Here is a 232,519-nt window from a genome sequence, read left to right as displayed (position 1 = left end):
GACTTGGGGTGTGTGTTGCCTGACTGCCACATAATCTTCCATTCTTTCCATTTCTCTTCTTTCGACAAATGTGTGCTGTGCTTACTCTATGCCTAGTGCTCCCCAGAAAAAGCAAGGAAGCTGTTTTGGTTCACACTGCCTCGCCACAGCCAACAACCTGTCATCTTCTTGTGGAGCATTAGAAAGAGAAATCACCCCTTAACCCGAATTTAATATTAAACTACATTACATCAAAATTTAACTTAGAAAAACCAAAATGGGACTCGAGGTGGTGGATGGCTGAAGGGTGAATTATAGAGAGGAATAATATGATCTAAGAGCATTAACCTGCTTAAGCACCCAAGATTATGGATATATTTGAAACTTTCCCTGTTTTTAGCACCACTTGTTGGGAAAGGCATCACTTTTCTGTTGAAGGATTTCTCCCTACCAGGTACCACCAGCAGCTGGGTCCAGGCTGGAGCCACCCACCCATTCATGCACCCAAACCTGGGAGGCTATACCTCCCAACCAAGGGACAACTTTGCATATCAGTTTCCTCTACCTAGGCCTTAAAAAGCCAAAGAACTTTCTCAGTGCCTGGAGCTTAGCTCTACAATACTACAGTTTAGAATGTTCCCCCTTTATAGAGACACCCTCAGACATAGATTAACTCTGTGTATGCAAAAAGACTCTGCTATTTATATCACATAATCAGAAAAGAAAATATTCAGGAAAATGACTGGGAATTCTTTTTGAATTTTTAAAAATACAGACCACTTAATATCCAGGCTGTGTGTGTGTGTGTGTGTGTGTGTGTGTGTGTGTGTGTTACAGACACTAAATGAATATCTGGCAATTATCCGGCTGAATTAATCAAAGGAAACAAACCAAGCTCATTGAATGCCTTCCATGAACTTTTTTGTCTTAGTTTTAAGTAAACCATCTGCCCTACAAAATAACATGTAATTTCTTTGTGCTTCCAGTCAGAAATATAAACTATAGACCTATAACAAGTGAAGAAATTGAATCAGTAACCAAAAAAAATTCTACATAGAAAAGCCTAGGACAAAAGGCTTCACTGATAAATTATACATGTTAAAAAAGAATTAATGCCAATTCTTCTCAAGTTTATGAGAACCAGTGAGAACAGTGCTCAATGGGGGGGGGGGAAATGTCATTATCCTAAATTTTTGCTTGTAGTTATTATAATTAATCTGAGCTCATGAAGCCAATATTTTAAAGATGTAATAATGAGAAGTCATAAGATCCTAGGCAGGAAAACAGTTAAATATGGAGAGTGATCTCTTAAATAGTGATGCTTAACATTTTTTTTACATTCCCTTTAAGAAATTTATGTAAGCCATAAACTCTCTCCCCGGGGGAGCAGGTGTGGGAACCCATGAATACACTCACATACCTACACACAAAATTTTGTATGCAATTTGTCAGATCCCAGGTTTTAAAAAATCTGAGAAAGTTAATTCAGTTTTAAGAAAAGGGCATAATGACATCTGAAACAGGAGATTCTTGGTAGTTCCCCAATGACAGTATCTTTGTGACTGGAGGCACCACATTAAAGGGGAAAGAAAAGGAATTTGGAGTCACATACATTTTCACTCATTCTCTTTGTGACTCTGGGTCCTTAACCTTAGTTTCCTTCTCCCTAAGTTTTCCGAGCACCATTTCCCCAGCTTCCAACTCCTTTTGTTTCCAGTCCCCAGCTCCACCACCACCACCTGAGAGCAGGGACTGCCTTTGGCTACCAGACCACCAATGCCCACAGGCAAAGAGAGCCCAAGAGTGTCTGTCCACTCCCTGGGTACCCTGGGTATTCCTTAGCCAATGATTGATGACTAGGGAGAATAAAAGCCTAATTCTTTGACTTCATGGTAGATAAATCTGAGTTCCAATTTACAACACAGAGCTTCTTTGTGGAATCAGGCTGAAGCATCCATGCTGGACAATTCCTGAAATCCCATCCTACTTTGCTTTCTTCCTCCTCACTGTCTAGCTACCTCTGTTCCCTTGCCTGTTTCTTCTGGAAACATTTCCTTAAAAATCACCTTCAGGGTGCCTGGGTGGCTCATCGGTTAAGTGTCTGACTTCGGCTCAGGTCGTGATCTCGCGGTTTGTGAGTTCAAGCCCTGCATAGGGCTTTGTGCTGACAGCTCAGAGCCTGGAGCCTGCTTCGGATTCTGTGTCTCCCTCTCTCTCTGCCCCTCTCCCACTTCTTCTCTGCCTCTCAAAAATAAATAAATATTAAAGAAAAATTTTTAAATCACTTTTGTAGATGACTACTTAACTCAAGTTCTGCTGACAAAGACATCACATTATAGGGCTTATGTAAGCATTAAATGCAATATTATAAAGACAAACTTAATACAATGCCTACAACAGCAAGCTCTCGATGAAAGGTATCTAATAGGGGCGCCTGGATGGCTCAGTCAGTTGAGCTTCCGACTTAATGAGCTTCAGGTCATGAACTCAGGGATTTCTGGGCTCTGTGGCTTTGTGAGTTTGAGTCCTGGTGACTCTGCTGCAGGGCCTGCTTGGGATTCTCTCTCTCTCTCTCTCTCTCTGCTTCTCCCCATTCATGCTTTCTCTCTCTCAGAAATAAATAAACTTAGAAAAAAGTATCTAATATTTTATTCTACAACCTTATATCTCTTTTAGTGCTCAGAGGCAAGGAAAGAAATTTTTTTTCTTTCATGGCAAAATGATTCTGAGAAACATCTTTCTTCTTACCTAGGCTATTCCTTGGGCTTAGTATGATCTGGAGTGATCACAAACTATGAAACTTTCTTCTGTAAAAGCACACGTCTCCTCTAATTTTTTTCTTTTCACCAAGATTACTTTTTAAATATAAAATGTACTTTTTATTCTGCCTTCAGGTAATAAATTTTATGTCATTGCTGTTTTCAGATAAAAGTAAGGACAGTTATGAACTAACAACACAGCCCAAAAATACACGAAGCAAATACTGAATCTGACAAAGGTGCCAAGACCCTTCAGTGGGGAAAGAATAAACTTTTCAACAAATGTTGTTGAAACAATTGGACATCCACATGCAAGAAAAGCCCTTTTCCACAAGAATTTAACCCTCCTTCGTGCTACATACAAAAATTTCCTCAAAACAGATCAAAGACTTAAATATAAGAGCTAAAACTATGCAGCTCTTAGAAAAAAAACTAGGTATAAATCTTCATTCCCTTGGGTCAAGCAAATATTTCTTAAATATGACACTAAAAGCACAGGAAACAAATGAAAAAAATAGACAAGTTAAACTCCATTAAAATGTGAGCGTCAAAGGATACTATCAAGAAAGCGAAAAGACAGCACACAGAATGGCAGAATATTTGACAGTCATCTATGTAATAAAAGTCTAGTACCTAGAATATATAAAGAATTCTTACGATTCAGCAATCAAAAGATAATAGCTCAACTTAAAAATGGGCAAAAGATTTGAATAGACATATCTCCAAAGAAGATCTACAAACAGTAAATAAGCACATGAAAAGATGCTCAATATCATTTGCATTAGAGAAATGCAAATTAAAACCACAGTGAGATAACATGTCACTCCCACTAGGATTAGAATAGCTGTAATTTTTTTAAGAAAGAAAATAAATGTTGGTGAGGATGTAGAGAAATTGAAAGCTTCACACATTGATGGTGGGAAGGTAAAATGGTGCGGCCACTGTGGAAAACAATTTGGTTGTTCCTCAAAAAGTTAAATAGTGTTACCATAAGAGCCAGTAATTCTACTCCTAGGTATATATACTCAAGAGAACTGAAAACATATGTTCACACAAAGGCTGAACACAAATGTTGATAGAAGGATCATGCATCATAGTCAAGGTAGATACAACCCAAATGTCCATCAACTGTATTGTCTGTATTGAACAGATCAATACAATTTGGCATATCCATAAAAGAGAATATTATTCAGCCATAAAAAATAACGAAGCACTGAGATGTGCTAACATGGATGAACCCTGAAAACATCATGCAAGTGAATGAAGCCAAATATAAAAGGCCACATATTGTATGATTCCATTTATATGAAATGTCCAGAATAAGCAAATCCATAGACACAGAAAGTAGATTAGTGATTTCCAGAGGCTAGAGGTAAAGGATAATGTGGAGCAACTGCTTAATGAATATGGAGTTTCTTTTTTGGGTAATGAAAATGTTCTGGAATTAGTGGTGATGGCTGCATAACATTGTGAGTAAGCTGAAGATCACTGAGGTGTATGCTTCAAAATGGTCAAAATGGTGAATTTTATCTCAATAAAGAAAAAAAATTTGAATAAGCAAGGTCAGGTTATAAAGAAACAACTTAAGAATCTGCTACATTATTACCAGATAAAAATCACTGGTTTGGACAAATTTCACAGATTTATTCTTAAAATATGAGCCATTACTTTTGTTATTGTCCTATAAACTTCAATGGATTATGTCTCCATTCCTTTTTCAAGTCTCATTTCTTCCTCCTTCAAACTTGGTTGTGCCATGTTAATTAAAACAATTTTTTTTAATGTTTATATATTTTTAAGAGAGAGAAAGAGCACGAGTGGGCAAAGGGCCAGAGAGAGGGAGACACAGAATCCAAAACAGGCTCCAGGCTCTGTGCTGACAGCCCCAGGGCTGTCAATGTGGGGCTCGAACTCAGGAACTGTGAGATCATGACCTGAGCTGAAGTCAGACACAACCAACTGAGCCACCCCGGTGCCCTGTGCCACGTTAATGTAATTCTCTCTCTCTCTCTCTCTCTCTCTTTTGAGTTTATTGCATGTAGGGTGAGAAAGAAAGAGTGGGAAATGGAGAATGAAGAGGAGAAAGGAAAGGAAGTGTTAAGAAATGATTGATTAGATTGAAGGAGTCAGCAAAATAAAAAAGGTAAAGATAAAATACATCTGGTTGGTTAGAAGTTAAGACACCAAGCTGATGGCTCCAGTCTCCATATGGGCAGAACCATTTTTTTCCATAACTGTAGATCAATGTAAAAGGTAAATTAACTGGAGAAAATCCAGGAAAGGGGTTTTCTAGGAAGCTACAGCCAGATTACATTGGGCAGTGATCAAGGCTAGGAAAGGGAGTGTTTGGTTGGAAATAGAGTGGGTGGCAGGCCCTAAGGTTATTTGAAGGAAGAATCAACACTTCCTGGTGACTAATGGGCAGGTCTTGCGTGCAACAGAAAAGTTATTTCCCAGATTGCAGTCTTTAGGAGCTATCAGGGAAAATAAGTAATTTTCATGTAAAATAATTGCTCAGCTAGTGGCTCTGATCCTGCACCAGAACTCATTACAGTCATTGCCAAACACAATGTTACCAGACAGACAATGCATAACAGCTACCTCTTTTACCACTATCATTCCAAAAATAGACATGTGCGTTAAGCTCAGAACAGGGACTTTAGCCGGAACTGGGGCCCAGAGCTAATAACTCAGCCCTGAACCAGAAGTGTCTGTATTGAGAGCATGCTGCTGAAATCTATTTCAGTGTCTAGACATTTCATCAGATTTTCCTTGAGCTGTGATGGGATAGTCTTCTTAATTTGTAACTCTCCACACTGTAAATCCTAAAGAGTGACTGGTGCAAATGTGTTTATTTTGTTGTTCTATGTGTTGTTTAGAAAAGTAGAATTCCAGAATGGAGAGTATTTGGGTTCTTGTTACATTACACTCGTAACTTTTCTTCACATTAAAATTGTTTCAAAATAAAATTTTAAAAGTGCAGTAAGCATTTTATCTTTAGTAAAAGTTGACCTACACTTGTTTATTAAAAAAAAGATATTTACATAATTCTAGGGGTGCATATGTATACATCAAATATATTAAAGCAAAGGAAATATTTGTTTTTAATACAATGTTGTTAAAAACAGAGTACATTTAAAATATTGTAATATTCACTTCCATAGCTAAAGTCACTCTATCTCTTATTTAAAGTTACTTTATTCAACCTTTACATCCAGTGTCTCCAGTAACCTTTGTCCTTCACATACAAATAACCAGTTAGCTCTTTCTCCATTTCCAATAAAAGACAGTCTAATGGTCTTTTTTAGATTAATATAAAACTAATTATATGTTTCCAACAGTGAAGAAATAGGCTAGGTTAGTTTGTGTACAAAAGTAAATAATGTGAGGCTTTATGTGTATTTGAGAACATTATATTGCATTATATACTATATGTATTATAATAAATATAGTAAATAGCAAAAATGACTTGCAAATCAAATTAAATATTAGATGCATATGTTAGATAACAAATGATACATCGTAGATATCTACCAAATATTTGTTACAAAAATGAGTGGAAAATGGTGGCGACTCTCCACCCTCTCCTTCATTCAACCAAAAATAATTTATCATGACCAGAGGATTCAAAATCAAGTAAGACATGATTTTTCTCCATTCAGTATTCTCAGTCTAGTGGAGGAGGCAGATACATTAGAATACAACGTGATAGATATCAAAACTGTGGTATGCACAAGGTTGTCTAGGAACACAGAGCAAAGAATGACCAGCTCAGGTGAGACAACCTTGGCCCAAGAAAGAGACGCAGAAGGTTTCCTAGAGAATATAATATGTGAACTAGTCTTGAAGGATTTGTATGCAATCACAGGTGGAGACAGAAGGAGTGGAATGTACACAGGCACAGAGTTAAGAAAGAACCTGGCTGGTTGGAGGAATCAGTAACTGGGTGCATTTGGAGGATAAGCAACATCATGGAATGTGAATGATCATGAGTTGAGATCAGGTCTTGAGGGCCTGTTCAAGCTAACCAATATATCTTATAACTAATAATAACACATCATTGAGGGGTTTTAGGAGGAAAGTATAAAGAATGAGTGGATTGTGGTGAGGAAAGTTAGGAAGACCATGTGATAAAACAAAACAAAGGCTTGGACAAGGACAATGGCAGTGAAGATAGAAAAAAAAAAAGAAGTGATTCAAGAACATATTAAGGATTGTATGGTGATTGTAACAGATTTTTACAGTACTGGCTCCCCCAATGACTCATGCATCCTCTATTTATGCCATTGGGTAATCCCATCCTATGTAGACTCTGAACGTGGCTATTAGCAGACCTCAATCAGAGGCTTGAAAAGCACTTATGCATTGGGGTTTCACTTCCCTCACTGAGGCTGAAAACTCTGAGACCATCACTATGTGGCCAAGCCCAGGATAGCTTTCTAGAAACATGTCAAACCCATTATTCTAGTTGATAGCTAGAACTAACCAATAATTTTAATACTAAAACCAACTACCAGACACGTGAGTGATGTAAATGAAACCATTCTAAAATAATCAGCCTTTGGCTGACTTGCCAGGTGAGTGCAGCACCATGAGTGAGGCTCATGAGTAAGCTCAGCCTAAATTGCTGACCCACAGAACTGTGCACTTATGAATAATTGTGGTTTCAGGCCACTAATATTGGGGATGGTTTGTTACACAGCAAAAGCTGACTGACACAGTAATGGATTAGTTTATAGTTTACAGCCTTGAATGCCACAAAAAGTTGGTTGAACTTTAGAGACATAAGAGTAGCAGAGCTAGTGGGAAAAGCAGTTTGAAAACTGAGTGTGGAGTGATTTTGTCCATTTTGGGTGGGTTTTTTGTTCACTTTTGTTTTTTTAGGTAAGGAAGAATAGAACTCAAAGGTGAGAACAATTTTGAATAATAAAACTTACTTCAAAGAGTTCGTGTAAATATCAAATGCAATTATGTACCCAAAACGACAAATGAAAAATTATCACCTTATAAATCTGTATATATGTAGATTATACATACTTTATTTTCTGTCTGGCTTTAGGAATTTACACAAGTGGTTATACACATACAGTGCACTTTAAAACAGCTCCCTAAAGTTTCTGACTATAGGCAGGGTATAATTTTCACAGACATACTTCTCCTTCTATTCCCAAACCCAGAGAATTGTGCACTTGCTTCTTCAAAATGAAGTGTCCACATAGAGACACATGTTATGGGTGCAAACAGAATAAGATATTACAAGTATGAACCCTAAACTGTCTAAATAAATTAAGCATGTTTAAGGCTAAACAAACTCAACTTTATTTTTGAACTTTTTAGTTACAGTATTGTATTTACCACATATTTTCCTAGTGGCTTTGGGGCTGGGGTGCCTATTACTCCAAATAACAAATTATGTAACAAGATATGCGAGCTTATCAAGCACTTCATTTCAACACATAATGTGTAGCCCACGAGATGAAGGCAATAAACTGTTTCATGTCATATCAGTGTTCACTTGGGAGAAAGGGACAAGACCAGAATGCTTCTCAGCCTTAATATTCCTAGCATAACAAGGCAAATAATTGAAATTAGAAGACTTAACATTGGAAGCATAAATTTTTAGGCATGTTTTATCTACTTTCATGGATAATATAGAAGAAACCAGGTCATTTAAAATTTAGGCAAGTTTGCATACATTTGATTTTTAATACTTTGTAATCAATAGCTGGTTTCAAATCTCTTTTTTTTTCTCAGCATACTTCTGTATATCATCTTTTAGTTGTGAAATACACTCTAAATGGTTCTTTTACTTAGAATCCCTGTTCCATAAATATTGAAATTGTAGCTTTTATTTTTTCTCAGCTTTCCATTTTTTGTATTTTATAAAAGGGGCATGTAAGTATGCTTATTATAATCATTTTGCTGTATATAATAATTTGACTAATAGTTATTAGTAATTTTGACAAATACATTGCTTTTTAAATACAATATTGAAATCAATAATGCTTTTCAGAACTCATGTAATTTCCTCAAGCTATACAAGATAAGTTTTACTTAAATCATTAATTTTGTAACTTGTCACTGAGTGGAATGGATCACTCTGCCTACTAACTCCAGGCTGTGGTTCTAAGATTATGTGTGCAATGCATTTATTCCTCATCCCTCACCCTGTTTGAAAGCTTTTGAGCTCAATGCATCATCCTTACTGAACAATTTATCAATTGGAGTTTACTAAGTAAATGCTACTCTTTCCATAACTTACTGCTTTGGGGTACCTCTAGGGGATAAATAATCATAGAAGGGCATAATAAGTTAGGTCAAGAGAAAAGATAGTTGGTCATATCTAACACAAGGATTAAGATGATACTTCCTGAAGTTGGGCCATCTGCATCAGAGTTATCGAAAGATGTGAACAGATACCCACCTCAGAACCAGGGAATCACTGCATAAAATGGAATTTACCAAATAGTGTCACATGTTATAAATTTGGACATCGAGACAAGGAAAATTGGCCTGTAGAAGACATGAGGAAGGATAATGTGCCCCAGCCTAAGTCATAGTCTAAATCTTAGAGAATGCTTTCAGCCAGATTATGCCTCATTCAGAAAGGCAGTGGGGAGGAGAGAGTCAAAGGAAAAAGTAGGGGAGAGTGCAGATGGCAGGTTGAGGAATGAGAAGGTGATAACAACTTCTCAGTAGCCTCTGTGGTGCTTTCCTGGCTTTTCACACCACAGCTCATGTAGAAAATGACAATGTCTCTATAGCATACTGGACTGAATAGATGAGCCTGGACACAGAAAGAGGTACACTGACCAGAGATTCTGAACTACAAGAGACAGGCGACCAGTGCCATCTCCGTATGGACACCCTGTTGAGAAATGTTCCAGGGAACATTCATCACTTTTTGCTAGTATTCATCACTATATGCTCTTACCAACGTCTGGCACTGGCTTCATCTTCTCTACTTTGAAGAATAGGGAGGAAGTTGCTGGGCCATTTTCCAGCTCCTTGTAAATAAGGATATGGTATAGTTTCTCCATTTCCACAGTCAATTATGGAATACTATTAAGTGGATATGGTGTTACATGTAGAACATTTTTCTTGATTACCGTGTGTACTACATTTGAATGAAATAATTTAATTGTATTAGAAGGCACGTACAATTTACATACCTTGTCTTTCCAGTTAGCCATTTATGATGATATTAAGTGAAATTTCAAGAGAATTTTTATTATGTTACATAAAATATGAAACTATAATATAAATATAAAATGAGAAAGTGCAAAATATATAGAAAGGTGATAGAACTCATTTTCATCCTTAGATGAAAATTATTTGCTGATCATGTTGGCATCTGAAAAAAACATCCTATATTCCAGGTTAAAAAAATAAAGATGAGGAGGAGTCAATAAGAGACAGAGAAGTCAAAAAGCAGGTGTGCTATTAACTTTTATAAAACCACAAATATCTAAAAACATCAAATGATTAATATTTCAAATAAAAATGTTTGTTGATCATTTTCCTAAATTCTGTAGTACTAACAATGTGAGTTTCCATAATATATGTCAAACTAAGTTGAATTTTAACATTATATCTTTCAACATTAACTGGATGCATCAAAGTAAATCAGAATATGTAACTTTGAAAATAATGCCCTAAATTAAAAAATTAAATGGCACACAGTACTAGAAGTAAACCATAGTAACATTTACACTAACAAGGAGAGCAAATAACGATTACACATTTTGGGTAGATCTATTTTTAAGTTCTGTTTGCTCATGTCTCCAGAAACCTAACTCACTGACACGTAGGGCAACTTCATCAGATGTGAAACCAAGTTGCATATTAAGCCTATTCACCAATGGACAGTAATGTGCAGTAAGCTTCAGTTTTATGAACTGGACAAATAGCTACTTCATCCTTACAGCATAGCTGTTATAACTGCTAATTTATAACTTAAATCACATCAAAAAGGTGGCTGATAATCTAACTATGAGTTCATTTTGAAGGGAGACATGAGAGACATAAAAGTTAATTGGTCCCTCCAGAGATAGTAGGGCAATTATCAAGGTCATTATATGACTTGCTGGTGGACCATATAAGGAACATTAGATTAATGGAAACTTCTCCTGCGACATTTCCATGAAATAATCTATGGATTGCCAGCTGCCTTCAACATTCACTTAGAGTTAGAAATAAGAAAATTGAAGAAGACTATAAAAAAAGGAAATTGCAACAGTTGAGACAGGAAGTGATTAAGGTAAATAGAATTTTAGTTGAGCCAGGGTCATGGTAAGGATGGTTTCTGTTCTGACCCTGCTCTGGTGCATTTGTAATTAAAAGCTTATGGAGAGAAAAAGTAATTCCACAGTGCTGACATACGGCATATGTTAGACTTCCAATTATTTCATCATCCACTTTGATGTGAATGAATCCAAATATCAAGTTGGAAAAATTAGTACTCATGAAAATCTGTCGAAATATAAATGCATGTCATAGATCATGAAATTCTGAGTTTAACTTTGAAATTTTTTTGATGTTTATTTTTGAGAGAGAGACAGAGACAGAGCTTGAGCAGGGGAGAGGCAGAGAGAGGGGGAGACACAGAATCCGAAGCAGCTCCAGGCTCTGAGCTGTCAGCACAGAGCCCAACACAGGGCTCAAACCCACAGACCCTGAAATCACGATGTGAGCCAAAGTCAGACGCTCAACTGACTGAGCCACCCAGGCGACCCTGAGTTTAACTTTAAAGTTAAGATTATAAAGTGATTAAAAAAAATTCATGACCTTCCAATGTTATTAAGAGTCACTGCACCAGAGAATACAACGATATGAATGATATCTTCACTGCTTCATTTGGTGAGCAGTAGGCATGATGATGATGTGCTTTCTGTAGTGTAAACTTTGTGGAAAGTTCCCTGCAGGAAGTGGAGCTTCCTCCCTGTCAGGGATGCACTTTAACTCTTGTAGGGAGAGAAGAATATATCCAGGCTTGCTGAGTAATCAGGCTTCCCAGCTTCACTCAGCAAACCATCTCTGCACAACAGGCGGAGGACATCCAGAGAGACCTGGAACTCACATTCACCTGTGTACAGTCCTGAAGTCAAGCAGGGAAATAAGAAATGGTGATAAGAATATGGAGAATGAGACAAAGGGAAATGGAAAAACTCAAAAGCTAAGTGTTGATATATTTGAATGCAAATTCAAGACCCAAAGGAAATAACCAAGATAAACTGAAAGGAGTAGAATTTGACCTAATTAGAAAAAATACGTGGTAGAATAACGCACACCGAATCCTATAAGCTAGAATAAAGGAGCGAGTTCTTCAGGAATGAAAGAATAAATGTGAAGCGTTTATTAATATCTATATTATTAATTATATATAACACTTTTCTCATAAAGTTTATTATAGGAATTCATTAACTTATTGGGTTTTAATAATAACATATCATATACCAACTACATTATATGCTGGGCACTACGTTAAGTACTTTATACATTATGTCATTTACCTTCACTGACTCTATGAGGTAGGTGCAAATATGACTTTTTTGCAGATGAAGAAACTGAGACTCAAAAATATAAGTGACTTGCCCAACATCTCATGATTGGTAAGTGAGGAAATAGAGTGAACCCAGCCCTGCTGGATTTAAAGGTTCATATCTTAACCAGTACAATGTGAAGTTTCTTGGACACCCATACCAACACAAGGGCCAAGTCTGTCTCATACATGCTTGGACTAGTGGTTCTCAGCCCTACCAACCCACATCCTCACACCCCTATTTTATAGTAAATGTTTTCTAATATTCTCTTTACTACACCAAAAGAAATTCACAGATAACCAAACATATATTTAATCAATGAAATGTACCAGCTCTAATGTAAAGAGTAAAGAAAGGTTATTAATATGTAATAAGAAATTCAATGGATACATACTCAGGCATGACATTGCTAAAACATTTTAAGAAATCTGATGTTTGCATCTAAGCATAGAATCACCGTAATGGAAGACTTATATATGCAGAGAGTTTTTTTGGTAACTAAAATACATAAGAGGTACTGCCATTAGTAACGTGATTTTCTCAAATAGTAAGCAATTGTTAAATTTCTATACAAAATGTGATTATATTAGCATAAAACAAAGAATTCAGGATAAGGAATATTATCAGAGATAGAGACACTGCATATTGATAGAGGGGCAATTCTTTAAGATCTTAACATGTACGCATCTGATAACAAAACTTCAAAATTCATGAAGCAAAACTGGAGAGAACTAAAGGAAGAAATAGAAAGTCCATAATCATAGAGATTTTGGAATTCATCTCTTAATAATTAGTAGGACAAGTAGACAAATAACTAGTAAGGCTATAGAAGATCTGAACAAAACTATCAGGCAACTTGATCTAATTGATATTTATAAACCACTGTGCCCAGCAATTATATATGCATTCTTTTCAAGTGTATGTAAAACATTTACCAAATATACTAAGCTATTAAGAAACAAATCTCAGTATATTTCAAAAGGTTGAAATCTTATAGGGCTTATTTTGAATGGAATTAAATTAGAAATTGGCAAAAGAAAGATACCTAGAAAACCCCCACATATTTGGAAATTAAATAATACATTCTTAAGTAACACATGGGTCAAGGGGGGGGCAATCACAGGACAAAAAATACATTTTTAACTGAATGATAATAAAAACATACCCTATCAAAATTTGATTTTGAACAAAATTGGTGAGATTCAGCTAATGCAGTACTCACTGGAAAATTTATAGTTTTAAATGACTATACTAGTAAAGAAGAAAAGGGTTAAAATCAATGATCTAAGTTTCCATCTTAAGAACTTAGCAAAAGAGAAGAAAATTAAAACTAAGTAAGTAGAAGGAAAGACATAATAAGAATGTGAGGAAAAATCATTTCAATAAAAAACAAACATTAAAGAATATTCAAAAAGTCGAATATTTGAAAAGATTAGCAACATTTATAAATCCTTAGCAAGAATATTTTTTAAAAGAGTAAGAAAAAACACTAACGACCAGCCTCAAGTATAAAACAGAGACATTATTATAGAGTCTACGTATAGCAAAAGAGTATTTATGAACAATGTTTGACCAATAAATTTTAAAATCTAGACAAAATGGACAAATTTCTTCCAAAACACATGTCCTCAACACTGACTCAACAAGCAATGGAAAATCAGAATAGAGAGAGAGGGTGCAAGTGAGCAAGGGGGGAGAGAGAGAGAGAGAGAGAGAGAGAGAGAGAGAGAGAGAGAATCCTAGGAGGCGCAGAAGGGAGAAAGAGAGAAGCGAGGCTCAAGCTCAAGCAGGGCTCACCCGAAGCTGGGTTTGTGCTCACCCAAAGCCAGGATCTGAACTGAAGTCCAGTGCTTAACTGACTGAGCCACCTAGGCGCCCCAGCTCTATTCTATTCTTAAAAATTGAAAGCACAATCAAAACCTTTTCCATAAAGAAAGCTACAGGTCTGAATGGTTTCATTAGGGATTCCTATCAAATACTTAATGAAGGAAATAATATCAGTCACACAAGTTTTCAAAAAAATAGAAGAGGAAGGAATACTTTCCAATCATTTCACAAAGTCAGAAAAATCCCACTCCCAAAAGCTGCAAAGACATTACAAGAAAAGAAATTACAGACTATTCCTTGTAAGCCAAGACACAAATATCCTCAGCAAAACTGAATCCAACAAGATATTACAAGGGTGATACATTATGACAAAGAGCTTTTATCCTGGCATGCAAGGATACTTTGACATTCTAAGATCAATCAGTATAATTTACTACATTAATAAAGAAAAACAAACATCTCAATAAACACAGAGAAGGCATTTGACATAATTCAGCACCCATTCAGGTAAAAGCAATCAGCACACAAGGAAAAGACGGGTTTTAATTGGGCCCACAGGGGGAAATGATTAGAAAAAAAATAAACAAATAGTTGAGGCAATACTTCGCCTATTGTCTCACAAAAGGAATTGCCTTGGTAAAATTACTTTGTAATCTGGGTTTGCAAGCAGTCACAAAAGTGGTGAGGATGATGATGATGGTGATGATAAGGATGATGGCGATTATATTCTATTCGGAAAACTGTTGTCAGGATTCAGAGTCTTGCCTACTATCTTTGGCTCAAAAAAAAAAAAATACAGTAGAGAAGATATCTGCACTTTCAGAGAATTCAAGTGAGCTAAGGTTTAACACGTTTTTCTAAAACTAAACCAAACTTACCTCTGGAGGCCCTATATAAGCTCGCTGGTAGATACTGTAACCCTATTAATTCAAAGTAATCTCAACTCCAATATCTAACATATTTACCGAGTACTTAGTATGTACCAGGCACTAGGGATTCATCAGTGAAAACAAAACAAAACAACAGAAGAAGATCTTGCCTTTAAGGAGTTTCTACTCCAGCCAAGAAGATAGACAATTTAATAAAATTGTGAATAAACAAGTTATATAACAGGTTAAAAGGACATAAGTATGGGAAAAAGGCAAAATAGTACAGGATGAGATCAGAGTGCTGTGGGTGGTGGGAGTACCAGGGAGGCAGGTGGGGAGGATAATTAATAGCATTAAATAAGATCAGCAGGATAGGCCTCATTGAGATGGTGACATTTAAGCAAATACTTTAGGGAGGTGAGGGAGTTAGCCAAGCGGCCATGTGGAAGGACAGTATTCTAGGCAAAGGAAACTGCTAGAGCCATTAGCAGGAACATGCTGAGGTTTTTTGTTTTTTGTTTTTTTTCTTTTTTCCGGAAGAGCAGAAGGCCAGTATGGCAGGAGGTGAATGAGGAAGGGGACAGTAGCAGAGAATGAAGTTAGATAAGTAATAGGGATTGGATCATGTAATGCCTTGAAGGCCCCTGTAAGAACTTTGGATTTTACCCATTGCAGAATTTTGACTAGAGAAGGGACAAAGTCCGATTTACATTTCAATATTCTCTCCGGCTGCTGTGTTGAGAATGGGCTACAGAGGAATATTCTGGTTATCTATTGCTGACACAAAAGAGTGTGATAAAACAACCACTATTTTATTATATCTTGATTGTATGAGTCAAAAATTCAGACAAGGCTCATCTGGGTAATTCTTCTGTTCCATGTGGCACCAGGTTGAGGTCAGTTAGTGGTATTTTGCTGACGGAAGAGCTGTTCTGGAGAGTCCAAGATGGCTTCCATCACATGTCTAGTGTTTCAGAAGGTTGGGCTGAGATTGTCAAGTAGAGTACCTCCATGTGGCCTCACCACCACAGAGGACCGAGAGACCCTGGATTTTTGCAAAGAGCTGCCAGGTTCCCTGATTGTTCCGAGAGTCAGAAAGTGGAAGCTGCCCATTTCTTTTTTTTTTTTTTTTTTTTTTTTTAACTTTTTTTTTCAACGTTTATTTATTTTTGGGACAGAGAGAGACAGAGCATGAACGGGGGAGGGGCAGAGAGAGAGGGAGACACAGAATCGGAAACAGGCTCCAGGCTCTGAGCCATCAGCCCAGAGCCCGACGCGGGGCTCGAACTCACGGACCGCGAGATCGTGACCTGGCTGAAGTCGGACGCTTAACCGACTGCGCCACCCAGGCGCCCCAAAGCTGCCCATTTCTTAAGAGTTGGGCCTAAAAACTGGCATAGTGCCACTTCTGTGATATTGTAGGGATCAAGGTAGTTACAGAGTCAGTCAAAATTCAAAGAGGGGCCACACATTACATATCACGTCTCTTTTTTTTTTTAATTTTTTTTTAACGTTTTTATTTATTTTTGAGACAGAGAGAGACAGAGCATGAACGGGGGAGGGTCAGAGAGAGAGGGAGACACAGAATAGGAAGCAGGCTCCAGGCTCTGAGCCATCAGCCCAGAGCCTGACGCGGGGCTCGAACTCACTGACCGAGAGATCGTGACCTGGCTGAAGTCGGACGCTTAACCGACTGCGCCACCCAGGCGCCCCACATAACACGTCTCTTTAAGAAAGAAGTGCCAAAGACTTTATGGCCTTCTCTACAGTCCATTCTCTGACCACAAATTACTTATATTCCTCCCACTTGTAAAATAAACTCCTTCCTCCCCCAAATCCGAAAATGTACGTTCTCCTATACCACTAGCTTCAGGCTCAGGTCCAGGATATCATTGTCTAGATCACAACCCTGCCCAATCTTCAGCTTCCCCCAACCTGTGAGATATTTATGTAATTAGGGTGGGGAATCTGCTTTGACATCCTCATATATTTTTTTCAAATCAACTTTACAAGGCAAATACTTCATGCTCCATTGCCTCTGGGCTTCCTCTTCACATGCTTTTGTCTCACAAGTCCAACCCCATCAATTGGAAGTTTTGGCTTTAAGACTGTTGTCTCTGCAAAAACTTTTCAAATCTTTTTTTTAGAGCCTATTCAGAAACATAAACACCTTCTTTCTGTTTAATCACCATGAGAAAATGTCACAGTGCAGAATGGACTGGCTTGGAGGAAAACTGGAGGCAGAGACACCATTGACAAGGCTACTGTTCAGGCCTCTGGACTTACGATAACGTGGACCCAAGATCCTGCTTTGAACCGGCTCAATGATTTGTTCTCTTGCCCAATGGTAATGTTGAAAATGAAAATGATTTCTTCCCTTCGTTATATTGACTCCATCCAAAACACACTTTATTATTATTCTGTAACTTACCATGTCACAAAGCTCTTGAAAAGGTCTTCAACACCAAGTAAATGCTCAGTGCATGTTAATCATTATCATTATTAGTAGTGATTTATTTCTTAGAAACTAGAAATTTTCAGTTCGTTCACTAATTGAATAGTATCATTCTTTAGACTTACCAGTAGGTGGGGATGTTGAACAATATTTTTCTAGGTTGTTACAAGACTTGTTCCTGCCGAAAGAAAGAAAGAAAGAAAGAAAGAAAGAAAGAAAGAAAGAAAGAAAGAAAGAAAGAAAGAAAGAGAAAGAAAGAAAAAGAAAGAGAAAGAAAGAAAAAGAAAGAGGCCTATGAATAAACAGTTGCCCTATTATGTTGCATAATCTATTTTTAATGAAATTTCTTTCAAAAATTATAAATAACTTTCTAAAGCTTTCAAAATAACGACAAAAATGTCTGGATACAGCTTAGAATGTGAACCCTGGAGCTCCTATAGAAAGAGACTCTCACTGCAACGGGTCAACATTTCAGCCTCTTACCTCTTGACGGCTTAGTGGATGATAAATCAATATCTCATGTCAGTTTTGGGCTTAGTGCTTTATGAGTGGATTACAAAATACAAATAATGAATAAGTGCCTGTGTCTGACTCACTTACTGAAAATACTAAAGTGTGACTTTAGTTACTCTCTTTTTTATGAATAATAGCTATTAAGTGACTACTGGTTCCAGGTGCTAAATTAGAGGCTTTCCATATTTGGTATCATTTAATTTTCATAGAAGCATTAGGAAGTCAGTATTATTAGCTCTATTTTACAGATAAGGGAACTGAGAGAAATTAAGTTACTTGACTATGTTCATTCAACTACTAGATGATGGAGACAGAATTTTAACTTAGCCTCAGTTGACTCATGTTTTGTTTCTTGTCTGCCCAATAAGACATCAAACTTCATTTATTTATTTTTTAATCATCTTTTAAAAATTTATTTATTTATTTTGAGAGAGAGCAAGCATGAACAGGGGAAGGGCAGAGAGAGAGAGAGAGAGAGAGAGAGAGAGAATCCCAAGCAGGCTCCATGATGCTAGCACACAGACCCCTGTGGGACTCAAACTCATGAAACAAGATCAAGACCTGAGCCGAAATCAAGAATTGGACGCTTAACTGACTGAGCCACCCCGGCGCCCTGATTTATTGATTTTTTAAAAAGAAACTAAATTAAGCATGTGTGTTGTAGGTCATAATTCAGTTTAAGTATCTAATTGATGGCCTGTCTGTTTTGTCCTAGAAGTCAGTTCTGACTAAAGAGCCCATGGGACACCTGGATGGCTCAGTCAGTTAAGCATTGGACTTCAGCTCAGGTCATGATTCTGTGATTTGTGAGTTCAAGCACTGCATTAGGCTGTGTGTTTACAGCTCCGAACCTGGAACCTGCTTCAGATTCTGTGTCTCCCTCTTTCTCTCACTGCCCCTCTCCCACTCATGCTGTTTTTCTCTCTCCCTCAAAAATAAACATTTTTTAAAAATTATAAAAAAGAGCCTAAAGGTTAAGTGAAACTAGCAGATAATACCTGCCCAGCATCCAAACTACAACACTCAACAGCAAATGCAGCTTCAGTCTCATGGTGGGGGTTTGCAGGCATCTATGGAAGCTGCCAGTTTAGCAACAAAAGAATAATGTTTTCCAAACTTACCTGTAAAGTTCTTTCCTTGAACTTGTCATTCTGACCTAAATGAGATACTATTTTTCTCTGAAACTTTAGGGACTAACAATAGAGAGGGATTTGAGAAGACAAGAAGCAGAATGCTAAAAAATATTTTAAATTTGTATGTCTAGCAGAATTTATAAAGAACTTCTTCAAATCCATAAGGAAAAGCACAAACCTGGTTTTCAATTGGGCAAAACACTTAGAACATGCACTTTGTGGAAGGTATTTCTATGTGGCCATATCTCTCTAGGGTGAATAAAGGCTAAGAATTGAGAACCCTGGGTGCTTGGGGGAGAAAGGATGGGTCTGACTACTTAACTCAACCCAGTGTATCCCATTTTATTTAGATTAAAAAGATCCTTTTTATCAAAGGACAATTAATAACATCTTAAGGAAGTCTGGGAAACAATGATCTAGAAATTTTATTCTTTTTCTCTTTTTCTAGTAGCTCACATAAAATTCTCTTTCAGATTTTCCTATACTAGGAAGCCATCAGACCCCTCTCTTTTGCTAGGATTCCATCACTCACTGAAATTCTAACATCAATATTTTGGTATCTCCTGAAATATTTTTTTTCTGAAATGGAGTTTTTGGTTTACTTTATAATCACAAGAAAATGCTTTCATCATCTCTTGTTTACCACAGTAAATTATAGTGGTTTTAAACTAACCAAGAAAGTGAAATGTAAGAGATAGTAACAGAGTTCAAAACTTGAAAAATATCAGCTTTTATTCTTTTCTTGTTTTCTCTTTACTGTCTTTGAAGCAAAATGAAGAAACTCTTTGATCTTTCCTTTTTCCAAGATGGACATATTCTGTTATTATTAGGTAAACACAAAGACCATGAAGACCAAATTCAATGTTTCATCCACACCTCATTAAGAATTATATTTACTAGACATTTAGTAAGAGAAAAGATGGTTTGCATTTTATTTTTTATCCCATTTTATATCTGAATATCCTGGGATAAATATAATAATACAACAATATTGAGAAATATTATATAGTTTCCTTGAACTTTTTTCTACTTCAGATTACAGTCTCTATAGCCAAGTGACATGACCTTTTCAATCTGTCTCAGTATCCTTAGTGTATCTCTGGATGGAAACTGAGAAAGAAAAAATATATGAATTTTAAATGCAGCAGTTTTTCTAAGTAATGACATCAGAAATTCTGATGGCTCTACTCTTTCAATATAGCCAGAAAATTTGACCACTTCTCACTTTCTCCATTATTACCAGATTAGCCAGAGCCAGCATCATTTTGCCTAAATCATTGCAACCAACTCACCCCCAATCTATTCTCAACACTGAGACAAAATGATCCTTTAAGCGTGTAATTCAGAATATATCACTCTACTACTGAAAACCTTCCAATAAATTCCCATTTCAGAGTAAAACGAAAAATCCTTACAATGATTTGCAAGGTCCTCATATGGTCCCCTGTCACTTCTCCAATTTATTTCTTACTACTTTCCCCCTTCTTCTCTCTTCTCCAAGAAAGCTTGCCATTCACCTCTACCTGGATGACTCTTCCCTCCCACATCCACAGTTCTCTCCCCACCTTTAGATCTTTCCCCAAATGTCATCTTTTCTGCAAGGCCTTGATGGACTAGCTTGCCTGACCAAAATTCCAATCCTACTCTGGAACACTTTATGTCCCTTCCTGCTTAACTATTCTTCATAACTTTCTTAATACCTTCTAATGTATGATAAAACATACATTTTTATATGATTGTTTGCCTCCTCCGTTAGAATGTAAACTTCATGGGTGTTTTTCCAGCACCTAGAACAGTGCCAGAGACATAGTAGACACTCATTATTTATTTAACATAAATATACTATAGGTGAAGTTTAATACACCTCTTTCCCAAGACAGGAAAGCATCTACAGGCAAATGAAAAGTAACTTTGACCAATTGCCAGCTAACTGTCTGAGGTTCATTTAGATGAAGCATACCTCAGAATAGAATTGCAAGTATAATAATCCAATTCTTTCTTCACTGCCCTAAAGCACTGAATTGCTACATTATTGGTGTACCTTAGATAGTACCTGTGGACATTTGATAATAGTCTATCAGCACAAACATATATATGACTCAACCTCATTTCTTACTTCCAACTTTCATTTTCTACATTACAGATTTAAAGAATTACATACATCTATTTGTACAGTATTTGAGGACAAATTGATGGATTCAAAGGGCTACATTGAAACAACTGGTCAACTGAATCTCACCAACTAAGATCCTATAAAGCAGTCATAAGTAGAATTAGCTTTCTAAATTCGTTATCTGTTACACTACCTTTTTCATTCATAATAGAGAGGTTTCTACCCATTTGTTTTCAAGAGTTTTATTATCTCTTTGTCCAAGAAGCTTTGTAAAAAACTTCAATGAGTGCTTACCAACCGCAGCAGCCAGATCTGCAATAATTCACCAACCTAGTCTAACCAAAGTTGTCTGCCTTTGTTTGAGGGATTAAACGTGTTGATTGTCTGGAATCTCAAGGGAGAAGACCTGAGCTTGTCTCTTACACAATGTCCTAGTTCCCTCTCCAAATCACCAACCTCTTATTTTTGTTTAGATTGATGTGAAACTTACAGAGGCAAATATTTTTTTCCTGAGAAATTTTGCAGCTTTTGCCCTGGTAACCTGTTCACATGACAGAGTTGCCGAATTTGTTGTCTAATTACCTATCATGTACCTTGGCCTGTTTCTTGCTACTGAACTGCAACTAAGAGCGGCACGTATGGCACATATAAAAAGCTATTTATCCTTAAAACACAAACATGCGACACTCACAACATGAACTGTGAACCTCGTGGAGTAGGTTGAAAACAAATAACAAGTTGGTAGTGAACAGTCTGTTGGGCCTACGATCAGCCAGGTGCTTACTATGCTGCCTCTTGCGGAGTGGACAGCAGAGAATGAATAGATAGGGAAGCAGGTGTCACTGATTCCCGAAACAAGTCATCATTCTGACATTACAAACTGGAGAAAACCAATGTGAACTTGGAGTTCCTGCTTTTGTCTTGTGAATGGTCTCCACCAATGTTCAGCTTGCAGAGTTCCTCCAGGTGCTGCAGGTTCTCAAAGTGACATCCATCCAGCTAAGAAGGGCAGTCTGCGCTGTAATCACCCATTTCTATGCTGTTTCGATCTACTCATTCATTTGTTCAACAACTAGTGAGTGAGTGTCTACCAAGTGGCCAGGCACTGTAGAAAATACTGGGTGTAATCAAGTAAAAATATGGACATAATTTCTGTCCTTATAGAGCTTTAAAATATAACAGAAGAGATGGAGCATAAACAGATAAACATTCAAGAGCAACAGCTAGTAATGAATGCTGTGAACAAAACAGATACATTCACTAAGGAAGTGACACTGAAGCCAAAATCAAACACAAGAAGGTTGGAAATACTCTAGTATCAACATCTACAGGGTAAAAGAATTTCTTCATACCTTCTCAACGTTGAGTCCAACACAGCATACTGGGTAAGAAGGAAGAGGTTTCTTGCCAGTGTAATCATCTGTTGTGTGCAGAATGTTTACTAGGGACTGTGGGGATATGGGGATACACTTTGTAAATTTCTGAAAAATTTTTTTACAAGTTATGCATTGTTTATTTACCATAGAGAAAAGAGAGCTAAGTGGTTGACTTGCACATGTCTAAACACATCAAAAAACTAATTGAAAAGACATTCACTCAATCAACAAATTGTATCAACGGAATTAAAGTGCTTTAAAATGGCTTTCAAGCATACGCAACTTGTGAAAATTACTAAAAACTTTTATTTTTTAATAACTCTGCTAAAAACATGGTTTGCAATATGAGTTACTCAATACATAAAAACAAGGTTGAGGCAAAGATTGGACACTGAAGTAGATCCGTTAGGATTTTTATTTCCTTGCCTATTTTCTAATTAGTGATGAGATGGGCAAAAGAAGTACTTTTGAAAGTAGAATAATAATATCAGAAGGGAAAAGATGATGAGATACTTTACATGTTATGTAAACATGTACATGTTATGTTTACATGTAATGAGATGCATTACAGTTCCATGTGAGACTATAAAACATAGACCTAAATGGTAACCTAGAATATTCAAGTTCTTCCCTTCAGAAATAGGGGACACACACACACACACACACACACACACACACACACACACCTTCAAGTTACAACAGAACAATTATTTTAATAATGGTATCTTTTATAGGATTTGTGGAAAAAATAAAATGAAGCTAGCTTTGAAAAACGAACAATTGGCCTGCTCTATTCTGAGCAAATAAAACACTACAGACTGCTTCTGCTGCTTAGTTTCACCAGGAAATAACCATCCTTCATCTCATTTTGTGGTAAGTAGGGGAAGTACGTCTGGTGTTCTTAGGGTAGTGATCTAGTTGTGTTCTCTTTGCGATGGATGAGCAGTGACTTGTGGGTAATAGTGCTTTGCTCACATAATCTTTTGACTGGTAGTACCAAATGATGATGTGTATCAAACAAATGATGAAGTTGTTGGTGGAAGATTAGCGAGGATGATCTGAGTTACAAATGGGTAGCAACAAAGGCAGGATCGTTATCTCAGAAAACATTCCTGTGTTTCCTGGGAAGCAAGGCTTAAATGGAATAGACAGTGTTTTTAACTTTTCTGGGGGTAACACACCCATTTGATAATCCGATAAAATCACTGAATGCTCTCCCTAAAACAATCCACATATGCATGTTCACTCAAAATTTTTACACAATTTTAAGGGATTCATAGACTTCTAAGAACTCCATTCATAGACTTACAGGGGTGCAGAACCCTAAATAGGATAATATCCCTTATGCTGCATATTAAAGGAAATTAATTACCTAATGTTAAAACTATATATTAAATAAAAATTGCTAGGAGACAAATTTTAATTATAGACACCAATACATCAAAAAAGATGATGTATGATGGAACAGAAGTGTTGCAGCGATAAATGACAATATAGAATAGCATAGGGATGAAATACTGGGGAAAAAATGGTAAATACAGGAGAACAGGGTACCTGATAGGGGAAAGATTGCAAGAGTATCAAAACTTGACTGCTATTTTATAACCTTGTTAAGCACCATCTCTGATCTTACTGATATATTTGAAATCCAACTAAATGAAAAAAATTACTTAGCTATGCAGTTAACTGCGTTCATTGGGCATGTAGGCCTTTGCCACGTAATTTCCCTTTACCATGGAGTTTTACTGAACTTTGTGATTGGTAGTACAATGATATTCTTCTAGCACTCACTGCTGCTTATGCAAGATGAATTGATATTTTGATTTTTGCAAGTGAATAATAGTAATAGACTATAAAAATGCAGATCATATCAAGTATATATTGTAGCTCAAATTAGTTTACTGGGTGGGGTTCCTCTACTAGGAGCTTACTAAAGACTTGTAAAAATATCAAACTGAACAACGCATTTGCAATGTTAATGTTGTTAAACACATCACAAAACTATACTTTTTTAGAAAAACTGTAAATTATGAGATATACAAAGACCTATCAAACCCTATCTCAGCCCTATAAAAAGTGTCCATCTAGTTGAAGAGGTAATACTTACGCACACAAAAAATTACGAAACAGTAAGAAGAGTAAGTAAACATGTAAGACATTAGCACAATAGATGCCAGTTGAAAGTGCCTAATCATAGGATTCCTGACTCAGTCCTTAGAGTTGTGTTCTTTAAGCTGCAATCCCCTGTTACAACTACTTGATAAGAGGTTCTTGTGAAATGGGAGCACACTACAGACATAAACATGCCCTCAAATTTAATGTTAATCAAATAAAATATAGTTTTGATATTGTGCTTTGAATACCTGCTGTTTTAGCTAAATGTATTTTTGTTTGTGCAGCCCTGAAAAAAAAGAAACTAAAGGTAATTGACAATGTGGACTGATGGGTCAGAAATAATTCGTAAGATCTGTTTATCTCCCCCCCCCTCCCCCCCCCCCCCCCCCCCCCCCCCCCCCCCCCCCCCCGCCACCAGGCTGTAGATACTGGCTTCTACTCTCATAACACTGGTGTTGGCTTCTTTCATTTCAGACTCAGCGCTCTGAGCTGTTCTGTTGGCTGGCTTTGTGTACTAGTGTGGTCCGGAAGTTCCCCATGCCGTGATGGGGCCTCCCTGCAATTTCTCTTGCAAATAACTGAAATCCTTTGTTTAAATAGATTCCTTCAATTCTGAGGATGATTCCGTTTTAAAAATCCCACTGCAGATGCAAATAACACTGAAAACAACTTTGTGGTGTCATTATTAGTATGAAATTTAATGAAGTATGAAAGAGGGGTGTGGAGTTGGGGAGGGTGGATGGGAAACTATGATAACAGAACAGAAAACTAACATGCTAAAAGCTGACAGGTGTCAAGCTCACTAGCTGAAAAGTTTCCTAGAGAGCTGATGCCATACTGTGAGACTCTGGTCCTGGAGGGCCATTTCCAGCCTGACCTAGTCTTCACTGCAGCCTTTTGTCATGGGGCTGGGGTGGGGGAGTCATTCCATCATCAGTGCTATAAACAAATGATGATAGAACAGAGCATCCTTACTCACTGAGTACATGTCCCTTCTGTACTTGTCTAAGCAGGGTGGTAGTGTCTCTACGAGAATTATGTGGGTAATGCTATCACTTCCACGCTTCTCCCTTTAAATAATATTAACCAGATATATCTTCACATAAAGATAGTTACAAAGAACCTTGAGATCAAAAGGAGGAGATGACCACTGCCATCGTTAATTCATCTTTGAAAATTTCAAGAGTTTTTATCCTTCAGAAACTATTGTTTTAAAAAAAAAAAAAAACCTTTGGAATTGTAACAGTTATTGTTGTGATTACATGTCAAGCACATGTAAGTGTTTTTAAATAGCAGAAATAGGTAGTAACTGTAGAGTGAAAATTATGGCTAAAGTGCTGTCCCTAGTCCAAAATTAAATCTTGATAGTGACAGAAACTACAACTGTGAAGATAATATGTCCAGTGGAATTCTGAAGTAATTAATACACTCTGTATCTTCTTTCAAGCTTAACTCAATAACGATTTACCTTCTAGGGAGACAATAACCAACTAGTGGTACTATATAAACATCATCACTTCTACCAGGCATGCATATACGATGTTTGAGTAAGTGCGCTGACCAATGCCAACTGTAGAAAACACTCCAAATTTAAGAATTAATAACTTTCAATTTGGTTTTAGGAAGGGAAATGTGGGAGCTACTATGTGCTGAATATTTTGTGTCTTCCCAAAATTTAGATAATGAAATGGAACCCCAAAGGTTGCTGTATTGGGAGGTGGAGACTTTGGGAAATGATTAGATCATGAGGGCAGAGCCCTCATGAATGGGATTAGTATCTTTATAAAAGCACCCTCAAGAAAGCTCCCTGGCCTCTTCCACCAAGTGAGAATTAGAGCAGGCTCTCACCAGATATTGAATCTGCTGGTGCCATGATCTTGGACTTTCCAGCCTCAGAACTGTGAGATAAATGTTTGTTGATTATAGGCCACTCAATTTACAGTATTTTTGTTATAGCAGTCCTAATGGACTGAGACAGGAGCTAATTACTGAATGCCTACTAGAATATAGGAGCTGTACAAACTGATTCAGTTCAAGTCTGAAAATGTCCCTTTTATAACGAATAGCTTACCTATTTTATAAATGAGAAAATTATTGTTCAGAAAAGTTTAGTAACTCATTCATGGTCAAGTGGTGGGCAGAGCCAACCAGTCTGTCCAAAGTTTCAGCCCTTTCTGCCACATGACACTGCATTTTATAGGACAAGGGCTTTCAAAACCTTTTTTCTCCCACCTTCGGAAGGCTCCCTTATAGACATAGATTTCCCAACTTAGATTATATTTATTAAAATAAGAAAATGTCAGGGGTGCCTGAGGGGCTCAGTTGGTTGGGCGTCCAACTTCGGCTCAGGTCATGATCTCATGATTCGTGATTTCAAGCCCCACATCAGGCTCTGTGCTAATAGGCCGGAGCCTAGAGCCTGCTTTGGATTTCGTGTCTCCCTCTCTCTGCCCCTCCCTGGTTTGTGCTCTGTCTCTCTCTGTCTCTCAAAAATAAATAAATGTAAAAAATAAAATAAAATAAGAAAATGTCAGGGTGTCTGGGTGGGTCAGTCAGTTAAGCATCTAACTCTTGACCTCGGCTTGGGTCATGATCTCATGGTTTGTGAGATCAAGCCCCAAGTGAGGCTCTGCTCTGATAGCATGGAGCCTACTGGGATTCTCTCCTTCCTTCTCTCTCTGCCCCTCCCCCATTCACACTCTGTTTCTCAAAATAAAAAAAATTTTTTAAATAATAATAAAATTAAAAAATTTGATATATCTTTAATTTTTGTCAGATAACAAAGTCCCTAAATATTGCTAAAATTGCAACCTAAAAGGAATCATTAGTATAACTTTGTCACCGATTTTTCAAATAAATGTCAGTTCTGAGTAATATGGTCACATGAGGGTCATTCATACCTTCAGAATCACTCTAACTTGTTTACTACCTATTATATACTTTTGCTGGGCAATTACCTGAATTTATCATTATTTTTATCTTTACCAAAATCATCTTTGAACTTGTAACTACAGTAGACCTTGGAGGTTATCTGAACAAAATGACTAAACTCATAAAAACAAATATATTTAATTGCACCCATATATATACACAAATGAATAATAAGATTAAGATGGGCAAAATGCAAACACTGTACATTTGAAGAGACTTCAAACTCATGTATATTAAACTTTCTGAACAACTGAAGTTAACTGATTTGGATCCTAAAAAGAAATCCTGCCATTGGGAAAAATGTAAAAATGTGAAGAGCTGTGACTTCTCCACTCTTCACTTGGCACAACCCCATGTCAGTGGAACCTAGAGCTAATTTGGATGATGAAAAATACCATAGTAGCTATTATACTTTTTATCTTCTGAAATTCCTTTAAACATGTCCGCTACCCATCAACCATCTGGATGTATTGGGTTGGGAACTATTTGCCCATGATATACCCCTTCTTAATCCAATGTTTGAAAAAGATTGATTTTAAAAAGTAAAGTTAAAAAATTTTAACTTTTTCTTAATGGTGCCTAAGTTGCTGAGGTTTGTCTATCCTCTGTTAAGTTCCAAAAGATATCCAGTAAATCATGTTAGTTCATATTCCTAAGCATTTAAGAACATGTAGACTAAAATTTGTTCCAAATTTATAAAAATACAACCCACACACTGTGGCAATGTTAATGATCTATAACAGACCTTTCTTAAGAAGTTCAAAGCCAAACACTGTATCAGGTAAGTTCTATCTCAATTTTAGTTGTGTTTTTTTTTTTTATTTTTTAATGTTTATTTATTTTTGAGAGAGAGAGAGACAGTGTGAGCTAAGGAGGGGCAGAGAGAGAGGGAGACACAGGATCCGAAGCAGTCTCCAGGCTCTGATATGTCAGCACAGAGCCTGGGCGGGGCTTGAACTCACGAGCTATGAGATCATGGCCTGAGCGGAAGCTGGGACACTTAACCGACTGAGCCACCTAGGCACCCCAATTTTAGTTTTGACCATTACCACCAAAACTATTTCCAACACATGTAAACTGGAAGTGCTAAATACCTAAAACTAACTGAATTTCATTTTTTAAAAATAGAGATTTTCTGGAAAAATAAACAGTTTATAAACTATGCTGAAGCTTTTGTGCCTTGAATGTGATACCTTTGGAAATGTAAAACTGTCCATTCCTGAAGGGGGAACACTTTCCCTTACTGCTGCCTCTTGAAGATTCTATATTCTACTTCAAAAGAAATGCCAACATGACCCAAAGCCCTTGACATATCAGTGAAGCAAAAGAGTGCTATCCCAGCGAGGACCTGTGTTTCTAATTCTATAATGTTTTTCCTAGCGTTGCTGCTAGCATACATCTCCAACGATGGAGTGTTAGAGTCCGATATGTTCTTCTTGGTGAAGAACTGTTTTGACTATCATCAAGCACCTGAAAACTGAATGTTTCCAGCCTTTGACACTGCCCTATACCTTACACGGTGTTTACAGGTGAAATAGGAACCATGTTGTTGGCACTCTGTGAGCTTAATGATTCCTAAGAACTCACATGAACTGAGCAAATGAGAGAGAAGCATGGCACTATTGATTATACTGATTACCTGTTTTGTGATTCCTCTTGCTACTTCCCAGACTTGCCAGACCCCTGACGACTTCGTGGCTGCCACTTCTCCAGGGCATGTCATAATTGGAGGTTTATTTGCCATTCATGAAAAAATGCTGTCCTCAGAAGACTACCCCAGACGACCAGAAATCCAGAAGTGTGTTGGGTGAGTAAAGCCTCAGAGAACACATTTAAATTTCAAGATTACACTATGAGATTAGGGCATGTAAACATTTACTTGTATTAACATTTAAATTATTTTAATAAAATTTACACTAACATATTTTTAAGTTACATATAGTCATGCGATCCTTCCTTAAAAGAGAAATATATCAGCACTATATGTATAGTCGACCTCCAAGTGCAGAGGCAATGAATGCTTTCCATTAATATATCTATTTGGATTTTGCCTTAAAAAAATCCCTGAAGGCACTTGAGAAAACCATCTGGAGACACTGTAGCTTGTCCACTGCAAGCATACAGAGCACATTTATATTTATATTATTATAAATAATGTTTATAAACATAAACATATTATAAATATATGTATGTTTATTATATATTAAAATTATATTATATTAGTATTATATTATATGATTATATAATATTACTATTATAATGTAATATAATTATATATTAACATTATATAATTATATTATATTATATTATAAAATATATTAAAATTAATATATATTAATTTACATTACATTATTTCTATTATGTATTACTTATGTTTATATCATCTACAATACACATTTTGTTTTAAACATAGATCTATTATTTATTTAGTTCTTTGTTTAAAATAGGCGACATTTAAAATCTCTCTCCACCAGCATTTTTGTCAGTACTGCATTCATTTCATTCTTGAAATAATCTAATTCTCTTATGATAAATTAGGATCCTACTTCAACTTAGTGTTCCTTCTTCTTTGATGAACACTTGCGGCTGAAAGCTTGGCTATAAAAAAGACATGTGTCACAGTGTACTAGGGAAAAGTAAAGCTGGGCAGAGGATGTTACAAATGGATCTTCTTTAAGGACAGCAGGATATTTGAATTCTAACTTCAGTCTGGGGACAAACTCATTTTGTAGACTTGGGCAAATCACTTAAATTCTTTGAGTCACAGTTTCCAATTTTCTCTTTTGTAAAATAAGTTCCTGGATAACTTCTAGGGACACGGGCAGCATCAGCTTCTGTTGCTATGGCAATCTGATCAACATGCTTTTTTCCAACTCTGAAATCTTACTTCTATCTTGATGTTCTTGTATGTAAATTTAACCTCCTTTCCCACTCCCCCCCTCCTTTTTTCTTTCTTTATCAGAACATATTTACCAAGTGCTCTAAGAATGCTGTCAGATAAAATGTGGTCCCACATCACACTAAGATTCCTTCCTGGCATTCTCCCTAGAAGTTGGGCACTTTGAGCTACTGTTTTCTTAAATGTTGATTATCAGGAATACCAGTGAACACCTCAAAATAATTAATGAAGATTCTCAGAGCACTAAACCGGTACTCAAAAAATGACTGCAGACCTGCAATTATAGGCTAACAATTAAGGATAAAAAATACTAAAAAATCATTGATCTAATAAGAAAATATATTCTGAAAAAAAATTACTGAATCGAATATCTTTTCACCTTATTGACAATCCCCGAAAGAAACAGTATTCATTTAGCATCAAACAGCTCTCTCTCTATATATTTTTTAAAATATTTATTTATTTATTTATTTTGAGGGGGGGGAAGGGGGTTGTGGGGAGCAGAGAGAGAGGGAGACAGAGAATCCCAAGCAGGCTCCACACTGTCAGAGCAGAGACTGACAAGGGCTCGATCTCATGAACTGTGAGATCATGACCAGAGATGAAATCAGTAGTTAGACGTTTAACCAACTGAGCCACCTAGGTGCCCCAAACAGCTATATATTAAGTGCCTACATTAATGAAGCCCTATTCTAGGTGTTGGGATACTGAAGTGAATACACCAAAGAAGTTTAGACTTTCATGGAGCTAGCATGTGGGGACCCTGCAATCTTATACATATTGCCATACAATTCATTATTTTTGTTACAATTCATTATTCTACCTTTTCTCTCTTTTTTGCTTCTTTTTTCAAATGAAAAACTTAATGCTGATTTGCCACACTTTGCTTTTAGATAGTCTACAATGACAAACAGTATCATTCAAATACTTTATCGTAACTCAGTGAATTAGAAGAAAAGTTAAAAATATCAAAACCCTGAACAGTAATATTGTCCTCTATGAATGGATAAAGAAGATATGGTATATAAACATGTATATATACATATATGTGGAATATTTTTCATCTATAAAAAAGGAATAAAATCTTGCCATTTGCAACAGCATGGATGAGTCTAGGGACTATAATGCTAAGCGAAGTATATCAGTCAGAGAAAGACAAATACTGTATGATTTCATTCATTTAAGTAACAAAACAAACAAGGGATGCCTGTGTGTCTCAGTCGGTTAAGCATATGACTCTTGGTAATGGCTCAAGTCATGATCTTCTAGTGGTGAGATTGAGCCCCCTGTCCAGCTCCATGCTGAGGGTGGAGCCTGCTTGGGATTCTCTTTCTCCCTCGCTCTCTGCCCCTCTTCTGCTCATGTGAGAGCACATTCTCTCTCTCAAAATAAATAAATAAACTTAAAAAAAAGGAAACAAAACAAATGAACAAAAGAAAAATAGAGACAGACCAAAATATAGACTCAACTACAGAGAACAAACTAATGGCTATCAGAGGGAAGGTGGGTTGGGAGATAGTTGAATAAGTTGAAAGAATTAAGTGTACACTTATCTTTTTTTGAGAGAGAGAGAGAGAGAGAGAGAGAGAGAGAAAGTGTGTGTAAGAGTAGGGGAGGGGCAGAGAGAGAGGGAGAGAGAGAATCCCAAGCAGGCTCCACACGGTCAGTGCAGAGTCCTACATGGGGCTTGATCCCATGAACCGTGAGATCATGACCTGAGATGAGATCAAGAGTTTGACTCTTAACAAACTGAGCCACCCAAGTGCCCCAAGAGCACATTTATTTTGATGAGCTGACTAATGTATAGAATTGTTGAATCAGGGGGCGCCTGGGTGGCGCAGTCGGTTAGGCGTCCGACTTCAGCCAGGTCACGATCTCGCGGTCCGTGAGTTCGAGCCCCGCGTCGGGCTCTGGGCTGATGGCTCGGAGCCTGGAGCCTGTTTCCGATTCTGTGTCTCCCTCTCTCTCTGCCCCTCCCCCGTTCATGCTCTGTCTCTCTCTGTCCCAAAAATAAATAAACGTTGAAAAAAAAAAAAATTAAAAAAAAAAAAAAAAAAAAGAATTGTTGAATCACTACATTGTACACGTGAAACTAATATAACACTGTATGTTAACTATGCTGGAATTAAAATAAAATAATAATAATAATATTGTCCTTTAATTATTAAAAAATTGAATCTTTATATTAGATGCTGTTTGTAACCTTTTGTATACAGTGGTGGATGACATAAACTTAACAACAAAGCAGTAATCAAGCAACTCAGTCCTCTGAAGTAATCGCAAATCAAGAAGTCAACTGGGAAAACCTACTGTAAGAGTAAATAGCTATATTTCAGAACTTAAATAGTGCATTTATCTAGGAGAAAGCTACTGAGCTTATACAGTCTATTTTATATATAATTCTGAAGGTCTTATTAAACTGGTTTCCAATCACAACAGATTATATTAAAAAAAGACAGTGGGCTAGTGAGTCTAAGGAGCAGATACTTGGACGGTGATAAAATGGTGACATCTAACTACAAAAAGGAGCAAAAATCAGACATATCTCCATACTGCAGAATACTAAACTGAGTATTCAAATGATCCCCAAATTAATCAGAAACAAGTTAAATTCTATTCCACAGACTCCATTTGAGAAACTATATACCATTTAGAAATTTTCCATCAAGAACTCTTTTAAAATAAAATTTAGGCCCTTTAAGAATTGAGCCTCGGGGTGCCTGGGTGGCGCAGTCGGTTAGGCGTCCGACTTCAGCCAGGTCACGATCTCCCGGTCCGTGAGTTCGAGCCCCGCATCAGGCTCTGGGCTGATGGCTCAGAGCCTGGAGCCTGTTTCCGATTCTGTGTCTCCCTCTCTCTCTGCCCCTCCCCCGTTCATGCTCTGTCTCTCTCTGTCCCAAAAATGAATAAAAACGTTGAAAAAAAATTAAAAAAAAAAAAAAAAGAATTGAGCCTCACTGATCCAGAAATTGTCTATTATAAGGCAGAGATGTGAATCAAATGAGTTACCATCATGTCTAGAGAAGAATTCTATTCTGATTGCTTTAAAAAATTTGTTTCTCAACAGGTTTGAAATATCAATTTTTCTTCAAACTCTTGCCATGATTCACAGCATTGAGATGATCAATAATTCAACACTATTATCTGGAATCAAACTGGGGTATGAAATCTATGACACTTGTACAGAAGTCACAGTGGCAATGGCAGCTGCTCTGAGGTTTCTTTCTAAGTTCAACAGCTCCAGAGAAATCATGGAGTTTAAATGTGACTATTCCAGCTATATGCCAAGGGTTAAGGCTGTCATAGGTGCTGGCTACTCAGAAATAACCATGGCTGTCTCCAGGATGTTGAATTTACAGCTTATGCCACAGGTGGGTTTTGTTTTATCCTTGGTTGGTTTTGATCATATTCCTTATTATGAGGGGATCAGGGTAACCCAGGAAACTAGCTGGGGAGTTGCTCTTACTTTAACCTTCTCTTTCTTCAGTTAAAGAAAGGTATGTGCCCTATTATGGATAGTATAGTGGATAGAGCACTGAGGGGCTATAGTCGCCCCTCCACCTGCCAAGTGTAGTTTCTGATAGTTTTCAGTGAGATTCGGATAAGACGGAAATCTCTGAGGGCCTCAGCTGCCTTGTTTCCGAAATAACACCAGTTGGGTGCTATGAGGAGACTGAGAAGTAAAGGGACATGGAAGTCAGGGAAGACTTTCTGAAACTTGAATGAGAAAGGACAGCCAAGGGAAGACAAGGAGGGCAGGACAATATCTATGCTGGGAAAGCAGTAAGTCCAAAGTTGAAATGTCCAAAGAATAACAAAAGATCAGTATAGCTAAATCAGTTGTATAGAAAGGAGTACAGTAAGAAGTGCATTTGCAGAGATAAGCAAGGGCTGGTCATTCAGCATCTTGTAAGCTGTAGTAGGATTTGCATTTTCTTCTGAGTATGGTGGGAAGCTTTTAGCAGAGACTATGGAACTATATATCTCCTTGTAATGCAAGCCAATAAATAATCAAGAAGTAAGCAAAAAGCCCTCTGAAAGCCCTTCACCAAGGTCCTGCATATTACTCAGAGTCAAGCAAGTCGCCTTGGCTTTCACTCTCAATACATTGCTCTGTAACTCACTAGGTCACTGCTTTCTAGGCTCAAGGAAGATTAGAAGCCAACAGTTAGAAAGCAAAAATAATTACAATCAGATTATCAGGAAATGGCCATCTGGTAGAAGTGAACAGATAGAAAAATATAAATCATATATTAAATGTGCATAAGAATTTAAAATATATAACTTTCTGGAGTTAGAGTAAATAAGATCTTGTATCCATGAAAGACTCTGAGAGTTCCATTATATAGCCTAGTAAAGTTGATAAAAAAAAATTTATACCCATAATGAAAAAAAAAACCAGAATTATTCCCCTAAATATCTCAGAGATAAGGCTTTGGCTCAAATTGTCTAGACTATGTATAATGCTATGAGAAAAGTACATTATTTTTAACAATGATTATTTCATATAAAAAGGTAATTTCCATGACAGACACAAAAGGAAACGGGGCTCACTGCAGGGGACACTGATTTTACAGAAACCCAGGTCTCAAAATACAGATGAGCACAGCAATGCCAGGTACAAAATGGAGGCCAGCATAGCAATGTCAGGAAACTAAAGTTTAGTTACTGTCCACTGTGTGCTAATAACCATTTCAATTTTCTCCTTTAATCTTCACAAGAATCCTATCATTTCACACGTAAAGAAATATTAACTAACTTCCCCAAATTTATTGAAGTCAGAATTCTGACAGTTTGTCTGACTCTAAAGCCTACTGACTTTCCATCATACCAGGTGGCTGCTATAAGTAATAGAAAAAAAAAAAAAAGACTCAGCAAGTGACACAGTGCATTTGCAGCTGTGGCAGGTAGTAATTCTCCCTAGAATAAAATCACCAGAACTGTAAATCAAGCAAAACTCTGTACACATTAGGTAGGTATCTCAAAATGCTATTTGTTTGAGTAGATCAGAGGTCAGAAAACTATAGCATGTAGATCAAATGTGGCTCTTGAGCTATCAAGAAGGGTGTTTACATTTTTTTGAAAGGTTGTAACAAAAAAAGATATGACAGAGACCATATGTGATCAACGAAGCTTAAAATACTTTACACCTGGTCCTTTGCAGAAAAAAGTGTGCTGACCCCTAGACTAGATGATTATTTGGCTGGTTGACTTATTTCACCTAGAATAAAAATCACCAAAGTTGTCAATTAGACAAAATGTTGAACATACCGGGTGTCCTAAAAATGCATTCTGTTTATTTGACTAGCTGCATTTTTCCTATATTTATCTCTAAGTATTTAAATAATATCCACTATTGGCCTTTGGCCTTGGCCTGAGATATAAGATAGATATAGATGGATATAGAAGTGTAGATGGAAGCATAAGATAGAGCCTGAACCTTCAGAGAGCTTGTACTATACACAATAGAAATGACTGAAGAGCGATGACTCTAAAGAGTTGGCACACAATTACTAAATGTCATGATTTACACTGTTTCTAAAGCAGAAGTTCATTGAAGGGGAAGAATATAAAAGACCAGAGAATTTAGGAAAAGATTACAGAAATTCACAGAAATGAGAGGGGAACACCCAGTATGAACAGCCACCTGGAGTTCCTCAGCACCATAACTAAAAGATTCTGTCAATTTCCAGGTGAGTTATGAATCAACTGCAGAAATCCTAAGTGACAAAATTCGCTTTCCTTCATTTTTACGGACTGTGCCCAGTGACTTCTATCAAACTAAAGCAATGGCCCACCTGATTGAGAAGTCTGGATGGAACTGGATTGGCATCATAGCCACAGATGATGACTATGGACGAATGGCCCTCAACACTTTTGCAGTTCAGACCACAGCAAATAATGTGTGCATAGCTTTCAAAGAAGTTCTCCCAGCCTTCCTCTCAGATAATACCATCGAAGTCAGGATCAATGAGACACTTGAGAAAATCATAGCAGAAGCCCAGGTTAATGTCATTGTGGTATTCCTGAGGCAAGTCCACGTTTTCAATCTCTTCAGTAAGGCTCTAGAAAGGAATATAAATAAGATATGGATTGCTAGTGATAACTGGTCAACGGCCACCAAGATTACAACCATTCCTAATGTTAAAAGGATTGGCAAAGTTGTAGGGTTTACCTTTGGAAGAGGGAATATGTCTTCCTTCCATTCCTTTCTTCAAAATCTGCATATATTTCCCAGTGATAATAACAAGGTCTTAAATGAATATGCCACACTCTTGTCTGCTTGTGCATATGTCAAGGACAGTGATTTGAGTCAGTGCATTTCCAACCATTCTCAGGGGACTTTGGCCTATGAGGTTAACAAGGATATAGAAAGGAACTTCTCCCTGAGAAATGATTTCCTGTGGGATTATACTGAGCCAGGCCTTGTTCACAGTATCCAGCTTGCAGTACTTGCTCTTGGTTATGCCATTCGGGATCTCTGCCAAGCTCGCGACTGTCAGAACCCCAACGCCTTTCAACCATGGGAGGTACTAACTCATACATTCAAGAAAATTCCCCTACCATCCTTCCTTTCCTTGCTTTAATTTTCAAGTGTTTATATTAACTGTCTTAATCGTATTCCTTTTGAAGGTAGATACATTAAGTGTTCAAATAACATGCATTTCTCTCATTAGCTCTTTGTTCTTGAGGATAATAGAGTTGTTATTTTACCTTCACTGCTCTGACCCACTAAAGTAGTGCTCTTTTATTTTCCAAGAAGATCCAGTTGGTAGGATTATTTTTTGTGAGTATATGGATTTGTATCTGATCTTGTAGTTTTTCAGTGCTTCATATGAATTATCTCTTTTAGTGCTCTTGACAAACACAAGACCAGGCATGTTTAATGGTCATTTTTATTATCACTAAATATTATCAGTCGAAAAACTAAAGCTAGAAACACTAGAAATATTACTCTTGTCTGGATCTTCTGCCTCCATGCCCTCCGTTTTCCATGGGATTTTGTTGGTTTATAGTTGGTTTTTGTTGGTTTAAAGCCTCCAGTTATGACTTTTACTTAGAACAGCCTCCTTAGGACTCCAGTCTTTTCGAATGAACATTGTTAGATAAATCATAACAATTCCTATGATATCTCCGTTGAAATGAACCACTAATTGTCGGTAAAAGACACCTTTTCATTTCTTCTCTTTGATTAGTTTGTAGAAATTCAAATTAAAGCTTAATGTGGCTCTTTTTAGTAAAAATTTTCCATTGTGTTTTTTAAATGCTGAGAAACAAGACATTTGAAAGCAAATTGTTGCCTTATACGATGATAAATTTTACTCATTAAAAACAGATTTCTCGGGGCGCCTGGGTGGCGCAGTCGGTTAAGCGTCCGACTTCATCCAGGTCACGATCTCGCGGTCCATGAGTTCGAGCCCCGCGTCGGGCTCTGGGCTGATGGCTCAGAGCCTGGAGCCTGTTTCCGATTCTGTGTCTCCCTCCCTCTCTGCCCCTCCCCCGTTCATGCTCTGTCTCTCTCTGTCCCAAAAATAAATAAACGTTGAAAAAAACAGATTTCTCAATACTGTGTACTCAAAGCCAAACTTGTCTGTTTTGGTGCAGAATCATGTTCCGAAAATATATTTATTATAAATGTGTAAGGGAAAAGAAGGTGAAAGGAAGTAAGACTCAAGTGTTACCATATACGTGAGTATGCAGGGCAGACTATTTCTACTTTTGTCATTTTTACTTTAAATAGTCCCAAACACAAGCTCCAAGGTCTAAGGTCATCCACTTACATTTAGGTGGATCATGTGATGGTATAGGGTGTTGTAAATTTCTCATTTTAAAACTAGTTTTGATCTTGTAAATGCAAGGCAAAAAAAACTAATAAGGAGGTAAGACTAGAGATTAGGATTTTTGTTTTGTTTTGGTCTTTTTGTTTTTAATTTTTTTTAACGTTTATTTTTGAGACAGAGAGAGACAGAGCATGAATGGGGGGAGGGTCAGAGAGCGAGGGAGACACAGAATCCGAAGCAGGCTCCAGGTTCTGAGCTGTCAGCACAGAGCCTGATGCAGGGCTCGAACTCACGGACCGCGAGATCAAGACCTGAGCCGAAGTCAGACGCTTAACCGACTGAGCCCCCCAGGCGCCCCGAGATTAGGATTTTTTAAGTTAAAACTATCTAAAAAAAAAAAAAAAAAAAAAAAAAAAAAAAATATATATATATATATATATATATATATATATATATATGCCTAGCTATTTTAAGATGTCTGTTTGAAAGCATACTCTTTGTAATAGAAAACTTAAATCAGGGATTGATAAAAACTACAAATGAAGTGGACCACAATAATGAAACCACTACATGAAATTTTAAGAATGAGAGGTTGAGAAAGAGTAATAGAAATTAGACAATCCTAGAGGCAGGAAAAAAGGGAGGAGACATAAAGAGCCTCTAAGGAAGGATAGATAAAAATAGCAAGGACTATTTATCCACTAAAGATCTGGGAAAGTATTTTAAATCAGGAATGAATCTCAAACATTCTGAGGAAAAGACTTGGGAAAGTATAATCTAAGCAGAGTCTTCTAAAATGTTTTGTTTAAACAGTAGGAGCCTGGGGTTATTCTTTATTCCCTCTGGGAGCCTGGTTACCTAGAAACAAACAGGAAATAGACTGGAAAGGAAGAACATGTGAGTGACTTGCTCTTTTGATCACAACGTGAGTGAACCACATCTGTGCCAGATTCAGTAGGACAAAAAATGCAAATAATTTTTATGAAGAAATCTCCATAGACTTTAAATTAAAAAGATCAGCAGTATCTAGGGTCACTAATCAAAGATACATTCCTAAAGATTATTTTGTCCCCTGGTAAGATTCACTAATATCTAAATATTACTTTCTAGATATTTTTTTTTCAAATAACTTTAAAGGAGTTTTTCCCAATATTTGGGGACAGTTCTTACTTTGGCTCCACATTTGGTGACACCTATGAAAAGTATTCAGGAAAAGCACAGTCAGGATTGTTTTACTTCAATATAGTTTCGATGTTTCTCAGATGTGCATGAGGATACCACCTCCTTGTTGTAAACAGTGATTTTGGTTTTTTGTTTGTTTGTTTTCCTTTACTTATGATGATATAGAAAGTAGTAAGTGATGCATGTGAGATGACAGACTTATAGTCAAACTTCCCATGTGTCATATATTTAGCAAACATTTATTGGATGTCTCAATGCTCTAGTCCAATGTTGAGTGTTGAAAATATTAGGGAAAACAAGACAATTCTCTTCCTGAAGGAGTCATCTGTCCACTAGTGTGTACAATCCACCAATTAAGGAGTTGATTACAATGCAGAATGATGCATTACTATGTTTCATAGAGACACAAAATGGCAGCGAAGCACTTAACTGAGGCAGCCAATCCAGTATTAGCAATTCAGAAAACATTCTCCAAAGACCATACATCTCTGGAGAATATGATGGATGGGTAGGAGTTAGGACACAAATACTCCAGCAAGATCTGAGAAGGGAGGGTAAGTATGGCATCTTCAGGGGTAAGTAAATAGTGTCACAGAATTGGAGTTTCTTGTGGAAACTACAGGTAAATGAAAGTAGAGGAAGGATCCAACATCAGGGTCTAATGAATCAGAGCATCTCAAATTTTAATTTGCAGTTGAATGGCCTTGGAATCTCATATCATGTATCTGCTAATTCTGTGGGGGGATACCTGAGAGTCTGCACTTCTAACAGTCTCTCAGGTGATGTTGATACTGCTAGTCCAGGGACCATCGTTTCAATAGAAAGGCTGCAAACTATGTTTAAAGGTTTGGACTTGATAGAGCAAAGCGAGCCAATTAAATCTATTTTGAGACAGGACAGTGTTCTGATCAGCTTTTCACTGCAGAAGTAGCATTTCATTTCCACTGTGGTGTGCACTGCTCAGAGGGACACAAGCCTAGAGGCAGAAGGATCAATTTGGTAATCCAGTCACAAAATAAGGATGGCTTATACTCCAGGTATAAGTACTACAAGCACTGTGTGTGACAGTGAGGATGGTGATGCATACATGGTTGTGTAAGAGGAAGAATGAAGAGCATCTGTAGATAGACTGGGTGTAAAAGATGCAAAGAGAAGCAAAGATGCTGCAAGTGATTCGCATTTGGACATTTGTTGACTTTGTTGAGAAGGAAACATAAAAATGTAGAGGTTTGGTGGGGAGGAGAAGTATTAAGGATTCTGTTTTGGAGATGTTGAATTCGAAGAACTTATGAGACATTCAGGTGTAGCAACGGAAGAAATGTGTGCTGAGAAGAGAGTGACTTTGAAGTGATAAGGAAAATAATAACTAACAGTTTTTGAGGGCGACTATACCAGGCATTGACATATATGATCTCTAACCTCTATAATATTCTGGTAGGTCCACAGGTTTGTGTTTCTTACACTCCATCTTTTTAAAAAAATTTTTTTTTAACGTTTATTCATTTTTGAGACAGAGAGAGACAGAGCATGAATGGGGGAAGGTCAGAGAGAGAGGGAGACACAGAATCTGAAACAGTCTGCAGGCTCTGAGCTGTCAGCACAGAGCCCGACGCGGGGCTCAAACTCACGGACCACGAGATCATGACCTGAGCCGAAGTCAGACACCCAACCGACTGAGCCACCCAGGCGCCCCTCTTACACTGCATCTTAAAGAAGTGGCAAGAGGAAATGTTACCAGTGATGGAGACTTGTGGCAGTTTAGAGACGGACGGGGCCTCCACAATGAGGGTCTGGCCCACGGTCCCCCACACAGTTAGCAGTGAGACTATCCCAGCCTTAGCCCAGGGTGCTTTCTGCTACGGTACAGAGAATTTCACAGAAGAAAAAGACATGGGTTGGGCACCAGACAGGGATGCAAGGCTGCTTCCTCTGCTCTCTCTAATTCACCCACAAGCACAGCTTTCTTAGGAAGATGTGGACATTGCAGCAGTCAGGGAAATGGAAAACAGCATTACCAACAACAGCTTAGTTGGTGTGGCCCCCTGGCTTTGTGTTCTCAAAAACAGGTCATTGCCATACACAGCGTGAGTTATATAATCATGGAAACGCAAATCTTACTGTTTAATGGTGTCAATTTATAGTGACTTTCGGAGTCTCCATGGAAAATAAATAAATAAGTGCTGGAAAAAGCCTTTAAGAGCTTAGTAACCAGAGCACTAATGTTCAAAACTTACCTTAATCCAGAGCAAACGTTGTGTTTTAATTAACAGGTAACGAATGCACTGTTTTGTTTGCCTCCACCCTCTCTCCTGTGAGAACAAGCATAGTTATGTTGGCTTAGGTACTTCATACACCGTTATCGCTATTTACAGAATGTATATGTGCCAGAAAACCTAATTAAGTGCAGGGAAAAACAAGTAGAAATTATAGTTCAAACTCAAAAGAGGAAAAGGATATGCTTCCTAAAGAACCGAGTTACTGGGGTTTATGTGTGTATTACTTAAGGAGGGAACAGAAAAAAAAATCAACACACAGGTGGAGATGGAAACACTGACAGTGGGTCCTTACTTCCTCTTTTATTTTTGTTCCCTTCATATTTTTTCTTCCAGGCAATTGCTAGAAAAAGCTTTTGTTGGTTAATTCCACCATGTTAAATCTGATATCCTGCTTCTTTAAGTCTATTTATTTTGAGATACAGAGAGAGTGGAGGAGGGGCAGAGAGGAAGAGAGAGAATCCCAAGCAGGCTCTGCACTGTCAGCTCAGAGCCCAGTACCGGGCTGGAACTCACGAACTGTGAGATCATGACCTGAGCCGAAACCAAGAGGCAGATGCTTAGTTGACTGAGCCACCCAGGTGCCCCTGATATTCTGTTTCTTTAAAGTAATACTAACTATTTTACATTTATTAAGAGAACTAAGAAATCTGCGGACATATAATAAAATCAATACACATACTCAGATATTTTACTAACATGACATTTGGTCACTGACCTGCCTACTGTGACTAATATATTTACCTTAAAATATAGCTTGATCTTCTTATAGTCTATTGACCAAAACAATAATAGAAGGAAAGAAACATTCATAAAAGATGAACTGATAAGGAATAGAAGAATAATTCTATTCGAATAGAATAATTTCTGCCTCGTTCCAGACTTTGCACTCAACAAGAACCACATAACATCATAGACTTAGATGAGTAGGCCCAGTGTGTCCAGAAAGGGTATTTACTTAGCCATGATTATATATCAAGTTAATGGTGGAGCAGTGTTTTCCTCTCTCCCAGAACAGCGATCTTCCTCTGCAGCACAATCTCAATACAGCTGCCTCATTTGTCAGTAAAACATTTCCTGTCCTAGCTGTTTTACATACAAGTTCTCATGTACGAACTCGGTAACAAGACAAGTAATTTGTCATTGCATTTCTTTCCTCGGAAATTAAAAAAAAAATCATTTTGTGAATTACATTGGAAAGGTCACTTTATACTCAATCACTGAAATAGATTTGAAAACCACTGAAGATAATCATATCCGTACCTCCAACCAAATGAGTAACAAAGGATGTATTTAGAAGGCAGGTACTGGCAGTACCTTATACCCCGAGCTAAACCTCTCTGGTGGGAGATGTCCTGAGAACAGGGTGCTGTTGTCACTGGACTGTCCCATGTTTGTATGTCTGTCCCCTTAGCCTTCATTTTGCAGATGGTGAGCATAACACCTACTGGTTTGGATTACCCACTCAGGCTTGGCCAAGGATCCAACTGTGACTAGAAGGAAAGAATGAATTTTCCTGCCTCCGGTAGCTCCAGATGACACATCGACAACTGCTTTTGAGTCAGATGGAAAATACAATATGGAGGACTTGAATTAAAATATTGTTAGGTGCAATGGAAAGACCTGAAAGTCAAAATGTGTGTCCTCAGATTAAGTCCACTCACCCCTTTGCTGATGGTGCTCACCTAAGAAAGGAGGAAGATGATCTCTGTTCACTTGTTTCATTGAGCTGTTATGGAGAAGAAGGATATCACACTTCTGAGTATTATCAAGTAATATATGAACGTCAGGTGACATTATTAATAGACTCAAAATATTTTTATTTATTTGCACAATGTCCTTATTAGCTAACTAATAGTGTTAACAGATATTAATATACCCTTTACTAATCTTAATCTGTCCCCAATACTGGGATAAACTCCTTATATGCTTAATTACATATAATCCTTACAATAACCCTATAAGGTAGGTTTCATTTACTTCATTTTACAGATGGGGAACCTGGACCTAGAGAGAAATTTAAGTGTCAAGACCACATCACTAATGAGATATAGAACCTGTATTAGAGCCCAGGCAACTGCCCCAGAGGACCTATCCTGAAATTCTGCAATGTGACAAAATGAAGATCCTCATATTCCAATTTTATAAGCTAGAGAAGCTACTCTCCATAAACATTAACTTGCTTTCTCAGATTCACAGAACAAGACTTTGGCAGAAATAAGGCTAGAATTGTCAAATTGTTGCCAGATAGTTAAGAACCTTCTCAACTAGTTACCATACTCACTGATCCAGAATGTCCTTTTTCTACTTTTAAGTGATATTCCATATAAGGCAGTGTTATAATTGGGATATAATGGATGCATATTTCTATTTATGTTTGTTTCTATTTTCTATTTTATAGTTACTTGATGCACTAAAAAATGTGACATTCACTGATGAAGGGGATTCATTTCATTTTGATGCTCATGGGGATATGAATACTGGATATGATGTTGTGCTCTGGAAGGAGATTGATGGTCACCTGACTATCACCAAGATAGCACAATATGATCTGAAGAATGATGTCTTCGTCATCACAGACCAAGAAACAAAAAATGAGTTCAGAAATCTTAAGGTAATTTTGCGGTAGGCTGCTTATAGCATTCAAATCAAATTAGTACCTCAATTGCAAAAGTCCTTGACCCCACCAGGACCTCCAGTGATCCTACTGCCTGTTTACTGTCCCCATCTTCCCTCCTTAAATGCTATGGTCAACTTGTGTGTCACCCCTTGTACATGCTGTCTTTATCATACTCATTTGACTAGAGCATAATCCTGGTTAAACTCAACTCTTTGCCTAATCAGTAGAGCCCCCATGTAGCTGAACTTGAACTTGGCAAAACAAAAACAAAGCCAAAGCACCTTGTTGACTGTTCTCACTTCAAAGTCATGATCTCTAACCTCCAGTGGGCCCTTAGCGCTGTTGGGCAATCAGACTATTACTTTACTTAGTCCATTACCTCACCTACCTTCCTAGATAGCTATTTCATAATTTTTATTCCCTTTTCTGATCCAACACATCTTCCCCATCTTCACTTTTAGGTGACTTTTCTTCCTATGTCACTAACAAAAGTGAAACACTCAGAAGAGAACAGCAGTGTTCCCCTGCCACCACATCTGTCTTCCATCCAGCACTATGGATGGGCTGTCTGCTCCTGGCCAAGGTCAGCTCCTCCCTTGATCTCTGGATCCCAACTCTTTACCACTTACTCTGTGATACTGCTCTGGCAATTCTCCACTCTCTCCCACATCCTCAAGTATTTTCTCTTCTCCATTATCTACATAGTGATATAAATATGCTGTTATTCCTTCCATGTTCCAAAAAAAGAACGAAACTCCATTGATCCTCCACTTCTCCTTCTATGTGCTGCCCATTCCTCTATTTCTCTTGACAGCAAAACTCCTTGAGAAATTTAAATACATTCACTGGCCCCAATTTCTCTCTTCCCATAATTCTTTTGAACTCTTTCCAATCCATCAAAATTCTTTCTATCTAGTTCACCAATGTTAACAAATCCAAAAATCATCTCACCAATTATTAGTAATTAATTATTCTCCTCTCTGTAAAATGCTCTTTATTGTTCCCACAACACCATAGTCCCTTGATTTTCTTCCTCTGTCTCTGGCCACTATTTCTTAGTCTCCTTTGCTGGCTCCTTATCATTACAGCTGCCTATAAATATTGGCTTACCCAGAGCTCAGAACTGCTCCTTTCCTGGGTCTACACTTTGCCTTAGTGATCTCATCCAGGCTCATGATTTAAATAATGTCATTCATTAATAGAGAAGGCAGATGACTCCCAGCTTTTTATCTTCTGAAGTTCAATCCTAATAAATATACAACTGTGCAACTGCCATCTCTACCTTGGAGTCTAATAGTCATCTTGACTGATTACCTCCAAAACTGAGCTCCCAAACCTACCCTCATCTCAATAAATGGCAATTTCCTTTTAGTTGTTTGTGGAAAAACCTGGTGGAATCCTTGTCATGCTTCATATCCAATCTAAGTTTCACTTTCAAAATGGGCCTAGAATCTTACCACCTTTTGTTCTCTACTCCACTGCTACTACTCCAGTCCAAGCTACAATCACCTGTCACCCAGAATAAGACAGTAGTCTTCTAACTGCTCTCTGTTTCCACTCTTACTCACTGTGGTCTATTCTTAAAGCAGCAGACAGAGTAATCCTATAAACTATAATACTCTACACAAAACACTCCCATACATCCTGTTTCTTTTAGGGTAAAAGCCAATATCTTTAAAAACCTTACATGACCTGCCACCAGGACCTACCTGACCTCATCTCCTACTACCTTCCCCTCCCCCTTGCCTCTTCTTCCAACCCCACAAGATTTCTTGCTCTTCCATATGTACCTTCCTTTCTCCTAGCTCAAGTCCAAAACATCAGATAATCCCAAATCTTTTGCTATCCCAAAGTTATTAATACCAGACTTTAGAATGTCTTTGCTGTATCTTATGATAAGGGAAGAAAATATTTCTCCTTTACCCCCAGTGATGTCCTGCCTACTGACAACCCAGATCAGGAATAACTGTGTTGAGAAGAAGAAGAAAACCACCCTTGTGGACTCAGGAGTACTGAATCTTGGCTACTTTTTCTTTCCCAGCCAGATCATTTTCATCTCCCAGAGAAAAGACCAGTTAGCTTAGTCATTGGATTGTGTTCCTGGCTCAGGAATAGCTATTAAGAGAATCTAGAGAAAGCTTCATTTACCCATTCTGCTTTGGTATCTCGAAAGGTAAGACAGTAACAGATTTACGTCACAAGTTATGCATGAGAAAGGGACTGTGAATGGGAAAAAAAAGCATAGCTGAAGTACAAAGAATTATTAGTTAAATTGGAAACTGAGCGCTCCGTAAAATTAGGATGCTACATATGATTTACATTGTGACATGCCTAATTATAACCTAAAATATTATTTATATATCTAGGGTTACCTTTTTCACTAATACTTTAATAGCTTTAAGTTCAAAATTTCCACTCTTTTGTTTTTAAGCTTAGACTGGACAAAGTCCTTGGACAGCATGATTAATAACCTTCCTGTAAAGAATATAAAAGTGTGCATTAAGTTACTATTTTTCATATATAGTTGAACTCTTTATACAACACATGACTGGAAATTTCCAGGCCATGATTTCCTTCTTTAGTTCCATCACTACACATTTGTTCCTCTGCTAGGGACTTTCTGAAGGAGCTAATTTCCCTTATTTGCTTTCAGAAGTTATTAAGGTGACAAAAGTACTTCTTCCTAAGGCAGCTTCACTATCTGAAGTATCTTCTGCTTTTTATTTATTTTTTTTTAATTTTTTTTTATTATATGAAATTTATTGTCAAATTGGTTTCCATACAACACCCAGTGCTCATCCCAAAAGGTGCCCTCCTCAATACCCATCACCCACCCTCTCCTCCCTCCCACCCCCCATCAACCCTCAGTTTGTTCTCAGTTTTTAACAGTCTCCCATGCTTTGGCTCTCTCCCACTCTAACCTCTTTTTTTTTTTTTTTTCTTTTTTCCTCCCCCTCTCCCATGGGTTCCTGTTAAGTTTCTCAGGATCCACACAAGAGTGAAACCATATGGTATCTGTCTTTCTCTGTATGGCTTATTTCACTTAGCATCACACTCTCCAGTTCCATCCACGTTGCTACAAAAGGCCATATTTCATTTTTTCTCATTGCCACGTAGTATTCCATTGTGTATATAAACCACAATTTCTTTATCCATTCATCAGTTGATGGACATTTAGGCTCTTTCCATAATTTGGCTATTGTTGAGAGTGCTGCTATGAACATTGGGGTACAAGTGCCTCTATGCATCAGCACTCCTGTATCCCTTGGATAAATTCCTAGCAGTGCTATTGCTGGGTCATAGCGTAGGTCTATTTTTAATTTTCTGAGGAACCTCCACACTGCTTTCCAGAGCGGCTGCACCAATTTGCATTCCCACCAACAGTGCAAGAGGGTTCCCGTTTCTCCACATCCTCTCCAGCATCTATAGTCTCCTGATTTGTTCATTTTGGCCACTCTGACTGACGTGAGGTGATACCTGAGTGTGGTTTTGATTTGTATTTCCCTGATAAGGAGTGACACTGAACATCTTTTCATGTGCCTGTTAGCCATCTGGATGTCTTCTTTAGAGAAGTGTCTATTCATGTTTTCTGCCCATTTCTTCACTGGGTTATTTGTTTTTCAGGTGTGGAGTTTGGTGAGCTCTTTATAGATTTTGGATACTAGCCCTTTGTCCGATATGTCATTTGCAAATATCTTTTCCCATTCCGTTGGTTGCCTTTTAGTTTTGTTGGTTGTTTCCTTTGCTGTGCAGAAGCTTTTTATCTTCATAAGGTCCCAGTAGTTCACGTTTGCTTTTAATTCCCTTGCCTTTGGGGATGTGTCGAGTTAGAGATCGCTACAGCTGAGGTCAGAGAGGTCTTTTCCTGCTTTCTCCTCTATGGTTTTGATGGTTTCCTGTCTCACATTCAGGTCCTTTATCCATTTTGAGTTTATTTTTGTGAATGGTGTGAGAAAGTGGTCTAGTTTCAACCTTCTGCATGTTGCTGTCCAGTTCTCCCAGCACCATTTGTTAAAGAGGCTATCTTTTTTCCATTGGATGTTCTTTCCTGCTTTGTCAAAGATGAGTTGGCCATACGTTTGTGGGTCTAGTTCTGGGGTTTCTATTCTATTCCATTGGTCTATGTGTCTGTTTTTGTGCCAATACCATGCTGTCTTGATGATGACAGCTTTGTAGTAGAGGCTAAAGTCTGGGATTGTGATGTCTCCTGCTTTGGTCTTCTTCTTCAAAATTACTTTGGCTATTCGGGGCCTTTTGTGGTTCCATATGAATTTTAGGATGGCTTGTTCTAGTTTCGAGAAGAATGCTGGTGCAATTTTGATTGGAATTGCATTGAATGTGTAGATAGCTTTGGGTAGTATTGACATTTTGACAATATTTATTTTTCCAATCCATGAGCAGGGAATGTCTTTCCATTTCTTTAAATCTTCTTCAATTACCTTCATAAGCTTTCTATAGTTTTCAGCATACAGATCCTTTACATCTTTGGTTCGATTTATTCCTAGGTATTTTATGCTTCTTGGTGCAATTGTGAATGGGATCAGTTTCTTTATTTGTCTTTCTGTTGCTTCATTGTTAGTGTATAAGAATGCAACTGATTTCTGTACATTGATTTTGTATCCTGCGACTTTGCTGAATTCATGTATCAATTCTAGCAGACTTTTGGTGGAGTCTATCGGATTTTCCATGTATAATATCATGTCATCTGCAAAAAGCGAAAGCTTGACTTCATCTTTGCCAATTTTGATGCCCTTGATTTCCTTTTGTTGTCTGATTGCTGATGCTAGAACTTCCAGCACTATGTTAAACAAAAGCGGTGAGAGTGGGCATCCCTGTCGTGTTCCTGATCTCAGGGAAAAAGCTCTCAGTTTTTCCCCGTTGAGGATGATGTTAGCTGTGGGCTTTTCATAAATGGCTTTTATGATGTTTAAGTATGTTCCTTCTATCCCGACTTTCTCAAGGGTTTTTATTAAGAAAGGGTGCTGGATTTTGTCAAAGGCCTTTTCTGCATCGATTGACAGGATCATACGGTTCTTCTCTTTTTTTTTTGTTAATGTGATGTATCACGTTGATTGATTTGCGAATGTTGAACCAGCCCTGCATCCCAGGAATGAATCCCACTTGATCATGGTGAATAATTCTTTTTATATGCCGTTAAATTCGATTTGCTAGTATCTTATTGAGAATTTTTGCATCCATATTCATCAGGGATATTGGCCGGTAGTTCTCTTTTTTTACTGGGTCTCTGTTTGGTTTAGGAATCAAAGTAATACTGGCTTCATAGAATGAGTCTGGAAGTTTTCCTTCCCTTTCTATTTCTTGGAATAGCTTGAGAAGGATAGGTATTATCTCTGCTTTAAACGTCTGGTAGAACTCCCCTGGGAAGCCATCTGGTCCTGGACTCTTATTTGTTGGGAGATTTTTGATAACCGATTCAATTTCTTCGCTGGTGATGGGTCTGTTCAAGCTTTCTCTTTCCTCCTGATTGAGTTTTGGAAGAGTGTGGGTGTTCAGGAATTTGTCCATCTCTTCCAGGTTGTCCAATTTGTTGGCATATAATTTTTCATAGTATTCCCTGATAATTGTTTGTATCTCTGAGGGATTGGTTGTAATAATTCCATTTTCATTCATGATTTTATCTATTTGGGTCATCTCCCTTTTCTTTTTGAGAAGCCTGGCTAGAGGTTTGTCAATTGTGTTTATTTTTTCAAAAAACCAACTCTTGGTTTCGTTGATCTGCTCTACAGTTTTTTTAGACTCTATATTGTTTATTTCTGCTCTGATCTTTATTATTTCTCTTCTTCTGCTGGGTTTGGGGTGTCTTTGCTGTTCTGCTTCTATTTCCTTTAGGTGTGCTGTTAGATTTTGTATTTGGGATTTTTCTTGTTTCTTGAGATAGGCCTGGATTGCAATGTATTTTCCTCTCAGGACTGCGTTCGCTGCGTCCCAAAGCGTTTGGATTGTTGTATTTTCATTTTCGTTTGTTTCCATATATTTTTTAATTTCTTCTCTAATTGCCTGGTTGACCCACTCATTCGTTAGTAGGGTGTTCTTTAACCTCCATGCTTTTGGAGGTTTTCCAGACTTTTTTCTGTGGTTGATTTCAAGCGTCATAGCATTGTGGTCTGAAAGTATGCATGGTATAATTTCAATTCTGGTAAACTTATGAAGGGCTGTTTTGTGACCCAGTATATGATCTATCTTGGAGAATGTTCCATGTGCACTCGAGAAGAAAGTATATTCTGTTGCTTTGGGATGCAGAGTTCTAAATATATCTGTCAAGTCCATCTGATCCATTGTCTCATTCAGGGCCCTTGTTTCTTTATTGACCGTGTGTCTAGATGATCTATCCATTTCTGTAAGTGGGGTGTTAAAGTCCCCTGCAATTACCACATTCTTATCAATCAGGTTGCTTATGTTTATGAGTAGTTGTTTTATATATTTGGGGGCTCCGGTATTCGGCGCATAGACATTTATAATTGTTAGCTCTTCCTGATGGATAGACCCTGTAACTATTATATAATGTCATTCTTCATCTCTTGTTACAGCCTTTAAAGTCTAGTTTGTCTGATATAAGAATGGCTACTCCAGCTTTCTTTTGGCCTCCAGTAGCATGATAAATAGTTCTCCATCCCCTCACTCTCAATCTAAAGGTGTCCTCAGGTCTAAAATGAGTCTCTTGTAGACAGCAGATAGATGGGTCTTGTTTTTTTATCCATTCTGATACCCTATGTCTTTTGGTTGGCGCATTTAATCCATTTACATTCAGTGTTATTATAGAAAGATACGGGTTTAGAGTCATTGTGATGTCTGTATGTTTTATGCTTGTAGTGTTGTCTCTGGTACTTTGTCTCACAGGGTCCCCCTTAGGATCTCTTGTAGGGCTGGTTTAGTGGTGACAAATTCCTTCAGTTTTTGTTTGTTTGGGAAGACCTTTATCTCTCCTTCTATTCTAAATGACAGACTTGCTGGATAAAGGATTCTAGGCTGCATATTTTTTCTGTCTAGCACACTGAAAATCTCGTGCCAATTCTTTCTGGCCTGCCAAGTTTCAAAAGAGAGATCAGTCACGAGTCTTATAGGTCTCCCTTTATATGTGAGGGCACGTTTACCCCTTGCTGCTTTCAGAATTTTCTCTTTATCCTTGTATTTTGCCAGTTTCACTATGATATGTCGTGCAGAAGATCGATTCAAGTTACGTCTGAAGGGAGTTCTCTGTGCCTCTTGGATTTCAATGCCTTTTTCCTTCCCCAGTTCAGGGAAGTTCTCAGCTATTATTTCTTCAAGTACCCCTTCAGCACCTTTCCCTCTCTCTTCCTCCTCTGGGATACCAATTATGCGTATATTATTTCTTTTTAGTGTATCACTTAGGTCTCTAATTTTCCCCTCATACTCCTGGATTTTTTTATCTCTCTTTTTCTCAGCTTCCTCTTTTTCCATAACTTTATCTTCTAGTTCACCTATTCTCTCCTCTGCCTCTTCAATCCGAGCCGTGGTGGTTTCCATTTTGTTTTGCATTTCGTTTAAAGCGTTTTTCAGCTCCTCGTGACTGTTCCTTAGTCCCTTGGTCTCTGTAGCAAGAGATTCTCTGCTGTCCTCTATACTGTTTTCAAGCCCAGCGATTAATTTTATGATTATTATTCTAAATTCACTTTCTGTTATATTATTTAAATCCTTTTTGATCAGCTCATTAGCTGTTGTTATTTCCTGGAGATTCTTCTGAGGGGAATTCTTCCACTTGGTCATTTTGGATAGTCCCTGGCGTGGTGAGGACCTGCAGGGCACTTCCCCTGTGCTGTGGTGTATAACTGGAGTTGGTGGGCGGAGTCGCAGTCAGACCTGATGTCTGCCCCCGGCCCACCGCTGGGGCCACAGTCAGACTGGTGTGTGCCTTCTCTTCCCCTCTCCTAGGGGCGGGATTCACTGTGGGGTGGCGTGGCCTGTCTGGGCTACTTGCACACTGCCAGGCTTGTGATGCTGGGGATCTGGCGTATTAGCTGGGGTGGGTAGGCAAGGTGCACAGGGGCAGGAGGGGCAGGCTTAGCTCGCTTCTCCTTAGGTGATCCACTTCCGGAGGGGCCCTGTGGCAGTGGGAGGGAGTCGGATCCGCTGCCGGAGGTTTGGCTCCTCCGCAGAAGCACAGAGTTGGGTGTTTGCGGGGAGCGAGGAAGTTCCCTGGCAGGAACTGGTTCTCTTTGGGATTTTGGCTGGGGGCTGGGCGGGGGAGATGGCGCTGGCGAGCGCCTTTGTTCCCCACCAAACTGAGCTCTGTTGTCCGGGGGCTCAGCAGCTCTCCCTCCCTTTGTCCTCCAGCCTTCCCGCTTTCCGAGCAGAGCTGTTAACTTAGGACCTCCCAGACACTAAGTCACGCTTGCTGTCAGAACACAGTCCGTCAGGCCCCTCCGCTTTTGCCCGCCAGACTCTGGGGCTCTGCTTGGCTGGCGAGCCGCCCCTCCACCTCAGCTCCCTCCCGCCAGTCCGTGGAGCGCGCACCGCCTTGCTGCCCTTTCTACCCTCTTCCGTGGGCCTCTGGTCTGCGCTTGGCTCCGGCGACTCCGTTCTGCTAATCCTCTGGCGGTTTTCTGGGTTATTTAGGCAGGTGTAGGTGGACTCTAAGTGATCAGCAGGACGCGCGGTGAGCCCAGCGTCCTCCTACGCCGCCATCTTCAGTCTCCTCCTCCTCTTCTGCTTTTTAAACTTGTTCACATGCCTCCAGATGACAAAACAATTCTATTGTGCTTTTCAACAACAAGAGAGTGAGAGACCAAAATGCTAGTTAGTAAATGTGTCTTTAAATCAATCAAGGTTAGTTAGGAAAATAAATCTTTTTTTTTTTTAATTTTGTTTTTCAAAGTTTATTTATTTTTTGGGACAGAGAGAGACAGAGCATGAACGGGGGAGGGGCAGAGAGAGAGGGAGACACAGAATCGGAAACAGGCTCCAGGCTCCGAGCCATCAGCCCAGAGCCCGACACGGGGCTCGAACTCACGGACCGCGAGATCGTGACCTGGCTGAAGTCGGACGCTTAACCGACTGAGCCACCCAGGCGCCCCAAATCTTTTAAAAATATACTTGAAATTTCTTTCACTTTGCAGCAAATTCAGTCTAAATGCTCCAAGGAGTGCAGTCCTGGGCAAATGAAGAGAACTACAAGAAGTCAACATATCTGCTGCTATGAATGTGTGAACTGTCCTGAAAATTACTACAGTAACCAGACAGGTAATTATGGTCACTACACCATGTACAGTGAATCACCAGAAACATTTTTCCTAGGCTGACTACTTTTTTTTACATGAATCCTATTTTGGCTTACATTTTCACTTAAAAAAAAAAAAAAAAAAAAGCATCTCATGCTCTTGCTAGATTAAATTCCAGTAAAATTTCATTTTATCTTGGAATTTGCTCTATTATATCAGCAGATGCACAACCAATACCTAATAGAGACATAAAAGTAACTTCACTTCCAAGGGAAGATGTCATCTGCTCAACTAGAGTTCCTCTCTTGCATCTTTCAAAACAACGTGGTTTCTCCACCAATTTTTGTCCGTGTAACCCCCACATGGACATGCTGGTCTTGTAACTGGGGCACAATAACTATAATTAAATAAGTGTTGAATTAGCTAAACTGAGCATGATAAAAACCCAGGGGTGTGCATACCCTGGAGATCTCATTATTCCTACCAAAAGGCAGCAAACAAAAAAGCCTAAAAAAAAAAAAAAAAAAACGCCTTCTGTGAGACAAGGGGATAAACTATTAACAAAGATGAGCTGCTACTAACTGATTATTTGCCTAACCTGTCTTTAACAATTTCACAAGATCAGTGCAAAATACACAAAGTAAAGAACAAGGTCAGCAGCCTCAGGGTCTTAAAAGGAGCAATCAGCAGTTTCCCTGTAGTCAAATTTTGACTTCAAAATCCATACTTTAAAAGCATCGTATTCCCTTGTTTATTGTCGCATCCCTACTCATCTATAAAAGTTGTGAACCTGAGAACTGGAGCAGCTCTCAGATGCTTACTCTTTTTTCTCACTGCCTCCAAGGGAGAAGTATCGCAATATAAATGTTCCAATAGTCTTGTTCTGTGGCTATCTCACAAAAATGCTGCTTCTCCTAACCTGAGATGGGCTCTGCTGTGTAAACAATTAGGTAATTGTAGGGGAGAGAGATTTTCCAGGCAATGTCTACCAACTGTCTGCCGAGTGGGATAAATAAAAATGCTGAAAGAGTGTGTCGCATTTATTTCCCATAAAGACACACAAGAGTTTTCAAAATACAATTTGGGCTGTCTTTTGATAACCAAGGCAAGAATAAGTGTAGAAGACTGCTTTTCCTTTGGAGGAAAAGCAAAGATTTAGGGTGATATGAAAAGACATCATCTCCTGTCTTTCTCTCTGTCTCCAGCACACAGCTCTCGTACATAGACAAGGCCATTAAACGTTCGCCAAACAAGCGAAGAAAATGGCACACGGTAGCAGTGGCAGTTAGGGGAGGACAGAGAAGAACCGCTTTTGTAGGGAAACAGGGTTTGGAAAGAGGAAGAGGCTGGAGAGGTAATGAAGTTCATAAAGAGAAACACAACCTGACTTTGAGGTTAACGAAGAAGGGAACGCAGGCCCTATATAAAAATGAATGGGCACTGTGGAGTGTTCTCAGATGGATGCCCAGGGAGCGCCTTTTGGCAATACGGGGGACCCCACCTTTAAGGGATGAAAATGGAGAGCAAATGCAATCACGCTCCCAGGGACTCCACTCTGATATCAACTCTTCCTTCTCTGCCATCAGAATAAGCCAAAATCAGTTTTAAGCTTATCACTGCACATGTGAGTTTACTGACATTTTTACTGACAAGTTTACTGACTTCCTAGAGAAAAAAAATAAACTTTAATTTTTCATCAACTGAAGTGGTTACAATCCTGTGTTATCTCACTTTTAGAGAGCTTTTAGGGTGACCCAGCCATATTTTCTCTGCTTTTAAAAGAACTGCAGCCTTATTTATAATAGCAGTTCTCACTACATTTAGTGTCTACTATGTGTAACACTCCACACAAAGAAGTTTACATTTATTCTGGGCATTGAATGCAGCACCCCAGTGAGGCAGAGCTTTTTTTTTTTTTTTTTTTTTTTTTTTGCTTTTTTAAAGATTTGAAAATAGACTCAGAAAGTTCAATTCACTTAGTCAAGATTAAGGGAATTATAAGTGATAGGGAAAGGGACTTGAGATACATTTGATTCCAAAGCCCTTCTTTTTTTTTTAAGTTTATTTATTTATTTTTGAGAGGGCAAGGGGCAGAAGGAGAGAGAATCCGAAGCAGGCTGTGTGTTGTCAGCTCAGAGACTGACGTGGGGCTTGATCTCATGAACCCTGAGATCATTATCTGAGCTGAAACCAAAGTTGGATGCTTAACCAACTGAGCCACCCAGGCGCCCATATTTCAAAGCCCTTCTTAACAGAGTCCCTGAACTGCCACCTATAATAGCAAGTTCATAAGAGGCTGGCATCTATATTGAGTATATGGATTCCCTTAAGACTCACAGCCCACCTGGGTTTTTTGCTTTCTCTTCCCCTCTTTTTCTTCCCTCACCCTCACACTTTCTCTCAACTTCTTTTGGGTTCTGTGCATGCTTTATTTTAATAAGTGACCAATGTGACAATTATCTATATCCCTTAGTAATAGTCCGCACTATTACTAAGAAGGAGTCTCATTTGTAGCATCATTGTGGACAATCAATCACCTGGCTTAAATGTTTGCAATGTAACTGAATCTCTGTCTTTTAGATATGGATCACTGCCTTTTATGTAACAACGAAACTCAGTGGGCCCCTGTAAGGAGCACAGCATGCTTTGAAAAGGAAGTGGAGTATCTCAGTTGGAATGACTCCTTGGCCATACTGCTCCTGGCCCTCTCCCTACTAGGAATCATGTTTGTTCTGGCCATTGGCATAATATTTACAAGAAACCTGAACACGCCTGTTGTGAAATCGTCCGGGGGATTGCTGGTCTGCTATGTGATCCTTCTCTGCCATTTCCTCAACTTTGCCAGCACGGGCTTTTTCATTGGAGAACCACAAGACTTCACGTGTAAAACCAGGCAGACGTTTTTTGGTGTGAGCTTCACTCTCTGCATCTCCTGCATTTTGGTGAAGTCCCTGAAAATTCTGCTAGCCTTCAGCTTCGACCCCAAGTTGCAGAACTTCCTGAAGTGCCTCTATAAACCCATCCCCATCATCTTTACTTGCACAGGTATCCAGGTTGCCATTTGCACAATCTGGCTAATCTTTGCAGCACCTGCTGTGGAAGAGAATGTCTCCTTGCCCAGAGTCATTATCCTGGAATGTGAGGAGGGATCCATCCTTGCATTTGGCATCATGCTGGGCTATATTGCCATCCTGGCCTTCATTTGCTTCGTATTTGCCTTCAAAGGCAGGAAACTACCCGAGAATTACAATGAGGCCAAATTCATAACATTTGGCATGCTCATTTATTTCATAGCTTGGATCACATTCGTCCCCGTCTATGCTACCACATTTGGTAAATATTTACCAGCTGTGGAGATTATCGTTATTTTAATATCGAACTATGGGATCCTGTGTTGCACATTCTTCCCCAAATGCTATGTTATTCTTTATAAGCAGGAGACTAACACAAAATCTGCCTTTCTCAAGATGATTTACAGTTACTCTTCCCACAGCGCAAGCAGCCTTGCCGTGAGTCACGTTTCCCTGGACTCCTCTAGCAGCAACATCACAGCGACCAATCCCAGCTCCGGTGGCAGGCCTGCAGCCTGGCAGGAAAGCAGGGATATCCGGGCACAGGCATTTGCACACACACGCAGAGAAAACGCTGCAAGTATGTCTAAAACTTGGCCTCGAAAAAGAATTTCAAGTATATGAAGGAGTCCTTAAGAAATGGCATGTTCTGGAATAAAATGTCTCCAGGGTCTCTGTGTTTAAAATGTGCATTTGTTTCCCAACAAATATATTCTATGTGTTTCTTCACTGCCACTGTGTTCACCAATTTTTGGCTGAACACTCCCTCTGTCCAACCACTTCTTTAACAAAGAAAATAGTACCCTCAGCCTGGAAATGCCTTCATTCCTTATCACCTCCATCTGTCTCCATCTTTATCTCCTTCTTCTTAGACACATAGTTAAAGGTCTCTTTTCTATTTGAAATTAGCCCATCATATATCATGCTCATTGTGTCCTCTGTCTCCTCTTCTTAGACCTTTTCATATGGGTCCTCCTTCTGCCCTAAGCATCTTTATCTTCCCACCTCCAGGGCTCAGTTCAGTTGAACAAGCATTTGAGCAGTTACCATGAGCCAGGTGACATGCTAAATACAAAAGTACAAGGAGGATCAAAGCATCATTTCTGACCTCAAGGAGTTCAAAATCCAGGAAGACAGTCACATACAGATATCATCACTTGAGTGTGGGGATTTCTATGATTGTCTTGTGCAGATGGCATTGTGACAGGATAGTGAAGGGGGTACTTAGCCACCCTGGGGGATGATGAGAGAGCTTCAAAGAAAGCTAAATGTGGGATATGATGTTTAGGGGGAGCCTTGAAAGATGAGTAAGAGCTAATCAAAGAAAGTCAGAAAGCTGTTCTAGAAAAGGGGGGAAAGCAAGGAGCAGCAACACGAAGTGTGTCAAGAAGGTGTGCCAGGGGGAGTATAGTCATTTGGTATTACTAGAGAGGAGTCTTCTTTTGAATGTAGAGATTACATCATGAATGAATACCATAGACTGGAGTTATTTTTTTAAGTTTATTTACTTATTTTTAAAGAGAGAGAGAGAGAGAGAAGAAGAGGGACAGAGAAAGAGAAGAGAGACAGAATCTGAAGCAGGCTCCACACTGCCCATGTGGAGCCCAATGAGGGGCTTGAGGTCATGAACCATGAGTTCATGACCTGAACGAAAATCAAGAGTCAAATGCTTAACCCACTGAGCCACCCAGGCATCTGTGGAGTTCTTTTGTAAGGAACTTAGGTCTTTATTTTGTGGTAAGAAAGTCATAAAAGCATCTGGCAGAAAGATGACAGGTTCAAAGTCCCATTTTAGGAAGATCACTTTAATATAGGGTAGAGGATGGAGTCTAATTGGGATAGGATTAGGATCTACACCAGGGAATAAAGAATATGAATATGTATTCTGCTATATAAGAAGAGGTAATTTACCTGAAATAGTTGGTGAGAGATGAAGTATAAGCTTCTAGTTTGGTTTATTGAAGGAAATGTGCAGTGCAGGAAAAAGACTGGTTTAGAGTAATTTCAAGATATATCAAGCATTCATATGGATCTAAGACTCTGAGCTCAGGGGATAGGTCAGGGCGGGTGATGAGGATTTGAATGCCATGTTCACAATGCTGCCCATCCTCGTAAAACAGATAAACATACAAAATAGCATTGTCTCCAATCTTGACATTCTCTTTAACTACAACCCTATTTCTCCTTCCTCTTCACAACTGAATGTTAAGGAATAGTGTCCTTATTGACTTTTGACCCACTGAACCTACTGATATCTGGCTTCTAGCTTCACCACTCTGCCAAAATAGTTCAGAGAAAGTTGCCTGTGAATTTTTATCTGTCAGATTCAATGGTCATTTTTAAGCTTTCACCTCCCTTGAATCTGATAGGCATTTGTGATATAATTCCTCCTCCTTGAAATTCTCCTTCTTCATTCCCTACATGATTTTCTAAAGCTTTCAATTATTCAAGACTCTTCAATCTGATGCAAAGGCTCTTTTGGTTCTATTCTGGCATCCTGACCATGTGTCTTCCTCCATGTGGCTCTTGAATGTGGGTATTCACCAGAGTTCCACCCTCAGTCTAAATCATACTCCCTCACTACAATATCGTCCACCTTTGTATGTTAACTTTGCCCTAGATAACTCTCCAAACCACATCTCTGGTCCAGGTCACTCTAACCAGCCCACCTACTGTCCCTTGTATTTTGACTTATCAAGGACAAGCCATCATTTCCTTCTCCTGGCTCCTCCTCCTTTTTTTCCATTTCTCAGCATGTTGGACCACATTTGGACTCACTGGTACCCTGAGGTTCATCCTACTCATCTTCGACTCTACCACCTGCTTCACCCTTCTACACCTTTAATTCATTACCTGTTATCTTCTAACTCCTGAATTTTTTCAGAACTTTGCCAAGATCTCTATTCCTGTTATTATTTTCTTAATCTAGGCCCCTTACCATCTCTTTCATAGATGGTTACAATAGCTTCCTAATTTGACCCTGGTCTCTCATCTTATTTCAAACGTAGAGAAGGTCTCACTAAGCCTTCCGCTCACTTCCACTTGATGTATTTCTAGAATAAAAACCTCTTTATGTTACTTGGTTGTCTTAAAACCTGCAGTAAGTCAAAACTCCTTATCCTGATGCCCAGGCTCTCCAAGTCCAGTATCAACTGCTGTCCCTTCCTACCTTGTATGTTACTCTTGAGAAATGGCCACCTTCTGGTGATTGTACACACACCATGCTGCTCCATGCCTCAGAATCTGCCTCTCCTCTTGGCCTTGGTGTCCTTTCTGCCCTGTCCTCCTGGAACACTCTAGCTAATCCACCAGACACAATTCTAGCATCTCTCCTTCTACCAGGCCTTATTTTCTGCCTCTGTCACTGCACCTGTTACATTCTATTGCATTTACTTGTTTTTATTTTAATTTACACAACTAACATTTACCAAGGGCCTACCATGTAACAGGCATGATTTTATGCATGGGGAATATACAATGATAAAATCCAGACATGTTGTCTCTTCTCAAGGAGTTTACATTCTGGTGTTTTCACCATTTTACAGCGAGCAATCAGTTCTTTTGGAGCAATGCTCTCAGCTGTCCTTTCCTCTCTACTACCACGGCTATCATCATCACAGTTTAGGCCCTCATGACTCCACACCTCTGTTGCTGAAACAGTCCAAACTAGTTTCTACCCCAAGATTCCTCTTCTAGTATATAGAATACATCATCACAGATCAATCTTTTTCAAGTTAGTTCCAAAGTTATTCTCCTATTCAGAAAAATTTAATAATCTCCTATCATTTTCAGAGTTAAGTTAAATTCCCCTACCTTCCTAAGAAGGATCTTCCACAGTCTTACCCCAACATGGATTGAATGTTAAACACACACACACACACACACACACACACACACACACACACAAGACATTAATCCTAGTTTACTGCTTATCCTAAATGTATTCATATATAACATTGTGAAAACGACTCATAAAATTGTTAAGGGTAAAAAATATCCTGATGTACATGAAAGTGTTAAGAAAAGAGTATTCTGTTTGTGATTTCACTGACTCATTGCTCTGTTGATATGAAAACAGTTTTGACATGACAGCAAAGCTATAGGAGAGCTTCCAGATTCTTGAGTGTGATCACACAAAACAGAAATCTCAGCACTGTTGTGCCAATACAACAATGAAAGGAATATTGTTTCATAAGAGTTGTGACTTTTCTTACAGTTACATAACTTTCAACAATTATCCCAGAATTTTTAAAAAATGCTATTTAACATAAGAAATTAAGTTCTGAACTTCTTGATGCCCAAACTATATCTTTGTCATCATGTAAAACAAACAACTAAGAAAATGACTATTGTACTTTTCATTTCTCTGTTAACTTTTGAGGCTCATAGATTCAACTGGTATAAGTTAAGTTTGCTTACTTCTTTTGGAATCAAGTGTTTCTTTTTTATTATAAAGGCGATATCTAAATATTATTTAAAAATAAGAAAATAAAATTAAGCAAAAAGAACACACACAAAAAAGAACTTATAACTCTATGACCAACCAACAACTCACCATGATGTAAGCAGTCAACATTTTACAGGTTGTTTTATTTTTAATTTTTGTGTGTGATTTGTAGCTAAATACTCTGTATTTTTTATTTTAGAAGTATAGTTTAATTCTAAATAAATCATGCATACATACATGGAATATATGTGTATATTAAAAAAGAGAGTGATTAAATATATACATACACTTGTGATTTTATATATATTCATGCATGTGTGTACACATATATTCCAATTAAATGTATTTTCTATTTTTAAAAATTTTTTAATGTTTATTTATTATTTTGAGAGAGAGAGAGAGAGAGAAAGAGTGTGAGCAGACAAGGGGCAGAGAGAGGGAGACACAGAATCCGAAGCAGGCTCAGTCTCTGAGCTGTCAGCACAGGGCCTGACATGGGGCTCAAACTCACAGATTGCAAGATCATGACCTAAGCCAAAATCGACGCTTAACCGACTGAACCATCTAAGCGCCCCTAATATATTTTCTATTTTTATGTACAGGTTGTTTTAATCAAGTCCAAATCATTATTCAGACAGAAACTTTCCCATTGATCAAGACAAACTGATCTGGGGGTGGGGGAACATTTAGAGTTCAAGCAACAAACTCGCCTATATAGTTATCCTCTTACTCTGCTCACAGAGACACACATAGTAAAATATCTTATTGCTAAAATTCAGGGATGAGGGAAGAGTACACATTACACCATAGCCTTTACTGGCAGGATGAAATCTGAAGCTGGTTAGCCCAGGCTCTGAAGATCTCAAGAGCAAGGTACAAGTGTAATTATGATCTGTGCATTCTGCGTTTTATACAAGGCCACCCCCAAATTAGTATTCGATATGTATTGTATAAGTAACTTTAATGTTCTCATAAATGTCTTTAATATCTTGATCGGCATAGCAACTCAATGATATTCTTTTTCCAATCTTCCCCTCTGATACTAGAATCGCGAGCTGCCTTTCAGCCAAACCTTTACATAGGCCCTTACTACCATTATCAGCAACGTAAGACTTCCAAAAAGTTAAAGTAGAAAAGTTAATTGCAGAATCCTCAAAACTTGGGTTAAAAGAAGGTGACGTATAAACACATGAACAACTGAACATGAAAGTGGTAAGTGGAACTTACTAAAAAGACAGGAGTATGCCCTCCCGCTGCTCCTTTCCTCTTCTTGCTGACTCCTATGCAGAAGTGGAGCAGCCATCTTGGACCATGAGATGGGACCTGCATGCTGAGGAGGGCGGAGCAACAAGACAGAAGAAGTGTTGGTGGCCAACGCTATGAAGCTACTTTTCAGCCCTGGATTTCTTAGGCTTAGAGAATATGTAATAGAAGCAAAGAGCCTGATGAACTCATGTGTGGGCTGCCTGTTGTCTGCTTTAATGATTGGCCAAGCTACAAAGACTGTGAAGCTTGGGAGACTGAACACAGCAAGTAGATATATTCACATCCAAGAGCCCCTTGTAGGAAAATCTCAGGTGACTGAAATTTCTTCCATTTTACAACTCGTACTCTTACATAATTTTTCTGGTACTTGGCATTACATCTCCAGCCAAAATCAGATTATGAGAAAATGAAATTTTGAAAATTCCAGACCTACCTAAAAACAAACGAATCAAATATTTTCTCATTTTTACAAATAGCCATCCTATAATATCTATAAATATGTGAATGTGATGTTTCTTGCTTGTTAGACACAGAAGGCATGACAAAAAAAAAAATGTACAAGCCAAAAGCAAAAAATCCAGTGTGAAATTAACTAGTGAGCCTGTGTTAAAAGTATTTCTCATCTGGGGTGCCTGGGTGGCGCAGTCGGTTAAGCGTCCAACTTCAGCCAGGTCACGATCTCGCCGTCCGGGAGTTCGAGCCCCGCGTCGGGCTCTGGGCTGATGGCTCGGAGCCTGGAGCCTGTTTCTGATTCTGTGTCTCCCTCTCTCTCTGCCCCTCCTCCGTTCATGCTCTGTCTCTCTCTGTCCCCAAAAATAAATAAACGTTGAAAAAAAAATTTAAAAAAAAGTATTTCTCATCTAAAGGGCCATCCATTGTAAATACTCAGATAAAACAGAAAACCTGAAGCCAGGTTCTGGAAGTTACCACATAAAACTAATGGAATCCAGAATATCAGAAAAACTGCTTTGTCCTTTTATGAGACTGAATAGAAGTGAGAACATCTAGTAAGTAAGAGACCACCATGTCAGTCAAAAGCACAGGAAAAGTATTGATGGGTACAGTTTATTTATTATGTTTGCAACTACCTATTTCCAAGATCTGAGGTGAATTTTATAAAAGGAAAACATATTTAATAAAATTCTTAAAATAAGTATTTTTAAAAAAATCAAACATAGAATGGAACAAGACAGATAATAACTGAAATCCAGGCTAGGAATAGTGGTTGCTCTTGTACCATTCATTCTGGGCATCATGGCAGACAAGAGAAGTGGACACCAGAGCCCTCGACAGGCATAATCTGCAGTAATGTTGGAAACTTCACAGCCTATGAGGTTTGTTTTCTGGTCTCAGCTCCTTCTGTATTTGCTATGTTACCTTACCAGACCCCATTCCTTTTCAGAATTATTTGAAGAATTGTCCACTCTATGTGCCTCTGGAAGGACTGTCAATCTTGGAGCACCGCAGTGGCAAAGGGTGGCTCATAACTGAGCCATAAGAGTCCTTCTGTGTCCTTTCTGCCCTTAGAGGGAGACAGAAAGACTCCCTGATATTGGTTTGTGATAGGGCTTCCAATCATCATCTTTCCTATCCCATGAACGAGACCGGTTTGACACAGGAGATAATGAGGTCAAAATTAAAGTGAAGCAGAGTCAAGTGATAAGAGGGGAGGAACGTAGGGCCAAAGGCAAGAGGAGGGAGGTTAAGGGGAGGGGGAGGGGAGGGGGTGGAGGTGGGGGATGGGGGAGAGAATCACTTGAGCACCTTCATCCAGCTGTGCCAAAAGCTGAACTATACTTAAACTATTGGCTATAAAAGACAGAAAATGTTCCTTTTTTCTTCAGTTTATTTTTCTTGGATTTCTATTATTTTAAACTAAAGAACAATGACTAAAACATTTATTTATTTATGCACTTCATAACAATGGTTACATTTCATATCAATGGTTACATTTTTCTATCTGTAAAATGAAAGGCAAAGGGATGAATTTATTTCAAACCTCCTTTGAGCCTATAATTCTATAGTTCTAACTAGATTAATATGTGAACTCCTTCAGGACAAGGATATTATTTCACCTACTTTGGTATCCAAAATTTCCAGTACTTTGTAAGCTCTCAATAACTATTTCTTGTTGTAATTAAAAAGAACAGGCTGCCCACTCTTTAAACCTATCATTTTATGAAAAAATTTTTCCTTACTTATTTCCCATCTGTATCCCCAATAAAGCAGTGTCAGATACATGTTTCCAGATTTCAGTTTCCTGGGAAGGGAACTAAATAATGTAATTAAATTACTGAAATATTTAATCGCCAAGTGAGAAATACACATTGTACTGCAAATCTGATTCTATGGGAAATATAATACTCCAAAGGAGTTATTTTTTAAATGTTTATTTATTTTTGGAGAAAGAGAGCAGAGGAGGAGCAGAGAGAGAGGGGAACAGAGGATCTGAAGCAAACTCTGCGCTGACAGCAGAGAGCCTGATGCGGGGCTTGAACTCATGACCTGAGGCAAAGTTGGACACTTAACCGACTGAGCCACCCAGGTGCCCCAAAGAGTTATTTATTATTGACATAGGCCAAGCTACAGAGAAAAATTATTAATCATTCCACTGATAAAGAACTTTATGATTTGATATTTTTTGCATTCTGTTTGTGGAAAACAGGGAACATTTGAAAGTATTTACCGGAACAATAGATTCAAAAAGTGTAATCCAAGTTTTGGAACTTTAGCTATGCTTCTGTTAATGTCAAGGTTTCTTTTCTTTCTTTCCTTTTTTATTTTAATTTTTTAATGTTTATTTATTTTTGAGAGAGAGAGGGAGAGAGAGAGAGACAGAGTGTGAGAGAAGAGGGACAGAGAGAGAGGGAGACACAGAATCTGAAGCAGACTCCAGGCTGTCAGCACAGAGCCTGAAGCGGGACTTGAACTCATGAACCACAAAATCATGACCTGAGCCACAGTCAGACACTTAAATGACTGAGCCACCAAGGAACCCCAAGGCTTTCTTCTCTTTCAGGTGTATGCTCTTCCTCTCCAGAAACCAAAAATATACGCATGTGTACACATCAGTGCTGGTAATAAATTTCTAGTGAAAGAGAAAACAGAAGCTACAGTTAGATGCATAGCCAAGGCTTCCAGTGGTGATGGAGGGAAGAACACTTGGCTATCTTATCTTCATTGGGCATGGGGGAGATGAAGTGCCATGTAAAAGCAATGCCTGTCTGATAATTCTCAGTTTCTATACAACATAAGCATTTATAAATCACACATACATTTCTATTTTCTAGTAATTAAACTTTCTTGTATAACTATATACAAAGAGTTTTGGTGTAAAATGTGAAGGGAAAAAAAAAGCTGGTCACAGAACAGTCTTTTTCTCACAACAAACATCCTTGGAATGTTGGAAAAAGAAATGCCATACACAGACAGTACTCACTAATGCTCTTTGCTAGGAACACGTACGTATTTCCCTGCCCTTGGTATTACCTTTGTGTAATAACTTTGACTTCTCAAAGAAACATTTGTTGATAATTTTACCAAATCTTAACTGTGCCTTAGTTTTCTTATGTGAAAAACTGATGATAAAATGCTTGTCTTATCTACCATATAAGGTTATTATAAAGATCAAAAGAGATAACGTGTGCCAAAGTGCTTTGAAAGCTATAAATCACTATTCAAAATATTATTACTATCCTCATCACTGTTATTATTTGTTTTCACAACAACCTGTGAGGTCGGTGACTATAACCAAGAAGGAAATTAAGGAACAGTACGAGTAAGTGTCTTGCCTAAAGTCCCACAGCTATTTGGGAAACGAATTCAAGATGATATGAATCCACACTCTGTAACTTGCTACTTGACCATACAAATTTGTGTGCACTAAACATCAAGAAGGGAAAAGATTTCCAGAGTTGTATAAGTATTTTCATGCCTTTGACCTAAAATACTTAAACTTTTGAAGAGATACATTAAATAATTTTACAGACATCTAAGTCAAAATACCAGGTTAAAATCATAAAAACCTGTTTCTCCAGTGAATCAATCAAAACCACATATGGAACAAGAGGAAAGGAGGTGTTCCACAGAATGTTTACCCAAAATAAAAAGACAGGTATTCTCAGACCTTCAAAATATGTTAAACTGACATGTTTGGTTTGGAAATAGGAAATATTAGATGTTGAAGATGGAAGGATAATTCACAGCAACTTTTTATTTATTTTTTATTTTTAAATTTTTTTTTCAACGTTTATTTATTTTTTTGGGGTCAGAGAGAGACAGAGCATGAACGGGGGAGGGGCAGAGAGAGAGGGAGACACAGAATCAGAAGCAGGCTCCAGGCTCTGAGCCATCAGCCCAAAGCCTGACCCAGAGCCTGACGCGGGGCTCGAACTCACGGACCGCGAGATCGTGACCTGGCTGAAGTCGGACGCTTAACCGACTGCGCCACCCAGGCGCCCCTATTTTTTATTTTTTATATGTTTATTTTTGAAAGAGAGAGAGAGAGAGACAGTGTGAGTGGAGGAGGGGCAGATAGAGAGGGAGACACAGAATCCAAAGCAGGTTCCAGTCTCCAAGCTATTAGCACAGAGCCGGATGTAAGGCTCAAACTCATGAGCCTGGAGATCATGACCTGAGGAGAAGTCAGACGCTTAACTGACTGAGCCACTCAGGCCCCCCTCAGAGCAACTTTTTAGGGGCCAATTTCTGAATTATCTATCACAATTAAAGGAAGTCTCTGACTTAGCAATCCTTCTTCTACAAGTTTAGACCTCAGGAATACATTCTCAACTACAGGGAGATGTATTTATTTAGAGGATGTTCATCATAACAATCCTTGTAATAATAAAAAAAAAATTTTAGAAAGTTGAAAAATTAAAGGCCCATAAAGAATTTGCCAAATAAATTATAATATAATATATTTGTTCAATAAAAGACTGTTCAGCCATTTGTAAAAGTGAGACAAGTTTATATGAACAGATATTAAAAGACTGCCATCCATTGTGAGTAATGAAAACCAGTTTCAGAATAGTGTAGTTTTTGCATAGATAATATATACAAAGATTGGAAAGACAGGTATCTAACTGATAATATGAGTTTTCCCTAAATAGTGTGTGATTGAGACTTTCACTTTCTATGTTTTACTATGGTCTGAATTTTCATTACAATGATCATGTTTTGTTTCAGAATAAAAATTTAAATAAAATAATTTCTTAACCAGTCCATTTGTTAATTTGGTGTTATCCCAACGAAAATCATAAAAATATGTTTTATGTAATAAAAATAGAAAAATAAATGGTAAAGAATATTCTAGAGAAGAATAATGATAAAGGTGAGAGAAGTGGCCAACCATCATAAGCCCTTCCAGATAAAGTAACAATAATTAAATGATGCAATACTAAAACAAAAACAAACATAAATAAAAATTTTGAAACTCAAATAAACCAATTTATATATTGTGTTTAAATGTTCAGTGAAATAGGAATCACATAATTCCAGGAAGGTGAACATTACTTAATAAATAGAGAAAGATAATTGTAGTGAAATATCGAGAAAACTGATTTAGATCTCAACCTTACACCCAAGTGAACTTCATGGCAGTTATTTGGTTATAGAAATGCAGAAAGAAAAAAGAGAAAAGAAAAACATTAGTTACAAAAAATAAAGTTATGCTAACATTCCTAGAATTTAAATAAAGTATGAAGAAACATCTTAACATTGTATTACTCAGACTTTCTAGTTTGTTTGAACTATTTCCTTAAGTCAGTTTCCCAGAATAAAACTCTTGGCAAGCACACACACACACACACACACACACACACACACACACATGCACACACACACATTTACATGGTTCGTGACAGGTGTTGGGAATCAAATTCAGAACATGTTTTGACAAATATGAGAATATTTACAGACAGAATTAAATATCTGAACTCAGGCCACCCAGAACATCACACATTCTATAAACTACAACATATAAAATTACATACAACCTGTATCCACCACAAAAATAAAATAAATTATAGAACATTTCTTTGTAACTAAATATTAAGATGCCACATAAAAAGATAAATGTAAAGATGAAGTTAAAAGATAAAATATGGTTTATGAACTAAGTGAAAAAATTTAAATGTTATGAGTACTTTAATTAGAACTGAGTATAAATGTAGATAAAGATTCTAAAGAAGCATGGAGAGATAGAAAATATTTGTGTTGAGGATATGGGAATGGGATAATTTTGTGTTACCTTTAATAGGATTATAACAATATACAATATATTCAAATACCCTAATGGAGTATATTGAAATGTACAGATGATGAGAGTAAGATTGTTCCCACCAACTTGCAACTCTGTTGACACTGGTTAGGATGTGACTAGTTACCTTAAAAGTAGAATTCCTTTCTAATCAATAAATACCAGTTTTAATTGTCTGGAGGCTGAGAAATATGAAAAAACCACAAGGCCTAAAACCACATATTTTTTTAGCGGAAATACCATCACAGAATGTCTATTAGGTTTACTTTTGGCTCAGAGGGGGAATGACACTATGCTCATAATTTGATTCCAGGAACATCACAAAACCACTTGGTAGCTCAGATTCCACACTGGCAAAATAACTATGGTAGCCTGACTTTCTTCTAACTCAAGAGAATAGTCTATACTTACAATTTTTACTACCAAAAGAAAAAGAAAAAAAAGACACAAAGCACATATATTTCAGCTGCAGAAGAGACTGAGTTAGTTGAAGGCAGGGACAGAACTCAATTCCTTCATATCCCAAGAATTTAGTAAAGTGCCCCTACACTGCTGGTGCGTTTGTAGACCAATTTGACATACTACTGCCACCTGGTGGGCAATTATGTTTTTACTTTTTATTTATAGACCACAGAATAACAGGAATTGAGATCCTCATTGAACACTTTTAGAACGACTTCCTGATAAACACTAATACTGGTGCTTCCATTTATCCCAATACTGACTAATACAGGCATTAAACTATATATCTTATTAGTCTACCAACATCAATAAATAAATAAATAAATAAATAAACAAGTAAATAAATGGTAAGATACAGTCTTAGCAAAGACTTTTAAATTGATTGTTTTGTTTTTAAATTGATTGTTTGAAAAAATACAATTTTTAATATTAGCAGAGCAATAATCCTCAGTTTCAACTTTCACACATTTTTCTCTTTTGGTGAAACATGGTTATAGAAATTGCCTTCTCCCCCCCCCCCCCAATATTCTAATTATAATGCATACGAACAAAATCTTCACTGAAAAACTGGAAACTTTTTCACCATTTATTCATTCATTGAAGATTTTCCAATGTTTACAATATACACCCTTGATGCAGGAAAAATCATTTTGACATTTCAAGTATGTTCCATAATTCATGTCATGGCTCACTGATTATTATAATAAGCATTAAACACCATCTGGTATTCCTAGCTTAACTCTGTGCTCACTCAGTACTAAATTCAAGTATTTCTTTGATGCTATAGAAGTGCTTATGTTGTCAACATATAAATGAAACAAAATTTAAAACTGAAAAATTTTTAACAATCTTTATTAGAAATTTTTTGCATCATGTAAGTTGGATTTCCTGGTGCAAAGCCTCCGTTGCCCAGTTCTGATCATAGCTATGATTTCCTTCTAGGAATTATGTGAGGAGCTGGGGCATCAGAAACAAATAAGACCTAGTGAGAAACACAAGCTTCTTTAACATCAGGCCAAAAACATGCTACAAGTGCCATGGCATATGTTACTGGGGATGTATCTACCCTTAGCCATTACCGCTGGGCTGATGATACTGAGACCACAGGAGAATTTGCACTTCCTCAGATGCAAACTTTGCTCTTCCTGGAGTATTAGAAGATGAGCTGGACAGGAGCATAGAGAATAACCAAATTGAAGAACAAACATGTCTGCAGTATATATTCTCAAGTGATTTGCAGCTGGCTTCTTCATGAGCTACTAAATATGCCTTCGTGTTTACTTCAGACTAACGGAGATGAGGAGAAAACTACTAAATTGGGCATCTATTAATCATTATGTGCTAAAATTTAATATTAAAACCAAGTAACAATTGCTTAATGTCTGAGGAGTTTTCTGCTCTGTCACTTGTATTCCAAATTTCCTTTTAAGAGAATATTTAAATTCTCTGTCTCCAATTTCTCTCCTCTGGGGTAAACATATATTTTATCATGCAAACAGGAACATTCTGGGAATGAAAGAAAGCACTAATAATAATTATGCCAGGACAACAGCCATCCCAACACTTTCAGGGATTCCCATTCTCTCTTAAACCCACTTCAGGCAGGTTTTATTTCCCACCATTGCACCAAAAGCACTCTTGGTAAGGTATCATGTTGCTAAATAGTAACATCACCATTTCTTAGTCTCAATTTTACCTGACCTTCAGTAGTATTGGATACAGTTGACCACATTTCTTCCTTAATAGTTTCTTTACTTTGGTTTGAAAACATTGCACTCTTTCTTCCTTCTTCTTCCAGTCAAAGTAGATGCTTGTTTCACTCTCCTTTGCTGGTTCCTCCTCTAGTCCTTGATCTCTTAATGTTGTAATGTTCCAGGACACAGTCCTTGGTCCTCTTTGCTATCTATACTCACTCTCTTGGTGATCCCATCAACCCCTGATTTTTAATACCAGTCGTATGCTGAAAGATCTTCCATTCATGTCCTAAACTCTACACTTGTATACTCATATGCCGATTTCACATCAGATTTCATATCACCTCCTACTGGAGTTCTAATAGACATCCGTGATGGTTAATTTTATGTGTCAACTTGGCAAGCCCACGATACCCAGATAGTCAAACACCAGTCTAGATTTTGCTTTGGAATTTCCCTCATCCCCACTCCAGGATTGGTAGGAGGGTGGTGGAGGAAAAATTCTTTTCTCTCACTTCAAACCAAGTGAGAGAAGTTTGGGAAGAACCTCCTGGAGAACTTGACACACATACTCTGCAGTTTGACCCTTGACTAAGAAATTTAAAGGCAGAAGGTTGTGACTGAAGCTGTTTGTCTGGCAGCAGAAAAGAGACATACGTGCACCAGGAGCAAGCTCAAACTCCACTGGTATGGCGGAGGGTTGTGGACAGTATCTCTCAGGAACCTATAAAAAGTGCCGCCACCCTGACCAAGAGCAAGAGTCAGCTGCTGACAGCATCAGAGACTGAGAGCGCCTACATCAGATCACACACAAAAATGTGTCAAGTAAGACCTTTCTTGTCCCTCTCCTCTTCTCCTGCCCCTTCTCTTTTCCAGACCTGAGGGAGCCCTGGGGGACCTAGTAAAGGAGATGAGAGGTAGGGCCAAGCAGAGGTTGAAGAGAAGCATAAAGCATAGAGGTGATAGATAAGAAGCTGATCACACACACACACACACACACACACACACACACCCATCCTCATGGCAGCCTTCCAGCTTGAAACAGACCTGAGCTCAGACAGGGAGGCCAGTTTCATTTTAAATAAAGCCCAGAATATTTATCATGACACTAAATTAGACATTTAGTTTCCAAAATGAGACTATTCCTAGATTCAGAAAGTTTGCTTCTAGGTAAACACCCCAAGACAAACTATTGCACACACACCCCCAAGGAGATACGTCAAGAATCCTCACTACAGCAGAGGTTATAATGAAAATTCCAAAACCAGGAGAATAGATGTTTAATCTATGCTTTCTGGTTGAAAGAAAGAATGAAGAAATTAATGAACAAATAAAATAGCTGGTTTTTAACCTCTAACATTCTGTTAGTTATTCAGTTTCAACCATAAAAACCTTCCCTAGAGTTTGGTCCTGTAACCCAACCCAGACCTCTTGTTAGAGAGCTCTGATAATTTAAATCATTTGCACTAATCATCTGTAACAAATTCTGTCGTGAATCTTCATTATCATGATCATAAATAATAATTGTTTCCATTTGTAGATAATGGTGTAATGAAAAGTATGAATAACAACAGAAGTTGGTCACTGCCCTTTAAAAAATTTTTTTTCAACGTTTATTTATTTTGGGGACAGAGAGAGACAGAGCATGAACGGGGGAGGGGCAGAGAGAGAGGGAGACACAGAATCGGAGCCATCAGCCCAGAGCCTGACGCGGGGCTCGAACTCATGGACCGCGAGATCGTGACCTGGCTGAAGTCGGACGCTTAACCGACTGCGCCACCCAGGCGCCCCGGTCACTGCCCTTTTAATTAGCTCTGCTTAGATATTATTATACTTCACACTGGAAATCAGAAGTCAGTATAAGTACCCCAAGTAAAAAGGTTTGAAAGAGAAAAAACAATTCTTTTGATATGTTGACTTTTTTATCCCTGAAAAGACAAAACATTCAAACAGGCCAGTTCCCAATTTCTTTCTTTCTTTCTTCCTTTCTTTCTTTCTTTCTTTCTTTCTTTCTTTCTTTCTTTCTGTCTTTCTTTTTTTCAGAAAGAGAGCACACAAGTGGGGAAGAGGGGCAGGGGGAGACAGAAAGAGAGAGAGAGAGAGAGAGAGAGAGAGAGAGAGAGAATCTTAAAAAGGTTCCATGCTGAGTGTGGAGCCCAATTTGGGGCTCAATTCCATGACCCTGGGATCATGACCTGAGCCAAAATCAAGAGTCAGATGCTCAACCAACTGAACCCATCCAGGTGCCCGCCAGTTCCCAATTTCCAAGATAACATGAATGTATAAGTCAAGAGAGAAATAAGCAGCTGAGATAGGCTGATGAAGAACTGCACAATGCATGTAGGATAAGAGATAATTATCTTAAGGGAATTGGGGGCAGCATCATTCACATTATGAAAGAACAACCTTCTTTAATTGTAACTATCTAGGAAAGGTATTATAGTACACATTTATAAGAGGTCTGATTCATTTTGCAAGACCACTTCTTTCTATATGTGTATGAGAAAGATGGTGTGGGACAGGGAGCTGGAAAAGCACAAGTAAGTCGTCGCAAAACTCTACCAAAGCATGCAGATTTGAATCACACAATCATTGTGCTTAAAGTGTGAAAACTGTATATCAGATTCAGTTCTTGGGATTGTAAAATGCTAACTTCGTCACACAAGATTGTTACCAGGAATTTTGGAGTTTGAAATTGATCACTGGGGACCAGAGGCTGCCCCCACTATAAAGTGATTAGGCAACTGCATACACTCTGACACACGAAACAGTCTTAAGAGACATTGAAGTAGACTACAAAAATAACCTGGGGCGCCTGGGTGGCTCAGTCGGTTAAGCGTCCGACTTCAGCTCAGGTCATGATCTCACGGCTTATGAGTTCGAGCCCCGCGTCGGGCTCTGTGCTGACAGCTCAGAGCCTGGAGCCTGTTTCAGATTCTGTGTCTCCCTCTCTCTGACCCTCCCCCGTTCATGCTTTGTCTCTCTCTGTCTCAAAAATAAATAAACGTTAAAAAAAATTAAAAAAAAAATAACCTTTAAGCCAAAGAATGTGAGAGACATGGCCATGGCACCTGCCCCTTCAATGACTATCCTGGGGCAGTCTGCATAAACAGTATTTAATAAGTATGCATGCATTTCAGATCTGCTATTTCCAGAACAAATAGAAGGTATGTATTATTGGACACAGAAAAGGTTTTGAACAGTGCAGGAGCAGTTAATCCAACCTGCTTTCTTCTGAATGTATTTCTCAGAGTAATATTTAAGACAGTGGGACAACATGTGACTCAACCAGTCAGAACCCAGCCACGCCCTGATGAGCACTGGTTACACGCACAGTGCAGACCCAGCTCTCCAAGCTAGAACTAAACTGTAATGTTAATCAATAGCTGTTGTGCATCAGTATTAGCACAATAATTCTGTGTGTCCTACCGACCCGTGATTAGTGACATTTTAAATGTCTAGGGATATTAGAAGACAGAGAATGTAAGTCAGACCATGCAGAATATCAAAGCAGGAGACTTTGAAAGAGTCCTCCCTGCCTCGTTATGATTTTTTTCAGGGTCCTCTTTGTAGTCTGTGGATAGGGATGTGGAGTGCAGGGTCTGAGAGGGAATAGGGGCGAGACTGGTCCCATGAAAGGTTTACATCATTGCACCCATGATTTGAAAAATTATCTCTGGAAACTAGACAGAGAAAAGATTACAGAAAGAACTGACCAAAGGTGGGGAAAATGCTTTGGAGGTCATTCCGACAGCATGGTTGAGAGAGAATGAAAGACTGAATTCCAGCAATGGAAAAGGGAATTAAAAGGAACAACAAGGAGATCCATATGTTGGATCATCTCATTATTGGTTTTTCAGATCTCATTTTGACTTTGTGCTTGTGTACTAAACCTATGCTTACTACCTATTGGGTCATTGGGCTCTCGCTTGGACCCCCTACTTAGATAAGGTTGCCTGAAGCACTGGGCACTAATGTGAGTTGGGTCTGCAGGTAAACTGTTTCTTTAGAACTTTCCCTACAGAAAGATTAGTAGGGGATTGGAAAACAAATTAGTTAAGGTCCTATCCCACCCTTCATTTGGGAGCAAGGCATTTACTGATGAGGGACTATCACCCTAGCCAGAATGGGAGCATCTCAGGAACAGCTCTGCAGCAATGGTGACATCTCGTGCCTTAGCCCCATAGTGAACACACAGTCCTCAATAATAAATAATAATAATTAAATAATTTAAAATTTACCCACACTTGGGACACCTGGGTGGCTCAGCTGGTTAAATGTCCAACTCTTGATTTAAGCTCCAGTCATAATCCTACAGTCAGTCGTGAGATCAAGCCCCGCATTGGGCTCCATGCTGGGTATGGAGTCTGCTTAAGATTCTCTCTCCCTCTCCCTGATTCCCTCCCCTGCTTGAGTGCACTCTCTCTAAAAAATAAAAAAAAATAAAAAAATAAATAAATAAATAAATAAAAATTACCCACACTTTCCACTTAGTCTATATAATAACTTTATTTAAAATGCCTTTCAGGGTGCCTGGGTGGCTCACTTGGTTAAGCATCCAACTTCAGCTCAGGTCATCATCTCACAATTTGTGAGTCTGAGCCCTGCGTTGGGCTCTGTGCTGACAGCTTGGAGCCTGGAGCCTGTTTCGGATTCCTCCTTTCCTTCTCGCTCTCTGCCCCTCCCCCACTCAGGCTCTGTCTCTCTCAGAAAAGAATAAAAAAAAATGCATTCCTAGTTTTAACAGTATATCCTAAGAGGTAACTAACCATAAGAAATGGAAACATAAACCATACTAATCAAAAATCAAAACCATACTAAATCAAAAAACTAATCAGTTTTGAAGGAACAAAACTAAAAATAGTATATACAAATCAGATGAATCATGAGATTGAAAAATAATATAGTGGAGAATGGGTAAATCAAAACCACCATGGATTAATAGTAAATTCTGTAAGGGGCAAAGATTATTATTTGCTTACCTGCTGCCACCTCAGATCCTAGAACAGTGCCCAGCCCATAGGAGGCACTCAGTAAATATCTGTTGAATGTAAACTGTCCTGGTTGAAAAAAAAAGAAAGAGAAGAAGAGAAAAGAAAAAAAGAATAGAACATAGTTAGCTATGATTAGCTTTTTCTTCTACCAGAAGTTGATTTGAGGTTTTGTTTTTTGGTTTTTGTTTTGTAATTTGATCCAACTCGAGAACTAAAGAAAACATCTCATGCAGCTATATTTTATGACTGCTGCCAAATAGTGATATTTTAATCCCATAAGGAATAGGGAATAGAATGCAAATTGTTCTTTTTCTCATGAAAGAACCTCTTATTCTCTTGCTCTGTCACTCTGCAATTCTAGAGAAGCTTGACATAGAAAATCATGTGTATATGCCTGACATTTGGTTCTTTCCAGGGAAATAAACTTACTCGGCTAGTTTAATACTCTTCAATGAACTGTTAATGAACTGTTGTTTCCCAGAGATGTTTTTCTGTAGCTCTATGGATATTTCTTCTCTGAAACACAAAGAAAAACAAAATCTTAAAAGGAAAAATAATACGTTTGAATAATGGGAGAATTTTAAGTAGTATATTCCTGAAACAATCAAATATTATCTATGACAACATACTTTGTCAAGCAGGAATTCATTCAGTTCATTGTATAGCACATTCTCAAGTGCTTTAGTCTTTTCTTAACTAGCCCAGACAGTCTATTTTATTATTGAAGATTTGCATTCATTTATTCACTTAACAAATATTTATTAAGCATCTACCAAGTGTCAATTTTTCAGCTACATCCTAGGGATACAGTGATGAATAAGATAAAATCCTTACCTTTTGGAACATCATAGTCTCCTACAATTCCCTACATGAGATTTCACAAATTAAAATGTCCTTGTGTTGTGGGACTGGTGAGACAAAAGCTGTGGATGGGGAAGAAATGACAACATCTTTTGAAATGCTGTTATATGCCAGGTACAATTAGAAGGGTATCATCCCTAGCCACCCTTTCCAAATAGCTCCCACTCCACCCCTGCTTACTTTTTTTTTCCCCCACCCTGCTATGGGTTTCTTTATCTACTAATCCTCACTTGACATTGTTCAGTGCTCTATCCCCAGCTCTGAGAAGTAGCTGGGATTTGGTAGTTTTTTTTTTTTTTTTTTTTTAGTCATTGCATGAATGAACTTGAGGAGTAGGAATTCTTTTACAAAGGAGACCAAGACTGATGACATAAATGATTTGCTCATGATTGTGCAACTCTTTAGTCTCAAAGCAGGGGTTTCAACCTTTGTATGAAGGCAAAGCCCACCCCTTTAAATGCATACTTCTGTACAGAGGTAGGAATCTTTTGTTAAACATTGTTTGTTAAGTGAAAGACACATGGAGTTGCAGAGATCTTGTCTTCAAGAGCCTGACAGTCTGGTTAGGAAGAAAAGAAAGATCTGGAGATGCAACTCAAAGTGTCTGTCTGTGGAACCAGGATGAGGGTGAGCTGGGCCTGGTGCTGGGTCCTGAAGATCACTCTCCCCTGGCTGGGGTCTGTTGCTCCTGGAAGATGAGTAAACGGAATAAGTAAATTCCTTCAGCGTAGACAGCTTTCCTAAAAGCGCTTTTTCTGAGTCCCTGTTTCCCGTCAGATGCCAGAGAACAGCAGATTCTCCCCCCTTTTTGCAGAGGGAAGATGGTGGAGGGTAGAAGAAAGGCTCATTTTGAAGAACATTTGGAGAATCTGTGGTCTTAGGAAGAAATGGATAGAGAAAAACAAATTGTTAGCAACTGAGGCTGTTCCGCGTAGAAAAGAGGAAAAGTCTGGGAGTGGAGTGTGGGGTGAAGAGCCATCTTCAAAATCTCTCTTCACGGAATTCAGAAGTGTGTTGAACGTCCCCACACTTTCTTGGAAACCATCTGGCGTGTCCTGCCCTTGAAGGACTGTTGGTTCTTCCCGGAGGAGAGGGTTTAGATCGATTCTCTTGGCGCCAACCAGTGGAACCAAAGGGTGAAAGCCTGATGGCAACGCGTTTCTACTCGGTACGAAGAAATGCCTTTAAAACCAGCTGCAGGCAGCAGTCTCAGGAGGTGGTGAATCTGCTTCGAGAGTTTTCCAGCAGAGGCAGGCCTCCCCCGGGGCCCCGCCCGGGAGGGAATCGGCCCCCCCAGGGCCGTGGCACCCCGGTCCGAGGTCGCCGGCCGGGGGGCGGAGAGCGGGAGCGGGTGTGCGCGTGCCACAGGCTGCAGCTGCGCCCCGGGGTCTCCCCTGGGAGCGCCGCGGGGCGGGGCGGGCCGGGCCGGGGAACTGAGCAGTCCTCCGCCGGCGGCTGGGAGCGCGGGAAGGGGCGCAACATGCTCGCGGCTGTCAGGGGCCCCCTGCGCCTCGGCCTGGGGCGCATCTTCCGTTGCGCCCCAGGAGCGCACGGAGAAGCCGCGTGGCGGGCCCTCGCGCCTCCGCGGCCTCCGGGTCTGCCCCGCTACTGTAGCAGCCGTGCCCCCAGCGGCTCTGGGCCCCAAGGTCCGGGGGGAGTCCTGACTGGGAACGACCTGGGAGGGAGGGGATGCGGAGCGGCCGGCGTGGAGCCGGGGCTGGGGTGAGGGAGGGAGGTGGAGGTGTGGGTGCGCACTGAGCCACTGTGCCGTCGGTCTGTCGGTCCCTCCGTCCACCCCTGTCGCTTTCGCAGCAGGGAAGGTGCACCGGGTCCCCGCCGAGTACAAGCCTTCGCAATTCGACAAGAAAATCCTGCTGTGGACCGGACGTTTCAAAACGATGGAGGACATCCCGCCTCGGATCCCGTAAGTGTGGCCTGTGCCGCGCCGCCTGGTGTTTTGCGCCTGTAAGGGGTGCGGGGTCCATCCACCTCCGGACCTGGGCTCTCCTGGGAGCGGAGGAGGCCGCGCTGGTCCACAACATCTACCCCCTTAAGGAATGTGCCTCCCCAGCCTCCCCGTAGTGAGGTTAAATGTCAAGTTCCTTGACTGGACAGTGGGCACATAAGCTTACAGGGAGATTGCTGAAGTTGAGTGAAAACCCAGAAGTTCAGTGGGCACTCGCAGCGTCGCCCAGATACCCGCTCCCAGCGAGCTCCTAGTCGCAAGGCAGCGAAGCACTTAGGCCACACGGAAGACATGGTCCGCCAGTGCGTCCCCGGGTTCCTGAGGGGTCCCCATAGAGGGAGAGGAATTCTGCCGGCGGAACAGATCCCTGCTCCACCCAAGGAAGGATCATGGCTCCCGGGAGGACTGGAGAGTCTCTGGGAGGAAGCCCCATCTATAGGACCTCCTATCTCGGGGCGGGAGACACCTGCTATACAGGGCTCTGCAGCCCACGGAGCGCCGGGTTTACCCGGGCTAGTACTCTGGGACACCAGCATCGCTGGCCTCTTCACCATCCCAAACCCAAGATAGTGGTTCGCTTAAATGATAAAACTCAAGCTGACAGTTTCACCCCAAGGGTAAAGTTAACCTGTAAAAACCGTCTTTCTACAGTTTCAGTGCATGCAAGCCCAAGTTACTTTCCAGAGTTTTCACAAGGGAGCAGATAAAAAAGGGGAGGAAGGAAGGATAAAATCAATCTATTACCTTTTAAGCTGATCTTTTTTTTTTTTTAATGGGGAGACTAGAACTGTAATATCAAATAAGGATTTCAGATGTCCTGTATATTATATTTACATAATGTAAGCAATGCCTATTAGAATGGAAAATGGAAACTGGGCCTATATCTTGTTCTGCTCATATCGACTACACTTTTTTAAATTTAAATTTCTGTTTTGTTAATTGAAGTAAGTTAACACATGTTATGTAAGTTTCAGCTGTACTTGTCTACACTTTTATTACTTTTTATTTACTAGTTATCAAAAGCATCTCAAATAAATGGGAAAAAAAAACATGTGATGCGAAGTGTTCAGTCAGTAATGAATTCTCAAACATTTTGTCACTTTCTTAGATCAAATTATTCAATGAGGAATAGACATGGAATTTGAAAATAACGCAGAATTTGAAAACTGTATTTAGCATTTATTCAACCACAGAGACATTTCTTAATATTATAAAAAAATATTGTTTTCCTTGAAATCTATAGACTCCAAACTACAGACTTAGCCCAAAGCCGAAATTATCCTCAGAGAAGCTAAAACACCATGCTTGATTTTTTGGAATTTTGGGTTTTAGTGCTACAACAGAGTAATCAATACTTCAATAGTAAATAGAAACAAATAAACTGGTAACTAAAAAAAGAAAAAAAATGTAAAGAACTTGCAGTAGTGCAAACTAATGCTCGTCAAAACACAGTAGACCCAGTATTGCATTAATATAGCTCTACGTGTGAAGAGACCCATTTTACAGAAATAATTTAATTGCCCCAGGATCATACTCAAAAGACTTGTTATAAACAGGAGAATTTAACTTTGAATAAGATGCCTAAGAAAGGAATTGTAGTTTGGGGTCAGAAACATGAAAGTGCTTGAATATTTTTCATTTTGCTGTTATATATATATATATATATATATATATATATATATATATATATTTCAAGGCACTGCTGTTTTAGGAGGGCTGTGCCTCCTAAACTGTTAGACTTACAATGTAAACAGCTTTCACTGTGCATGCTCTTAATGGGCATATAATTAATTAATGGGCATATAATAATAATGAACTATAATCATCATACCATACCCTAATGATATTTAATAACTGTGTTTTTCTTCTTTTTTCAGAGCTAAACTAATTTGGTATAGCAGATCAAAGCCAGATGGATGGGTAAAAAAGATCATATCTTTTAGGTTCCATCTGGAACAAAAGTCAGCAACAAATATAATCTAATAATGTTTTCATATGTTCACCCGTTTACAACTAACATCTTAAAACGTACATTAATCTGTCGAAAATCTAAGGAAAAGAGTTAGATATTGGTTTTCTGTGCTCTTTAAAATGGTGGAAAAGTTAAAAGAAAACTTTTCATTTGTAAGCAAAATTGCAACCTGTCTTTCTAAATTTTGTTTTCAGTGCAACTACATTCTATTTAAACTTGACATTAGATATTAAAGAATACTGCTGAACACATTCTCAAGAATCATTCTTTAATTATGTATATCTGTAAACTTCCGCTTCATATTATTCCAAAATGTTAAAGTTTATTTCAGTATAAAAAGCCCACAGGCATGATTACTTTCATAACACTGCTTTGTTAAATAGCACTGCTAAAATCTTAAACAACTTGCCTATAACTTTATTAATAAGACTACCTAGTATTCAAGTAAGTATTTAAAATTTCAGAATAATAATAAGAAAAAGAAGATGGTTTATCTTTTTCTTCAACAAACCTTTGTAATTTTGATCACTTCTTTTGAAAACTTCATGCAAAAGCCACGAAGGAAACACCTTTCCTTTAATAATCATCTTCACAAAATGTGTAATAGTCTCTTTAATCAGGATAGGATGGGAGGGGGCAAGATGAGATCTGGAGGCTAGAGAGGAAGCAAAATGATGAAAATGAGTTTTAAATTTTTTTTTTAACATTTATTTATTTTTGAGACAGAGAGAGATAGAGCATGAATGGGGGGAGGGCCAGAGAGAGAGGGAGACACAGAATCTGAAGCAGGCTCCAGGCTCTGAGTTGTCAGCACAGAGCCTGATGCCGGGCTCGAACTCACGGACCGTGAGATCGTGACCTGAGCGAAGTCGGACGCTCAACCAACTGAGCCACCCAGGCGCCCTGAAAATGAGTTTTAAAAAACACCTGTTTAAAACTAAAAATGAAGCCCCCTTAATAACAGAGGGGTCGAATGAACACAAGTCATTCGAGACATGTATAAGGTTAAATTCTTACCTTTACCCTGATCTGTGGAAAAAAAAAAAAAAAAAAAGATAGGGAGTCAGGCCATAATCTCTAGTAGTTATATTTTGAGCAATTAGAAACTAAATACACTGGGGAGACTGGGTGGATCAGTCAGTTCAGCATCTGACTCTTGATTTTGGCTCAGGTCATGATCTCACGGTTCATGGGTTAGAGCCCTACATCGGGCTCTGCACTGACAATGTGGAGCCTACATGGGATTCTGTCTCCCTCTCTCTCTCTGCCCCTCCCTGCTCACTCTCTATCTTTCCCTCAAAATAAATAAAAATAAACGTTAAAAAAACATTATAAAAGAAAAGAAACTAAATATACTACACTGTGGTTTCATGGTGACTAACATTAATTAAGATGGAAATATACCTGTTAATTTGAAATTGGTAACATAATGGGCTAGCATTTGGATGTCTTCCACATCTGCAGTTTGCATTCAGAGACATCTTTGGAACATTTACATAACAAATGATCGTCTATCATGTCAGTCAGAAAATAATATTATTTCAATATGATTAACAGAATGCACATCTTGGTTTAGGCCAGAAATGATAGATGCTGCAAGAAACAAAGCTCGGGTGAAAGCTTGTTACATAATGATTGGACTCACAATTATCGCCTGTTTTGCAGTGATAGCATCTGCCAAAAGGGTGAGTATCTCTTTAAAATAAAGCTGGACTAGTGAATTTTAAGCAATATTATGAGCTTTGTTCTCAGTTTGGGGATTATTGCTGTGCTTTTAATGTAAGCACGATTGCATCTTAGACACCTTGAGCTGCCCATATATATCTATTCTACAGGAAACAAATTTTTTGAGTCCATGAATGCAAAATACACGGGTAGGAGGAACAAAAGCTCGTTTCCAATTAAAAGATAAAAACAAAAACAGGACAGTTAATAGCCTGGCTAAAATCTGCACAAGAAGTTTGCCGCATGAAAGTTATCCAGACTAGATCATTCCTTAAGTCATGAACTCAATCATAGCTATCGCATAAAATCTTGAAATGGAAATGCAAACGTTGGAAGTGTTCAAGGCCGGCTTGTCGGTATCCTGTATGTGAGCCCTCTCTTTGCCGTCTTCAGTATGTGGTTTCTAGAGAGAAATTAAGAGCTGACTGCTCTCTAATTTTGATTCTTGCTTCCCCAAATCCATCTGCTGAGCACTTTTTACCATGAAGAGCAGCCCCACAATACTGGGAGACAACTAACACATCCCCATGAGTCTTCTCTTCTCCAGTCTTAATTTCTCTATTTTGAGCTCTCTGAACACACTCTAGTTTATCAGAGTCGCTCTTCACTGGGCATTTGCAACTGAATGCACTAGAGCATGACTGCAACTTCTTTGATCATGAACCGTGTTCTAATAGTGCCGCCAGAGTTGGAACTAGATTTTGACAACTTTGTCACACGGAAGAGTTTGCTTCGATCTATACTTCTTCACTCTCTGGGAGTGTGTAGCCAATTACCATTGTGCCTATTCCTGTGATTCTGCCTATCATTACTTTTCAGGTTTTTGAGAGTATCTGAGCCCAGTAATTCACATAGGGCCTGAGGACTGTTAGCTTACTGATGTTATATACATATCCTTTCATTTCTATTAGCTTGGCAGAGAACTTGTGCTTTGAAATTATTCTCATCAAATGGCAAATTTCTTAAATATTTCTTAAGTATTCAAACACGGAAATGAAGAAATTTGGTCATCTCTTCTTTATAACCTACTGTAGATAAAATGACTGTCCACCAAGTTGATGATTCTCTAGCTCCTTCATGACAGACTGGAGGCTGATACTGTCTGGACCCTCCTTGTTTCATAATGTCTTCTCTTTGTTATGCCCCATCTACAGTAGTTCGTTTCTATTTTTTTAATATACCAAGCCCTTTCTCTTCACTAGGCTTTCCTTCCTTCCCCTGGCCTTGCCATAGCTAGCTTATTCCCATTCTCATCAGAGACCTTCTGTGACCACCCCCTCCAAAATGGCCTTGCCCAGGTGCTCACTATTTTGTCATCTTTCTAGCTGCTCATGAATAAGCCATTATACATCAGCAATCTTGTTGATTCCACTTTAAAATATAGCTACCGGAGGCGCTCAGTTGGTTAAGCATCCGACTTCAGCTCAGGTCATGATCTCATGGTTCATGAGTTCCAGCTCTGCATCGGGCTCTGTGCTGATAGCTCAGAGACTGGAGCCCGCTTTGGAGTTGTGTCTCCCTCTCTCTCTGCCCCTCCTCAGCTCATGCCCTGTCTCTCTCTCTCTCTCAAAAATAAACATTAAAAAAATTAAAAATAAAATATACCTGCCATTGGACCACTCCTCACCATCTATCCTATCACCCTGATCTGATTAAATAACTAATGCATATATCTTAACTGAGATTGTGATAGTTGGAGGTGAAGAAAAGGTTAGCAATTTGAAATAATATTTGTGGGAGTAGGAAGGATAGAACTTTGTGGTAAATTTGATATGGGAAAAGACAAGAAAAGGGAAGAAAGAAGTCAAAAAGCCTGGGTTTTTGACTTGAGCAACTAGGTGGATGGTGCCGCTGGAGATGGGTGATGGCTGCCGAAAGAACTGGTAGGCACAACAGTCAAAATACACCAAGTCCTGTACTTTGGATATATTAAATGTGAGGTGCAAGTTAGGCATTCATCAATGTCTATTTTTTTTTTTTTTATTATTCTGCTAAGGACTTCGTGTGCTCTTCAGGCTGAGGACCTATAGCTGGCCTCAATTCTGAAAAAGTCTAAGCTGTTATAACTTCAAATACGGACCCTTCACCCATTCTGTCTATTCTCTCTACCTATCATGAATGTGTGTTGGAACTTCTAATTCTATTCTCCAAGTCTCTTAACCATCTTTTCTACTTTTTTGTTTTCTGTGTCTCTGTACTGCACTTGGATTATTTTCTCAGATCTATTTTCTAGCTAGAGTTCTTGCCTCCTAATTATGATGCTGATCAGCTTTTCTTTTCACAGGTGATCCCCGCCCACCCCCCTCCCCCCCCACCTCCACCGCTGCCCCAGATAAATGCTTAGTTTCCTTGCTAGTTCCTTGGGCTAGTGAGAGGAATTTTAGTCACTTCATTGGTGTACCTGATACTTCCAACTCCAGATCCAAACTCTAGACTCACCTGTTGGTGTAGAGATTAAACTTCCAGCTCACAGCTGTTAAAACCAATATTTTTCCCTAATGTCCCCTTCCTGAAACCATTCCTTCCCATCCTGGCTTCAATCCTTCTTATTTCCCACCAGTTCATGCCTTTTTAGTTTTTTCCATTCCTGGTACCTGAGGATTTACCTTTATTGATTTTTGAGTGTAAGCATTTGAAAGTATTTTTGTTATTTTTTGCCCCAAAATATGTCTTTGTGTGCCAAGAGAGGGTCAGGGCAGATTTCTGACATCAGCTGTCCTGTTGAGTAGAAGTCCAGCAACTTAAATAATTTTTTTTTCTATACCAGAGGATAATTTTTCTTGGATACTATTTTTTTTTTTATTAAAAAATTTTTTTTTCAACGTTTATTTATTTTTGGGACAGAGAGAGACAGAGCATGAACGGGGGAGGGGCAGAGAGAGAGGGAGACACAGAATCGGAAACAGGCTCCAGGCTCTGAGCCATCAGCCCAGAGCCTGACGCGGGGCTCGAACTCACGGACCGTGAGATCGTGACCTGGCTGAAGTCGGACACTTAACTGACTGCGCCACCCAGGCGCCCCTCTTGGATACTATTTGTGACAGACGTTTTAAGTCACTCTTCTTTTCACAGAGTAGTATCTCCTGTGTATGTCCATCTAAAACACAAATTTTTCCAGAGAGTCACATTGCTTTGTTATTTATTTACTTATTTATTTAATTTTTCTTGTTGTTGTGTATTTTTTAGGCTGCAGAACGACACGAGTCCTTAACAAGTTGGAATCTGGCAAAGAAAGCTAAGTGGCGTAAAGAAGCTGCATTGGCTGAACAGGCTAAGGCTAAATGAAACTCGAAGTGACAAAGTGTTGATCAGAATATCATTGCTATTATCAAAAACAATAAAAGATAGATAAAACAATATTTAAGAAGATAATTGCCATGGTTTTATTTGGTGCAAAGAAGCACAAAGTCTTTTTTATTTTTACTCTTTAGGAAAATTTGTATTGAAGTATAACTATATTCAGAAAAGTGCACAAAAGTGTATACAGTCTGATATATATTTACATAATGGACACATCTGCATAATCACTGCCCAGGTCAGGATGCAGAACACAAGTAGTACCCCAGAAACCTCCTTTCTGCCCCCCTGTCAGTCATCACCCTCCCAAGGTAACCATTGTTGTGAGTTTTATCACCATAGATTAGTTTTGCTTGGTTTTGAACTTTATATAAGTAGAATTACACAATATGCACTTGTGAAGGTGGATCCTGATATTCAACATTATGTTGTGAGATCAATCCAAAAATTTTGTGTACCATGAGTTTATTCATTTTCATTTTGTTATAGTTTTCCATTGTATGAATATGCCATAGTTTATCTGGATATTTGGTCCAGTCTTTGGCCATCATAGATAAGCCTAAACTGAGCACTCTGTATGTTGCTCACTAAGGGTTCTTTGGAAATCTAAGCGAATTTTCAACCAAAGTTCCACTCTATTTGGTAATTGGATAATACCTCTGGTTAATCTTTTCACATTATTCCCCGCAATTAGATAAAATAAGTTTGAAAAGTTTTATAAACTAAGAACTATTAATTTCAAAATCTATTCTAAAATGACAAAAATACTAAAACAGTAATTGTATAAGTAATTTAAAGAGACAAAGACATTAAAGAAGAAAAATTGCGTGTCAATCAATGGCCTTCAAAGTTGTTTGAGTAAGCTCTAAAACAACTCTAAAATTATATATCTCCTCCTCACATAATTTTCATTTGGAATCAATAATTTTTAGTCATAAACTTAGGTAGTTGAAACAGTATAATTTCATTTACTGCATATTATGTCTATGTGTGTGTGTGTGTGTGTGTATACATACATATATACACACACACAGAGGGAGAGAGAGAGATTTATTTAAAGGATTGGCTTACAGGTTTGTGGCACTAGCAAATCAGAAATTCGTAGAGCAGACCAACAGGCTGGGAGCTCTCTGGCAGGAACTGAGGCTACAGTCCAAAAGTAGTTTTTTCTTCCTCAGGAGACTTCAGTTATGCTCTGCGGTTCTTTCAACTGATTGGATGAGGCCCAGTCAGACTACTGAAGATATCTTCTTTACTTAAAGTCAACTGGCTATAGATGTTAACCCCCTCTCCAGAATACCTTCGCGGCAACATTTAGATGAGTGTTTAATTAGATAATTAGATACTTTAACCTACTCAAATTGACACATAAAATCAACTATCACAGTGCCTCCAAGAGAGGAGAAGAGAAAATGAGAGAGAGGAGAGAAACTTATGTATTATCTTTAGATCTAAATGAAAAGTAGGAAAAAAAGTCCTTAAAGAATATCTGACCAAGGGGAACCTGGGTGGCTCAGGCAGTTAAGTGTCCAACTCTTGATTTTGGCTCAAGTCATGATCTCTCCATTTCGTAAGTTCAGACCCTGCATTGGGCTCTGTGCTGGCAGCATGGAGCCTGCTTGGGAATCTCTCTCTCTCTCTCTCTCTCTCTCAATCTCTCTCTCTGCACCTCCCCCACATGTACCGTCTTTGCCCCTCTCAAAATTAATAAAACTTAAAAAAAAAAAAAAAACTAACCAAAAGTTTATCATATGTATTTGGGGTCAGAATTCAGGCCATCTGTGTTATGCCCACCCACCAATAAACCCATACCAAATATTTGGCTAAAATAGGACACAACAGAAGCTTTTGAGGTGATAAAAGTGTTCTAAAACCGATTGTAGTAATGCACAACTGTGTAAATTTATGAAAACGCAACCTTACACTTAAATGGGTGAATTTTACGGTATAGAAATTATACCACAATAAAGCTGCTTTTAAGAAAAGTGACTTGAACAACATCCTATGTTTCCAAGGTAGTGAGAAAGGAAGTCCTCACAAGGGAAATATGACAATATCTAGCAACATTGCATATATATTTATTGAACTAGAAATTTACAGTGTTATTCATTGCCACACTCTTTACAGTGGCAAAGACTGAAAACAATTTAAATGTCTAAGGGGTTAATTGAACAAATAATGGTATGTCCACACAATGGAGTACTATGCTGGTACAGTAGAGCATGAAGAGCTCTGTATTCTGCTATGTCATGAGCTACAGAATATACTTGAGTGAAAAAAGTGCATTAGAGAAAAGCATGTGTGCAATGCTATTGTTTAATAAAGGGAGGAAATATGTAAATGTATTTTTACATTAAAAAATGGAAGGATTGGGGTGCCTGGGTAGCTCAGTCAGTTAAGCATCCAACTCTTGATTTCAGCTCAGGTCATGATCTCATGGTTGTGGGATCAAACCCCATGTCAGGGTCTGTGCTGATAGCGTGAAGCGTGTTTGGGAGTCTTTCTCTCCTTCTCTCTCTGCCCCTCTCCCACTGCATGCACTTTCTCCCTTTCTCTCTCTCAAAATAAATAAACATTAAAAAAAATGGAAAGGTAAACTGAAAAAAATATTTTTAATGTGACTTATAGGACAAGGAAGGAAATATGTGGGAGAGGACAGTGATAGAAGCTAAACTTTTCTGAATATATCTTGTTTTATATATTTTACTTTAGACAGTATGGATGTCTCACATAATGATAAAAACATTACGTTCTTTAAAAAAGGCAATCAACTTTTAAAAGCAAAATCAAATGAATAAACTTGTGTATCAAGTTGGCACATGGAGAGTAAATATTTCAAGTGTTTTTTAAAAATCTCTAGTGGGATATATTTGACCTTTAAAAAGAAGTCTCCTCCTCCACCCAAAAACCAAACCCCTGTTTTCAGTAAGCATATTATTAACAATAATATTGATATTGGTAAGAAAACTTCATATACATTGATTAAGCATAAGTAATTAAAAAGTACATTTTTTTCCTAGCTCTGTACATTGAAAAGGCCTAGTTAGCAATGGGCAACCAAGTAGTTGTATGCTCCTAGCACACAGATCTTGATTTCCAAATATCATTTCATACTAACAGAAACGAGGCCTCCTTAGGGAAATGGCTGATCCCAGATGTGGTACAGGAAATATATAAGATGATCCTGGGATATCTGGCCATATCAGAAAATGAATAAGTGAGCTAAGAGGCTATGTCCGAAGGACAAGAATGTGGAAAGCAATCTCCAGTGGAGGGTCCAAGCTTCGAGAAGGAATGGATGAAAAAGAAAAAAAAGTAAAAATACTTAAATCAAAGTAAAAATTGACGGTATATCCTAAAAATATCTAACTTCTGACTCAGAAAAAAAAACTACCTTATAAATTGTAGAGGAGTAGGGTTCTTGCATTGATTGAGAGGAATGCAAAACTATTTAGATTTTTGTTAAGTTAAATATATAAGTTAAGATTCCTAGGGTAACAGGAAAATACGAACTCTCAAACAGGTAGATTTTTTAAAAAATAGATGAATGAAATTAATCAAAAGGTAAAAAGGGGGGAGAAAAGAGAAAAAGGGAAAGAAAAAAAAAGGGGAAACAGAACAAAATAACATGGTCAAAATGAATCCAGATATATCAGTAGTCAGAATAAAGAAAAGAAACTGTGGTAAGAGAAGACAAAGATATGCAGAATGTATTGAAAGCAGTAATATACTGTATACAAAGTACACAACTAAAACAACAATACATATAGACCATTATGAGGACTAAGATATATAGAATACAAAGATGGGGATTTTGTCAATGGAGAAATGAAAACAAATGGACATCCAGCTTCAATACTTTAACTTGGCCAAACGTGGTTGATTGGTCAATAGAGAATGAAACCAAACTATCAACCAGTTATTCTACCGTTTAAGGCAAAATTGCTGACAGCCCATTAGTTGTGCTGTGAAAATGTCTGAAGGGAAACTGCTTTCACCAAAGATGTTTACAGTGAAGTTACCTAGAACAGGGATGGAGAACGGGTTTTTTTCTGTTGTTTTCTGCTTGGTTTTAGTTACATCATTTTATTAACCAAAGTGTTCACTGTCATCTATTTTTCTTTTTAACATTAGTAAATCCTAGACCAAAGGTTTTGTACTCTTTCATTCTATCTACTGGCTGCCTTTTTGGATAGTGGCCATTCTCTAGTGCGCTGGTATAGATTTCACCACAAAAAGCTGTGATTGAAGCTTCACTCTGATCACATTTTCATCTTGCCATAATGGGGCTTCTGTGTCTTCAGCCTTCAGCAGTAAGGTCCATTGTTCCCACAACAACTGAAAAATAAAATATTTTCAGCTAAGTTTCAACTAGTTTGTTTTATTCAAATTCAGTTATCACATAATCTGAAACTAACATTTTGTAATAACTATTCTGTTCTTTTGGCACATAAATTTACCAATTCTCATTTGAACTTGAAAAATATTATACCCATTATAAATTTGTATGCACAAAGTAATGCAGCATCTAAATACATAAAATTGCCAGAACTACAAGGAAAAAGTGGACAAACCCACCATTATCTTGGGAAATTTACATATCTTTCTTAGAAATTGACAAATTTCACTGACTCGTAAATATATTTAAAATGTGAATCAATTAATAATATACATTCTTTTCTAGCATGCATGAAACATTCACTAAAACAGCATATACTAAAACATAAAGCACATTTCATCAACTGTTAAACTATAAGAGTAATCCTATCCCAACTTAGAAATTAATGGCATAATGTTTTTGTTTACTTATTTGTTCATTTATTGTCACAATTTTTTTAAAGTTTGAGGATTTTAAAACATTTCTAAATGATTCACAGATCAAAGAATAAATCATAGTAGAAGTTTAAAAATGCTTAGAATTGAATAAGAAAAAGCTATGTATCAAAACTGTGAAATGCAGCTGAAGTGGTAATTCAAAGTAAATTAATAGCCTCAATATGCATTTCTTAGGAATGAAAGGTTTATAACAAATGTGTTAAACATCCCTAAGAAATTAGAAACAGAAATATAGAATACACCCAAAGGGAATAAAAGATTGGAAATTATAAAACAGCAGAAACTAATGAAGTAAATTAAAACATAGAATATAGAGGGTTGATGTAACTGAATTTGGCAGAGTTGTCAAGATAAGAGATGAAAGGTACAAGAAAACAGTTTAGAAATGATAACAGGGATTAAAGCCAGAGATTTTAAAAAGAACATTATGAATTGGTATGCCATCTTCTGTTCTGGCCAAAATGGAGTAATAGGAATAAGATATACTCTCCTGCCTGAAACAACTGAAAAATTGCACAAAAACATGAAACAACAGTTTCCAGACATTGGACATCAGGCAATGAAGGGCAGTGATCCGTGAAAAAGAGAAAATAAGTTAGTTGGGCTCTGTAATTGTTCCACTTTACTGCCTAGAGAGTTTCAAGACTGCAGGGTGTGGACAGGAAACCTAGGTGGAGTCTAGAATTTTCTCAGAGTTGAAGACAAGGGCCAGGAAGCCAGGGAAGATAAGACAATTAGATTTCACAGGGTAGGGAACCAAAATGATAAAGCTGCGCAGAGAGCTCTAGACACCTGAGCTGAGTGACCACTACCCATGGTCATGAAAAGAACCAGCTGAAAGAATAAGGAGAAACAATTTTTTGTTTGGAGCTTACACATGGCCAAGAATGGTTTGAGTTCCACTGGCCCAACTAAAAACTCTCATATTTGGCAGACTAGCAGAGTCTAGTCTATCAGAATGATATTGCCTCAGGACTCTGATAGAGTCTATCAGAATGATATTGCCTCAGGAATAAAATAAAGGCTGTTCTGTGCCTGCCTTACAAAGTTTAAAAGCAAGACTGTAAGGGATCAAAGTGTCTTCAAGTAACTTCATTGTGTCCAATAACAAAGCTTAAGAATATATGCAGGAAATCCTTATCTAATAGCCAAAAAAGTAAAATTCACAATGCCTGGTTAACAGCACAAAATTACCAGACATGAAAAGAATGCATGCAAATGGAAAATATAAACCATAATGAAGAAAAAGAAGAAAAACAAAAACAGAGCACATTAGAATTAGCAGATAAGTACAACGTATCAGCTATAATCATACCCTCTGTGTTCAACACAGTACAGAAAAGCTTGAGCATAAGAAGAAATATGGGAGATATGAAACAGACCCAAGTAGAACTGTTAAAGAGGAAATATACAAAGTCTGACATGAAAAATACACTAATGGAATTAAGAGCAAATTAGATACAACAGAAGACAAGATTAGTGGCTTCAAAGACAAAGCAATGAAAACTATCCAAAATGAAACACACAGAGAGAGAGAGACATGAACAAAGCATCAGTATTAGAGGTATGACTATTTTGAGCAGCCTAATACAAATGGAATTGGAATTGAAAAAATATTGGAAGAAATGAGTTGAAATGTTTCCAAACTTGATGAAAACTATAAACTCAAAAACCCAAGAAGCTCAGCTAACTGCAAGAACAAGAAACATGAAAAAAGGCAAACCAAAACACATCATAATCAAATTGCTTAAAATCAGTGATGAAGAAAAAAATGTTAAAGCAGTCAAAGAAAAAGTTAACATTACTTACAAAGGAACAAAGATAAGAATGACAGCAAAATTCTTATCAGGTAAAGGCAAGTCAGAAGACACTGGAGCAACATCTTAAAGGGGAAAAAATTTTTTTAAAATTCTACATCCAACAAAAATCTTTCAAAAATGAAGATGAAGTAAGGACTTACTCAGGCATACAAAAGCTGATGTATTCACCACTAGCAAACTTATAAAACAAAAATGTTAAAGTCCTTCATGTAGAAGGAAAATGATACCAGATAGAAATCTACATCTACACAAAGAATTGAAGAGCACTAGGAATGGTAACTATGCAGGCAAATATAAAAAACTTCATACATTTTTAAACCTCCTTTAAGAATAGTTGACTAAAGGGGTGCCTGGGTGGCTCAGTCAGTTCAGCGTCTGACTTCGGCTAGATCATGATCTCACAGCTCTGTGAGTTCGAGTCCCGGGCTCTGTGCTGATGGCTCGGAGCCTGGAGCCTGCTTCGGATTCTGTGTCTCCCTCTCTCTCTGCCCCTAACCCACTCACATTCTGTCTCTGTCTCTCTCAAAAAGAAATAAACATTAAAAAAAATTTAAGAATAGTTGACTAAAGCAAAAATTTATGGCTAAACAATAAATGTATTAGGGAGTTTATGACATATAGAGAAGAAAAATGTATGACAACAGGACAAAGGCAGAGAAGGAGACAAGGGAAGTATACTGTACTCAAGCTGCTTATACCAGTGTTGTCAAACAGAAAAATAACACCACATAGGAAATTTATAATTTTCTAATAGCCATGTTAAAAAGTAAAAATAATCAGTAAAATGAATTTTAATGGAATTTAACTCAGTATGTTCAAAATAGTATTTTAGCAAGTAACCATAATATAAAAATAATTAATAAGATATTTTATATTACTTTTTCCTTTTTAAATCTTTGAGACCCAACATGGATTTTACATCTCAGTTCAAAGACTAAATTTTGATTGGAAATAGTCTATATTTACACTTCATAAAATGTATAGTCAAAACAAAAATTCCCATACCTAAGTTGTGCCAAATATACTTAGGTTTTCTAATAACCAAGTAAAGTTATCAGTTTTTATTTTTAACTTTATTAAAATAAAATAACATTAAAAATTCAATTTCTCAGTGGTACTACCACATCTCAAGTGCTCAAAAGTACAGTGTTTTATGTTATATGCTTCTGTATTACTTGAAAGTAGCCAGAGTGAAAAATGGCTATTTTAAATCCTTTATAAAGCAACCAATAAAAAATGAAAAATAAATATTAAAGAGTTACAGCTAATAAGTCAACAAAGGAGATGAAATGGAAAACTAAAAAATACCTAGCTAATCCAAAACTGTGTAGAAAAAGCAAAAGCAGACCAGAAAAAAAAAAAAAAAAAAGGGACAAAAAGCAAATAGGTCTAAATTAAATCAATAATCATGATCATTGTTAATGATTTATAAACACTCCATTGAAAATGCAGAGATTCTCAGCATAAAAAAGCAAAATCCGTATCTTGGATTAGTAGATAAGTACAAGAAACACACTTTATAAAGGAGGAAATTGATTAAAAGTAAAAAGATGGAAAAGATATACTATGCTAAAACAAAAGTAAGTAAGAATGGCTATATTAACATCAAAGTGGATTTCAGAGCGAAGAATATTACCAAACATAGAGGGTTATTGGATAAAGGGGACAATTCATGATAACTAAAATGTGGAAATAACCCAAATGTCCATCAACCAATGAATGGATAAATAAAATGTGTTATATCCATACAATGGAATATTATTCAGTAATAAAAAAGGAATGAAATATCAATATATGTTACAACATGGACTAAACACTAAAAACATTTATGCTAAGTGAAAGTGAGTCACAAAATAAAATGTTCTACAATTGATTATGGTGATACTTACACATCTGTATGAATATAGAAACCACTGAATTGTATACTCTAAGTGGATACATTGTATGGTATGTAGGTGAATATCTCAAATAAAACTTTTTTTTTTTAAAGAAAATAGCATGTCCTTGATACCTGAACAGGAAAAATTTTTGAGGTGAACATTACATCAAGATTTTATGTCTTCATAATATAGCAAAATATGAAGCTTAGAACTAGATCGCTCGGTCCTTTCTCTTCTCATCTCCTCTCAGTTCAAAATGTTTGCATCTCTTAATAGCCAGCATTCTCTTAGATCTGCAGTTGGGCTAAACACATTCAAGCCTCAGCACAATCTTCTTTGTAGTTTCATAATTTTTCCGGAAAATTGGCTTAGTCTACCTACCATAGCCACTCTGCTTCCCGTCATAACGCTGCTTTCCCTGGGCACAAAGAGAATCTTTGCCTTTCTTGTACTGTGTCACTTGTGTGTTTTAGGAATGTTCACATGGTTGCCAGAGTGCTGTCAGCACCTAAAACTGAACAGGGACAATTTAATGTAAAGAGATTAGTAATGAGGGATTGGCTACTCCTGGTAAAGAGAAGTCTGATAAATAACAGGATATGTAGGGAACAGCCACTATGTCTGAGGCAAAGTCAGTATCCAAGGAAGTAATCAATTTGGAATAGGTCTCCCTCCAGCAAGGCTAAGATTTGGACCTCATTGGTATGTAGCATTACTGGATGGCAGAAAAGTTCTTTGGGTGTCTCAGGCTGAGGCTGGCAAGCAGAAAACTGTCCACTGAGGTGCCAACAAAACTAACCAGTAAGTTGCTCTCAAGGGGTGCTGGAGGAGCTCCCTAGAAAGTTGCTTCCAAGGGCTACTTAATGTCACTGAGAAGTTGCCCACTGGGATGCCTGCAAGGCTCCCTGCAAGCCTGCTGGGGCAACAGTGAAACTAGCTGGGACACCCCCTACAGGGAGCCTGTGCAACTTGCTAGAAAACGAGGTGGGTCACTGGGGTAAGTCTCCAGTGGGCTGCCTGTGAGAGTGCCACTGAACTGGTTGGGAAGTGGACTAGAGGTGCCAATGAAACTCACCAGGAAGCTGCCTGCAGAAGTAGCACTGACACTAGGCTGGAGGTGAGACGCTGTAGTCTTCTGCACAGTGGCTGAGCATCATAGGAACAAAAGCTAGGAAAAGCAAACTAGGAATAGGTCATGAAACTTTTTCCTCCTTCAGTGTCCCTCCAGGGCCTTCTACCGACAAAGGAGAAATGTTTACGAGGTCCTGGACCAATATCAAAAAGTAGGTTGGGGAAGTGTGCATTTGGAGCTTAAAAGCAATAAAATGATAATTGACACATTGGGTACATCTTAAAATAGGTTCAATACTGGAAAGTCTATTTTTCAACATATCAACAGTGGAAAGCCATAGGTTTATTCACGATGCAGAGAAAAATTGGATGAATTTCAACTCCATTCAGGTTAAAAACAGAATAAAATAAAAACCTTACATTAGGGAAAAAAGAGTACATTTTAAATGATGGAAGTTATCTACAAAAAACATACAGTTATCATTATTCATGGTAGTTATTGTATAAAGTTGCTGCAAACACTGAATTAGCAAGTATTGAATCATTACTCCTAGGGGAAAATACAGGGTTAGGTTCCTGTGAACCTCTGGTAATATGTTTGTCAACCAAACAATACACACCCTATTCTATAGGTGTTTCTCTTTAAAAACTATATATATGTGATTCATTAACATTGAACTCACAGCCTACAGAATTGTAACTCATGCCTCAACAAAGCGTAACTAACAAATGTGTTTTCTGTCAAGACACATCACTCACAAGGGGCTACTGGGTGGCTCAGTTGGTTAAGCATCTGACTTCTGCTCAGGTCATGATCTCACAGTTTGTGAGTCCCACTTGGGGGAGCTCGAGACCTGCATCAGGTGAGTTCGTGAGCTCCAGCCCTGCTTTGGGGTGAGTCCCACTTCTTTGTCTCTTCCTCTCTCTCTCTCTGCCCCTCATGGGATTCTTTCTCTCCCTCTCTCTGCCCCTCCCTCACTTGTGCCCTCTCTCTCTCAAAAAAAAAAAAAAAAAAAAAAAAAAAAAAAAAGACACATCAGTCACATAAATAAATAAATAAATAAATAAATAAATAAATAAATAAATAGAAAGCAGTCACACTGTTTTCTTGCACTTAGGAGCACTAGACAGCACTTCAGCAATATACTTGGAGGCCATTTTAAACAGCAAAATCAACAACAACAAAAAAAAACACAAGACACATGGCACTAAATAGGTCATGAAAGGATAGCTGTTTGTAGTATGAAGGCTGAAATAAGAGAGCAGAGCATTGCTTTGTTCAACCTCAGCTGGGAACATGTGTCCTGGGTGACTCGATTTTTTCACCACTATGCACAATGTCCACAAATGACCATGAAAATGTCAGGGGTATTGATTTTAAGGAGTGGGCAAATTTGATAACACAGAATCTCCAAATACAAACTTCACCTACTACATCATCAGTGGTGAAACATTAAATGCATTTAAGAAAATAATAACAAGTTTAAAATGCCTGCTACTATTACTTCTAATCAATATCATACTAGAGGTCATGACTTAATGCAACAAGAAACAGAAACAAGGATTTGAAATGAATGTCATTACAGTTAATATTATCTACAAAACCCCAAAATCATCTACAAATTGGAACTAATTTAGCAAGGTTGTTAGATATGATTAATATGCAAAATTCAATTGGAGTTCTATACCCCAGGAACAATTTGGAAATTTTTAGTTAACAAGAAATGCTTTACAACAATGAAAAACATGAGGGTCCTACCCAGGAGTAAACTTAAAAGATGTTAATGATTTTTGTGAAGAAAACTGAAAAAAAGATTTTTGAAATACAGCAAGGAAGCTCTAAGTAAATGGTAAGCTATAACTTGCTAATGAGTAGTAAAAGAATAATTAAGATGTTAACTCCTCCAAAATTGTCCTCTAGATTAAATGCAATTTCAGCCAAAATCCCTATGGGGCTTTTCACAGAATTTAAGAAGTGAATTCTTTATGTGGAAATGCAAAGAGCTATGACAATCCTGAAAAACAGAAGACTTGCCTTACCAGATAATCATGATGTAGTCACAAAATGCAATAGTATACAGCAAAGAAAAAGAACCATAGGTATATGTATATATGGATGTATCTCAAAAATTGTTAACATTGAGCTAAAAAATCATAGAATATATAAAATATTCCATTTTATACATTTCAAAAACAGGGAAGTGAAACTATATATTTTAGGTATACATAAACATGACATAAAAAAAACGAAGGCACACATAACACCCAGTGCTCATCCCAACAAGTGTCCTCCTTAATGCCTATCACCCATTTAGCCCATCATCCCCCCACTCAATATTCCACCAGCAGCCCTCAGTTTGTTCTCTATATTTAAGAGAACACTTATGGGTTGTCTCCCTCTGTTTTTTTCTTATTTTTGCTTCCCTTCCCCTATGTTCATCTGTTTTGTTTCTCAAATTCCACATACGAGTGAAATTATATGATATTTATCTTTATCTGGCTAATTTCGCTTAGCATAACGTACTCTAGTCCATCCATGCTGTTGCAAATGGTAAGATTTTATTTGATTGTCGAGTAATATTCCACTGTATACATATACCTCGTGTTCTTTATCCATTCATCAGTCAATGGACATTTGGGCTCTTTCCATAATTTGGATATTGTTGATAGCACTTCTATAAACACTGGGGTGCATGTGCCCCTTCAAATAAGCCTTTTTGTATCCTTTGGTTAAATACCTCGTAGTGCAATTGCTGGGTCGTAGGGCAGTTCTATTTTTAATTTTTTTGAGGAAGCTCCATACTGTTTTCCAGAGTGGCTGCACCAGTTTGCATTCCTACCAGGAGTGCGCAAAAGGGTGCCTCTTTCTCCGCATCCTCACCAACATCTGTTGTTACTGAGTTAATTTTAGCCATTGTGACAGGTGTGAGGTGGCATCTCATTGTGGTTTTTACTTGTATTTCCCTGATGATGAGCGATGTTGAACATCTTATCATGCGCCTGTTAGCCATCTAGATGTCTTCTTTGGAAAAGTGTCTATTCATGTCTTTTGTCCATTTCTTCACTGGATTATTTGGTCTTTGGGTGTGGAGTTTGACAAGTTCTTCATAGATTTTGGATACTACCCCTTTATCTGATATGTCATTTGCAAATACCTTCTCCCATTCCATTGGTTGCCTTTTAGTTTTTATGATTGTTTCCTTTGCTGTTCAGAAGCTTTTTATCTTGATGAGGCCCCAAAAGTTCATTTTTGCTTCTGTTTCCCTTGCCTCCGGAGACATGCTGAGTAAGAATTTGCTGTGGTCGAGGTCAAAGAGGTTGTTGCCTATTTTCAACTCTGGGATTTTGATGGCTTCCTAAGGTTTAGGTCTTTCGTCCGTTTTGAGTTTATTTTTGTGTATGGTGTGAGGAAGTGGTCCAGGTTCATTCTTCTGCATGTCGCTGTCCAGTTTTCTCACCACCATTTGCTGAAGAGACTTTTTTTCCACTGACTATTCTTTCCTGCTTTGTCAAACGTTAGTTGGCCATGTTTGTGGACCCATTTCTAGGCTCTCTATTCTGTTCCACTGATCTATGTATCTGTTCTTGTGCCAGTACCATACTTGTCATTATGATTATAGCTTTGTAATACAGCTTGAAGTCTGGAATTGTCATGTCTCTAGCTTTGTTTTTGTTTTTTGTTTTCAACATTACTTTGGCTATTCAGGGTCTTTTCTGGTTCCATACAAATTTTAGAATTGTTTGTTCTGGCTCTGTGAGGAATGCTGGTGATATTTTGATAGGGATTGCATTGAATATGTAGATTGCTTTGGGTAGTATCAACATTTTAACAATATTTGTTCTTCCAATCCATTAGAATGGAATGTTTTCCTTTTTGTGTGTCTTCAATTTCTTTCACAAGCTTTCTACAGTTTTCAGTGTATAGATTTTTCACCTCTTTGGTACTTAATGGGTTTTCACCTCTTAGGTATTTTATGTTTTTTGGTGCAATTGTAAATGGCATTGATTCCTTGATTTCTCTTTCTGCTGCTTCATTATTGGTGTATAGAAATGCAACTGATTTCTGTACATTGATTTTATATCCTGCAATGTTGCTGAATTCATCTATCAGTTCCAGCAGTTTTTTGATGGAGTCTTTTGGGTTTTCCACATAGCATATATGTCATCTGTGAAGAGTGAGTTTGACTTCCTCCTTGCTCATTTGGAGGCCTTTTCTTTTTGTTCTCTGATTGCTGAGGCTCGGACTTCCAACACTGTATTGAGTAACAGTAGTAAAACACTCAATGTTTAAATAGTAGGCACTTTTGGGCATTACACCTCAAACTGCCTACTGTCTCCAAATTAAAATGGTTGTGCATTAACTACTGAGCATTCCAAGTTGTTTATTTGGTGGGGTTGCCCCCAATCAACATTTTAGTTCTGGTGGTGCTTTCCAGCTAGTACGATTATTTCAAAGTTTTATTTCATAACAAAATGGAAAATTGGAATGTTAAAGTGCTAATAATAATGATATGATGTAAAGCTCTCCTAAAACTTAAACTACTGAAATATAAAATTTATTTGATGTGCTAAAAGCAGGGAATCATGTACTCACTGAACTTAGTCAACTCTTCAAATATGAATGAAAAGAAAATCAAAGAACGTACATTAAATTGACCAAACACATCATTAAAGGATATACTTAGGAATTTCTGGGAAGGGAATGGCACAGTCTATTGTTTGACCTCTACATTGCACTTTCAGAAATTCATTTGCCACTAAAATTGCAGACTGCCTTACTGAAAGTAAGGTACCCTAAATATAACCGATCCAATTCCTTTCGCTACTCTGTAATTAACATAGTTTCAAATACTGAAAGAAATGAAGCCAGGCAAAGCGACAAGCAGCAGCAGCAAACAAAAGCTCTAAGCTAGGGAGGCTTAGGCTTGGCTACGGTGTGGACCATGTGTCCCAGAGTACATTAAGAAAGTTAAACTGGACATTCCCTCCAATTTCTATTTATCTGGTTTAAAACTCTTCCCCTTAAATAAATGCACAGTATTGCGTTAAAATAACAGAAAAGGAAAAAAATAATCTCAAAACACGTGAAACTGCCAAAGCTTGAAATACAAAGACAGATCTAATGTATAGCAGAATATGTAAGTTCTAAAATAAAGGCAACATACTGCTTTATCAGATAGGTTACAAACAACATTCTTAATGGTTTTTATAAAGTAGATGGAATTATAATCATGAGGGCATCTGTTTTTGCTCCAATAAGAATACAATAGCATCAGTAAGAACAAATAAAATAGACACATTTATATAACTGCAATTGTAAAATAGTATTTTATTATTTTTAATATAGTGCTGTAACATTTCATAATATTGCATACTGCTCAAATGTTGGTTTATTTAGTTAGACAAGAATATCCTCCCTTCATCCCACACCCCAGTCAGAATTTAAAGACACATTATCCTTTTAGAGCCCTAGCACATTGTCTCCTAATATGTCACATTTCATAAAACAGTAATGCTATGAACTAAAAGAGTAAAGGTTAACAATTACTTTGATTTCAGTTTCACAAGCAGCCAGGAAATTGCCGAATTCAGAACAGCAACAAAAACTCACTAGACTTTGTAGTAGTTACCTTTTCCATAATGCTCCTTCTTAAGAAAAAATATGAAGGCAAAGGTAATGTTTCTTTTAGTCTTTTATTCAACAAATCAACCTTTATCTTGCAAGTAAGTTTTACAGTTACCAAATGATATTATTTCTGTGCCAGCAGATTTTTTTGTTTTTGTTTTTTCAGCTTTTTGTTCCGGTGCTACCAGTAAGTGAACAAAATGGACATTAAAAATTAAGTTCTAGGAACACCTTTCAAAATAAAACTTGTTTAAAAACACCAGGCTAGTGAGTCAAATACTTACAAATATAAAACAAGTAAGCATAATTGCATAGATTAACTAGTAAAAATTCAAATTCAGACAAAATGAAACAATGAATTTAATTAAATCAATGTTAAAGGCTCTTTCAAGTATTTTCTTGTTTTTTTGCATTAATGTTGTATGCATTCCCCTTTATAACATGTTTTAATTTTTTTTTTTTTTTTTTTTTTGGCACAGTTTCTCTTGGATTTAAATATAAGAAGTCTTATTAGGAAAGAAAGTCAATTTTTTTTTTTCCATAAAGGTCAGTGAATAATAATGAAAATATATTTTGAAGCATTTTAAAAATTATATTTGAAAGGAGTTGACATATATTAAAAAATTCTAATAATAAAGTATTTGCTAGTCTTGGTTCAATAAAGTCATCACCATGTCAATAGTTGGTCCCAACTATTAGATACTACTCCTTGCATTCAAATCTAATCAAATTAGTTATCCAAGTAACAGATCTAAATATAATTTTATATTTAGATGCTTATAATATGGTCATATTCTGTATTTAGAGATATAAGGTTTCACTGGCAAAATTCAAAAATTGCCCCCTCAAAAATCATCTTATGTGTGAGGGTGTGTACACACACATATATTATGTTTCCTTTCATAAGAACTACTTTGTTTGAAAGACTTGACTCTGATATTCATTAATATGACTACAGGGTCCTCAAAATAAAAGCAGGCACAGCTGGTTAGTTTATGAATTATACTGCATTATTAAGTTCGGTTGATTACAAAGAGTGGAATACCCTGTCACCTGATACTTAGAACCATCTGTACCACAAAGAGTTTACCTCATAAATTCACCATCAATTTGGTAATCTTTGATATAACTACCCTGTTCTTTTGAATACACATAACACAACAACAACAACAAAAACCTTTTTTTACTCAACTTTATAACTTCCACCACAATAAAAAGGGCACAGATACAATCCTCTACTTAATATATAAAAGAGGTTTGGCAGATACAGTCAGCATTATGGACACCATTTAAACCTGTATTTTATATCTGTAGGTTTTAAGTGTCTTGCCAAAAGCACGGTTTCATGATACATAATTTACAAAGTGTCATACTAAGTTTTAAAAGTACTCCTATATACATTTTCTTCTTGTAACATGCCTCTGATTTCCAGCAGAAACATTATAAACGCTATCATAAATGAAATCTTTCTTTACAGAATAGACTATGGATCATATCAAAAATGCTTTAGTTCCCATCTTAAGACAGTTGTATACTAATTTTTAAATAAGTATTTTAGGTATATAATTGGAAATGTAAATAGCCTGCATATAACCATAAATGAAAAGACTGCAGTTCAACAGTACCATATCTGCTTAGAAAGCTCTAACAAGTACAGCACTGTGAGAACAACACACAGACACCCTATACATATGTATCTATAAATAGAATTTTCCCTTTGAAACTTTTTTTTTAAAAGCTTCACAGTTTGAAGAGGTTTTTGCTGTTAATAGGTAAAACAGATACATTATACTGACCGATCTGCTACAAATGTAATCTAATACACTGATTTACAACAAGCAGCGGTATGACCCTCTCTGTATTATGAAAAAAAAATCCCTAATACAGATTTCAACTATATTAAAGAATCCTTAGCAATTTTCACTAGTGTCATCCTTTAGTGTCCAAACATTAAGTGCATGTAATAAAATTTAACACATAACAAGGTGATTTCTTCAGGATAATTTTGCCATTCAAGTACCCAAGTTTATTATTACACAGAAAGTGAAACTTTTCAATTACTGCTCTGAAAAATCAGAGAAAGAATTACAGTATTATTTTTGCTATGCAGCACTACTTTAGATTCATGATGGCATCTCTATCATGATGCTTTTTAAAATGAAGAGTGAAAAAATAATAAAACACTATTTCGAAAATGGTAGCATATTTGGTCAAAATACAAAATATAATAATATTAATAGCATTTGTATGTTAAAAACAAATATTTAAATGTTGTGTAATCATTTTAATGTGTTCAACATGAAGAACAGCTTTTCTCTTCACAATTGCCACATTTTAATTGATTATCAGTACAATACTTCTATGTTTTATAAATAAATTTTACAGGTTTTTGTTGTAACTTTTTTTTTTTTTTTTGCAAAGTATAACCTACAGCACAGTGATTTATAATTTAAGGTAACAGATATTTTCACATTCTAATTTAGCTTTTACACTATTTCATGCTTCTGAAGCTTTTTTGTTTTTGCTTCAAGATAGAGGTAGATTTAATAGATTGGGCATGTCAGACTTACTGCCAGAATGCAATTCTGCTAACGCAAAACTGCTAATGCGCAGTTTCCAAGATGCTAGAAAAAATTCAGAACCATTATGTAATACTTTACCAAAGTTCTCCTTTTCAAGCTTAAGTTATTAAATAATTTTATATGTATTTAATTGTTCACAAGTAGATACAAAAAATAGATAAAACAACAGAAACACAAATACAGGTACACCAAAATAAAAACAAAACTATAACAAAAGATTGCATCCGAATGGAAACTTTTGTTTTGCTTTTCAAAAGTGCATCAACTTTTTCTTTTCTGTTCTAAGTAAAAACACACCAAACATTCCTACTGACACTGTAACAATGAAGAGATATCTGAAACTACCCTTTTTAGCCATTAATTTTTCCCCCACCAAGTTAAAGTTGAAACCCTTCCATTGGTGCTTCCTGCTGCTGAAACACGAACTGTTGTTGATTTTCATCCACCTGAGGTACAATGCTGGGATCATCTTCTTCTACACCAAAGTAATGTTCAATCAGATCAAAAGCCTTTTGGTAAATTTCCTGATTTTCATGGCTTTGCAGAAATTCAATTTTATCCAGACCTATTATATACATATATATAGAAAATTGTTACACAGGTTTCAACATAAATTTGAACTGAAATAATGAATCCACAGCATCTGTCAGTTCACTAGCAATGGGCTGTTATTTTTATCTAATTTTTGCATATACTGATAGCTAACACCATTTATGCCTTAAACTTTAAGAATGAGAGCATGAGGCGGTGCGGTATGAGGAAGCAGCACAGGCCTGGGGGTAAAAACATCACAGTCTTCACTCTGCTAGCTGTGTGATTTTGCCCAAATAGTTTGGTTCCTTTGTAATTTAGTGTCTCAATTTTAAAATGACAGTTTTAGATTATGTAAGTCCACAGGTCCTTTCCAAAGTAATTATGCTAAATAAAAGGCACCAAAATGGAAAGCATCAAAACAAAAACACACCAAAAGGTGAGCAAACTAACACACACACATTATCTCAGAGAATGAACCAGAAGATACCAATATGGAATGAATACTATTTGCAAATCCAGTGCATCTATTATATAATTTACCAAAAGTACAACCTATAAGTGAAACTGAAAATGTCTATTTTTACAAGATAAGCAGAATCTATAGCACTTCATTTCATTGCTTCCAAGAAAAACAATCTACACACAAGTCTCAGTGATACTGAAAATCTTTTTCATTTGATTACAGATGAACCTCTTCAAATGTATTATTACAGAATAGTATTGGAAGTACTAGCCAGAGCAATTATGCAATGAAAAGAAATTAAAGGCATCTAATTCAAAAAGGAAGAAGTAAAACTATCATCATTTGCAGATGACATGGTTTTATAATAGAAAATCCTAGACTCCACCAAAAAAATAGTTAAAACTAATCAATGAATTCAGTAAAGTAGGAGGATACAAAAACAGTGCAAAAATCTACTACATGTCTATAAACTAATAACAAACTATTAGAAAGTGAAATTTAAAAAATAATCCCATTTACAAGTGCATCAAAATGAATAAAATTCCTAGGAATACATTTAACCAAGGAGGTAAAAGACCTGTGCACTGAAAACTATAATGAAAGAAACCGAAGACGACACAAATCAATGGAAAGATATTCTGTGCTCATGGGTTGGAAGAATTAGTACGGTTAAAATGTCCACACTATCCAAAGCAATCTACAGATTCAATATCATCCATATCAAAATTCCAATGGTACTTTTCACAGAAACAGAACAAACAATCCTAAAATTTGTACTGAACCACATAAAACCCCAATAGCCAGATGCAATCTTAAAAACAACAAAGCTGGAGGCATTATACTCCTGGATTTCAAACTATATGACAAAGCTATAATAATCAAAACTTAGTTGCATAAAAACAGATCAATGGAACATAATAGAGAGCCCAGTAAGAAACCCACATATAACATCAATCAGATTATAACAAAGGAGCAAAGAATGTAACATACAATGGGAAATAATAATCTCTTCAAAAAAACGGTGCTGGGGGGTCGCCTGGGTGGCTCAGTGGGTTAAGTGACCAACTTCGGCTAGGTCATGATCTCACAGTTTGTGGGTTCAAGCCCCATATCAGGCTTTGTGCTGACAGCTTGGAGCCTGTTTCAGATTCTGTGTCTCTTTCCTCTGCCCTCCCCTGTACTCTTTCTCTCTCTCTCTCTCTCTCTCTCTCTCTCTCTCAAAAATAAATAAACATAAATAAAATGGTGCTGGGAAAACTGGACAGCTACATACAAAAGAATGAAACTGGGCCACTATCTTATACCACACACTAAAACAAACCCTGAATGGATTACTTGAATGTAAGATCTGAAATTCTAAAACTCCCAAAAGAAAACACAGCTGATAAACTCTTTGATATCGATCTTGGCAATTTTTGGATTTAACACCAAAAGCAATGGCAACAAAAGTCAAAATAAACACGTGAGGTTACATCAAACTAAAACGCAAGGTTACTGTTCCTTGCGTACAGCAAAGGAAGCCATCAACAAAATGAAAAGACAACCTACAGAATAGGAGAAAATATTTGCAAAGCATATACTTTAAGGAGTTAATACCCAAAATATATAAATAACTCATAAAACTCAACACCAAAAACAAACCATCTGGTTAAAAAACAGGCAGATTATCTGAATAGATATTTTTCCAAAGAACACAGATATCCAACAGGTTGAAAAGGTGCTCAACCTCACTAATCATCAAGGAAACATACATAAAAACTGCAATGAAATATCACCTCACATCTGTTAGAATCAGTTCTCAAAGACTAGAAATAACAAGCACTGATGTGAAGAAAACAGGACCCTGGTGCATTGCTGGTAGGAATGTAAGCTGATGCAGCCACTATGGTAAACCATGTAGAGGGTTTTCAAAAAATTAAACTACTCAAAAAAAAAAAAAAAAACACCATATAATTTAGCAATTCCTTTTCTGGGTATTTATCCAAAGAAAACAAAAACACTAACTAGAAAAGATACCCACACCCCCATGTTCACTGCAGCACTATTTACAGTGGCCTAGATATATAAACAACCTAAGTATTTACTGATGGAAGAGGAATTAAAAAATTGTGGTATACATGTATATAATAAAATATTATTCAGCCATAAAAAGAATGAAATCTTGCCATGTGCGACACGGATGGACCTTAAGGGCATTATGCTAAATAAAATAAGTCACACAAAGAAAGACGAATACCATGTGAACTCACTTATATGAAAAAAACAAAAAAACAAAAACAAATGCCAAGCTCCTAGAGGCAGAGAACAAACTGGTGGTTGCCCGTTGAAGAAGTTGGCAAAATAGGTATGAAGGAGGTCAAAAGGTACAAACTTCCAGTTATAAATAAGTCATGGGGATATAATGTACAGTATGGGGACTATACAGTTAAGAATATTTTATTACATATTTATTAAGTTGCTAAGAGAGTAAATCTTAAAAGTGCTCATCACAAGAAAAAATCTTTGGCCGGTCAGGAAGATGGCGGCGTAGGAGGACGCTGGGCTCACCGCACGTCCTGCTGATCACTTAGATTCCACCTATACCTGCCTAAATAACCCAGAAAACCGCCAGAGGATTAGCAGAACGGAGTCGCCGGAGCCAAGCGCAGACTAGAGGCCCAGGGAAGAGGGTAGGAAGGGCGGCAAGGTGGTGCGCGCTCCACGGACTGGCGGGAGGGAGCTGGGACGGAGGGGCGGCTCACCGGCCAAGCAGAGCCCCCGAGTCTGGCTGGCAAAAGCGGAGGGGCCTGACAGACTGTGTTCCCACAGCAAGCGCGACTTAGCGTCTGGGAGGTCATAAGTTAACAGCTCTGCTTGGAAAGCGGGAAGGCTGGAGGACAAAGGGAGGGAGAGCTGCTGAGCCCTCGGACGACAGAGCTCAGTTTGGCAGGGAACAAAGGCGCTCGCCAGCGCCATCTCCCTCGCCCATCCCCCAGCCAAAATCCCAAAGGGAACCAGTTTCTGCCAGGGAACTTGCTCCCTCCGTGCAAACACCCAACTCTGTGCTTCTGCAGAGCCAAACCTCCTGCAGCAGATCTGACTCCCTCCTGCTGCCACAGGGCCCCTCCTGAAGTGGATCACCTAAGGAGAAGTGAGCTAAGCCTGCCCCTCCTGCCCCCGTGCACCTTGCCTACCCACCCCAGCTAATATGCCAGATCCCCAGCACCACAAGCCTGACAGTGTGCAAGTAGCCCGGATGGGCCACGCCACCCCACAGTGAATCCCGCCCCTAGGAGAGGGGAAGAGAAGGCACACACCAGTCTGACTGTGGCCCCAGTGGTGGGCTGGGGGCAGACATCAGGACTGACTGCGGCCCCGCCCACCAACTCCAGTTATACACCACAGCACAGGGGAAGTGCCCTGCAGGTCCTCACCACTCTAGGGACTATCCAAAATGACCAAACGGAAGAATTCCCCTCAGAAGAATCTCCAGGAAATAACAACAGCTAATGAACTGATCAAAAAGGATTTAAATAATATAACAGAAAGTGAATTTAGAATAATAGTCATAAAATTAATCACTGGGCTTGAAAACAGTATAGAGGACAGCAGAGAATCTCTTCCTACAGAGATCAAGGGACTAAGGAACAGTCACGAGGAGCTGAAAAACGCTTTAAACGAAATGCAAAACAAAATGGAAACCACCACGGCTCGGATTGAAGAGGCAGAGGAGAGAATAGGTGAACTAGAAGATAAAGTTATGGAAAAAGAGGAAACTGAGAAAAAGAGAGATAAAAAAATCCAGGAGTATGAGGGGAAAATTAGAGAACTAAGTGATACACTAAAAAGAAATAATATATGCATAATTGGTATCCCAGAGGAGGAAGAGAGAGGGAAAGGTGCTGAAGGGGTACTTGAAGAAATAATAGCTGAGAACTTCCCTGAATTGGGGAAGGAAAAAGGCATTGAAATCCAAGAGGCACAGAGAACTCCCTTCAGACGTAACTTAAATCGATCCTCTGCACGACATATCATAGTGAAACTGGCAAAATACAAGGATAAAGAGAAAATTCTGAAAGCAGCAAGAGGTAAACGTGCCCTCACATATAAAGGGAGACCTATAAGACTCATGACTGATCTCTCTTTTGAAACCTGGCAGGCCAGAAAGGATTGGCACGAGATTTTCAGTATGCTACACAGCAAAAATATGCAGCCGAGAATCCTTTATCCAGCAAGTCTGTCATTTAGAATAGAAGGAGAGATAAAGGTCTTCCCAAACAAACAAAAACTGAAGGAATTTGTCACCACTAAACCAGCCCTACAAGAGATCCTAAGGGGGATCCTGTGAGACAAAGTACCAGAGACATCACTACAAGAATAAAACATACAGACATCACAATGACTCTAAACCCGTATCTTTCTATAATAACACTGAATGTAAATGGATTAAATGAGCCAACCAAAAGACATAGGGTATCAGAATGGATAAAAAAACAAGACCCATCTATCTGCTGTCTACAAGAGACTCATTTTAGACCTGAGGACACCTTTAGATTGAGAGTGAGGGGATGGAGGACTATTTATCATGCTACTGGAGGCCAAAAGAAAGCTGGAGTAGCCATACTTATATCAGACAAACTAGACTTCAAATTAAAGGCTGTAACAAGAGATGAAGAAGGGCATTATATAATAATTACAGGGTCTATCCATCAGGAAGAGCTAACAATTATAAATATCTATGCGCCGAATACCGGAGCCCCCAAATATATAAAACAATTACTCATAAACATAAGCAACCTTATTGATAAGAATGTGGTAATTGCAGGGGACTTTAACACCCCACTTACAGAAATGGATAGATCATCTAGACACACGGTCAATAAAGAAACAAGGGCCCTGAATGAGACATTGGATCAGATGGACTTGACAGATATATTTAGAACTCTGCATCCCAAAGCAACAGAATATACTTTCTTCTCGAGTGCACATGGAACATTCTCCAAGATAGATCATATACTGGGTCACAAAACAGCCCTTCATAAGTTTACAAGAATTGAAATTATACCATGCATACTTTCAGACCACAATGCTATGAAGCTTGAAATCAACCACAGAAAAAAGTCTGGAAAACCTCCAAAAGCATGGAGGTTACAGAACACCCTACTAACGAATGAGTGGGTCAACCAGGCAATTAGAGAAGAAATTAAAAAATATATGGAAACAAACGAAAATAAAAATACAACAATCCAAACGCTTTGGGACACAGCGAAGGCAGTCCTGAGAGGAAAATACATTGCAATCCAGGCCTATCTCAAGAAACAAGAAAAATCCCAAATACAAAATCTAACAGCACACCTAAAGGAAATAGAAGCAGAACAGCAAAGGCAGCCTAAACCCAGCAGAAGAAGAGAAATAATAAAGATCAGAGCAGAAATAAACAATATAGAATCTAAAAAAACTGTAGAGCAGATCAACGAAACCAAGAGTTGGTTTTTTGAAAAAATAAACACAATTGACAAACCTCTAGCCAGGCTTCTCGAAAAGAAAAGGGAGATGACCCAAATAGATAAAATCATGAATGAAAATGGAATTATTACAACCAATCCCTCAGAGATACAAACAATTATCAGGGAATACTATGAAAAATTATATGCCAACAAATTGGACAACCTGGAAGAGATGGACAAATTCCTAAACACCTACACTCTTCCAAAACTCAATCAGGAGGAAATAGAAAGCTTGAACAGACCCATCACCAGCGAAGAAATTGAATCGGTTATCAAAAATCTCCCAACAAATAAGAGTCCAGGACCAGATGGCTTCCCAGGGGAGTTCTACCAGACGTTTAAAGCAGAGGTAATACCTATCCTTCTCAAGCTATTCCAAGAAATAGAAAGGGAGGGAAAACTTCCAGACTCATTCTATGAAGCCAGTATTACTTTGATTCCTAAACCAGACAGAGACCCGGTAAAAAAAGAGAACTACAGGCCAATATCCCTGATGAATATGGATGCAAAAATTCTCAGTAAGATACTAGCAAATCGAATTCAACGGCATATAAAAAGAATTACTCACCATGATCAAGTGGGATTCATTCCTGGGATGCAGGGCTGGTTCAACATTCGCAAATCAATCAACGTGATACATCACATTAACAAAAAAAAAGAGAAGAACCATATGATCCTGTCAATCGATGCAGAAAAGGGCTTTGACAAAATCCAGCACCCGTTCTTAATAAAAACCCTTGAGAAAGTCGGGATAGAAGGAACATACTTAAACATCATAAAAGCCATTTATGAAAAGCCCACAGCTAACATCATCCTCAACGGGGAAAAACTGAGAGCTTTTTCCCTGAGATCAGGAACATGACAGGGATGCCCACTCTCACCACTGTTGTTTAACAAAGTGCTGGAAGTTCTAGCTTCAGCAATCAGACAACAAAAGGAAATCAAAGGCATCAAAATTGGCAAAGATGAAGTCAAGCCTTCGCTTTTTGCAGATGACATGATATTATACATGGAAAATCCGATAGACTCCACCAAAAGTCTGCTAGAACTGATACATGAATTCAGCAAAGATGCAGGATACAAAATTAATGTACAGAAATCAGTTGCATTCTTATACACTAACAATGAAGCAACAGAAAGACAAATAAAGAAACTGATCCCATTCACAATTGCACCAAGAAGCATAAAATACCTAGGAATAAATCGAACCAAAGATGTAAAGGATCTGTATGCTGAAAACTATAGAAAGCTTATGAAGGTAATTGAAGAAGATTTAAAGAAATGGAAAGACATTCCCTGCTTATGGATTGGAAAAATAAATATTGTCAAAATGTCAATACTACCCAAAGCTATCTACACATTCAATGCAATCCCAATCAAAATTGCACCAGCATTCTTCTCGAAACTAGAACAAGCCATCCTAAAATTCATATGGAACCACAAAAGGCCCCGAATAGCCAAAGGAATTTTGAAGAAGAAGACCAAAGCAGGAGGCATCACAATCCCAGACTTTAGCCTCTACTACAAAGCTGTCATCATCAAGACAGCATGGTATTGGCACAAAAACAGACACATAGACCAATGGAATAGAATAGAAACCCCAGAAATAGACCCACAAACGTATGGCCAACTCATCTTTGACAAAGCAGGAAAGAACATCCAATGGAAAAAAGACAGCCTCTTTAACAAATGGTGCTGGGAGAACTGGACAGCAACATGCAGAAGGTTGAAACTAGACCACTTTCTCACACCATTCACAAAAATAAACTCAAAATGGATAAAGGACCTGAATGTGAGACAGGAAACCATCAAAACCTTAGAGGAGAAAGCAGGAAAAGACCTCTCTGACCTCAGCCGTAGTAATCTCTTACTCTACGCATCCCCAAAGGCAAGGGAGTTAAAAGCAAAAGTGAATTACTGGGACCTTATGAAGATAAAAAGCTTCTGCACAGCAAAGGAAACAACCAACAAAACTAAAAGGCAACCAACGGAATGGGAATAGATATTTGCAAATGACATCTCGGACAAAGGGCTAGTATCCAAAATCTATAAAGAGCTCACCAAACTCCACACCCGAAAAACAAATAACCCAGTGAAGAAATGGGCAGAAGACATGAATAGACACTTCTCTAAAGAAGACATCCAGATGGCCAACAGGCACATGAAAAGATGTTCAACGTCGCTCCTTATCAGGGAAATACAAATCAAAACCACACTCACATATCACCTCACGCCAGTCAGAGTGGCCAAAATGAACAAATCAGGAGACTATAGATGCTGGAGAGGATGTGGAGAAACAGGAACCCTCTTGCACTGTTGGTGGGAATGCAAATTGGTGCAGCCGCTCTGAAAGCAGTGTGGAGGTTCCTCAGAAAATTAAAACTAGACCTACCCTATGACCCAGCAATAGCACTGCTAGGAATTTATCCAAGGGATACAGGAGTACTGATGCATAGGGGCACTTGTACCCCAATGTTCATAGCGGCACTCTCAACAATAGCCAAATTATGGAAAGAGCCTAAATGTCCATCAACTGATGAATGGATAAAGAAATTGTGGTTTATATACACAATGGAATACTACGTGGCAATGAGAAAAAATGAAATATGGCCTTTTGTAGCAACTTGGATGGAACTGGAGAGTGTGATGCTAAGTGAAATAAGCCATGCAGAGAAAGACAGATACCATATGGTTTCACTCTTGTGTGGATCCTGAGAAACTTAACAGAAACCCATGGGGGAGGGGAAGGAAAAAAAAAAAAAAAAAAAGAGGTTAGAGTGGGAGACAGCCAAAGCACAAGAGACTGTTAAAAACTGAGAACAAACTGAGGGTTGATGGGGGGTGGGAGGGAGGGGAGGGTGGGTGATGGGTATTGAGGAGGGCACCTTTGGGGATGGGCACTGGGTGTTGTATGGAAACCAATTTGGCAATAAATTTCATATATTAAAAAAAAAAAAAGGAATAGAAACAGGGTTTATTTTTCTAAATGTCAGGAACAATGAAATAAATTATACACTTCATAAATACAAAAAAAAAATCTTTATACTTATGTACAATAATGGTTGGTAACTAGACTTACTATGGTAATCATTTTGTAGCATATACAAATATTGAATCATTATCTTGTATACCTAAAACCAACATAATGTTAAACAGCAATTAAAAACAAAAAGAATTGACTATAATGATAAATTTTGAACTGATTGCTTACCATATGCTTCTTCAATGAGAGCACAGTATGGATTAATGCCTATTCCATTTTGCTTAGATTCTTGTTCTCCAAGACGTAGAATATTTTCAAGTCCATTTAAAGCCACTTGGACTATTTTAGAATCCATAACAGTCAATAGGTCACAAAGGGGTTTAATGCAACCTAAGGCTACCAAATACCTTCAGAGTAATTAAAAAAAAAAAAAAAAAGTAGAGGAAAAAAAATTTAAAAAGACTTAAATATTTACAACAATGATAGGAAAATATTCTTTAGTGAAATGTTACATAAACAATTAAGAAAAGTACTCATATATAAACTCAAACATGAAAACATTTAAATATTCATCTACATAGGAACCTGAAACTTCTTTTTACTCTCCTATTCTCATTTAACATAATTAGCCATAAATGATATTACAAATATTACAAAAAGATACACATAAGCAAGTTGGTACTTGGGTCTGTTTTTGCATGGCAATATGAATACTAAGAATAGTGGCTTCAAGGTGCTTTTTTTTCTTTTTTTTAAAGGTGAGCCTATGTACACATATCAGGGTCGCATGGGAGTATGCAGAAATGGAGAGGAAAAAGGGACATTTAAATCAAATTTCCCACAAAAACAATTGTAGCTGATGTTCTAAGGTATCTCCTGTGTTTCAGAAGCACAGAAGGCTTCTAGGAGCAAAACAGGCTCTGTTGTGAATAATTTTAACATATAATATTCACAAAAGTTATTCCACTCATTTTTTAATACTTTGTCCTTTTCTAGTTTTTATTAGCTCTTTTCCATTCTCTATAAAATAAAGTAACTGATTTATTCACTTGGCAAAACATCCACTAAGCATAAAGGAAAAAAGCATGTGCAGAAGCCAGAAATGCATGACTTCAAGGGCCAAATCCACTCCTTATTAGTTATGTGACTTTGAGTGACTGCTCTGTGCCTCAGTTTCCCCATCTTTAAATGGGGATAATAACAGTACCAAGCTCAGAGTGTTGCTGTAAAAATACAGTTAAGAATTCAATAAAGTTAGTTTCCACTCTCTCTTTTTTTTTTTTTTTTTTTAACGTTTTATTTATTTTTGAGACAGAGACAGAGCATGAATGGGGGAGGGTCAGAGAGAGGGAGACACAGAATCTGAAACAGGCTCCAGGCTCTGAGCTGTCAGTACACAGCCCAACGCGGGGCTTGAACTCACGGACCGCGAGATCATGACCTAAGCCGAAGTCGGCCGCTTAACCGAGTGAGCCACCCAGGCACCCCCCACTCTCATTTTTTAAAAAAAGTATATACCTTCACTAGAGCACTCACTTGCCATATACCATACTAAAATTGATCAATATATTTGTTGAATGAATATCTCATAGAGGTATGAAGTTAAAGGACATAAAATACATGAAAGTATCTGATACACTCCTGACACTCAATAACTGAAATGATGTAGCACAACAACTGGCAATATCAGATATTCAATAAATATTAGTGGTATGCATGCTGAAATTAATCTAAGATCTCTTCCCATATATGTAGAATTAATGAAATGGTGAAAATGGTTAGAAAAATAATCACCTTGGTTTGGACACTTGATTCACACTAATAAATCTAAGTAATTACATATGGACGACATAATAATGAATATAAACTGAAAAAACACAACTATTTATAGGTGAACAAACAAACTTTGGTACCCAAAGCACATAAAAATAATATTAGTATATAAAAAATGCAAGCTAGAACAAAGGAAAGATCTTGTTTTATTACTGCTTATATTCATAACATAATGAAATGGAAATGTAATGAAACAAGTAGAATGGAAAATAAGGAGAGATGTTATCAACATGTAGAAATATAAATCTAAGACAGCAAGATATAGTACAAGTGTAGGCAATAATAGACAAAACCTTCTCAGTGATTTGTAAAGTAGCTAGTAGCCTGACTTCTTTTATAAATTAAGAAATAAATCAAATACTAATTAGAAAATACTTCCTAAATAGGCACTTCAAGAAACCTAAAAAGTCCTGAGTTTCCAGACAAATCCATAGAATAAGAAGATTCTGTAGGAAGTTAGGCTTTTAGACAAGTGCAAAGTAGAACCTTGCTATGGGGGAAATGCACAAGACAAAAAGAAACTCAAGAATTCTGATTGTAAAAGCTGTGATGATTACACATAGTAATGATAACAGCAGCTAATCTTAATAGAGAATTTAATGTTTAAGCACCATGTTAAGCATTTAAATGTATGAATTACATTTAATTATCAAGATACTACCATAAGTACTATCTGTTAATCAAATTCATTTAAAAAATGAAGAAACTGGGGTGCTTAGGTGGCTCAGTCAGTTAAGTGTCTGACTCTTGCTTTTGGCTTAGGTCTTGATCTCACAGTTCGTGGGATTCAGCCCCATCCATGTTGGGCTCCAAGCTGACAGTGCAGAGCCTACTTGGGATCCTCTCTCTCTCTCTCTCTCTGCCTGTCCCCTGCTTGCTGTCTCTCTCAAAATGAATAATTAAATTAAAAAAAAATTAAGAAACTGTGGATTAAACAGGTAAAATGACTTTGTCAAGGTCATGCAACTTTTACTGAGGGAACAGGATTTGAAAGCATCCTGACTTCAAAGCCCACAGTACCTATTTATGTTGTTAGTAAAATAAATAAGTAAATAAACAATAAAAGGCTTAGATTCAAAAAGTTATCATAAAAAAGAAAGAAAGAATACTAGTAATGAAAAATAAAAGATACCATCCATAGATAAGGCTCATAACCAGTTAGGAGAACATTACTATACAAACAAATGTCTATTTCAAGGTATTTTAGATAAGGGATGCTCAAATTCATTAGCCATTTCTATATAATAAAGTTACATGTATGTGACTTCAATGGTCTAAAAAAATTTGCAAATTAATATAGACTGTTCTTTTTCAGATTTTTAATCTCTGATTTTTTAAATACAGTCTGTCAAAGAGAATGGTGTTATTATCCTTTAATGAAAAAAAAAAAAACCTGTGAATGAATATACCTAATGTAACAAATGCTTTCATTTCACATTAAAATGCTTACTAACTGATTTAGAAATAATGTTTTAGTTTCATCAACAAATAAAATGTATTTAGTACTTCATTTAGTTCTACTGACATTTTAAAAAATATCAAAAAAAGTTTTTATCATACCTTACTTGTTCTGGAGTGCCTCCTGATGTTGCATTAGTTATAGCCCAAGCTGCTTCTTTTCTGGTGCGAAACTCTGCTTTCTGAAGAATCTCAATCAAAACAGGAAAAATATTTGCATCTATAACAGCCTGAGGATGAAAAATGATACAGCATAATCAATGCAAATACTGTTTTAAACATATTAGTAAGTGGAGAGACTCATTGGTTTTAAAATGTCAGGCTTTTTGGAAATACCTCTGATAATCTTTCTAATCTTTCAACAAACTTTCATGATTGGAGAATATATTAACAGAATATTAATTTTAAATATGATGAAGTACAAGGTGGATAATTTATCAAAATGGATAATTTTTGACTCAAGAAGCTTGGTAAGATCCTAATAAATCACTACTTAAAAGCTTAGAAAGGAAGATCACTACCTATTTAAAACTAATATAAATCCATCCTTTTTAAAGAGTAGCCATATGTGTCCAGCACTGTGGGCAATTTTATACACACACACACACACACACACACACACACACACACACACAATTCCTCACTAGACTCCTACAAATTAATGTTATTATTTTAGAGGAGAAAAGGCTATGTTCTTTAAAATATTTTTCAAGATCTTTTTAAGTAACTCACTAAAAAAAAAAAAAAATCACTGGTAAAATGCTGACTTGTCCACACTGACTTATGAAATCTTGCTGTTTTCTTAGATCTGAAAGGTATTTACCTGAATCTGAGCTCTATTTCCAGCAGTGATATTAGAAACAGTCCAGCAGGCTTCTTTTCTGATTGATTCCTTTGGGCTACTCAACAAGTGTAAGAGACACGGTAATGCAGAGCAATTCAAAATTACCTAAAACAAAAATCAGAAATGGAAACAAAGTTTTATGACAAAAACAATAACAAAAAAACAAAACAAATGAAAAACATCCACACAAAAATATACTAATAATTTAGAAATATAAAAACCACTCTGAAAAACTAAATTGGGAAAAAAGGGATTCCTTTCAAAGTAAAACTTAGGTTTTTGCTATCTTCTACTCTCCCTTGTTGCCAAATCTGGTCTAATGCAGGTGCAGAAAGTGCCCTTGTCAAACCACCAAAATGCGAATTAGCAGTACATTCAGAGGTGTGCCCTTCAAGTTTAGGAATACACTCAAGAGTTCAACTGATACAACAATTTGAAGAGAGATTTAGTGACTGGCCAGTATCCGACCCCTAGTTTTACCGAATGAAATGATGGAAAAAAAAAATCAAACAGGTCGAAAGTACCTGATTCTATAAATGTAAAAAACCTCACCGTATACAATAAGGTAATTTTTTTTCATTAAAATGTTTATTCCACTTTTCTTTTATAAAATAGTATGTTCTGCTTTGTCTCTTTACATTAATTCCATGGCATAATTGTGTTCCTATTTTCAAAATACCCACAATGATTTGCATTAACTTTACTTGGTGAAAAATGCATGAAGCAGTATATGAAAATTCTGCTGAAGAGTGTATGTTTAAAAGGGCATTCTCATTTAAAGAGCTATTTCAAATTAGAAACTATCAATTACTAAGCATTGCCTATTTAATAACTAATGTGTAAGTACCTAAATAGGACTTGAATAAATTAAAACTGAAAGACAATATGTAAATTAGAATAAAATTTATTTAATGGTGGTAAAGGAGAACTGAATGTGTTACAGAGTTTAAGTTCCTATCTTCAAAAAAGACTGCCCCAGATGTAATCTTGACATCACATCTTTTTTTTGGTATGTCACCATTCTCCAAAAGACAGACAGACAGACACAGACACATGTAGTTACTAATCCGGGAAATGTTTCCTTCCATTCTCATAATCTAGATCTTCAATCTACTAAAAAAGGCCCTCCCATTTCTAACCAATCCCCTTCTAACCTGTTTATAATCAATCACTCTCTCCCTGATAGTTCCTCTTCCAGTCAACCTTACTGTCTCTTAAACACAACTCACACATCTACTTCTGTACCTATGGTCATATAAATCTCTTCTGGTTTACTTAAATTCTTCTCCATCTTTAAAATACAATTTGATTACAACTCCGTTATGGAATCTACAAAGATTTCTCAGCACAGTGATCTCTTCTTAAAATTTTTATCGCATTTACTGACCAATCAGCTCTCATCAAACATATAGTAAACTTGGGCAATTTACTTTGTTTTAATATGTATTTTCTCCTCAATTTTATCATAAATCCCTCAAGAGCCTACCTTCTATCTTATACTTCTTTACATCAATATATATCTAGGATAGTGCTTTCACACAGAGGTATTTGAGGTTAATCACTTATTACCAAGAATATGCTTATTACCATTACATTGTAGATGTCTATATAGTTGTGGCAATGCTAAAGTCTTGATTAATATGTAACCAAGTAGTATGAAACTAGGTAAATTTCTTAAAATCCATTATGTTAACAATTTAAAGTCTGAACTCACCTGTGTTTGAATATCATCACCAGTCACAATATTACCAACTGCTCTTAATGCAGGTGATACAACTTTATAATCATTGTGCCTAAAAATAATAAAAATACCAACTTACATGATATATGAGTTAAAATTTACCCAAAAAATGCAAAAATAGTACAAAAATACCTGTATACTCTTTACCCAGAAATCCCATTCAAGTTTCACTAGTTACCCCAGTAACACCTTTGTAATAAAGAATCTAATCCAGGATTATGTATTACACCCAGCTGTCATGTCTCTAGTCTCTTTCAATACAAAAAAGTTCCTATTTTTTTCTTTATGATCTTGACATTTTTGATGATCATAAGCCAGTTATCTGTTTTTCCTCCAATGTATCCTCATGATTAAGACACAAATCACCTACTTTTAGCTGGGATATCACAAATGCTATAGTCTTTTCATTACATAGTATAGCATCTGACACCTGTTTTTTCTAGAATAGTGGTGCAGAACTCCAGTCAATTAGGATGATGTTTGTCAGATTTCTCCTCGTTAACATTACTGTTTTTCCCTTTATAATTAATATTTTGGAGAGGATATATTTTTATACTATGTAAAATCCCATTCCTTATCCCACTTTTACCGCTACTTTCACCATTTCTTGATGTGTATTGTTTGAATTATTATTCATATTGTTGCCAATGATGATTTTCTAATACCATTATTTCAACTGTATGTCTTTTCTACCTTATCTATTGATCTACCTACTTATTTTAGTATGGACTCATGGACTCCTATTTTATTCAATACGTTAGTTTGGTTCTTGTTAATGAAGAATAGTAAAAACCAAGATTTCATGTGTTCAGCTTTTCAATATAGATGTATCTCTACTCTCAGGCTCTTTAAGAGGATAAACACACACACACACACACACACACACACACACACACACACACACACATATTTATTTCTACATCTATCTCTTTATGTTAAAAGCCATGAGTTCACATTCAAATCTCCAGTTCTAATCTAATACCACAAGATTATTCTGGCTTTCCTCCCTTCCATATTTGTATTTCCATTCTCTTAGAATAAGAAACTGGCTTCTTTTATCATAATCTCCCCACACATGACCAATCTTCTGATCTGGCTAGGCTGTTATCCATCATTTGTTGGCTCCAAACCTTGCTCCAGCCTGCCTGCTCTTCTGGTCTAATGGGTGCCACCCTCAAGCTTGAGCCCTGATACCCCCATTAGATGTTGTCCTCAGACTGAAGCCACAACGCCTTATCAGACCTTTCTTCTTTGTATTGTCTGCCTTATTTGTTTTTTTGACAAAAGGAAGGAATATAGTAAATCTTTTTTTAAAAAAAGGATACAGAAACCATCTTGAAAATTATATATATACATACATATATATGTGTATATATATATGTATATATATATATATATATATATATATATATTTTTTTTTTTTTTTTTTTTTTTTTAGAGCAAGAGAGGAAGCAAGGGAGGGGCAGAGGAAGAGAGAGAAAGAATCCTAAGCAGGCTCCAAACTCAGCACAGTGCCCAACAAAGGGCTTGATCCCACAACCCTGGGATAATGATCAGAGCTGAAATCAAGAGTCAGATGCTCAACCAATTGAGCCACCCAGCCACTCCAAGAAACTATCTTTTTAAAACAAGTTGTCTTACAAGTTTTTAACTTCTTTTATAGAAAATATATTCTTTTTATTTTTTTTTTATTTTTTTTTTTTAAATTTTTTTTTTTTAACGTTTATTTATTTTTGGGACAGAGAGAGACAGAGCATGAACGGGGGAGGGGCAGAGAGAGAGGGAGACACAGAATCGGAAACAGGCTCCAGGCTCTGAGCCATCAGCCCAGAGCCTGACGCGGGGCTCAAACTCACGGACCGTGAGATCGTGACCTGGCTGAAGTCGGACGCTTAACCGACTGCGCCACCCAGGCGCCCCAAAAATATATTCTTTTTAAAGAAGGTAGCAATAACAGCCCAGCAAGAGAAATACTAACACAAGTGAAATACTAAATGTTTTCATTACATGGACTTTTACATAAGTTAGCTATTGTAATGAACAATTAACTAGATTACAGGTTCTGTAAGAACAAGTACTGTGTTCTATACTTCATTAACAATATCTTGTACAACACTAGAGGCAATAGGAATTCCATATATACCTGCTGAATTAAATCCCTCCCACTCATAAAGAGATTAAAATTAATGAAATATATTAATGAAATGATTAGTTCCAACTAGAGGATATGAGATGCAAATTTAAGCATTATAGCTTTTCAGCATTATAGCTGTTCTGAAAAGTGGGGTTGATGGCTTTTTAATCCTTCCTGAAGATGGTGACTCTTGAGATATTTACAAGGCCATTATTCTAACTGCTAGACTTAATACATAATCATACAATTATTTATCATAAATTATAGTTACATCAAAAGTTCCACCAATCTTCGACAGACTCCAGAATCAATGACTGCTTGAATTTTATCATTGGGTCCATCAGAGAGATAAGAAAGGGCCCAGCACACATCTGCTAATACATCTGGGTCACTGCTAAACAATAATCGTGACAAGACATTTAAGCAAGGTGAAACCTGGAAGAAAAGAAAAGAGCCAATATTTAACAATTTTCTCTAAGACCAAGTTTCCTTAGGCAAATGCAGAAACTCATTTTAAAACAAAAATTTAATAATACAAAAAAGTACCAGCGAAATTAACACATTCTATTATTTTAAAATTATGATCAGATATATGAACATATAATTATTTCCAATTAATCTTAAATAAGATATGTGGTAATTTAAAGTTTTTTAGGGTAATGAAATACATATTTGAGATGCTCTATGTTTAAATCATACATATACACACCCAAAAAAGGCATATCAAAACAGAGGGAAGTAAAAATGTTGAAAGTGTCTAATATAATAATCATGGAATATCATACAACATAAATGAATCTCAACCTGCTCATCATATATACGTTATTGGAAATAAACCTAATAACAGTTGAGGATTAAAGGTATAGAAAATACAAAAAGAAATCTGAAAGGTTTTTAAATGGAAGTCACTACTAAACTCTACTTCTTAATGTAATGAAACCCTGAATCTTCCACACACACACACACACACACACACACACCAGAGACTTAAGCCCTCTAGCATTAATATTCCAACTAATTAGCTGTGCAATGAGCACATCACTTCATCTCTGAAACTCAGTTTCCAATTCTGTGAAACAAAGGCTGAATTAGATAAATTTATGATCTTTCCTTTCTTAGGTCAGACAGACCTAGATTCATTAGCTGTGTGACCATGGGCAAATTACCTAACATCTCTGAAACCCATTTTCTTCATTTATAAAATAGGAATTAACACAGTCCTGTTAAATTATAAGAACACACATAGCATCTTAGAATAGTGCTGGCATATAGTAAGCACTGAGACTGAGATGTTGGTTGGCTCTTTTTATTGCCATGATCAATATTGATTCTATATTCCTTAAAGTTTTTTTATTTATTATTTTTTTTTTCAACGTTTATTTATTTTTGGGACAGAGAGAGACAGAGCATGAACGGGGGAGGGGCAGAGAGAGAGGGAGACACAGAATCGGAAACAGGCTCCAGGCTCTGAGCCATCAGCCCAGAGCCCGACGCGGGGCTCGAACTCACGGACCGCGAGATCGTGACCTGGCTGAAGTCGGACGCCCAACCGACTGCGCCACCCAGGCGCCCCAAAGTTTTTTTTTTTAAATGTTTGTTTATTTTTGAGGGAGAAGGAGAGAGAGAGCATGCATGTACACACACACATAAACACACACACAGGGGCGGGGCAGAGAGAGGGAGAAAGAATCCTAAGCAGGCTCCAGGCTGTCACGGCGGAGACCCGATGCAGGGCTCTAACTCATGAACCGTGAGATCATGACCCGAGCTGAAATCAAGAGTCAGACACTTAACCAACTGAGCCACCAGGCGTCCTTGAAGGTTTTTTTTTTTTTTTTTTTTTTTTTTTTTTAATCAGCATCCTAAAGTATCCCTTCTATCTCAGAAAAGGGCTGTATGCTAAATTTAGATATGCTACAAAAAAAAAGAGTAATGATAGCTTTTTCATGCTTAGTATTTTATTTTTATTTAAAAATTTTTTTTAAATGTTTACTTATTTTTTGAGAGAGAGAGAGAGAGAGAGAGAGCGCAGGGGAAAGACAGAGAGAGAGGAGACACAAAATCCGAAGCAGGCTCCAGGCTCCAGTTGTCAGCACAGAGCCCGAGACACGGAGCTCGAACTCATGGACCGTGAGATCATGACCTAAGCTGAAGTCAAACGCTTAACCAACTGAGCCACCCAGATGCCCCTCATGCTCTAGTATTTTAGATGAATATTCTCTTTACCTCAATTTTAAAGACTGCCAGGACATAAACTATAACCTTCTAAAAATACTTATCAATTTTCTCTGCTGGGCCGTCTCCTGTAAGGATGACCCTAGGGCCCGGAACAAGAAATAGTTTCTTTACAAAATAGATGTGTTTGGGGCGCCTGGGTGGCACAGTCGGTTAGGCGTCCGACTTCAGCCAGGTCACGATCTTGCGGTCCGTGAGTTCGAGCCCCGCATCGGGCTCTGGGCTGATGGCTCAGAGCCTGGAGCCTGTTTCCGATTCTGTGTCTCCCTCTCTCTCTGCCCCTCCCCCGTTCATGCTCTGTCTCTCTCTGTCCCCCCAAAAAAAATAAATAAAAACGTTGAAAAAAAAAATTAAAAAAAAAAAACAAAATAGATGTGTTTGTTAGTAAAACAAATCTGCACAACTGGATCCTTCCTGAACAATCATGCCTTCACCCTTGCCAACCACCTTCTCTTCCTTGAACAGAGAAATGTGTAAATTATTTTTAAAGCAAATATAAATTTTTGAGTTAAAAAATTCAGCATAGCTAATCCATAACTTTGTACTGACTTAAAAAACAGTGAAGTACTACATATTTTTAAAGGAAGCAAAATAAAAATATTTCTGATTCACTGTCTTCTCAGAACAAGGAAAAGAAGAAAGAGAAATACAAATTCTATCTCTGAGGAGTGCAGTGGACATCAGTAATCCTGCCCGTAATATATTGGGGACACGATTATAAATGAGGAGGGAAAGGTGGCACCTCAATGCCTGGAGAGGTAGCTACCAATAAGAAGGAAGCTTAAAAAAAAAAAGAAGAAGAAAAAGAAAGCTAATTTATCATCCAACTATCATCCCAAAGATCTCAAGAATCAGAGGTACCAGGTATCACAGGAAACACAGAAGAGGAACAGTGTTAAAACAGAAAGAGCTTAAAAATCTAAATGGGAAACAGGTTAGACTCTGGGTCCCTACCACATAGGTAGGTGTCTAATATTCTCAATGCTACCAAAGACTAGAGGTTTATTTTAAGGAGAAGCTGAACAACAAAAAGTGAACTACAGAAACCGAACTTTGGGGTATCAGGCATGGACAAGGTTGAAATAAAGCACAGGATCAGAAATTCCAGAGTAAAAGTTTACATACTGACTGAAGAAATCCTCTAGCCCTCTTCCAATACCCAATTCTCACATCTCCAGTAGTATTATCTATATACCACACCTCAACCCAATCTATTTACTTTCCAGCAGGAGACTGGAAAATCGTCTCTGGAGACAGTATGATCTCAGAAAGCATACTGAAATTTGGAGTTCCTCAGAGAAAACATGGTTTTGCTGTCCAATTACTCTGTAATGAAGTCCATGAAATGATGAGTCTAAACACCCACCTATCTACCCATTTTCCATTTAGCTTTTACTGCCTGCTTCCTGAGTATGTCCAGAGTACCCAAGACCACCAGTTAAATGAGGAGATCCCCCAGTAAAAATGAGACTAAGACAAACAAACCATAAACAAAACAAAAACATACAAAAAAACAGAGACACCAGAAAAAAAAAAAGCTCAAAAAAACCGTAAATCCTCACAGATGCATAATTTGCTAGGTCCATAAAAGAAGCTTATAGAAGAAGTCTATATAAAAATGAGCAGAAAACAAAACCAAAAAAATCTTGAAAATATAAAATATGATTGTAAAAATAAAAATTTCAAAAAAAGTCAACGATACAGGAAAAATCTCTCATAGAAAAATCACAGAAAATGTACGCAACAAAAGTCTTAAGCCCTTTTAACGTGAATTACACTATAAGCTTGGGATATATAAGTAAACAAGAAGAGACAAAGATTCCTAACTCTAAGGAGTTTATATTTTAATGGAAGATTTTTTTAAATTAATATATGTAAAAAATTTTAAAAACACATACTATGTTAAAGGATGCTGAGGAAAAAAATTAGATTAAAATGTGGAAGTCAGTGGCTGGAGGCAGTGACAGATTACATTATTATATACAGTAATCAGAGTAGAGCTCATGGAAAAGGTGATTTATAAGCAAGCATTTAAGGAAGAAAAGGGAATTAGGTACATATTAAGCAGATACTAAGCATTAAGTTGTAGGCCAATGGTTCTCAAAGTGTGGTCCATGGACCCCTGGAGGATTCCTGAAACTTTCAGGGGGCTCTTTAATGCCAAAACCATTCTCATAATTATTCTAACACATAATGGGTCTTTTTCACTTTGTTGACATTTGTACTAAAGCTACAAAAGCAATGGTGGGTAAAACTATCAGTACTTCAGTATAAATCAAGGCAGTAGTACCAAAATGTACCACTGATCTTTGAATTTTTTACCTCCACATACTTAGAAGGGGAGAGAACCCCAGTTTCATTTAAGAATTAACTTGTAGAAACAGTAAAAACTACTAATTTTATTAAATCTCAACTCTTGAATACATGTTTTTTTGAATACATTATAAGATGAAATGGGAAATATGCACATACACATATATATATATACATATAAAATATATTTTAAGGGGCACCTGGATGGCTCAGTAGGTTAAGCAGCTGACTCTTGATTTAAGCTCAGGTCATGATCTCATGGTTCATGAGTTTGAGCCGCTTGGGATTCTGTCTCTCCCTCTCTGCCCCTATCCCATTTGTGCACTCTCTTTCCTTCTCTCTCTCAAAAATAAATAAATATATATTTTAAAAAATAGCCCAACACTGTTACTAATAAGGAAAAAGAAAAAATCAAACAGCATTTTAAACTAATTATATATTTACAACTATCTCATAATTATTATTTAAAAATATACACATACAGATGCACACTATTTTAAAAGCAGAGGAAGGCAACAAAACCCCAAACGCTTAAAAGGAATGTATTTTAAAGAAAGAAATTTAAAATGAAAAGCAATTCATAAACCAAAGTTCACGGAGTAAAATCTCAATTAAAATAGCATTTTTAAGAGGTAAAATAGATTACTATGATTGCTAAAACCATAAATATAATTAGCAAGCAAATTCTACATGCAAGTCTAAACATATAAATAGCTGGTGAAAGATTCACCACCATCAGTTGAATGGACCCTTATCATCTCCTTAGATAAAATATGAACATTTTCTTTCCTTCCAATTCTATAATGATCATGCCAAATAATCAGCTTTTTTATATAGGTTTTTTTTTAAGGCTGTTTGAGGGGTACTTGTGTACCACATAATATTCTTTTCCTTGTATTATACACAGTCCAAATACTCATTTCTTCTTTCACTATTAAAGTGAAAATTATAAAAAATCCTTTTATACTGAATAAGACCATTGTTGCAACATTGTTTTATAATGTTTTATATGCTTCCTCGAGGAGCTGTGGTACAACTTATGCAAAACTTTTCGAATATATGTATCTATTAAACCAAATTTCTGATGAAAATAATAATTTTGTTCCTCCTTTTAGCATACTTTACAATGCTTTAAACTAGCTCTTTAGTCATATTATGCACTTGTCAACAAACATGGAATAGAATAATCATAGATGGTAGTATAAGAATTTTATGAACTATGATTGAACCCATAACATGCTATGGGGTGTGGAGAAAGATCAACAGAATCATGGTACCAATGAGATTTTAAAGTCGTGTTGGCAGTTCACATGAAATGTGGCCAAATCATCCATTTTTAAAACTGGAACGGTTAAAGCATAAATGAGAAGGCATACTAATTCATGCATATTTTTGAATACGGAATTTATTATTTTTTGCCCCCAGAAACGTTATCACTAAATCCACACCAGATTTTGAGCTCTTGTTCCTCTTTAATTAACACTGAATTCAGAAGAAGTATAATGATAGCCCAGAAATTTACCTACATTCTATTTTTTTAACAGCATCTTATTGGTAAGACAATAGAACTAGATTGGGAATTTATTAATAATCTACTCTTTTAGCAGAATATGAGGAGGTGGGGAAAAAGATATTCTAAACAGATAAAAAGTACACTGGGAAAGCAGAAGCCACCATGGACTAATTACTTTTCAGATTTTACAACTAAGAGTAGACCTGGATGAATTACCTTTACCTTTTTAGGGGCTTCAATTTCCTATAAATGAAAAGAACTAGACTAGTGGATTTCTAAAATCAACATTAACGTACATAAACATCAAGTGACAAAGTGACAATGGTTGCTGAGGGGCAATTATGAGGTAAAGTAAGAGCAGAAGGGAAACTTCTTTTCCACTGTATATCTCAATATTGTCTGGTCAATAAAGAAAATAATTACCAAAAAAAAGGCATAATGTTTCCTTCAATCTCTAAAAATCTATTATAAGGAGATTTAAACATTTATATAGATAGATTCCTTAATTTGTATATTTTATTCATACCTTACTAAAGTTTGGAGGAGGGTTTTTCCCTCTACATAAATTTGAGAGGGCCCATACAGCATTTCTGGTTGTTGTTAGTCTGTTTGAATTTGTTAACAACCTGCCAAAAAAAAAAAAAAAAAGAAAGAAAGAAAGAAAGAAAAAAAAGAAAAGAAAATTGTCACTTTACATTCATTTTTTCTCTTTAACTATTTTGTATCATAAAGTATAAAAATCGCAATATATTTCATAAGGTAGTCAAACCCAAGTGGTAAACTAGGAAAGGGGAATTTTAAAAATAATTATATCCCCAGAAATAAAAATATATATCACCACTTTACTTTTAAAAATTGGAATCTATGATCTGAATAGATTTTTACAAGACATAAAACATGTCAAAATAAAGGGTGTCATGGAAAACTGACTCATTTCTACATACTTTAAAAAGAGTATTAGATTACTTTTTTTTTTACCATGAAAATAATACATTATACTTTTAGGAAGCAAGGTATGTACACAGGGTCAAATCAAATGCAGATCAGCTACTGAGAAGAGATGTTTTGTTCTGAATAGATTGTCTCTCAGTATATTTGATCTGCAACCTGCCACAGCTATACAGAAACTAGGTTTAAAAAAAAAAAACCTCTATTCTGTAGTGACATGAGCAAAAATGGTAGAGAAGGTAACTTTTGCAGCTTGTCCCCCACTAGAAAAAAATATATAAACAACAACAAAAAAATCTGCAAACTTTGTCAGAATCAACTTTATCAGAACTCTTGAAGACAGGGGCACCTGGGTGGCTAAGTCACTTAAGCATCCAACTCTTGGGGTTTCCGCTCAGGTCATGAACTCACAATCAGTGAGATGGAGCCTAACCCCTAGTGGGCATTGCAGTGCTGAGCCTGCTTGGGATTCTCTCTCCCTCTCTGCCCCTCCCCCATTTGCAAGCACTCTCTCTCAAAATAAACATTAAAAAAAAAAAAAGAAATCCCAAATACAAAATCTAACAGCACACCTAAAGGAAATAGAAGCAAAACAGCAAAGACACTCCAAACCCAGCACAAGAAGAGAAACACTCAAGATCAGAGCAGAAATAAACAATATAGAATCTAAAAAAACTGTAGAGCAGATCAATGAAACCAAGAGTTGGTTTTTTGAAAAAATAAACAAAATTGATAAACCTCTAGCCAGGCTTCTCAAAAAGAAAAGGGAGATGACCCAAATAGATAAAATCATGAATGAAAATGGAATTATTACAACCAATCCCTCAGAAATACAAGCAATTATCAGGGAATACTATGAAAAATTATATGCCAACAAACTGGACAACCTGGAAGAAATGGACAAATTCCTAAGCACCCACAAACTTCCAAAACTCAAACGGGAAGAAATAGAAAATTTGAATAGACCCATAACCAGTGAGGAAATTGAATCAGTTATTAAAAATCTCCCAACAAATAAGAGTCCAGGACCAGATGGCTTCCCTGGGGAATTCTACCAGACATTTAAAGCAGAGATAACACCTATCCTTCTCAAACTGTTCCAAAAAATAGAAAGGGAAGGAAAACTTCCAGACTCATTCTATGAAGCCAGCATTACTTTGATTCCCAAACCAGACAGAGACCCAGAAAAAAAAAGAGAACTATAAGCCAATATCCCTGATGAATATGGATGCAAAAATTCTCAACGAGATACTAGCAAATTGAATTCAACAGCACATAAAATTATTCACCATGATCAAGTGGGATTCATTCCTGGGCTGCAGGGCTGGTTCAACATTCGTAAATCAATCAACGTGATACATCACATTAATAAGATAAGAACCATATGATCCTGTCAATCGAGGCAGAAAAGCTTTTGACAAAATTCAGCATCCTTTCTTAATAAAAACCCTCGAGAAAGTCAGGATAGAAGAAACACACTTAAACATCATAAAAGCCATTTATGAAAAGCCCACAGCTAATATCATCCTCAATGGGGAAAAACTGAGAGCTTTCCTCCTGAGATCAGGAACACGACAGGGATGCCCACTCTCACTGCTGTTGTTTAACATAGTGTTGGAAGTTCTAGCATCAGCAATCAGACAACAAAAGGAAATCAAAGGCATCAAAATTGGCAAAGATGAAGTCAACCTTTCACTTTTTGCAGGTGACATGATACTATATGTGGAAAACCCGACAGATTCCACCAAAAGTCTGCTAGAACAGATACATGAATTCAGCAAAGTCGCAGGATACAAAATTAATGTACAGAAATCAGTTGCATTCTTATACACTAATAATGAAGCAACAGAAAGACAAATAAAGAAACTGATCCCATTCACAATTGCACCTAGAAGCATAAAATATCTAGGAATAAACCTAACCAAAGATGTACAAGATTTGTATGCTGAAAACTATAGAAAGCTTATGAAGGAAATTGAAGAAGATATAAAGAAATGGGAAAAACATTCCGTGCTCATGGATTGGAAGAATAAATGTTGTCAAAGTGTCAATACTACCCAAAGCTATCTACACATTCAATGCAATCCCAATCAAAATTGCACCAGCATTCTTCTCGAAGCTAGAACAAGCAATCCCAAAATTTGTATGGAACCACAAAAGGCCCCAAATAGCCAAAGTAATTTTGAAGAAGACCAAAGCAGGAAGCATCACAATCCCAGACTTTAGCCTCTACTACAAAGCTGTAATCATCAAGACAGCATGGTACTGGCACAAAAACAGACACATAGACCAATGGAATAGAATTGGACCCACAAATGTATGGCAAACTAATGTTTAACAAAGCAGGAAAGAGTATCCAATGGAAAAAAGACAGTCTCTTTAACAAATGGTGCTGGGAGAACTGGACAGCAACATGCAGACGAATGAAACTAGACCACTTTCTTACACCATTCACAAAAATAAACTCAAAATGGATGAAGGACCTGAATTTGAGACAGGAAACCATCAAAACCCTAGGGGAGAAAGCAGGAAAAAACCTCCTTGACCTCAGCCGCAGCAATTTACTTGACACATCTCCAAAGGCAAGGGAATTAAAAGCAAAAATGAACTACTGGGACCTCGTGAAGATAAAAAGCTTCTGCACTGCAAAGGAAACAATCAACAAAACTAAAAGGCAACCGACAGAATGGGAAAAGATATTTGCAAATGACATATCAGACAAAGGGCTAGTATCCAAAAATCTATAAAGAGCTCACCAAACTCCATACCCGAAAAACAAATAATCCAGTGAAGAAATGGGCAGAAGACATGAATAGACACTTCTCTAAAGAAGACATCCAGATGGCCAACAGGCACATGAAAAGATGCTCAACGTCACTCCTCATCAGGGAAATACAAATCAAAACCACACTCAGATATCACCTCACGCCAGTCAGAGTGGCTAAAATGAACAAATCAGGAGACTATAGATGCTAGAGAGGATGTGGAGAAACAGGAACCCTCTTGCACTGTTGGTGGGAATGAAAACTGGTGCAGCCACTCTGGAAACAGTGTGGATATTCCTCAAAAATTAAAAATAGATCCATCTTATGACTGCTAGGAATTTACCCAAGGGATACTGCTAGGAATTTATAGGAGTGCTGATGCATAGGGGCACTTGTACCCCAATGTTTACAGCAGCACTCTCAACAATAGCCAAATTATGGAAAGAGCCTAAATGTCCATCAACTGATGAATGGATAAAGAAATTGTGGTTTACATATATAATGGAATACTACTTGGCAATGAGAAAGAATGAAATCTGGCCTTTTGTAGCAACGTGGATGCAACTGGAGAGTGTTATGCTAAGTGAAATAAGTCATACAGAGAAAGACAGATACCGTATGTTTTCACTCTTATGTGGATCCTGAGAAACTTAACAGAAGACCATGGGGGAGGGGAAGGGAAAAAAAAGTTAGAGAGGGAAGGAGGCAAACCATAAGACACTCTTAAAAACTGAGAATAAACTGAGGGTTGATGTGGGGTGGGAGGGAGGGGAAAGTGGGTGATGGGCATTGAGGAGGGCACCTGTTGGGATGAGCACTGGGTGTTGTATGGAAACCAATTTGACAATAAATTTCATATTTAAAAAAAAAGAACTCTTGAAAACAGTCAAAAGTTTACAAAGAAAACTTTTAAATAGGTAAGGGCTAAAATGTGGTGGGCTTTAAACAGCATAATTTACCCTTGCCCAACTCCCTCCCCACTCTGGCAGCAGTCTTTCTTACATTTTTTTTTAATGTTTATTTATTTTTGAGAGAGACAGAGACAGAGTTGAGCAGGGGAGGGGCAGAGAGAAAGGGAGAAAGAATCCGGAGCAGCCTCCAGGCTCTGAGCAAGCTGTCAGCACAGAGCCTGAGGTGGGGCTCAAACCCACAAACTGACAGATCATGACCTGAGCTGAAGTCAGAGGCTTCAGCTGAGCCAACTGAGCCACCCAGGCACTCCCTGGCAACAGTCTTGAAGAAGAAAGCTAGAGCTCCCACTGTGAGTTCCTGGTTCTAAAAATAGAGCTAAAGAGACGTGTTTCCGAGAAATTGTGTCTGTCCGTTTTGATCTGTGTGAGTGCTGGCTGCAGGACTGATGCAGGGGGCTTGACTTTGTTTTGTCTAACTAGGAACTCCTCATTAAGACCAGCAGCTAAATTCTCATCAAAATCCATGGAGGACAGAAGGCAATGAGATTTATATTTAATCTGCTGAAAAAAAAAAAAAAAAAAAAAAAAAAATCTGTCAACTAAGAATTCTATATCCTGCAAGAATTCTATATCATGTAAAACTATCCTTCAAAAGAATCAAAGAGTAAAAGATTCCCTGTACAACAAAAGCTGAGAAAATTCATCTCTAGTAGATTTGCTTTACAAAAGTAACTAAAACTGAAAGCACAGTAAACAGTAACTCAAAACCAGAAGAAAAAAAACACTGCTAAAAATAACTATATAGGTTAATATAAAAGGTAGTAGTTTTGATTTGTAATTTTTCTTTTTTTTCTATAGGATTTAAAAAATAAATAAAGTAATAATTATAAGTCGATGTTAACTGGCATACAATGTACAATGTTATTTTTGACAATAGCAGCTTAAAGGAGGTAGGACAGTAATATACAGGAGCAAAGTTTTTTCATAAGATTGAGATTAAATTGGTATTAATTTAAACAAGGTTATTGTAAGTTTAAGATGTTAACTGTACTCCCTGGATTAATCATTAAGAAAATAACTAGGAAATATACAGAAAAGGAGATGAGAAAGGAATCAATACCATATCTTACCACAAAAAATCAAACACAAAAGAAGGCAATAAGGAATTGAGAAGCAAAAAAGATATAAAACATACAGAACACAATAAAATGGCAGAAGTCCTTCCTTGTCAGTATTTATGCTGATTACAAATGGATTAAAGCCTTCAATAGGAAGGCAGTGACTGGCAGAATACATTTTTAAAAAATCCAAAAATAAACAAGGAACAATCTATAAGCCATCTATAATAAACTTTACAAGATACTCACTTTAGATTTAAAGGCACAAAGAGGCTGAAAGTGAAAGGATGGAATCAGATAAATACTAATTATACTAGTATCAGATAAACAGACTTCAAGTTAAAAGTTATTTTAAGGTGGGGTACCTGGGTGGCTCAGTTGGTTAAGCCACTGACTCTTGATTTCAGCTCAGATCATGATCCTATGGTTCATGGGTTCGAGCCCCAAGTCTGGCTCTGCACTGACAATGTGGGGCCTGCTTGGGATTCTCTCCTTCTCTGTGCCCCTCCCCCCTGCTCGCTCACTCTCGCTCTTAAAATAAACTTAAAAAAAAGTTATTTTAAGAGACAAACACGAATACTATTTATTGATAAAAAAAATCAATCCATAATGAAGGTATAACACTTAAAAGTTATAAAACCTAACAACACAGCAAAGTATACACAGCAAAAATGGTTACACCTGAAGGAAGAAATACACAGTTGAACAATCATAGTTAGAAACTTCAATACACTGTTTTCAGTAATGGATAGAACACCTAGATAGATAATCAGCAAAAAAACAGAGAACTTCAACAAGACTATAAACCAACTAAATATAAAAGATACCTATACAACATTCAACTCAGTAACAGCAGAATATATATTCTTCTCAAGTGCACATTAAACATTCCTCAGGATATACTGTATGTTAAATCACAAAGCACTACCAATGAACAAGTCAAAAAAGAAATCCAGGAACAAATTTCATCTAAATACCATCAAAAAAATAATAAAATACTTAGGAATAAATTTAATCAGTTCTGTACCCTGAAAACAGATTCATATGCAATTGCAAGGAACCCTCTATAGCTAAAACAACCTTAACCAAAAAAAGAAAATTGAAGGACTCACGTGTTCTCGTTTCAAAATCTACCACAAAGGTACTGAAATCAAAACAGTATGGTACTGGCATAAGGACAGATGTATATATCAATGGAACAGAATTAAGAATCCAGAAATTAACCCACACATGTATAGTCAACTCATTTACAACAAAGGTGTCAAGACTGTTCAATGGGGAAAGAATATTTTGTTCAACAAATCATGCTGGGATAAGTGAATGCCCAAATGCAACTCACATCATATAAAAAAAAAATAACTCAAAATGGATCAAAGGTGTAAATATAAGACTGTAAGATTCTTAGAAGAGAACATAATGGCAAATATTCACAACCTTAAATTTGGCAATGGTTTCTTACATACGACACCAAATGCATAAGCAACAAAAGGAAAAAACAGATACATTGGATTTCATCAATTTAAAAAACTTTTGTGAATCAACGGACACTATCAAGAGAGTAAAGACAACCCAGAGAACGCAAAACAAAACAAAACAAAACAAACTGTAAATCATTTACCTGATAAGAATCTATTCAGAATATATGAAGAAATCTTTTTTTTTAATGTTTATTTTTGAGAGAGAGAGACAGAGTGCGAGCAGGGGAGGGGCAGGGAGAGAGGGAGACACAGAATCCGAAGCAGGCTCTAGGCTCTGAGCTGTCATCACAGAGCCTGATGCGGGGCTCGAACTCATGAACCGTGATATCATGACCTGAGCCTAAGTTGGACACAACTGACTGAACCACCCAGGCACCCCTATGAAGAATTCTTGTAACACAACAAAGAGACAAATAACTAAATTTAAAAAAATATTCAAAAGACTTAATAAACATTCTCCAAAGAAAATATACATATGGCCAACAAACCTATGAAAAGATGTTCAATGCAAATCAAAGCAAAATGAGATACCGCCTTACAGCCTTAAATCAGAATCAGAATAACAGATAACAAGTGCTGATAAGAATATGGAAAACCTGAAACTCTCATACATTGCTGGTGGGAATGTAAAATGGTACTGCTGCTATGGAAAACAGTTTGGTGATTCTTAAACAGTTAAAGATAGAATTACCATACAACCCAGCAATTCTATTCATAGGTATATACCTAAAAAGAATGGATGTTCATAGGAATACTATATAATCAAAAGGTGGGGGGGAAAAACCCCAAATGACCATCAACTGATGAATAAGGGAACAAAATACAATAGAATATTATTCAGCCACAAAAATAATGAAGTACTGATACATGCTATAATATGGATGAACCTTGAAAACAATATGCTAAGTGAAAGAAGCCAGATACAAAAGGTCACACAACGTATGATAGAATTTTTATGAAATATCCAGAATAGCCAAATCCACAGAAACAGCGGATTAGTGATTTCCCAGAGCTGAGGCTGTGAGGAAATAGGATATGACAGCTTAATGGGTAATGCAGTTTCTGCTTGGGGTGTTAAAAGTTCTGGAATTAAATAATTGTGATAGGTACAAAACACTGCTTAATGCCAGTGAGCTGTATATTTTAAAACAGTCAAAATGGTAAATTTTGTCATATTATCTTTTATCATATATAAAAACAAAATCTGTTCTACATGTCTTCCTACAGTCTTTGAAACCTCCTAAAATCGTAACACATTTAGAAATAAAATAATTATATTCACATTTTATATCAGGGATTGAGAAACTTTTTAAATAAATATTTTAGGCTTTGCACACCTTTCTGTGTAGTAACTATTCAACTGTGCTGACGTACCATGAAAGCAACCATAGATATTAAGTAAGCAAATGGGAATGACTATGTTAGAATAAAATTTAATTTACAAAACAGGAAGCAGGCCAGATTTGGCCTGAGGACTGCAGTTGTCCAAGCTCTGTTGTATACTACTCTTCTTTAACTATATTAATGGGGTTATTATATAAATTAAAGTTGAACTAAATTAAAACAACAAATGTGTCAGTATATGAAGTCTATAGTAGTAAAAGTTTACATTTACCGAGAGGTTTATGTTTACTGAAAAGTTATATTTACTGATATCAAATGAAGTAAAGTAAAACAAATTAAAACTCAAACAGAATTGATAAAACCATTAACAGAAGTTTTACATTTACTTATCAACTAAAATGTGAACTTCAATGTGAACAACAGATAATCCATAATCTTTTTTAAGCTAATAACTTTCATCCTTTGGCCCAACTAAAGTGTATGCATCTGGTAGCTAAGTTGACATAATTTCTTTTTCACTATCTTTCTCAATTTTTTAATGAAACTGAAACTTACTTTTTAAGCCTATTCTTTTTCTGAAATTTATTATGTTTATAACTATTTAGCTGGGTGCTTTTGTTCTCCTTTAGAGCTTTATTTTTTTGTTTTGTTTTGTTTCTTCGGTCATGATTAAAATTTCCTTAAACATTTAAAGGAATCAGAATTAAGAAATGCTTACATATTATTTCATAAACCATTACCAACTTGAAATACTAACAAATAAGAAAATGAGACAGCAAAAGTAAAAAGAAACAAAGTGCTCAATTAATCTACAAACCCTATAATCAGGCCAGAAAAATCTCAAATTGAAAATTTAAGAGATACTTTTAACAGTATAAAATTCAAAATAACTCTGATATTGAACTCTAAATCAGTATTTTATTTTACAGCTCAGCTAAATTCTCCAACACTTTGGAACATTAACTTTGAACAAGCCCAAAGTTAATGACATAGCAAGTGGTTCAGTGGCCTGTACATACTAAATATTCAATGTTATTGAGTGAAATGCGGAGAAATCACTCTATTCATGGAAAGTTACTCTCTCTAAAAGAATAAAATATCTTTTGCAAACTAGTATCTAAAGTTTATTCTTCCTATTCAATTTTTCAGCTTGGAGAGAATGACTAATAGCACAGAAATGACAAAATTTTTCCTTTCAACCATCTCAACTAGTTTTTTTCTTTTTCACTACTTGCCAGTGGCAATTAGCCTAAAAAAAGATCTTTTTAGTGATAGGTAGCCAGGATGAATAAAGGAATTTAACTTTCAAATAATTTTATGAAATTTCTGTAAAGGATTTAGAATAATTGCTTTTTAAAAAAAAACATGTAATGTATTTGAAAAAGAAACCACTAGATAAATCGTTTAAGTAAAATTCTGACTCTGAAAGAAAAATCTCTTATGATCTTTGTTCTCTGAACATTTCAAAATCAAATATAAAAACCTGATATCCTAAATACATCATCTGTTCATGCACTAAAGATTCCATGCTTTAGCAAAACTTAACTTTTTATTGTAGTGCAACTACTTATATCCTCATTTTATAGAATTATTTCAGCACAGTAAGCATGAAGCACACAATGAACACTGTTAAGTATTGCTTAAGAAAAAATAAAGATGGATACGATAAAAGTAGAAACATTTTTAATCTACTTTCAAGCTATTACTCTTGGTACAGCTAAACAGAAACCAAATTTAAAAGCATCATGGAAGAACGTAATTGTGTATACAGAAATATACTGCAGAATATAATTTTTTCCCCAAAACTAGTATTCATTTGTGATAAAGTACTTACTCTAAAAGAGGTGGAAGTATTTCACAATTCAAAACAAAATCTCTGCATTCAGCATTGTCACCAGCAATATTGCCAAGTGCCCAAACAGCCTTAGAAAAATGAGAAAGAGATATCCTGTTACAACAGTATCTTAAATAAGATGCTTTCTCTTACAAATAAGATTTTAGTACAGAATGAACAAAGTAATAGCTTCCAAGATGTTTAAAAAAACAAAACATTCTAGATGGACAGTAAGAAAAGTTTAAAAGTGCCATTTACTAATATTTTTAGTCAAACTCAAGGATTGGGCATTAAACAATTTTTTCATTACATACTGGTGAAATGTTTATTCTGTTCAACAAAGAGACTGTCTACTCCGAATCTACATGGGTTCAGATAAGATATATTAATTTAGTGAATTATTTAATTACTTATACTAGAAGTTTGCTCTTATGCCAAGGAATCCACTCACTGGGAAGGGACTGATTTGTAAAAAAAAAAGGGAAGGAGACACAAAACACAGAAAAGTGAGGTAAAGCTAATATAAGAATTGGCTTGGGATTGATCTTTGAAAATAAGTTTAGAATTAGTCCAGGTTCATCATAATTTTTTTAAATAATTGGAAATAAAGATTCACTTATTAAACTTCAATTAAATGATAAATTCTACAAATACAAATCATTTCATTATATTCTTATTCAAATTTTTCAAGTAAGTACACAAGTAGACATAAGTTACATTTTTCAATTGACAAAGTTTTAACATTTAAAACATGAGTTAATATTTTTAACATCAACTCTAGACCTAAGTTTATTTTCTATTTTTTTTTTAATTTTTTTTTAACGTTTATTTATTTTTGAGACAGAGACAGCATGAATGGGGGAGGGTCAGAGAGGGAGGGAGACACAGAATCTGAAACAGGCTCCAGGCTCTGAGCGGTCAGCACAGAGCCCGACGCGGGGCTCGAACTCATGGACCGCGAGATCATGACCTGAGCCGAAGTCCGATGCTTAACCGACTGAGCCACCCGGGCGCCCCTATTTTCTATTTTTTAAAGAAAAACCTTCTATAAGGGGCACTGGGTGGCTCAATCGGTTAAGTGTCCAACTCTTGATCTTGGCTCAGGTCATGATCTCATGGCTCATGAGTTCAACCCCTGCGTTGGGGCTCTGTGTTGGCATTGCAGAGCCTGCTTGGGATTCTCTCTCTCTCCCTCTCCCTCTAACCCTCCCCATCTGTCTCACTCTGAAAATAAATAAAATAAACTTAAAAAAAAAAAGAAAGATCTTTTATGAGATAGGTGCTTTAACCAAGTAAGCCATATATAGCTACCTTAAGAAAACTCTTTTAAATTAATGATATTTTTCACCCTGTGGAATCGATATCCTATTGGTGGGGAAATCAATACATATAACTTTTTTGGAGGTCAACTTTGAAATATGTAATAAGAACTTAAAATTTTTTCTTTTACCATAATTAAGTCATTTTTCCTAATGAAATAATCAAGAGACAGATAAAGATTGATATATAATGTTCCTCACATATCAGTAACATTAATAAGCTAGAAATAACACGATGTATAATATAACTGAGGAATAGATAACAAATTATGGTATATATCTGACTAGATAATGAGTAATCAATAAATCTTCTTGGAAGAATAATTAATGTCATTAGAAAAGGCTCCTAATATCAATGCTATGTGGGGGGAGAAACCCCATATACTGTATATATAAAACTAAACAGATGAATGGACAACAGATAAATTTGCCATAAAAACAGTTCAAAACAAAAATACCACATTTTATTTTCTTTTGTTAGTACAAATCATATGTGATTAAAATTTCCCTCTTACAACAACTATGAGAATTTATTTATGTTTATTTTAAAACAGTTCTATTAAAAATAATGTGATATTTAAAACAACAACAACAACAACAAAATAACCTATGGACAAGCAAAGAATGAGGAGTCAGACCAGCTCAGGTTTAAAACTTGGTTCAGCCATTCACTGTGACTTTGGGTAAATTACTAACTTTCTGGGTCTCAGTATGCTCTGTTATACATGGGAATAGTAATTTTTGATAGTTGAGATCATACTTACAGAGAACCCAGGATTATGCCTGAGACAGTGCATTCTACTTTCATTCTAATTTGACACCAAATAGAAATTACTGTGTTTTAAGAAATGAAATGCACATGCAACTCTCAAGAAAACATGAAAATCTAGTAAACATAACCATTCATATTAGAAACATATACCTGTTCTTGCACATCTTCATGTTCTGAATTAAGAAGTTTGATAAAAATTGGAACAGCTCCAGTTTCAATCACTACCTTGGTATGCAGAAAAGTTCCAGATGCTATATTAGTTAATGCCCATGCAGCTTCAAACTAAGGAAAAATAGAAGTAGAATAAGTGAGAGGACCAAAGAAATGTCAAAAAGAAAGGAAAGAGGGAGAGTAAAGACTTAGCTGAACAACCTGGAAGACTGATTTACAACTAGTAAAATTAATCAGATTTCATAAATAAAAATTCTTAATTTTAAAAAAGGACTCAATCTGGGGCGCCTGGGTAGCTCAGTCGGTTGAGCGTCCAACTTAGGCTCAGGTCATGATCTCAAGGTTTGTGAGTTTGTGCCCCACAGCAGGCTCTGTGCTGACAGCTCAGAGCCCATTTCAGATCCTCTGTCATCCTTTCTGCCCCTCCCCTGCTCTCTCTCTCAAAACTAAATAATAAAAACATTAAAAAAAAAGACTCAATCTGGAAAAATAAGAACTGAAAAAAATATAATGAAAATGTATAAAATCATAAACAATAAATGAACACATCTGAAATTATAATTCACAAAACTAATGTTTAGTATTAAAGAGTCATGTATTCTAACAGAAGCAATGCTCTTTTGGACAAACCTAACTTTTTATAATTAGTAAATTATATTGATTAGTTCTTTTTTTTTTTCCAAAAAAAAAAAAAAAAAAACTTAATCACATAAAAATATTTTAAGAGGTAAAAGAGCTTATACTAAAATGTTACAACCCTAATTAGCTAAGGGTCAAAAAAATTTACCCATTAATATTTTAATTTGAGGTTTTCTAAAACAAAAAATTTATTAAAGGTTGACAACTACAAAATTTTTATTAAATTAACAATGATTTTATATACTTTTTCCAAAATTGTTTAACAGAACAAACGTTCCTAGGAGAAACCAGCATTGCAAACATGACCAGGGCCAGACAGGTGGCACCACCTCTCCCTTTATTCCTGAATGCTTAAATATATTCAGTACTGTAGAACTTACTTTCACTAGAAACTTTAATCACATGTTATTTCTGGAAAGAATTAAGAAAGAAAACTTTAGAACTCACTTGTAAAGTACAATTTTCATTTCTTTCAAGAAATTTCACAAATCTCTGTACAACTCCTGGTTTCTGTATAACCTGATCAATTGGTGGATTAGGTTCTAAAAATTAAAAAGAATTAAGTTATTACATGACACAAAAAGACAATAATCTGGTCCCAGTGTCAATTAACAGGACGCACAAAATAACTTTCCTAGGTTTCACTGACTAAGTTTAAAAGCCTCAGGTATATGTAATTGAAGTAAATAAATGTTCTCCTAATTGCAATGTTTACTGCAAAGCAAATTCTTTTACATTGACCACAGTAAGACAAATCCTAAAATATTTCCTATACAAATATTTAATTTTGTAAGTTGAAGGCTATTTCAAAGGTCACCTTCACAACATGGAGTATTTCAGTCTAACATTCGAAACACCAACTGAAAGATAATGTTCCCTCTAATTCTTCATAAGCATACTCCACTTTCCAGGGATGTCCCCTTCCCTGTCAACCATTGTCTAATGCTTTCCAGTCAAGTTATATTCCATTTTGTCAGAGTATAATCCATTATTTACAGAACTGCTACTGAACTACTAGTATTCTTCATAAATTTTCATGAAATGCAGAGGACTTTTGAGAACCACAAAATCTCTAGGAAATTTTCAAACAAAGATACGCAAAAATAAAACCAAGATATTTTAGTGATTGGCAATCTAAGTACCAAAAAGTCTTTCTTCTCCCTTGGTTTCAACAAAAAGTATATTCTTATGGTTCCCCAGCAACTTCTCGGTTAGTGTTCCTTATTTATCAGTCAGTATAGCATAAGACTCTTGAGCTCCAGGTTTTGAGTGAGTTCAAGCGCCATGCTGGGTGTGGTGCCTACTTAAAAAAAAAATTAATTAACTTTATTAAAAAAAATAGATAATTTTTAAAAAGTTTTTTATTTTGAGAGAGAGAGCGTGTGTGTGCACAAGCAGGGGAGGGGAAGACAGAGAAGGAGAGAGAGAGAATCCCAAGCAGGCTCTGCGCTATCACTGTGTAGCCTGACATAGGGCTTAAACTCACTAACTGTGAGATCATGACATGAGCCAAAATCAAGAGTTGGACGCTTACTCGACTGAGCCATCCAGGGACCCCCCTCCAAAAATATATCTTATTTAAAAGTACATTTTAAAGAAAAATTAAGACGTACAAAGAAGAGTGCCTTAAAAAAAAATCCAATAAATAAAACTCTAGTGCAGAATCTTGTAATATCAAATAAGCATACTGAAATGGGTGATGGGTTAAGGAGCGCACTTGTTATGATGAGCACTGGAGGTTATATGTAAGCAATGAATTACTAAATTCTACTTCTGCAACCAATATACACTATATGTTAACTAACTAGAATTTAAATAAAAATTTGGAGGGAAAAAAAAGTGACATCAATTTTAAATCGTGTCATTACAAGTTCAGTTCATTATCCATTAGCATTAGCAAATTTTAAAGCTTATTTTATCATGTTGATCTAGGAAAAGTAATGACCCATAACCTTCTTTTATTAAATGATTAAATTTTCTGGTTTTATAAGATAAATGTACTAAATTAAATTGCTTATTAAAAATCAATTCCTAAAATAATAATTCTTGCCTTTAGAAAGCAGCTTTCTAAATTTCTGTGTTGCTGTAAGCTGTTGATCAGCGTTATTAGAAAAAATCATCTGAACCATATCTGTGGTGATAACTTCTTCCTAAAACACAGAAAATATAATTTATCATTTACATATTTTATATGAGTAATAATGCTGTATCCACTACCTCCAAAATATTATTGAAGTATAATCTGAAATATATTTTTGTAATATCTACCTCTGGAATAGGTACAGTGGAACTGATATCTGGATCCTGGATTGGACTTTCTAGCATAGATTCATCATTTCTGGGCAAAGAGACATTTCTGCGTTTGAACAGCTGTAATAAAGAACAAACACTTTATACATAAAACACTGAATTCCCATAGAATTATATTTTTCATTTAAGTGTACAAAACAAACTAATAATCTTATCATTTAAAATTCCAAATATTTTAGGTGTTTCTCAATCACTATGCCATGAAGACCTTAATAATCTTTGAGAAGTTAAACTTTCAAAGCTAGGTTAGCCTCTATCCTGCAGATTGCTCTAAGTCATTCTTAATTTCACATCTTTTACCAATGGCGGGTCCCTTCAGTGCAGTACACATTTATGTTTTATAGTACTTGTAAAAGCACATATGCTCACACTAGTGTATGAGATGTCTAAAAATTTTTCAAAAATTTTTCCAAGAAATCTTAATAAAAAAGCAAATTAGTTACCTGAGAAAAATAATGTGGCATATTAACACACTTAGTATATCAGATTAATAAGGAATAGAGAACAACTCTCAGGAAAGATGGCCCTATCATTATTTCAGAAGTGAAAAAAAAAAATAAAGAAAAAAAGATAAGAGAAATAAAGCATAGAGAAGTCACTGAGTAGGATGCATAGATACATTTCCTACGTCAAAATAGAGAGGAAAATTTCTGGTATCATATTCTTTTTGATAGCTAAATAATTACCACTCTTCTTCAGCCAGTATAGTTCTTTCTAATCATTCACTCAACAGATGTTTTTAATTTTTTTTTGAGTTCCTACTATAATATAGTTAGGACTGTGCTAGATAATACAGATAGGGAGATGACAAATCATATTTATAAAACAGGGTCTTTCTCTACTTTCTTCATTGCTAGCCCTTTCTGCACATTAGTTTTAATTTACGCATGTGAAGACTATACCCTCTTAATTACTTATAAATATTTCTAAACTTAAGTATAACTTGGAATGAAAAGCATTGAGAGGCACTCTTTCTAATGATGTTTCTATTCCTTATGTCACATATACAAAGTTCAGAACAGAGAAGTCTTAGAGATCTAGCTGGCTGATGAGACTACAGAAGGACCAGTATGATCAGCATAGGAAGATGACTACAATTAACTTAAAAGCAAGAACTGTGAAAACCACAAAGCAACAAATGAATACAGTATTTTTGGGGGAAGAATTTTACAATGACAAACAGAAGTGATCTAAACAGGTTTAAGGGTAAAAAATCCTTAGCACTAGGATAAAATATAATTAACAGAAAAGTTTTATCAATAGAACAGAAAAGCTGTTCCTCTCAATGATTAAAAACAGTACAGGTTTCTGATTCATGAATTACTCCTGGAGTCTACCAAATTAAAGGATAGGCTTATATTCAATTTCCTAAAACACTTTTTCATTTAAAATTATCTAAAAATAAGCAATAATAATGCAACTTCTAAAATCTATACAGTTTTGTGATAAACAGAATTAAATATTTTGAAAAACAGAATTAAATATTTTGAAACACCTACCTGTTCTTCCCTTTTTTGTTTTCGAAGCTGTATTCCTTCTTCTTCTCTTCGTCTGCGCATCTCTTGGGGGTTTAGGGCTTTGTTCTTATAACTTTTCATTCTATAGTTATCCTTCCCTGGACTAGCCATGGCATCTTAAGGTTAGGAGAGAAGAAAACGATACTTGTAACTCTCAAAACAACATGAAATGTTTACTCTAGGGAAACTAAGTTCATGCTTACTGCTTAAATAGAATTACAAAATCCATCCTAAAGATCATGTACAAAGAATACATTCCCTCATTCCCATAACAAAATTGGAGCAAAAGGACCAAATATTTTAAGGACTAAACTATCAAACAAATAATAGATTTTGGTCTAAACACAGATAAAGTCATTACCCTAACTTCACTGGTTTTAAGACGCACTCCACAAAGCCTGCTGTTTTAACCTTTCTGAAGTAGGAAACGTCTTATATTCACTGTCAGCCAGGAAATTATCAATCATGAAATAGTTGGGTAAAAAACTTCTAGGGGTGCCTGAGTGGCTCAGTCGGTTAAGCAGTTGACTCTTGATTTTGGCTCAGCTCATGATGTCATGGTTTGTGAGATGGAGCCCCACATCAGGCTCTGCGCTGAAGGGCAAAGCCTGGTTGGAATTCTCTCTCTCTCTCTTTCTCTCTCTCCCTCTCTCTCTCTCAAAATAAGTAAATAATAATAATTTTTTTAAAAAAACTTTTTATTTTTTAATGTTTATTTATTTTTGAGAGTGAGAGTGTGTGCATGCACAAGCAGGGGAGGAGCAGAGAGAGAGGCAAACACAGAATCCAAAGCAGGTTCCAGGCTCTCAGCTGTCAGCGGAGAGCCAGACGTGGGGCTCGAACCTATGAATCCTAAGATCGTTAACTTGAGCCACAGTTGGATCCTTAACCAACTGAACCACCCAGGCGGCTCCAAAATAACATTAAAAAAAAAAAAAAAGAATTGAAAAAAAAAAACCTCCTAAGTTATGCTCCCAACAAGATCAAGAAATGGCCAGAATGAAATACCTTATTTTCAAGGGAACATGGTATTAGGCTTCAATAAGCACAGGTCAAATATTTTTGGGGTTCTTTTATTTACTTAAAGTGCTGCCTTCAGAACTAAGACTGGGGGCGCCTGGTGGCTCAGTCGGTGGCTCTGCCTCTCCCCTGTTCATGCTCTGTCTCCCCCCAAAATAAAATAAAATGTTAAAAAAAAAAAAACAAAAAACTAAGGCTGCATGGGTCATGACTTCAGTCATGACTGCAATACTAGTTTGCAGTACTATGGTATAATTAGTTCTTTTTATTTTTTTTTATTTTTTTATTTTTCCCAACATTTATTTATTTTTGGGACAGAGAGAGACAGAGCATGAATGGGGGAGGGGCAGAGAGAGAGGGAGACACAGAATCGGAAACAGGCTCCAGGCTCTGAGCCATCAGCCCAGAGCCCGACGCGGGGCTCGAACTCACGGACCGCGAAATCGTGACCTGGCTGAAGTCCGACGCCCAACTGACTGCGCCACCCAGGCGCCCCTAATTAGTTCTTTTTAAATGCTGAAATACTTACATATTTTTAAGTAGTTTTATGATAAATGTATTTAAAAACATTAACATTTATATAAACATTTTCTTACAAATGCACTTACAGTATTTTATGTAACATGTTACATTTAAAATAATATAATAATTTTACTTTCAGAAACCAAAGAGAATATTGTGATCAATTAACACTATGAAGTAAACAGAAGAAAAAGAAGGTTGGCATTTATCTGCTATCTCTGATGTCAAAGACAGACTAATGAAGTAGCAAATGATACTGTAATTAGTAGAGTAGCTGAAACATATGCATTGAATCCCGTGAAAGCCCAGAAGACCTAGCAGCTAACTGTGCCTCAGGGAGCTCTGAAAATCTTCACAGTTATCTTAAAGGAAGAGCAAGAATTTGCCAAGAAAGAGGATGAAAAGGGAAAGGGAAGGAACAAGCATTTCAAGCAGAGGGAATACATGCAAAGGCAGAGTTCTTGCAGAAAACTGGCATAATCACAAAACAGTAAGAAATTAAGTGTGCCTAAACAAGATTCATGGGAGAAAAGGCAGGAGATAAAGCTAGAAATGTAACTGAGAACACCTATGGTTCCTGCAATGAGGTTGAGAAATTTGGATTTGATCCTAAGGAACAGAATTAAAGAAATTAAAGAGAAGATTGTTTTGAACTTCGATGATGAAGACCAGAACTAAATTAATAGTTACACTGGAAATGTAGAAGACTGTTGATTCCAGAAACATTGCAGAAATTGATTCAAAAAGAATAAGAGACCAAATAAATATAAGAAATACGAGGTGAATAAGAAAAAGGAGTTTAGGAAACCCCATGGTTTTTTAGCTTGAGCTATTTCAGTACAATGACAAAATAAGCCAAGACAGGGAATACAGATGGTGTATCAGAGGGATGGTTTTGTTTGATTGCTAGCTTGTTTTTGAGATGAAAACAATGAACTGTTTTCTTTTTAAAGTTACATACAGTAAAACAAGCACTCCTTTGGTATAAAGTTCTATGAATTTGGCAAATGCACAGCATAAAACCATCACAATCAAGATACAAACAGCTCCATGACCCCTAAAAAACTTTGTCATGCTGGGGTGTCTGGGTGGCTCAGTCAGTTGAGCATCCGACTTTGGCTCTGGTCATGATCTCACAGTTCGGTTCATGGGTTTGGGCCCCAGGTCAGGCTCTGTGCTGACAGCTCAGAGCCTGGAGCCTGCTTCAGATTCTGTGTCTCCTTCTCTCTCTGCCCCTCCCCGCCCCCCCCCCCCGAAGTAAATAGACATTAAAAAACATTTTTGTTTAATAAAAAATAAAAAACTTCCTCATGCTGCTCCAATTAGCCCCTCTTCCACCCTTAATACCTGGCAATCACTGACTTGTTCTCTATCTCCACAGTTCTGACTTTTCCTGAATCTCACAATAAGTGGAATAAAAACAGTGTATAGTCTTGAATTGGCTTCTTTCATTTAGCATAGTGTATCTATGAGATCCATATTGTTGGCATATATCAATAATTCATTCCTTATTGTTGAGTAGTATTCCAGTGCATGCTTATATCACAGTTGCTCGATTCATTAGTTGAAGGACATTTAGGTTGTTTCTAATTTAGTACAATTATGAATAAATGTTATAAATATTCATGTACAGGTTTTTGTGTAAATGTTTTCATTTCTCTCGGGTAAATATTTAGAAGTAGGACTGATGGATAACATGGTAAGTTTATGCCTCCCATCTTATAAGAAACTGCCAAACAGCAAAGTATTGTACCATTTTGTACTCCCATCAGCAATGTGTAAGAGTTCCTGTTGCTCTTTGTTCTGCTACAGTTGGTACTGCCAGAATTTTGTTGTTGTTAATTGTAGCCATTCTAATACATGTATAGTAACTTTCATTCTAAATGTGTTCAATTTATAATACTTAGGACACATACAGGAAATTTAGACCTATAGATGGTTAAAAATATGGGTCAAACCTCAGGAAGAATCCTAACTGATAATCCAAGATCATGTAGAGCTATAAAAGAAAGGTGACCAAGGATTGAAATCTTGAGGATGTTTATCTCTTAGTGGGAAAAGGAACAAAGGACCAAAAAGAAATAGGTCAGAGAAATGAGAACCAGAAGAAAGAGGAAAGAGAAGAGAATTCAAAAGACAAGGTTGTATTTAATTTATAGTAGCACTGAAAACAGACCACTTGATTTATTCATTCTTTGATTCATCCAGCAAATCTAAGTGCCTACAATAAGCCAGGTGCCACACAAGGCATCAGATTTGATAACTGGGTCTCTGGTAAAGACAGTGAGAGAAATTTCATTAGTGGTGAAGCTAAAAGTAGAATGGAATAGGCTGAGCACTTCAGAATGATTTGAAAGATACTTTGTGCCTCTGAACTTAACACATGTACATCATAGCAACTAAGGTATATTTATACCCGACCAAAATCCTTCTTTAAAATAATTAATGAATTGATTTCAATAATACTGTGTGGACCTACAAATACTTATCATTAGAAACAGCTCAATCTAACTTTATTAATAAAAACAGTGTGCAGCAGTATTCTCTAAGTATTTCATATATAAACATTCTGGCTCATTAATAAGAGCTTTGGCTCTGAGATGAGAAAAAGATGAGTTCACTACAGAACAAATTGGACTTCAACATTAGTTGTTGACTTACGCTCAATAAATATAAAATATTTTAGCAAAATGAAATGTTCATAGTAATAAGCCTCTTAATATTTATCACCTACACATTAGGCTTTTCGAGGCCATCAGCCTCTAATCTTTTTTTGATCACATATCCTTACGTATGCAAAATATATTTGTGCAGGGGCACATGAGTGGCTCAGCCAGTTACACATCAAACTCTTGATTTGGGCTCAGGTCATGATCTCACACTTCATGAGATCAAGCCCCACAACACATCAGGCTAAGAGTGCAGAGCATGCTTGGGATTCTCTCTCCCTCTCCCTCTGCCCCTTTCCCACTTGTGTTCTTCCCTCTAAATAAATAAATAAATAAATAAATAAATAAATAAATAAATAAATTTGTGTATTCATCCTCAATGTTTGTTTATTTATATACAAGTATTACTAGCCTAATAATCTCTCCCATTGCAAAATTCACAAATAGAAAAAATTTTTATAGAATAGTTTTAAAGGGTAAAGAAACAAGTTCTAGTATTTTCTCCCCACATCTACTTCAGTTACCTTGTGCCTCTCCAGCCTACACACTGGACACTACTTCTAATTAATCATTAATCTAGGTGCCTACATTAAAATCTTTAATATAAATGTTAACCAAATAAAATCTACCCCCAACAACTCATGTATCATTTGTTCCTTTTTCTGGTACTATTTAACACCTGCATCCTCACTGCAATTGCTTTAAAGGAGACATATAGTCCAAGAACAATCTCTAAAGGTACCTCACCAGAGAGGATTGTTCCCTTTTCTGTAAAATAACTTTAAAGACTACTTCAAAGGTTACCATCTCATACAAGTTATTTTAAATATAAGAAATGCCATTCAGATACTTTGAGACTGCAGAACAGAGATTCTTTCTCTCTCTCTCTCTCCTCCCAGTTATAAGCTTATTTTTCACTCAGCTTTTGGAAAAACTGTTTTGAGGTTGGGCAAGTAACTGCATTTTGAACTTCTTCTAATATATATGTACGGAATTTCGTGTGCCCCTAAAGTCTCCATTTCTACGGGTCTGGATGCGTATTAGTAAAAATATAAGGCTGGTACAAAGGGGTAAGTGTTCTGACTACAGCCCCTATAACCAAACAAGCAGTACTTAAAGAGCTAAAGCATAAGGCTGTTTCTTGTTTACCAAAAAAGAAAATCGCTTACTGAGTGCTGTAATTAAGAGACATCAAGTCAGACGTAAAATGCTTTTAAAAGCCTAAGAGTAAATGCCGATGTCATATTCTTTTGAAGTATCACTATCTCGTCGCACACCTTTCGAATCCTTCGCCTCTCATGCATTACCGAGGAAACACTTGTTAAATTTTCATCTTGGAACGGAGCTAATAGGAGCATCTATCCCACCCAGTCCCGCGTCGACATCCAGGTGGAGGAGGGAAGCTGGCAGACCGCGAGCGTGCGACAAGTAGGCCCCCGGGGCCACCCGTGCGGTATTCTGGACCCTGTGGAACTTCTAATAAGCTGCCGGACCCACACAGACGCTAAGTCTCAGGACAGAATGGCAACATTTGACCAGACCGTGTACCTCCGAGAACGGAGCTACCAAGGCACGGTGAAGCGGCACCGGGCAGGATGAGCTCGGCCGTTTAAGGCTCCTTCCGAGGGCCAGCCCGGCTGGCTGCGAGGATCTGTAATCCCCCGCACCGTCGCGTCAGCAAGGAAAAGGTCCGGCTGCCACGCCCCCGCCACCAATGTGTCCCTTAGGGAACCCTGCAAAAAACCCTGGCAGAATGGCCTGGTCCTCAAGCCTTCGCAAGGAAAGGGCTAAATACAGTGACCCCTGGAACCAGCAACCCCCAAAGGGACCAAAGCCAAGCTTCACCCAAACTGGCCTGTATCACTCCCACTTACCCATTAATGTGGCACGATCCGCTGCCCTAACTTCCCAGTCCCCGGTTGCGGCGTCCGCTGCAGGTAACAGTGGGGTCGCCACTCCGCCCCTAGCGTCGAGCGTAGCGACAAGGTTCGCAACTCAAAATGGCGGCTACCTGCGCCCCTTCCCCGAGACCCCGAGACTCGGCTCCCAGAAGCCCTTGCAAGCGGCGACCGCGGCGGCGGTGGTGGCGGCGGCTGCACCGACCGGCAGAGGGGCGGAGAGAAGCGAGCGCAGAGCTCCACCCACCGAAGGAGGAGTCGGTACCTGCGCTGACTCCGGGATTTCAATCGGGCGCGGTAGCTGTGGCAGCAGTGAGTTCTACTGCCCTAAGTCTTCTATGGGAGCTCTCATTCATTCACTCATTCGTTCTTTTGGTTTGTTTGTTCAGTCACTCATCCTACAAGATCGTATTGATGGAGAGCCTAATCTGTGCTAGGCACCGTTTTAGTTTTTGGAGCTGAAATAGTGTGCACTCTGGAAAAATTCCAACCTCGTGGAGCTTTACTGAGGCTCTTTCCTTCTTCAGCTTCATTAAACCTCTTCCTATGTCCTGCTGGTTTGTTTCAAGCTTTTCAATTTGCCATTTATTTAGAATTTGGGTTCTATAATATCTGTGGATTTTTGACCAAAAAATAGTCATTGATACATGAATAATTCCAAATAAAGAACTCTAAATTACTATAACACACATAAGCTTTGTAATCCACCCTGGAGTTCAACAAACAGTATTGAAAAGATCTGTTTCCAGAAGTGATGCTGGGCACAGAGTATAGTAGATAACACATGATAGCTGCCCTGAAGAAGATCCTGTTTTCTATCTCTTGTTCTTTTTGTTTTCTGAGAATTTCGTTGTTACCTTTTGGCTCTCTATTGAGATAGATAGATAGATAGATAGATAGATAGATAGATACATACATACATACATACATACATACATAGATTCTGCTATTGTGTTTTTAATCCCAAGAGCTATTTCCTTTTTGATTCAGGGATTAAATATCTTTTTTTTTTTTTTTGTCTCTCTGAAGATAGTAATTGTAGTTTCCTTTAAGTATTTTTTTCCTCCTTCATTTGTTGTCTGTTTCTTCAGAGTTTTGTTTTTTCCTTTTTCATCATTTGGTTTTCAACTTTACTGCTACAGGCTGTACTCTAATGCCTAGTGATCCTTGAGTATCCATTCATATTTAAGAATGAGACACTAAAGAAAACTATTGTAAATTTGTATAACAGCCCATTGTCTGCTTGCCAATTGTCCTCCCTACAGAGTAATAACCTGGGATATTGTCTGTTTCATTGAAGGACTTTCCTTATCTGTAGGTCTTATCTTTTGGACCAATGATATTCCCTGGAGAAGAATTTTTTAATCTCCTGACTGGAAGACACATATCAGACATCAGAATGTGTTGGGGGAAATGGCTAGGAGCCTCATAATTCAGTATTTAGCTTTCACTCTTCCCCACTTACAGTCCAACACCTTGACTCCTCCCCGCCCCCCTCCACTTAGCTGTGCATTTCTGACATTATAACCTTGCTGGTTCATTTTCTTCGTAAAACCAAACCTGTAGCCTTCTGTCTTGGACGGAAAGATCAGTCACTTGGCAACCTAGTGTTGGAGGAAATCTGGAGATGGTTCTAACTGCTCTTTATTCAGACTTTTCAGCAAAATGTTTCTCTTTTCAGGCCAGTTTTAATATGGTTTTCAGATGTGTCAGGTCTTTAATTTCTGAACATTTCCTAAGTTCTGGTGTATGAAGTGACTTGTTTTGTTGACTTCTCTTCTTATCCAAGTTAGTTTCTACTCATCTATCCTTTTCCTAGCTTTCAAATTTTGTTAAAATTTCATCAGCATTTATTTTTGTTTTTAGTCTTCTGTCATTTTAGTAGATTTCGAGAGGCAGGGAATATAAATGTACATGTCCAATCTGCCATATTTAACTACAAAACCCTAAATATACTGTACATCATCAGGTTTTGCCACTCTCCTATGTAAATATTAAAATAGTTTTCTCCAAGAGCCTACATGATTTGGCCCCTGTCTACAACTCTGACCTTATATAGTAACCACTCTTCCTTCGAGAACATTCTGCTCAAGTCACAAAATGTTCTTTTTGCTCCAATCTTAGAGCCTTTGCTCTAATTATTTTCTTTGCCTGGAATGCTCTTCCTCCTGTTGGTGCAAAGTTTATCACAACACTCACCTTCTTGGAGAGACCTTTTCTAACTACATTAGTCCTCCCTATAAATAACCCAGTTTTATTTCTTCATAGCACCTATCATGATCAGTTCGTTTCCTTGTTTATTTTCTGCCTCACTAACATGTAAGCTTCAAAGGGTGTTCATTTTGTATATTTTGAAGACTTCTGCAGCCCCAGTTCCAAGCAAAATGCCTTTCGAATAGACACTCGCTATATATTTATTGAATGAAATGAAAACTGAACCCTAAAAATAAGGTGTGTGTGATCTTGTAATCTTGAGGCACGAACTCATCTTAGTTATCCTCCATCTGTGGAGCATAGTTTGGATTTTGGGACGTAGTAGCATTATAAGCCCTTTATCGATACACAGCGGTAGTCAGGCCCTGGGTTATTATGGATTCGTGTAATGTCCTAGGACCCGTCGTACGAATTCATTCTGAAAATTCTCAGAGCCTCGCGTGCCTCTTAGTAAATTAAGAGTCCGAAACCGGGAAAGAGGATGCAAAAAGACTACAACTCCCAGAAAACACTACAACCCAGACTGGCATGGAGCGGTGCATGCTGGGAGCCTTTTCCTTCCCGGGGACAGAGGAAGAGCTTTTTTGAATGTGTGGAAGCGAAAGTATTTTGGAGTCGTCAGTTTTTCTTTTTCTTGGTTAACTGTGAACTTCTGGATGTAGGGAGAGCCTGCCTCAGTCTTTCAGGCCGGTAAAGGTAATCGACGCTGCGCGTGCCCTTTTCTGCCCGAGAGCCAGAAGGAGTCAGCTGCGGACCCGAAGAGGAAGCCAAGCATAGGACAGTGTGGCCGCGGCCGGATCTTCGGGCCGGTAGGAACTAACGGTCCCATCCCTTATTCCCCCGGCCTAAACTTTAGCCCACTCAGTGCCTGCGCTGGTTTTGGTTCCTGGACGTTGGCGCCGACTTTTAGGCACACTTGGCCTTGCGGCATTCGGCCCTTACGGCTTCTCTTACCACCTACCTACCCTGGCATCTGTCACCAGCCTCCTTACATCTCTCACCCACTTGTTCTGATCACACTGTTTGGGAGTTCAGGCGTATCCCTCTGAGTCTAGCCGTCCCCCAGCCCCGGGAAAAGAAGAAAGTCTAGGCATGACGTTGGTTCAGCTGGTGGTTTTGGAGAATTTCGTTCTAAAATCGAAGACTATTTTCACTTGTCTTAAGGGGAATAAGAAAATTAAGGACCATGTAGGGAGTTCTTATGAAACTAAATTTATTTAAATGATGGGAATTTCCTTATTTTTCTTTTCCTGCTTGTTTTTAAATAATCCTTAGCTAGACAAAGGTTGTGGCAGTGATGGCTTTTTAAAAATTCTAACAAAATCACATTTTGTCGGCATCCGGTATTTTATTAGTCCATAAAACCTTAAAAAGACTGCCTGTTTAGTACAGTTCATTTTATAGATTGAGCCTCAAAGAGATGAGCTGTTTTACCTAAAATTTTGAAACCTGAAATTGTAACCCAGGTCTCTTGGCTCTGGAATTGGTGCCCTTTTCTACCATGGTCAACTTTGAGTTGAGAGGACAGCCTCTCAAAAGGTTTGCCTAACCATTTTATGGCTGTGGTGACCTATCTGAGCCAGGGTTTCCTCCAGATAGAATGATGATAATGTACTTAAATTACTTTGATATACCTAAAGCTTTTTAACTGTTAACTACTGAGTTAAGATGTGTTTATTTACCCTCCCCATTGTTAACAACTTTAAGTTTCTGTATTTAGATACTCCAGTTGATAAGGTTTTTTGTTTTTTGTTTTTAGTTTTCCCTTAACTGAGTTATCTCACTTGGACAATTTTATAAACATTTTTTTTTTCCTTTATCTCGGACCAGACATGTTTTTTGAAATACTTTAAATATTGGGGTGCCTGGGTGGCTCAGTCGGTTAAGTGTCTGACTTTGGCTCAGGTCATGATCTCATGGTTTGTGAGTTCGAGCCCCACATCAGGCTCTGTGCTGACAGCTCAGAGCCTGGAGCCTGCTTCGGATTCTGTGTCTCCCCCTCTCTCTGCCCCTCCCCTACTCACGCTCTGTGTCTCTCTGTCTCTCAATAATAAATAAACGTTAAAAAAATTATTAAATACTTTAAATATTATGTATTTTAATTTGAATTATTACTGCCTTTGTTTTATTGAAACCATAAACTTGAAATATAGTAGTGAATTTTTGGTTCAGATTTGTAAATAAGTTTGTATATTTGAGGAACAATTAAGTTCATTGAAGATATCTTCGTCTAAACAATCCAGTTTTAAGTAAATACTTGTTAAAAATGTGTTCCAAATCATTTTATAAAGTGCATTTCTTTTTCTTCAGTCTTATTTTCAAACTTAACATAGTATTACGTTTTTTTTTCTAGCTCCCTGATGTACTATGCTTTCTTGTGATATTTGTGGTGAAACAGTAACCTCAGAACCAGACATGAAGGCTCACCTTCTAATTGTTCACATGGAAAATGAAGTTATATGTCCATTTTGCAAGTTGTCAGGCATGAATTATGATGAAATGTGTTTTCATATTGAAACTGCTCATTTTGAGCAGAATGAACTCGAAAGAAGCTTTGCAAGGATCAATACAATACAGTATAGAACTTCAGATAACAGGAAGGACAACACTTTACAATGTAGAATGGAAGTTAATTCTAGTGTCCATTCAGCTTGTGCATCTAATCATCCAAAAATTTCGGCTCAAAGCCTGCCTAATGATGGTCCTTTAAAACAGAAAGCCTTTTATTCAGAGAACTTAACTGAGGCTAGAAAGTTCCTCAAAAGTAAGGAAAAAGAGTGTGACCTATCCAAAATAAAAGGATCAATTTATGAAACAACATATAGTCCTCCAGAATGTCCCTTCTGTGGAAGAATAGAAGATTGTAGTCAAGATATGGAAAATCATGTGAAAACAAAACATGCTAATCTTTTAGACACTCCATCAGAAGGTAAGAAGTTAATATTATGTAATAAGTAACAGTAGTCCTGGTTTAATATGTGGTATCCTTAAAGTTGGTTTGTAAATCAAATAATTGCCAATGTGTTTTGAAATTCAGTTTATATTTATAGTATTATTCATTTGCTATTATTGCAATATAAAAAATACAATTATGGAAAAGAATTTTGATTCAGATAATAAATGTTTCAACTACATTGAGAGTAGTTTTAAAACCTTTCTGAGGAGAAATACACTCAGTCATTTTCCAAGGGGCATTCTTTTACTTACTACTAGCTCAGTGGCATCTGAACTGGCTTGGGCTCTGATTTCCTGTGGTTCTGAGTTTGACTCTTTTAGATCAGAGAACGCACTCTGTGATTTTAGCTCTTTTAAATGTGTTAAAGCTTCTTTTATCTCCCAAGATACTGTATATGATCTATCTTGGTACATGTTCCATGGACACTTGGCAAAGAAAAGTATATTCTGCTTTTATTGGGTTGAATGTTCTAAATTTGTCACTTAGATCATTTTGTTTGTATTCAGATCTTCGTATCCTTGCTGATTTCCTATCTAGTAGTTCTACTAGTTTTTGAAAGTGGGCTGTTGTGGTTCACAATTATAAATGTGTAGTTGTCTATTTTTTCTTTCAGCTCTATAAGGTTTTATTTCATGTATTTGGAGGCTCTGTTGCTGATGCATACAGTACATTGAGAATCCTCTTTTTCCTTACTGTTGAGTTTTAAGAATAATTTATTTTGGATACAAGTGCTTGATCAGATATGTGTTTCACAGGTATTTTTTCCCAGCCTGGAATTTGTCTTCTCATTCTGTTAACAATGTCTTTCCCAGAGCAGAAATTTTCACTTTTAATGAAGTGCAACTTCCTTGATTTCTTCTTTCATGGATTGTGCTTTGGATGTTGTTTCTAAAAACTCATCACCAAACCTAAAGTCACCTTTCCTATCTTCTAGAAGTTTTATAGTTTTGAATTTTACACTCAAGTCTGTGTTGCATTTAAGTTAATATTTTAAAAGGGGTAAGGAGAGTATTTAGATTCATTTTTTAAAATTAATAAGTGTTGGGGCACCTGGGTGGCTCAGTCGGTTAAGCGCGCGACTTCAGCTCAGGTCACGATCTCGCGGTCCGTGAGTTCGAGCCCCGCGTCGGGCTCTGGGCTGATGGCTCAGAGCCTGGAGCCTGCTTCCGATTCTGTGTTTCCCTCTCTCTCTGCCCCTCCCCCGTTCATGCTCTGTCTCTCTCTGTCTCAAAAAATAAATAAACGTTAAAAAAAAAAAAAAAACTTTAAAAAAAAAATTAATAAGTGTTATTTTTTAAAACCATTTCAGGTTCACAACAAAATTAGGTAGAAAGTACAGAGAATACCCATATACTCACTGTCCCCGTATACATACATCCTGTTTCACGATCAATATCAGGTGATACATGTGTTATAATCAGTGAACTTACAATGACCCATCATTATCACCCAAAGTCAACAGTGTCCATTAAGTCGACAGTTTCCATTCCAGACCTTAATGGAAGGTCTATATAATTCACTCTTGGTGTTATATGTTCTACAAGTTTTGACAAATGTGTAATAACAAATACCATTTTAGTTATCATGCAGAGTAGTTTCACTTCCCTAAAAATCTTCTGTGCTTCACCTACTCATTCCTCCCCTACTCCCAACCTACTCCTGGCAATCACTGATCTTTTTAGTATCTCCATATTTTTGCCTTTTTCAGAATGTCATTGGAATCATACAGTATATAGCTTTTTTAGGTTGGTTTCTTTTACTTAGTAATGTGCATTTCGGTTTTCTCTACATCTTTTCATGGCTTGACAGCTCTTTTTTTTTTTTTTTTTTTTAGGGATGAATAATATTGCATTGTCTGAATGTACCAGAGTATATTTATCCATTCACCTACCAAGGAACATCTTGGTTGTTTCCAAGTTTTGGCAGTTAGAAATAAAGCTGCTATAAACATCTAGGCGCAGGTTTTTGTATGGACAGAAATTTTCGATACCTTTGGGTAAATACTAAGGAATGTGATTACTAGATTGTATAATTATAGTGTGTTTAATTTTAACAAGAAACTGCCAAACTCTGAAAGAGTGGCAACACCATTTTGCATTGCCACCAGCTGTGAATGAGAGTTCCTGTTGCTCCACATCCTCATCAGCATTTGGTATTGTCAATATTCCAGATTGTGGCCATTCTGATATTTGTGTTGTGGTATCTCAATTTAATTTTAAGTGCTGCTCATTGATATAACATGGGTATCTTTTCAAATGCTTAATTACCATCTGTATATCTTCTTTGGTGAAGTATCTGTGAAGGTCTTTGGCCCACATTTTAATCTCGTATTTTGTTTTCTTATTGCTGATTTTTAAGAGTTCTTTGTGTATTTTGGATAACAGATCTTTATTACATGTATCTTTTGCAAATATTTTCTCCCATTCTGTGGCTTCACTTCCTATCCTCTTTGACATTGTTTTTTGCAGAGTAGAATTTTTTTTTTTTAATGAAGTCTACCTTATCAATTATGTTATACCTTCATTTTGCCTTTGGTGTTGTTATTGCCATATCCTAAGTCATTTAAGTTTTCTCCTGTTATCTTCTAGGGATGTCATGGTTTTGCATTTTATGTTTAGGTCTATGATCCATTTTCAAGTTAATTTTTTCAAAGGATGTAAGGTCTGACTTTAGATTCATTTTCTTTGCATTTTGATGTCCCCATGTTGCAGCACCATTTGCTGAAAAGATTTTCTTTGCTCCATAGTTTTGCCTTTGCTTCTTTGTCAAAGATTAGTTGACTGGGCTATTAGTCTATTTCTGGGCTCTCTGCTCTGTTCCATGATGTATTTGTTCTTTTTTCAGTACCACAGTATCTTGATATTATAATTTTATAGTAAGTCTTAAAGTCAGGTAGTGCCAGTCCTTTGACTTTGTTCTTTTTCAATATTGTTTGTATTGGTTATTCTGAATCTTTTGCCTCTTCATATACACTTTAGAATCAGTTTTTTGATATCCATAAAATAACTTGCTGGGATTTTTATTGGAATTGCATAGAATCTATAGATCAAGTTGGGAAAAATAGACATTATCGCAATATTGAGTCTTCCTATTTTGAAGAAGAAATATCTCTCACCTTAGTTGTTCTTTGATTTCTTTCATCAGAATTTTGTATTTTTTCTCATGTATACCCTGTGTATTTCGTTAGGTTTTTACCTAAGGGTTTCTTTTTTTTTTTTTTTAATTTGCCTGATCGTGTCTTGGTCCGTTTCATCTAGTTTACAAATTTATGTCATAGTTCATATTATAACTTTATTCTCTTTCAAATGTACATGGGACATGTAGTGATACCCGCTTTCTATTTCAGAGTTAACAATTTGTGTTCTCTTTTTTCTTAGCTTGACTAGAGGCCTTTTGGTTTCATTGGTTTTCTCTGTTGATTTTCTGTTTTCTCCTTCATTGATTTCTGCTCTAATTTTTTTTCTTCATTATTTCTTCTGCTTATCTTGGGTTTAATTTGTTCTTTTTATAGTTTTCTGAGGTGGAAACTTAGATGCTTTATCTTCTTTTCTGATACATGTGTTATTGTTCTAAGTTTCCTTCTACACATTGCTTTTGCTGCATTGCACACATTTTAAGTTGTACTTTCACTTTCATTTATTTTTTTTTAAGACTACTTTTTTTTTTAGGTTTATTTATTTACTTTGAGAGAGGGAGGGAGGGAGAGAGAGAGAGAGAGAGAGATAACGAACAGGTGGGGAGGGGCAGAGAGACAGGGAGAGAGAGAATCCCAAGCAGGCTTTGCATGGTCAGCAGAGCCCAATGCGGGGCTTGAACCCACAAACTGCGAAATCATGATCTGAGCTAAAGTTGGATACTTAACCAACTGAGCCACCCATGCACCCTTTAAATTTCATTTAGTTCAAAATTTTAAAATTTCCCTTGGGATTTCTTTGATACATTATTTAGGTGTGTGTTTAATTTCCAAGTATTTGGGGATTTTTCAGCTCTTTCTGTTAGTTACTTTTTGTTTATTTACATTGTAGTTTGAGAGAAGATATTGTATCATTTTAATTCTTTAAATTTCTTAAGATGTAATGGCCTAGATTATGTTTTGTGGCCTAGAATGTGGTTTTAGTGAATGTTTTATTTATTTAAAAAAAATTTTTTTTAATGTTTTTATTTATTTTTGAGACAGAGAGAGATAGAGCATGAGTAGGGGAGGGGCAGAGAGAGAGGGAGACACAGAATCTGAAGCAGGCTCCAGGCTCTGAGCAGTCAGCACAGAGCCCGACGCGGGGCTCGAACTCACAGACTGTGAGATCATGACCTGAGCTGAAGTTGGATGCCCAACTGACTGAGCCACCCAGGCGCCTTCTTAGTGAATGTTTTATACAAGCTCGGGCAGAAAGTATATTCTGCTGTTGTTGGATGAACTTGTGTAGAGGTGTCAATTATATCCAGTTGATTGATGGTACAGTTGAGTTCAATTACTGTATATCCTTACTTATTTCCTCCCGCTGGATTTGTCTACTTCTAAAAGAGGAGTGTTAAAAATTTTCTAACTGTATAATAGCGAATCCATCTGTTTCTTCTTGCAGTTCTGTTAATTTTTGCCTCATGTAGTTTTTTTAATGTTTATCTTTGAGAGAGAAAGAGAGACGGATTGCCAGTGGAGGAGGGGCAGAGAGAGAAGGAGACACAGAATCCAACGCAGGCTCCAGGTCTGAGCTGTCAGCACAGAGCCCGATGCGGGGCTTGAACTCACAAACCGTGAGATCATGGCCTGAGCTGAAGTCTGACGCTTAACCACCTGAGACACCTAGGTGCCCCTTGCCTCATATTTTGACACTCTGTTGTTAGGCACATACACATTAAGGATTATTATGTCTGCTTGGAGTATTGAACCCTCTGTCATTATGTAGTGCCCCCCCTTATCCTGGATAATATTCCTTGTTCTGAAATCTGCCCTCTCTGAAATCAATAGAGCTACTCCTGGTACTTTGTTTGTATTTGTTTTTGATTAGTGTTAGCATGCTGCATCTTTCTCCTTTCTTTCACTTTTAATCTGTAAGTGTATTTATATTTAAAGTGAATTTCATATAGGCAAAATACAGGTAGATTTTGTACTTTATTCCACCCTGACAGTCTGTCTTTTAATGGGTATGTTTAGACCAGTGATGTTTAAAGTGATTATTCCTACAGTGGAATTAATATATGTACCGTATTTTTTACTGTATTCTATTTTTTGCCCTTGTTCTTTGCTTCTTTTGTTTTCTACTTTTTTTCTGTCTTTTGTGGTTTAATTGAGCATTTCATATGATTTCATTTTATCTCTGTTGGGAAAGACAGTTCATGCATGCAGTCTTTCTACCCCTACTTGGCCACATAAGAATGAACCTTGGGCCCAGAATACTTCCTTATCAAGAGGTAAGAGTCCTCACAGCCTGTATTTGGAATATCTTTCCCTGTTTCAGGCAACAAGTATACTCCTTTGTTTTGCTTAAGCATGTGTGTCATATGGCACCTGCTAGATCTATTCTGTCTCCTTCATTCTACTAGATCTGTCCTTTGTCCTTCATTCTGTGACACAAGAGCAGTGTGTAGAGACCAGTTGCCCTGTGATGGCTGCTGAAAGAGACCCATGGGCCATTGCAGACTAATGTCTAATACTGAAGGTGATCTTATTCTTTCTCTTCTCTGTGTGTTTCTCTATGTTTACTATGAGTTAAATATTCTCTCCAGTGCTTGCGTGTTTTCCTTGGTGATTTTGGGGTCAAGATGCAGTGTTTGGACTTCTACTCCTTGTAATAGGCAAGAGATGTCACTTGCTCAATTAATGCTCTCCTTTCTTAGCATATCAGTTATCCTTGTTTTTACTTTTTTTAGTGCTTGGCCTAGAGTTTGCAGTTTTATTAAGAACTAATCTAAGTCTAATTTTAGGTAACACTGTATCACTGTATAAGTACAAGGACCTTATATTAATAAAATATTCCTAATTCCTACCCTTGTCCTTTGTGTCATCATTGTCATTTATTTCACATAAATGTAAGCAGACATATATATACATACATATATATATGTACACACACAAATAATTGAATGCATTGTTGCTATTTTTATTTTGAATAAACTTAAGTCTTACATCTTACAACAATTAATGAGAAAAATCAAAGTTTTTATTATACCTTCACCTATGTCTTTTCTGATGCTCTTCCTTTATGGAGATCCATGTTTCTGACTAATATCATTTCCCTTCTCTCTGAAGAACTTCTTTTAACATTTTTTGCAAGGCAGGTCTACTGGCAATAATTTCTCTCCATTTTTATTTGTCTGAGAAATTCTTTATTTTTCCTTCACTTTTGACAGGTTATTTTGAAGGATATAGAATTTTAGGTTGGTAGAGTTTTGTTTTTTTTTCTGGAAAATTTAAATATTTCACTCCTGTCTTTTATTAGTTGAATGGCTTCTGAGAAGTCATATGTAATTTTCATATTTGTTTAAGTAGGGTGTTTTTTTTCCTCTGGCTTCTTTCGAGACTTTTTATCTTTGACTTTCTGAAGTTTGAATATGATATGCCTAGATGTAGTTGTTTTGGCATTTACTATGCTTGGTGTTTTTTGAGCTTCCAAGATCTATAGTTTGATGTCTGACATTAATTTGGGGATGTTCTCAGTCATCATTGCTTTAAATAATACTTTTGTTCCTTTCTTTCTCTCCTGGTGTTCCTATTTTGTGTATGTTACACCTTTTGCAGTTCTCCCACAGTTTTTGGATATGCGGGATATTGAGGGGTTTTTTTGTTTTTTAGGTTTTTTTTTTATCTTTTTCTCTTTACGTTTTGGGAAATTTTATGTTTCTCATTTCATTTTGGGAAATATCTCTTGTCATATCCTCACACACAGAGATTCTTTCCTCAGCCGTGTTCAGCCTACTAATGAGCCCAAGTGTTTGATCTCTAGCATTTCTTTCTTTTTTTTCATGTCACTTTTATTAACTTTTGAAGATTTATAGCACTGAAATCATGTTTGCTTATGTGTATGAAGGTTAAAAAAATTTTTTTGCCAGAAAATTCAAGAGCAACCAATTCATCATCAAGTAAAGTAAAAACTGGGTTTCTTTCTAAATTAGTCCAAAGTAGCATTTAGGAACTTAGTTGTGGGTTGCAATGTTGGCACCATGGCAAAACCAAGTGTAGGGTTGGATCTGGTTTTGTTTTGGTTTTCTTTTCAGTATCTGATTCTCCTGGATTAAGTTCTGAAAATGGTCCAATTTTAAGGCAGGGATCTGCTTGGATTCCAGCAGGGGTATGCTTCTTGGGTTGGATGCTGCAGGGTGAGGCATATTGTGTGGGACTCATGTCAACTACCTATTAGTTATCAAGGTAAAAAAATTCATCATGTCCTCCTTTGTGTTCTGTGGAACTCAGCTCAGTATTGCAAGATTCTTCCAATTCCACCAAATCTGTTCACAGACTGGGATCTTTCTTATCACAATTTCCAGTGTAGCTCCAAATTTTTTATAGTTGTGAGCAAACCATTCCAGCAGGGACATGTTCTTAATCAGTTCATGTACCTGTCCTGTCAGTGAAATGAGATTTATCATCTTATTCTGCAGTTAGAGAATTTTCTCCTCTTCTGTGCCTTGACAATGAGGAATATTTCTCATTATATCCAGATTTTCATAAACTGTTAGAATCTTTACAGCTCCCACTTCCAAAACCTTTAGTGTATCTTCGGCTCCAAAACAGTACCTGTCTGTTCATGGCTGATTTCACCCAAGTATTGAATTAATTTCTCCTTTTGAATGAATTTCATTGGAAAGAACATCAGTAGATAACTCAATAGCTTGTTTTTCATTTTCACCACCATGGGGTATATCAACTAATTTTAAATTTTTTGATTGCAGCCTCTGACCAGACATATCAGATTGACTTAGTTCAGTTTTAAAGTCAGCTGATCCAGCTAAAATGAGACGAGTCACATCTACTTTGTGGAAATAAACAGCTTCATAGCAGTCTCAGCAACTTTCTAAATACTATTATTCCACTTCCAGACCAGGCCTTACATGCATGGTTGCTTAGCTCAGTCCTTTCACTATGGGTTCCTCTTTCGTGACTGACATAAGGTCTTGGCCTTGGGGAGGTACTGCCTCTGTCCTGGGCAAGCTGCACCTCTCTGCTTGCAGTTCTGCTTGATAAATGCAGCTCTTTGATCTTCTGCTCCCAAACAGGCTATGATCCCAATTCCAAGCTTTATGCTGAATGCTCTATGCTTAATTTCACATCTCACCACTTAGTTTGGGGAGAGGGTACTGAGAATTTAGTTCCTAAAATGGCCCCTACTTACCATTTTGATTTTCCTTTATACTTTTCTTTTCTTGCTTTGACTATAGATCTGAATGTTTATTATTAACTTTTTCTTTTATTATCGTGGTAAGAGAGATTTGTGCTTTTGTTCAGTCTTCCATTTTGACCCTAGAAGTAGAAAATAGCTTTAAATCCAACTACAGCGATCTTTGATTTATTTAATAAGGTTAGTGGGCAGTGGACATTCTTTGACTTAGGGTGAAAAATCTAAAAGTTTTAAAAATAAAACCAACTGAACTATATCTCTAAAACAGACCATGATCAACCACTGTATGACTGTCCTATGTGTGGGCTCATCTGTACAAATTACCATATTCTCCAGGAACATGTTGACTTACATTTGGAAGAAAGCAGCTTTGGACAAGGTATGTTGATATATTTCAAAATAAGAATCTCATGGTTTAATTTCTACTTCCTACGATACATCTAATTTTTGGAGTAGTGATAGAGAGAAAAAAAGTAATGTAGCTTCAACTTTTTAGAAGTTGTTTCACAGAAAAGTTGTATGGGATGAATTGTTGTAACCAACAACTAAACTCGTGGTGTGTACCCCAGAGTTTTGCCCCAGAACACCAATATTGAGAAAACAGTGATATATGGTATAATTTAAAAAAATCTGTTTGATGAAGTTGAGGCTTCATGAAAGGCTTAATGAACTAGGAAGCTGTCAAATGGCACATAAAATTTAAAAAGTATATATGAACTATATGACTTAAACGTTTTTCAGGTTCATTTCCAATTTGCCTAGTTTCTAATATTATAGCTTATTAGTTTTGTTAGTGACTCTACAATTTTTTCTCTGCCTCCTATCTTTTTAAATAGTGGCATTGATTAAGTAATCGTTGTGGTACATTACAAGTGGAAAGATTCTATATGAGTTTCAGAGTTCCACTGAAATAAGACCCTAAGAGCAACCAATTGTATTCTATTGGGTTTTAGTTTCTTAAGTTACATTGTTATCTCCTGTTAATTCAGGGGTCTTTAGTGTCCATTATTATCGTTCTTAATACCAGTCAGTGAGTTTCATGGACAACATTTCCTTGCTCACTCAGCCTAATCCCCAAATGAAAATTATTGGAACAAAGATGGAACAGTCCTCCCATTCTGGTAGTTCTCTCCTAACTACAGTGGGAAAATAACTCTCTGAAGCTGAATGTCCACTAATTCTTATTTTGTTTATGATAGACTTTGTACAGGTACATAAATTATTCTGTAAGCCTATAGTGGATAATGAAAAGTATGGCCTGAGTGAATCACTGTAGATAGCATCAAAATACTCTAAAAATCAGTTGGAAACTGCTTATCTCTAGCAGTGAAAGTGGGGACCAAATAACTAAATAGGAAGATGTGATAGAGGCTGAGAGATTTGGAAGGAAAGAAAGAATATTCAAATACATATTAAACTATCAAATTGGAGGTCAGGGAAACAAGATGCTGGCCAGAAGCTACTGACTAATGGATCTGTGGGATATTAGCTAGAGAGGAAACAGGGCAAAATGTTACAAAGTTGTACTATTTGTTTGAGATCAGACTGTAATTAAGCGGCACTTTGCAAACATATTTTTATGCTCTTTATTATTTCCTTTTCTCCCCTCAGTTTATTTTAAATGCCAACCTGCCTTATTTGTGTTAGTAAAGAACACCAATGAAGAGTATTACTTAATATCTCCAAGTTCTGGTTTCCTTAGTAGAGAATACCTAACTTCCTAAGTTTGTTACGAGGATCAAATGAGGTAATTAATGAAAAATGCTTGTCACAGCCTAACTACTCAGTGAATAGTAGGGATTTAAATGGAGGTTCTACACTTATGGAAGCTGTTCACGTTCTGCCAGAAATAGTGTTTCCATGACATCACAGTCATGAATAAATATCAAAATAATAGCATATACTCCCATTTAAAAATATGAATTAACATATAATAAGTAAGATTTATATTCAGAAGTTATTTTATTCTAAACATTAAAAATATCTAATAGGCATAGATAGAGTCCAGTGTTCTAGAGATCTAGAATTGGCTCATCAGCTTCAACAAGAAGAAGACAGAAAGAGGAGATCTGAAGAATCACAACAAGAAATGGGAGAATTTCAGAAGCTGCAGGTACAAAGATTAAATAACAATGTAATATTTTGCTTTGGTGGAGTTCTTTTCAAACAGTCTGTCAAGACTGCAGCCTAGGGGCGCCTGGGTGGCGCAGTCGGTTAAGCGTCCGACTTCAGCCAGGTCACGATCTCGCGGTCCGTGAGTTCGAGCCCCGCGTCAGGCTCTGGGCTGATGGCTCGGAGCCTGGAGCCTGTTTCTGATTCTGTGTCTCCCTCTCTCTCTGCCCCTCCCCCGTTCATGCTCTGTCTCTCTCTGTCCCAAAAATAAATAAACGTTGAAAAAAAAAATTTTTTTTTTAAAAATAAAAAAAAAGACTGCAGCCTATTATTTTTGTCCGTGTTGATATACAAAATATTTTTTTGTAAATATTTATTTATTTTGAGAGAGCAAGAGAGCACAAGCAGAGGAGGGGCAGAGAGAAGGGGAGAGAGAATCCCAAGTAGGCTTTGCACTGGCAGCACAGAGCTAGACACGGGGCTTGATCCCACAAAGAGTGAGATCATGACCTGAGCTGAAATCAAGAGTCGGATGCTTAACTGACTAAGCCACCCAGGCGCCCCCCAAAGTATTTTTTTTTTTTACATATACATTTTATAATTCATAACAGCCACCATTTGTAAGTACTTACTCTGGTCATGTATTGAGATAAGCACTTCATATATAGTATCTCAAAATCTTTACAACTCCATAAGTGACAGATGAAGAAATGGAGACAAAGAGTGATTACATAGCTTAACTTGTTCAGGTTCAGGCTGTATTAAATGGTTAAAGCCTGGATTCAAACTCATGTAAATTGATAGGGCAAATTAGGGAACTGAGACTCAGAATTTAACTGTTTGTACAGATTCTTAAACATTACTCTTTCTGAAGCTCAATGCTAATCAATTTACTCTCCCATCTGAGTGTTACTCTTAACGATTGCAATTCAGGCATTCAAAAAGAGCAATTTTTAATGGAAAATGCGTTTTTGATGATATTTGAAGCTTTATCTTGGGTTGATGGTGGTATCTGCTGAACTAAACTGGCAGCAGCTATATATATATGTATATGTGTTTTTTATTTATTTATTTATTTTTTAAGTAGTCTTCATGCTCAGAGCGGGGCTTGAACTCAACCTGAGATCAAGAGTTGTATGCTCTGCTGAGCCGGCTAGGTGCCCCAAATGCATTTACATTTTTAATAGATGTTTCTACTTTTTTCAATCCTAATTGCTGTGGACTATGGTGTTATCTGTGCTAATAATGCTCAGAGTTTCTAAATGTTCTTTTTCCATGTGCTGATAGGATTATGTATAAATAAAAAGGATTTATGATTGAATAGGTTTGAAAGTATTCAGTTAAGCAGGTTTGTATACTTCAAGATTTCTCAGAACCTTTAATATTCTAATGTGCATTGTACATAATCATAATTTTCTCAGATTTACTTGACTTCTGAGTTTGTCTTCTCAGATACCTCACATAGGACTGTGCAATTCTCGCTTTGGAATATCTGATTTAGGCTATTTTTCTCCTTGATGATTCATTTATTTGCAAAACATTTTCCCACTAGGATTCAGAGGAGGAAAATAAGTTGGCGTTTCCTAAGTTTTTTTTACCTTACATAATTTTCAACATTATCAATACACAAGGTTTCCAGTATTTAAGGGAGTTTGCTATGTAACTTTGCAAGTTGTTTAGATTTCAAAACTTTTTCCATAGAGGCTGTGTTATACATTTGAGATTCTCTATCCAGCATGCAAAAAAAACAAATTAATTTACTATGTAGAATTATTGCCTGAATGAAGTATGGATTAAGTAAGCCTTCATAAACTAGCCTCAGAATCAAATAACAAATACTGACAAATTTTCTTCAATAAATCAGTGCTATATTCAGAACTCATCTGCCTTTTTCAGTATGTTTAGTAGGAAGACAGGATTCACTACTTTCCCTACTACAAGGAAAGCAAATCTCTCGCTATGGTGGTGGTTTATAGAGAAAGGCTGTCATTAACTCAGGGATGTGTGTGTGTGTGTGTGTGTGTGTGTGTGTGTGTGTGTGTGTGTGTGTTATTTATCTTTAATAAAAATCTTTAAGTTGATTTGTATAAAAGTCTATAAACCAGAATGTTTCAAAATGCATTTCCAAATAAAAGTGTAGTACGTTTCCATCCTCACTGAGGTAAAGAGGCATAAAAATTAAGTGATTCATTTTTATGTTTGATAGAGACAATATGGTTTAGATAATTCTGGAGGATACAAACAACAGCAACTACGTAATATGGAGATAGAAGTCAATAGGGGAAGAATGCATCCATCTGAATTTCATAGAAGAAAAGCTGATATGATGGAATCACTAGCTATTGGTATTGATGATGGAAAAACAAAAACTTCTGGTGAGTTCTTAAACATCCAAACCATTATTTTAATATTTCATATGTCAACGAAGTAATAATAAGAATTATTTGAATTTTGCTTAATTTTTGTAAGCCATAGTTTATCTACTTTTAGGTGAGACTGTTCAAATAATTATTTTAAAATAAACCATTTTTTAAATTTCTGTACTTCTATTTTTATGATGAATTAATCACTTAAAAATATCTCCTTATCAATATAAGTATCCATTCCATGCTGTAACATTTAATAATCAATTATATAGCATTTTAATTGTTCTTTTTCTTGATTCTAAGTCTTATCTTTTAAAGTTCCTTGGAAATGGTTTACATATATTTCTATCTTTCGTATGCTAGGCACAACTACAACACTTGGTTCATTTAATTGTTTTGATTTATTGACTCTCATCTTGTTAAGGACAAAACCCATTTTCCCATAGGATACCCTCAATTCAAATGAAAAGAATCCAGTGATTGCCTTTTTCGTGCCACATACTGTAGGACAAAGTATCAGCTACCCAATTAAGACCTTCCTGCCCATAAACTTCACAGAATCTGTAGAGTAAATACAGTATACACAAAAAACTGTAGTGTTCTGCCGTGACAGAATATAACTAATGCGTAGGAGGCACAGCAAATAAACGTGGTGAGGGTTCAGAGAAAGAGGGCCTTTGTGTTTGGGTTTTGGAATCAGGAAAGGGGTCTATAAAGACATGAGCATTTGATCTTTGGAATGTCTGTAGGGTTTCAAAATACCCTGTAGGGAATTTTGGTATTACAGGATTGCATGGAGGGAAGGGACAGAGTCTGATATACCCTGTCCTAACATCTTGTTTATCCATATTGTAGCACTTACTATAACAGTCTGAGTCCACGAGATTTCAAAGAACACTATTATATATATCTTTTGTAATTTTAGCACTTAGCATAGTGCTAGGTATATAAAAAGTGCTTATCAGATATTATAATTGAATGGAAATTCCATGGGCAAAACGTTTAATGTGTTCGGTTAGGCCACAGCCAAAATTATGTCAAGAAGAATGGTTTGAAAAAAGGTAAGTCAGAAGATAGCTTGCTGTGGGGCTTCATATACCATGGATTATAAACCATTCTATAGATACTAGCAAGTTATTGAAGTTTTTAAATTGGGAGCAAATTGATTAGGACTGAGCTTCAGAGAGAGTAATGTCTAGCAGTATGTATAATAATAATAATATCATTCATTCAATAGTACACTTTTATGTGCTCAGCCTGGTAGGTGCAGAAATGAAGGTGCGAACAATTTCAATTCAATGTAATTAGTAGTGGGCTAGTGTTAGGAAACTTGTATCATAGTAATAAGAAAGACATGAACTAAGGTTGTAACAGTAAAAACATAAAATGGAATTGACAGGATTTAGAAGGGACCCCTGAGGGAGAGACTGATAACTAGAAATATATGAGACAGCCATAGAAAATGTTAGCTTACGCTTCTAAATCTTCTAAATCTCTTTTCTATTTTAGGAATTATTGAAGCACTTTATAGATACTATCAGAATGCTGCCACAGAGGTGAGGCGTGTGTGGCTTTCTACAGAGGTGGATCACTTTCATTCATCTTTTGGTGACAAAGGTTGGGGTTGTGGTTACAGAAATTTCCAAATGCTACTTTCATCATTACTGCGAAATGATGCTTATGATGATTGCTTGAAAGGTATGTGAAATACAAGACTCTGAACCTGTCAGCTGATACGATAACATACAGTTGACCCTTGAAAAACACGAGTTTGAACTGCATAGATGCACTTATACAGAATTGTTTACAGTGCAGTATTGTAAATGTATTTTCCTTATGCTTTTCTTTTTTTTTCCTTACGATTTTCTTTTCTCTAGTTTACTTTATTGTAAGAATACTGTATATAATATGTATAACATATAAAATATGTGTTAATTGACTGTTAGGTGTATGTTTCTTCATAAGGCTTCCAGTCAACAATAAGTTATTCGTAGTGAAGTTTTTGACCAGCAAAAACGTTCATGCGGATTTTTGACTGTGTAGGGGGTCAGTGCCCCAGCCCCTGCATTGTTCAAGGATCAACTATACATATAATATGGAATGAGTTAATAAATAGTATTCACAATTCATAGCTTTAATGAGGAAGCAATTTAGTGGATATTTACATTAAAAGCCTGAATTCATGTTGGAGAAAGAGAAAATGTTGTAATAAAAATGTCAAGAATGATGGTCTTTAAAAAGTGTGTTGTAGGTCCTGTGGAGTATATGGCATACAGCTAAATGGTATGATTCAGTACTTCAGTAACTGTCATGTAACATGTTTGCTTGTATAATTTTAGGTATGTCAATTCCTTGCATTCCAAAAATCCAGTCTATGATTGAAGATGCATGGAAGGAAGGTTTTGATCCTCAGGGTGCCTCTCAACTTAATAACAGGTTACAGGGAACAAAGGCCTGGATCGGAGCATGTGAAGTGTATACACTTCTGACCTCCCTAAGGGTAAAGTATGTACCTAAAAGTCCAAGTTAAGGTTATTGCCATCTCTGGGAAGTTTCCTTTGTTGTTGTTTTTTTCGTTTATCAGAGAGACCGCTAAAAAATAAAATTTAAGTGGCACTGAAACACTTATACTGAAAACCAACAGTTCAGTCCCTATCTCATGTTCCTCTCTGTTCTCAAGTCCTGTTTCTCAGAGGCAGCTGTTACTCCCATTGTTTCTAAATAATATGCGTTCAGGGCCTTTTTTTTTTCTTTTTTTGGTTTATCAGTTTTAGATGTCTGCTACATTTCCCTGACATGTCCTACCTGTGTTCACCCTCAATCCTTGTAATTTAGTTAAATTTCACTTTTTTATTAAGTTAAAGTCAGAGTTTGCATCATGACTGTATTAATATTATTCATTGCTGATTTTATTTCCTTTCCTGAAAAGCTTTTAAAAAATTTACTTGAATTAAGGATTGCCTTTTCTTTCCCCTTTTACTATTGACTGCATCATGCATGGTCTCAAGCTTTTCTAAACACTCCACTTAATGTAATCTGAGGCTTTCCTATTCCTGAACACCTCCTCCTTGAAGTCCTCTATTGTCTTTGCTGTAGTCTGGATTATTTGCCTCCTAGATCCCCTTGAAAGCTATAATCATCTAGCATTTCTTCATTGTTTTCTTGAAGTGGAGTCTGGATTTTTTTCTGGATTCCATGTCTTTATCTTTTTTGGATTACTCTTCTCTTAAGCACATCTTTCATTAGGTTCCTAAGGAAAGATGCCTAGTCCTAATTACTTAAATGATAGTTTGGGTGGCTATATTCTTCTAAATTCAAAGTCATTTTCAGATCAAATTAAGGTTTTACCCTGGTGACTTCTAGCAGTCAGTATTACTATTGAGAAGGTAAGATGTCATCTGATTTTCATTCCTTTTATGTGTAACCTGCTTATTTTCTCTGAAAGTTTTTTTGCATCATCTCTTAGCCCTGCTGTTATGAAATTTCACCGTGAATGTGAGGCTTCAATTGCTTGTATTGGGCATTTGTTTTTCCTTCTGAATCTGGAATTATGAGTTGTAAGATCTCAGTGTAGTGGTTTAGAGCTTGCACTTTGGAGTCTGACTGCCTACAATTGATTCTAGTTTTCCTGCTTATTAGCTGTATGACTTAGTTTGTCTGTAGTCTTGTGCCACCATTGAAAAAAAACATGTAAAAATAACTGCCTCATAGAGTTGTAGTAATATTAAATGAGGTCATAAAGTCCTTAGAACTGTGACTGGCATGTACTAAGAGCTCAGAGGTTAACTGTTGTTTGATAATTATGATCTCTCCATTTTTTTTATTCTTCTTTCTAGAACTTTGTTAGTTGGCCAGTGAACCTCGATATTAAGTTTATTGGTTAAGTTTCATTTTTCATCTTTGTTTTTGTTTTACTATCTAGATTTACTCAACTTTATCTCCCAACTATTTTATTCAAATTTGTATCTTAGCAATCATGTTTTTTTTAATTTTAAGGGTAATTTCATAGCATCATAGTCTTTTATGTTGCAAAAATTTTTTTCCAACATTTTGTTTCTTTCTATTCCTTGCATTTTGTACTTTCTTCTGTGTTAATTTGTTTTCATGTCTATTTTAGTCTTTTGCATTTTGAGGGCTTTCTTCTAACTTTTATAAAACCTTAGTTGTCCATTCCTAGGGTGAGGAATGAGGCACTAAAAAGGTCCTGTAGGATTGCAGGGAGCTAGCAGATGAGCAGACTATTAGGTAGAAGCTTGCTGTTTGGTTGGGGAACTCTCAAATTTCAATATAGGAAGAGATGTTTTCTCAGAGGCCATTCAGAGAAGAGTTCTCACTCTTCTGCCTTGAGCTCCTGCATTGATGGAGGGGGTGTTTAAGGAGAGATTTGCCTTCTTTATGCAAACTTTCAATTCATTTCACATTTATAGCTGTATTACTACTCTCCCTAATACTTAGTGCCTTTAAGCTTCTAGCCTGTCTGGAATTTTAAGACAGTTGTCTATTTCTTTGCATTCACTTTTATGTTTTCTTTTCTGCTTTTCATTTTCCAAAAATGCAGGGCAGTTTTGTCTGTCTCCATTTTCTTTGTCTTTGGGTGTTTGGATCATTTACTCTTTCAGTATTATGTTGTTGGGCTTTCAAGAGGGAACAGAGATAGATGCTTGTGATCATCTTTAATGAACGTTTGCCATTAAGCTTCGTTTTTGTTTTGATTAGATTCAGCAGTAAAAAATATTTCTTAACTTTTAAGTAGGAAAACTTCGTATAATGACTTTCTTGAATTTTTTAAATCAAAAGGATGATTTTAATGCCCTCTAAGTTTATTTATTTTTCTTTTTTTCTTCTTGCCAGTCTTTTCACACTTTCAGGTTATGTATATGTCATGTACTGAGTTTTATTTTATTTATTTTTTTTTTTTTAGATTTTATTTTTTTTTTATTTTTTTCAACGTTTATTTATTTTTGGAACAGAGAGAGACAGAGCATGAACGGGGGAGGGGCAGAGAGAGAGGGAGACACAGAATCGGAAACAGGCTCCAGGCTCTGAGCCATCAGCCCAGAGCCTGATGCGGGGCTCAAACTCACGGACGGCGAGATCGTGACCTGGCTGAAGTCGGACGCTTAACCGACTGCGCCACCCAGGCGCCCCACATGTACTGAGTTTTAAATCAGGTTTAAGGAAAGGAAAATTTCTGTCTAAAATACCTGATATATCCAGCTTTTTTCGGGGTGACTGAAATAGTTTAATCTTTGAGTAAAGCCTTTTCGATGCCCTTCTCTGCATTTGTTTACTACTTGTTTAAATGTCTTCCTTTTCCTGTTTATGAATTATATTCTATAGGGTACTATTCAAATTCTAAATCTAAACATGTGGTCAATTTTCTAACCCAAAACCCTGTACCTACTTTTTAACAGTTTATCCAGAAATTCATTTCAGCATTTGAAACTCAGTAGTAATCAGTTGAAAGTTACCAACACAAAACTTGCTAAGGCTAAAGATAGCAACCATTATAGTTTTGGTGTATTTGGAGATTTTATCGTTAGGAAAGACAAGGACAGGGTATCCGTGCTATACTTTAAAATGACAGTAAACCTTGTAATTGCTTTTGGTTATACCTGACCTTTTGAAAATAATTGATGAGAAATGTCAACAGTGCTTCTAGTTAAAATAATTTTGTTTACTCAAGGTTGACTTTCTCTTGTGGAAGGGATACCACTGTGGTCTAGTGCCAAATAGGGGATGGGTGGGTGTACAGATGGGAGCACATGCAGGGTTTTTCTGAGATCTTTCCAGGTATTATTTTCTTGTCTATTATTGGAATTTGTGAGAGCCAACAGGAAAAATGTTCAGGATCTTTTTGACACATGTAAATGGCTATTGCAGAATTAAAATTAGAAGTCAGCTTCTAATTGATCATCAGGTTCAGAGACTTTAGAATGAAAGTTGTGTCTCAGGTTTTATGAAGAGGACTTTTAAAAACCAAATATGGTCCTTATTTACTATTCATGGAGATTTCTATGTCAGAAAAGGTTTGTAACTTTTAGATCAGTCATCAACCTTATTATGAAGTTATTTAAATAATTATTCATAAAATGACAATAAAATTTATATTCATTTTCTTCTTAGGAAAATACTGATGAGACCAAATTAGTTCTAAATTAAAACTTTTTTTTGTATTTGATAACTCCATTGATGAAAATGTTTTAAAAAATATTCTCCAGTGTTATGCTAAGTGAAATAAGCCATACAGAGAAAGACAGATACCATATGGTTTCACTCTTATGTGGATCCTGAGAAACTTAACAGAAACCCATGGGGGAGGGGAAAGAAAAAAAAAAAAGAGGTTAGAGTGGAAGAGAGCCAAAGCATAAGAGACTCTTAAAAGCTGAGAACAAACTGAGGGTTGATGGGGGGTGGGAGGGAGGGGAGGATGGGTGATGGGTACTGAGGAGGGCACCTTTTGGGATGAGCACTGGGTGTTGTATGGAAACCAATTTGACAATAAACTTCATATATTGAAAAAAATAATAAAAATTAAAAAAATAAAAAATATTCTCCAAATCCATTTTGTCAATTTTTTATAGGTGCCACATTGTTGATTTTCATAAGTCAACTGGCCCTTTGGGTACACATCCTCGTTTATTTGAATGGATATTGAACTATTATTCTTCAGAGAGAGAAGGGAGTCCAAAAGTAGTGTGTACATCTAAGCCACCTATCTACCTTCAGCATCAAGGTTGGTATAACACTAGATAGTAAGTGTAACTTATAATACCTTTATAGGACAACTAATTGGCTTTTGCTTTAGGACAGGTTAAGATTATGATAATGGGGAGGGGGAGAGTATTGTGACCTTAGTCTGATTTTCAGAGCTACATTATCATTACAGTACCTTCCTGGGTAACGAAGGGTGCTATCCCTGGCATATTCTGGGCCACCTGTTTCACTCTTCCTTTCTTATTTATCCCTTACTTCTTTTAGGTCTTCACCTCTGTCGCTTCAGTGAGTCCTTCCCTGATCACCTTGTATTTAAAATTCTATCTTGTTATCTCAAACCCTCACCATTGGTATTTTTTGTGTTTCTTCCCTGCTTTATTTTTTTGTATCTAACACAATATATGCTTACTTATTTAACTTGTTTATAGGATATTTCCTCATTTTAGGATCTAAACTCCACAAAGGCAGGAATGTTCTGTTTGCTTCTGTAAAGCTAACTTCCTGGAATAGTGCCTAGCACATGGATAGTTGGTAAATTTTGTTGAATGGGTGATTTGAATCAATAGGAATAGGAGAAGTAAATGTTGAGGATTTCATCATTTAGGAATATAAGCTATATAGATCAAACCCTCTCCATTGAAATTCTAGTATATAAATTTATTTTTGTTGACCTTTTGGAATCATGAGACGTTTTGTTCCATGGTAGGTAGTTTTCAAACGCTTTCATCTGAGATCATTTGAATAAGAAGGATCAAGAGATTAGGAAAGAAAAACTAAAATATATGGCACAGTAGACAGAATTTTTTGTAATGAAGCCTTTAGAAAACAAAAGTTGAACAAGACAAAACGGAAGGTTAGGAAATAGAACTAAAACTATTGTGTCTTCAGAGTGAGAGAGCTCAAATACCTACAGTCAGAGGGACTGGCAGTATTTATATTCAAAACACACGTGTGCACACACTACATACAGAGAGTATATAATATAGTGTGTGTATGTAGTAACTTATGTCTATACATATAGAAATAGTTATGATACACACACACACACACACACACACACACACACATATATATATAGCTGTTATTTTATTTTTTGATAGGTCATAGTCGAACAGTTGTTGGAATTGAAGAGAGAAAAAACCGAACATTATGTTTACTAATATTTGATCCTGGATGTCCTTCTCGAGAAATGCAGAAACTATTAAAGCAAGACATGGAGGCTAGCAATCTCAAGCAACTTCGGAAATTTGTAGGAAATTTAAAACATAAGCAATACCAGATAGTGGCAGTAGAGGGTGTTCTTTCTTCAGAGGAGAAAGTTGTAAGTATCTCAATATTTGATTATGTGATGCTTAACAAGTTGAACTTTCAGGAGTTTAAATTTTTTAGTTAAAATCAGTGTTATCCCTTTGTATCTCATTCTGCATTACTAAGTTGGCAAAGATATATTGGTTTTGTATCATTTAATTTCTGGAGTGGGCATCTCTAAATTTCAAATGCTACCTAATGACTTTTTTTTACTTTTTTTTTTTTTTTTCTTTGAGAGGGAGAGGGCACAAGTGAGCAAGGGACAGAGAGAAAGAGAGACAGAGATAGAGAGACAGAGAGAATCCTACGAGGGGCAGAGAGGGAGAGAGAGAAATGGGCCTCACCCGAAGCAGGGCTTGTGCTCACCTGATGTGGGACTCAAACTCACGAACTGTGAGATCATGACTTGAGCCGAAGTCAGATGCTTAACCAACTGAGCCACCCAGGCGCCCTACCTAATGACTTTCCATTACTTTACTCAGAGCTTCATAAAAATATTTAACTGTATAATATGTAATTGTTAATGTCAGACAAGTAATGAAAGTGGCAACATATATGGTCTAAGGAAACCTAACTTATTTCAAGAAGACCTACTGTATATTGGTCCTAATATAATTATTGTTCATTAAATGTGATTCTTGTGATTCTTAAGGCTCTGTTTTATGCACTTGGACTTACTGGATAATGCACAGTTCTAGAATTCAACTTCAGTACAGTTGCCTCTTTATCCCTTACAAGTTAAGTGTTGACTGGTACATTATAGAAGAATTTCTAGAGATTGAAAACCCTCCTCCACTTGGTATAAACTGAAGCTATGTTGTGGCATATCAAGTCTAGAAAATGCACAGTTCCCAGAATCGTAAAAGAAAAAAAAAATGTTCCTATTAGAGTACTCCACATAGATTTGTTTCCCTCTGAGGAGATCAGAGATGACTAGAGAAGAGCATTTATGAAGAGTAACAGGATTATGGGAGGAAGGACTGAAATTGCTTGAAATGAGAGAACTAAAGCAGAACTTTTCAGGCTCACAACTTGGGATATAAGGCTAAGATTGTTTTAAGAGGTTCTTCCATTTAATTATGATATCTTAAAGGTTTCTTTGCAGTGACTTAAATGCCAAAATTGCATTCATTTTTTTCACCCTGTCATAAATTTGGCTGCATAAAGTTAGAGATTAACAAATTTTATTTATTTACTTATTTATATTTGACTTCTTAAATCCAGTAAACATACTAGGTTTGTCTTAATTCCAGTAAACATAGTGTTATATTAGTTTCAGGTGTACAATATAGTGATAAAACAATTCTATACATTATTCAGTGCCCATCAAGATGAGTGTACTCTTAATCCCCATCATGTATCCCACCCACTTCCCCTCTGGTAACCATCTGTTTGTTCTCTATAGTTAAGAGTTTATTTTGATTAATTTTAATCATTATAAAATACAAAAATGCTTGATAATCAATACACAGATAACTTTTTTGAAAGCATAGGTGATGTTAAATATTATCATGGAGCCTGGCTGAACACTTTAGTTAGCTGTTAACTTTCTTGTTTTGAAAACTGAGACAGTAGTAATATTAGAATACTAAAAATGTACATTTGCTACTGCTCCTCTATTCCTTTTTTTTTTTTTTTTTTTTTTTTTTGGTGAGTCATGGAGAGTAGCTGTGTCTTTAACTGAAAGAATTAGAACTTGGCTGACTATGTGCAATAGTGCCAGATAGAGAAGAAATGATAATATGATATAATTGTAATTTTAATAAAAGCAACACTTTCTAATGCTTATTTTATGCTGGGCACCATCATAAGCACTTTACACATATATTAACTAATAGCTGTATGACTGCTCTATAGAGTGGGCACTATTATTTCCATTTTACAAATGAGGATGTTTATGCTCAGAAAAGTTGTTATACTTCTAAAGTCACGCAGCTGCTAAGTGACAGGAGGCAGGATTCCGATTCAGTCCATTTACATCCAGAGTTCTGCCCTATATTGCTTCTTCTGTGAGAATACAAAGTCTCATCATTTTCATGTTTGCTAATTAAGCTTATGTGTGAACAATTCACTTCCATTGTTGAAAACATAGGATACTATTTTTGAAAAATAAAAAAAAAAATCAGTAAACGTTTTTGCATGTTGCTTTCAAGCTTATGTTTTTGTTTCTTCCTTTTTTTTTTTAAATCACTGTGTCTTACAGTTAGTTATTCTGTCATTTTTAACATTGCTTTTATACACTCTAGGAAGACAGCAAATACTGATATACTGATTGATCTGGATATCACCAGGTAGAAACCTGCACCTTTAAATAAGGGCACATTAATGACTTTACTTTTATTTCATGTTTGTTTTTGTTTTTTTATAGCTCATTTTAAAACGTCTTTTCCCTAAGTGAGAACTATGATTTTAATTGTAGGAATTTCAGAACAAATTTAGTATTTTAAAATATTCCAAAATGTAGATGTTTGTAACTGAATTTTATGTTTTGTTCTTCATATTTGGAGTTTAATTAATTATAATATTGTAATAATCATGCAGCTCTTACTCAAGGAGAGGAATCAAGTTTCACAAAAATTTGTTTTATCCTGGCAGCTGTCTTATAATTACCTTAATACATTCCTACCATATTTTGAGTATCTAATAATTCCAAACTGTTGTAGATGTTCAAGTACTTGTTTAGGTGAAAGCATTTATGTTAGAAAATAACTTCTAATGCATTTCAGTTCAGTAATGCATACAAATCTATTTAATAGCCATGTTCCTCAATTCTTTTCATATTTTGATACATTGTGGTTAAATTACATCAGTGCATTCTTTGTTTTCCATTGTGTAATCCTTGCACTCTAGATTTAACTTTGTTTTAAATTAGCTTGGTAAATTAGCCTTGATTTGTAACTCAAGTTCTGAAGATAGAACACGTTTAGAGATAATTTCTTTATCTGTTTATACATGTCTCTTTCTGTGAGCCAGCATTTTTACTTAAAAAATATGTTGTTTTTTTTATGTTTATTTATTTTTGAGAGAGAGAGAAAGAGAGGCAGAACATGAGTCGGGGAGGGGCAGAGAGAGGGAGGCACAGAATCTGAAGCAGGCTCCAGGCTCTGAGCTGTCAGCACAGAGCCCAACACAGGGCTCAAACTCACAGACCATGAGATCATGACCTGAGCTGAAGTTGAACATTTAACCGGCTGAGCCACCCAGGGGCCCTGCATTTTTACTTTTGACTCCTTATTCTTTAAAATAGTGACATTTTCTTTTTACTTTCTGTTTTGTCTTCATCTGGTATTTTTGTTTAATTTCTTTTTTTGCCTGGCTTTAAAAATGTTTATCCCTAATCACCTAAGTTTGAAGTTGTAAGTTTTCTTAAGGAATTTTCATTATCTTGAAAAAATTTCCAGATTTTATTTTTTATGTTCGATAAATAATATGTATTCTAAATAATGGACTTCTTGCTTAAAATTAACAGTTTTTTAAAATTCCTTTTCAAGGCCAGGAGACAAGCATCTCAAGTCTTTACAGCTGAGAAGATTCCTTGAAGAATTAAGCATGTCAGTGACTATGGAATTTTACTTTATTTTCCAAATCGAGATACTAAACTCCCTAATACAACTTACGAGTCTGAATTCTCTAAATACTCAACTTGTAATTTAATTTATAAAATGTCTAAATCATACCTTGAGTACCTCATTGTTCAGTAATTATTTCAATAAACTATTTCATTTGCATTATGAATTCTGTGTTTCCTCTCTTATCCGTATTTTAGAAACTAGTTTTGTATGATAGTCATATGTAATATTTATTAGGTCCTTAGTGGTGTTAGGTATTCTTAGTATGTTCCATGTATTAATTAGTTTAATCTTCAAAACAGTTCTGTGAGACAAATTCCGTTAGTCCTGTGAGGAAGCTGAATGTCTGTAAGGTTAGTAATTTGCCCAGGAAAATGATTGTAATCCAGGGTGTGAACCCAGGCTTTCTCATTTCCAAGCTGAAGCTCTTTCCATTATAGCTTTCTGCCCTCTTCTCTTGTAAAACATATATAATGAAATTCCCCGCTCATTACTTAGAAATAACCTTAATGTTTAACAGAGGGATTTGCTTTTGTTAAATGTTTATACCTTACCCATACAACTGTGAATTGGAATTTCGTGTTTAATGTGTCCTGTAGGAAAGAAACTTTCAGATTCATGTTGGATGTATCAAGTAAGGTTGCAAGCAGGCATCCTACTAGAGCCAATTTGAGCAGAAGGGAATTCACCGAAAGATTGTCAAGAGCTCAGAGAAGACACAGGTAACTAAGAAACTGTGCTGGAACAAAGGCAGTTCTAGAGGCTAGATTTACAGCAGAATAATCCGTCTAGGAGCCGAGGTAGAATGTCTCTGTACAAAATTCAGATTCTAGAGAGGGCACATCTGATTGGCAGGAGACTATGCCATGGGACGGTAGATAAGAAAATGGATATTATACAACAACAACCAAAGGAAACACCATGAATAAAAAGAACATACTTGAAGTTTTATAAATATCATCTACTCCATCAAATAGTAAAAGCTGCGTTCCTAAGAATGAATAATATTGCCAATTGGAAAATTCTGGAAATCATCCGTTCTAATATTCTGTCCTTCAGACTGGTAACCAGGCTTCTACTTTATCCTGTTTCATGCCACCATTTCGTCTTATCTAGATAATGTGATAACCCCCTAATTAGTCTCCCAGTCTTGATCCTTTATTAGTCTTCCACATATAAGCCAAATGTTCTAAAGTATAGATGCGATTTTATCACTTCCTACCTGAGTCCTCTTCATTGCTCCTGGATTCCAACAACCTGGACCCTGCTTACCTCCAGACTCGTCTCTCACCACTCTCAAAGTTCCACTCCTTCCAGCCTAGAGTGCTTTGCCAAAAAAATAGCTTATGCTACCTACGACCCTTCTCCCCTTAGTTGTCCACCTCTTGGGAGTGCTTTCTTCATGGCTGAAATCCAGGTTAAATGCACCCTCTAAGTGTTTGATAGCAGTGTTTTTTTTTTAAGCATAGATCAGTGTTTTGTGAACTGGCACTCTGACAAGATAATTATAGAAATTAGAATTGTGATATTTTATTTTCCAAAATAATGACATCGGAGTCGAATTTTAATTTTTAAATTGGTACGTCACAGGATTTAAGAAGCACTGTTCTGTGGTATCCTGTGATATTTATTTCACAGTAGCTGCTAAGTTGCAACCTATTCTAATTTTCTATTTCTCTTTTTATACTTCCTTCCTTGATGAATGGAAGCTCTAAGATTTCAGGAGCAATGTCTAGTTTTTAAAAGTAATCTCAGAGTGTCCAGCACAAAGAGGACTTAAAAATACATTTTTAGGAATGGAAATAATAACTAGTTTTAGAGATGCAGTGCTACAAAAACAGTAATCTTAAGTCTTTGGATATCCCAGCTAGCCATCTCTGTGCAGATCATATAAAACTAATTTTTTTTAGGATAAAGGAGTCAGACAGAGCATTTTTTAAAGAAGTAACAAAAAGTATTAACATTTTGAGCGTTCCCAGTCTTTGGGCAGGTGATAGAATTATAAATCCTCTCCCCAGCAAAACAAAACCAACCCCCCCCACACACATACATACATATGCAATATTTGCATATAGTATCAGAGACTGGTTAAAAGTCCATGCTTTAATTCAGTGATTATCAATATTTTTGGTCACAGTTCCCATTGACACAAAATATATTAAAGACCACCAAGAAGATTGTGGATTACATCTTCCCAGGTTTGCCATATTAGAAATTAAAACTTTTTTTTTTTTTTTTTTTTTTTTTTTAAAGAATACACATGCTTCTATTAGCCGTAGTCATCAGAACAGTGATGTAAGAACATGTCATCTAGCCTCTGGAAAATCCATTGAGCTTCCTTCTACAAGTACATATTAATAGCTGCACGTATGAAATTCCAAACTTGACATTTTCAAGGAATGACATTTTGCACCATAATAGTTGCCAATATTTATGTAATTATATGCTACAGTTATGTATGTAAAACAGGTTCCGGGGCACCTGGATGGGTTGAAAGTCTGACTCTTGATTTCGGCTCAGGTCATAATCCCAGGGTTGTGGGATTGAGCCCTGCGCTCTGTGCTGAGTGTGGAACCTGCTTAAGATTGTCTCTCTCTGCCCCTCTCTGTGCTCACTCTCTCTCTAAAATAAATAAATAAATTACATTAATAAATAAAATGAAATAAATAAAAGTAAATTAAAATAAAATAAATAAAATATAAAATAAAATACATAAAATAAAATATAAAATAAAATAAAATAAATAAATTAAATAAAATAATAAAATAAATTAAAATAAAATAAAATAATAAAATAAAATAAAATATAAAATAAAATAAAATACATAAAATAATAAAATAAAATAAAATACATAAAATAATAAAATTAAATAAGTAAAATTAAATTAAAATAAAATAAAATAAAATAAAATAAAATCGGTTCCCCATAAGGTATATGTGGATCAGTCTTACACAAACCTGGGCTAATTTTATTCTTGGTCATAATCATCCTCCTCTTCGTCTTCCTCAGTTTCTTCATTTTCCTCAGCTGAAAGAACAGCTGCTTCTTGTGCAGCCCTGAAAGCCTGCTCTTCTTCCACAGTAGGATCATCCATTTCTGTAATTTCTGCTCCACTGGGGTATTCTTGATACACTGGTGGTAGAGCTGGGGGTGTATAGTTGTCTGGACTATATTTGTGACCCCAGCCTATGTAGAAATTTTCAAACTTTCTATACAGTTTAAAAAAGAAAGTAGGTGATTGTTATATAATTTTTCGGTAAGAAAATCGCTCCTTCTCTAAAAGTCGATCACCCTTAGAGGGTCATAATCCCATAATTTTAAAACAATACATTTTAAGTGCTAGAGATGAAATACCCTTCAATGATTCTCCTCCCACAGGAAATGACTATGATCCAAACTGCCTAAGCGGATTAAGAGGCCACCAAACCCTGTCAAATTGTACTTTACACCTAGACCACAACTAGTACGTTGCTGGTATGGCAGAGGATTCTTGTGATTGGTTACAAACCTGTGTGTGATTTTTCAGGCCCAACCATATGCAATTCCAAGTTTTGCCCGACAGGCCTCACAGGGGAAGACTGCCATTCCCACACCAGACTTGATGCCCAGCCAGTGCATCGATGTCTCTAAGGGAAGCTGTGGTCAAGGACTCTGGGCCATCTGGCCTTCCGTGCTCTTTGCATGGTTGAGTTCCTAGCACAGGTGCCTTCGTTCTAGGTCTTATCTGAAGCCTTAAGCAGAGGTCTTCATGTGCTTCTGCCACGGCCTCCTCATGGGGTTAGGGAAGGAGATATACCTCAAGGACACTTCTCCACACCCAGACTCAGTACTGAGTACTTCTTCACTTCTAGCCCTTCCCTCCACCCTCTACCAGCTTCCTGGGCCTTCAAGGCCATAAAAACTGCAGAAGCCTGGTATCTGGGGACTCCTCAGTGAGATGACCCCCATATATACACTGATCCACTGACCTTCCATCAGTGTGCCATTCCACAAGGGAAAATGGGACAGGGACAGTCAGAGTTTTCTCTTGCTTATCACAGTAAATGTTCACAAGCTTAACTCTTTCATTTTGGACTTGTTGCTTTAATGGCATCTCTGACATGTGACAGCTCAGCTCTCTCTCCAGCTTAGCTGAGCTTCTGACAGAGGGCTCTTAGGTGAGAAATGGAAGCATAAGACAAATGGAAGTGTATGTTCTGGGTGAGGAATAAAAGGACATTGAGTATCCTCTTTGATCCTGATTCTCTTGAAAGTGATAGTTTAAACAAAACATATTTTAAATTATTTTTTATCAAGATATCCAACAAAAACTGTTGAGATTAATTTAAACACCACATAGAATTACCTCCATTAATCTTAGAAAACGAGTATGTCTATTAATCATAGAATAAAAGCCATATTTTAGCTCCACTAATTGGTTAATTAAAAGGACAGAAGTCTGAGTTACTCTAATGTTCTAAATTTGATGCTTCACTGTGTAATACAGATGTTATCTGAATAAATCTTATGGCACACACACTTGACATGCCAAGATGAATTAAAGCCATAGTAACCCGCTTCCTCCTTACCAAGCATTCCTGGCACCAGACAGCTCCAGAAACGAACACCAATGAGAAAATAGCTCCGGTGAGAAAATAGCTTACCAGACTGCAGTGGTGTAGGCTCCCTGGAAATGGTTATCTTGGCAACAGGAGGAAGCTCATCCTGGACAGCGACATTTTACCCACTGTGGAGTCTGGGGACTTCATTATCTGCCTCCAGCCTTTTGTTCTCTCTTTATCCCAGCCCAGTTTCCTAATCTGTGAAATGCGGACCTCTCTTCTCAGTTGTGATAAGAACACATGGGGAAGATGTAGGTGCAAGTGCTGCACATGACATCTAGCTCATGGCCTGGACCTTCCTGGGTATCACTTCTCCCTACTCCCTACTCTGGGTGGACTGCCCCATGCCCTTTCCCCCTCCCATCCTGGCCTTGGGTCTCTCCCCTGGTTATTGCAAATGACTGCCCTGAACAACCACTCAGGGCAGCCTTGTCTCTTACTCTGGGGTTGCTCTAACTCCTGAGCCCAGGTTGGTACTTCACCTGGAGAAGCAGGTGAGGGAGGGGAGAAAGAAAAGAAAAAGAAAGAAAGAAAGAAAGAAAGAAAGAAAGAAAGAAAGAAAGAAAGAAAGAAAGAAAGAAAGAAAGAAAGAAAGAAAGAAACTGGAACATAACATCAGTGATAAGTTACAATTTTTAGCACTTAAATAATCACAGTAATGGCTTTGTAATTCGTCAGACACTTACTTGCCATTGGAAAAGGCATATGCCCCAGGCCAAAGGTTGGATCTAAGGACTGCAACAGCATATTGAGGAATGAGATTTGAGGATAGCCGTGTTGTCCAAGGTGGTATATTCTGGATTTCTGTAAACCAAAGAGAAATTCAAAAACTTAACTCTTAAATAGACAAGGATCTACTGTGTAACAGAGAAGCTCTTTTTATAAATCTTAAAACACACATACTTGACATAAACATTAAACATCAGCAGCTTAACATAAAATCAGAAGGATATTTTACGAATGTTGTGGAACAACAAATTTGATTATTTATATGCATGTATGTGTGCGTGTGTGTGTCCATCTGTGCAACAGAAAAGTTTTACTAAGGGAGAGGAGGCCTATGAGGTGGAGAGAATATTATTTAATGACCAAATAAAAGATTAAAATTTTCTTATTATGGAAGAGAACAAGGATTACAAGCAAAAATGCCCCAGAACCGAATAGGAAGAAACAAGAATATGAAGATAGTAGTAGATTTTAAAAAGCCACAGTACCTCATATGATACTTTACTGTAACTATGTCATGTGTTTATGGCCATATTTTATGGTCTGCAAAATGCAAGACAAGAATGATACACAAGATAACTGTCAGCATTTCCAGTAAGAGCTGCAGCCAATTTATGTTTCCTCCCTGCATCACTCCTCCACCCTCTGTCCAAGAAAGTTGGCGGTGAGGCCAGCTATATTCTCTATTCCCCATTATCCCAAAACACATGCAGGGGAAAGAGGAGGAAATTTTGGTTATTATCCACTTTTTATAGGTTACCAACTCCCATTTGTCATATAATATACATATATTATATGTATATATATATACATATATATAATATATAATATATATATATTACATATATATATAATATATATATGTACATATATAATATACATATACATAGGTTACCAACTCCCATTTGTCATATAATATACATATATTATATGTATATATATACATATATATAATATATAATATATATAATATATATATTACATATATATAATATATATGTACATATATAATATACATATACATAGTATGTAATATATACATATATAAAAATGTATTATAGTACCTAGTATATATATGGATGCTACACATACTATATCATATATGCATATATATAATCTACATAGTATATATAATATACACGGTATATTATGTAATCTGTGTAAAATTACCTAAATCTTCAGAGATTGGTGTCAAAAGAGGTGGCCCCACTTCCTGTTCTGTATAGTCAGGCTCTTCTCCTTTCTCTTCTTCTTTTTCTTCATCTTCCTCTTCTTCTTCCTCCTCACTTTTTTGTATGGGGTTAAACCAATTACAGCGGCCCTGGGAATGAGTATCGCAAGATTTAGTAACCTCATGAGGATCTTGAAATATTGGAATATTTATTTGGATTGAAGCAATTATCTGCAAGACATCCTACTGTGTGGGAATTTAACCAGTGAATCGTTTATTCATTCAACATACATGCCAAGTGCTAGGTTTTTGATCGTTTATGTCTAGCAAAAAAAAAAAAAAAAAAAAAAAATTGTACAATTTATTTCAGAAATTTGCCAACTTCTTAAAGTTACAGAACATGTAACATATATTTTAAAATTAGCCAAACCCTTGTGAAAAAAATAATGCATTTTACTAATTTTTCATAAATAGTTTATATGAAAGTGGTAAGGTACGATTAGTAGTAGTAATAACAAATTTTTAAATGTGATAATAAAGTCAGGTAAGGAAGCTTGGGGCTATTTTTCATTTAGTTAACTCTTATCCATAGACATATTAGAGTATCTCTTACGTAGATCAAAGTGGAAGGATTTTCTGCCTGCAGATGAGGCAGCACATAAGAGGATGGACTCTGGATCCATTCTGCCCATTCACATCTGACCCTGTTGCTTATTGGCTATATTCTCTTTGTCACATTTTCTAAACTCTCTGTCTCAATTTCCCCACGTGTGAAATAAGGATAATATGTCTTTTATACAGTGGGGAGGATTACATGAGATAATATACAGAAAGTGCTGTTAAGAGCACCTGGCAGAAGAGGTGCTATATAGCACTGCTTGTTTTCATTTTTGTTACAATATATTATTTTTCTTGGTATAAAAGCTCCATGTATTAGAGAAATAGAATAAAAGAACTGTTCCCAAAACTAAAGTACCTATCTATGTTTAACATATAAAACATAATTTCATGGGGCGCCTGGGTGGCTCCGTCGGTTAAGCGTCCGACTTTGGCTCAGGTCATGATCTCACGGTTGCTGAGTTCGAGCCCCGCATCAGGCTCTGTGCTGACAGCTGGGAGCCTGGAGCCTGTTTCCGATTCTGTGTCTCCCTCTCTCTCTCTCTGCCCCTCCCCCGCTCGCACTCTGTCTCTGTCTCTGTCTCTCTCAAAAATAAATAAAACGTTAAAAAAAATTTTTTTTTAAAAGCACATAATTTCACAACATACATAAATCGAAATCCTTACATAACTTGTCAAATTCTCCATAGAAATACTTAATTTATTTCTGTTTGGAAATAAAAATTTGTTTCAAGATCCCAGGTCTACACTACTTGGCAATTATGTAGTACCCTGTGTCTTCATTTGGTTTTTCAAAGGTTTCTTTGTCTAGGGTCTGAAGAATTTTGTTTTGTATACATTTGTACACTGTAGAGGGAATTTAACAAATATTTGCCGATTGGCTGATAGATTGAGAATTGGAAAACCCTTACCTGGGACAGAATGTGTTGCACGTGATGAACCCAATTGGATAGGGATTCCACGAGATCGATCACTTGGATGCCTTCAAAATCGGGGTTTTCTTCAAAGCTGTCTCGTCTGCCTTCTACCTCTTCCTCCTCCTCTCCTTCCTCTTCACCAAACTGATAGAATCCCAGAGGACTGACATGGGTCCCTGCTGAAATTCTGGCAATTTGTGCTCGTAAGTAATTGCTCTCATTTCCCGGGAAAGGTGGGTAGCTTATGATGGGAGCATCTAAACGCCCAGTGAAAAATTTCTTTATTTTTCTTGCAGTAACAATTTGTGCAGGCGTAACCGAGGGTAACTTCACCCATGGTCTTCCTGGTTCGTTGCAAACAAAATACACATATTTGTTGGCACCCGTCCTGTTTTCTTCTTTTGGTATAGCCTGTGGGCTCTTGTAAAAGGTCCTTGGTAATTGGTCTTCGTCATCTTCATCAGCTTCGCTATCTGCATCGTCCCTCTCTTCAGTTACATCTTCCTCTTCCACATCCTCTTCATCCTCTCCCTCACGGAATTCTACTTCAGCTACAATATAATTCATTTCCAGACCCAAGATCTTGCCCCAGAAACGACATCTTTGGATGGGGTGGGTGTCAGTAAGCTGCTTGAGGGCAAGAAATACGCGATAAGTCTCATCTGTGCCCAAACCAACTCCAGCTTGTTCAAAATAAAAAGCTGACTCCATTACATTTGGGAGAGCGTTTTCTGCCTGGGGATACAAATGCCGTGGTTAATGTTTTATGTATAAGAGAACTGCTTGCTTCCTGTTTCCTTTTTAAAGATCTTGGTGTTAGCTTTACTTTCCCTGGCCACCATGTCTTTGACATTTCTTGCAACATTTAGATCAAACTCTGATAATTCCTGTATGTCAATTTTTCCCTTATTACTTATAAATGTGACTTCTATTGTGTCTTATACTTGTCAATATAACAGTTGCCTTGTTATCTGTGTGTATCTTAAGTAAAGGTAATTTAAGCTACTATGAATAATAAAAATTCAACATCCTCTTTTTATAAAAAATATTTAAGTGGGCTCTTTACAATCCTGAAATAATAAAGTATAGTCTACCTCCTATATATATTTGGAAAAAAATGTCTATATATGTTTGTATATGTTACCATATTTTTATAAATAATAAATATTTATTATATACATATGGTAATCTATAGGGTAAATAAAAATCAATATAGCTCTCTATATAGGGTAATATACAAGATAAATAAAAGGAAAATATAATAAAATAAGCGCTCAGACATGACTTCCTTTGAAAACATAATTGAGTCAGATGTTTTCCCCTGCTTACAATAAATACTTTCGGATTTAACATAAGGAAGAAAATTTAAAAAACATTTTCATAAAAGAAATACAGAGACATGAAAAAGCAAAGTCTCAAGTAGACTGTAAGAAAACATCTGTGAGAAAGTAGAAAATAACCGTAACTAAGAGAGGGATCACTTGCAAATTTTAGACAAATTTTAGACCTTGAAGGTGGAGAAATTGAGAGCACTTTGCTATTCTTACAAATGATCCGTTCTTACTTCTACTGTAATTTTGATGTCAAAATAAGCATAAAGGCTTTTTTCAATCCTCATCTCTTTCATGTTTGACATCTACTGCACCCCTCACTTGTTTTTCTTTTTTTTTTAATTGAGTGTAGTTGACACACAATGGTACATTAGTTCTGCATAGACACAAAGTGATTAGACAAGTTTCTACATTATGCTATGCTCGCTACAGGTGTAGTACCATCCATCACTATACATCACTATTACAATATCATTGATGATATGCCTTATACTGCGCCTTTTATTTCTGTGACTTATTCATTCCATAACTGGAAGCCTGTATCTCCCTCTCCCCTTTACCCATTTTGCCTATGCCCCACCCCCCACTTCCCTCTGGAAACCATCAATTTGTTCTCTGCATTTATAGGACTGATTCTACTTTTTGTTTGTTTATAAATCTGTTGGTTTTTTTTAGATTCCACATATGAGTGAAATCATATGGTATTTGTATTTCTCATTCTGACTTATTTCACTTGGTGTAATACCTCTAGGTCCATCCATGCTGTCATAAGTGGGACAGTCTCATTATTTTTTATGGCTGGGTGATATTCCAGTGTCCTTATCCATTTGTCTTTCAGTGGACATTTAGGTTGCTTCCATACCTTGGCTACTGTAAATAGTGCTGCAATAAACATAGGGGTGCATATAGCTTTTTGAGTTAGTATTTTTGCTTTCTTTTGGTAAGTACTCAGTAGTGGACTTATTGGATCATATGGTATTTCTATTTTTAATTTTTTGAGGAATCTCCATACTGTTTTTACACTGGCTCTCACTCATGATCCTACTGTGCCTTCTGTAACTATTTATTCTTAGTCTCCAATTGGTTCCTTTTCCTTATTTGAGTCCTAAATATTGCTGTTTTCAAAATTTCAGCCATTGTTCAGTACTTTGTGCTTGGCATATTCCTCTCACATTACTTCAAGTGTTATGTGGGTTGTTTAAAACCCAACTCTCGGGGCGCCTGGGTGGCGCAGTCGGTTAAGCGTCCGACTTCAGCCAGGTCACGATCTCGCGGTCCGTGAGTTCGAGCCCCGCGTCAGGCTCTGGGCTGATGGCTCAGAGCCTGGAGCCTGTTTCTAATTCTGTGTCTCCCTCTCTCTCTGCCCCTCCCCCGTTCATGCTCTGTCTCTCTCTGTCCCAAAAATAAATAAACGTTGAAAAAAAATTTTTTTTTAAATAAAAAAAAATAAAACCCAACTCTCTTACTCTGACTTTTCTCCCATGTTCTACACCCATGTTTCTAGCCAGTTTCTAGAAATTTCAGTTGAATAGTCTACATATACCTCAAATTAAGATTGAAGTCATGTATCTCTCAAAATCTTCTCTTTTTTTTGTATATGTCCTATCTTTGCCAATAACATCACCATTCACTCAGTTTCCCAAATTAGAAAATTCCATTATCCTTGTTTCTTCTTTTGTACTTAATTAGTTACAGTCATATTGATTCTACCACCTAAAAAGCTGTTGGCATTCTTACCTTCTCTTTAGTTTATTTCTACCATATGAGTCTCCATCCTGACTACTTGTCCTGTCACAGAAGGCTCTGAATGCCCTGTTCTAATCTTTCTCCTTCCTTTCTCCTCCACATTATCACCAGGGTTACCTTTCTAAACCACAAGACAGGCTATGCTATTTTCTAGTAAACGCTTCTACTGACTTCCCATTGTGGAGAAGAAAAAACTTTCTTATCAATGCACAATGCACAAGAGCAGTCTGGCTTTATGCGTCTTGTGTGCTTGGTTTTCATTGTTCCCTCATGCTTCACTTTCCCAAATATTAAATAATGTTTCCTGACTTTCTGTTGTTCTTTTTGCTCAGAATTTATTCCTTACAGTCTTTATCTCATGAACTTCTACTTCTCCTTCATGACCCAAATGAAATACCACCTCCAGGACAATTCCCAGTAGTGGAGTTAGCCATTCCATTCTGTTTCATAGATTGTCAAAACAACATAATAACAATTGCTGCTATCCATTGAGCTCCCAGTATGTGTCAAACCCTTCATAAATAGTACTCTCCCCTTGAGTTGTTGCCATCTGATTACTCCTGAGGCTTGTAAAGGTTTAATCATTTACTCATAGTCACACAGCAAGTACGTAATCGAGCTAGGATCCTAATTCAGATGAAATCTTCTGTTTGCCCCACCATATGAGGCTATCTCTATTATTGCACTAATTAAATACCTTTACAGTCCTTTTTGCTTGTTTCAGTAGACGTGAGCAACTTAAAGTCAGGAAGTTCTGTGTATATGGGTTGCGTGGGTGGCTCAGTTGGTTGGGCATCTGACTTCGGCTCAGGTTATGATCTCATGGTTTGTGAATTGGAGCCCTGCATCGGACTCTATGCTGACAGCTCAGAGCCTGGAACCTGCTTGAGATTCTGTGCCTCCCTCCCTCTCTCTGTCTGCCCCCTCCCCTGCTTGTGTTTTCCCTCTCAAAAATAAATAAACATTTAAATACATTTCTGTGCAGGGGCGCCTGGGTGGCTCGGTCAGTTAAGCGTCTGACTTTGGCTCAGGTCATGATCTCACGGTCCGTGAATTCGAGCCCCGCGTCGGGCTCTGTGCTGACACCTCAGAGCCTGGAGCCTGTTTCAGATTTTGTGTCTCCCTCTCTCTCTGCCCCTCCCCTGTTCATGCTCTGTCTCTCTCTGTCTCAAAAATAAATAAACGTTAAAAAATAAATAAATAAATAAATAAATAAATAAATAAATACATTTCTGTGCATATCATTTCATGTGTGTATCTTTTTCACGTGTACCTGGCATGCAGTAGGTAGTCACAATGTTTGTGAATTAATGGATAAATGAATAAATGAATGCTAAAACTAGGAACAGGAATTCTGATGTGGTCAAAGACAGGAATAGAAGCACGAACACTCTAAACATTAAGTTGGCATTCCAACTTAATGAGTTAATGAGTTGGTCACAAAGCTCACATTTCAGTGCTTCCAAGATCTATGTGTCTTTCTATTCCTGCATCTTTCTACTCTTTGAGATAGAACTTTTAATCTTCATCTCATGGCTCAGCTATTCCTGACCCTAAAACCAATCCTACTCTTCCTTAGGAAGAATTTATGAAATCTGGTTAAAGAGCTCAAGTTCCAGGACCAAAACACCTTGTTTGTGTTCTCACCCCTAGTTTCCCTAGTCTTAGGATGCAGACCCCTACTTTGTAATACTGTGCTTATAGATGGCCCAATGCCCCTTTCTAATACTGGAGTCTGACTTCTCTTTGATAAGCTCCTCCATAACAGTGTCTACCTATCTGCTTAATCCCTACATGCTGATTGCCCCCAGACTTATCATCACTGTATGTGGCTATTTAACCACATGTTTGGCGTAAGATATTTTCAGAAAAGGTGCAGCCGATGTCAACTCCTTGGCACCTATCACCTGTTCCTTCTGAGTACCCTGTATCCCACTGTGTCAGGTTGGATCTCCACACAAAGGTTGCAGAGCCCTAGATGGTGTACCTACTGTCTAGATCCCTCCCTCCTTTTTCCTGACTGAACTTTCCATCCTTTTCTGAAACTATCTTACACCAAACATCAAATTTGCAAGTATACAGGCAGATTTAAGTAGTCTAGTGGTTAACAAAACATGGAAGCTCAGTAGATGTATAGTGTAAATTACTCCGTAGTATAAATGACAAGCATATGGACATACAGGAAATAGCATGCTTGATACTATTTAAAAATATTTGGAGCTAAAATTTCTGTAGTACAACTAATTTTATTCTCTAATAACAATTTTTTATCTCTGTCACCAGCTTTCTCTGTGAATATTTTCAACGCTTTGTCTATAGAGATTAAAATAACTATCTTATCCCTCTCCCCTCGTATCATGCCTCATTGATGTAACATTCATGATATCAAGACATAATATGAGGAAGTTGCCTTGGAAAAGAATGCAAATGACATTAGAGGTACTTCTAATTATTCTAGTAAATTAAAGGGGAAAATATGCAACTTGTTTTAAAGTCCAATTTTAAACTATCTGACATTAATTAATTTAATAAATTAATAAGAAACAGCTATAGACCCAGATCTGTCCCAGGTACTTTGGAGGGTATAAAAGATGAAGAGATCATTTTCTCTGACATCAAGGAGCTCAACCCCACAAACATATAACAAACAACTAACCCTGTGAAACACAATGTAAAAAAATCAGAAAGTGTAACAGGGAAATGTATGGTGTGAAATGAGGTTACACATACTATTTAGGAAACTATAAAAGACAGTTGATATGAATTTCAACCCACACCCACTCATCTGAAATAAAACTCTAAGACTGAGCTATTCAAATTTACAGCAGTGACTTACTATTTCATCTTCTAGTTCTTGGTCAGCTCCTTCCAAATTTCCCTGGAGAAAAAGAGCCCTTTGCTTCTCTGCTATCTCATATGTTGGAAGCATCTCATTCTCATTTTGGAGTGTATCTAATTTTTTCCTAAAATGTCCCATCTTCACATCTTGGCTGATACTTTCAATGATATCCACAGCATTTTCTGGACGCTCATCTAAGACCTTGGCGAGCATATCAGAAAGATGATCATACCTACCCGAAAAGAGAAAATTCCAGATAATATCCTTGTCAAAAAGCCTTTGAAGAAGCATCACGTGCAGACTCAGTTAGTTGGTTTCTAGGAAACTTCAAGAACTCAAAGCCTTCAGATATCGTAAATGGATAAACACCGTTAATTTCACCACTGCCAGAAAGAACCTATGCTAGAATTTTGCTTAAGAAATGCCTCCAATGTGATATGAATATTTAACTTATTAAAACACATATTATGGCAAGGTACATATTTTGCATCAGATATATTTTCACATTTTATTTGATTTGAAATCTCTTAGTTATATATTTAAGAGATTAACCTTATTTTACATTTTTTTCCCTTAACTTCTTTTTCATCCCCTTTCCCCTACACTCATCAAATCCAATTTGATTTCTAAATCCTGTTGACTCTTAAATATGTTCTCTTCCTTTCCATTTCCTGGACCAATTATCTACTTCAGTGGTTTTTAGACCTATAAGAAATACATATTGCAACCCTTCCCCACACACAATTGAAAAATGTCATCAAATATTATTCATCTTTATTAAAATGTGATGTACTCTAACACTTTTGTCCTATTCTATTAAAAACACAGCCCTAAGGGGACACCTGGGTGGCTCTGTTGGTTAATCCAACTTTGGCTCAGGTCATGCTCTCATGGTTGGTGAGTTCGAGCCCCACGTCGGGTTCTGTGCTGACAGATCAGAGCCTGAAGCCTGCTTCAGATTCTGTGTCTCCCTCTTTCTCTGCCTCTCTCCAGCTTGCACTCTGTTTCTCTCTCTCAAAAATAAATAAACATTTAAAAACAACAACAATAACAACAACACTGTCCTAGGTACTTATTTCATAACTGAATTAGTGAAACTGCCTAAAAGTGGTTAATTCATTACATTTTATACTGCTCAGGTGTGTTTTTTCAAATACCAGATTTTCTGTGTGAATTTACTATTTAAGAGCAAAAAACGTCTGTCAAAGTGCTCTTCAGTTAGATAGAAATTCCTTTGTCCAATTTGCAAACTTGCCTGAATTTCTCCTCTGGCAGATAAGGATTACATCTCTCCAATTTCATTTCTAATAATTAGCTCAATTAGAATGTCTGCCCCAGTGAGGTAAATCTACTCAAAATCAGTTTCACATAGTTGTTAAGTCCTAACCTGAGAGCTTTTGCTTGCTATGTGCCATATATATAATTTTTCTCAAGAAATCATTTAAAACATATTTTGTCCTTGAGGACTTATCACTCCAGTCATTCCTGAAAACCATTCAATGGGCTTCTCTGAGATCACTGATCCACTGCTATGCAATTGTGTAGATGATATATTTCCCACTCAGCAACTGTATTAGGTTCTTAGGTGGCCAAAACTAAGTTTTTGATGTTGTTGTTTTAATGCATCCTCTCCCTTATTAGAGTGAAACAAAATAGATACTCAATAACTGCCCACTTTCTACTAGTTGCCCGTAGCTATTATTTTTCATTTTTTCTTTATATCTTTATTTATCTAATGGGTCTCAGGAATATCAAAGAAAAAATATGCAGATTATGTGGGCAACCAATGTGAAGGGCCATTTAAAAATACATGTGAAGAATAAATCCTTCTTTCCCAAAATATTGCTATTCTTGTAAGTGAACAGAAATGGAGTTTGTTTAAAACTTCATCATGCTTCCTTAATATTTGTTCAGTATTGAAACTCCTGGAGAATGAGTCAGGATAAAAATATTATTGCTTACTAGGCAGCTGGGTTGTAACTGGAGTTCTTGATTTGCTCCAGTAGGGACCATATATGCCATTGAATTGAGGACTCTAAGTCCAAATTTTATTTTATTTTTCAGGCTTTAATATAATGTCTGCTTGTGCTTTATTTATAGTTCTTCAGGCAAGATATTGCATTGGTTTTTTAAGAGGTCCACATCTGAAAATGCCTTTGTGTCAAATTATAAAATGTGGATTTTAATTCATAGTTATAGCTTTTTTAATTTGGGAAGTTTAATAATTTGTTTTAATAGAATGGCAGAAAAGGAGGAAGGAATTCTTTTTTGTAGGCTAATTTTATTCAACAGAGCAAAACCAATGTCAGATCTTGTATTTTAGTAAAAGACTGTTTCAATTGCAACAAAAACAATATTTTTCATGGCTGTCAAATAAGAATTGCATATAAGAGATAGAGTTAAAGTCATTTTTACCAAATGGTTTTTAAATTTTTTTTTCCCAACGTTTATTTATTTTGGGGACAGAGAGAGACAGAGCATGAACGGGGGAGGGGCAGAGAGAGACGGAGACACAGAATCAGAAACAGGCTCCAGGCTCTGAGCCATCAGCCCAGAGCCCGACGCGGGGCTCGAACTCACGGACCGCGAGATCGTGACCTGGCCGAAGTCGGACGCTTAGCCGACTGCGCCACCCAGGCGCCCCACCAAATGGTTTTTAACTGCAGGCTCTAAAGTACTTAGAAGACAATAGTGAATATTATAGAAGATATTTATTACCTCAGAGACTTTATAAAATTTGATATTTAATTAATACCGGTTATAAAATAATTCCATAAAGGAAAATTTTCCATTTTTATGTTTGTGTTCAGTTTTAAATTTTAGTTAACTAACTCTCAAGTATGTATGATTTTTTCTGGAATTTTAACAAAGTTTGTAAATTTATGCTTGTTATTTAACCCAAACAATTATGACAATAAGTTCAAATGAGAAATTCAAGTAGAATAACCACTAAGGATAAATCACATCCTTTAAGCTTAGTAAATTATAGTTTAAAAACTGTACTTTAGAAGAAATATTTTAAAGTGTCAATCTCAGGTTTGGGACAAGATTTCTCACATTAAATAAAGAATTCTTCAGACTTAAAATTATTGTGATCGATTCTTCTAGTTTATCCAGGACTGAGGGTTTTCTCGGGATACAGAATATTCAGTGCTCAAATCAAGACAGTTCTGAGATAAGTGAGATAATTGGTGATCCCCTGCCCCGCCTCCGCCCCCCTCCCGCCTCCGCCCCCCCCCCCACCCCCCACCGGCCTGCAGGGGAACTCAAAACCAAGCCATACAACTACCATGATGCTCAGAGTAGAGCCATGCACTCCCTATCACTGGTAGACAATTACTTTTTATAAGCATCTTGGAGAGATTCTTGGACTTCACTGTCTTCATCATCTCTGTAAACCCAAGATTCCATAACTCCTAGGTTTTATTTGTGTGTGCCAAGGGTTTGTAAGGAAATGAAAAGAATTACCACCGAAGACCTATTTTGAGTCCTGTGATGCAAAGAGTTATTAAGCCACCAACTCTCTCCTACCAATGCAAACTTTTCAAATACATTTCCATTCACCCACAGAAACAAAGTCTCATACACAGATACTCACACCCCCTTTTCTTTGCCAAATGCACACACACACACACACACGCACACACACCCCCCTTTAACCCTTTAGGACTTACAAATTTAAGCCAGACTTGCTACTAGTCTTCTGTAAGTAAGCCTTAGCACTCTGAATGGTGATCTCAAGCATGCTGGGAGCCAGTTCAGAGACCCCAGGTTCAGCGTAATCCAGATCATAGTTACTGTTTGAGTCTTCGTCCTGAAAGATGTTAAATCTCAGCTCTTTTTGTTTAGAGTTGTTATAGTTCACATCTTCTGGTCCATACAGGTCATGTTTGGTTTGCTGAGACTGTCGGAAGGTGCTTCCCTCTGATTGGAATGTGTGAGAAGCAGTCGATTCTCCTTTATCAGACGATTGTTCCAGATGGTGGAAGTGAGGTGTCCCAGCTTCGGGATTCACACTAGTGGTTTTGTCTGACTGCCATGGCGCTGCAAGGTCCTGTCTGGCCAGAGCCGGGGGAGAAGGAGAGTAAGAGGCCTCCTGTGGAGGGGAAGGTGGATATGATGCACCTGGTCCTGTGAGGTCATCCAGAGGGATGCTGGCTCTGGACTGTGGGCTCTGAGGAGGGCTTCTGGGTTGGGGTCCAGTTTCCAGCCCCTGCTCCAATTCCAAGGACTCAGATAACCCAGACTCAAGACCTTGGGAAGAAGCTGCTGTTACTTCTTCCCATGGCTGCCCTGCTTCCCTCGGATCTTGGTTTGCTTTTTCTTGCTTCGGGGACGTCGAGTCTTCCATGGAAAGAGTCAAGAAAAAAAAAATTCTGGACGAAGGAGGAGTGCAGGTATGGAAAGAGGCAACGCAGGGCAGTCGCTTTGCTGAGGTCAGTTAAAGGATTTCAGGGTCCCAACTGCTCAGCAAGTTACAGCGTCCCATCTCCTTAGCAACCCAGGCAAGGAAGGGTTTCTCCTCTAAGAGAAACAATGCACACCAGTTGCCAGGATTCTAGGGAGGAGACCAAGTAAAATTAAAATCCTAGATTTGTGATTTGGTGGAGCATCTGCTCCTCTTCCTACCGCAGCCAATCCGACCTGCAGTTGACCAGTCTTGGTTGGAAACCTGAGAACCGGTCTGGCGCTGCGGGAACAAAGAAGGAGGAGCCTCGAGTCCTGATCCAGCGCTGGAGAACTTTCAGGATCTGAATGTTGCTCGGAAAGGGGCGAGTCGTGCATTCCTGGAGAGAGAATGCATTTACAGAATGCGTGTGTGTGTGTGTGTGTGTGTGTGTGTGTGTGTGTGTGTGTTTGGCAGAGAGACCCAGACCCAGGCACAGACAGACCTTGGGAATCCTGAGGTGCAGGTATGAATGAGATGGGTGGACTAGGAGAGTTCAAGACTCGCGCTTAGAAGGCAAATGTGTCTCATCTGCACCAACCAAACTCAGGAGACTGGAGGATAAACAAGGAAGTCCAGGTTTTTGCTCTTCCCCCTCTTATGGCAGATGAGTAGAGAGAATATCACCTTGAAGGCGAAGGCAACGCAGAAGGTTATCCTATGTAAATAATACAGCTCATGGGTTACTTGTTCTCTAATAATTGAAATTCAAATTAACCTTAAGACTATATTGGCATAATTAATCCTTTTTTGATAATGTAAGTATGAATTCATAATTTTGCAATATTTAAGGTCATGACTAGTACTATTAATTTATATTACCTCCAACTTGAAGAAGGTATAAAGGATGGGACAATATCTGGCCTTGACTATAAATTGTATATATATTTAAAAAATTTTTTTAAATGCTTATTTTTGAGAAAGAGCGAGCAAGCAGGGGAGGGGCAGAGAGAGAGAGGGAGACACAGAATCCAAAGCAGGCTCCAGGCTCAGAGCTGTCAGCACAGAGCCTGTCGCAGGGCTCAAACCCGTGAACCATGAGACGGTGACCTGAGCCGAAGTCAGACACTTAACCGACTGACCCACCCAGACGCCCCTAAACTGTATATTAATTAGTCTTTAACATTTATTTGTCTTGTATCCCTCTCTTTTTAAATGAACTAATACTTGGTTTTGACACTTTACATTGATACAACTTCCATTTAGCAAGATGTTGGTTATTAATTTTAACTTCATGGAAGAACATAATATCGCTCACTCTCAATTTTGGTGGGAGAATTGCAGAATTCTTCAATAAAACTGTGAACCTGTACCCTTCACAAAATACACGTGTCTGTGCACACAAAATGTTGCATATAATTTCTGCTGGTTCAGGGACTCCTTGAAGTCTAACTCCCTAGATTAGAACCCTTGGCATAGACTCAAAGTGAAAGAAAAACTAAAGTGATAAATTAGGGGAAAAGGGCAACTGAAAGGAACAACCTTCAGAAAATGTCCATTATTTTTCCCGCTTCATTGCCAGTCTTTGACTCCAGTAATCCTAAAGTTGCTTCTCATTGTTCTTAGAATCACTATCAAAGCTCTTGGCCTCCTTACCTTTCCAGTTTCATCTGGAGCCACTCTCCCCACTCTGTCGGCAACCTAGACACCCTGATTTTTCCTTCATTCACTTAAATATTCCATATTCCTTTTTAACTCTGAGCAATTGCACATGCTATTTCTTTTGCCAAAAAAGTTTTCCCTTAGGAAAAGTTCTTTTCCTTAGGAAAACCTTCCTTGCTCCCACAGACTTTCTCAGTTTCCCTTATTATGTACTATCATAGTACCCTGTACTTTTCATTCTTAGCATTGATACAATTTGCCCTTGTAATGAACTGCTGTTGAGTTTTCCCTCCAGAGGTTTCCCTAGGTTCTGTAAAGACCAGAGAAAAAGCCCTCCTGCTTTTGGCAGGGAGACAAAGGAAAGTAACCATTCTGAAAAATGCCCAGAGCTCCCTGTTCTCCTTAACAAGGACTGCCCTCAAGGGAAACTAATTTTTACTAGGGTTTGTTTGGGGTTTTTACTAAAGCCTAGCTGACCTGAGGGGAGATACCCAAATCTAGCCCCCTCTAGCCCTCTTATATCCCCTGAGGTTGGAGAGGGGGAAGGAAGCTGAGAAACATTTGTGAAACTCACAACCCAGAGACACAGATTTACAAAAGGCTGAGACCTGATTATAGGATCTTGGAATGGTTCCCCTTTCTCTTCCCCTCTCTCCCTGCATCTCACCACCCTGTTAACAGGGCTTCTGTGTAATAATAGGAGCTTGCACTGGAAGAACTGCAAACCTGAGACCCATTTAATAAGGACTCTCTGGAGAAACCCAAAGACAACAGAGACAAAACAGGGACACAAAAACGGGGACATTAGAGGAGATTTTATCTTCTGAAACCACAGCTGCAACAAACAGTGAATACAGCCTAACTCTTAGCCACATAAATACAGCACCTCACACTAAAGGTCTATCTCAGTTCCTTTTACCTGATACAACATTCCAGCTTTTCACAAAAAAAATTACAATGCATGCTAAAAGACAATAAACATAGTCTCAAGAGACAAAACTAGCATCAGAACCGGGTTCAGATATAGCAGAGATTTTGGAATTATCAGACCTGAATTTAAAATAACTATGATAGGGGCACCTGGGTGGCTCAGTAGGCTAGGTGCCAGATTTCAGCTCAGGTCAAAATCTCACACTCCCCGAGTTTGAGCCCCACGTTGGGCTCCTTGCTGATAATACAAAGTCTGCTTGGGACTCTCTCTCTCTCTCTCTCTCTTTCTCAAAATAAATAAATAAACTTAGTCAATAAAAATAAAAAAATAAAATAATTATGATAGGGTCACGTGGGTGGCTTAGTTGGTTAAGCATCCGACTCTTGGATCTCAGCCCAGGGTCTTGATCTCAGGGTCATAAGTTGAGCCCTGCATTGGGCTCTGACCTGGGTGTGAAGGCTACTTTAAAATAAAATAAAATAAAATAAAATAAAGGCTTTAAAGGAAAACGTGGATAATGTGGGAGAACAGATGGATACTCTAAGCAGAGAAATGGAAACTCTAAAAATCAAAAGAAAATGCTGGAAATCAAAATCAGTGTAAAAGAAATGAAAAATATACCTGATGGGCTCATCCGCTTAATGGGCATGGCTGAGAAAAGAATCAGTGAGTCTAAAGATACGTTAATAGAAATTTTCAAACTGAAAAGCAAAAAGGAAAAAGAATTAAAATAAGAACAGAATAACCAAGACCTATGAGAATATTACAATAGGTGTAAAATACACTTAACAGAAATAGCAGAAGGAAAGAAAGAAAGAAAGAAAGAAAGAAAGAAAGAAAGAAAGAAAGAAAGAAGAAAGAAACAGAAACAATATTTGTAATAATAATGGCTGAGAATTTTCCAAAATTACTAACAGACACCAAACCACAGATCCAGGACACTAAGGAAACATGCAAGATAAATATTGAAAAATCTGTATCTAGGCATATAATATTCAAACTTCAGAAAACAAGACAAAGAGAAAATCTTGAAAGAAGCCAGGGGGGAAAAACACTTTACCTGTTCTACAGAAACAAGGATAAAAATTACATCAGACTTCTCTTTAGAAACTATTTAAGCAAGGGGTGCCTGGGTGGCTCAGTCGGTTAAGTGGCTGACTTCAACTCAGGTCATTATCTCAGGGTTCATGAGTTTGAGCCCCCCATCAGGTCCTCTGCCTGCATCACAGAGCTCATTGTGGATCTGTCCCCCTCTCTCTGCACCTCCCCTGCTCATGTTCTCTCTCTCTCTCTCTCTCTCAAATAAATAAATAAATCTCAGAAAACAAGAGAAACCATTAAGGCCAGAAGAGAGTAGAGTGAAATATGCAAGTGTTGAAAGAAAAGAAATGCACTCATCTAGAATTCTGTGTCCAATGAAATTATCTTTCACAGGTGAAGGAGATAAGGCTTTCTGAGATGAAGATTTGCAGCCAGTAGATAAGACATGTTAAAAGAAGTTCCTCAGAGATCGGGGAAATGATATAGATCAGAAAGTCAAATCTACACAAGGAAAGGAAAAGTGTTAGACAAGGAATACATGAAGGTAAAAGAAAACATTTAATTTTATTTCTTTTAACTTATCTAACCTAACAGTTTGATCAAAATAATAATATAATAATGTGTTGGATGAATATAGCTTATGCTTAAGTAAAATGAATGACAGTAATGCAATCAGCGATGAGAGAACCTGGGAATAATCTTTTAAAATACCTGACCTACCTGTGAAGTGGTATAGCGCTATTTGAAAGCGGATTTAAATAGTTGTAAATGTTTATTGCAGTCTCTAAGGCACCTACTAAAAATATTTTAAGTATCATTGTTGTGCTAAAAAAAGAAAAAAAATAGAGTCATGTAAAATAGGAGAGGGCAGAAAAAAGAAGGGAAGGCAAAAAGAAGAAACAAAGGCTAAATAGAAAACAGTTCCAAAAATTAGTGGAATATTAATCCAACTATAGCATATAAAGTGGAATATTAGTGGAATATTCATCCAACTATAGCATATAAAGTTGCTATGAATATTCACGTACAGGCTTTATGCGAATAAAAGTTTTCCTTTCTGTAGGGCAAATAGTAGGAGTAGAATTTCAGAGTCATATGATAAGTGTGTATTTAGCTTTATAAGAAACTTCCAAATTGTTTTTCAGAAAAACCAGCATTTTACATTCCTACCAACAATGAATGAGAGATTCAACTTCACTTTCTACACTGCTTTTATCACTTTCAGAAGTGTCTCTTCCTTGTCTGCTGAGGGATGCAAATGCAGTGCCCAGTGGGGAGGGGAGAGGGAGGGGGGCTCATCTCTGCTCCTGTTCATGCAGGGGAGGACTGTCAACAGCAGCAAACCACCCACTCTGCAGTACAGGTGTGGAGGAGACTGTGGGGCTTCTTCCTTTGTGTTTGCCTAGGATAGAGTGAGTAGAGTCAGAAAGATTCTGTTCTGTGGGGTCTCTCTATTCCGAGTCTAGGAAGAACAGACCTTTCTCGGGTCTTTTAAAAGTATGCCCATTGGAATTTCTAGGTGTGGGCTGGTTTAGCACCCAGGCATGGATACACGTGAGAGGAAAAAAGCAAAAACAACAAAGAAATCACCATTGGGTCATCCCCTGAATCCTGCGATCTCTGGCTAGTCTGTTCCACCCCCCCACCCCCACCCCCACTTCAGAATCTTCTAATAGTTGCTTTATGCGTTAAAAAAAAAAAAACAAAAACCTTTTTTCAGAGAGAGAGATGGAGCACACCGGGGGGGGGGGGGGCGGGGGGGGAAGGGCGGAGAGAAAGAGGGAGAGGGAGCATCTCAAGAAGGCTCCATGCTCAGTGCAGAGCCTGACATGGAACTTGACGTGGGGTTCGATCCCATGACGCTGGGATCATGACCCGAGGTGAAATCAAGTGTCAGACACTCAACCAACCGAACCACCAGGTGCCCCTGCTTTATGTATTTTATTCAGAGTTTTTAGTTGTAATTAGTGGAAGTAATAGGGGAGAGTATGCCTACGATATCCTTCAGCGATCAAAGAACCAAAATCTTCAAAGAATGAGGGAACTGACCCAGGAGTTGGTAGATGACTATACTAAAGATGTAGAATGAGTATTATGGGTAGATGATAAGAATATCCATGACAAAGCTGGGTATTTTTATGGAGGAAGGTGGGATAATAATCTGAAAGCAGCAATAAGAAGGAAGAAGGATAAACCCCCACTTATGAGAGAAAAGATAGCCACCACTTGAAAGAGAAATAAGGAAAGCATGGTCTTCACAGGAATGTCAACCTGAAAAAAAAAGTCACAATGAGACTCAAATGAGAGTTTATTTGATATTCCAGAATTGCAATTTGGGGTCACAGATTCAACTAGAAATCCAAATAGTTTTCCTGCCTGTCGGGTGAAAGCAAGGGGTTTCTGCTTCATCAGAGGTGTTTACTTAAGGACAGCCACAGGTGTTTATCACAGAACAAACCTCACTTTGTTCAGCTAGGAGGTAACCAAGAACAATTCCATTAATTAACACAACTTGTGCAAGGGAGTCCAAAGAGTTTTCTTGGGCGGCTATTGCATTAGCAAAACATTTTAGCAATATCTCTCAGGATTTTAGAGAGATCAGGCATTCATTCATGGTAACATCTACCCAAGGAAAAGCAATCCTACAAACCTAGCAGCTTTGCTGGAGTTGGCACCACCCGTAGTTGAACACCCTTGACTATGTGTGCAGCCGGTATACACATTAGTCAGTGAAGTAAACTTAAAGGGGTGCCCAGTGCTAAGTTTCTGATTGATTACGCAGATGAAATAGGTGTAACCAATAATCCAATTGCACAACAACCTTTACTTCAATAGGGACTTAACCAGTGTGTTCCTGGTAGTGTTTTTGCCAAGCACCAGTAAAAATAGACCCGGGAGAAGCAGAAATTATGGAGTCATTATACACTGTAGTTCCAACAATACATGGACAAGACATGGTTTAGGAGGGAAATTAACTTAAGAAAGGAGATACAGAGTAGCAGTGTTTTGAAAATGTCGATAATCTGGCCATGTCAGAAATGTTGAGTTATGAAAAGCGAAGGGATTTGCCAGCGTTGTAAAGGAGGTCTAATGTGAAAGAGATTAAGAGCAGAATCAAAATAATGTTTATGAGTATGCGGGCCTGGTATGGAATCTTGACTTAGCTGTCCACATTCGCTGTCATCTTTGGTTTCTTAGTCAATTTGATTTAGAGGTCTCCAGCATTTGTATAGAGCTAGACGCCATGTGGAGCCTTCTTTAGCTGTGAGGTGTCTATCTAAGGCTTGAGTCCCCGAAGTCACTGCCATCTGGACAGTGAGGATGCCCTGATATAGTCTCTTCCAAGGAGATTCAAGAGCAGTTATTATTCTTATTGATTCCAAATTACAAGGGTGGGAGAAAATTGGAAATGCTAGTTTGGAGAGTCATAGCCAGATGTTTGAAGAAACTACACAAATTTAGGATCCAGTCCAGTCCAGCTTTGGTGTATAACCAAACCTCAAAGACAATTAATAGGACTGGAATCTAATGTAGACAAAGGTACAAACGTAACTTTTCTCTCTACAATTACTCCCAGTTTTTATTATTTTTATTATTTTTTTTAATGTTTGTTTATTTTTGAGACAGGGAGAGACAGAGCATGAACGGGGGAGGGTCAGAGAGAGAGACAAACACAGAATCTAAAGCAGGCGCCAGGCTCCGAGCTGTCAGCACAGAGCCCGACGCAGGGCTCGAACTCATGGACCGTGAGATCATGACCTGAACCGAAGTCGGATGCTCCACTGACTGAACCACCCAGGCGCCCCAACTCCCATTTTTTAAATCAACGATCATGACAAGCCTAATTTGTTTAAGCTTGGCCTGGTTATTTTTATAAACGCAGGAAGAATAGTGACTGGGTATGTAAACTTTTTAAAAGATTGCTTTGTTAGAGCTTTGTAAGCAAGGTATTAGGCCAATTTTTGGAAGCAGTTCTTTAAACCTGTATGGTGACACCTGAGTCTATGTACCTATCTCTCAAACATGACATTTTAGTCAAAGCCTTGGCAAGATAGGCATTTGTTTTTTAATTGTGTCTTATGATAAGGGGAACAATTTCTCAGTGAATTTATGTAAATAACTAACAATATTGTTTAAATTTTGGAGGGATTAGGTAGGGAGAAAAAGATAAATGTTTCATCTTTGTTTACAAAGGTATATCTTACCAAATTGTTGGCAGCTTAAGAGAAGAGATTTTCCTGGGGCGCTTGGGAGGCTCAGTCAGTTAAGCATCTGACTTCAGCTCAGGTCACGATCTCACAGCTCATGAGTTCGAGCCCCACGTTGGGCTCTGTGCTGACAGCTCAGAGCCTAGGGCCTGCTTCTGATTCTGTGTCTCCCTCTCTCTCTGCCCTTCCCCCCACTCACACTCTGTCTTTCTCTCCTTCAAAAATAAATAAACATTGAAAAAAACTTTTTAAAGAGAAGAAATTTTCCTAAATCTGGAAAAACAGAAGGTTAAAAGCCAGTGACACTTTAGACAACAAGTTATGAAAAGTATAATCCATATTCATCAGTTCATTAATTACATCGGCCCTATGTAATCTTTACTTGTTCTGCTTGAGTATAATTTTTTCATTAGTTTTGTTGACCTTGCCTGATTATTGACAGTGATAATTTTAAGAAATTTGTAAGGTTTTCATTGAGGCTTATATAGTTTGCCCAGTGAAGTGGGTACTTGGATGTTGTGAAAGTCCACCCCAGGAAATACATTTTGATAACCCACAGTAAGTGATAGTTGAATGAAGTCCAGCTGCAGATGTTTAAAAAGTCCAGAGAGAGGTCTGAGGCCTCTGAGGACCAAACTAATTTTTTCAAATGCACCAAGGTCACTAAAGGAATGCAAAAACCAAAAGTGGGATTTGCCAGAGAGTTAGGAAAGACCAAGTGGTCATCTTGGGTTTCTCATAGTTCTATTCATTTAATTTATAACCATTGTTTACTCATCTTAATTTCTGTGATTCAAGAGCAGACTGTTGCTGTCATGTTACAAGGACATCAGGATGGCAACAGTGTGGTAATGAGGGGACATTTTTTTGTAGAAGCAGAATATACTCTACTCGCAGGTTCCATAGTCTTTATAGATTTTATTGCCCATGGTTAGGTCACTTGGAACACCCATGAAATCGATCTGCAGAGTGGCAGAAGGATCTCCACAGTTGGAGGAAGACAGCTTGGAAAGAGTGAGGTGCGTGGATGTGAATTGGGGGAGAGAAAAATGGCGGCACTATGGAGGGGATGGAATCCTTTCCCTGGAGAGACAAAAGGGAGAGAAAGAGGTATCGAGATACTGCGCCATTGAGTTAGCACTGGAGGAAAACCTCTCTGGACCATGGACTGGGGCGGGGGGCGGGGTGCATCAGAAGTTCTTTTTTGCAAACAGCTTTTGGAGCTCAAACTCTTAGGTTTGAGCTGTGGCGCATGCTCCTGGAGAGAAGTCAGCTGGTCCTGGAGTGCATAGTGTGGTGTCGTGATCTCTGGGGTATGCTGGGAGAGAATAGTACCCTTCCTGGAGTACTTTTGGAAAAGGGTTTATTGCCTCCCCAAGGGCAAAAGATCTTGTAGGTGCCAGCTAAAGGCCTTTCATCAGCAGGGTGGAGAGGGTCTACTCTGGAGGAAAGGAGGGGATCTGTGCCATGCACAGACTTTGGGTTTTGAATCCCAACCACATCAAAGAAATAACACAGAAGAGTGTGGCCCAGGGTGAGCTGAATGCCCTTGCTATTCTGTGAGGGCTGCAAGATTCCCAGTCCAATGATGAGAGATTGGAGTAGCACCATATTCTGCCCCCACACCAACAGAGTGGACTTCAGAGAGCAGCACAGTGCAATTGCTGGGTTGTAGGGTAGTTCTATTTTTAATTTTTTTGAGGAAACTCCATATTGTTTTCCCAAGTGGCTGCACCAGTTTGGATTCCCACCAGCAGTGCAAAAGAGATCTCCTTTCTCTGCATCCTCACCAACCAACATCTGTTGCTGACTGAATTGATAATATTTGCCATTCTGACCCATGTGAAGTGATAACTCATTGTGGTTTTGATTTGTATTTCCCTGATGATGAGTGATGTACATTTTTTCATGTGTCTGTTCGCCATCTGGATGTCTTCTTTGGAAAAGTGTCTACTCATGCCTTCTGCCCATTTCTTCTACGGTTTATGTTTTTTGGGTATTGAGTTTGAAAAGTTCTTTATAGATTTTGGACACTAACCCTTTATCAGATATGTCATTTGCAAATATATTCTCCCATTCTGTCAGTTGCCTTTTAGTTTTGCTGATTGTTTCCTTAGCTGTGCAGAAACTTTTTATCTTGATGAGGCCCCAAAAGTTCATTTTTGCTTTTGTTTCCCTGGTCTCCAGAGTCATGTTGAGTAAATTACTGCAGTCGAGGTCAAAGAGGTTGTTGCCTGTTTTCAACTCTAGGATTTTGATGGCTTCCTAAGGTTTTCTTAGGTTTTCTTTCGTCCATTTTATTTTTGTGTATGGTGTAAGAAAGTGGTCCAGGCTCATTCTTCTGCATGTTGCTGTCCAGTTTTCCCAACACCATTTGCTGAAGAGACTGTCTTTATTCCATTGGATATTCTTTCCTGCTTTGTCAAAGATTAGTTGGCCATAGATCTGTGGATCCATTTCTGGGTTCTTATTCTGTTCCATTGATCTAAGTTTCTGTTTTTTGTGCCAGTACCATAGTGTCTTGATGATTACAGCTTTGTAATATATCTTGAAGTCTGGGATTGTGATGTCTCCAGCTTTGGTTTTCTTTTTCAGGATTGCTTTGGCTCTTCGGGATCTTTTCTGGTTCCATACAAATTTTAGAATTGTTTGTTCTAGCTCTGTGAAGAATGTTGGTGTTATTTTGATAGTGATTGCATTGAATATGTAGCTTTCTTTGGGTAGTGTTGACATTTTAACAATATTTGTTCTTCCAATCCATGAGCATGGAATGTTTTTCCATGGTTTTTGTCTTCTTCTATGTCTTTTATAAGCTTTCTACAGTTTTCAGTATATAGATTTTTCACCTCTTTGGTTAGGTTTATTCCTATGTATTTTATGGTTTTTGGTGCAGTGGTAAATGGGATCAATTCCTTGATTTCTCTTTCTGCTGCTTCGTTATTGGGTATAGAAATGCAACTGATTTCTGTGCATTGACACTTATATCCTGAGACTTTGATGAATTAGTGGATCAGTTCTAGCAGTTTTTGGGTGGAATATTTTGGGTTTTCCATATAGAGTATCATGTCATCTGCGAAGAGTGAAAGTTTGACTTCGTCCTTGCTGATTTGGAGGCCTTTCTTTGTGTTGTCTGATTGCTGAGGCTAGGACTTTCAATACTATGTTGAATACCAGTGGCAAGAATGAACTCTCTGTCGTGTTCCTGACCTTAGGGGGAAGCTCTCAATTTTTCACCTTTGAGGATGATATTAGTGGTGGGTCTTTCACATACGGCTTTTCTAATCTTAAGGTATGATCCTTCTATCCCTACTTTCCTAAGGGTTTTTATCAAGGAGGGATGCTATCTTTTGTCAAATGCTTTCTCTGCATCTATTTAGAGGATCATGTGGTTCTTGTCCTTTCTTTTATTAATATGATGTATCGCATTGATTTGTATGTATTGAACCAGCCTTGCATCCCAGGTGTAAATCCCACTTGATAGTGGTAACTCTTTTAATGTATTGTTGGATTGGTTGGCTAATGTATGTTGAAAATTTTTGCATTCATATTCATCAGGGAAATTGGTCTATAATTCTCCTTTTTAGTGGGAGCTTTGTCTGGTTTTGGAATCAAGGTAATGCTGGCCTCATAGAATGAGTTTGGAAGTTTCCTTCCATTTCTACTTTTTGGAACAGCTTCAAAAGAATAGGTGTTGACTCTTCCTTAAATGTTTGGTAGAATTCCCCTGTAAAGCCTTCTGGCCCTGGACCCTTGTTTTTTGGGAGATTTTTCATTAATAATTCAATTTATTTACTGGCTGTGGGTTTGTTCAAATTTTGTATTTCTTCCTGTTTTAGTTCTGGTAGCTTATATGTTTCTAGGAATTTGTCCATTTCTTCCAGATTGCTGGATTTATTGCCATATAATTGCCTATAATATTCTCTTAATATTGTTTGTATTTCTGCAGTGTTGGTTGTGATCTCTCCTCTTTCATTCTTGATTTTATTTATTTGGATCCTTTCCTTTTTCTTCTTGATCAGGCTAGCTAGAGGTTTATCAATTTTGTTAATTTTTTCAAAGAACCGGCTCCTGGTTTCATTGATCTGTTCTACTGTTTGTTTGTTTGTTTTTTATTTCAATAGCTTTGATTTCTGCACTAATCATTATTATTTCCTGTCTCCTGCTGGTTTTGGGTTTTATTTGCTATTCTTTTTCCAGCCCTTAAAGGTGTAAAGTTAGGCTGTGGGTCTGAGACCTTTCTTCCTTCTTTTTTTTTTTTTTTTTTTTTTAATTTTTTTTTTCAACGTTTATTTATTTTTGGGACAGAGAGAGACAGAGCATGAACGGGGGAGGGGCAGAGAGAGAGGGAGACACAGAATCGGAAACAGGCTCCAGGCTCTGAGCCATCAGCCCAGAGCCCGACGCGGGGCTCGAACTCACGGACCGCGAGATCGTGACCTGGCTGAAGTCGGACGCTTAACCGACTGCGCCACCCAGGCGCCCCTCTTCCTTCTTTAGAAAGGCCTGGATTGCTTTATACTTCCCTCTTATGACTGCCTTTGCTGCATCCCAGAGGTTTTGGGGTGTGGTGTTATCATTTTCATTGCCTTCCATGTACTTTTTAATTTCCTCTTTAATTTCTTGATTAACCCATTCATTTTTTTAATAGGATGTTCTTCAATCTCCAAGTATTTGTTTTCTTTTTGAATTTTTTCTTGTGGTTGATTTCGAGTTTCATAGCATTGGGGTCTGAAAATATGCATAGTATGATCTCCGTCTTTTTGTACTTGTTGAGGGCTGATTTGTGTCCCAGTATGTTATCTATTCTGGAGAATGTTCCCTGTGCACTCCTGAAAATGTTTATGCTGCTGCTTTAGGATGAAATGTTCTGAATATATCTGTTAAGTCCATCCAGTCCTGTCTGTCATTCAAAGACATTGTTTTCTGGTTGATTTTCTGCTTAGATGATCTGTCCATTGTTGTAAGTGGGGTGTTGTAGTCCCCTACTATTATGGTATTATTGTCATGAACTTCTTTATGTTTGTGATTAATTGCTTTATATATTTCGGTACTTCCACATCGTGGGCATAAATGTTTACAATTGTTAGGTGTTCTTGGTGGAAAGACCCTTTAATTACGATATAATGCCCTTCTTCATCTCTTGTTACAGTCTTTATTTTAAAATCTAGATTGTCTGATATAAGTATGGCTACTCTTTTTTCTTTTGGCAACCATTAGCATGATAGATGACTCTACATCATCTTAGTTTCTAAAATACTTTTTAATGTTTATTTTTAAGAGAGAGAGAGAGAGAGAGCATGAGAAGGGGAGGGCATAGAGAGAGGGAGACACAGAATCTGAAGTAAGCTCAAGGCTCTGAGCTGTCAGCACAGAGCCTCACACAGGGCTTGAACTCACACACCATGAGATCATGACCTGAGCTTAAGTCTGAAGCTCAACCAGCTGAGCCACTCAGGTGCCCCAGCATCCCCTTACTTTTAATCTGAAGGTGACTTTAGTTCTAAAATGGGTCTCTTGATAAGACACTCTTAAAAACTGAGAACAAACTGAGGGTTGATAGGGTTGATGGGGGGTGGGAGGGAGGGGAGGGTGGGTGATGGGTATTGAGGAGGGCACCTTTTGGGATGAGCACTGGTTGTTGTATGGAAACCAATTTGACAATAAATTTTATATATTGAAAAAAAAAAATAAAATGGGTCTCTTGTAAACAAAATATAGATGGATCTTGTTTTCTTATACATTCTGTTGCCCCATGGCTTTTGATTATTTAGTCCATTGACATTTAGAGTGAGTACTAAAAGATATGAACTTACTGCCATTGTGTTACCTGTAGGGTTGGAGTCTGGTGGTGTTCTCTGGTCCTTTCTTGTCTTTGTTGCTTTTGGTCTTTTTTGTTTGTTTCATCTTCTCTCCCCTCAACTAGTGCCAGACTTTACTGCACTCTGGTGTCTTTGTTTCAAAATCAGCAAACGTGGCTGTTCTCCAGGGTCTGCTGGGACCTTTGCCTGTGGGGAAGCCATAGGGCCTCTACCAAATGCCCTCCTAACAGGGGAACTGCTCCTCTTTGCATGGCCTGTGGACCCCCTGGACCTTGCTGTCTGCTTCTGGGGATTCGCTCTTCCCATAAAGAGCACTGCCAGGTATTGAGCTGAGAAATTTCCACCTGTGCTCTCCCCTATTTACAGAGTCCTAATGGTATTGAAACCCTCTTCTTACTCCCTTTCTTGTTCAGTCACTTGTGGGTGTCCCCACTCTTTCTCTTTGTCTCCATCCACTTTTGGGGGGAGTGCTTTTCCTACACTCTCTCCCCTCTCTCTGTCCTCTCTCCACAAAAACAGCTCCATACCCTCCGTGGCTTCTCCCTCCCCCTGTTCACCTCTGTGTGATGGGTACCTGCTTGAGTTCTGCGGCTAATGTTATGCAGATTGTTGTGTTAATCTTCAGATCAATTTTCTAGGTGTGCAAAATGATTTGGTGCTGTTCCAGCTGCATTTCAGAGATGAGAGAAGTAGAGAACTTCCATGCTGCTCTGCCATCTTGGCCCCTCACTTCTTAGTGCATACTTTTTAAAGTACTTTCCTGAGGCCTTTTCTTTAAAGTTTTATTTGTTTGTTTGTTTGTTTACTTATTTATTTATATACAGTGGGGGAGGGTCAGAATACACACACACACACACACACAGAGAGAGAGAGAGAGAGAGGGAAAGAGAAAGAGAGGATCCCAAGCAGATTTCATACTGTCAGTGCAGAACCCGAGGCAGGGTTCCATTTCATAAACCATGAGATCATGACCTGAGCTGACAGAGTTGGACTCTTAATCAACTAAGCCACCCAGGTGCCCTGCCTAAGGCCTTCTTAATTTAAAAAATTTTAGGTTATCAATGAGTGAAACTTGAAGTTTCAAAAATGCATGGGCTTAATTTATTCTTAGGGCTTCATACTTCCTTATATTTAAGTTAGGCAATAGTAGTTTCTCCATTTATTCTTTCGTCCAACAAACTTATCCAGTACTTACTACATTCTGGGTGCCATTCTTAGAACTGAGCAAAACAGACAAAAATCCCTGTTTTCCTACAGCTAACCTACTAGGGGGAAAAGACAGACACCAAATAATAAATATAAAAAGTAAGGAAATTGTTTAGGATATTGGAAGGAGAGAAATGCTCTGGAAAATAAAACGGTAAATGTAGCAAACTGGTGATCCGAAGTGCAGGGAGGGGGCGTTGGCAGGGTGCATTATTAAATAAGATAGGATAGGCTCGTGAACATGTAGGGAGGTAGAAATGAATGAGATGTATAATAGAGTTTTTTCTTCGTATTTCTGCTGATTCCCTAACATTTTCCCCAGTTTAAACTATAATCAGGATCACTCATGTATCTTTGACCTAGAGCTACCTATATCTTACTCGCACATCTAGTTACATTGACAATCCTTAGTCACACATCTTCCTCATGGGGCTCATGTGTGATCAACTTAAACCCATTTCAGGACCTCAGAATCACTGTGCTAAAAGTCAGAAGATTCTTGAAAAGCAGTTGACTCATGAGGATGTAGAATCCATAGTGAAACAGGCTACTTTCAAAAACATAAAAGAAGACCCCAGAACAAATTATGACACTGAGGCCCACTCTTGGAAGGGCAGAGTACAAGACCTTTCTCGAAAAGCTAGTAATAAAGCGATGTGCTTTGTTTCTAAATTAGGGACAATGTCCTGCTCTGACAATGCTCTCTGCAATACTTTTCTGTCTATAGATGGGTGTTGCTGAAGTCTTCTCTCTCCCAGCACCTCTTGTGCCTAATGACTTGGCTTGCTGACTCAGTTAACTGGGATTAGACAGCTGTCCATCACTGGTGGAAATCCAATCATTTCAAAAGAATGTCGTTCTAGGAAATTGGTCTAAACTTTGAACAACGAAAAGAAGAGCCAAACATGTATAATTTATACTTCAGCAAGAGTTGTTAGCTATGTGACCTGATTAACTACAATTTTAAAGTTACAGCACACGCTATGCATACAATGTCTGGAATTAAAACAATGCTCAGATTTCTAATACCATCTTCTACACTATGATTATACTCTAATGCTCCTCTTGTCCTTATTTGCCTGTTTCCTTTGTGATAAGGTCATCTCTGGGTTGAAGTTTACACTATCGACCTATGTGGATCTTTCGTTTCTAAATTGACATTCCTTGACTAACATTTCATAGATTAACTGTTCTCTATATTCAAAAGGTACTTTCTTCACACGACTGAGTCCCTTTTAATATTAATTATTCATATTGAAATTGTGGTGGACTTTTTATGAGTTACATTTCAATGAACTTTTCTGTGTATTCTGTGGCTTCTAATAAGAGGGAGGATTATGAAGATGCTATCAAAGCCCCCCAGAATTACAGCTCATATTTCCCTGTTTATTTAGGACAATCTCAAACTAATATTTAGAAATGTATCATTTCTTCCATTTGTTATGTGCCGGGTACATAATATAGTACCAACGAAAGACTTCTAAACTCTTTTTTTTAACTTGGGTATGTTTTGGGTATCCTGAAGTTAGCACTCTTGAGAGTATCTTTCTTCTCCTTTGTGAAGTGCCAATATTCTTTGTCCAGAAAATACACTCTTTTATCTTCCATAAATCTCGGTCTATACAGGCACACCTCACTTTATTGTGCTTTGCAGATATTGCTTTTTTTTACACACTGAAGGTTTGTGGCAACCTTGCATCAAACAAGTCTACTGGCACCATTTCTTCACCAACATTTGCTCACTTCACACCTATTCTCACCATGTTCCAAACTTTTCCATTATCATATCAGTGATTACGACTCACTGAAAGCTCAGGTGATGATTAGCATTCTTTAGCAACAAAGTATTTTTTAAGTGTTTACATTTTCTAGATGTAATGCTTTGCACACTTAATGGCCTACAGTATAGTTTAAACATAACTGTTATGTGCACTGGGAACCCCAAAAATTCATTTGACTCACTTTATTGCAGTATTTGCTTCATTGAGGTGGTCTGGGACAGAATGAACCCATGGTATCGCCAACGTATGCTTGTGTTCTTTATCTACCACACTTCAGAAAGCATTTCTTTTTATAGGATGATATCCTTTATTCTAAAAAAATACTACTGCTAACTCAATTGTCTTTAATCTGGGACTGTCGCCTTAGCTGCAGACATATCCCCACGTTCAGTCCTTTTCTATAGATCCTTTATTTACCTTCTCTGTGAGTGCCAGGTTTACCATGAAGTTGATGATACTTAATATAGGCCCTTTGTTATGCCCTGCACTTAATTTCTAATTCGTATTTTTGAATTCTCTTTTCTTAAGAGAGCCCTTCAAATTGCATAAGCCTTAGGTGACACAAATCCTTGATCTGCCCTATTCCTACATAGGACTCAAGAGGAAAAGGCTCATATAGAAAGCAACCCAGTGCCCTGATTTAAACCAAGATTACAGATTAGCAGTCTCATTCTCTTGGGTGGCCAACTTACCTAGGTTAGCCTGAAGTGGATGGAAGCACTTCACCTATGGCTTTAGTTAATTTCATGTGCCTTCTTCTATAAAACCCTATTTGACAGTGAGGAATTAACACTTTGGGGAACACTTATGTGCCATGTTGATATAAATACTATATTTGACCCATATGGACACCCAGAGCAGTAGGAATTATGGTCCCAAACTCTGAGTATTAAGATAATTTGTCCAAGGTCATACAGTTAAAAACGTTGGCATCTGGGATTTAAAACCACTTCTGACTCTAAAGTTGCACACAACACAACTGTATTGCTCTTTATTTTTCCTAAGTTGATACTTGGTTTTACCAAGGTATCCATAGGTTACAGAGGTGGAGATAAGCATGGGGATAAAATACTCAGAAATTTTCCAAGTAAATTACTTAGTAATATGAAATCAGACATACTGCATTTTTCCATTTGCCACAAGATAAAATTACCAGTGAGGACTGCTTAAAAGAAATGCTTGGCTCTAAATAGGGTGGTGGCAACATTTTGCCCTACAAAATAACTTTTCACTTCCCCATACAATTACCATTGCTGTTCTTCCACTATACATGTGGAAAAATTTGTCGGGAGTTTTAGCCAGGGCGAGGAACATAAAAATGGAGCATTTCCCAGCTTCCTATTTGGCTAATTGTAAACATTTTGGGGACGAATTGATAAAATCTGGCCATAGTTTTGCTAAGTATCTACAAAGCTTCAGAATTCCTTAATCCTTAGGCATAGAGGTCCACAGCGTCTGCCAAACGCCTTAAAGCTCCGCTCAGCCCCATCTGTGACTCTTCTCCTGGTTGTAGGGGGCGCTAGTCATCACAGTCCGGAAGGTCACTGTAGGAGCAGCCCTGGCAGCCTTGGTGCGCTCTGTAAGCGATGAGCAAGTGGTAAAACCCAGGCAGAAACACCAGGATGCCAACAATCAGAACGGCAACCGCCCGGTTGGCGCCCACTTTGCTGATGTAGCCTACCAGCAGGAGGCAACCCGTGACAACGAGAAAGGTGCCAATCAAAAACTGCGCGGTGGCACAGGCAATGGCCTTATAAGGAATCCTCGTAGAGTTTTTCTTAAACTTTACTAAGTGAGATCTCACTGAACATCTTTTCGATTTAAAGCTAGCTTCGGTAGGCGAAGTTTCCTTCTGACGGTTAATGTGCCCAGTGTCAGTGCTGGAGAGCTTTGAGTATTTCACTTTGCTGCTGGGGATCCCAGCAGCCACGTTGGTGCGAGTGGGAAGCATAACCGCAGGGGGCGTGCGGAGCTGCCACACAGTGAGCAGGGGCGTCAGGACCCACGCGCCCACCTAACGGCTGCCTGGACCCGCGCGGAGGCTCGCCTCGGCATCTCTCATTCACCTAACTCCTGTTTCTGCAAGACCGCTGCGTTTGTGATCGAATTCCTCTTTCATCATGCAAAGTTGCGATTACGTTGATAGTCTGATGTTATATGGGCTCTGTGATTTTCTTAGGGCAGTTCTAGTAAACTCCCAGATTCCTTTGACACTGCAACTGTTTAGATTGAGCAGATTAGCTTACATTCATTAGATTTCATTCAGTCACTTTCATAGAATTTCCATTTTCCCTAAATGTTCGTAAGCACATCCCGCGTTTGCCTCTCTTGCGTTGGTCTAACATGCAGCATACTTGGTTAATCTGATCAGCCTCCGAGGGCCAATCAGGGGAGAGGAGAGATGTGAAAGTTGGAATCAAACCCGGCTGAAATCCTGGCTCTGCCTCTTATTAACTGTGTAAGCTTAGTCATAGTGCATCTCCAAGGACCTAGTTCCTTCTGTAAAAGGGGTATTGTGCCGTACAATGCAGATTATTGTGAGTACTTACTGAATGAAGGATGCAGACTGCCTTCCTCCACAGAGGAAGTCCTATCTCCACAGAACTCAAGTCCTGACATGATCAAGGGCAAGGCGTGTCCAAAGACTTTAAGACATCTCACTCCTGAGTTTTGGCTGATTTTGTAGATGACAGCTTTCCTGCATCTCATGTTGCCTGATCATTGAATTGGCTGCCTTGTGGGAGCGGTATGATCTCTGGAATGGTAGGACTTATTTAGAAGTGGTGTGGTCTTCTGATAGGCTGTTGCAGACGGGGTTCCTTCTTCGTGAGGGGTTGATTTGGAGACCTCTAAATTCTCTCTCAGCTTCTGGAATTTGTACCGGAGCTGCAGCCTCTGCTTAAACCTTTTTTTTTTTTTTTTAATCAAACAATTGTAGTATTTCTCCCACTTCTGTGTTCTATGCCTACCTTTTACTAACCTATGCCTTCTTACTAGTTTATAATTCATCTTAAAATTTATCACCTACTACATCCATTATCCTATTTAATTCGTTTTAACCCCACTCCTTGGAATGTGCATTTTAAATTCTACCAGTGAGTTTTATTTGTTTAAGTGGATTCTTTTATATTTGGGATTACCTCATTAACCAAACTAGAATATAAAACTTCCCTATGGAAGCAATGATATATCTTCAAAATCCTCTCAACCATAGAGAGCTTAGCATTGAACATTTTGCTTTTTGTACACCCAGTGTTTGTTGGTTAAATTTACTACAAATAGAATATACAGTAGTTAAGGTAGTTCTTCCTATAACTATTTAAATTATAATCTTACCTTTATTTACATGGCATTTTATAATGTACAATCTCTTCTCTCTAATGTATCTCAGAAATACAAAGTTTGATTTGCATTTTTGACCCCCAGGACACACAGCTAGTTAATATCAAAGAATGGATTATATGTAGACAATCACCTTACTAGAGGCAAGTCATTTATAATGGAGTTGAGATTTGACTTCATTCCAGCTTGTGTTATATATCTATGATCAAAGTTCATATGAACTAGATGACAGAAACATGTCTCAAACATGTCAGTTATGGGTTGTAGAGACCAGGCCTATGCATTATAAAAGAGAAGAGCAGTTGTGAGAGATCTGTTTGAGAAAAGAGCCTTAAGCTGAGGCAGAAGAATGCAGTCTTCTTCCAAATGGCCAATCTCAGGGATACTACCCGACTTCAGTGGGATTTTATTGGCGCAACGGAGACCTGTACCTGAGGTTGTGATCGTGCTCCTGGGAAACAAGAGGAAAAGATACTAGCACAAGGCATAACATGTAGCACAATACTGGCCTTCCAGAGTACAGAGGAGCTGATAATTCATTGCAGAAATGTATTTCAGTGGCTCAACATTAATATATTACTTTATTATATTTATCAATTGGAATGGTCCACATCGTGTTACTGTTTGCTTAAATAATGCAGTTAGTTTATTTTATTTATATGTAAGTAAGTAATCAATTTTTAAGTTTAAAACTATAAGCAGAAGTAATCTCAGTACTCATTTAAAATAGTTTAGAGTCCAGGCTTTCCCTGAAATTATTTGACCATTTAGCCAATTGTTAGTTAGGATAATTGAAGGAAGAACTGACCTTTGTAGACTTAACCCAGGAACTACCTCACACTTCCCTAATTTCAAAGTGGCAGAGATATAGTAAAATTATTCAGATGCCTGAAGGCTCTCAACAGAGTATACTTTATCTGAGCAAAACTCACTTGCTTTTCTCTTTTTTCTCCCATCTGTACCCATCACTAAAACGTACAATTATTGGCAGCTAAAAGCAACAAAATCATGTTTTACTATAGTGTCCCCCCTCCCCTTAGCATATATAAAAGGTATATTAGAGGCAACTAAAATATTTTAAAAGAACTATGCTTTACCCTGTGTCAGTAATGTGTGTGTGCATGTGTGTGTGTTACTCTAATTCACATGATAATACACTGATAAGTCCATTTGCCTTATCTCTTTCTAAGGACAATTGGAGATTGGAAAAATCATATGACTATCACAGAATTAGAGATTTGACAACTCTTTTTAAAAAGAAAAGATTAAAAATCTTCCTGTTAAATTTATCTGGGATATTAATAAAGGACTTTACATTCAGGGCAGCAGAAAATCACCTACAACATTTGTGCATTAGAGTTACACAAATATATAAAACGATATAGGTGCTTTTTTGGTTCTTTGATTTTTTGCCCTGAATCTGCTTCTTTTTTTCTTTCTTTAAATGTTTATTTATTTGGGGGAGAGAGAGAGAGAGAGAGAGAGAGACCAAGTGCGATAGGGGGAGGGGCACAGAGAGGGAGACACAGAATTGGAAGCAGGTTCCAGGCTCTGAGCTGTCAGCACAGAGCCTGACGTGGTGCTCGAACTCATGAACCATGAGATCATGACCTGAGCTGATTGGATGCTTCACTGACTGAGCCACCCAGGCGCCCCACGTTTGCTTCCTTTAAACTTTGAATTAAATCTTAGGCATGTATTTCCCCTTGACTTGATGGTGTAAACTTGGGACTTAGCTATTTGGAGGGGACAGATTTCCTATTTCTTAACTTACAAACTATTTTTAAACTCCTATGTCTCTATTTAACAAGATAGTAAAAACATACAGATATGGGACTAATAGAAAGACTGTTTCCATAGCATCATTTCATGAACATAGTCCCTCAAGTTATAGTTCCCTCTGTCCCTGTAGAATGTGTCACAATGGTTCTCTTTTTTCCTTTGAAAACCAAGTAACATATCTGTCAGCCATTTATGTTTACCATCATTCCAAAGGCCTTGAATACCAGCATCTGTCTTTGTTTCCTTATAACCTTTTTTTTTTTTTTTTTTTTGCTTCCCTTTTATTGTAATAGCTCCTTAATAGCTTACCATTACCATACAATAGCTACTTTGGTTATTTCTTACCCGTGGAAAAACTTAAATTAAATGACCATATTACCGAATCATCTGAATTGGATTTGTTTTGGTTATTCATCCATGTATAATGCTGTTAGATTAGTAGAATTAAGCTGTTGGCAATAGTTATCCTCCTTTGCCTCACTCAGCATACATCACACACACACACACACACACACACACATACACACACACACACACATTAGTGAACCTACTACAGGCTACAATACAAATTGTTCTGCAGAGAATGAGATCAGAAAGAGTTAACAGATTTTTCTTTGTCCAAGATTTTTCAGAAATTGTTTATTAAGATACTTTCCATTTAGGAATATTGTAGTGAAGACCATAAATGATTTTGTACATCTGTAATTATTTGGATTTAAAACATTTTAACGCTACTCTTCATTCATATACACATATAGTCTTCATAGTTTGCTGTTCATTTGGAAATCCATTTATAATTTAAAAAATAATAGTGACAATATTAGTATTTTCTTCTCATTAAAAAAATTAGTTGTACTACCTGACAGGCTTATGTGTTTATTCAGTCCTGGTTTTATTAGAAGTTTATTCACTAGTGTTTGTTTCCTTTTACCCTAGAGTCCTTAGGTGATTTTCCTGGGACCTGTCCTCAAATCTACCTTTTCTCTTGGTTATCTATCCTTTACTGTGTGCATGCTGATCTCTGGCCACAATGAACTCTTTGGTGATTCACAAAAGTAACAAGCTCTCCTCATCTTGTAAGCTTTTATAATTCCTACTTTTTCTCCCCGGAATAATTTCTCTCCCTTGTCTGCATAGTTACTTTTATTTCTCCTTCAACCATTAACTCATCAAATATTTGGTTCATGTCTACTGTGTATCAGGCACTGTGGTATAATAGTCAATAGTCAAAATTCCTTTTCTCATAGACTGTTTAGTCTCGGCATGAATGTGGAAGGAGGAGAGTTGCCAAATAAAAAACACGAGTACCTATAAAACTATGGACTGCACTAAATGTAATATAAAAAGGTAAATGAAACAATAACACTGTAACTGGGTGACTGTAATAAGTCAGAGAAAATTTCTTGCAGAGAATACAGACCTGGGTGAAAGGCGAATTGGTCAGAAGGAGTGTGGTACCGTCGAAATTGACAGGAGACGAGGTGGCTGTAGCACAGAGAATGAAAAGGACCGCAGTGTAGAAGGAGCCTGCAGTCAGACCTGGGTCAGCCACACACATAAGCCAAACCAACGGTCAGTTATTTTAGGCCATAGCAGGTCCTGAGTTGAAGGAGATGTAGCACTGTGAATCCATTCCGTGACAAAGAGTAACTTTTAATGGCTGCAAATTTAAAAATCGGCCATGATGTCAAAGGAATCTGAGATGGGATTGAGCCTGACAAATTAATCTATTAGAGATGTGTGACATAACACCACTGAGTGGGATGGGGGAAAAGGCTCTGAGCTAAATAACTTTAGAAGCCAATATTTTGTCTAAGTACTGTAAGACTAAAGACAAAAAGAATGCCAAAAAAAAAATTGTACTCCAGTTGGTAAATTTTTTCTCATAGATGTATGATATAATAATTCTTAAACTATTTTATGTGTATACTAGAGTTGAACAAATAAGCAAGTGTATTATAGGTATAGGTTTCTTACTCTGAGAAAAAGAAGAAACATTGGAAATCTTGTACTACCTTTGAAAAATTTCTGTAGGTGTCTTATTTAAAAACAAAAAGTTTACTGGGGCACCTGGATGGCTCAGTCGGTTAAGTGTCTGACTTTGGCTCAGGTCATGATCTCACAATTCTTGAGTTTGAGCCCCGCGTTGGGCTCTGTGCTGACAGTTCAGAGCCTGGAGCCTGGAGGCTGCTTCAGATTCTGTGTCTCCCTCTCTCTCTGCCCCTCCTTCGTTCATTCTCTGTCTCTCTTTCTCTCAGAAATGAAATAAACATTAAAAATTTTTTCAATAAAAAGTTTATTGACATCTGTGGATAACAGGCTATCTATAACAACATTGTAATCATCAACAACCAAACTTGGTCTGAACGATGGTAACTAAACCTCATGCTCTTTAACTTGTAAGTTGTGCTACTGGACTAAATTTCCTTTCCTCTGACATCCAGAATGTGTATTTTCCAGGGGAAGGGGTATTCCTACACCTAACAACAACAGAAAGCAGGCCCTCTAAAGAGAAAAACAAAACCAAACAAAGCCAGAAATCCTATGAGACATCACCTACTTTAATCATAGAAACAATTTTCTTTAACATTAATTAAATGTTAAAGAATGAGGATGAAACAAACAAGAAAGCCCAATGAAGTAATTGGGAGCTTGAACTGAGGAAGAATCAAACGCCTATCACATCTTCCTAAACACAAGAATAGGATATATTTGCACAATTACCAGGTTTTTAAAGCTATAATGTAAATTAGTATTATAATCTCCCTTATATTTCTATAATTCCTCTCTATTCTTATTACCACTCTGCCATAATATCTGTCAGTTACTATATTACAGTTTATTCACATAAGTATCTGAACTTATTAGCATGATTCTGCTTTATTTAACCAAAGCTACAGGAATATGGCTGACTTAAAGAAAAATTATTACCTCAGGCTTGGCTACCATTACTGAGTTTTTTACTATATTTATACTCTTCTATTTTCTTTCAACCAAAGATTCTCAAACATTATATAACCCCTTATGCTTTAAAAAACATGATAAACAGAAAATAAATGTTACTTGAATATATAACCACATAGAAATAAAAATTCACTCAGACTGAAAAAAATTAAAACAAAAAGTTTATTTAAGAAACAAAGCAAGTGAACAAAGGAAAAAAGAGACAAATGATAAAACAGACTCTTACCTGTAAGAAACAAACTGATGGTTACCAGAGGGGAGGTTGGTGGGGAAAGGGGGAAAATAGGCGAAGAGAATTAAAGAGTACACTTATTTGAGCACTGAGTAATGTGTAGAATTATTGAAACACTATACTGTACACCTGCAACTAATATAACACTATACATTAATTATACTGGAATTTAAAAGATAATTAATTTAAAAAATTCCCATAAAGAAAAACAGAGTGTGCTGATTATGATAAGCACTGAGTAATGTATAGAATTGTTTTGTTTTGCTTCTGGAATTATTATTTTTTAAAGTTTATTTATTTTGAGACAGAGATAGAGAGAGAGGGAATGTGTGTGTGTGTGTGTGTGTGTGTGTGTGTGCGCAGGAGGGGCAGAGAGAGGGAGAGAGACAGAATCCCAAGCAGGCTCTGCACTGTCAGCATGGAGCTCTATGCCAGGCTCGAACTCATGAACCCTGAGGCACACAAGGGGGGAGGGACAGAGAGAGAAGGAGAATCCCAAGCAGGGTCCATGCTGTCAGTGCAGAGCTTGACTTGGGGCTCGAACTCATGAAACTGGGAGATCATGACCTGAGCTGAAATCAAGAGTCAGACACTTAATCGACTGAGCCACCTAGGCACCCCTTGTTTTTGGAATTATTGCATCACTGTATTGTACGCCTGAATCTAACACTGTATGTTAAAATAAAAAAGTATTCATGATAAAAAATAACAAAATAAAAATAAATAAAAATAAAAAGCTTAAAAATAGATCTTGGTAACTAGCTAGGATGAATTCTCCAGCTTTGTTCTTCTTGTTGGCTATTCTATAATATTTATAATTTTTATTTGGAAATAGTTTAATACTCACAAAAAGGTGCAAAAAAAATACAAAGAATTCTGGTGCTCCCTTCAACAAGTTTCCCCAATGATGATGATATCTTACCTAACCATAGTACATAATCAAAAGAGGAAGTTGATATTAGTATAATACTATTAACTCAAATGCAGACATTATTTGAATTTTACCAGTTTTTACACATACTCATTTTGAGGAGAGTGAGGTGACTATAATTCTATGAAATTTTATCATATGTAGATTAATTTAACCATCAGCACAATCAACATATAAAACTGTCCCATTGCCACAAAGTAACTTTTTTGTGTTGCCTCTTAGTATTCACACCCACCTCCCAACTTTTAACACCTGGATAAGACTGATCTGTTCTTTATCACTATAATTTCATCATTTTAAGAAAGTCATAAAAATAGAATCCTAATGTGTGTAATCTTTTGAATTTGGCTTTCTTCACTTCTTCGTATAATGACCTTGAAATCCATCCAAGTTATTGTGCTTTGTTCATGCTTTTTTATTCCTGAGTGGAATTCCATTGTATGGATATATTATGTTATTTTTTTAATCTATTCACCTGCTTAAGGACATTTGGGATACATCCAGTTTGGCTTTTCTTTCATCTCTCTCTCTTTTTAAATGTATATTTATTTATTTTGAGAGAGAGAGAGCCCACGCGAGAGAGACAGGGGCAGAGAAAGGGAGAGAGAGAATCCCAAGCAAGCTCTGTGCTGTCGGCATGGAGCCCAATGCTGGGCTTGAAGCCATGAACTGTTAGATTGTGACCTGAGCTGAAATCAAGAGTCAGACACTCAACTAACTGGGCCACACAAGTGCCCCTCTTTTCATCTCTTAACAAGGTCTTTTGTAGTACAAAAGCATGTGTGTGTGTGTGTGTGTGTGTGTGTGTGTGTGTGTTTTAAGTTTGCTAAGTTTAATTTAGCATATCTTTCTTTTATGGATCATGGCTTTGGTGTCATGTCTAAAAACTCTTTGCATACATTTAGGTAATGAATATTTTTTCCTATGCTTTCTTCTAAAAGTATTATAGGTTTATGTTTTGTATTTAGATCCACTATGCATTTTGGGGTTTTTTTGGGGGAGGGAGGGGTGGGTTGTTAGATTTAGGTGTCATTGTTTTTGTTCATGAATGCCCAATTATTACCATGCCATCTGTTGGAAAAATCTATCCTTCTTCCATGGAATTGCTTTTGTGCCTTTGTCAAAATTCAGCTGTGTACTTACGTAGCTCTCTCTATGGAATCTCTATTCTGTTCCACTTGTCTTTGTGTCTATTCTTTTGCCAATACCATGCTGTCCTGATTAGCTGTTGCTATATAGTAAGTTTGAAATGGAGACTTTGCTTTTGTATGGCTACAAAGCATCCTATTTGGATTTTTGGTGGGAGAAACCTATAGTTTAATTTGGCGAGAACGGACATTATTGATGAGTCTTACTATCAATAAAAATGGTGTGTTGCCCATTTAATTTGGTTTTCTTTTGTTTCTGTCATTGTAATTTTTGAGTCATCAGCATGTAGACCCTGTGCACATTTTGTTAGATGTGCACCTAAATATTTTCTTCTTTGGGAGTAATTATATATGGTATTATGTTTTTAATTTGTTTTCAATTTTTCATTATCAGCCTATAAAAATACGATTGATTTTTCTGTGTTGGTAACTTTCGTTTTGCAACTTGGCTAAACTCCTTTATTAGTTCTGGTAGGTTTTTTTTTGGTTAATATTTTATGATTGGTTAATATCTTATGATTTTCTACATAAACCATCATGCCATTTGCGAATGAGTATGATTTTGTTTCTGAATTTCCTATGCCTTTTATTTCTTTTCCTTGCTTCATTGTACTTGGTAGGCTTTTCAGCACTATTTTGAGTGGGAGTGGTGAGAATGGACTTATATCTCCAGTTATTATTACAGTGATTGGTGACGTGTATTTGGATGTTTATCACATGTGTCAGAGGTAATCAGCACGATGCCAACCTACTGACTTCTTTGGTTTGGTTTCAGAACCGGCCTGATGGCTGTGGTATAAAGTAGCAATGATTTATTTGAGTTATAGAGTGTTATACTAGATTCCTAGAGCTGCTGTCACAAAATACCAACATGCAGGTGGCTTAAAACAACTGAAATTTATTGCCTCACAGTTCTGGAGGCTTTAAGTACAAAATCAAGATTTTCCTCTGAAACCCATAGAAGAGAATACTTCCTTGCTTCTCCTGGGTTCTATTGTTTGCCAACAATCTTTGGCATTCTTTAGCTTATTGATACACCATTCCAAACCCTGCCTCTGTTATCACATGGTCGTCTTCACCCTGTGTTTCTCCTCTTTTTATAAGGCCACCAATTTTATTGGATTAAGGACTCATCCTATTCCAGTATCTGAATATAACTAATTACATCTACAATTTCCCTATTTCCAAATAATGTCACATTTTGAGGTAATGGAGATTAGGACTTCAACATCTTTTTTTTTGGGGGGGGACATAATTCAAGCCATAATGTGTTTGTGTGTGTGCGTGTGTGTGTGTGTGTGTGTGTATTTTTCTATCTTATCTGCTGAAGGATGCTACAGAATTCTAGGTGCTACGTTTGTACTCTGTCGGTATTTTGCCTTGACCACAGGTTGACTCCTAAGGGAAGTTAAGTGACATACACCATTCAGTTTTTCTTCCTGAATTTTTAGTTTGAAGTCAACAACACTAACATATCTTTGTTGTTTGAACTGAGGTCATTTGAACATAGTGTATGACTGCTGTCACGCTGAAGCAAAACCAATCTGCAGAGATGGAAGAAGAGAAAAATGTGTCCTTTAAATGAAGAATGCAGAGATGAGAGACCATGAAACTCTAAGGCAGAAAGAATTTTAAAAAAAGTTGGAAAGATATATGAATCCTTGACTGCTTCATACTTCTTGGAAGTTTCTTTATGAAATTCAAGAAAACTCTTTTTCTGTATTCTATGAATCGTTGTAATGAATTACCCTATTTTCCATAAACTTGTTAGACGTAGATTATTCTTATTTGCAACAAAGTGCTTGACCAAAATGGCAAGAGAAAGAGTTTCAAAAATGAGAGAAAACCTCAGATATATGTTCACCACAAAGATGTAAATAGACGTTCTATCCAGGAAAAAAAGTCAATTGCATGAACATGGAAAAATATGTTGGTTTAAAAAAAGAAAAAAATGTAGTGAAGGTAAAATGTAAAGTATAGAAAATTGAGTTAATTGAATAGGAGTTCAGAAGTTTCCTAGAAATGAAATAAGAGGATCATCTGGTTTGACTAGTTTTAATACTTTCAATTCTGTTTCAAAATTGCTGTAGAGAAGATTTGAACTCATTTGTGTTTCCATGAAAATATACGAGAATGTCTATTCCACTCTACTGTAATATTGAGCATTTGCTGATTTTTAAACTTTTGCTAATCATGAATTAATGTTTTCTCTTTTCAATCAATTGCAAGCTTTTCTTGATTGTATCTAACAGAAATTTCTAATATATGTGAATTGGTTCACAAATTTCACTAAAATATGACAGAAACACAGAAACGTTTATAAATTATACATTCACAGCCCAATGAATATTTACCCAATGACCACATCTAGGGAACCAGCACTAAGACCAGGACACAGGATATTCCCAACATCCAAAGTATTCTCGTATTTACCTGTCCAGCTAATATATCATCCCACATAGAAAACCACTCTTTAAAACCATAGATTAATTTTACCTGTTTTAAAATCTTACATAATCAATCATTCAATGAGTGTTTTTCCACTGAATATTATTATATTTCTGAGAGTCATATATATTTTTCATGTAGTTTAATTCACATATGCTTATTGAAGTATAGTATTTCTTTATATGAAGTGCCACAATTTACTTACGTATTTTATTATACATAGACAGTGGGTTGTTTCCCTTTGTTGATTGTTGTGGTGGTGCCTTGAAATGTTTATGAATGTAAATTTACTGAATTTTTATTTAAATTTCTTCCACTGCTTTTATGCTTCAAAAGTTTTTCTCCATTTAAGAATTATAAACAGGTTCACCTATATTTTTTTAGTAAAATGATTTTATCTTACATATTTAGTTTAGTGAGTGAGATGTTATGAATACAATTATTGTTTTATCCAAATAGTTAAATGATTGAACCATTTGATGATTAATCCACTTTTGATTCTTGGATCCTTAGTGCAAATTTTGTGATCTAATAAATTATTAAAATGATGCAAGCGTTTATATGTGAGTTTGCTGACCCTAAATGTAACTGTAGATAAAGAAAAAATACACACTACAGGAAACTCTCTCAAGACACTTGCAATCCATGTTGCATGCATTCTGTTTTTTCCTTTTTTCCCAAGTCATTTTAATTTCTGAAATTTCAAAGTGTTCATCAAAATCACAGTAACCAATCTCAGCACAATTTACTCATATTTTTTTAACAACAAAGTTTTATAACTAACATTCGCATGAGAAGCACAAATTAATGTGTCTTAAAATATCCTTCTAGTTAGTAGATTTTTATATGATTATTTTGCACTAATTCTACTCCTCAGTTATCTCCCAGATGCACTTCAAGGGAAAATCCTTCATTTTGCTTTGGAATATTCTGTAAGATTTTTCATTTTGTTCCACGGTCAAGTGGTATTTCCAGTCTCCAATGGTTCCTAGTGGGATAAGAACATGAACAGCACTTAGGTGAAGAAGTAACACTCTCAGAATCAAAATTTTCTCCAACCCACTTTAATTCCTTCTCCAAGGCAACTTAACTATCTGTTAGTTCTCTGGGGTGGAGGCGGGGGGTGGAGGGGTGGGGAGGGTTGACACTTCACTTTTCCTTATACAAGGATGAGCTAAGGAACAAACTTGGGAATGTAATTATAGTTTTATATAGTCTACTTCCTTAACTGTTAAACTCCCACCAGCCACTACCATCAAATTATAACTGTTCTTTAAGTTTTGGAAAACCAAAACTAAAATACATAAAAAGATTAGAATTTTTAAATATATTTTACTAAATGCCAGATGCCATCTTGGCGAAGTACATCCATCATGATATAATTCTTCATATAACCTTGCAAGGTTACTGGTTCTTCATTTTTAAAATTGAAAAAAATGAGATCCAAAGATTTTCAAATAATGAAGTCAAAACCACAGAGGGTTCTCAGAAAAGCCATTGATACAGTTTTGGTTTATGAAAGTCTGAAATGGTCTGAAGCCAATTTTTTTTTTTTTTTTAATTTTTTTTTTTTTTTCAACGTTTATTTATTTTTGGGGCAGAGAGAGACAGAGCATGAGCGGGGGAGGGGCAGAGAGAGAGGGAGACACAGAATCGGAAACAGGCTCCAGGCTCTGAGCCATCAGCCCAGGGCCTGACGCGGGGCTCGAGCTCACGGGCCGCGAGATCGTGACCGGGCTGAAGTCGGACGCTTAACCGACTGCGCCACCCAGGCGCCCCTGAAGCCAATTTTTAAATGAAGATTAATAATTTGACATCTTCAGCGTTCAGATTTTCTTTTGTAAACATTATTATTGACATTAGAGACAGCAAACTATTAAGAACATGAGAATTGCTTTATATCCGATCTAGTTGAGCAATGAGAAATTGCAGAAGATAATAAATGGTACAAATGAAGAAACAATATTTTAAAAGTAGTAAACTCTATAGAAATTTCAATAATATCTTTACATAATTAAGAATTAACTGGGGCTCCTGGGTGGCTCAGTTGGTTGAGCGTCCGACTTTGGCTCAGGTCATGATGTCACAGTCTGTGAGTTCGAGCCCCGCGTCGGGCTCTGTGCTGATGGCTCAGAGCCTGGAGCCTGCTTCCGATTCTGTGTCTCCCTCTCTCTCTGCCCCTCCCCTGCTCATGCTCTGTCTCTTTCTCTCTCTCAGAAATAAATAAATATTTAAAAAATTTTAAACAGATTATTAGAATTTAAATATGAAAGTAAAACTTTAACATCTAAAAAAATAAAGAATATATTTCTGGTCTTAGAAAAGAGAAAGATTTCCTAAATGGAAAAAAATATATTTAAAATAAAAATTGATGAATTGGACTGCATTAAACTTAAGAATGCTGTTAAAATACACCATAAAGTGGCAAAGCAACAAAATATGAGAGAAGCAACACATATAACCTATAATAGATTAGTGTCCGGAATATATATAAAACAAATCAATAAGGGGCGCGTGGGTGGCTCAATTGGTTAACTGTCCAATTTCAACTCAGGTCATGATCTCATGGTTTGTCAGTTCAAGCCCCAAGTCATGCTCTGTGCTGACAGCTCAGAGCCTGGAGCCAGCTTCAGATTCTGGGTTCTGTGTCTCCCTCACTCTCTGCCCCCCCCCCCACTCGCACTTTGTCTTTCTCTCAAAAAAAATAAATATTAAAAAACGTTTTAAACCAATCGACGAGAAAAAGATAAACAATGAATTACAAGCTGGGAAAATGTCACAACTGTTTCACAGAATAAGAAATTATAGTCAACAAACCTATCAAAAAGTGCTTAATCACATCACTGATTAGGGAAATGCAAATTAAGATCAGTTTGGGAAACCATTTTATAATTACCATATTGATAAAAATCAAAGTCTGATAGAAAAGTTTCCTAGGAGGAAAGTAAGAACTCACCAGTTACAATTACTAGCTTTGTCATAAGCTGGTATAACAGCTTTGTATCAAAAAAAAAATAGCAGCATCTTATGAAGTTGAACATTTTTGAACTTTGTGGGTTTGCAATTCTATTTTGGGGTGTATACACTGGGAAAGCTTGTGCAGATTTGCACCAGGAAACGTGATTAAGAATGTTCATAGCAGTTGGGGCGCCTGGGTGGCTCAGTCGGTTAAGCCTCCGACTTCAGCTCAGGTCATGATCTCACAGTCCGTGAGTTCGAGCCCCGCGTCGGGCTCTGTGCTGACCGCTCAGAGCCTGGAGCCTGTTTCAGATTCTGTGTCTCCCTCTCTCTCTGACCCTCCCCCATTCATGCTCTGTCTCTCTCTGTCTCAAAAATAAATAAACGTTAAAAAAAAAAAAAGAAATTTAAAAAAAAAGAATGTTCATAGCAGCATGTGCTAGAATAACAAAATATTTCAATAACCTAATTATAAAATGAAGAGAAGACATAGATCTAATAGAATTACTTACACAACTTGTAAAATTATATAGCTTTGAAATATAATATTGAAAATTAAGAACAAACAAAGGCACATGGGCAAAACTCCAGGGAAAAAGAACACAAGTGACAAGATAAAGTTAAGTAAAATTTAAAGTGAAATGATTTAACAGAACAACATATAATCTGTTTGTGATGAACAACAGGACAGGAATGTTTGTATAGAATAATGTTATGGAATAGAACAGCTTAAATGGCACAGATTTAGCAACAATTATAGTGGGAGATTTATACACTCTTATCTTTAGACAAAAAGATAAAATGATTAACAAAATCAATTTACAAAATTATCTAACAAAAGTTATTTTACACGTGTGTATGTTAGCGTCCCACATGGAGAATATACACCATTTTCTCATATAGTCATGGGACATATTGAAAAATTGATCATATAATTTGCCATAAATTTCAAAAATTAGAAATCTTATGGTACCACCACCTATTGATAAAGCCATAATATTAACAATCAACAATGAAGAAGTTAAAAAAGAAAATTATATAAACACTTAGGGGAAAAAGTCTTCAAAACCACTTGGACCAATTAGAAAATTAAAATTAAAATGATAGACTATATATTAACAAGATTTTATTTCTAGCTATATTAAAAAGATATCCATTATTTTTAAATGCCAATATTTGAAAAAATAAATATTGGATATAGATAATGCTATTCATTTAAGTAAAGAAGAAAGAAAAATATGAATGAAATATGAGGAAATAATTAAAATGAAAGCAGAAATCAAAAAGTAGAAAACATTAAGTTATGTCTTAACAAAGAGCTAGTTCTTTGGAGGAAAATCACAATAAAATAGAAAATCACTGGTATCTTGAAAAATGTGAAAAAAGCAATATATAAATTTTTCCATCCTTATTAATGAATGAAAAAGATGTAATCACAGAATTGGAAAAAATTTATCAGATCATGGCAGAATATACTGTAATTTTTTTCCATGTTTTGAAATCCAGATAAAACGGTGGATAATTTGCTTTGAAAATAAAGTTATAATTCCGGTTTGGGGGAAGGCAGCTAATTTAAATAAAATGATAACATGGGGCACCTGGGTGGCTCAGTTGGTTAAGTGTCCAGCTGCAGCTCAGGTCATGATCTCAGGGTTTGTGAGTTCAAGCCCTGCACTGGGCTCCGTACTGACAGCTCAGAGCCTGGAATCTGCTTCGGATTCTGTGTTTCCCTCTCTGCTCCTTGCCCACTTGCTCTCTCTCTCTCTCTCTCTCTCTCTGTCAAAAATAAATAAACATTTAAAAAATTAAATAAACTGATAAGAAAAAGGAAAATGTAGAACTATAAAGCTGACAAGATTGATATATTTATAATGGGCTTTACTCAAATCTTTTAAACATTCAGTTAATTTATATCTTTTAAACTATTTGATAACTTCCCAAAAATACAAAAACTTTCAAATATATTTTGCAAGACTAGAATTTCAGTGGT

At 37.1% G+C, this 232,519-nt stretch overlaps 6 protein-coding genes, 1 long non-coding RNA gene and 1 pseudogene across 17 annotated transcripts; 3 read left to right on the top strand and 5 right to left on the bottom strand.

Annotated features, from left to right (window-relative positions):
* The first annotated feature begins 29,204 nt into the window (after nucleotides 1-29,204).
* Nucleotides 29,205-58,136, top strand: GPRC6A (G protein-coupled receptor class C group 6 member A). The gene is made up of 6 exons (XM_045499380.1): nucleotides 29,205-29,419; nucleotides 33,579-33,882; nucleotides 36,205-37,041; nucleotides 44,149-44,361; nucleotides 53,463-53,586; nucleotides 56,145-58,136. The coding sequence occupies exons 1-6, from the start codon at nucleotides 29,226-29,228 to the stop codon at nucleotides 57,257-57,259; spliced, it is 2,787 nt and encodes a 928-aa protein (XP_045355336.1). The 5' UTR covers nucleotides 29,205-29,225; the 3' UTR covers nucleotides 57,260-58,136.
* A 19,721-nt stretch (nucleotides 58,137-77,857) lies between these two features.
* On the top strand, nucleotides 77,858-85,637 carry FAM162B (family with sequence similarity 162 member B). 2 transcript variants are annotated; one of them, XM_045499379.1, is made up of 4 exons: nucleotides 77,858-78,264; nucleotides 78,434-78,542; nucleotides 82,133-82,241; nucleotides 85,468-85,637. In XM_045499379.1, exons 1-4 carry the CDS (start codon nucleotides 78,099-78,101, stop codon nucleotides 85,564-85,566), a joined length of 483 nt encoding a protein of 160 aa, XP_045355335.1. In that variant the 5' UTR covers nucleotides 77,858-78,098; the 3' UTR covers nucleotides 85,567-85,637. The 2 variants fall into 2 exon arrangements, with proteins under 2 accessions (XP_045355335.1, XP_045355334.1); XM_045499378.1 differs by having other exon boundaries at nucleotides 77,865-78,264; nucleotides 78,431-78,542.
* Nucleotides 85,638-88,100: 2,463 nt separating this feature from the next.
* On the bottom strand, nucleotides 88,101-95,810 carry LOC123608918. Its single transcript, XR_006717515.1, has 3 exons — nucleotides 95,190-95,810; nucleotides 94,496-94,628; nucleotides 88,101-89,916 (listed from the first exon to the last, which is right to left on the bottom strand). It is a non-coding gene; the product is annotated as an uncharacterized LOC123608918 (long non-coding RNA).
* A 4,684-nt stretch (nucleotides 95,811-100,494) lies between these two features.
* Nucleotides 100,495-150,248, bottom strand: KPNA5 (karyopherin subunit alpha 5). 3 transcript variants are annotated; one of them, XM_045499375.1, is made up of 14 exons: nucleotides 150,142-150,248; nucleotides 144,039-144,172; nucleotides 142,498-142,599; nucleotides 142,280-142,379; nucleotides 140,677-140,771; nucleotides 139,570-139,701; nucleotides 137,329-137,417; nucleotides 127,457-127,556; nucleotides 121,141-121,304; nucleotides 118,709-118,787; nucleotides 116,974-117,099; nucleotides 116,253-116,380; nucleotides 113,088-113,266; nucleotides 100,495-103,958 (listed from the first exon to the last, which is right to left on the bottom strand). In XM_045499375.1, the coding sequence occupies exons 1-14, from the start codon at nucleotides 150,143-150,145 to the stop codon at nucleotides 103,771-103,773; spliced, it is 1,620 nt and encodes a 539-aa protein (XP_045355331.1). In that variant the 5' UTR covers nucleotides 150,146-150,248; the 3' UTR covers nucleotides 100,495-103,770. The 3 variants fall into 3 exon arrangements, with proteins under 3 accessions (XP_045355331.1, XP_045355333.1, XP_045355332.1); XM_045499377.1 differs by lacking the exon at nucleotides 150,142-150,248 and adding an exon at nucleotides 149,545-150,124; XM_045499376.1 differs by lacking the exon at nucleotides 150,142-150,248 and adding an exon at nucleotides 149,437-149,537.
* A 2,675-nt stretch (nucleotides 150,249-152,923) lies between these two features.
* Nucleotides 152,924-179,906, top strand: ZUP1 (zinc finger containing ubiquitin peptidase 1). Of its 6 annotated transcripts, XM_045499369.1 has the most exons (11): nucleotides 152,924-153,188; nucleotides 154,733-155,308; nucleotides 160,667-160,744; nucleotides 163,937-164,047; nucleotides 165,660-165,781; nucleotides 167,987-168,155; nucleotides 169,656-169,844; nucleotides 170,486-170,651; nucleotides 174,731-174,882; nucleotides 175,964-176,184; nucleotides 179,663-179,906. In XM_045499369.1, the coding sequence occupies exons 2-11, from the start codon at nucleotides 154,747-154,749 to the stop codon at nucleotides 179,708-179,710; spliced, it is 1,818 nt and encodes a 605-aa protein (XP_045355325.1). In that variant the 5' UTR covers nucleotides 152,924-153,188; nucleotides 154,733-154,746; the 3' UTR covers nucleotides 179,711-179,906. The 6 variants fall into 6 exon arrangements, with proteins under 6 accessions (XP_045355325.1, XP_045355326.1, XP_045355327.1 ...); XM_045499370.1 differs by lacking the exon at nucleotides 160,667-160,744; XM_045499371.1 differs by lacking the exon at nucleotides 175,964-176,184.
* LOC123609367 lies at nucleotides 162,037-163,387 on the bottom strand (annotated as a pseudogene).
* On the bottom strand, nucleotides 163,667-198,247 carry RSPH4A (radial spoke head component 4A). Of its 3 annotated transcripts, none has more exons than XM_045499366.1 (7): nucleotides 197,364-198,242; nucleotides 193,687-193,921; nucleotides 187,768-188,508; nucleotides 186,238-186,388; nucleotides 185,028-185,145; nucleotides 182,698-182,949; nucleotides 163,667-163,790 (listed from the first exon to the last, which is right to left on the bottom strand). In XM_045499366.1, exons 1-6 carry the CDS (start codon nucleotides 198,038-198,040, stop codon nucleotides 182,709-182,711), a joined length of 2,163 nt encoding a protein of 720 aa, XP_045355322.1. In that variant the 5' UTR covers nucleotides 198,041-198,242; the 3' UTR covers nucleotides 163,667-163,790; nucleotides 182,698-182,708. The 3 variants fall into 3 exon arrangements, with proteins under 3 accessions (XP_045355322.1, XP_045355323.1, XP_045355324.1); XM_045499367.1 differs by lacking the exon at nucleotides 163,667-163,790 and adding an exon at nucleotides 182,315-182,362 and having other exon boundaries at nucleotides 197,364-198,241; XM_045499368.1 differs by lacking the exons at nucleotides 163,667-163,790; nucleotides 186,238-186,388 and having other exon boundaries at nucleotides 182,807-182,949; nucleotides 197,364-198,247.
* A 17,441-nt stretch (nucleotides 198,248-215,688) lies between these two features.
* On the bottom strand, nucleotides 215,689-216,693 carry LOC123608913 (transmembrane protein 230-like). Its single transcript, XM_045499365.1, has one exon. It carries the CDS (start codon nucleotides 216,673-216,675, stop codon nucleotides 216,244-216,246), a length of 432 nt encoding a protein of 143 aa, XP_045355321.1. The 5' UTR covers nucleotides 216,676-216,693; the 3' UTR covers nucleotides 215,689-216,243.
* Between the last annotated feature and the right edge of the window lie 15,826 nt (nucleotides 216,694-232,519).

The sequence above is a fragment of the Leopardus geoffroyi genome, chromosome B2, assembly GCF_018350155.1.
Source record: "Leopardus geoffroyi isolate Oge1 chromosome B2, O.geoffroyi_Oge1_pat1.0, whole genome shotgun sequence".
Lineage (NCBI taxonomy): Eukaryota > Metazoa > Chordata > Mammalia > Carnivora > Felidae > Leopardus > Leopardus geoffroyi.
The sequence above is the reverse complement of the archived record's forward strand: the minus strand, read 5'-3'. Positions and strand labels throughout refer to the sequence as shown.

Bases quoted from the DNA above. Each gene is read 5' to 3' on its own strand.
- ZUP1 (XM_045499369.1), top strand. From the start codon at position 154,747: ATGCTTTCTTGTGATATTTGTGGTGAAACAGTAACCTCAGAACCAGAC. The intron at 155,309-160,666 runs GTAAGAAGTTAA...TGGGAAAGACAG, and splicing joins TTTAGACACTCCATCAGAAG to TTCATGCATGCAGTCTTTCT. The intron at 165,782-167,986 runs GTACAAAGATTA...TATGTTTGATAG, and splicing joins GAGAATTTCAGAAGCTGCAG to AGACAATATGGTTTAGATAA.
- FAM162B (XM_045499378.1), top strand. From the start codon at position 78,099: ATGCTCGCGGCTGTCAGGGGCCCCCTGCGCCTCGGCCTGGGGCGCATC. The intron at 78,265-78,430 runs GTCCGGGGGGAG...TCGCTTTCGCAG, and splicing joins CAGCGGCTCTGGGCCCCAAG to CAGGGAAGGTGCACCGGGTC. The intron at 78,543-82,132 runs GTAAGTGTGGCC...ATCTTGGTTTAG, and splicing joins GACATCCCGCCTCGGATCCC to GCCAGAAATGATAGATGCTG.
- KPNA5 (XM_045499375.1), bottom strand. The intron at 121,305-127,456 runs GTATGAATAAAA...CTTTTCTTCCAG, and splicing joins CTCCTCCAAACTTTAGTAAG to GTTTCACCTTGCTTAAATGT. The intron at 113,267-116,252 runs GTATGATAAAAA...ATTACTCTGAAG, and splicing joins GGCACTCCAGAACAAGTAAG to GTATTTGGTAGCCTTAGGTT.
- RSPH4A (XM_045499366.1), bottom strand. From the start codon at position 198,040: ATGGAAGACTCGACGTCCCCGAAGCAAGAAAAAGCAAACCAAGATCCG. The intron at 193,922-197,363 runs GTAAGTCCTAAA...CTTTTCGGGTAG, and splicing joins AGCAAGTCTGGCTTAAATTT to GTATGATCATCTTTCTGATA. The intron at 188,509-193,686 runs GTAAGTCACTGC...TTGTATCCCCAG, and splicing joins AAGAACTAGAAGATGAAATA to GCAGAAAACGCTCTCCCAAA.
- GPRC6A (XM_045499380.1), top strand. From the start codon at position 29,226: ATGGCACTATTGATTATACTGATTACCTGTTTTGTGATTCCTCTTGCT. The intron at 29,420-33,578 runs GTGAGTAAAGCC...GTTTCTCAACAG, and splicing joins GAAATCCAGAAGTGTGTTGG to GTTTGAAATATCAATTTTTC. The intron at 33,883-36,204 runs GTGGGTTTTGTT...GTCAATTTCCAG, and splicing joins ATTTACAGCTTATGCCACAG to GTGAGTTATGAATCAACTGC.
- LOC123608913 (XM_045499365.1), bottom strand. From the start codon at position 216,675: ATGCTTCCCACTCGCACCAACGTGGCTGCTGGGATCCCCAGCAGCAAA.